The 284,644-nt window shown below is 49.5% G+C and overlaps 5 protein-coding genes, 1 long non-coding RNA gene and 2 other non-coding genes across 16 annotated transcripts; 5 read left to right on the forward strand and 3 right to left on the reverse strand.

The window, feature by feature from the left end:
* Nucleotides 1-32,804: 32,804 nt before the first annotated feature.
* LOC114233993 (small nucleolar RNA U109) lies at nucleotides 32,805-32,938 on the reverse strand. Its single transcript, XR_003620193.1, has one exon. It is a non-coding gene; the product is annotated as a small nucleolar RNA U109 (small nucleolar RNA).
* Nucleotides 32,939-43,871: 10,933 nt separating this feature from the next.
* LOC129150304 (uncharacterized) lies at nucleotides 43,872-45,127 on the reverse strand. Its single transcript, XR_008557056.1, has 3 exons — nucleotides 45,057-45,127; nucleotides 44,333-44,481; nucleotides 43,872-43,948 (listed from the first exon to the last, which is right to left on the reverse strand). It is a non-coding gene; the product is annotated as an uncharacterized LOC129150304 (long non-coding RNA).
* A 31,070-nt stretch (nucleotides 45,128-76,197) lies between these two features.
* On the forward strand, nucleotides 76,198-109,963 carry GRHL3 (grainyhead like transcription factor 3). Its single transcript, XM_008148082.3, has 16 exons — nucleotides 76,198-76,357; nucleotides 88,195-88,381; nucleotides 90,894-90,955; nucleotides 91,721-92,066; nucleotides 92,290-92,363; nucleotides 92,812-92,965; nucleotides 93,187-93,298; nucleotides 94,619-94,713; nucleotides 96,811-96,969; nucleotides 97,672-97,750; nucleotides 97,879-98,012; nucleotides 99,660-99,694; nucleotides 100,863-100,951; nucleotides 101,832-101,917; nucleotides 104,597-104,661; nucleotides 108,824-109,963. Exons 1-16 carry the CDS (start codon nucleotides 76,341-76,343, stop codon nucleotides 108,936-108,938), a joined length of 1,809 nt encoding a protein of 602 aa, XP_008146304.2. The 5' UTR covers nucleotides 76,198-76,340; the 3' UTR covers nucleotides 108,939-109,963.
* A 714-nt stretch (nucleotides 109,964-110,677) lies between these two features.
* STPG1 (sperm tail PG-rich repeat containing 1) lies at nucleotides 110,678-150,105 on the reverse strand. 3 transcript variants are annotated; one of them, XM_008148081.3, is made up of 9 exons: nucleotides 150,065-150,105; nucleotides 146,265-146,392; nucleotides 142,954-143,072; nucleotides 134,154-134,255; nucleotides 129,851-130,021; nucleotides 125,430-125,538; nucleotides 122,094-122,259; nucleotides 113,715-113,905; nucleotides 110,678-111,808 (listed from the first exon to the last, which is right to left on the reverse strand). In XM_008148081.3, exons 2-9 carry the CDS (start codon nucleotides 146,323-146,325, stop codon nucleotides 111,732-111,734), a joined length of 996 nt encoding a protein of 331 aa, XP_008146303.2. In that variant the 5' UTR covers nucleotides 146,326-146,392; nucleotides 150,065-150,105; the 3' UTR covers nucleotides 110,678-111,731. The 3 variants fall into 3 exon arrangements, with proteins under 3 accessions (XP_008146303.2, XP_028011150.2, XP_054576984.1); XM_028155349.2 differs by lacking the exon at nucleotides 150,065-150,105 and adding an exon at nucleotides 149,659-149,743; XM_054721009.1 differs by lacking the exons at nucleotides 129,851-130,021; nucleotides 150,065-150,105 and adding an exon at nucleotides 149,659-149,743.
* NIPAL3 (NIPA like domain containing 3) lies at nucleotides 149,817-189,552 on the forward strand. Of its 4 annotated transcripts, none has more exons than XM_054721005.1 (13): nucleotides 149,817-149,889; nucleotides 154,802-155,140; nucleotides 163,294-163,362; nucleotides 163,962-164,133; nucleotides 166,963-167,022; nucleotides 168,481-168,626; nucleotides 171,815-171,911; nucleotides 175,179-175,314; nucleotides 177,321-177,409; nucleotides 179,392-179,455; nucleotides 181,699-181,793; nucleotides 186,394-186,589; nucleotides 189,024-189,552. In XM_054721005.1, exons 2-13 carry the CDS (start codon nucleotides 155,048-155,050, stop codon nucleotides 189,094-189,096), a joined length of 1,290 nt encoding a protein of 429 aa, XP_054576980.1. In that variant the 5' UTR covers nucleotides 149,817-149,889; nucleotides 154,802-155,047; the 3' UTR covers nucleotides 189,097-189,552. The 4 variants fall into 4 exon arrangements, with proteins under 4 accessions (XP_054576980.1, XP_054576981.1, XP_054576979.1 ...); XM_054721006.1 differs by lacking the exon at nucleotides 149,817-149,889 and adding an exon at nucleotides 150,094-150,150; XM_054721004.1 differs by lacking the exon at nucleotides 149,817-149,889 and adding an exon at nucleotides 151,469-151,558.
* Nucleotides 189,553-196,033: 6,481 nt separating this feature from the next.
* On the forward strand, nucleotides 196,034-236,247 carry RCAN3 (RCAN family member 3). 4 transcript variants are annotated; one of them, XM_054721010.1, is made up of 7 exons: nucleotides 196,034-196,311; nucleotides 205,858-206,112; nucleotides 222,631-222,804; nucleotides 223,786-223,957; nucleotides 226,722-226,801; nucleotides 235,162-235,313; nucleotides 235,846-236,247. In XM_054721010.1, the coding sequence occupies exons 2-7, from the start codon at nucleotides 205,918-205,920 to the stop codon at nucleotides 235,916-235,918; spliced, it is 846 nt and encodes a 281-aa protein (XP_054576985.1). In that variant the 5' UTR covers nucleotides 196,034-196,311; nucleotides 205,858-205,917; the 3' UTR covers nucleotides 235,919-236,247. The 4 variants fall into 4 exon arrangements, with proteins under 4 accessions (XP_054576985.1, XP_054576986.1, XP_054576988.1 ...); XM_054721011.1 differs by lacking the exon at nucleotides 235,846-236,247 and having other exon boundaries at nucleotides 235,162-235,488; XM_054721013.1 differs by lacking the exons at nucleotides 226,722-226,801; nucleotides 235,846-236,247 and having other exon boundaries at nucleotides 235,162-235,295.
* Nucleotides 198,874-198,980, forward strand: LOC114233968 (U6 spliceosomal RNA). Its single transcript, XR_003620172.2, has one exon. It is a non-coding gene; the product is annotated as a U6 spliceosomal RNA (small nuclear RNA).
* Nucleotides 236,248-242,733: 6,486 nt separating the features above from the next.
* On the forward strand, nucleotides 242,734-277,289 carry NCMAP (non-compact myelin associated protein). The gene is made up of 4 exons (XM_008148078.3): nucleotides 242,734-242,756; nucleotides 273,530-273,618; nucleotides 275,020-275,104; nucleotides 277,148-277,289. Exons 2-4 carry the CDS (start codon nucleotides 273,537-273,539, stop codon nucleotides 277,287-277,289), a joined length of 309 nt encoding a protein of 102 aa, XP_008146300.1. The 5' UTR covers nucleotides 242,734-242,756; nucleotides 273,530-273,536.
* Nucleotides 277,290-284,644: the final 7,355 nt, after the last annotated feature.

Consider the following 284,644-nt stretch of genomic DNA (forward strand, 5'->3'; position numbering starts at 1 on the left):
CCCATTGAACAGATGAGGATGCACGGTCCCCCCATGTTTATGTTGAAATCCTCCCTCCCAAAGTGATGGTGAGAAGGCTAAAAGGCTAACTCCAATGTAACCCTAATATTTGGGGGTGGGGGGGATGGGGAGGAGGCCTAGCAATCTGATCTGTGCCAGCAATCTAAGGTACATTCTTGATAACCTATAATTAAGTCATTGTCCCTTTCCCCACAAACTGGTCTTGCAAGACCTGTTACCTAAAGGCTCACATTTGACAGAGGCCATAAACCATGACACAGCCCCCGGAGGGGGAGGGGGAAGGGGGTATCAGCGTTGGGGTCAGGCCAGGCCTTTAGGTATGGTCTCAAGACCCCCAACACGCCGAAACCGGTTTGGCTCAGTGGATAGAGCATCGGCCTGCGGACTGAAAGGTCCCAGGTTCGATTCCGGTCAAGGGCATGTACCTCGGTTGCGGGCACATCCCCAGTAGGGGGTGTGCAAGAGGCAGCTGATCGATGTTTCTCTCTCATCGATGTTTCTAACTCTCTATCCCTCTCTCTTCCTCTCTGTAAAAAATCAATAATAAAAAAAAAAAGACCCCAACACCTGGGGCTTTTTGCAAAGCCTCCGAAAGGTGTGGAAGTATAATCTACATTTGGGGGACAAAGACACCAAAAAGGGATAAAAGAGGGGCTTCCACCATATTGGTTTGCTCAGATTTTGGAGGTGACTCCTCTGAGAGCGCCGGCGTAATAAAGCTGTGTAACTCCATTTCTCTAAGCGTCGCTTGGGTCTCTTCGGTATTCTACAACAAAGGTCTTTTGAGGTGGGGCCTTTTGGGGGTAATAAGGTCATGAGGGTGGCACTCTCATGAATGGGATTAGTGCCCCTAAAAATGAGAGAGATCCTTTTTCTTCCGGGTCTATGGGGAAACAGGGAGAAGACGTCTGCAGTTTGCAAAGCAGGAAGAGGGCTTTCAGCAGGAACAGAATCAGCCGACACCTTCATCTTAGACTTCCCAACCTCCAGAACCGTAAGACATAAATGTTATGTGAGTCACCCAGTCCATGGTATTCCAGCCTGGACTAAGATAGATCCTGACGTCAAGGGACATGCCCAGGGTCACACAGTTGGGAATGGGAGAGCTGGAATTTGCAGTCAGGACCACAGAGTTACAGAGCTTTCATTCTTCGCCGCGCTATGGCCTTGAGCCAGCTGTAGCCTGCCTCCGGGCCTCAGTTTCCTCATCTGTCATCTGGGAACTTTAGTTTGCATCAGAGTCACCTGGGGGCGGGGTGGGGGGAGGCTCTAAAACACACACTGCTGGCTCTTATGATGGTTGTGATGATGGTTGCTGGGGCTCATCGCCAGAGTCCCTCCTTCCGTGTTTCTGGGGTGAGGTCTGAGGATTTACACTTTAACAAGTTCCCTCGTGCTGGCAGTCTGGTTTCCACACTTTGAGAACCACGCAGTAGTTGGTTGTAGCTCTAACATCATCTTTCCACGTGGCTTGGCCTCAGGCCTCTATGTGTGGGTCCCTGGCCAGTGTGGCTGTTGGTTGGAGTGTTGTCCCATACACCAAAAGCTGGTGGTTTGATTCCTGGTCAGGGTACATACCCAGGTTTTGTGTTTCATCCCCAGTGGGGGCGCGTGGGGGAGGCAACCAATCAATGTTTCTCTCTCTGTTTCTCTCTCTCTTTCCCTCCCTCCCTCTCTCTAAAATCAATTTTAAAAAAATTAAAAGATCTACATTCTAAAAAATAACAAATGGTGTGTGTGTGTGTGTGTGTGTGTGTGTGTGTAGTTTTGCTCCACAGTAAAGTTAATTCAAGGGAAATTCAAGATGCAGGGAAACAAGTGGGGATGATGAGGAGCAATAGATGTCCAGTCAGATTTGAAGGGAACCAAAGGAACAGGCTGAGTCTTAGTTTCCTAATGATAAACAACCCACTATCGAGCACCTACTGTGTGCTAACTGCGTTCACTATTTTATCTAATTGTTACAGCCATTCCATAAGGTAAGTATCAACACTAATGCTTTGCCCATGGGAAGAGAGGTTAAGAAATGGAGCTACGGTGGTGCAGCTGCTTTAGAAAACTGGCAGTTCCTAAAAATAATAATAATAATAATAAACATCAAGTTACCATATGACCCAGCAATTCCACTCCTAGGTATAAACCCAAGAGAACGGAAAACATGTCCACTCGAAAACTGTACCTGAATGTTCCTTGCAGCATTATTCATAACAGTTAAAGAGCGGAAGCAGCTCAATTTTCATCAGCTGTTGAACGGATAAACAAAACGTGGTACAGCCACAGAGTGGAATACTGTTCAGCAACAAAAGGAACGAAGTACCGCACATGCTGCAACATGGATGGACTCTGAAAACATCATGTCAAAGAAGCCAGTCACAGAAGACCACACATTGCGTTATTCCGTTTGTAGGAAACGTCCAGAATATGCGCATCCATAGACAGGAAGTGCGTGTGGTTGCGGGGGGCTGGGGGCAGGGAAGAGAACAGAGGCCTGCCCGCACCTGGGTAGGGGTTTCTTTGTCCAGGTGATGAAACGTCCTGGAACTGGAGAGTGATGATGGTTGCATGACTTTGTGACTATATTAGACATTGTTCACTTCCAAAGACCGCCTGTTACGGTAAGTAGTTATATCTCAAGGAAGGAGGTTGGGAGGAAATCCCTAAGGGCACAAAGGGAGAGGGCAGAGTGGAGCTGGGATGTGAACCCAGGGGCAGAGCATCCCGGAAAGAGTCCGCGGTGAGGACCTCCTTCCCTTCTGGCTTCAGCCTCGGGCCGCTCCTTGGGGCCCAGACAATGTGGGGAGGCTTCCAAGGGTGGCGCTGCCCTTAGGATAGGGGTCGGGGAGCGAGGGAGCTCAGAGAGTAGGAGGAGGGGCGGGGCCCGCTCGCCCTCCGGGTGAGAACAGCCAGGCTCTTCCCAAACCTGCCACGATCTGCTCTTCCCAGCCTGGGAAGGCCCCCAGGCACCTGACCGCGGCTCCCAGGTGTGCTGGCAGCAGGGACAGACGCCTCTGCCAAGTCCCAGAGCCTGGGCCCAGGGCCAGGAGGCCCGCCGGCTACTACTTCGGGGAAAGTGCGAACCTGAGACCTGAGCCTCTGTTTTCCATCTCAGTGGGGTCTCTGGGCCGGTCTGCCTGTCCTTGACCTTGTGGGCCTGTGTGCTACATCCTCCTGGGGGGTGCCTCCTTCCCTGCCTCCCGCCCACCCCTCTTTCCCTTTCTTTCTTTTTAAAAAAATGTTTTTATTGATTTCAGAGAGGAAGGGAGAGGGAGAGAGATAGAAACATCAATGATGAGAGAGAATCATTGATTGGCTGCCTCTTGCATGCCCCCCACTGGGGGATCGTGCCTGCAACCCAGGCTTGTGCCCTTGGCCGGATTCGAACCTGGGACCCTTCAGTCCGCAGGCCGACGCTCTATCCACTGAGCCAAGCCGGCTAGGGCCACCCACTCTTTCTTTTTATTCTTTTCCTTTGTAATAATTAGCACAGACTCACCTTCCCCCCATTCTTTCTCGGGCCCACCCCACTGGTAACTGTTATCTGTTTTGGGGTGCCCCCTGCCGGGACTCTGAAATGCCTGGCAGACTCCCCACTAGGATGCACACGGGTTCCCTCCAGTGGACAAATCTTGAACTCACATGTTCCTCACTGAACAGTGTTCCAAGGGGAGGCTCTGACAGCTCACAGCAGGTGGAGGGTAAGGCACCAGATGGAGGGGACTTTATTTCCTTTATGAATAAACCTGTAGAGAAGTAAAATGTGCTCAGTGTAGGAAGTGTAGAAAATTATAAAAAAATAAAAGTAAAACATAATTCTACTCCCCAAAGACTCGCTGCCATTTGTGTCTATGTTTGATAGAGGTGTACATAGACAGCATTTTTAAAATGGTATTTTATTGTTAATCTTCATCCAAGGACATTTTCCCATCGATTTTTAGAGAGAGTGGAAGGGCAGGGGAAAGACAGATAGAAACATCTATGTGAGAGAGACACATCAATTGCCTGCCTCCTGCACATGCCCGGACCCAGGGCTGGGGATCGAGCTGCAACTGAGGTACGTGCCCTTGATCAGAATCGAACCTGGGACCCTTCAGTCAGAGGGCTGACGCTCTATCCACTGAGCCAAACGGGCTAGGGCATAGAGAGTATTTTTATATGCATTTTTGTACTAAATTTTCACTTAGCATTATATCATGAACATGTCATTTAAAACCTTTTTTGAAATCTCTGTTTTTTAAAAAATAATTCTTTATTGTTGAAAGTATTATATATGTCCCCTTTTTTCTCCCATTGACCCCCTCCAGCCCGCCCCCGCCCCCTCGCCCCAGGCCCTCGCCTCCCTGTTGTCTGTCCATGGGCCATGCGTATGTGCATACAAAATCCTCGGTTGATTAACTCCCACCCACCCACCCTCCCCCGCGATTTTTTGAAGGGAGCAGCATGCCCTCACCCACCTGGACACACTCTGGGGTCTAAGGCCCGGCTGGGAGGGAGCTCCTCTGGGAGGGGGGTCAGGGTCCCCAGGCACCACCGTAAAGCCCACGCCCTCCCTCCCAAGTTCTTAGATCGTCGGCTGCATTTCATAAGAGTGAACACCAGAGGGCACCACACACCAAAGGAAAGTGACCATGACAGACCTAGCGTTGGAGGAAGACATTTCCGCGCCCCTCCCAGGCAGAGAGAAGAGCTCTTGCTTGGCTTCCTTCACGTCTTCCTTCCCTGACCTCCTGCAGCCTCTCGGCTCCTCCTCAGAGCAGGAAAGAGACGGAGGTGGGTTCAACTAACCCCGCTGTGCAGATGGAACACAAGGAAGGCACATGCCCAGGCTCTGGTCACCGGGACCCCGGTCTCCCCAGCCTCAGGCCAGGGTGAGTCACCGGCCCGCAGACCTCATTCACCGTCAGAATCGGGCATTGCATTTGGCATCTGCTGAGCACCTGTGAGTTCCCAGGCACCCTGCCCAGCGCTGGGCTGGAGGGAGACGGAGGAGGACCCCATACTGAGCTTCAAGCCCTCCCTCCCTCCCTCCCCCGGGGCGAGAGAGCACTCGCATGGGTGATGATGGTGCAGAGCTAATGTGGAAGGATGGGTAACCAGTGCTGGTCAGGAGGCTAATTTCTGGGTGCCTGTGCGAACCCTCGGAACCACCGCTTCACTGAGACCCTTGCCTTTACTAAAAGGTCCATCTGGGATCTATCTTCCCCCACAACCAATGTCCAACATGGGCGACTCCTCAGACTATCACCTCTTCCCTGCCTCCCCCAGGACCCCCCCCCCCCATACATATAAACACAGACACACACACAGTCACTGCTGCTCAGAATAGGGCGACCCCGTGGGAAGGCCCTGGGAGAGGGCCAAGCAGCAGGAAACACTTCCTTTCTTCCCCACCCCTCCTGGGCCGCTGCCCACCACCCCACCCACGGACCCCTCCCGTCATCCCCCTCTTGGCTTGGCGTCCAAGGCCTAGAGAATATCTGTCCCCAACCATGAGCACTCTCCCACTCTCCAGTGCAACCCCGGTTTTGTGCACAGGAGATGCCGGGACTTATTTCCTGACAAACTACAGTGTGCCTTTATCTTCCCCCCCCTCCCACCCCACCTCCCCACCCCCCCGCCCCGAACATGAAATCAGCGACCTTTGGCATGCATTTGTTACGCGGAATGCCACCAGGAGGACCTCAGCTGTCACCGTGAGCAAACAAGAGGAAGAAAACGAAAAGCAGGCTGCTCTCAGGGCCCCGGTGGCCCAAACCACAGGGACATCCCCGGCGGCATGGGGCCCGACCACGCTCTGGCTCAGGAATGTCACATGAGTCAGTCGAGGTGGGCAGTGGTTATCATTGAGGTTGATGAAAACAATCTCTTTTTTTCTTCACAGCAAGAGCAGTACACGTTAGCCGGAGAGAAACGAGGAGCTAGAACTTTTTTAACCAACAGCAAAGGTGTGCCTGCCACCCGACCCCCTGGAAATAGGGGGGGAGCCGTGGGAGGGTGCACAGGCCACGCACCTTTCTTTCTTCTTGTACAGAATGAGCTCGGGCTGTACATATGGCTCAGAACCTGCCTTATGTATTTATTTGTCTATTTATTTTTAATCCTCATCCAAGGATATGCCCCCACCCCCCAATTGATTCTAGAGACAGAGGAAGGAGAAGGAGAGAGAGAAACATGGATGTCAGAGAAAAGCATTAATTGGTTGCCTCGGGCATGTGCCCTGACCAGGAACCTAACCCACAACCCTTCAGTGCATGGGATGACGTTCTAACCACTGAACAGCCCTGGCCAGGGTGCCTTTTTTATTGGACAATATGTTGGGAGCAAAAGTATCTAATGCTTATGGAGACTTGCTCTGTGCCAGGCACTGTACTGAGCACTCTGCGTGCAGGAGCTCATGTAGTCAACCGCCTGAGGTTGGTCATTTACTGTCCCCATTTTACAGATGAGAAAACCAAAGGCCGAGGGCTCTCTTGATCCTCAGAGGCGGTGAGAGACAGGCAGCGCTCTGGCCCGGAATGCAGGAGGCTGGGCTCCAGCTCTTCTCCCCCATCCAGGGACTCAGTCTTCCCTGTCTGTGAAATGGGAGAGTGGGGGGCTGGGCCAGAAGGACCTTTTCCATAGAAGGGGCTGCAGACCCCTCCCCCCCCTCACAGAGGCTGCCTCCTCCGAGCCCTCACTTCACCCCCATTCTCAGGCTGTTATAACTAACGCTCACCCAGGCTGTTCTAAGCACTTCATTAAACCCTCCCCAAACCCTAACAAGGTGGGGTTATTTCTATCCCTCTTTACAAGTAAGGAAACTGAGGCACCGAGAGCTAAAGTAACCTACCCGATGTCACTTCAGCAGTAAGAGGCAGAGTCAAGATTCAAGCTCAGATCCATCCAGTCCCACGGCCTGGGCTATGACCAGCAGCTTTCCAATGCTCCCTACCCACAGCAAGAGATGCACCCCACACAGCAAGCACACGTCCTACATAATAAAACCCTAAAATGCAAATCAATACAACGGCGGAATGACTGGTCGCTATGGCACGCACTGACCACCAGGGGGCAGACGCTCAATGCAGGAGCTGCCCCCTGGTGGTCAGTGTGCTCCCACAGGGGCCTCACCTCTCAGCCAGAAGCCAGGCTCATGGCTGACGAGTGCAATGGTGGTGGCGGGAGCCTCTCCCGCCTCTGCTGCAGGAGGGCAGTAAGGAGCGAGGGGTCGAGGGGTCCTGGACTGCGAAAGGGCACAGGCCAGGCTGAGGAACGCCCCCTCCTCCCCCCCGCCCCCCAGTGCATGAAATTTCATGCACTGGGCCTCTAGTATATAAATAATTAACTGGAATAAAGACTGTCATGAGCTAAAAACATACCCACACTACCTGGGAAGCTCTGTAATATAGCTTCTTCTAGTCCATTTTGTAAAGATTCCTGCTTTCAAGCCTCTGACTGGATCGGGACCTGTAGTTGGAAAATCATTGCTCATGCTGTTCCCTCTCTGCCCCAGGGAAACCCTTCTAAATGGACTCAGAGTCTTTCTCGTTGGAGCTTAGGAAGTAGCCAGCACAGCCCTGTGACCCCCACTTCAGAGGGGAGGGAACTGAGGACCAGCGAGGGACAGGCCAGGTCCCACTGGGTCATCCAGAGGGCAAGGGGGTCAAGGTCTAGAGACAGGCTGAGGGCAGACCCTGCACGGCTGGCCTCCTGCGCGGAGGGGAGTCCAGGCTCCCAGCACCGCGATTGAGCACCTGCTCTTTGCAGGGTGTCTCGTACCTTACAGCACAAGGTTTAGGCCAGTTAATCTCCGCAGCAACCCAGGCAGTGGGGAGGGGGCGCCCCTTGTTACAGGGGAGGCAGCCAGACTCAGACCTGTGACTTGGCCAAGGCCACACGGCCTATAACACGCAGGTCTGGTTTGGGTCCCTGTTGTGTTCGCAGAACCAAGCTCGGGGCCTGAAACATAGCAGGTGCTCAGTAAACACGCTGTCCGGCTGACCCAAAGCCCCCACCTCGGCCCTGGCTCTGGGAGTCCTCACGAACCCCCTTGCAGGGAAGCACGTCTGGGCTGGGAGAGGCTCCAGGGCAGTTCCGGGCTTGCTGGGGTTGTGCCCCAGGCCAGGGTCCCTGGGGGGTGAGTACTCCCTGCTGAGTTTCGGTTCCAGGTCCCTGCACGCTCACGAGGCCCTGCCCTGTCAGCTGAGAGAGAGGGAGGGAGGGATCCAGACCGTTCCCCTGGGCTGGGTGGAGGAGCCTGGCCGGCGCCTGTGCTCAGCGGGCCTCTCCCACCCCTGCCGCTCCCCGCTCCCCGCTCCCCTCTCCCCTCTCTGGGTTCTGGGGCCTCCAGTGGGGCCAGAGAACTCAGGTCCTCCCTCCAGCCTGAATCCGGTTCCCACTCTTGGGTCTCCCTTCCTCAGCTCCGGGCACCTGATTCCCATACCTTTCCCCTGGGCAAGTGTTTGGGCTGAGAGGGCTGAGCCTCAGGTTTGACCCCAGCTGAGGTCATGCTTCCCCTGGTGGGGAGGAAAGAGAGCCTTGCAGGCCGTTTCTGTCAGGCTGTGCATAGTCGCTGCCCAGAGGAAAGGCCGAGGGGACCCTGCAGTCCTAAACTAGTGCCCCTTCCTTGAACAGAAAGGGATCCGGCACCCCCAGTAGGAAGAAAAGAGCTGACTCAGGAGATGGTTCTGGAACTGGGAGGGGAGGAGGGGAAGAAGGAGGATTGCAAGCCAGGGCAGAGAGCCAACAGCTGGCTTTGACAGGGTGATGCATGGCTTGGAAGGTGCCAAATGTTCCAGGGGTGTGGCATTTTCACCTCCACCCTCTTCCCTGCCCATCGGGGCCCCACCCCTCCTAAAGAGGTGGCTCCACACTCCCTTCCTCCAGGAAGCCTTCCGGGGTTGACCCACCCTCCACTGTCGGGCATCACTTTTCATTCTCTGTGAGCAAAGCAGGTGAGACGAAGACCAAGCCTGGTGCAAACTCAGTCGTGAGCGCACACATGAGAGAAATGAGCTTACACATCGCAAGAGGCTTGGCCCTCCTTCCAACCCATAGTGAAATGTTGGGTCCCCCTTGTCTGGCCCTCAGAACCAGATTTCAGGTGAAACACACACACACACACACACACACACACACACACACACACACACACACATTACTTGATCACCCAATCCTGTTTGGGGCCAGGAACAGTAGATGTTTTCAAAGTGAATTCTGAATGACGCCCATCAGCGTGCACCATGTGACTCTCCTACCAGATCAAGAGAGTCCTGTGGTCAAATAGATTTGGGGCCATGGGGTTTAGGAGTTAAACAATACTAATACAATTTCTGTATCGCAGGCCTTCTCAGATCCTTTACTAGTTAGTACACATTAGGAATCTCCAAGCATCTGCATTTTCCCAAATTTACGTGACCTCACAATTTTTTAATTTTTTATAGTGAAGCATCTCATGAACCTAACTTGTCACTGAGCACCTTTGGGCGATGCTGGGATGCAGAATATACTAGAAAAGGACAGGTCCATCCGAGCAATGACTTTCAACAACACAACATATGGGCAGGGGCTGCCTCTGAAGGAACAGTTCATTGCAGTGACTTAGACCAATACAACATGCGTTCAGCCAATCAGAATTTAACAATAGACGGTTCCTTCAGAGGCAGGGGCATGGATGGACAGGTGCTCGGCCAGTGAACACGGGGCAGCCCCGCTGTGCCACTGAGCTCCCTGGACAAGTCACTTTCCCGCTCTGGCCTCAGCGTTCCCACCTGTCAGATGAGGGAGCTGGAGGATGTGATTGTGGTGTGTGTGTGGGGGGTTCCCACAGCTTTCAGCCCCAGCCCCATTGTTTGGCTTTTCCCAATTCCTTCCCCTTAATCAAGCCCCTCAACCAATACCCTCTCTCTTAATCAGCCCAGTTCCTGCTCCCCTCCCTTCTCCACCAAGCCCCGCCCACTTCCCTTCTCCTGTGCAAATACTCCCTGAGCTGCAAGATCTGGTTTCTCCTCCATGAAGGCTAAAGCCCCTTTTGGCCTCACCAGCCCCTAGGTATCTCCCTCTCTCAGGTGGTCCCCACATGCACAGCCAGAGCCTCTGAGCTTCTCTCAGGTTTCTGGAAGGATAACAACAACTAATACTATACAGCCCTGTCCATGTGACAAGCATTGGGGTAAACATGTACGCATGTTAATTTATTTGATCCCCACAACAAGTCTGCTCTTTCCCCAACTAACAGATGGGGAAAGTGAGTCCAGAATGGCTAAGTAACCTGCCTACAGACACCCAGCCGGTATGTGTTGGAGCTGGGATTCGAACCCAGGCAGTGTGGCTGTAAGCTGTGCTGTCCGATAGGGTAGCCTCCAGCCACGTGTGCACTGGAAATAGGGTTTGTCTGAACCGACGTGTGCTGCGAGTATTTAATGCACACCAGCTTCTGAAGACTTGGAATGACAAAAAAAAAGAATGTAAAACATCACAATGCAAAATATTCTCTGCATTGTTCACATGGTGAAATGATATTTTAGATGTATTGAGTTAAATAAATAAAATATATTATTAAAGTTATTTCACGTTTTCCTTTTACTTGTTGATGTGGCTACTGCCTGAGTTGTGTATATGGCTTATATTATATTGTATTTCAATTGGACAATGCTGTTCCAAAACCTGTGCCCACACCACTGAGCGGCATGCCTTTTTTGGGTCAGGGAAGTGGTGAGGGTGGTGGGGTGACAAGAGTGGTGGTGATGATGATGATGATGGTGAAGGTGATGATGGTGGTGCTGCTGGTGGTGGTGGAAGTGGTGAAGACGGTGGTGATGGTGGTGATGGTGGTGGTGGAAGTGGTGAAGATGGTGGTGAGGGTGGTGGTGGAAGTGGTGAAGATGGTGGTGGTGGTGGTGATGCTGGTAGTGGTGAAGATGATGGTGATGGTGGTGGGTTGAGGGTGGTGGTGGATGTGGTGAAGATGGTGGTGATGGTGGTGGTGGAAGTGGTAAAGATGGTGTGAAATGGTAGTGCTGGTAGTGGTGAAGATGAAGTGATGGTGGTGGTATTGAGGGTGGTGGTGGAAGTGGTGAAGATGGTGTGAAGGTGGTGGTGGAAGTGGTAAAGATGGTGTGAAGGTGGTAGTGCTGGTAGTGGTGAAGATGATGGTGATGGTGGTGGTATTGAGGGTGGTGGTGGAAGTGGTGAAGATGGTGTTGAAGGTGGTAGTGCTGGTAGTGGTGAAGATGGTGGTGATGGTGGTGGTGTTGAGGGTGGTGGTGGAAGTGGTGAAGATGGTGTGAAGGTGGTGGTGGAAGTGGTGAAGATGGTGTGAAGGTGGTGGTGGAAGTGGTGAAGATGGTGGTGATGGTGGAAGTGGTGAAGACGGTGGTGAGGGTGGTAGTGCTGGTAGTGGTGAAGATGATGGTGATGGTGGTGGTATTGAGGGTGGTGGTGGTAGTGGTGAAGATGGTGGTGAGGGTGGTGGTGATGAGGGTGATGGTGGTGGTGATGAGGGTGATGGGATGGTGGTGGTGATATTGATGGCAGTGGGGGAGGTAATGACAGTGGGATGGTGGTGATAGTGGGATGGTGGTGATAGTGGGATGGTGATAGATAAAGTCTTATCATTTACAGCATCTAATATTTTAAAAGGAACATCTGTTTTTCTTAAAAAATACATATTCATTGTAAAATATTTAAGTAATACAGAGAAAGTGAAAACTCCCCCTTTATCCTTTTACTTCGGAGATTGCTACTAGTTTGATGATGTGCAGTCGCTCTCTGAATTGCAGCTCCCCCACCAACACTCCACACACCGCACTCTCCCGGGCTTCCCATCCTTCCTGTGCTGTCTGCAGGGAATCCCGCCTCCACTGTGTTTTCCTTCTGCTCCTGTTGCTGAGCCTCCACCCGGCCCCTATGGTTCTGAGCAAGAAGAGAGGCCCAGACAATAGCAGAGGTGGAAGGCCTGGCCGGTGAGGCCGCATTTTACGCCTGGGGGCAGGGTGCCCACAGCTTGCTCACGGAGACCCTGCAGAGCACAGCCATTTACCTGGCGAACAGGTGTGCATGAGCCCCGCGCGCCGGCCACTGCTCTCAGTGCTGAGGGCACAGCCGGGAACTCGGTCCTAGATCTCACGTGGCCGACATTCTACAGGGGAATGACAAGGAATCCACCCAATACGTTCAGAATATATGTTTGATAAAATAATTGTTTTAAAATAAAGGAAAAAAGGGGCAGGGATGGATTGAGCATGGTGGTCAGAGAGGGACTCTGAGGGGATGACACCTGAGCTGAGACATGGATGATAGGAGACAGGGAGCCTTGGGAAGTTTGGGGGCGAGCATCCCAGGGAGAGGAGATGTTGATGCAGAAGGCACAAGGCAGCAGGCCCCAGTGCCTGGCGCACAGGAGCAAGGGTGGCGGTGGAGGCTGATGGGGAAGGAGAGGTGGGCAGAGACCGGACCGGACCGGATCTTGAGGTCATGGTGAGAAGCGTGGCTCTTATTCCTAGCGTGATAGGAAGTCGGTGAGAAGCTCCGAGCAGGAGGCACACAATCTGATTTACATTCTTAAAATACCTCCCTGGCACCGTGTGCCGAAGCACCGTGGAAGGGCCAGGGCGGACAGAAGAGCAGGTTAGAAGTGACTGGGCACTGGGACCAGGCTGACGGGGGTGGCGAGAAGTGGTCAGATGTGGAATATACACACTGAGTGGCCAGATTATTATGACCACCTGACGTTTGTGGGCAAATTAGCCATACACTGCATCATATGGGATATGGAAGCCGAAGGCCTGTTCGAACACCTTTGCTGTCTGCAGTTTCCAAGATAAAACGTCACCAATTCGCACAGGAACACAAGGATTGGACAGTCGAGCATTGGAAAAGAGTCATGTGGTCCGATGAATCACGTTTCCAGTTGCATCATGCAGATGGCAGAGCGAGAATTTCCCGGAAGCAGCATGAAAGCATGTACCCCACATGCATGAGTACAAACCTTCAAGCTGGTGGGGGCAGTGTTATGGTTTGGGGCATGTTTTCCTGGAATGATTTGGGCCCTTTAATTCGTGTGGAACAACGTCTGAATAGCACAACATACCTAAGTATCGTTGCTGATCAAGTTCATCCTATCATGTTGATGGCGTATCCCAATGGAGATGGCTTCTTCCAACAAGACAATGTGCCATGCCACGGTGCTCGTATTGTGCAGGAGTGGGCTTCAAGAACATGAGGGAGACTTCACCTTGCTTAGGTGGCCCCCACCATCACCAGATCTCCATCCAATTGAGCATTTGTGGGACGAAGTTAAAAGAGCCATCAGGCAGCTGGTTCCACAACCATCCAATCTCACAGAACTGGACAGTGCTATTCATCAGGCATGGCGTCAGATTCCTCGCATCACCTTTCAACATCTTGTGGAGTCAATGCCAAGAAGAATCGCCGCAGTATTGAAGGCAAAAGGTGGCCCAACAAAGTACTGATGGGGTGGTCATAACAATCTGGCCACCCCATATATATGACTGATTTCAGAGAAGGAAGGAAAGGGAGAGAGAGATAGAAACATCAATGATGAAAGAGAATCATTGTTGATCAGTTGCCTCCTGAACACCCCCTACTAGGGGATTGAGCCTGCAACCTGGGCATGTGCCCTGACTGGGAATTGAGCCATAACCTCCTAGTTCATAGGTTGCGCTCAACCACTGAGCCACACCGGCCGAGCGGATGTGGGATCTATTTTGACAGTAGACCCACAGGTGCTGACGGATGGGAGGGGGGCCTGAGGGAAGAAGGGGAATCCAAGAGGATCCTGGGTTTTAGACCTGAGATCTTTCACTGGGCTGGGAGCTTGGGGAATAAGCAGGGAGAGGGGTGATGGTCAGAGTCTGATTTGGGGACATGTTAACCTTGAGATTTCACAAGACGTCCCGGTGGCCTGGTAGAGGGGTCAGGGGGCATGTGAATCCAGCCCGGGGCGGGGGACTGGGAGGCCCACCGTTGGAAATGGTCAGCACAGAAACGGGACTGGGAGGCCACCTGCCTCCCGACTCCCAGCTCAGTGCTCTCCCACCGCCCCGCTCTCTGCCCGGCTCTTTCTTGCTCCCTGAGCTCTCCGGCAGAGCCTTCCAGGGAAGGTGGGCCTCTGGGGGTGAGGCAGAGCCCTGCCCTCCGCTTTCCCCGCCTGCCCTGGCCCTCGTTCCCTTGGCAAACAGCCCCAGGCCTTCGAGGCTGCTGTGTTTCAGAAAAGCGTTCCAGTTTGGCAAAGCAAATACAGCCAAGCAGAAAGGCAACACCCGGCAAAACAGCACCAGGCCCCCCGAAGGAGACTCTGCTTGGTCTTTTCTTTCACTTTCTCCGCTGGCCTCCGGCCAAGAATGTGTCCAGTGTTTTCCCCTTGGTGCCTCCCCACCGCCCACCCCATCCCTGGTGTCTGGGATTCCCAGGGCGTTAATCTCCCACTGCAGGAGTGGGAAACCTCAGAAACGGCCTGGAGGCGCACAGCTGTCCCCAGCCCTCCTCTTCCCGCCCACAGAGCCCTGGGCTTCCAGGGTAACGGTGGGAAAGAGGGAGAGCTCCGGAGCAGCACTGCCTGCGCTGGCGTCCCAGGTTGGCAGCGGTGTGACCTTAGGCAGGCCACTTCCCTCTCTGTGCCTCAGTCTCCTAATCTGTAAAATGGGGGTGATAATACTACTCCCTGGCAGGTTTGTCATGAAGAGGGAGTTAATCTTACACGAAGCTTAGACTGGTGCCTGGTGAGTAGTAAGTGCTCCCTCCACAAGTGGTAGCAATTATTATGATTTCCCTGGGCTTGGTCAAGACAAAGAACACAGGTCCCAGAGGGGCGCTGCCTGAGCTCCGGTACCAGCCCCGAGACCTGCCACTTCACCCCTGGGGGCCTCGGCCTCTCGTCTACAGCAGAAGCCGCCTCCCAGGCTGTGGGGCTCGTGGGGGTGATGCAGGTGAAGCACCGACAGGCGCTGGCAGAGTCCCTCCTGAGTGCTGTATTGTTTTATTCCAGCAATTAGGAGGGATAATTAGTTATATGTACAGTAGCCCTCACTGAGCCTCCAGGAGGGGGTGGAGAGCAGGGGGCTCCTAACCCGGGTCTCTGAAGTGGGCGGCCTCTGACCTCCGCAGCCCAGGCGGAGAACCGCTCCCTGGCCCACTTCTCTGCCCAGATGCATCCTGATGAAGCCTGGAGTCCCACCATTATTGCTTCACTTCGTTGGCTAAACACTTGGCCATTGTTAAAACACAGATCGCCCAGGGAGAGTCACCAGCTCCGTCTGCTATCTGCATCCCGCAGTGTGAAGGCGTTTATCAGCTGTTTCCCCGAGAGGAATCCGGGGAGGAAAGCATGCTCTCCCATCACGCCCCTGCCTTGGGCTGGCCTGCCCCTCACCTGGCCCCGCAGGCAACATCCTCCCCGGCCTTTTCCCATTCCCCAGACCGAACTGGGACCGCCCATCCCAGCAGCCCTCACGCTGACGGAAGCCCCACCCGGCACGCAGGGGACTCAGTGCTCATCTGGCTGGTGCCTCTACCTGGTCACATTGCCCTCCTGGGTGGGGGGTGGGAGGGGGGTAGGTGGGGGGGGGAGCTCGCCTGACTCCCCACCGACAACATCCTCCCCCACCCCAGTTTCCCTTTATCCCACTTTATGTTCTTCACAGCCTTTATCACGATCAGAAACTATGCTCTGTATTTATTCACAATGCTGCCTATTAATAGTCTTCCCCGACCAGAATGGTTAGCTTCTTGGGAGAGGGACCGGCCCTGCCCTCAGCCCCTTCTCAGGGCCAAAGGCAGCAGGCGTCCCACAGATGCCGGGTGAGCACGTGAATCCGGCCGGAAAGTGTTGTCTGTCTTTAACATGCAGCGTGCCCTCACCCTTTCCCCAAACAGAAGCCATGTTCATGTCCTCTGAGCCTCCGAAGAGTCTGCGTCTCTTCCTTGGCCGAGTCACTTGGCCGGTGACTTCCTTCTTTAAGGACCATGGTCCATTTTCCAGGACCTGCTGTGAGCTCCTTGGGGTGGGGGTGGGGGGCAGGGACCAGGGCTCGCTGATTTCTGTATCCCCCCAGAGCAGGGTACAAAGGAGGTTCTGAAAAAACCCAGATGGGGACAGCGGGGAGGGGGCGGGGCTCGGGAGGGATCAGAAGGGCCCTGTGACTTACTGGTTGTCTCAGGGGCTGGGGGGACAAATTCATCTCCCTACGGCAGCAGGTTAGAGATGGCTGCCAATTCTTTGGCATTCCCCCCAAAGGGAGGCCAGGTCAGGTCCCCTGGCCTTGAACCCTGGTGGGCCTGTGACTGCTTTGACCGACAGAATAGAGAGGAAGCGATGCCCTTCCAGGTCCCAGCTCGGGCCTGGAGAGACGGCAGTTTGTACCCGTGGGCACGTTAATCCCCGAGCTGCGCGTGGACAGGTCTCACCACCTTGGCTGGTGACCCCACATGAGAGGCCCTAAGACCACGTGGAGAGGGAGAGCGGCCTGGCTGCGCCCGGCCTCACAGTAGCCCTCGCCGAGCCGCCAGGACTGCGGGGGAAGCTGATGGACCCTTCACACGAGCCCGGCTGCCGTGGGAATCAAGCCACCTCAGCAACGCCACACGGAGCCAGTGATTGCCTGCCGACCCCTGCCTGAATTCCTAACCCATGAGCCCATGAGATGGAATTAAATGCTTGTTGTAAACCACCAACTCTGTAATAGGTTAGGTTATTGGGACACATGTCAGTTCTACGTGTTGCAGGTGGCTGCCTAGGACTCGGCCTTGAGCAGGAGTCCAGGCTTGGAGTGGGAGGGTTCTGTGATCTGCTAGTGATGTCTGCCACGGGTACAGGAAGGAAGGCTGGCAGTTACCTGTGCTGTACATCTCATGTTCCTGGTGAATTATATGTTGAATACAGGAAGACTAGATTTCATTTAGTCCTTACAGGTAGGGGTTGTCATCCCCATTTCATAGATGAGAAGACTGAGGAACAGAGTTATATGTACAACTTGCCCACGGTCACTCAGCTAATAGGAGGCAGAGTAGGTTCTGGGGCTCCAAAGTGCACTTTTCCCCACTCACCCAGGCGAGAGCCCAGCCATTTCCCCAGAGGCAGATGCCTTCAGCACAGCCTCCAAAAGTGCCCTCCGTTCTGGCTGATGGGTCACCCCTCATCCTGCCTTCTGTTTGCCAGCCCTCGGTCCTCACAGCCAGGCCTGGCTTTCCTCCGGGGCTGGGGACAGCTGGCACCAGGCCAGCGTCACCAGGGCCCCGGCACCGCTGGGTTTCCCCTCCTGTCATGGGAGGCTGGCGCTTAGGTATCTCTCAAGGGTGGAACCACGAACCTTTGTCAAGAGCTTAGCGAAATTACCCTTTTCATGGCTCCCACAGGCAGGCGACTTCGAGCGCTCTGTGCAAGGTCCTGAGAGAGCAGCGGCACAGCTTTAAGGGAGTGGGAAGCCCTGGGTGGGGGGAGGGAGGAGCGGGGCAGGGAGGGGGTAGCAGGTGGAAGGGGGGCAGTTAGAACTCAGGCCCTGCTCCACCCCATCCTGGAGGTGTGATCTTGAACTGGTGACTTCTTCATTCTGACTCAGTGTTTTCACCTGTCAAGTAGGGATTATTAGACTTACCTTGCACAGTGATGTTGAAGTTAAAAGGATTGAATGTAACTGAATTTAGAACAATGCTTGGCACACATTGATGCTTATTAAATATTTCTTGATGAATGAATGAATGCATAGCTGGATAAAGACCTTACCATGTGAGGTGTGTACTCAGGTCTGGATCCCATGCTGGCTGGCTGGCTGGCTGTCTGTACCCACTGTGCCTGGCACAGAGCAGGCATCTAACACATATTTGACAAAATCATTCTTCTAAGTCCAACCTATGGAAGTCGTTTCCAGTGGCAATAAAAAATCACACGACACATTCCAGAGCAGACAGGGTTTATTCAGGTGATGACATGACCTGTGCTCCTCAGACCCCGTATCAGGCAGCCGCATCTGTGAACCAGGAAGTAAGTAGAAAAGACCTCTGAATACACGAAACCAGCGGAATAAAGGTCATGCACTGGTCCCTACGGCTTTTCTCCCAGGAGCACCCTCTGGCCCTCATTTTTAACCTGGTCACTCTTGGTTTGCAAACGAATCCAACAAGGAGTATCTGATGGGTTTGAAGCCCACCTCAGACGAGAAGCAGCGATCTGGGGGTGAAGAGGAAGGGGGGGCGCCAGGCTGTCTCCATCCCTGTTCTAGGATGGACTCCATCCCTGTCTTAGGGTCGGAGGGAGCTGTTCTCCCGGAAAAGGGGGGTCACCGGCCCGAGTTGCTTCCTAGGCAGGTCGGGGATCGGGAAGACAGGACTTCAGAAGGTAGGCCTCCCCCAGGCCACCGGGCCTCTGCCTCCCTCTGGGCCTCGCTCTCTGCGATCTGGACCTGGTGGGGCCTGGCGCTCTGGCTGGGGGGTTCTCTGGGGGGCGGAGAGGGGACTCTTGCACACGGAGTGGACAGAAGCTGGGCATTTGCTGAGGTTGCTGAACCCAAAGCTGGGGGAGGGGATGGCATGTGACACAGAGAGCTTAGCCGTGTGCCTTACTTCCCTCATACCCGCCCTGGCTTTAAAGCCTCTTGTTTAAAGGGTCTCAGCTGTGCTTGGCGAGGGAAGAAAAGAACTCCAAGGCCACGCTGGAAGCAGATCATCAGGGACTGTGCGTCCCCCCCCCAAGACAGCGGGGGTCAGCCAGAGGGTGACTGACAAAGGAAGGACGCTGAGCCGCTCTCTGGAGGCGGTGGGGTTGGGCCGGCGCGTTCCTTATAAACCACCGCCCTCCCTGAGGTTAGGAGCTGATTCACATCTCGAGTTGGGGGGATCTGGGGAGACTCTGAAGCCATTTCACCAGCATCCATTAGGATGGCTCCAGATGCCTGTCACAGCCCTGGGCGACCACGTTTAACAGCTCACTGGGTACGGTGAGCACAGACCCTGCCTCTTCAGGGCAGCTGCTCTTACCTAGTCAGGGGTTTTACTCCAAGCTATTGAATGAGAAAAGTGGAAACATTGGTAAGCATGAACCTTTTCTTGATGTGAATGAACTCACTCGATATATACAGGGTGTCCCAAAAAGCGTATACACGTTTGGAATAATTATTAATTCCAATGGGTTAAATCTGAAAAGAAAGAAACATCCATTGAGCTTTCAAAAACGTACATGTATACATTTTGGGGGGGACACCCTGTATGTGTTGGGCACACATGTGTGATCGTTGCAGTAACAGACACAGCAGTGACCAGAGCAGACAAACCCCTGCCCTCAGGCAGATGACACTCTGGTGAGAGAAACAGACAATAATGAGAAGAAAGTAAGACGGAGGACGTGCTCACAGTGGCAGTGTGAAGGGGGAACGTAAAGGGGACAAGAGTAACTACCATTCCTTTTTGATCTTGTGTGCAGTTTGCCTGTTAATACACTGAATAGATATTGCTTTCAGAACAAGTAAAAAAGCCAAATATATTTTTAGTTTTAAAAATGTATATTTTTACATCTGTAATACTGCCAACAATAATATATATATCATATTTTTTTTTGCTGAATTTTGCATTTTCCTCCTATATTTAAAGGCAATTCTTAAATACATCACAAAATCCCATTTGTATTTTGAAAGATTTTTTCATGTAAGTAAAAACCACCCAAAATCTTTTATGGAATGTAATAGGTAAAAGATAATTATATTACAAATACAAAGTAGAATCTACACTAATAAAAGAGAAAGATGCAAATTGACTGTACCTTTGCAACTCCCACCAGCCAATCAGGAGTGAGTATGCAAATTAACCCAACAAAGATGGCGGGTTAATTTGCATACATAGGAGCTGAGAGACCAGGGGCGGGGCGGGACGCTTGCACCACCCCAGCTGTTCCGGGCCTCTGGGCAGCATGAGAAGGCAGAAAAGCGGCTCTGGGTCAGAGCAAAAGCCGAAAGGTGGCTCCAGCCAGAGCAAATGCGGTGCCGGCAGCCAGGGGAAGGAAGGCCCATTCTTGCATGAATCTTTGTGCATCGGGCTTCTAGTTCATTTATAAAGTGGCATACCTGTTTTCCTGCAACATGATTCTTGAGGGTGTTCCCAGAGTGTAAGGGATGCTGAACAGGGTGCAGGGTGCTCGCGAGTAGCTAGGGACACTGCTTTGCATCCTGACTGCCAGCTACTGCCCATTCCCACTGTCACCACGAGCAGGTGTCTTCACTGGAGGCTGTTTTCTCATCTATAATTATGCCAATGTTAGTGCAGGAAACAGAAGCCAGTCAAGGTATTTAAACAGGAGGATTCAACACAGGGAACTAGGGGCTTATAGAGTCATTGGAAAGGCTGAGCGAGAAAGGTCTAGGAGGGGCTTCTGGGATGTGTCCAGAACTGACCCACCAGGGTCACTGTCAACCACAGGGTGGGAAGGCAGGTTTTGAAGCCATTGTAACTGCCTTGGGCACCTAAGGGGCCCTGGACTCTTCGGCAGAAAAACCTCCTATTTCCCCACACGTTGCTGGCCGGCAGAAGCAACTAAAAGGAGAGGACAGAGGCCTTGCCTCTCTGCCACCTACAAACATTCCAGGATTTAATTGGCAGACTCTAATTCATAGCTCGAACCCTATATGCAAGGCAGTCTGGGAAATGTAGTTTTAGCTTCCCAACCTTCTCACAAAAGGTGAGAGAGTCTGGGTCCTCTGAGAAGGAGATGCTAAGCAAGAGTTAAGCAGGCCAGGGGAATGCCTGAGTGAGAGAAAGTGGGTAGGGAGCCGGGTGAGGCTGGGAGAGCCGTCAGATTACAAAGCAAGTTGACTCCATGTGAAGGAGAGATGGAGAGAAGCCTGGACAGCACATCTAAGGAAGTTTCAGCAAGACCATCGGAGAATCCTGGACCCTAAACTGGCCAACAAAGGAGTCCAATGTCTTTCAGGAAGGAGTCTGCATTAGTATCCCTGTAACAGCTAGTCACGGATGGAGCCATCCATGGCGGGTGGATTGGATGGGGACGGGGACGGGGTGGGGGCAAAGGGGGGGGGGGGCTTTGGGCAATGATTCTCTGTAACAGGAAGCTTCCTGGCTTGTTCTCAGGCTGCCCTGGAGGGTGGGATGGGGGTTAAGCAGGTCAATCTACAGAGCCCACCCTGACAACAAGACCTGCTTCCTAGCGGGGTTGAGGATGAACTGAGAAAACACAAGCACTCAAAACAGTACCTGCCATGGAGTCGGCTCAGCAAATGCCAGGAGCAGTTGGGAGGCTGAAAACCTAGGAGGCCCTTCACGGCTCTCTCCACCTTCTGTGGGAGACCATGCTGAGCGTCCTGGAAACAAATAATTACAGGATGGTGCTGCCGGCATAGAGGGCGCTCACTGGCTGCGAGTCCCCATCCGTAGGGAGGCCAATCCCCATACAGATTCCAGGCCCCACCCTGGAAGTTCTGATTCAGTTGGTGGGAGGCGAGGCCTGGACAGACATAGATTTAACATGGGGTCTGGGACTCTGAGACCCAGCCAGGTCTGGGACCATCGCTGTAGCTATCAGAGGAAGGAATGCTGAGCTGGCTAGAGGATGGGGAAGGAAAAGCAGGAAGACTTTGAAAAAGACATAGTCTGAGAAGGGCCTTGAAGGATGAATAGGAGTTGAAAGTGAAGAAGCAGCGGACATTCCAAGTGGAGGGAACCGTGCCTGTGAAGATAGAGTGGCTTTCAGGAGCTCAGGGAAACCACAAGGATCTTGGTGTAGTGAGGGTCAAGCATTTTTCTTTCTTTAATTGAGCATTTATTGGTGGCCAAGCTTAGTGCTAAGGATTTAACATGCTTTATATCACCGAGACCTCACAACGGCCTTATGAGGTCTCTATTATTATCAAACCCATCCTGCAGATGAGGCAACTGAGGCTCAGAAAGGCGGAGTGACGTCCCCCAAGTCAAGCAACTATTTTAAGATGAAGTCAAGTTTGGAATCCATTGTGTCCCAAGCCCATGCGGCTGACTTTGCTGGGAGAAGAGGCTGAAGGAGCAGGTGGGGACCCGTTAGGGGCCTGTTAGGTGCCTGTAGAGAGTGGCATCTGGGAACACGGGCTTTGGTCGTGGGAAGGGGGTTCAAACCTGCCACGACTGGCTCTGTGGCTTTGGCTAGTTAACCTTTCTGTGCCTTGTTTTCTTCATTTGTAGAGTGAGATAATATGCCCACCTTAGGTAGGCCATGAGGTTAAATGAGTTATGATCTGTAAAGCACCTAGCACAGTGCCTGGCACATAGCAAACCCACCGTAATTAGAAACTATTACTATTCCTGCAAACGCGCGGGGGCTTCAACTTGTAGAGAACGGAGAAGCTAGAGAGTTTTAAGCGGGAAGATTGCACATACCTCACATTGGCCGGCCAACTCATCAGTCAACAGAGCCAAATACCAACAGTACAACGATTGAAATTTCTTTTGAGAGCCAAATTTTTTAAACTTAAACTATACAGGTAGGTACACTGTTATTAACTTAATTAGGTTACTCCTAAGCTGGCCTTTGCTAAAAACTCAAGGGGCCAAAGAGCCGCATGTGGCTCGAGAGCTGCAGTTTGCCGACCACGGCTCTAGGAGGTCGACTAGGGAGCAAAGCCCGAAGTTAAAGGAATGCCACTCAGACGGTGAGTTTTCAGGCACTGACCAGGGGTCCCGAAAGCTCCGGGACAGGCGTGAGTCACGGAGGCAGCTGGCCTTGTGGGTGTTCCGGAAGTCTCACCCTGTGATCAGTCACCCACTCCGGGTCATCAGAGAGTCACTTCAGTTACTTGGGAAAATCTTGGGAGGGGCTCTTCCTGGCCGAGCCGGAGGAGAAAGCCATCTATCTCCCCGTGCCCGCTGCTGTAATGCTGGGGCCCCAACTTTAGAAAGATTCAGTTCCCTAACTATGAGGACAAACACCAACATGGGACTTATTCCACGGGTGGTGGAATAACTGGGGATTCCTTCTCACCCTCTTGTATTTTTGCATATGTTCCACCCTGAGTATGTGCTGATTTCTGCTTTTTTGAAAAAGCAAAATAAATGATATTTAAAAGAAAAAAAAAAAAGGAACATCCATGATGAGAGAGAATCATTAATTGGCTACCTCCTGCACGCCCCCCACTGGGGATCAAGCCTGCAACCTGGGCATGTGCTCTTGACTGGAATCGAACCTGGGACCCTTTAGTCCACAGGCCAACGCTCTATCCACTGAGCCAAACCAGCGAGGGCCCACTCTTGAAAACTATTCAAGGGTTTGATGGGTTGTATCTATTGCTGATGTTCATTTCTGAAATTGAACCTGAGGAATGTCAGTAACCTACATCTATTCATCCATTCAAAGCAGTGCTTCTCAACGGGGGGCGATCTCGCATTCCAAGGGACGCTTGGCAGTGTCTGGGACATTTTTGTTGGGCATAACTGGGGCTTGGGAGGTGCTGCTGGCATCTGGTGGGCAGAGGCCAGCAATGCTGCCCACATCCTACACTGCCCAGGACAGCCCCCATGGCAGAGAATTACCTGGCCTGGAATGCCAAGCCTGCCAAGGTTGAGAAACCCTGATTTAAAGTAAGGATAATAAACTCATTACACGCTGACATAAAAAAAAAAATGTTTATAAAAAGTAGCAATATTTCCGAAATAAAAAAAACACACTGAGAAGAGCGGCATCATTTTCGATTTTTGCAGACTCTTCAATGTCTGGTTTCACGGGAGACAGCGAGAGCTTGCGTCCACCGCTTCATCGGTCTTGGCAGTATCATCCCGTGTCCTGTCGCTCCCGGATCACTCCAGAGAAAGAGGGTGGAAATGCCAATAGCATCTCCATACGACGATGAAGACAGTTTTGATCTTACGGAGCCCCTCCAGGGTTTCTGGGACCCCCAGGACTCATCGGCCACCTTTGGGGAACCGCTGCTGTAGGAAGACACTCCCAGACTATTTCTAGAAACAACCACTGTGTTTTGGGTGTGGACACACCTGGCCCCGCTGTCCCAGGGGGAGGGCCGCGTGGGAAGAAACTGGTGAAAAGCCCAGCGTGCGAGCAGGGTGCCCCGCAGCCCAGCCCCCTCCTCCTGCCGGCGGAGTGTCCGTCAGCTGCTAGACAATGGAGGTGATTTCTGATGACAGATCTCACGTTTCACCTGGAGTGAGAAAACAACAGGCCAGACGAGTGGGAATAAAAGGAAAGAGGAGAAGGGGGTGGGGGAGCTGCCCTGGCAGCTCCGGGAGGGGGAAGGGCGCTCTCCGCCGCCGTGGGGTCCCCGCAGGTGTGGGGGTGTGGAGGGCCCACGCCTGGCCTTGCCCATGGCCCTGCCCTGGGAGCAGCAGCCATCGGGAGGCCCGCCTGCCGCTGAGTCACCCACCTGAGTTTCACAGGAGGTGATAGGCTAATTTTTGGCAGGGAGAGAGGGAGCCCCAGCCTTGGAGGCCCCGGAGGGGTGAGCCAGGCGGGTGTCTCCCTTCTCTCAGAAGGAGCCGCGGGAATCCAGGTCAGGAAGCCTGCGCTCAGGAGGCCTGGCTCCCTCCGTCCCCCCTCTGGGCCGCACCCTTTCTGGTCCCCACGCCCCTGAGGGGGTGGAGGGTTCCAGCTGCCATGCTCCGGGGGCTGAGGAAACAGGAGCGCGGAGGGCATTTATGGAGCGCCTGCTGTGTGCAGCGGTGTGGCACTGAACCCTCCAGGCAGCCCGCACTGCGGGAATTGTTGTTATTCCCCCCTTTTATCCACGAGTCCAAGGCCTGAGGAGGAAATCACCTGTCCACAGTCTAAGCCTGGAGACTGGAGCTGGGACTGGATCTAGGTTTGTCTGGATCCGTGACCTCTCCCCTAAAAGTTGTGCTAAGAGTCAGGCATTTACCAACACAGCAGACTACAGAGGGGCCACTCTGAACCCTGTGCTAGATGCCCAAGATATAGGTGGATAAAACACGCTCCCTCCGCTTCTCCCAGCTCTGGGTCTACTTGGTGGTGAGGTGCGGTGGGTGGGGAGGTGGTGGTGGTGGGGAGTGTAGGGTTGAGCAAGCAAACAGGCAATGACAATCGATGGTGCCAGGTGCTGTGATGGGGTGATGGGGTGAGCAGGGTTTGGGAGAAGCCAGAGGAGTCCCCTGACTCAGAGTGGGGAGAAGGTAGGCAAGGAGGGCTTCCTGGAGGAGGTGATGCATAAGCCAGAGACACGTCAGGGTGCCCCAAGCAAGGAGGAGGTTGAGAGTCCCAGCTGGAGACATAGCAGCTCAGGGGGCACACTCAATGCCCTCCTCTCCCTTTGACTACTTCCAGCCCAGGAGGAGTTCCAGGATTTCTACTGAAAGGCCCATCCCCCATGTACTTTCTGTTTCTGGGGTGAGAATCAGGTAGGATGCCAGCTATATGGAAGCAGGGGCAGTGGTGGCAGAATGGGTCTCAGGGTGGCCTTCAGGCGCCAGTGGGCAGGAGGACGCGGCTTTTAGAAACAGATATTTGCACACTGAGCAGTCTTTTTATGCCAGGCGCTAACCCAGGCCCTGGACGTAAAGTATCTCATTGGAATTGTATGATCCTGTGAGATTCGGGATGCAACTGTTTCATGTGAGAAGCCTTTCGCTGAAGACCAGACATGATTCCGAGCTCATGTGGCACAAGGCCCAGCCTGACCAAGGGTTACGGTCGGTCGTGTGGCTGTGGCGTGAAGACGTCGCCATTCGCTTGCCCGGCCTGCGGGGAGGTATGTGGGTTTGATAAGTTTCTCACTTAGCGAGGGGAACGTATGCTCTGTCATGTTCTGTGTGACGTCTTATTAATATGTCTCTGTTACCACGTAGCCTCCTTCTTGGTGTCATCACTACCGTTTTGCAGATGAGGAAACTGAGGCTTGGCGAGGTGAAGGAAGCAGCCTGGGGCAAACAGTGGGTCTGGAACTGGAGCTCAGGCAGCCTGATGTCAGAGCCCACCCTTCCCTCTGCGCCCAGCTCCTCCTGGGGCGCCCCCTCCCTCCAGGCCGTCGGAGCCTAACTCTGGAATGGCTCTTTCACCCCTCCTCTCCCCAGGAGAGTGCAGCCACGGAGAGGAAGTGCAGTGTCCAGAGTGTGTGTTGAAGGTTTTCCCAAGTGACTCAGAGGCTGGGCCTCAAAAGAAAGTCAGCCCTAGCATGCCCGGGCAAGCCCCCCCATCTCGGTTCCCCCTGCCCCCCAAACCAGGCGATGAATATGGGGCCACTGGGGAGAGAGGGGCTGTGGGGTAGGGGTCAGTGGGGGGTAGAATAAAAAGATCTTAAAACTGATCAACAGCGGGGGAGTGATTTCTTAGTGCTTTACGATACTGTCTCTCTTTTCCAGAAGGAATAAAGACCATGTCGGAACTCCTGATAAACCCAAAGAAGAAAGTGTGCAACCCCACAACCCATCACTCCTGCATAAACGGCTCGCTTTTTGGGTGTGGTTCCTTCCGGTCTACTTATCTCTCTACACATTTACATTTATCATAATAAATGTTCTCCTAATAACATTTTATTATTGCCAAGCTAACACAGGCTCACCGGAGAGTAGAAATGAACAAAAGAGGAAAGGGAGAAATGGTCATCTCAGGCGATGTGACTGTGTAGGTTTTACGCATTTTTCTTGTGAATTGTGCCCTGGTGAAAGGTGCTCAGCGTTCCTATAGTCATCCGAGGAATGCCAATCAAACCTGCAAGCCGCCCCTCACACCTGTCAGGATGGCTGTTGTCAAGAAGACAGAAGAAAAAAGTTTTGGCAAGGATGTGATAGCCTTGGATACTACTGATGGGAATGTAAATTGGTATGGCCATGATGGAAAAAGTATGGGAATTCCTTTAAAAATTAAAAATAGATGCCCGGCTGGCGTGGCTCAGTGGTTGAGCATTGACCTATGAACCAGGAGGTCACGGTTGGATTCCAGGTCAGGGAACATGCCAGGGTTGCGGGCTCGATCCCCAGTGTGGGGCGTACAGCAGGCAGCCGATCAATGATTCTCTCTCATCATTGATGTTTCTATCTCTCTTTCCCTCTCCTTTCCTCTCTGAAATCAATAAAAATATTTAAAAAATTAAAAATAGAACCACCATATGATCCAGCAATCCCTCTTCTGGGTATCTTCCCACAAGAAATGACAGCAGTACCTTGAAGAGAAATCTGTATTCCCAAGTTCATTGCATCATTTCTCACAACAGCCACAATAGGGAAACAACTTAAGTATGGGTCAGCAGATAATGGACGGAGAAATTGTTCATATATATATATAATGGAATGACATATATAAATGGAATATTCATTCCATTATAAGTAATTTTTATATAATGGAATATTAATTAGCCTTAAAAAAGAAAAACATCCTGCCATTTATGACCATACGGATAAACCTGGAGGACATTATGCTAAGTGAAACAAGGCAGATACATAAAGAAAAATCCTGTATAACCTCACTTATATGTAAATCTAAAGGAGTCAAACTCATGGAAGCAGAGAGTAGAAAGGTGGCTTCCAGGGGCGGGGGATGGGGGAATGGGGAAAGGTGGGTCAAAGGCACAAAGCTGCAGCTAGGGAGGACGGTAAGGTCTGGAGACCCAGGGTGCAGCGCGGTGTCTATGGGTGACAGCACACTGCTGTGTCCTGGCCATTTGCTGAGGGAGATCTCAGGTGCTCTTGCCATACACACAAACATGGTAACTATGTGAGGAAACATATATATGTTAATTAGCTTGACTAGCAGTATTTCATTATGTATATTTAAAAAATCATGTTGTACACCTTAAATATACACAAGTCTTATTATTATTATTTTTTTTTTATAAAGACCTCCAAAAAGTCAGACCGAGTTTTAAATCTGGGCTCTGTAATTTACTAACTATAGGACTATGTCTGGATTCAGTTTCTTCCACCGTATATAATAATTATCAACCTGACAGGTACACAACACACTAGTTTCCAAATTGTTTGTTTGTTAATACTGGGGAAGTTGATCCACCCAAAAGGGAGACTCATTCCTAGGTCTTCTGACTCCAGATCCAACCCTTTTTCCTCTAAATAAATTACTCGATCTCTCCCTTTTTCAATCACCCCCTCCCCCCGATTCTCTCTCTCCCTCTCTCCCCGCCCCCCCTCTCTCTCTCTCTTTCTCTCTCTCTCTCTCTCTCTCTCTCTCTCTCACACACACACACACACACACATATTTTTTTTTTTTAATAAGCTAAATTGTAGTCCTGTAACTTTTTTTGTGTGCCTGATTTTGGACAAGGATTGAATGAAATGACTATATATTAACTGTAGTCCTCATTACAGTATGGCTCTGTCATTTGCTGCCTCTGTTATAGGTGTACTAGAGGCCCAGTGCATGATTGAATCATGCACGTGTAGGGTCCCCTACACGCTTTCGCTTTCGATCACGGGGGAGCTGGGTGCCTGTCCGCTGGTGCACCAGGCCTTTTGGAAGCCTCCGCCTTGGCGGAGGCTTCCGAAAGGCCTGGTGCCAGAGCAGACAGGCACCCAGCTCCCCCGCTTTTGATGGCCCGCGGTGGGATGTGAGCTTGCTGCCCCAGAGGCCCCTTCTGTGCCTCAGCACAGCCATGGTGCAGACGCTGAGCTCGAGCTGCCGCTGGCGACGCAAGCTCAGTGTCTCGCCGGCCCAATCGGCCACCCCGAGTCCCGCCCCCCCACCCCTCCTAGCCAATCGTGGGCATAGCGAAGGTACGGTCAATTTGCATATTTGTCTATTATTAGGTAGGATAATCCTGGAGGGCCAGGCTCTTCTCCATTCATCCTATTTACCACCCCAGCAGCACTGGCCACACACGGGTACACTGATGAGCACCAACCCCTGCCAGGCATTGTGCTGAAGCCTCCCCGGGCGTCACCTCTGCTCTCCTCGCAGAGATCCTGTGCGTGGGTCCCCTGAGCTCCATTTTGCAGATGCAGCGACTGAGACTCAGAAAGTTGAAACGATTCCATTAAAGTCACCCAAGGAGGAAGCAGCAGCACCAGGTTCTAACCCGGGTCTAACGAATTCTGGAGCTCACGTGGCGACCAGGGAGCTACGGGCCTCACCGAGAAGTTGCTCAGTAACCGTGACGGACGGGGGATGACTTGTGCAGTTGAGTCAGTGAGCAGCCAGTGTGGCGTGGGATTAGTCACCATGCTTCCTTAACCCCACTGGCGTCTGAATGGGGCCTTTTCCTCGTCAAACTCCTTCATGAGGGCTCTGGAGTCAGGTGCTTTCATGGGGCCAACCCGCCTCTGCTAGCCGGACATGGCCCCCTGAGGGGGCGGAGGGCACGGCACTGTGCTGAGCCCATAGTAGGCACCTTGTCTGCTGATCGGATGATGCCGAGAATCCACGGGGCCCAGCCCTCGTTGTGAAACCGCTCTCGGTTCCAGCAGGGAAAATTCCTTCCTGCCCACCTTGGGAGGGTCGGGCTGCCCCAGGGCCAAGCGCCTTCCTAGGGCTGAGGGGGTTATAGAGGCAGAGGCAGGCGTGGTGGGTGGTCATGGCATTTTCCAGTCCCTTCCCCTTCCTGGTCTTGTGACGGTCTCCATAGCCAGCCTCGCGATCATGCTCTGCGTTGGCGTTCACAACATGCTTTCACATACATGAGCCCATTCGCGAGCCTTTGCAGGTAGGCGTGGACGGGGGCAGCTTGGCCTGGGCACAGAAGCCAGGTTGTCAGGCCATCAGACGTGGCCCAGGTCCCGGCTCCACCACTTCCGAGTTTTATGACTTCGGGAAATGTCCTAAACCTCTCTGAACCTGGACTTCCTTTGTAAAGTGGGGATAAAAATAGTCCCTTCACCAGAGGCAGTGGTGGGAATTAGATGGTGTATGCCACAGTTGGAAGCACTAAAAAAAAAACTGAGTATTAAAAAATTAGGTATGGCCTCACATAATGATGACATAGTCTGCTGCCCATTGGACGTGTGACTTACCCAAGGTCACTCAGTTCTCCTGGCCCTGGTTCAGGGACGGTACTTGCAGGTGCTTATTATACAGTCCAGCCAACCTGACTGGGGTTGGAGAAGGGATCCGGGCTGTCCTCAGCCTCCCCGGGTTCTTCCGGTGCTTCCCAGGGATTGGAACGAGCACCCAGCTGGGGAGTAGGCCGGTGCTCGGAGCAGCATTGTGGGAGCAGGGTGGGATGGGAGGAATTGGCAGCCCCGGGGACCAGCCCTGCATCCTTCCGGCCCCCCGCCCACGGTCCCCTCCCTGCCAGTGTTCTGCCTGTTGCTGTAACTTTCCAGTCTCCCGGTGATTTCTCAAGATGAATGCACCACACCTCAAACTGTTTGCTTAAATGGTAGGATGCTCTTGGTCCATCCAATGACTGAATATTTATGACTCTACACGGCAGGCAGCCCTGTAATCAGGGCTGGAGGGTGGAGATGCCGGACGGAAAAAGGTCTGGGCCCGCAAGGAGCTTCTGATGTAGCAAGTGGGCCCAGGAGCAGCACGGGGTGGATGTATTTCTGTCCCCTCCCCCTACTGCACACGCACTGAGGCTCTTTTTAAATCTGTGTCAGTCCCCCCGTTTAGCTCTGCACGCAGTGGGTGGAGCTCGGCTTCTTTCAGTCCCCAAGGGCTGTCTGGCCGGGTGGGTTTAGAGAGAGCCAAGAGCAGACAGCTACTTAACATTCCCCGGAAGAGGCAGGAATGAATCACGGATTCTCGGGAAATGAGTGCCCAGTGGCCCTGTCTCTAATCAATACCCAGCAATAGCCTCTTTTTGTTGTTGTTAATCCTCACCCAAGGATATTTTTTCCATTGGTTTTCAGGGAGAGTGGAAGAGAGAGGGAAAGACAGAGAGAAACAGGAAAGTGAGAGAAACACATCGATGGGTTGCCTCCTGCATGAGCCCCAGCCAGGGCCCAGAGCTGGGGAGGAGCCTGCAACTGAGGTACATGCCTTTGATCGGAATCGAACCCGGGACCCTTTGGTCCACAGGCTGACGCGCTATCCACTGAGCCAAACCGGCTAGGGCAAGGGGAGGCTCTTGGAGAAGAGAACAGGGCAGCCTCCACACCCCTGGCTCTCAGGCCCTACCAGAGGCGCCTGCCGTCTGGGGGGCAAGACGTCCGGTAGGAGGTAGGATGCTCTGGCTCCTACTGACGTCTTTCCTTAAGCCCAGGCCTCCTTTGTCCCAGGCTACCAGCTCGATGGGATGTGACAAATTTGAGAAGGTGTTCATTTCCAGGCCTCTTGAGCCCACTTTTTTTTTTTTCTTTCCCCCTTAAAAAGAAAGCAAGTCTTATTTTTTATTATTCAAAAGGTAATATACACCTAAACAATTTGGGAAAGGGGAAATGTAGAAAGAATTTTTAAAACCGTGTTTAGACCTCCCACTCAAATTCAGCCACATATTTTGGCCTTACTTTACCTGAATCCTTTTTACAGCGTAGGCTAAACAATACTGTGACATTATGCCGAGGGAAATAAGCCAAGTACAAAATGACAGATATTGCATGATTCCACTCACACGAGGTATCTCAAGTAATCGAACTTGTGGAAACAGAAAGTAGACGGTGGCTGCCAGGGGCTGGCAGGAGGGAGAAATGGGGAGCTGTCCAGTGAGTTATAGAGTTTCAGTTGTGCAAGATGAAAAGGCTCCGGAGGCCTGGTGTACAGTAATGCTCACAGAGTTAACCATTCCGTACTGTGCCCTCAGCAGAGGGCACATCTATGTTATGTGTTTTTAGCCACAATAAAAAATAATTGTCTTTTTATAAGACTGCTCAACCATAAATGTAATTTTGTATACGGCCTATTCACTTAACAATGTAAAATATTAAAGTAAAGCCAAATTCTTTATTACTATTATTACTATTATTATTAATGTTTTGGGTTCACAGTGAGGAGTCAAGTCAAGAGAACCTGGCCCATTTGTCAATTTTCTCACCCAAGAACATACTTAGAGAGAGGAAAGGAGAGAGAGAGAGAGAGAGAGAGAGAGAGAGAGGAGAGACAAACCTCAGTCGGCTGCCTTCTGTCTGCTCCCTAACTTGGGATCAAACCCGAAACTCAGGCATGTGCCCTGATCGGGAATCGAACCGGCAACTTTTCAGTGCATGGGACGACGCTCAACCAACTGAGCCACTCTGGCCAGGCTACCATTATTTTTAAGGCTACATAATGTTTACTAGGTAGAGATACCATAAGTTACTTAACATTCCCCCTTTGCATGTTTAGGTTGTTACTTTATTGAATAAACAAAGATGCAGTTGAGCATCTTCTACATAAAAATTGTCTCTGTTGCGAGTCCCTGGGCTGACGAGAAGGCACGGGATCAAAGGATGAAAGCACAGCAAGGCTTTGGGTGTGCATTGCCAAGTGGTTTCCAAAGGGCTGCACCGATTTCCACGCCCACCAGCAATGAATGAGAGTGCCTGTTTCACCACGCCCTCGGCAGCCCTGGGTGTTGTCATTTTCTCAAATCTGGGCTGATTTGGTAGGCAAACATTTGCATCTTATTTTCATGTTTATTCATTGGATAACTAAGGAGAAAGAACATCTTTCCGTGTGTTGGTTCCTGTCTTCTAACCATTCCTTTCCTTCATCCCTTTTAGCTCTTAGAGTCTTTAGAGTTTTTCTTATGGAGTTGCACCAATCTCCCAGGACTGAGCTTTTTTTTTTTTGAATAGTTTTATTGATTTTTAGAGAGAGAGGAAGGGAGACATCGACGTGAGAGCGGGACATCGATCAGCTGCCTCCTGCACAGGATTAGAGCCTGCAACTCTGGTGGCCGGAGCTGGAATTGAACCAGCAACCCCCTGGTGCACGGGACCACGCCCAGGGCAGGACCGAGCTTTTTTTTTTTTTTTTTTTGCTTTGTTTTCTATGTAGGAGAAATATACTACTACTCAACCTCTACTGTAAGGTTGGCAGCCCTGAGAACTCCTTTCATGTAGCATGTTATGGCGGTATTCCTGCTCCCAAAGGAATGAGGAGCAGACATATTTCCACATGCAAAGGACCGAGCTTTTGATACATCATATAACTCCATTCCCCAGCCCTTTGCCACCTCGGAGTGGCCTCTCCCAATTGCACACTCTTCAAGGCCCAGTTAAGGCTCTACTCCCTCTCCATGGCGCACCCTGCTAGCCCTAGTCTCTTTTTCCCCTTCGTTCAGCACAGCCAGGCATCTCATAATCTGGTTATGTTTTCAGAATCATTTGGGTGGGTTTCTAATGTTTTGCTGTGCCTCCCCTCCCCAGGGAGCGTGGGTCTCCCCTGCACTAGTGCAATAATACTAGGCTCATTGAAATTGTGCAAAGAAACGCACAGTTGAATGGACTTGGCAGAGACCTGCCAGCTCTAGAACTCCCAGACTTCCTCTGGCCTCGCCTGTGCCACAGCAGGCCCAGCTTTCCTTCGAGACAGCATCGTGGTTTGGTGACGAGTGGGCTTGGGTTCAAATCCCAGCGCCTCCAACTGGCTTCACGTGACTAAATGACTTTCCCTTGCTGGGTCTCTGGTCTCCCAGCTGGCAAATGGGATGGTGGTTTTCACCTCCCTCGGGGGTATGAGGATTGAACGAGATCATTTGAAACAGGGGTTTTGAACACGACTTCGTACCAAACAAACACTTTTTAAGAAGAGCTGGTTATTATGTCTTTACCACAAATTCATGTCGCTTTCCTCACTCAGTACAGAGCCTTGTTTTGAGGTCTCCTCGTCTCCCAAGTCCATCATTCCAGCCTCTACTTCCCTCCTGGGCCCACAAGACCATCTTCCATCTCAAGGCCCTCGACGTAATCACACCCGCCAAGTCCTTTTTGCCAGGGAAGGTAACATCTTCACAAGTTCTGGACACTTTGGGGGCCATTGTCCAGCCCTTCATACCACGTATGCCTCCTGGATTTGGCGCCCCACACCCCTTTGCACTTGGCCATGTTTCATTCCTCCAGGAGGAGATTAGAAAGGAACATGAGTGGTTAGGGAGCGAGCCCTGGGGTAGGGGCCCTGATTCACCTGGGGACAGAGCCTCTTACACTTGCCCAAGGAAACCAAGGCTCAGGGAGGCTCAGTGCTTGCCCAAGATCACACAGCAAACACCAGACAGAGCCAGCGTTCGGGTCCTCCAGGGCTGCCTGACTCCAGAGCCCAGGCCCAACGTGGCCTCTGGTTTGAGGTTGCTCTCAGTTAACTTCAATTCCGTCCAACAAGCAAGCCTGGAGAGCTTGTCTTAGCAAGATGCCATGGTTTCCTGTAATTTTATGTAAAAGTGGCTATCCGACTTTCGGCAAGTCACTGGACTTTCCCAACCTTTGTTTCCTCGTGTGCGAAAGGAGGAGGGACCCACAGGAAACATGGAGGCGACGAGCAAGCTTTCGTAGAGGAGGAAACCCACGTGGCCAAGAAATGCCTGGGAAGATGCTTAACCTCGTTAACCATCAAGGAAATGAAATGTAAGCAATGAGCCCTCCTCAGCTCTCTGCCTCAGCAAGTAGAGCTCCGCCTTTGAGATGACGTGGGCTCTGGGCTGCCCTCTCCTGATGGACGTCTGTACCCTGAACCCGACGTGCGTCCCCAAACTCTGTTCTCAGAAAATCCCTGAGCGTCGATATTGCAAATTCATTTAAACCAATACCTTCGACGTGTATCGAGGGGGTAGAGGGATGAAGTGTTGATAAGGAAATGAAGCCATCCCTGGCTAATCCCCCCGCTGTCCACAGGAAACCTTGTTCTGAAGATAGGGACCCTGTCCCTAACAGAACGGCCTTCTTTACTTACCTGTTCACGCATTTGTCACTTACTCATTTACAATCTCTGAGGACAGGGACCTCCGTGGCCTTGTGTGCCATAGTCACTATATTGCCAGGTACCCAGTAGGTGGTCAAGAGATATTTGTCAAATTGAACGAATGCATTGCTTCACTCTGGGTTTGGTTTTCTTATGTGGAAAGTGATGGGCTAAACTTGGTGAAGGATTGAGTCACTCATTCACTCAAAAAAATGTTGATCACGCCCTTCTATGCCAGCCCCTTGCTAGATGCCAGGGGTATGGTACTGAACAAAGCAGATGACAGTCCCTGCCACCTGAAGCTTACCTTTAACTGTGGAGAGACAGTCACTAACGTTACACAATTAATTTTAAAGGTACAGCCTGGGAAAGTGCTCCAAAGGAAAAACACAGAGTTCTGTGGGGGCATTTACTAAGGGAGGCCTCTAAATTTAAAAAAAAAATCCAACCACCTTGTCAGAACTGTCCATCTCCAAATACACCTGTTTGCTTGATGGTCCCATGGCCTAGAGCTCTAGACCAGTTGAAGCAGCTCACATCCTGGGAGGTCAGTGGTCTCCTGGATGCCACCCACGCTCCCTTCCCCATGGGGCTGCACGCACCCCTCCAGCTCCACCACCGTAGGCCCAGACTCGCCCCCACTCAAATGCCTTCCACAGCTCACCACTTCTTCCAGGGCAGCATCCAAACTCCTTCCACCAGAAGGCCTTCCACGACCCGACCACAGCCCTTCTCGGCCCCACGCTGTGGCCCGGCGAGGCTAGGCTGGCCCGGTGTTGCACTCTGTACTGTGTGGCCTGCGCTAGACGCTGCTCCTCTCGTGGCCTCGGTTTTGTTACCTGTGAGATGATGGGTTTGGAGTAAAATAATCCTCACGTTTTAGAAATGGTGTGATTCTCAGATTGCTCTCCACACACACTGTTCTCTTTCCTACTTCATGCTTTCACCCAAGCTGCGCTCTCTGTCCGGGGAGTCCACGATGACCACCTGTAGTTCCCTTGTGATGACATTCCATTTGTATTTGCTTCCTTCAAGGTGGAGCTCAAATATCACTCTGTCCAAGAAAGCCGAAGAGATCCATTCTCTCTGTTTCCAGAATAATATGCTTGAACCTTTATAAGGGTACCGATTACCTTCTTTGATGGAAAGCTATAGAGAGACACTACAGCCTAGAGTTTGAGTGTGGGCTCCGAAGTAAAACAAACCAGGGCTCAAATCCCAGCTTTGCTGTAAAACCTTCTTCGCAAGTCACTTAACTCTCTGAGCCTCGGTTTTCTCCTCTGGGAAATGGGGATCATACACCTTCCCTCACCATGTTGTACAAACTAAATGTGAAAGTAAACAGAAAGCATTTCACAGTGTCTGCCAAACAGTAAGGGCTAAAGACATGTCCATCTCCACTGCTGAGCTCTAAGTCCCTTTAGGACGGGAACTAGATGTTATTCACCCCTGTACCCCCCTTCTCCCCCCCCACCCCCGCCAAGACTCAAAGTGGGAAAGGGAAATGAAATAACCAATGATTACACATCTACTATGTGCCAGCATCGTGCTATATACACACATTTCCTTTAATCCTCACAACGACTGGATAAAGGAGGCATTATAATTATCTCCATCTTACAGGTGAGGGAACCGAGGCTCAGAGGAGCGCAGGGACTTACCCAAGGCCATGAAGAGAACCAGTGGCAGAGTGGGGTCTGAGCCCAGGCTGTGTGCCTTTAAAGGCCAAACTGGTTCTGAGTAATCCGAGCAGAGTTGTTGGGCACAGCTTAGGAGCTCCCTGGAAGGCTCTCAAAGTGGGCGGCAGTTGTCAGTCTACTTCTGCGCCCTGGTTAGACGGTGAGATCTTTGAGAGCAGGGTCTGTGCCTTAATTCTCTTCCCACCTCTAATACTCCCAAGTGTCTCAGGTGTGCCTTGAATGAGCAGGTAGATGGATAGACGGATGAATAAATGGGTGAATGAATGGATGGATGGATGGATGGATGGACAGGCAGATGAACCAGAGTGGATGAATAGAAAAGTCCCCAGATGAAGTCCTTGCATGCCCACAATTCCTCTTTAATAGCTCTCCCTCCTCCCCTTCCCCATGGACAGCCTAGGACAGTGATGGCGAACCTCTGACACGCGTGTCAGTGCCATTTCTGATGACACGCGGCCGCTGAGGCGGCCGCATGCCGAGGATGAAACATTTATGTTATTTAAACTATAAATATCGCGAAATAATGTTTTTTCCTCAAAGGGACACACTACCCAAGTTATGCTCAGATTTTTGGCGAAGTTTGAAACACCAAGCTCAAAAGGTTGCCCATCACTGGCCTAGGACTAGGCTCGGAGCGGAATGGACTATGGGAGACAAGTGGGGAAGAAAACACACCCCGCGTGACCACCAAGCCTCCCCCGAAGTGTCATCGTGGTGGACGAACAGCGGCCAGATTCCAGCCACAACAGTCATGCCAGCCTCTTGGATGCCACCACCGTGGGGCCGATTTCCCGGGCACTCGTTAAGCATGGGGCCAGGGCCTGATTCACACGTGGGCTCTTTCCCTCCACCAGCACACACCGCCCCACCCCGATTCTTGACCACAAGGAGAGAGGCCACGGGTCGGATTTTGCCACCAGAACCACCAAACCCCCAGAGCGGGCGAGGTCCCGAGGCTGGCGTTGGCCCAGGAAGTGGGTCAAAAGCTACTGCCTCATTATTGAAATAGTAGCAAAGGCCTGAGATGCTTAATCACCAGGCCGAGCTGATAGCATCTCTGCCTCCCCAGATAGATAACCCGGGAGGAAGGGAGGGGACCGGGGCCATGTGACTGCCTCCAGCCCACACTCCCTGGGGAGGGATAAAGGACATGGTGCCCTCAAAGCGGTTGGCACAGGAGAGACGCAATCCTCCGTGTTATCAATTCTCACGGAAGGTATTAACTGCTACTGCGGGGGCCCTGCACTCTGGCTGCATCTAGAAAGGATCTGAAGCACGTGGTTTCAAACCTGAGTCCGTGTCACACCCCAGTGTGGTGAAAACAAAGATAAAAAAAGGGAAGACTGGGTTTGGTGCCAAGCAATCCATAAAGCAGAGTTCCAGGCAGCGATGAAAACCACGCGTGGCGCCGTATGTATCGCCAGTATTTTGACAGCGGCCCTTAGGCGTCAGGTGTGAAGTCGGGGGACCTGTGAGCCTTTGTGAGTCGCTTATACTCAGAGCCTCATTGTCCCGCTCTGTGAAGCAACTGTACAAAGTCCCACCGTGGACTTGTTGAGTGATGAGTATGTGCTGGTGTCCCCAGTCTGGGCACGGAATGAGACTCCCAGGAATAAAGACGCAAATACAAATTCCGGTGTTCCCAGCAAGCTCCTCCCGCAGCTCACACGCAGTCCACCACAGACCTGCTTCGGAGAGCTGTGCAGTTACCGTGTGCAAAGGGGCTCGGCCCAGTTCTTGGCATGAGTGAGTGCTCAGCCAACAACTGCTGCCGTTGCCACAGCCTCTGGGCTATCCTTGAACTCCTGATTCCTTACATCTGTTGCTTTACTTCAAAATGAAGTCTAAATCCATCCAGGGCTCGCCATGTCTGCTGCTCCAACTCCTGTGTGTACCACCTGGATTTCTGCAGTTGGTGTCTCGTCCCCACCAAGCAGCCACAGTGATCTTATTTTTCAAATGGCTAAATCAGCTCATGACACAACAAAACCCAGACCTTCCCCATGATTTGCAAGATCTGGCTCCTGCCTGTCTCTCCAGCTGTAGTTTGATCTCTCACTCAACTCCAGCCACACTCGCCTTACTGCTGCTCCTAAGACAGACCAAACTTGTTCTCACCGCAGGCCCTTTGCACTTGCTGTGTCCGCTGCCTGGATCCAGTCCAAGACTGACCTCAGCTCAAATGTCACCTCCTCAAAGAAGGCTTTTATGATCACCCCTTTCAAATGTTGCCCTCAACATAGTACATTTCTTTCTTTCTCTCTCTCTTTCTCTCTCTTCCTTCCTTCCTTCCTTCCTTCCTTCCTTCCTTCCTTCCTTCCTTCCTTCCTTCCTTCCTTCCTTCCTTCCTCTCTTCCTCTCTTTCTCTCTTTCTTCCTTCCTTTCAATCCTCACCAGAGGATATTTTTTCCATTGATTTTTAGAGAAAGTGGAAGAGAGAGGGAAAGTCAGAGAGAAATACCGATGTGAGAGAAACTCATCAATTGGTTGCCTCCTGCATGTGCCCTGACCAGGATCCGGGCCGGGGAGGATCCTGCAACTGAGGTACATGCCCTTGTTCAGCACCCAACCTAGGACCCTTTGGTCCACAGGCCAACGCTCTATCCACTGAGCAAACTGGCCAGGACAGTGCATTGCTTTCTTCACAACACCAACTGAAATGAACATCTTAATTTATTTTATTTTTAGTGGTTTATGGCCTGATAACTCCAGTGAGGGGGAGACCTTTTCTATTTTGTTCATTTCTATATTCTCAATGCCTAGAAACATTTATGGATATCATATTTTGCTGAATGAATGAAGTTATTAATACTATTGTTATTGTTAATGTCTACAGTAGAGTATATTTCTACAGAGCATGTCATTTGTTCTTCCATTTCTAAAATTTTGTTTCCAAAAACATAAACGCACGCGCGCGCGCGCGCACACACACACACACACACACACACACACACACACACACTACATACCCAAATGTACCAGGTATATATCAACGTCTACAAGGGGATACATCAACAAGTTGAATTCTTCATTTGTGGTCAAGATGCACTTATTTTAAATTCAGAAATAATGTATAAAACAATTTCTATTTTGAAAACAACCTTGTTATAAACCTGTTTTTAATCTTCACCTGAGGATACATTTGATTTTAGAGAGAGCATAAGACACACACACACACACACAGAGAGAGACAGAGAGAGAGAGAGAGAGAGAGAGAGAGAGAGAGAGAAACATCAATGGTTGCCTCCCATACACGCTCCCATATAGGATCGAACCTATAACCTAGGTATGTGTTCTGACTGTGAATCGAACCTGCAACCTTTTGATGTACAAGACAACACTCCAGCTGGCCAGGAAAAACCTTTTTCTTTAACAAAGAAAACAACACAAAGAGGAAAAGGCTTGTTATCCCTACAACCTGGGCTTAGGCCAATGCACATCACATCTCATTTCATTTCAAATCTATGACAACCAAGGGGGTGTTGAGCACCCCCAAGACAGCATGCGTGCTGGTCCCGCGAGACACATTCTCTCCTGACATTCTGCTCTGGGAGGGACGGAACCTGGGAACCTGGAGATAAGGCCATTGTGCAACTGGTGAGTGACATCCTCAGCGTTGCCAATGTCAGCGACGCATTCTTCAGTGGCTGTTTGTCACATCCACCCCGCATAAAAGCCGAGGGACAACCTCAAATCATAACCCAGCAAAGATATATTTGCATGTAGCAAAATTAAAGTCCCTTGGGTGTATTACCTAACTTACGGCACCTCAGGCACTCCGACAATGCTGACAGCGTGGCGGGCCGTGTTCACATACATGAACTGCTGTCACCCTCCTGGTTCCCGTGTGACATAGATACTGTTATACTGCTGCCATCACCCCATTTTACCGAAAAGTTCAGCAACGTACTTAAGTTTGTACAGATAGTAAATGGTAAACTTAAGGTCGTACAGCCGGTAAGTGGTAAGTTCAAGGTCGTACAGCCGGTAAGTGGTAAGCTCAAGGTCGTATGGCTGGTAAGTGGTAAGCTCAAGGTCGTACAGCCGGTAAGTGGTAAGCTCAAGGTCGTACAGCCGATAAGTGGTAGGATCAAGGTCGTACAGCCGGTAAGTGGTAAGTTCAAGGTCGTAAGCCGGTAAGTGGTAAGCTCAAGGTCGTATGGCTAGTAAGTGGTAAGCTGAAATTGGAACCAGGTGGGCTGGCTCTGGTGCCCTGTGCTCTTTACCCCTAAACAATACTGTCCCCAAAGAATTAAGGGCCTGTGGGGGCAGTTACACAACCTTTTTGACTCACCTGGTTTTTTCTCTTCCTGCCCGCTCAGCTCTTCTCCTGCTCGGCTGCTGTAATCAGTCCATCCAGGTGTAATCCATACGGTACTGCTCTTTACTTGAGCATGGCTGCAGGTGGCGGGTACAGTGGGGTGAATGATAGGAGTGTGGGTTTGGGGGACAGGCTGCCTCAGGCTTGAACCCCAGCTCTAGCACTTTCAGCTGTATAACAGGTTACTTAACTGCTCTGAGCCTCAGTTTCCCCATTTAGGAAATGGGAGAACTCTTACTGAAGATTAAATGAGATCATCACTGTCCCAATACTCGGCTCCATTGAGAAGGCACTTGATGAAAATTAGTTCTTCTCTGGAATCCAAGGCCAGCAGCCATTTACTCATTCATTCATTCATTCATTCATTCATTCATTCATTCTTTCGGCTTCCTCTGCTGTAAAATGGAAAACAATCATAATGCTTACTTCATAAGGTCGTTCTAGTGATTTGATACAATAATGTATACATGTACAATGCTTAGTATGGTATCTGGTACTTAATAAATGTTAGGTACTATTGTCATCTTTGTGGTGCTAGCATAACAAGGCAGGCAATAGCAGGGACTTTCCAGAGTCACTCCACCTGGATTCTGGGGCATGTTACTTCACCTCTCTGGGCTCAGTTTCTTCATCTGAGAAATGGGATAATAATAGCACCAAATGTAACAATGTGAGTAATGCTTTGACACATCGCCTTGCCATGAAGCCCTCGGCTACTGTACTCTCTAATGTGTGTTTACCGGGTGCCCACTTGGTCCTAAGCACCCGCCCTTCTGGGGCAAGAGTTGGGTTGATTCTCCATTGGAGGGTCCTTGGCTTGTAGACCATCTGGCCCATGGCGGCTACACACTTACAATAGAATGGCCGCTGCCCCCAGGAAGCCAGCGGGGCCCTGGCCGAGGGGGCGGGTGGAAGAGGAGCTGACTTGCCGCTCAGGAATGAGCACATCGCGGTGAGCCCGTGCTTGGCAGACGCCTTTGGAAAGCGGAGGCCCACCTTCAGGGCTGGGTCCTGGCCCGAGGCCCGGAGGAAGCCCTTGGTCTGGCCGGCGCCCTGGGCACACACTGGATTTGAGCCTGAACAGAGCTTCCTTTGTGTGGGGACGGTGGCAGGTAATGCTCCTGGGTGGCGAGTAACTCACCGAAGGGCAGTCATCGACGTTAATAACTGGAGGGCTGCTGGCTGAGCCGCGGGGCTGTCTCCGGGCGCAGGAACCACAGTGGTGGCTGGAGTGCTTGGGGAGGGGACAGAGGGCCCCGGGGAAGAGGGTAAAATAAAGGGCAGAGCCGAAACCGGTTTGGCTCAGTGGATAGAGCGTCGGTCTGCAGACTGAGAGGTCCCAGGTTTGGTTCCGGTCAAGGGCATGTGCCTTGGTTGCGGACACATCCCCGATGGGGGGCGTGCAGGAGGCAGCTGATCGATGTTTCTGTCTCATCGATGTTTCTGACTCTCTATCCCTCTCTCTTCCTCTCTGTAAAAAATCAATAAAATATGTTAAAAAATAATAAATAAAAAACAAAGGGCAGAGGAAGCAGGATAAACGGCGAGTTATTATCGTATGGTCATTGAAGCACGTTGGTAACACTGCACATCTTTTAAAAATCCATTTCATTAAATTATAAATGGAGTTAAAATTCTTATTTACCTTAATTAAATGTGATTGCTTTAATGTATTCAATTAAATTTATTGACTTAAATCGAATTTTAATTCAATTTCATTCTTAATAATTAAATTGAAAATGAAATAGAAATTTTTTATGTATACAGGGGTGGGCAAAAGTAGGCTCACAGTGATCAAGAAATTGGTGACAAATAAAGAACTGTGTGTCAGAGTGCCCTTGCGGCTAGCAAGTAGACTACAAGAATCCTATCCTATATAATAAAAGCCTACTGTGCAAATTGACCAAACGGCGGAACAACCAGTCAGCGGGGGGCAGGGCCGGAGAGCGGGCAGTGCCAGGCCAGCCAAGGCAGGTGCCAGAGGGCAGAGGGAGGGGACAGCAATTGGGTGGTGGCAGAGGGACAATTGTGGGGCAGGGTGATGGGGTATGGGGCTGGCCACTCGCCAGCCGGCGCCATCCCCTGATTGGCCCTCGGGTCACCTCCCTCAGAGGGAGGCCATACTGTGGCTAAACCAGTGGTCAGCAAACTGCGGCTCTCAAGCCACATGAGGCTCGCGAGCCACAGTTTGCCGCTCTGTTGACTAATGAGTTTGCCGACCACTGGGATAGGGACTTAATCACAAGGAACAACAGCCTGTAATTATTGGAATCGAGAGTCTAGGTCAGTGGTTGGCAAACTCATTAGTCAACAGAGCGGCAAACCGCGGCTTGCGAGCTGCATGTGGCTTGCGAGCTGCAGTTTGCTGACCACTAGGCTAAACCATCAGTCGGACATCCCCCGAGGGACTCCTGGTCTGCGAGAGGGTGTAGGCTGGGCTGAGGGACCCCCTCGCTCTGCCCCGAGTGCATGAATATTCGTGCACCGGGCCTCTAGTGTGTACATAAGAAGGCTGGCAATTTGAGCACTTACGAGATTGTACCTAAGTGCCCTGTGGCACTGTGACATTCTGGTGAGGTAATAAAGCTGTTCCATTGTAATAATCATAATCTGTATGTCTTTTTCCAAATGCACAACTGTAAACCTCCTTTTGCCCACCCCTGTACATAGAGAAAAGAGCAATAAACATTATAGAAAAGTGTACCAATCATGAATCTTTCCCAACTGGGCACTCCCATCAGCACTCAGGGGAAGGCGCAGAAACTTCCCGGTGATTCAGACCCCGACATGCCCCACATCCCGACCCCTATGCTGATGGCTAATCTCATCACTTGAGCGTGTCGCTTTTGTTCTTTAGCTACAAGAAATCACGCGCCAGGAGTTATTCTGACAGGCACAGTATCCTTTCATGCCACATTATGTTTGTGTCCAACAAGTGTGTTTTTCAACATTTATTTGAAAAATTTTCAATGTACAGGCAAGTTGAAAAAGTTTTGCTGTGTACTCCCACAAATCTACTACCTAGATTCCACCATGAATGCTTTATGGGACTTGTTTTTCTTTCATATAAAGCCATTTTTCCAGCCATTAATTTGTCTATTTTATTAGGTGTTTAAATTGTAGACATCGGTATACTTCCCCTAAATATTTCAGCGTGCTTGTCATTGAAGAGTTGAATATTTGTTCACAGTTTTCGTCCTCTTTTTAAAAACATGTCTTTATTGATTTCAGAGAGAGAGAAAGGGAGCGGGAGAGAGAAAGAGAGACATTGATGTGAGAGAGAAACATCAACCGGTTGCCTCCCCTACACGCCCGACTAGGGATCGAACCTGCAGCCTGGGCACGTGCCTTGACTGGGAATTGAACTGGCAGCCTTTCGGGGCACAGGACAACACGCATCCGACAGAGTCACACCGGCCAGGGCAATTGTCCTCCGGGTGTAAAACTGCTGTGATGGAAGGCACAAATCCGAAGTACACAGTTAAGTGTTGATGAGTAACCAAGGCCTATCAAAGGTGCAGAACTTTCCCGTCACCCCAGAAAGTTCCTTCATGCCCCTTGCAAGTCAATACTTGTGCTCACCTTTCCTCACTCTCTCACCTCACCCCCTGAGCAGCCACTGTTTCGATGTGTGTCTGTGATAGACAGCGTTCCCACTCTAGACGTTCGTAGCAGTGAGATCATCCAGCGTATACTCTTTTGTGTAAGTGATTTTCGGAACGTCTCCTGGGCCCTCCGCCACCTCAGCTCTGGAGAGAGAAAGGAGCGTGGATGAGAGCGCACTCCTGCGGCTTCACTCGCCCGAGTCCTTCGGACCAGACAGCCCTGCTGAGCCTCTCCCCAGAGGTCACCGCGCCACGGGAGAGGTAGACACGGACTCACCTGGACATGGATTCACTGGGTGAAAGGGGAATTGCCCCACTTGTCTATGCAGCTCATGCCTAGCTATCTGGTGCTCAGCCGGGTAGGGGTGTTTACCTGGGGACGGGTGAGTGCCTTGGCCTGGCTACCACTTGGAGGCCCCAATCAGAGTCCTCCTGCCCCTGTGGGGGAGCATGGAGAGTGCCATGTAGGGGTTCCTCAAAAAACATCACCTTCTCCGCCCAGGAGGTCAAGCTGTGGTTCACACTGGGACGGGGGGCAGCTTCCTGGGCTTTCCATAAACGTGGAGCCAGTCACAGTGAGCAGCCTCCCCTCACTCGGGCCTCCATCAGGAGGCCGCCGTCTGCCTGCTCCCCGGGCGCCCGAGCACATTGGTGTTTTCCTGACCTGCTCGAGCTCAGTTTCCAACAACAGGGAACATCCCCTGATTCACTGAACTCACATGGCAGGAGCCGCTGTTTTGGCTGGAGAGTCCGCGTTGCTGCTTCCTCCGGGGGGAGGGCCTTGGGTGGCTCGTTCACTCACAGACACATCTGGCTGCTCCGCGCTGTGATTCACTGCCGCCGAGGCGATCAGATGGGACGGCGTCCAGGGAGGAGCCGGGCCGGAGAGCAACGTGTGAGCCCCGGAATCACCTTCCCGGTAACCTCGGCAGCAGGAGCCTCCCGCTTCCCATTCGCACGCTCTCTCCTTCGTGACGGCTGTCCTCCCCGGAAACCTCATGAACCCTGGGGCACCTTGAACGTTTCCCAAAGGGGATGGGACTGGTCTTCTGGAGGGGAGGCGACTCAGGTGGAGCCCTCGGGAAAACCCCACGTGCTCAGGATGCAACGGTGGGACCCCCGGGCGTGTTACATAAGCCCCTCGAGCCTCACTTTCCTCGTCTGCAAAGTTCGGAGCTTCCTCTGGGGGTGCTGCGAGGCTCAGTGGGGTGGCATGGAGCATGGGGTTGCTGCCAGGCCTCATGGGGTTGCTGCCAGGCCTCTGCACATGCTGTGCCCGCCCCCCGAGACACGATTCTCCTCTCCCCACCACTGCCCAGCCCCTCCACTGGCTCAACACCAACAATCCTTCTGGCTGTCGCTTACACATTATTCATTCAGAGAACACTTCAGCCTACTTCAGGCGCCCAGTAAGGAGCACCCCAGTTCCTCATACTTTTCCGCCTCACACTCATCACAGCTGTGATTAAGCGGCTCTTTGTTGTCTAACCCCCGCCTCCTCAGCCCTAGGGGAGCTGAGCTGCGCAGAGGAGGGCCAGGCCCACGCCCAGCGCCCCCGTGCACTCTGACCCTTCGTTGGCACTCACGAAGCATCAGCGTCCCTCGCGGAACCATGGCCCGTGGATCTGAAACCTCCAACACCCACGGGCGGCCCTTAGACTTGGGATCTCGTGGGATAAAGTTTGGGCCACGGCCAGGGAGACTGTGGCTGAAGCCTCGGAGTTCAGGCTGGGGTGCTTTGTGGCTCGGGGCCCCAGGATGAGCTCCCTAGAACTTGGGGTTCAGTGGGTTCCCTGATTCTGTGGTCAGATTAGGGATGGGCAGGCCCAGACAGGCCACTGGGGCAGGCTAACCCTGAGCCTCACCCAGGCCGCCTTGTACCCAGCACGCACTCAAGCTGCTACATGCCCAGCGAAACCCGGGGGCAGCTTCCCCCCCTACAGTGGCACCCCGTCTCCATTTTGGGAGAAAGGGAAGCCCCGATGCAGAGTGTGGTCCCATCAGGCTCCTGCGCTGAAGGGAAAACACACAGACACACACGTTAATAAACACACATACAGCCTCTCACACACTCCTCTCCGAGACAAGTTCTAGGCACGGCCCAGTCAGCCCTCTGCTGTGGTTTCTCGGGGGCCCAAGCAGTCCTCGCTCTTGGCTGTGAGCTGAGGAGGGTGGGGTCCTGAAACCGTGACCCAGGGCCCCAGGGACCTGGTTGTCAGGGTGCCCGGGGAGCTCCTGGGAACGAGGACCATGCCAACAGCAGCCCATGTGGAGGAAGCTGCCTTTTATCAGACTTACCGTATTTTCCGGCGTATAAGACGACTGGGAGTATAAGATTTTCCTGGGTTAAAAAGTCATTTTATATGCCGGAAAATACGGTAATTTGTCCAGATTTATCCAGTAGTAAGTACAGAAGCTGGAATTTTAATCTACTGTATTTTCCAGCGTATAAGACAACTTTCTAACCCAGGAAAATCTTACATGCCCAGTCATCTTATACGCCAGAAAATATGGCTCTGTGCCGGGACATGGCATGAGCAGGCGGTCGGGGGCCCGCTCTGGTGCAGTGACGGCCGGGGAAGCCAGAAGATAAATGAGATGAAATAAGTAGCTCACCGAGCAGGGTAGATGGTGACAAGTGCCGTGGAGGGAAATAAACGGGAAGGCCACGTGGGGCTGGATTCCAAGCGGCGTATCAGGAGAAGCCTCCCTGCGGTGCCCCGCATTGTCCCATGCACCTGCCGGACAAGCTCCTGAAGTTATTACGAGGATCGTCCCATTTGATGGATGAGGGAGCTGAGGCTCACAGGAGAACAAATTTGCTCAAGGACTCTCGGCCTGTGAGGGCACAAGCGGGACCGGGACCCAGGCCTCCCTGATGCCAATGCACTAACCCGCCAGGCGATGCCGCCTCCTGGCACCTCGGCCCCGGCCTGCCGTGCCCCTGGGAGTGCAGGCCTGCAGAACCCGGAGCTGTGTTCAAAAATCCACCCGCCGGTGACCTGGAGCGGGCAGCTCCCCAGGGCCTGGCATTCCTGCCGGGCATGTGGCTCCACGTCAGACCTGTTTGGGCTGGACAGCCTGGCCCCTGCAAAAGCTCCTTTGTGCTTTCTCAAAGGGCCTCACGGAGGGTTCAACGCCCTCACATTAGCGCTAATTTCGGGCTGACTTTCCCATTCAGCCCAGGACAAAGCCAGGTGTTTGCACAAGGGCCTGAGGAATGGGACCACACGCGCTGCCAGGGAGCGAGGCTCCGTGCTCGGCCTGCCCTCCCAGGCACCTGTTCCTCTCACACGTAAGTGGAGCTCCTGGGAGGTTCCCCGTCCTGGCCCTCACTCCGCCCCACATCGGAACGAAGCTTCATCCCAGGCTCTCGGCGACGGCCCTTCCGGCCCTTCGGGAAGGAAGGAGCCTTGATACAGTTATGAAGTCCTGCTGAGTTGAGACATTAGGGACGAGGAGTGAACTGAGCTTCTCACACCAGACCTCTCCCGACACCAAGTAGAAGGCAGTGAACGTGTGAAGAGTAGATACACTATAGTGCTTGTCGCCAGCGCATGCTTAATAACAAGTGGAATCTCATGTTACTGATATTTTCAGTTTCACCGGGTGCATCTAAACTTCCTAAATGGCCCAAATTCATCTTTTTTTTTTCATTCTAACAAAACTATGAATAAATAGGCGGAGAGAATAATGGGAACGTAAAAGTTTAATTGTATTAACTTTTCAATTGTGGAACCTCTTACATAAAGCAGGAAGGCGTGACCAGAGTTAGTGCTCAACACGTCTTTGCGGAAGGAGACAGGAAAAGGGAGGAAGTGGATGCTGGACCAAGCGACCAAGTGAGCCAGCCCATGAATGGACCCCTCGTGGTCCCCGCCTCCGACCCCCGCTGGGAGGGGAGGGCTGAAACGAGTTGGCGGATGTATAACAGGCACTAGCATAACAAGCATTCTTGCTATGTGACCGGCTCTGTGATGTGCCTTGTGAGTGTGTTAACTAATTTAATCCTCACACCAATCCTAGGAGATGAGTACCACTGCCCCCACCTTACAGATGAGCAAACTGAGGCCCCGGAGAAGCAAAGGAACTTGTCCAAGGTCACCGGGTGCGTTAGCAGAGCAGCTGGACCCGAATCCACACAACCGGCTCCAGAAGCTGCCCTCCTTGCCACTCTGAGATGCTGTTCCTCTGGGCTATGACTCCTCTCGCCCCTCAGGGGCACTCCAGGAGGCGGGCACCCCACCGGGTGGTGGGAGTACGAGGGTGGGCTCATGCCTTTCAGAGGATTTTTTTGCCCAAATCCCTAGGCCCGGATGCCTTTGCTCGCCTCTTTCCCATTTCTCCTCAGTCTGTTCCCACAGAACTTTCCAGTCTTATCTCCTTCCACTGCCTTTTCTGCACCTACCGCTGCGCCCCAGCCCAGCCCCGTTGTTCCCTGTTTCCTGGCTACCCCCGTGCATTCCTCTAGGCCTTTGCCATGGCTGTTCCTTCCTTGGCCCAGAATGTGTTCTCCAACCCTGTCACCCTCCCCACACCTCCCCGTCAACCTTCGATGCCACCTTGCCCGTGAAGCCCTCCCTGGTTGTCCCTGTTAGAGCACGTCACACCTGGTCCGCCGTGGGCTTCAATAGCTGACTCTTGATTGCCCCTGACTCCGACCTCCTACCCCCACATCCCACCCCAAGGAATTCTCACTGAGCAGCAGCCAGGGCTACTTTGCCTCTTTGAGCTGCAGTTTCTCACTTTGTAAAAAGGGGGTAATAGTAGTTCTCACCTCATAGGCCTGAAAAAGTGAATGCACACAGTAACTTTTCCACCCCACAAGGCTGTTGGGAGGATTAAATCAGATCATAACTAAAATGTGCCCAGCCCAGAGCTTGGCATATGGTAAGAGTACAATTGACAGGAGCTGTTATTTAATACTAGAGGCCTGGTGCATGAAATTCATGCATGGGTAGAGTCCCTAGGCCTGGCCGGCCATCAGGGCAGATCAGGTTCCCCGCCTCCTCACCTCTTCCTTCCCTCACTCCCTCAGCGCCCCGCTGCTGCCCCTGGTTGCCCGCCATGTTCCGCACCACCCCCTGGTGGTCTGCACACGTCATAGCGAACAATCGAACTCCCAGTCTCACGATGGAACTCCTGAGGGGACACTTTGCATATTAGCCTTTTATTATACAGACTAGAGGCCTGGTGCACGAAATTTGTGCCCAGGGGGTAGTGTCCCTCAGCCCAGCCTGCATCCTCTCAAATCTGGGACCCCTTGAGGGATGTCCGACCGCCTGTTTAGGCCCAATCCCACCTGGTGGTCGGACATCCCTCTCACAATCCAGGACTGCTGGCTCCCAACTGCTCGCCTGCCTCTGCCTGATTGCCCCTAAGCGCTTCTGCCTGCCAGCCTGATCACCCCCTAACCACTCCCCTGCCAGCCTGATCAACACCTAACTGCTCCCCGGCCGGCCCGATTGCCCCTAACTGCCCTCCCGTGCCGGCCTGGTCACCCCTAACTGCCCTTCCCTGCAGGCCTGGTCGCCCCCAACTGCTTTCCTCTGCTGGCCTGGTCACCCCTAACTGCCCTCCACTGCTGGCCTGGTCACCCTTAACTTCCCTCCCCTGCAGGCCTGGTCCCCACCAACTGCCCTCCCCTGTAGGCCTGGGTCCCCCCCCCCCAACTGCCCTCCCTTGCTGGCCTGGCCCCCCCCCCAATTGCCCTCCTCTGCCAGCCTGGTCACCCCCAACAGCCCTCCCTTGCTGGTCTGGTCCCCCCAACTGCCCTCCCCTGTAGGCCTGGGTCCCCCCCTCCCAACTGCCCTCCCTTGCTGGCCTGGCCCCCCCACCCCCAACTGCCCTCCTCTGCCAGCCTGGTCACCCCCAACTGCCCACAACTGCCCTCCCCTGAAGGCCATCTTGTATCCACATGGGGGCAGCCATCTTTGACCACATGGGGGTGGCCATCTTGTGTCTTGGAATGATGGTCAATTTGCATATTACTCTTTTATTAGATAGGATGACTTAGTCCAAATTCAGCAGATTACACATGAGCTCTTGGAGAAAAACACACACAGAACAGAACCTGGGCAGAAACTGCAGGGCTTTCGATCTCACTCCGTAATCTCCTGTGAAAGGGGCAGCGGCGGTTCTCCATTTGGGTGGGTGCCCCACAGTGCGGTCCTGGGTGTGTCCTGTTGCCTGACTCAGAGAACAGTGCCTGCCCGCCTGCTCCCCACCCATCTCCTGTGCCACCCTGTGTCTGCCTGTCCATTCAACTATCAGCCCTGACCCTGGAGAACTGCGAAGATCCTATCACTGCCCCAGGGCCAGGGCTGGTGGGAGGGGCTATAATTGTGCGTTTCATCGAAATTGTGGATGTGAGGAGCACCGCTTTCTGGGGTTCCTCTCAAGGCTCTGCCTGGGCTCCCCTGCCCCTCCCGCCTGAGAGCCCCCAGAGGCTGGCACTCCCGGCCTAGGGACTGATGACTGACATGTGTGCTAAGCGCTTCATGTGAGGTATCTCATTGAATCCTCACAAGGGCTTTATTTTTCCCATTTTACAGATGAGGAAACTGAGACTCAGGGAGGCAAAGTGACTCACCCTAGAGTCAGTGACCCAGAAGGCTCCAAAGACTTTCTGGCTCCATAGCCCTGGATCTTCACCTCCATCCCAGTTTATATCCCAAATGATACCAAAATCTGATTGTGGTCATACAGTCAGGAACCGAGACTCTGGAACTCAACAGCCCCGGGTTTGAGTCCTGACTCTGATGCTGTGAGATCCTGGACAAGCACAGGCCCTCTCCAACCCTGGGTTTCCTCCCAGGTTCGCGGTGAAGACCAGGTGAGAAAATACATGTGTGTCCATATGTGCCTGGGGTGGAGGAGGGCTCAGTAAGGGCCAGGGGACCGTTGTTGCTATTGGTAGGCTTTAGTCCAGAAATCATGTCCCTGCAGACACGGTCATCAGGGCATTTAGGAAACCTCTTGGCATTGGACGTGCCACATGTGACATTTTCAACTTGGTCCAGATCCTGAGTCATGAACATGTGGACTGAGTCATGGGGTTTCCATGTTGCTCATATGAAGCCATCAAACTGTGGGATAGATAGTAAACAGCAGGCTCTCTCATGGGAAGCAAATGAAATGGATCCCCGGTTTGCTGTGTGAGTGGAATTCAGTCAATGAAGCTTTCTGTTCCCGAGTCTCAGTTGAAGGCGCTGATCTTTTGCCACAGTGTAGAGCCCGGAGCTCCGGAGGGAAAGCCCCGTCTTTGTTTCCCGCCTGTCCCATATTTCCTGTGATAAATGAGCGGGAGGGGACCATGTGCAATCGGGAGCGGGGAAAGCAGGGGGGTGTTATTTACTGATCTGGGAGCACCTCTCCAAGCACGAGTTCTAATCATCTAGGGTGACCCACTTTTCTCTGTGGCCCAGAGCAAGTATCACTCTGGTTTAGGGTGACTATGCCATGATCACCTCTCTCAAACTTACTCACCTGTCCCAGGGAGGCAGGAAGGAAGTGCCGTGCTTGGCATTGTGCAACCCCAAGGACCAGGCAGATTCCACGAACCCCAGAAAGGAACCTGGGCTCCGTCCGCCAGGCCCCACCCTCGACTATGCCAGGGCTTCGTGGGTAATTTATGAGCTTCTCCACTTTGCCTGTTATTATGCTCCCTCTCGTTAATGAGCATGCTTAGGAGATTCAGGATTTCCCTAATTAGCGTTTCCTTCTTCCTGAGCCTTCTGTCTTGGGATTTTTATAGGCCATTTACGGCCTTGCAAAGTTTGACGTTGTACCAGGCAACTTGGTTCCTTCCCTGGAAAGGACAAGGGGCGGGGGTGAAGGACAGAGATGCCCAGCTCATGCCAGTGGACAGAGAGGAGCCAACGCAGCTCAGAGCAAGGGAGGGAGGCTCTTTCTCACCAAGGGCCACGGGCCCCCCATTTCCTGGCCCCAGAGGCAAACACAACACCCATCACTATGATGGAATGAGGAGATTTTGAATACGCATTTCTTTGTCCGTGTGGAGGCCCAGATCCTGGTCTCCACACACAGCAGAGTCCAGCCTACCTGCTGGTTCAGGGGCAGGTCTGTGCTTCCCCTGAGGGCTCATCCTGCAGCCCCCAGCTGTTCGGCTGAGGTGGGCGGGGAGGGGCCAGAGGGGAGGGGGCACAGTCCTCGTCCACAAGAAAGCTCTCCTTTCATTCCGAGGTGTGGACACACCAGCACGCTTAATAAAACAGGTGGCAGGCAGGGCAGTGCGAAGTGCTGACTCAGCCAGGCCCCTTCCCTTTCATCTCGGGCCTTGACGGTTTAACTGCGGGCTTCGCAAGGAGAGATGGAGGAGTTTCTCTCCTTAATGAGCCACCCTGAGGTTGCTGTGCTTCATGGTGCTCCTCTCCCAGGAGGCGGGGGGACCATTTCTGGTTATATTAATAATTTACCTGGTGTGCTCAGAACTATTGATGTGGCCATTTCAAAAAACAACAAAGGAAAACCACTGAGACAGTTTTATTATTATTTTTAAAAGCAAGTCTAGAAAGCATAGTATCTTGTGTTCAATTCCATTTTTGTGGGGAAATCCATTTATGGACAGAAAAAAAATGGTTTGGAAGGTTTAACATATTAGCAATGAAGACTTATTGTGGTGATCACATCACAGGGCATTATAAACGTCGAATCACTATGTTGTACACCTGACACATATAATATTGTATGCCAACTCTACATCAATAAAACACATATGGAATTAGCATTGAACTGTGGAATAACGTAGTTTTAAAATTTGTGGTTATTTAGATGCCTTTGACAATTTTGAAAAACTTTCTCCAACAAATATACATTACATTTGAGACTTTAAAAGAAGTAAACCCATAAACCCTAGGATACTCCTGGTAAATCAAACCCAAGCTTAGCTTAAGCTGTCTCTTAGATTCAGGCCAAAACACAAAAAAAAATCTGTCTATTTTTGATCATTTATACCACCTTCCACAATTCAGGCCCACCTCCCCCGAAACCCCGGGAGCTGAAGCTGAAGAGAGCGATCGCCATCATTTGTGTTTGACTCTGCAGCACTTTTTTTTTTTTTTTTTTTGCGGTCCTGGCTTCCTCCCATGATGAGAGCTGTCGCAGAAGTAAGTACACAGGAGCAGGAGCGGCTGCCTCTCCACAGCCCTCAAATGTGTGGTTCCCCTATCCTTTGCTTTATCCTGAAAGGCGGGGGATTCGAATTGCTGTACAGTTCTCAGACGGGGTTGGATTTTAAAAATGTGCTGGTTGAACTTGAACTGAGGCGACCAGAACCTCGAGTGTGGAACCAGCCTTCTCTTTCTGGGGCTGAGTTCTCAGCAGGACCCGGGGACAAGCGAGGCCGGAGAGAATCTTCTGTTCCGAAATCTCTTCAGCTGCCTCCGAATGGCCTGACCCCTGAGTGGCCTGACCTGAAGTTAAAATGGGAAAGTCTTGGCGTAATCCCACTTAAAAATTGTGGGTTGCAGAGAGGAAGGGGGAAAGAGAGAGAGAAACATCAATGTTGAGAGAGAATCATTGATCAGCTGCCTCCTGCACGCCCCCTACCTGGAGATCAAGCCTGCATGAACCGGGAACCATGACCTCCTGGTTCATAGGTCAATGCTCAACCACTGAGCCACACCAGCAGGGCATCCCACTGTCGGAAGGAGAGGGGTTTATAAGATAGATCTAGAAGATCAGAAAGATGACAATGGGTCATTTAGGAGTAAAACAGTGTTTTGGGCTGATGAAACTTAAAAACTGGTTTTGAAAGCCCAGATGGTAGCTTCCCACGGGGTGGGGAAAAAGACCCCAGCTTCCCAGCAGGAGTCAGCTGACGGCTGGCCATTGCTCTCAGAAGTCTTGCGCAGCCTCGAGGAGGGCCGGCTGACTGGCCCAGTGCCGAATGCATCTTAGAAGCTGTAAAGGATGTGGACTCCGGAGCGGGGGGTCTGGGCTCACATCCCCGTGCTGCCAGCAAGAGCTGTGTGGCCTGGAGCAGAGAGACCGGAAGGCCCACCACAGAGGGCTGTCCAGGGGACTAAGTCAGAAAGCTCATGTGCAGTGCAGAGCAGGGGCCTGGGAAAAAGCTAAAGCATAGTGGGCAGCAGGAGCGGATCTGGGGAGTGACAGGCTATTCTGTACCTTGATTATGGTAGAGGACACACCACACCATGCATCTGTCAAAACCTACGGAACTATACTCCACAGAGAGAGACTGTACTTTATGTGAATTTTTGAAAATTACTTGTCAGTGCCTTCGGATTTTGACAATCTCTGGTTTTCCTCACCTATAGAGTTGCTGGGAAGGAATGACAAAATTGATATGATTTTGCATCGTGGTGGGAAGAAAAGGGGTGTGTATACTCTTGTAGCTTCCTTCATTCACCCCCGTGTCCTAGTCCCAATCTGCCTCCAGTCCTTCAGGATTTGCCCAGGGAGTGGCCAAGGATGGCCAGTCAGGACCTCGTTTGGTCGCCTGGAGCAGCGATACCTCGGAGCTGCACTGTCTGATACAGTAGCCACTGGTCACGGGTGCTCCTGAGATTTGAACTGGGGTTGGTGTGACTGAGAACTGAATTTTTTTAAAAATTATTTTAAATTTTATTGGGGTGACATTAGTCAACATGAACATATAGGTTACACATATGGATTACTAATTTGCAAAATCTGTATGTAGGACCATGTGCCCACGACCCAAAGTCAAATCTTCTCCTGTCGCCTCATATTAGGACCCCTTTCTTCCCCCACCTCCCCACCCCGGCAACCACCACACTGCTGTTTGTGTACATAGTTTCAGTTTTATATTCCACATGAGTTAAATCATATAGTTCTTAGCTTTCTCTGTTTGACTTATTTCACTTCGCATAATGTTGAGAACTGAATTTTAAGTTTTCTTAATCTTAGCTAATTCACATTTATTGTTTTAGTAGGAATACATTTTATTTTTAATATACTTTATCATTAATTTTTATTGATATAATTCATATAGCATTAAATTTACCATTTTAATGTATACAATTCGGTGGCTGTTAGTATATTCACAATGTTATGCAGCCATCGCCACTAATTCCAGAACATTACATCACTCCAAAAAGCAACCCCATACCTGTTAGCAGTCATTCCATATCCGCCACCCCACCCCCAGTCCCTGGCTACCATAACCTACTCTCTGTCTCTATGGATTTGCTTATTCTAGACATTTCCACATAAATGGATACATTCAATGTATGGTCGTGTTTTGGCTTCTTTCACTTGGCATGTTTTCAAGGTTTCCTACATGCTGTCCTTTATTTTTCTGCAGCTGGAGAATATTCCACTGCACGGATACACCACCTTCGGTTTAGCTATTCATCCGCTGATGGGCATTTGGGTTGTTTCCACTTTTTGGCTGCTAGCCCCTGAAAATGTAGCATCCAACTGAGATGTGTTGCAGGTGTAAAATACATACCAGATTTCAAAGACTTGTACAAAAAAAAAAAAATAGCTCATTAATAGTTTATATTGATTACATGTTGAAATAGCTTTTATAAATTGGGTTAAATAAATGATATTTTTAAAAAGGTTAGCGTTAAAGCAAGGCAAGGGGAGGGGAGCTGGGGGGAAGGGGAGGGGAAGGGGCCTCTCCTCCCAGGATCTCACCCTTCTGCTCGCCCCGCCCAGTGGGGACCTGAGGTGAGGAGCAGGGTCAGGTCCGGCCATGGGAGCGGCCACTTCTGGAGCCATCCTGCCTTGGCACCGAGGGAGCTGTGGAGAGGAGAGGTCCAGGCCCGAGTTGGTATAAGATATCCTCCTGGGAGGAGACTGGGGACTGGGATTATTGGACAAAAGGAGTAACTGGAGTGGCCAATGACAAAAATGGCTTCCCCGGGCGGCTGGCCTGTGCTGGGCCGCGGGTTGCTCAAGTCCCCGTGTGTTCCTGGGCTCCTGTCCCTGGCCCCGGAGCCAGGGCAGCGACCTGAGCGGCTTCCTTACCTCTGGGCACAGGCGGCTGCCGTAATAAATCCTCAATAAATGTCACAAGGGAGAGGAAGGCAGAACCCCAGGATTGTTAAAATACCTCTGGTGGGAACACTATAAAGCTCCCCTAATAAAAAGATGGGGACACCAAGCCCAAAAGGATGAAATGACGTGTCCTGAGCCACTGCCAAAATGGTGACTGCGCGAAACCCGAGCACAGGCAGATCTCCTGGCAGATAAGTGGCCCCAACCCAGGCTGATCTCAGAGCCTATCACTGGGCTGATTAATATGTGAACATCATCAGGGCAGTGCTTCTGGCAATGCCTCTGCCTTGCTCCGCGCTCGGCCTTGAATTTCACCCGGTACAAGTCTTCGTTGTGAGGTTTGCACTGAATGAGAATTGGCTGTCCGGGTACTTACTAGTAAAAGTCACTCTTGGCTTCTGAGACTCAGTTGGGATATTTCTTGAGTGTTTTCCGTGGGCAGAGCACGCACCAGGCATGGGAGCTACACAGACATGGAGGAACTGCATCCGTGTCCTGCCCTCTGGGAGGTCCCAGTTGAATCAGACAGACAGAAGAAATTCCCTTGCTCAAGAATAATTGCTTAAAGATGGACAAAGTGATAAGAGCCCGTGCTGGGGAGGCGCAGGGAAAGAGTCACTCTCCTCCCTCGCTGGTGGGAAAGGCACCCGGCAGAACCTTCTGGAGGGCAGTCTGGTAACAGGGATCAAGTCATAAAATTGCACATACCCTTAAAACCCTGCAATCTACCCCTTGAAACTGGCCCTAAGGAAATAATTACGGCTGGGCACAAAGATTCAGCGAGAGTTAGGTCCATGCAGCATTGCTTGTAATAATGAAACACGGGGGATACGCTGAATGCCCATCAACGGGGAACTGGTCACTGAGCCAGGTCACTATAGTGTATTTAATGCCGGAAAGAGACCACATTGTTGCCTGGTATTAGGGGAAAAGGCGGTTTACAAACAGTATCTATGGTGTGATGGCATTTTGGGGGGTAAGAATATATATTTGCTATAGAAAGAACTAACATTTGTTGAGTCACTTTTAGGCATTATTTCAACCCAACATCATAGGTGCTCTTTTTGTTTTCACTGTACAAGTGAGGAAATCAGGCTCCGAGCGTTTACGAGTCTGGCCCCATAGGTGTAGCTCGGACCAGAGTCCTGCTCGCAGAGCCTGTGCGTGTAATCCCACGGTGAGGGCCTTCCTCTAAGCCGGTGGTTCTCAACCTTCCTACTGCCGTGACCCTTTCATACAGCTCCTCATGTTGTGGTGACCCCCAACCATAAAACTATTTTCGTTGCTACTTCATAACTGTAATTTTGCTACTGTTATGAATCGTAATGTAAATATCTGTGTTTTCCGATGGTCTTAGGCGACCCTGCTAGTGGTTCCAGATATTTACATTACGATTCATCAACAGTAGCAAAATTACAGTTATGAAGTAGCAACGAAAATAGTTTTATGGTCGGGGGTCACCACAACATGAGGAGCTGTATGAAAGGGTCGCGGCATCAGGAAGGTGGAGAACCACTGCTCTAAGCAGAGAGGAATATAGGGAAGAACAACAGCGGTTCCCTTTGGGTGAAAAATAATCATCCGTATTGAATGTCTTCTTCCCTGTATTTTGTATTGTGTGTTTTTTCCTGTCAATGGGCATGGGTTGCTCCTGTACTAATAAGAAAAATCATTATTTTATTTCAAACAACACTTGCCTATTGAACTCTCCAACTTAAAAGAACAAAGCTTCACCTGTGGAGAGGGCTGTTCCCTGGCAAGCCCTCCACCTGACAGGCTGTTCCGGGCGGAGGGCAGGAAACGCTCAGGTCTGGGCTTCAGGACGACAATGGGGGCCTCATCCCAGCCAGCCCCTCAGGCAGAATCCCAAAGGGCCAGGTTCCGGCCAGCACGTTCCCATCTTCCCATCACCCCCTGAATTCCCAGGCCCCACTTCACCTGCAAATCAAAGGAGGCCACAGTGGCCCCATTCATCATGTTGTAAGGCTTCCAACCGCCTCATTTCAGAGTCAGTTAGACAAGGAGAACCCCCAAACAGGTGGCAAAGATTCTTTAAAGAGCAAGGAAAGATTCCCCCCTCCCCCCCATATCATCTAGGGATCCCCTAGAGCAGTGGTCACCAACCTTTCAGACCTCATGGACCACCAGTTGTCCACGGACCACCGGTAGGTGACTGCTGCCCTAGAGCAAGCATGTCAAACTCAAAGGCTAACACGAGCCAAATAAACAAGGTTTAAGTTATGTGGGCCGCAAAAAAACTAAAGCTTCAATTTTAATAGAAACGTAGGTTTATTTCGATAGAGACATACTGAACACAAAGGGCTGAAATCAATGAGTCATCGTTAATTAGTATTCGTGGTTGGCCGCCTGCGGCCCGTGGGCCGCAAGTTGGACATGCTTGCCCTAGAGTCACCGCCCACCAGGGAGTTAGCCAACTCCTCCTCTCACTCCCTGGGCTGACTGGGTGCTGGGATCAGTGTTCAAGATGAAATTATCTGTCACAACTGCTCTTGGAGGACTAGGTCTCGGGTTGCTACCCTCTGAGGAAAGGGAGGGGCTGGGAGCAGGCCAAAGAACTGCTGGGAGCGGGGAGGGGGAGAAGGAGGACGCTGGCAGGGAGCTGTAATCATAGTAAAAATAGTGAAGTAATAATAATAAACTCAACATTTACTGAGAACTACATGTGCTGCGAGGTTTACATGCGTGATCTCATAGAATCCTCCCTTAAAAAGCCACGAGGCAGGCACTGTTGTTACACCCATCTTGAAGGTGGGATAACCCAGGCTGGGTGATATTGAATAACTTGCCCAAGGTCATACCTGGCAGCTGGTACACAGCACAGTTAGGATTATAAACCCCGTCCTCCTCTTCCTGGAGCCGGGGAAGCCCTACCCAGCCTTCACTCTTCTCAGAGAACACACACACACACACACACACACACACACACACACACACACACACACAATTTTCGTTTCCAGGGGAACTGCTGTTTTTAAGCCTCTTGGCCAGAAAGGTCTCACATTGCTTCTGGATTTATGGGATGCCACTGTGGAGGCATCCAGTTTCTGACTCTGAAACCAGCAGTCCTGGGTTTGCATCCTATTTCCAGCACCACGTGTATCTGTGACTTGGGCCTCAGTATCCTCAAGGTAAAACGGAGATTGATAATAATACATATGTACACACGCGTACACAATCACACAGTGACCATAAAGTTTGGAAACAGAGACACTATTATTTTACCTGTATCATAATGTAATATAGCTAAACCATTCACATTTATTATGCATATTTGCCCATTTTCACACTTAATGGCTACTTTGTATTTATCTTATGGGGGATATATATATACATATATATATCCCAAGGGATATGTGTATCTACATTATAAAATTTTCAAAAGCCTCCTAACATTTAAATCAAAAAAGGAGGGGATAGTAGAGGAATATCATGTAAGGAAAAATATCCTGTAAGTAAATTACACCTGCGAGGGGATCCCAAGGCAGGTGCTGGGCATGGAGGCCACGGGGGCATAGGCTACTAAGGAGACAAAACTGAACCTCACATCACCCTGCTTGGCCCCGGAGGATGGCTGGTTAGCCAGAGACGGGTAAGATTCCTCAAGGAAGGAACAACCTAAGACAGGCACAGTTGCAGAGGGGCCATCAGGAGAGAATTTGGGGATCAACAGAGGTGGGACACAGACCCTCACCCCCCCCCCCCCCAACATTGCAGGGACCTGAATCCTAGCCCCTTCTGAGGGAGGTCTCCTGCCCCCATGGCTGCTTCGTGCTTCCCATGCCCAGCTCAGATCAGGACCCAGGTGACCGACAGAGACTGGGCCGACAGCAGCTGCCCTCTCACTCCAACAAGAATTATTTGAGTTGTCTTGTACCCATGGTGTGGGGAAGTGGGGTTACGATATCTAAATCCAGCCTACCACCAGGAATGCTCAGGACCTACTCAAGAAGGCAAATAATCCCTTCCACCAATATTTACAGGGTAAAATAAGATTGTTGTTAGAGTAATAAATTTGACAGTAAAATAGTAGTCAAGTTTTCAGGCAAATTTAAATTGGCTAGTTGAAACAAGCGAATATTCTAGAAAAATTAATTGTACTGGACAAAAAGGTGTTCCTAAAGTGTTAACTAAAATTTTTATTGGTACTTCATCTCATGATAAAATTGTGCACCATGTAATGAACCTAAAATAGTAATATTATAGTGCAAAAAATTAAAATTTAAAAGCCATCAAGACTACATTATAAAATTTTCAAAAGCCTCCTAACATTTAAATCAAAAAAGGAGGGGATAGTAGAGGAATATCATGTAAGGAAAAATATCCTGTAAGTAAATTACATCTAGAAAATTAATACTTTAGAAAATTAATTGTAAGGCTAAAAGCAAGACACCCATGAAAAACACACAAGGTGACAAAACAAGCCAGAGGAAAATCATTTGGGCAAAAAATGAAAAAGGATCCCCAGTCAAATTTATAGAAAATATTCCTTTATTAACTTTTGATCGAGAATATGTTTGTATATTTTCAGAAAACAACTCCAAGACCATGTGGATTCCAGCAACAGAGAGGAATCGACAGGACTACTCCAGCCATGAAGACAGAAGAGAAGCAGTCCAGAGACGGAAGATGCTGATGTGGCCTTCCCATACTAGCAGTTAGCAGCTGTGCATCACTGCAGGTTGTCCAGGACCAAACCAGACAGAGTCGGACCTGCATTACCACCATTTGTCGACCATCCAGAACTGAAATGTCAGTGCTGACATGTACACATAAGGAACTGTTGGACATTGAAATTGGGTCTAAAAAGAACTGTTGGCCCAGAAAGAAACTCACTACAGACCGATTCATTTGCCTGTCACCATAACCATTATTGCTTGTCTCATTTTCGGTTCTTATAAGTGTATTTCTAATAGCACATGATCTCACTCATCTAGGGGAAATAATGAACAACATAGACTGATAAATAAGAACAGACCCAGAAACAGGACTGTGCCTCAGGGGGAGGGTAGGGAAGGGTGGGGGTAAAGGGGAGAGATCAACCAAAGGACTTGTGTGCAAGCATATGAGCCTAATCAGCGGTTAAGGACAACTGGGGGGTGGGGTCTTGTGTGGGGTGGGGTGTGGGATGGGAATGGGGGAATGAGGACAAATATGTGATACCTTAATCAATAAAGAAATTTTTAAAAAAGAGAAAAAAAGAAAAAATAATAATAATCTGGCCACTCAGTGTATATCCTATAAAATAAAAGGCTAATATGCAAATTGTCCCTTGACCAGGAGTTCGCCCAACAGGCAGGCCAGCCAACCGCCCATGTCCCCTCCCCCTGGCCAGGCTGGCGGACCCCACCCATGCACGAATTCATGCACCGGGCCTCTAATATATATGTACATATATACATATATAAATATATAAATATATGTATGTGTGTGTGTGTGTGTGTGTATATATGTGTGTGTATATATGTATGTATGTGTATATATGTATGTGTGTGTGTGTATGTATATATATACACATATACACACACACACACACACACACACACACACACACTGAGTGGCCAGATTATTATGCGTTCAGAGATCATATAATCTGGCCACTCAGTGTATGTGTGTATATACATATCTATATATGTACAGGGTATCCCCAAAATGTACAGGGTGTCCCAAAAATGTATACACACTTGGAATAACTATTAATTCCAATGGCTTAAATCTGAAAAGAAAAACGTATCAATTGAGCTATCAGCTGTTAAAGTGTGTATATATTTTGGGGACACCAGTATTTATCTGTATTTATAAACACATGCATTTATGTAATTAAATATTTGTGTAAGGAACTTAGCATACAGCCTGCCACACCATGGGTACTTAATACATGATAGCTGCTGTTCTTCATTTTTATGAATCTGGCCGCACTCAGTCTTACCTTTGTTACATGCTTGCTATGTGAGGGCTGGAGGGGCGGCTCGCGTGGGGTGGGGGAGAGATGGATGTGGACATGACTGATTCTCACAGAAGGCGCCTTGGTGAGTGGTGTGCTGCCAGTGCAGACAGAGTGCTTCCAAGAGGAACGGACACAGGAGTGACTTCTTGCCAGGGAGATCTAAGTGGTAAGATTTTTACTTTTAGATTCAATTTACAATACAGAGAAATGCACAGGTCTTAAATGTACAATTCAATTAATTTTTTAAAAATAAATCCTAATTTGAGGATATGTTTATTAATTTTAGAGAGGGGGGGAAGGGAGAGAAAGAGAAAGAGAGAGAGAAACATCGCTCGGTTGCCTCTCAGAGGCGCCCGGACCAGGGATCGAACCTGTAACCCAGGTATGTGCCCTGACAGGGAATGGAACCTGCAAACTTTTTGGTGTACAGGACGACACTCCAACCAACTGAGCCACTTGGCCAGGACCCATTCAATGAATTTTGACAAATGTATGCCCGCGTAACCACCACTGGAATCAAGATAAAGAGTGATTCCCCCCAAAGCCCCTTTGTGCATCTTCCAGTCAATGCCTCCTCCCCAAAGGCAACCACAGCTCTGATTGTTTTTTCTGTAATAGATTAGTTTTGCCTGTTCTTCACCCTCACAATGTCTTTTTTGTGTCTGACTTCTTTCATTTAACATGGGTGGTAGATTCTGAGCTGAGACTCAAAGCATTGCTAGGAATGAATAAATAACAGTCGGGATAGGAGAGGGGCATGAGGTCAAGAGAATCGCTGGAGCAAAGGCAGAACGGGAGAAAGACAAACATCAAGTGCATTTGGGGATGGGGAGTGTGACTACAATAGGGGTGCCCAACAGGGAACAGTGAGAAAGAAGGATGGAAAGGCAGACTGGAGTTTTGTTTTGCAAGGTTCTAAATGCCAGGTCAAGGCGTGTGAATGCTATCCAGAAGGCAGTGGGCAGCCACCTAGGATTCCTGAGCAGAAGAGTAGCTGATGAACTCTGGGTGTGCAGAAGATATATCTGTGCCTCCACAGCAGGTGGCATGAAATGGAAGAGTCTGGAGGTCAGGGGACCAGCTGATCATTCATTCAGTCAGTCAGTCAGTCTCCCAACGTGTTTTTTTAAATAACTTTTTTTTTTTTAATCCTCACCTGAGGATATTTCCATTGATTTTTAGAGAGAGTGGAAGGGAGAGGAAGAGAGAAATACTGATGTGAGAGAGACATCGATTGGTTGTCTCCTGCATGCCCCTGACCAGGGTGGGGAGCCTGCAACCGAGGTACCTGCCCCTGATCTGGGAATCAAACCCAGGACCCTTCAATCCATAGGCCGATGCTCTATCCACTGAGCCAAACCAGCTAGGGCTCCCAACTTTTTGACCAAATAGTCTGTTCATTCATTTATTCATTCACCCAAAAAGTATTTCCCTCATACTGGATTTCAATTTCTACTCCCCCTTCCCAAATTCTGGAAAACCCTTGATCTTTTCTAATAGCACCCTCATTAAATCTTGTTAAAATCATTACCCCCATTGAGTATGTCTTACTTGAAGACCCTACTGAGCAGACTTCACCTTAGCTTATTCGTATGTGAGATTAGCCCAGAGAAACAGGAAGGGTTTAAATCAATGAAGGTCAACTCCATACTCTAGAAGAGGGCTGGGGCCAGCATTTCCCTAAGCGTGTTCCATAGTGGATCACTGGCTCTATGGGTTGCTGTAGTATTGGTGAGGATGTGGGAGATGATTTCATGGTCATCTCAGTTTGGAAAATTCTGTGTTAAAAACACAAACAAAACAGGTTTCCTGACTGCAGGATTTTCCATAGACTTGACTTGATGGCTTTGCATTGTTAACTTCTAAGAAGAGGGCCTCGTATGAAGCTTTCCCCAAATGTTTTGATCCCAGAACTTTTTCCACCGGGAACATTCTTGGGCATTCTTGTGTCACCCAGAATGCATTTGTGGGATTCCCTGAGGCTTGGAAGTGGTTTGGATCCAGGAAAATTATGGAGCAAACTGCCCAGGAAGGCTGAACCAGAGCAAGGAGAGCATGAAGCTGTGAAGGAGGAGTTACTTCCTCAGGAAGAAACAGGGAAAGGAGGGAAGGAAATGGGCTTCAGTTGAGCCTAGCAGTTGCAAGAAAGTAGGAAGAGGAAAGAAATTCCAAGCTAAGAATGGAACTGGCTCAGGGATGGACTGGGACCTGGAAAGGATATCCATATTGCAGAATTCCTACAGAAACTATCTTCCACACTGGCTGCATCTAGACCCTGCAATTGCTGGACGGAAGGAAAAGGAGGGAAAAGTTCATGGTTACTGACCATTGGACATGCAGTGATTGCGAATCGGGGTCCCGCACCACAATCCTACCCCTAAGCTGGCCTCTTTCCTACAGACAGAGGCATGAAGACCACTGAGCTCTGCCCTTCATGTGGCTCAGACAAGTCACCTGCCCTCACTGTGCTTCAGTTCCCCAGACGTCAAAGAGCTGGAGGATGATCAGTTGGGGCTTCCAGAAAGCAGAGGCTGAGCTTTCATGAAAGGTGGGCAGATCTGTGTCTCTTTGCAGTCTGGGCAGAGCTTCACCAACAAGGCTTCAGTCAAGTCTGTACATGAAGCCCTGGCTGGTTGTGCTCAGTGGTTAGAGTGCTGGCCTGTGTACCGAAGGTCACGGGTTCAGTTCCTGGTCAAGGCCATGTACCTGGGTTGTGGGTTCCATCCCTGGTCCCAGTCGGGGCACATGTGAGGGGGTGGGGGAGGGTAGGGGGCAGCCAGTTGATGTGTCTCTCTCACATCCATGTTTCTCTTTCTCTCTTCCCCCCTCCCTTCCACTCTCTCTAAAAATCAATGGAAAAATATCCTCAGTGAGGATTAACAACAACAATGAAAGTTTATACATGAAGTCACGACTGCAGTGATGTTCCGGAATAAAATGGGCTCTAGGTTCAAATCCTACCACTTACTTTGAACAAATCACTTTAATTCTCTAGGCCTCAGTTTCCCACCTAAAAAAAATGAAAATCATATTTTTCCCCCATGGTGAAACCAATACTTTTTAAAAATAATAAGTTAATGGGTATAAACTATTTGGCATAGTTTGGACACTAAGGGCTTCATAAAAGATACCCGTGTTTATTGGTTACCACCAATAAATTCCTCCAAAGACCACTATCTCTGTAAAGGGAAATGTGTTACATTAAAATGGTTAAGTGGTGTTTTATTGTAGGGGGTAAAAACTGGTAAAACTAGTTGAAACCAATTCTTTATTTTCTCTAAGTTCCACCTATATTATCCCCCTCTGAGTTCAAAGTGGGACTCTGCCCAAACGGAGACTCTTACGGGGAAGGGTTCCTTTTCTTAGGGCTACGGGACACCTCCTCCATTCCCAGCATTGGCGTCCTGCTGGGGGTTACTCAGACTGTGTGGTGGGCGGTGAAAGGGGTGGTCAGAGGTCACTAGATTAAAAAAAGAAGAAAATGTTCTATTTACCTGGTGGGCCTGTTTACAACAGATCAGAACATCCTCAGGCTCCAGAAGAAACATCCCTCCAGTGCCATAAACTAATCCATTCTGGTGAAGTGAAAGGTGACGCTTGCCCAAGGCACCGCAGGGTGGTTTGGGATTGGCCGGTTCATGGTTCATTGTGATGCGGGCTTGCTTTCCAGCCTCACGCCTTCCCTGAGGCCTCATTGTGGCTCCAGAAAGCCTCTCGGGGTCTTGCAAACAGTTTGTGAGGTTGGGAAGGGTCTGCCTAGAAGCCCCAGGATGGTGCCCTCGAGGCCCTGGGATTTGTGAAACATGATCTTGGCAGACAAAGGCATCCAGTACTAATTCTTCTTTCCTTCTGTTTTATTTCCTTCAAAGTCATAGATCTTAGACAGCTGGAAAGAACCTGAGTAACCTTCAAACCCAAACCTTTCATTTCACAGAAGAAACACTAGCTCAGAGAAGGGAGTTAACCTGCGTAAGGTCAACATAGCCAATGAGCTGCAGAGCTGAAACAAACCCTGATCTCTTGACTCTGGGTCCAGTGCCCTCTCTCCCATTGCATCACAATAGTACTGATTACAGCTATGTCCCAGGCACTGTATCAAGTGCTTCACCTGCATTACATCCTCACAGCCTAGGAAGGAAATACTATTATCCCCATTTTACAGATGGGGAAACAGACTCGGAGAAACAAATGATCAAGTTCAGGGTCTCAGCAAACAAGCTGAGCCAGGTGTCAAACCTAGGTCTGTCTAGAAACCTGAGCTTGTAACACTGAACTTCTATGGCACATTGAGCCTTTTAAGTTGAGGGCCTTAACTTTCAACACCCCCAGATCACCTCAGAGGCTTTAAGGAGCCCCCAGGGACTGGAGAGTGTGAGTGAAACAAAAGGCTCCCAGACTTGTCCCGACCAGATGGGGCTGGGGCTGGGTTGTCACTCAGTCCAGGGGCAGCCAAATGAAATACTGTGACCCACTATCAGGTCATCAGTCAATTCAGAGGCCTCTAGTCGTCTTTGAAATATGGCCAAACGGCCAAAGCCACCTGCTAGAGAGCCAAGTCCCTGTCAGCTGCCTATCAAGACTCTTACGTTCTTGGAGGTTTCCTCTAGGCCCTTCCATGGGTAATACTAGGGTGTCTGCATGTGACCTCAATATGCAGGAGGATGCCAATGACTGAGCTTATTGTGAAAGGGGAGAGGGTTGAGGCTCACGGAAGCATCTCTTTAGGGAGAGTTGTGGAGGCATGACTCAGACTTCGAAGGAGCCTGGGCAGAGAGGAACACTCATGTTCACCACCCCTCTGAAGCCGAGGAACCTGGTGACTAACCTCCATCCCCAGGCACACCTGCTCTGGGCTGAGTGCCCTGGGTAGCACAGGAAGAGACAGGAACTCACTGTTTCACTGGAGAGGCAAGGCATGCCCATCCCTGATGATAACAACAATAGCTGACATTATCTGGACTTCCAGAGCAAGAGAAGTGTTAAATGCTCTGCGTGTGTTACCTCATTTAATCTTTGCAAAAACCCTGCAAGGTAGGAGTTATGCCTCCTTTAAAGATGAATAAACTGAGGTTCAAAGAGATCAAAAGACTTGTCCAAGGTCATACAAGTAGTAAATGGTAGAGCCAAGATTTGAACTCAAGTAGTTGGGTCCAGAATCCAAACTCTCAACTACAAGTGTGTGTGTGTGTGTGTGTGTGTGTGTGTGTGTGTGTGTGTGTTAGGGCAGGTGCTCTGCAGTACAAATTCCTGCATCACCTGGAAGGTGAGACTGGGAAACTCTCATGGAGTCCTCCAACACGAGAATCTGTGAAATTTGATAATGAAACGAATTTTGCAGAAATCCAGTTGTAGCTAGAGGAGGAAAGGTTTTCTAGAATAGAGGGGTTAAGGTTCCCACCAGGCTTCCTGTGGGAAGAAACATACCTTACTCACTTCTCTGCGCAGCCTGTGCTAGAGATGCTTGACCAGAGCAGGTCCTGTTTACTGAACAGCTGCTTGCTGAGGAAGCAGAAGTGATGGTTCTGGGCAAATCCCAGCTTGATCTGATCAAGTTCTCGAAGTCTAGCCTCTCTAAGTCTCGATTTCCACATCAGTAAAATAGAGGTGGTGACTGTATCTAAATCCTTGGGTAATTTTAAGGATTGAGGGAAACAGGGTAGGTCAAGTGCTTGGCACAGAGTCTGGTACACAGTTAAATGCTCAAAAAATGAGAGCTACCATTATAATTTTTAATGATTAAACAAATCTATATTTGTTGAATGAATAAGTGAGTAATGCATACATATAGATAGCTGGGTCTTGAGGTGGAGGAAATCCCAGAGCAACTGGAGAATGGAACATGGGGGTGATACAACCAGATAAATGAACCCCATTCGGAAGGGAAAGCTGGCCACGGCATAGAGCACAGTCTGAAAGGGTGAGCAGGTGCAAGGAAGGGGGGGGGCGGGCGGGGATTGGTGGGGACTTTTGAGTGGCTGCCTTCTTGAGGGGACAGCCAAAGGGGCCTCATCTTGGCTCTTCCAGGCCAGTTTCTAAGTCCCTCCCCTTCTGCTCAACAACCTGCCCCCAAACTTACGGCCTTAAAAATCTTTCTGGCAGGCCAGCCTCGGATTTAGAGAAACCCTCACCTGAATGTCCAAGGTCCAAGGTTGAGCACTTAACCTCTTCACAGGGCCTCTGCCTTCCTAAGAAGGTGTGGGGCCCAGAGGCCCTAGCAAATCTCTCCCTCTCCTCCCACCTCCAGTGGGATCTAAACAAACACCAGGGGCAACCTTTGAGGGAATAGGAAGGGGCTTATGGGTTAATTGTGCCTACTTGAACCTCTCTGAGCCCGGGAGCAGACCCTGCCCAGTCCTGCCCTACCCACTCCACCCTACCCCACCTCACTCTAACCAAGAAGGCAGCTCGGACCCCAGATACTCACTACCTCCTTCTGTTCAGTGCTGGGCCTGGGACCCCAGGACCCTCTCTGTCCAAGCCAGGCATCGGGCATTTTCCCTCTATAGTTCCTCAAGGAAACCCTCATTCGAACCCTCCAAGTCCCCAGTTTGACCCCTAGAGATTGATGGAAGAGGGGAGAAATACATTTTTAGTGTTGTTTGCCATTGTGGTGGTGGGGATAAGCAGGTTTTTCTCAGCGAAGTCCTCTTATATTTGGAAGTGGGCAGTATCTTGTCTACTGGCCCTTTTAAGATGCAGAGTGGTGATGACCTGCGACAGTGGGTGAGCTGCTAGGGTCCCAGGCCAGGTCCCTGGAAGAGTGGGCCTGTGGGGCTGAGCCAGCTGGATTCTGTTCTTTCCAGGGAGCCCCCAATTTTTATGATATTTGGTATGTATTTTCCCTGTACCTTCCCTAGCCACATAAATGGGTTTTAAAAATAAGAATGGACCAATTTACTAAAGGTAAGTGAAATACTTAAAGGGCCCTAGCTGGTTTGACTCCGTGGATAGAGTGTTGACCCTATTCAGGCTGAAGGGTCCTGGGTTCAATTCCGGTCAAGGGCTCAAACCTCGGTTGCAGGCTTGAATGGGGCGCATGCAGGAGGCAACCAATCAATGTATCCCTCTTACATTGATGTCTCTCTCTCTCTCTGTGTGTCTTTCCCTTCAATGGAAAAATATCCTCGGGTGAGACCCAACTCAGAAACTTCCTGGAAATAAACTTGGGTCCATTGATTCATTTCTGGATCTCACCTTTTTCATTTGTGAAATAAGGATAATAGTACTTCCCTACAGGGTCGTTTTGAAGATTGAATGAAATTAAACACTGAGCCCAGTGCCTCACACATAGTAAGGACTCATAAGTGCTACCAAGTGTGCTGTAAGCTCAGGAAGTAACTTCCATGGTGCTAAGGGGCCTTCTGTAGCATCCTTTTACACTGTGGCCCAGTATGCAACTATACTCAGGCTTCCTAACTTATCTCACTGAGCCTCTGCTGAAGGGCATTTATACTAATTCTAATTTTTCAGGATTATAAACAGTGCTCTGATGCATATCCTTGCAGATAACTCTTTGCACACAGAGATTATTTGCTTAGACTGAATTCCTGTGAATGAAATTGCTAGACCAAAGGATGATCTAAGCTCTGGCTGGTTTGGCTCAGTGGATAGAGCATTGGCCTGCGGACTGAAGGGTCCCAGGTTCAATTCCCATCAAGGGCACATACCTGAGTTGCGGGCTCAACCCCCCGTGGGGGGGCGGGCAGGAGGCAGCCAATTGATGATTCTCTCTCATTATTGATGTTTCTAACTCTTTCTCCCTCTCTGAAATCAATAAAAATATACATTTTTTAAAAAGTTGAGCTAAAATCTGAGGCCAAAGTTTGGACTGATTCACACTCACTCCAGCAAGGAGAGAGGTTTCCCCTCACCTGTGCCAGAACTGGCGTGTAGCATTTTCTTTCATCCTTATCATCTTCTTTTTTAAAAAGCTGCTTGTTTGTTTCCAGGTTATTGGGAGACTCTTTTTTTTAATTTTTATTGATTTTTTACAGAGAGGAAGAGAGAGGAATAGAGAGTTAGAAACATCGATGAGAGAGAAACATCAATCAGCCGCCTCTTGCACACCCCCCACTGGGGATGTGCCCACAACCAAGGTACATGCCCCTGACCGGAATCGAACCTGAGACCCTTGAGTCCGCAGGCTGACGCTCTATCCACTGAGCCAAACCGGCCCTGGCTGGGAGACTCTTTTTTTTTTTTTTTTTAAAGGGAGCTTTTAGGACAACTTTAAACCCCATAACAATTCCTCATGTCCAAAGAACCTCTGGAAGGAATGTAGGTGATGCTATTGGCAGAACTGTGATAAAAATCTACAATACAGAACGTAAAAGGGCCTAGAGGCTGCCCACTCCTTGTCCTGACCCTCCACAAGCACAACTTCCAGGTCCTTCCAGGCCTTCCAGTAGGGCCATATTCTCTATGTAGGGTGTGTGGCCTCTCCCTCCACTTAAGTCCAGAGACAGAGTAGAGAGTACGATGAAATATTGACAGAGCTTTAGGTGTGCACCCAGCATAGTACTGCTGGGACCCATTAGGGTCTATAATGATATCTAGGGTGATGCTTTATCCAAAATCTGAGGTCCCGGTCCAAACTCCTTTGCTTAAGTAGGGTGCTTTCTCTAAACCTGCTTATCTGTCAAATGGGGCCAATAATACCTGCTCCCGCCCGTGCTTTATCAGAGGAGATAAAGCATCGGAAAATACTTTGTAAACTGAAAAGAGCTTTGCACATGGAAGGGGCTGTGTTTTAGGGGAGAGCCAGTGCGGAGTGCTGGGTATTGAGGCTGGAAACAGGATGGCTGAGGACCCTAGGCGAGGCGCTCACCTATAACACCAGCTATGTTTTATTGTGTTCCGACTACTTGCCATTGGCTTTCCATTGAGATCTTATTTAATTTAGTCCTCAGGCCAACCCACTGAGGGATGATGGGAAGCCTACTGAAACTTACAGAACTGTGCCACTGGGCCAAATGTATATACTAATTAGAGGGAGAGTAGGAATTCAAACTACTAGTAGGAGGTCTTCTCTGGGGGGTGGGGTTAGAACAGCTGATTTGCCTAGAATGTCAATTATCTTGTGTAAATTATATGCATTCCTCCATTTTTCATTTATTCAACATATGCTTATTGAGCATTTATTACATTGAGACCTGGGACAAGTGCCACGTGAAATTTATTTTTCCTTGTGTAGTGTCTGCAGTCCAGAGCTTACAAATCCTTCCTACCTTATAAAACCTATCAACAACCTATCTACTTTTCTTCTTTCCGTTCTTCCTTCTCTCTTTCTTCCTACCCACCCATCCATCCTAGGCTTTGTTCCAAAAAGGAATTCAGGAGACTTAAAGGACTATTGTCATGGCTTTGTAGTAAGGCATACCTCGGTTTGATTCTATCTCTGTCACTAAGTACATAGCCAAGTGACCAGTTACCTCATCTCTCTGAGTCTGTTTCTCTCCTATAAAATGAAGATAATGACAACTTCTTCATAAGATGCAAGAGAATTCCATGATCTATACATAAAGCCCCTATAACTGTGCCTACCACATACTAAGGACATTATGTTATCTCCTTTAATCCTCATAACAATCATTTCATAAAGGAGGATCTCAGGTGCCAAGGAAGTGAAGTTGCTTATCCACGGTCTTAGACAGTCAACTCCAGAGTTTACACCCTTTAGTAACTTGGCCAATACTCCAGGAGTCAAGTCTGTCTCCTGGGTGGATAATGTGACCCTATATTTTACAGGGAGGAATGAGATGAAGTATCTGAAGCAAGTATCACAGAGTAAGTGCTCAATAAATGGTAATTTTAATTAAGTCAAGATCAGATCTGATTTCTGAACTCACTGCTTAAAGCCTGCAGGGTGGGCGGCCTCCATTCTCCATTTATGTGCTTCATGAGAAGCTCTGAGCCAGGTTTCTGAATTTTTATTATCTTATCTGCACTTTTGTTCCAGGAAAAATAGGGACACAATGACCATTTAGTCAATGAAAATTTATTTTGGTTTAATGACATTTAAACTGGGGTTTTGTATAGAATTTCTAATGATAAAAGCAATGCAAGATTAATGTAGACAACTTGGTCGGGGAGAGGGATAGGAAAACATTTACATTCTATTACTTTGGTGCCCACAGAGAAGCACCATTGACATTTGGGCATTTGTCCTTTTATTTATTTATTTTATTATTTTTATTTATTTTTTAAATATGTTTTTATTGGTTTCAGAGAAAGGAAGGGAGAGGGAGAGAGGGAGGAAGGGGGAGAGAGAAAGAGAGAGAGAGAGAGAGAGAGAGAGAAAGAGAAATATCAATGATGAGAGCAAATCATTGATTGGCTGCCTCCTGCATGTCAACCCAGTCATGTGCCCTGACCGGGATCGAACTGTGACCTCCTGGTTCATAGGTCAATGCTCAACCACTGAGCCATGCCAGCCGGGCCATTTCTCCTTTTAATCATTTCATATAGGTGAATGGCTTTTCATCACATCTTAGATAACTATAAAGTCTTAAAGTGTTAGAAAAGGAAGGGCTGTTAGCACGGCCATCACATCCAATAATGCAAGTCCCGTCTTATAAATGGCCTGTGACTGTGTGGTGCACAACCTTCACAGATTGTAAACTCTTAACACTTACCTTAGTGGTCCTAACCTTTACTCCTCCCAATATGGCCGGAGGATCACACGCTTTTCAAACAGTGGCGCATGGGCAGTCATAGTCCTGGAACGGACAGGGAGGGATGATGGGCTGTGCCATCCTTTAGGGGAACAGATCAGAAAGTCTGGAGGAAGAACGTTTCTTTTCCAGAAGTAATCTAGAAAAGAAAACCTAGGTGATTTAATATGCACTCTGCCCTTATGGCAAATCACTAATCTTGTCTTATGTAATATAGACAGGGAAACTGAGGCTCAGAGAGAAGAGATTTACCCAGTCACACAGCTAGTAAGGGGCCAGTCAGGCGGAACTTGACCGCAAGACAATCCCTAACATAGTCGTAAAGAATGGAGGCAGAAAGATGTGGGTTCAAGTCTCAACTCCTTCACTTGTTAGTTTTTTACTTTTAACAAATCACTTAATCCCTCCAAGTACCCGTTTCTTCATCCGTAAAAGAGGTAACAGTTTCCTTATTAGGTTTAAATGAGAATTAAATGAAAAGAAAAAACTTTCCTAAAAATTATTAAGTGCTTTGTGTCAGGTACTGCACAATGCAACTCATATACATTATCTCATTTAACCTCCACAATAATCCTATGAGGGGGATACTATTTTTATACCCATTTTTACAGGTGAGAAAACTGAGGCTCAAAAAGATGTATCTGCCTAGTATCACACAGCAGTTGAGCTGGGATTTAAACCCAGGTCTGTCAGTTTTGGAGCAATACAATCAGATAACATGGTAACTTTTCAGCACAGTGCTTATAACATGCAAACACAAAACAACGAGAGCCATCACTATTTACTGTTATTATTGTGAATATAATTATTATGTCACATGCGATTGGCTCTGTTTTCAATTTCTTTAGCCAAGAATCCAAGAACTGGGCCAATCCAAGAAGGAGAAGAGATGCTAACCCAGCCCAGCCCTATCCCAGACCACTAATCCCTCCGTCCTGTCCAGGACGCTTTCTGGAGCATTCCCATATGTGGAGACACAGAAACCCTCTGCTCCATGATTTGGGCCTCTGCTGATCTCTGCAGATGGGGGCAGGCGATTAAAGAGGCGAGATCCAGAGGTAGAGGGAGAGGACCCATTTTAAAAAGCCCAGCGAGCACAGACACGCCACCTGAATCCCAGTCTCCACCTGAGCCCAGCCAGTATGAGTCACCCCCAGAGCCCTTTACCTGTGAATTGCAACACGCTGACAGAAACTCCACAGCCTTCCAGGTGGGCAGACAGGTAAACAGACAAGGGTGCCATCCTTTGAGCTGCAGTGAGCTCTGCAGTTACGGTTAGCACCAAAGGGCCCTCCTACCACCAATCACCTCTATGAAGCAGTTGGGCACCCAGGCTCTGCTCTCGGATCACATCCCAACTCTAGCTCTACCATCTCCAGGCTCATCTCGAGTATCTTATTTAATCACTTAGGACTTCATTTTCCTCATTTCTAAAACAAGGATAATAAAAGTGCCTATCTCAAAGGGTTGTTGTAAGGATTAAATGAGACATCAGATGGTATATTGAGCACCTACTGTATACCAGACAGTGTAGTAGGCACTGGAGATTCAACCGTGAACAAAACAGACAAGGTCCTTGCTCTTATGGAGTGCACATTCCAGACGAGAAAATAGACAATCAACACTTAGAAAACTATCAAAAAGTCCTGCGGGCTTTGCAGAGAACCAAAATAAAGTGAAGAGATATGGTGACTAAATGTCTACGTTAATCAGGGTGGGTGGAGAGGCCTGCTCTGAGGAGGTGGCTTTATTAGCAATTATAATTACTATTTACTATATTTGTCAGTTCCCTGAAGGCTGCCCCCAACACAGCCTCCAGTGAGGAACCCACCTCTGACAGTTTTCAAACCTAGGACCCCCTCTCCAGAGGCCTGACCCCACCCCAAGAGGGCTCCTTTGGATTCTGACTTTACCCTGAACACCTCCATCAAATTGGCAGGAGTAACTGAAACCTCGCCTTTCCCCGAGAGAAAGGAGTGGGCCAAGGTAAAGCTCTCAGGAAGGCAAAGCAAAGAAATAATTTGCCAAAAGAGAAGCGCGCGGGGGGGGCGGGGGGGGGGGGGGGGCGGGGGGGGCGGCGGGAGGGAGACAGAAGGAGAGAAAAGGGGAAAAAAAGATGCCAAGATCTTTGGCTTAAATTTAATTTCAAATTAATCCTGGTGTAAGCTCTGAAAAAAGCTCTAGCATTCTCCTGTTTGTGTTTGTGGATCTTCTGGGTTTACCAACCTTGTTCTTTACAGAGACAGCTCACGGTGATTATTCCACAGTTACTTAGTCTAACAGGAGTCCGATTTCTCCTGTTTCCAATGCGGAATGCAGCACTTATTAGAATTTGTGAAATGACCAGCTTGCTAAGGCTTTGGAGGTGGCTGACTTCAACTTTTCCATCCCTTCTGTGCTGGCCAAAGGTATGTGGTTTGCTTACATCTCATTCAGATCTGTATCACAGCAAATAAAAGGTTGCCACCCACCCTACTCCCCCACCCCATGCCACCCACACATATACACACCCCAGATTGTAAACTCCAGGGCACTCATCCTGTCTTCTTAGCCTATGTCTCCCCAGACCCAGAGTAGGGCATGGTACACAACAGGTACTCAATGAATGTCTGTTAAATTGAGGCCGCTGGGTGAAGCTCAAAGGGACAGCCAGACTTGGAGTAAGGTGCCTGGTTCAGATCTGGGTTCTGACAACTCACTAGCCCGTGTCCTTGGGCAAGTCACTTCACCTCTCTGGCCTCCATTTCCTCACTTATAAAGGTGACAATAATCTGGGGGGGGGGGGGGGGGATTTACACAGAGACCCACCAGGTAGAAGATCTCTCTCTTTTGAGAATTCCCCAGTGGTTGTGAAGTATGACGCTGGGGAGAGAAGGGGGCAAAAGAATTTGGGGGAGATGTTCCTGGGTATCTAGAATACAAAACTAGAAACAGGAACTGAAATTTCCTTCAGCCAAGTATCTGTTTGTCACCGTACTTTTCCTCTATCTTCTTTCCAACATTTTTCCCCTCCCTCTCTCCTCCCTCATCTCCACTCCCCACCCCCTCACCAAGGAAGGAATTGGCCAGCTCCACCCAGCCGGCCCCCATGGCTCCGCCCCCAACTCGGCAGGCCAAGAGTTAACAGCTGCACCTGTTGAGGTATACCTGCTGTCGCCCGGCACCTGTGCCTGTAGCCAATCAGCACCAGCGCTGCCAGGAACCTACCTGTCAGCAAAATCCCGACACTCCAACCTCAACATAAATCAAACACTTCCCTGGACAGGGAATGTCTGTGTCAGGCAAGAAATAGAGTCAAGAGCAGTCAGCGGAGTCTCGGGTGCCGGTGCCTGTCGTTGGAGCCTGGGAGCAGGAAGATGTCGAATGAACTTGAGTGAGTAAACATCGGTGGATGCCTGGCGCTCTCTGAGCGTGGAGGCTGGATGGGATTTCCAGAAGGGGAAAGAGCAGGGAGGCCGCCGGCGCCAGGACTCACAGAGCAATTTGTAAGGGTAAATGAATGGGCTGAGGATCTCACTTTGGCGTGTAGAGGCAAGCACCGTCTCGAGTGAGAGCTGAGTGTTTCCCTGGGAAAATAGTTTTGTGTTGTTGTGTGTGTGTTTTTTTTCCTCTTTCTCTCTCTGCTGAGCAGTTTCGAACCAGGTAGGGAAACACAGGACTGAAACTGACGGCTTTGAGCACCACTTTCTGATACTCTGAAGGGGCCCTGGAAATCAGAGATAGCCCCAATTCCTCGGCTTTCTATCTTCTTGCCAAAAGAAACTTCTCTGAGGAGGTTCTAAGAGCTGTCTTAGGCAGAGAGCTGGATTTCTCCAAAGGGACTTGTTTGTTGGGTTGGAACAGTCTCAAGTGGGAAGGTTACAGTGTGATGATTCAACATACCCACTCTGTAGTCTGCTTGACCTATGTTCAAATCCAGGGTCTGCTCCTCATGGGCTGTGTGGTCTTGGATAAGTCATTTAACTTACCTGAGCTTCATTTTCCTCATCTGAAAAAAATGGGTACAATAATGCTTTGTTGGGTTCTTAAGAGAGTTAAGTGTGCTAGAGGCCGTAAAATGCTTAGCACAGAGCCAAGGTCTGAAGATGCATTCGATAAAATGTGGTCGATTTTATTCCGAGGCAGTTCTAAGGCTGAGGTAGCTGCGATGTGGTTTTCAGTGAGGTCATCTCTATTAACTGGCAGGATTCTGGTGCCTTCCTGCCCACATCTGGGATTTAGAATCCCCACTGGCTGATGCTGACCGTCACCTGGACCCCCTGCTTGGTGTCTGGACCTCAGAGAAGGTGGGGTGAGGCTGGGATTCTGGGCTGCTTTTTAGCTTGGCTTAAGGGAGCTTTCAGAAGCCAGGCTTCTAAAACACACCTCTTCCTGCCACCCTCAGAGGTGAGTGGGCAGAGACAAGGTTTGAACAATCTTTTTTCTCACTACTCCTCAATAGATTGTTTTTAAAACGTGAAGACCTGAGGGCAGAGCAGTTGGTGGGTCCTGACTGTAGAGTGTTCTGTGATACCAGCTAGCTCTTAGGTTAGCCAACTACGTTCATACTACAATCACTTGGCATCAGATTTCTCTTGAATGAATTCCCTGGAGTTGACAATGTGTTGACAACTGGAATTAGAGCAGGGGCACTGGAACCAATATCTGGGTTCAAGTCCCAGCTCTGCCACTACTTAGCTGTGTGACTTGGGGCAAGTCACTTCTCACTCTCAGTTCTCTCACCTGTCAATTTTGGCCGTGTGGTAACCACCTCAGGGAATTGTTGGGAGAATCCAACAACTTTTAAAAAGTGATCAGTTTAAAACCTGGTAAAGAGCAAGCTAATAATACCCTTGGTACCTCATATACAAATACCCTATCAACGAACATTCCTGAACCTCTTGCTTCCTATTTTTCCACACTTCGAAAAAAAAAAATTGTGATGTGTCTCTAGTGCACTTAGATCCGGGGCTTAAAACTGCAGAGGTGCCTTCCTGCCCACATCTGGGATTTCGATTCTGCAGACAGAATCTATTCACTGATGCTCCTTAGGGGGTAAGTGTCCTGAAGCTGGGTTGCTCCAACAGAAAGGTTTCCTGTTTTTCTCCTCCTTAATGGTTTGAGTTTGAAGTCAGATCCGCTGACAGTTGAGGCTTCTCCTCTTGGGGTGGGGTGAGGGGACCTGTGCCTGCAGAGTAATTGCAGACCGACTCTGAAGCCACCATTTAAGATTACAATGACAGAGCCTCAGTGCCTGGGGGCTCAGCTGCCCTTACGGTGTGTGTGTGTGGGGTGAGGGGGGGGGGGAGGGAGGGTTCAGGGCATCAAGTGCTTGGTTTGCAGGTTTTGAGTGGCCGCTGCTGGTGCTGATTTGGCCACATTCTTGCTGCCTCTTTCCCCTAAAAAGTGAAAGACTGGTCCTGGAGTCCATCCTGAGCCCCGATAGAAAGCAGGATTTGCATATGACTCTAAATTCTGTCACTTACCAACTGCAGGATCCTGGTGAATTTCTTTTTCCTACTGACCCTCAGTTTCCACCTCGGTCCAGTACCTGGCAGGGGGACAATGGGCTCCGTGCGTGGGCCACTCCGTCCAGAGTAGGAGCGCCATAAACGCGAGCCTGATTACTAGGCCTCTGGTGGAAGGCCCACTGCCAAGGCCGGGTCTTGAGGAGCATGGAGGCCAGGGCGGTGCAGTGAGAACTCAGCTGCAGGCAGCTGGCGGGTGGAGCGCAGGGGACTTTCATGTGGCCGGGCCCAGCCCCAGCCTCCAGCCCTCCGCCAGCGCAACCACTGCCTCCAGCCCGTGGCCTTTGGCAGCCCGTGGCCCTTGGCAGCCCGGGGGCTAGAGCGGGTCGCAAGGGATCTTGGGGCGGCGGGAGCACCGGAAGTCGCTGCCTGAAGTCTTCCCCTTGCAGCGGGCGCCTGCGCACTGGCCGCCGTCGGGGCTACCCGAGGGCTACGGACCTGGCAGCCATAGCCTGGGCCTTCGCCAGGGTGCCGTGGGGCCCTCCCGGATCCTTGGAGTTCTGTGTGTCGTGGTGCCGAGGGCATACTGTGTGCCAGGCACACTTGTGCTGTTTCGTCTTGCCCCTCGAGGAAATGAGAGTTCTGAGAGGAAGTGATGAGCACGTAGTAGGTCCATCGAATGGAGAGGGAGGTGAGCGAGGCCCACCCGAATTCCCCTCTCTACCCCCTCGCCGGGTCCACAGCCCGGGCCCCCGCCGGCCGCGACTGGAATCTTCTCCTTCCCCAAAGCCTTGGAGAGCCGCGACCCGGGGTGGGGAGGGGACCGGAGCCTCCCCGCCAGCGGCCGCGGGCCTCCTCGGCGAGACTCCATCTGATTTCCAGGAGCACCGTCTCCAGACTGCCTGGGGCGCTGAAAGAGTTAACCAGGAACGCCTCCCCGCTGTGGTTTTGTGGTCGAAACCATGATTGCCAGGAGCAAATTTTTGTCGTGCACAAGGTGTGTTATTAAAAGTCGGAGTTACGCTGGTGGTGAATGAAAAGTTAAAAGCCCTCATTAAGCCCGGGCTGTAAAACAGGCGGACCGGGCGGAGGGGCTGAGACAACCCTAACGGCGCTGGCGACCCCGGGCACGGGGCGCGGGGCACACGCCGGAGGCTTCTGCTGCTCCCGGTGAGGGGCCCCGTGGGGAGCCTGGAGCCAAAAGGGTCTCCGGGAGCCACACGGAGGAAAAGGAGGGGGAGGAAGGGCCGCAGGGCTGAAGCACAATTAGCATAGTCGGAGCTCTGCCTTGGTGAAAACAAAAATAACAGTCATGCATTTATTGAGCGTGGAATCCACCGCAGACATTGTCCAGGGCTTGATAAATACATCCTTTCCTTTAACTCCCCCAATAATCCAATGAGGGGAGGGGAGTATAAGTGCACTTTTGCAAAGAAGGGGGTTTAGGCTTGCCTCAGGCTAGCCCAGGATTTCACGGAACCGCTGGGATCTTAATCCAGGGGCCGTAAGGATGCTGCACACCAGTATGCCACCCTGCTTGTAACAGATGAATTGAAAAAAAGGAGCTGTGCCACACTGTTAACAGTGATTATCTCCGAGTGGAGGAATACAGGTGAATTCTCGTATCTACTTCCAACTCTTTTTATACATTGTGTTTTACAAACCTATGTTACTTTTGAAATGGGAAGGGGGAGGAGAGGAATTAATTTTTAAAAGAGAAAATTATTGGTTTACCTAAAAACAGTATTCTTAAAGTGTCGTTCCTGGACCATGATCATCATCATCATCATCATCATCATCGTCATCATCATTCCCTGGGAACTTGTTAGAAATGCAAATTATCAGCCCCACCCTAGACCAACTGAATCAGAACTTGGGGGGGGGGGGGGGGAGCCAGGGGGGTAGGACTCAGCAATGTGTGTTTTAACAGGCCCTCCAGGTGATTCTGATGCATGTTCAAGTTTAAGAACCATTGCCCTAGAAGACCTGGCAGAGAATTGGGAGGCAGGATATTCCCAGATCCACCGCTGACCTGCAGTGTAGTCGCTGAGTCAGTAGGCTGAGAACTTGGCTAGTGTTTGAGCCCAGCTCTGCCACTTATAGACTGGGTGACATTTGGATGAGCGCCTTAACCTCTAGAAGTGTCAGTTTCTGCATTTATAAAATGACAGTAATAACACCCACCTCCCAAGGGCATGCATGAGAATGAAAGGCACAGGGCCTGACCCTATTAAATAACTTTGTTCCTTTCCCTCCCCCTCTCTTCCCTCTCCTTTCTGGAATTCAGCTTTCTGATTTGTAAAATGGAACAAATAATCTTGGCTGGCTGCCTCCCTCTCTCTATTCCTTTTGCCTCCTAAAAGGGTCAGAGCAAATGATCTAGTGAAGGTTCTGAAGGAAAATTATCTCACCAATATTTGGTGTCTTTTCACTGGGCCTTGCTAGGAGGTCAGCAAGAACTGGGAACTATTGAGGGCAGAGACTGTGGTATTTACCTTTGTGTCCCAGTACCCAGCACAGGGCCTGTTACAGTGAATGTTTGTGGGATGAATCCGTGAGTGAATGAATGAAAAGATGTGGCACCCTGGGTTTAGAGGTAGATTTCAACTTCTTTCACAACTTTATTGAACAGTAGCAAAAAAAAAAAAAAAAAAAAAAGGAAAATTAGACAGGAAACCAAGAGGAGAATAGAGCACAAAAGAAAAATTCCCACAGAAAGAAGAAATTTTCAAAGGGAAAGTGAGTTTCTGGTATAATTAGAAAATGGCATATAATTAATCTACGTGCAGCTGAAAGCGTTGGCTGGAGCCTGACTGCCCTCAACTTGCCCACCTTGATCCAGACGATGAAGCTGGCAGTGTTTGTCCCTCTTATCAGGGAATCTCCAAGCATCAGGTCTTCTTCTACCACCAGGAAGAGATGATCCCATTCATAAGTGGGAGAAAGCGAGGCTGTGGGTTGCCATGCAATATGCTGGGGGCTACCCCACCAAGTATTAGTAACAATAATAATAGTTCACATTACTGTGTGCTGGCACTATGCTGATTACTTTACCTGCATTATCTCATTGCATTTTCCAACAGTGACACCTCACAGAGTTGTTGTCAAGATTAAATAAAACAATGACTAGAAATTGTTGTGTCAGCACCTGGCCCTTGGTAAGCCCTCAGTGAACAGTAGCTATCGTAATAATTCTATGAGTTTAGTACTCTCATCTCCCCCCATTTTACAGGTTCAAAAAAACCCCAAGGCACAGAGAGGTCAAGTTGCACAAAGTCACACAGCTAGTCAGTAGCAGAGCTGGAACCCAGGACTGTGTAGCTCTGGGGCCCACCCCATAACATGAACTGATACTATCTCATTGAAACTAGAATCACTGAAGAGCCATGCCTATACTCTGCCATTTCCTCATTGAAGCCCCCACGTGAGCCCCCAGCATGTGACAAGGCACATTTCACAACCTGTGCATCCAGAAACCAGATGGGCCGCCGGCAAGCATGAGAACCCTGGAGCACTGCTGTCATGCCCAGGGAACACCTTGCATGGGGTTGACTGAAAAATGATTCCTCTGTGAGCAGTTGTGCCAGGGCCTCCCTGTGGGTAATTAGTGAGTGTGATTGATCACCGCTGATGAGACTGGGTGGCTCACAACAAGGTTTGGCAACTCATTGTGTGTATCTGGGTGTCAACACCCAGCTCAGGTGGCCCATGGAACTCTTCCTCCTCAGGTTGGAGGGCGGTGGGGTCCAACTTGCTGGATTTGTCCTGTGCCAGGACCTCCTTGGGTGGGGCTTGAGGCCACCCCCTTGGTAATGAGTTTTCTTCCCCCTTCTGAAAAATTGAGTAAGAGTCCTTATTTTTCCCTCTCTGAATCACTGAGATGCCTTTGAGATAGGGCAGTGACTGAGCTAAGTCCTGGATGGGAAGCTAGGAGACTGGAGTCCCAGTCCTGTTATATCCTCAGGCAAGTCACACCTTCTCTCTGGAATGAGATTTCTAAGGTCTCTTTGCACCTTAAATTGCTAGGATTCTAACAAAGGGGAAAACAGCCAAAAGGCTTCAGCTAGTGGCTGAGATACACTCACTTAGCCGAACTGGGCGTTTTGAGTGGCTCAGCCAGAAAGCAGTGGGAATTTAGAATCCAAAGGGACTTGTTGGGATGAAGCCCCACGTTACCACCGGAGGCTCCCTCTGGTTCCTAGAATGATGCATTTTGGAGTTGGAGGCTCGAATCTGACTGGGCCTGGCATAGCCACTACCTCACCCCACCCATGCTGTGGGTCCAGAGTGAACTTCTGGGGAGAGGTCCCATCCACATCAGGGCCCCTGCTTGTGCAGTTTGCACAGTCTCACAAGCAAGGGCTAGGAGGCCTCGGGAAGTGAGGCCTATCAGGGATATATGCCCAAGCTCCATGCTCTTGATTTTGTATCCAACCCTCTCTCAGAAGAGAAGCCAGACCAGGGACACTCTGAGGAAACAGTCTTGATGCTGGAAGCCAGAGACTTCTGCTCTATGCTTGATGCCATGAGATACCAGCTGGTGGCCTTAGACAAGCCTCTGTGTGGCTCAGTTTTTCCTGCTATCAAGTGGGCATCGTCATACCTTCCCTCCTTATCTTATAGGGGTGTTGCAGGATCAGAGGTGATGACAAATGTATGAGAAACATGTTGAAAAATATAACACACTATGCAAATGTGAGGCATTATCAAATCTCAGACTTGAGTTTCCTCCTCCGTGGGCAGGCCTTCCTTGAAACAAGGAAACATATGCAAAGGACCTGGCTCACACTTGACACATAATAGGGGAAGAAGCTCTGGGAGCTGTCCCAGGCTTATGCCTTTGATCTTGCCTTTCCTCTCCTCTGGGAGGTCTAAAGTCCTCCCCAATCACCTCCATGCTCACTCTTCCCCTCTAGCCTTTTTCTCAACCAACATCCAGTCACTCCCCAGAGTTCAAGGAGTCAGACCTGCCCCTGCTTCTTTTCCTTCATCGCTTTCTTCACCTATCTGATTTTAGCTGTTTGTTTTTGTGGTCATGTCTGTCTTGCTGCCACTAAAATGCAACCTCTTCAAAAGCAGGGATGACCTTATTGTCTTGCTTAGGGCAAGACCTGGAACATAGTAGTAACTTGATGAATTTTTGTTAAAGTGAGGGATGGATGGTTAGATAAATAGATGCCTCCCAGAATTTTGTATTTCCCCCCTCTCTTTACATCCCTTCTTGGAAACTAGTGGTTTGATGGAAAGGTGTCTAGTGTTGAGTCAGTTCCCAGGCCAGATCTCAGGAGGCTTGGCTTTGTAACTCATTGGCCAGTCCCCTGGAACAGGTCACCTGTTGTCTATATTTCCTGGTCTGTAAAATAGAGATAATAACACATCCTGCATGTTGAGAGGCTCCACGAGATAATGAATGTGAAAGTCAAGGCAAGGGGTTATTACATGTCTCTCTTGTTTTTCACACAGAGCCTGGTTCACAGGAGGCTTGAGGAAGATGTTAATTTAAGAACCTCAGGCGGAGTCTCCCCTTTACTCTCATTTGGGGGTTCTGAAATGATGATGGTCATGATGATGATGGTGGTGACATAGCTATTATTTACTGAGCGATTATTCTCTGGCAGGCTCTAGGCTAAGCACATTTCTTATGTTAATGCATTTAATTCTCCTAACAACCCATGAGATTAGCCCCACTCTAAAGTAGCCAGCCCTGGTGACTCCATCACTGACTGTGTTCTAATTTTCTTCACAGCACTTATCACTGGCTAAAATTAACTTATTTACCTACTTGTTATGGACTGTCTCCCCAATTAGACTGTCAGTTTCGTGGGAGCAGAGCCTTATCTGTCTTGTTCTTGGCTGATTCCCAGTGTCTAGAAGAGTCCCTGACTGGCACACAGAAGGCATTCAATAGACCCATTCAACAGATGGGTCTGTCAGGCTATGGCTCTAGTGTCACTTTCTTCCATGGTGCTACGGGTTCTTTTGTGCTGTGCGCTGGCGGAGATCCGATCTCAAGAAGGTTGCCCAGAGCCAAGTCCTCTCCCTATCCCCTCCACCCCACCTCCAGTTTACCTTCTGATAGTTGAGGAGTTCTGCCTTGGACAGGGACACCAACAGAGAGTTTGGGGAGGCTCTGAGGAAGGTGACCACATAGGATGAGAGTCACCTGGTTTCCCCTCTTTGTTCTGGCTTTGTCACCCATGAGTAGGGCTCATTCCTTCTTGGAACCCTTTTCATGGCTCTTACCCATGGGGCCCTCAACCCTTAATTCCATCCTTCAAGAGAATAGGATATTGGATTTCAGGATTTGGCACATAAGTAATGTTAACCTTATCCATAGCCAGAACTTTCTAGAAGCCAGTGATTAGTCTTGGAACGTAAAGTTGATTGGTAGCATGAGCAGGCATTGGGACCCGGACACTACAGCTCCTGGCTCCTGGCCAGAAACTCTTCCAGTCACCTCACTTTCTCACTTAGTCCCTCCAGCTTTCTATGGGTGGGAAATCCCTTTTTGTCTTGCAGTAGAGCATTGTTTCGGTATATTCCAGAGGAGGGGAATTTCCACGATGGGAAAGGCATCTAGAAAGGAGACTAGTTTGGGATTAAGAGCTGCATCTTGAAGTCCAACAGATTCAGGTTCAAGTTAGCTTCCACCACGTACTAGCTGAGTGACCTTAAGCAGGTAATATCACCTGTTTGGGTCTCTATTTCCCAAATAGCTATCTCTCAGGACTATTGTGCAGAGTAGAAGAGATGCACAGAAAAACAGTTGGCACACTGTCTGTGTATGGTAAATGCTTAAGGCAGGGCAGCTGCTGTGTATCAAGGAATCTACTGGGTGGATTGATGACCCTTGTAGGCTAGAAAATCCTCCCAGGTGACCGACAAACATTGTCTGTTCTTTTGTTTCTGATGTGACTTCTAAATTTTAATTTTTAAATAGGATAAGATAACTGATAGCTCGTCAAAGCTATCAGATCATTCCACTAGAGTCAACAAATTGGGGCTCTAGGCCCAGCTCTGCCACTGACTTACAGAGTGGCCAAGTCTTGTACCTCTTTGCAGCACCTTGATGTCTGCCTCCAAGCTGAGCCCAGAGCACGATAATGGCTCAAATGTATTAAGCACTTGTTAAGTGTCAGAAAAAGTTCTGAGCATTTTTCACATGGCAATGCACTCAATCCTCATAATTCTACATAGTAGGTGCTTTTATTAGACTCATATTACACACAAGGAACAACACTGGGGGTCCCAATTGACCAAGAGGGTGGGCTCTATAAGGCCTTTCCCCGTTTCTCCCATGGCCCTTTGATTTGGGAGTTCCCTTTAGCCTGGGGCTGGGAGAGGAGGTGGCAGCCATCCTGGGCTTGCTCTATAAGTTCCTCTAACCCCAGGCTTAGGAGGCAGCTAGGAGGGGCCTCTTCTCAACTCCCCCTCTTGAGGCCCTTGATTTATAGCAGCAGAAACTCGGGGTGTGCCTCCCTCTCCGCACCCCTGGAGCAGGAAGGTTTCTGTCATTTCTCTTTTTTGTGTGACAGCTCCCTCTCCCTCCCTGCCTCTCAAAGCCCGAGGCCCCACACCCTGGGGCCCAGTGGGATAGGAGACACTGTGCCCTGGATGAAACCTGTGAGAGAGCTGCTGCCCACGGCCTGCCTGGGTGTGGCCTGACTGCTGCTCCCACTCTGTGTCTAAGAATGTAGGCCTGGGCTGCAGGGCAGCAGGAAGCCACTTCCTGTGACAGGATTTGCCCACCTACCCTCCACCACAGCGCCTGAAATTCCACCACTAAAGTGGTTTCCTGATGTGGTAAGATTGCCCTCTTGCATTACGGTAAAGTAGTGTGGCTTAGTGGACAGTGTGTGGCTTTGGTACTAGACAAGCCTAGGATTAAATCCAGGTCGTGTCATGGACTAGCAGAGTGATCTTGGGCATTTCCTTATCCTTTCCAAGTCTCTGGTTTCTTCATCTATAAAATGAAGCAAATGGTCCTTACCTTGTAGTGTTCTTGTAAGGAACAGCGTTAATGAGTGGAGAGCGTTCATTTATATTCAGTAAATAGCGGCTGATATTGTCCCCATGAGTGAGTCTATCAGGCTCACCCAGATAGGGGGGCACTGGGGACTACTTCATCTCTGGGGCTGGCTGTCCCCATCTTCCTGGCCTGGCTGTCCCCATCTTCCCGCCACTGTCCTGTACATACTCTTCACTCTAAAACAAACACAAAGAGAACTTGCCCACCTCTATGCCTTTGCTCACAAATAAGAGCATGTTCCATATCAGTGATTCTCAAAGTATGGCTCCCAGACTACCAGCATCAGCTTTCAGGGACTTTTTAGAAAAGCAAATTCTCAGCCACCCCAGACCTACTGAATCAGAAACTCTTGTGTGGGACCCAGAAATCTGTGGGTGGTTTTTTTGTTGTTAATCTTCACCCAAGGATATTTTTCCATTGACTGTTTTTTTAGAGGGAGTGGAAGGGATGGGGAGATACAGAGAGAAACACTGATGAGAGACACATTGATTGGTTGCCTCCCGCACATGCCTTGACCAGGGCCAGGGATCGAGCCTGCAACTGAGGTACGTGTATGTGCCCTTGACTGGAATTGAACCTGAGACCCTTCTGCTGACCTATCCACTGAGCCAAACCAGCTAGGGTGTAGAAATCTGTGTTTTAACAAGACTTCTAGGTCATTATGATGCAGCTAAAGTTCAAGACCACTATTCTGTATTACAGCGGCATCCTGCTCAAGCTGACTCCCCTCTGGGCCAGGAGCTTGGGGAACTCCCTTAACTTCTCTGAGCTTCCGTTTCCTCACCTATAAAATAAGAATCATCATAGTACCTGCTTTACAGGGTTGTTGTGGGAACTAAATGAGAGGATCCATGGAAAGTGTTTAGCTCAGTGCCTAAAACATGGCCAATGCTCAGAAAAGGTTACGTATTATTTTTATCATCATCATTATTCTGTCTATCCCTATGTCCCTCCCCCTATATTTCTGAGTGATATAATCCCCAGTGCTGGGTGTCCCAACTAAAATGTCTGCCTGCTTTAAAGAGCCTTTTCTGATCTCTTTCCTTCCAGCCCATGTGACTTTTGACTCTTGGGCCACATTCCTTGAATTTGTCCAAGTTCTTAGCACAGTGCCCAGGCTCTGCTTGCCTTGGTGTGCCAAGCAGTGTTCCACTCCAGTTCCTGGCACCTGAGCATCTGCTTGGACAATCTACAATACATGTTGGTCTGAAATGCCATTTCCCAAGACCAGACTCCTCCTATGGGCCTCCTCGCTCTGATTCTCTCTCTCTCTCTCTCTCCATGATGAGGAATGATCTTCTGCCTTCTGTACCTATGGTTTTGAAGAGAATTTCTTTAGAAGAACTCATGCTGAGTTATCTGGAAATGTTATTCTTTGCAGCTTGACATTGTTAGTTCCCATCTTTGTTACACTGATTCTCCTTGAATAAATATCTACTATGGAAGCATTTATTGAATCCTCTCTGAAGGTTTACAAGTTGGAGTTATGGTCTTCATGTTATAGATGAGGGAACTGAGGCCCCAGGTCTACAGCTTCTGCATGGAAACAGTTGGTATTGACCCTACGCATCTAGCTCTAGAGTTCATTCTTCTGCCGCCAAACTGCCTAAGGTGGTAGAAAAAGGAGTTTCACATTTTCAAGGCTGATTACTGTTCTTTGAATGCCTGAGGCTGACCCTTCGTGGACCATCTTCTGGGACAGCCTTCATTTGACCTTCCTGACTTGCCTTCCAGTTTCAGGTCTGTGCGGCTGCTAAAGAACGACCCAGTCAACTTCCAGAAGTTCCCCTACACTAATGAAGACGAGGCTTGGAAGACCTACCTGGAAAACCCCTTGACAGCCGCCACAAAGGCCATGATGAGAGTCAATGGGGATGATGACAGCGTTGCAGCCCTGAGCTTCCTCTATGATTACTACATGGTATGTTAGCCACCTGGGCATGCCTTGCTCTGACTGAATGTGCAGCTCCACTCTCAGGCCTCATGGCTCAACAGCCTATAACCACTCGCAGCCCGTCACCATGTTCTTTCTCACCTGTCAGCCTTTGTACATGCTATTCCCTCTTTCTGGCACCCTCCCCTTCCCCCTGGCTAAACCCTCCTCTCTGCTTTGGGTCTCAGCTTCAATGTCTCCTCATTTATACATTGAAATGGGAGGAGTCTTTCTTGGGTCTCCCATTCTGAGCCTTCCTCTGGGCGCCTTTAGCAACTACTGTCATCATCCTTGACTCTGGCTTTAGAAACTTGCAATTTGTGCATTTATTTCTTCCTCTCCCCCATAAGACTGAGCTCTTGGAGGTCAGGAACTATGTTGTGATCATTACTGAATCCCCAGTGCTCCATACTGCCTGCCACACAGTATTCAATACAGATTGATTGAATGGTTCAAGGCCTCAGCCATACTCCATCACAGCAACACCCCCCAACCTGCCTCTTCTTTCTGCCCCTGTCCCTTAGGTCATCCTAGTTGCCCTGTTAGTCTCACCTGCCTGTTTGAACCCCACCACCTAGAACATGCCTTGTGCTCTTGAACCCATTCTCTTGTTTCAGGGCCCTTCCCCAGACCCACCTTCTCTTGGAGGCCATCCTGCTGTATCACCTCCCTCTCTCCTGTCTTACTGTCCTTCATACCCCTGCCATTGTGTGCATTGTAATGCCTTCTGACAGACTGTCTTTTCTTATTCTCTAACAGTTTCCAGGGCCTTGGCCTGGACTCTGGGAAACTGTCAGTTACTGAGAACAGGAATTAGGCCCTCCCAATTCTGATAAGTGGATTCGAACCAGTTAGCCATCACAAATATATAAAACATATGACATCACCCCCACCCCCAGTCCACCGCCTGTTCCAGACATTGCTGGAGGATTACAGTCTGCATTCTCACTGAGGGTACTTGAGGACACAGAATCTTTTTAAAACTCAGGCAGCCCCTACACAGTTGTCTGAATTGTCACATGACATCGAACTTTCTGGCTATTCCTGGGCTGGGCGATTGCTCTATGAGACTTGCCCAAATTTGAGGATGGGAAGCACAAAAAGCTAAGTGTTGAGATAACTGGCTCTGAATTAGAAGACTTAAAGCCATCTTATAAATAAGTCCTCAAAGTCACTGGCCCAAGCAGTATTTTATCTACCCTGCCACAAGAAGGAAGGCCAATTGTAAAGATGGATGTCAAGGGGAGAAATGGCCCCAGATATGAGAGGCTCCAAATGATCTCTCTGGCTTTGGTTCTCCACTCGGAGGGGAGTGGTTACCCTACCTTACCTTCTCCCCAGCAGACCAATAGCATCCTGACAGCATTTAGCCCAGGCTGAAGGAAAAGAAATTTGAATTGGCTGCCTCAGTTTGGGGACGTGGTAGGAGCCAAAATTCTAGGTCTGGGTTTAACCACCAGCCTGGTATTTACAGCTTAAGGTTAAACCATAAAATAAAATCCAGCCCCACCTCCCCTGGTTAATAGGCCACTCCCAGGGCCAGAATGGTGGGGACAGGCTCTGAAGGGACACGTGGAGTGGTATATTGAAATAAGAGTGTCCTGTGAGACATTACCTTCCCCCATCCCAGAGCACGCTGGATTCGGAGCAGCCCTGTGGATAGTCTAATAGTGTGGGAAGAGCACCAAGTTGGGAATTTGAGATCTAATTCTGCCACAAACTGACAACGTGGCTTTGAGCCATGTGGTCCACTTACCGTTTCTTACTGGTTGCCAGGCACTGTGCCAGGTGCCTTCCCTCATACTCTCCATGGGGTGTGATTAAGAGTCCAGGTGTCAGAGTAACTAGACTGGGATGGAGACCTGGCTGCTTTATTAGCCTTAGGGAGAAGTGACCTGGATGCTCTAAGATACAACGATATTATAATTATAATCGTGAAAGGTAACATTTATGTAGTACTCTCCATGTGCGAGGTGCTGTTCTAAGCACTCACATCAATCTCTGAGGTTGGTATTACTGTTATTATCCCTGTTTTTCAAAGGACAGTGAGTTACAGAGAGGTTAAGGGACTTTCCCAAGGTCATACAGCCAGTATGTGGCAGATCTAGGAATCGAACCCAAGAAATCTGGATTTGGAGTCCATGTAGGTGATATCATTCCCCATTTGACATATGAAGAAACTGAGTCGCAGAAAGGTGCCATCATTTATCCAAAGCACAAAGCGCTTTAAAGTGGTAAAACTAGGACTTAAGCCAAGCCTACCTGACTCCAACATTCCGAGATTTCTAATTGCTAATCTTGGGGTATTTCTCCCACTCTCTAACTTGGGCTCAGACTAAACGATGGTTAGAGCTCCTGCCAACTCAGAGCCCTGGCAGTGTTCTCCCCGTGACCAAGGCTGCTCCCCTGCCTGGCCAAGTGCGCAGGAGCGGGTTGAGGCTCCTAACAGCTGGATCTTACCCAGGATCCAGGCATAAATCCTTCCTTCCTCTCCTCTCAGGGTCCAAAGGAAAAGCGGATACTGTCCTCCACCACCGGGGGCCGGAACGACCAAGGAAAGAGGTGAGCTCACCCACACCACCACCGCTGCCTCTCCACCCTTCCCACCTCCATCTCTGGCGCTGGAAGCACCCTGCACGCCTCTCTCCAGGTTTTCTTTCCTGCCAGCATACAGGTCCTCTGCTGGGAAACTTGGGTTCTTCTCTGTCTTCTAGAAAATCCAAGCTGCTGAGGCGCCGGTGGCTGGCACAGGGTCCCTCCCCTGCTAGGAACAGTGGGTTTTGGTGCATGGGACTTTTCTCAAAATGAACTTTAAAACATGTTGTTAGCTTTTCTGATTATAAAAGTAATACCTACTTGCTGTAAAAGATTTAACTTCTATAGAAATGTAAAAAGTACAAAGTAAAAGATTCCTGTAGTCCCGCTCCTCTGCCTCCCTTAAAGTTTGTGGTCTATCCTTCCAGACCTTTTTCTCAACATCAATGAACTGCACTCATAGATGCTCACTCCCGCACACACCCGTGGGAGGACAGGAGCAGTTGTTTTAACGTGGGGGCATTTAACTCTGGCTAAGAAATAAATGAACGCTCAGCTTTTAAGTTACCAAATACTGTAATGGATAAAGCAGCCCTGAGCCTGCACTTGGTCCCAGTGTTGAGCCCCTCCTCCCTGCTCCTCAGTGACACACTGGCCTACTCCATGTCTTGTTTCATGCGAGGGCCTAAACATTAAGTGGATTAAAGAAGGTCAGTGTGCTGTGTGAGGCTCACTCTCCAATCCCACGCCTCAGAGAGAAGAGGCACACTCAGCCCTCCTCTCTCTCCCCAGGTACTACCATGGCATGGACTATGAGATGGACCTCACCCCCCTTGAAAGTCCCACGCACCTCATGAAGTTCCTGACAGAGAACGTGTCTGGAACCCCAGAGTACCCAGATGTGCTCAAGAAGAATAACCTGATGAGCTTGGAGGTGGCCATGCCCTCCCCGGGCAAGGCAGCTGCCCTCCCCGCCGGCCCCAGCAAGCTGGAAGCTGGTTCTGTGGACAGCTACCTGCTGCCCACCAGTGACGTGTATGATAATGGCTCCCTCAACTCCTTGTTTGACAGCATCCATGGGGTGCCACCCACACAGCGCTGGCAGCCAGACAGTACCTTCAAGGATGACCCGCAGGAGGTGAGGGCCCATCCCCGTACCCCTCACAGTCTCTCCGGAAATATGCATGCAGGTGCAGAAGGAGAGAACACAGTGAGGAGGTTAGAGCTCTAGACACGGGTTTGCCGTGACCTGTTGTCCAGGCTGTGCCCTGCACACCTGCACAGCTACATGCAGCAGCCTAGGCTGAGGCCCAGCAGCCCAAACCTACTAATTTATTCCCTTTCATTGTGTTCCTCTGCAGTCGCTGCTCTTCCCAGATATCCTGAAAACGTCCCCGGAACCTCCGTGTCCAGAGGACTACCCTAGCCCCAAGAGGTAATTCAGTCCCTGTGAGCCCTTGGTCACCTGCTCAGTGGGCAGGGCGCTGCAGACAGAGCCTCACACTGCCCTGTGAGCGGAGAATGAAAATGACATTCAAATGAAAGAAAAGACATAAAGAGAATGATTTCTGCATCCCTTTCCCGGGCTCAGGTCTCAGCGCCCTGTCAGAAAACCAGGGCTCTGCTGCTCCTCGTGTCCCCTGTGGCTTTGTCACTCCTCAGAGGTCTCCCTGGTTTCCACTATTTATTATTCAGCAGGGCTGGGGCTCAACAAAGCCATTACATAGGATTCCAAAAATTGAGGAGACTGAGACCCAGGGAAGTAGAGTGATTCACCAAGGTCATGCAGCAAGTCTGCAGCAAAGCTCAGGCTTCTCCCACTGCCCTCGGGAGTACTTCTGCCTGGGAGCCCAGTCTCACTGTCGTCTCCCTCCTCCTCACAGTGACTTTGAGTACACCCTGGGCTCCCCCAAAGCCATCCACATCAAGTCAGGCGAGTCGCCCATGGCCTACCTCAACAAGGGCCAGTTCTACCCCATCACCCTGCGGACCCCCGCGGGCGGCAAAGGCCTTGCCTTGTCCTCCAACAAAGTCAAGGTGCGTTGGCCCTGAAGCAGCGTGGGAAGGGGTGGGATGGTCGGGTCAGCCCTGCCTGCCAGGGGCCCAGGGGAAGGGTGCTGCTGGGTAACTGCCCATTGCCATGGAGTGGGGGAAACGAAGGCCAAAGGTCAGGGCCACTGGAGCCAGGCTCAGGGAACAGACCCACACGGCGGGGGCCTTTCCCACGGCTGGGATCACAGTGACCACTGTGCTTGCAGAGTGTGGTGATGGTTGTCTTTGACAACGAGAAGGTCCCGGTAGAGCAGCTGCGGTTCTGGAAGCACTGGCATTCCCGGCAACCCACAGCCAAGCAGCGGGTCATCGACGTGGGTGAGCGCCGTCCCAAGCCCCTCCCAGTCTGTCTCTTACTCTCTCACACACACATACACACACCTATCAGGCCTTTCTTGCTGTGTCCCTTTTCCCCAGTCCCCTCTGACCTCTGAAGGACTTAGTTGCAACCCCAGCTGCCTGCCTGCCCCCACCCCCCCTCCCAAGTAAAAATCTGTGGCGTTTGCAGGGATTTGCATCTGTTGTCTGGAAGCAGTGGCCTCTTTTCTGTGTTGCTTTGGGATAAACAGGGCCTTGGGGATTCCAGCTGTGCCAGATAAATGGGCCCCTGGGATGCGGGCGGCTTGTCTCCATCAGGGCCTTAGAGGACTGAGATAACAGTGTCGGCTGCTGGTGATTTGGAAGCTCCAGGCCCAGCTGGCCAGTTGTGCTTTGGGAGCTGGGATGCAGGCTTTGCCAGAAGGTAGGGGGCAGGAGGCAGGCCCTGTGTCCGGGCCACCTTGTCCCTGTCCCAGGCCCCAAGATGGTGGGAGACACAGGCCATGCTCGGGTCTCCAGGTTCTGGCTCCATCACTCTCTTCCTGGTGTGTGGCCTGTGTTACGTCTCCTTCCGGGCTTCATTTCTTCAACTGTCAGATGGAACAAGGCTGGCTGCCCTGCCGGCCCACGGTGCTGTTTCTGCCTGGAACACGCATGCTGGGGAACATGAGACAACAGGGACGGTTCCGTGACTTCCTGAGAGCCTGGAGAGCAGAGTGGTTGGGAGCCGGGGTTCAGGAGCCAGACAAAGCTGAGCTCTGCTCCTTGCTCTGCCTTTTATTACTGTGTGACCCTGGGCAAGTGACTAAACTTCTCTGAGCTTCATTTTCCTCATGTGAAAGCTGAATATTCATAGTTTGTGAGGATTAACTAAGGCCTTGCCATATTGTACGTGTTCCTAAATGATGCTACCATTTGTTCACTATTAGTTCAATAGTTCAGTATTAGTAGTACTGGTACCACTGCTATTACTACCACTATTACTACTACTATTGTTACTGCTTTATCTGAGAGAGCTCCTGAATCATAATCTCAAAGGAAGTATAATCTTTACCCCAAAACAACGAAGGCCTTGGCCTCGTTGGCAAAGTTAGGGATTCCCTCCAGGGTTTGGGCAAATCTGCTACCCAGGCTGGACCTCAGTTTCCCCATCTGTAACCCAAGGCACAATTACCAGTTTCCTCTCTGCACTGAAACATGGTTCTTGGGGGAGAGGATGCGAGTTCTTGCCAAGAATGGGGCCCAGCTCCTCAATGCCTCCTTCCCACGGTGTCCCCAAACCCCTTCCCTCCTGACTCTTCTGGTTCCCTGTGGTTTCAGCTGACTGCAAAGAGAACTTCAACACCGTGCAGCACATTGAGGAGGTGGCCTACAATGCACTGTCCTTCGTGTGGAATGTCAACGAGGAGGCCAAGGTCAGTGCTGGGGCATGGCCAGGTCAGGGCCGGGCCGCCCCAAGTCCCCATTCTGGGGACAGGGCTTGCCTGCACCTAGGACTGTGGCAGCTGCTCCTATGAGGGCATCAGTAGAGGAGGCAGGGTAGAGAGCGGTGGAGAAGCACAGCTCTGAAGCCAGAAAGGCTGGGCCTGCATCCCAGCCCTGTGAGCTTAGGCCAGTGTTGTAGCTTTAAAATTGAGATGTAATCGTAGCATCAACCGTTCGGCTGACGTGAGGATCACGTGAGATAAGTAAAAGGTAGAGCACAGCCTGGCACATAAGTGGTGGCTGTTGTTATTAATCCAGTCCACCCATTTACCAGATAGGAAAGCTGAGCCTTGTGCAAGGTCACAAGCTGCTGCTACGCCAGGTTTCCTGACTGGCAGGCCAGTGTAGTGCTGCAGGAGAAATGCTCTGGAGTCCGGTGGATGAGGGCTGAAATCCCAGGTGCCTCCTTTCTTGAGCCATAGGAAGGAAACAGTAATCTGCCTCTGGGGCTGTGGCGAAGATTCCACCAGATCATGCATGTCTGAGACGGGCACAGTGCCAAACCCACCAGGGAGGCCTGAGAAATGGAGCCTCTGGTGATTTTTTTTGTACCAGCAATTAAGCTACTTAATGCTCAAGGCCAGCCTTGAGTGCTGCTGGGCCCCTGTGTCTTGGTTTTGTGTTGGGAGAGCTGGCATGGTGGAAAGGCCACCAGTCTGAGAGCCAGGGGCTGGGTGACCTTGCCTCTGTCCCTTCCCCTCCCTGGCCCAGGCTCAGCCCGCAAGAGCAGGGCTGGGTTCGGTTCATGGCAAGGACATTTCTGGCCTTGGCCAGGCTGGGAGCTAATCCCTGTCTCCCCGCCTGTCCAGGGGGGCCTGAGAAAATGGAGTGAGGGGCTCTGAAAACACAAAGGGAGGCCCAAAGGCAGGGATTATTATTATTCAAACAGGTGCCAGGGGCAGGAGGGGGAGTGGGGCCTCCAGTGCAGAGAGGTGGGGACAGAGTTTCGTGGGAAGGGAGAGGTGGGTTTCGGTTGGGATTTTCTCACAGCTTCTTAAGCCCCCAGGCGTGGGTCTTTCTCAGGTGTGAGCTGGGTGGGGGCTACATTAGGGCTGAGCTGGCTGAGGGGGAGGTATGTCTGGCATGTGCCCAGGGCCCCCCGCGGCCTGGGAAGGAAGGGGGTCTGCTCAGGCACTACCCCCACCCCTGCTGTTCAGGTCAGGGTCATTTCCAAGGGAGTGGGGTCTGGTCCTGGCACCCCATGGAAGAGTGAGCTTGCCAGGGACTGCCCTGCTGAGACTGCCCCAGGCCACCCTCAGTCGGGCCTAGGCTTTGGGTGAGACTCCAGCTGACCCACTAACAACAGCTACACATTTCCGGCAGCCACTGCATGCCAGTGCCACTAGTGACCCACAGCCCAGCAGCTGAGGAAAGAGCTCCATGTGGTTAAAGCACTGTCCACAGGGTAGTGAGTGGCAGAGCCCAGCTTCCCACCCCAGATGTGGGTGGCCCCATGTCCAGGCTCATTCCACTCTGCCACCCTGCCTGACTCCCTGCTCAGAGCCTCCATTTCCTCAGCTGTGAATGGGGGTGACTGGTCTGGTGTTGGCTGGAACTGGTGTTTGGGGTGCAGAGGGGCAGTGTCTCACTCTCTGTGGCCCAGGCCCAGTAGGACGGTGGTCTTCTGAAGCTGGGGGCCTGGGGGTGGGAATTTGGCCCTTCTCCACCTCCTCGCTCCGAGTTGTAGAAAAATGAGGCTCTTGATTTTAAGCCCCTAAGGGACCATTAATCTCCCTCTCAGGGCCTTGATCCTTTGGGCTGCCGTGTCAGTCTAGTGCATTGTCCACTAGTAAAGACTTGGACTCAAACCCCGGCTCCCCCTCACCCTCCCTGTGTCACTCTGGGACGGTTGTCCCACTCTCTGAGCATCAGCTTCCCTTTTTGTAAAAGAAAGGTGGTATTTGCTTCCAGAGCGTGTGAAATCAGGGCTCAGCAGGCACGCAGTGGGCTCAATAAAGGGGATTGGTGGGACAGCAGAGCTGGGGACCTGGGCAGGCTGTGTAGTCAGCTCCCCCGTCTGTCCCCAGGTGTTCATCGGTGTCAACTGCCTCAGCACAGACTTCTCGTCGCAGAAGGGGGTAAAGGGTGTCCCCCTGAACCTGCAGATTGACACCTATGACTGTAGCTCCGCCACTGAGCGCCTGGTGCACCGCGCTGTCTGCCAGATCAAGATCTTCTGTGACAAGGTGACAAGAGCGGACAGACGCTCTGCTGGGCCCAGGGAGGGAGGAGGGCAGCCCCTCTCTGCATCCTTACCAGCCACTCTGGGCGTGTCTGTCTCTCTCTGCACTTGCTCTCTGAATTTCTCTCTGTGTCTCTGTGCTTGTCAATGTCTGTCCTGGCCTCTCTATGTATATCTTCCCCTGTCTCTGCATTCCTATCTCATCTATCTTATTTTATTTATTATTTTTATTGACATCAGAGAGGAAGGGAGAGGGAGAGAGAGAGATAGAAACATCAATGATGAGAGAGAATCACTGATCGGCTGCCTCCTACACACCCCACACTGGGGATGGAGCCTGCAATCCGGGCCTGTGCCCTGACTGGGAATTGAACGGTGACCTCCTGGTTCATAGGTTGACGCTCAACCACTGAGCCTTGCCTGCCAGGCCCTATCTCATCTCTTTCGGAAGATGTCTTTCCAGAGCTCTAGAAATGTCTCTCTTTTTCACATTTCTCTTCTCATATCTCTCTCTCTCTCTCTCTCTCTCTCTCTCTCTCTCTCTCTCTCATCCCCCGGCCCCCTCCCTCCCTCTCTCTGTACTTTCCTACTTCCTGGTCTCACACTGGGAAGCAAGCAGGATCAGAAGGCTGGCCATATTCAAGATGCAAAGCAGCCAGCCTCTCCCAAGACACTTAATGACTCCCTTTCCATTTCCCCCTCACAGGGAGCCGAGAGGAAGATGCGGGATGATGAGCGGAAGCAGTTCCGGAGGAAAGTCAAGTGCCCCGACTCCAGCAACAATGGTCAGTGGAGATGAGTCAGGGACCGGACTGGGTTGGATTGGGGTGAAGGGGTCAAGGAGACTAGAGGGCAGAGGTTGGGGGCATGGATGGAGGGACCTCAGGTCACCATGCCTCCCTTTTCCCACCAGGCATCAAGGGCTGTCTGCTGTCCGGCTTCAGGGGCAATGAGACCACCTACCTGCGGCCCGAGGCTGACCTGGAAACCCCACCAGTGCTGTTCATTCCCAACGTGCACTTCTCTGGCCTGCAGCGTCCTGGAGGGGTGAGGGCCTTGGGCTGAGAGAGGGTCTTAGCTCCTTAGCACAGACCAATGGAGAGCAACCTGCCACTCAGCCAATCCAGGTCCATTTAGATGTTTATGTGTCCTAATATTTTTTACATCAAAATGAAAGTACCTTCATTGAATCCCAGGAAATTTTTAAAAATGTGTATATACGATCACATCACTTCAGTGACCTTTTCTACTCCAGAGAAGAATGTTAATGAGGAAATGGACTTTATAGCCATCAGAGTGTTTATGCTTGGAGCACACACAGAGGAGGTTTCTAATATCTGAGCCCCAGACCTAATGGTAGCCTCCTCAAAGTTAGTGGGTATACTCATCTCAGAGACGCTGTGAGCACACGCTGTGAGCACACGCTGTGAGCACAGGCTGCGAGCAGGCTCAGTGCTTCCCCCGTCACCTCCCCTGACCCCCACTGCATCCCTGTGAAGTGGATTATACCATTCTCCCCTGATTTGTGGGGTGGAAACTGAGGCCCAGAGTCCTCCCAGAATTACACAGGAGTGGCCGAGCCCGAGCCAGGCAGCCTGCCTTCAGAAACGGTGCCCTGGTCCACTGGCTTCACCACCTCTCAAGGCAGAGGCAGTCACGTAGCACCTTGGGTGTGCCAGGCGTGCTGGGCCCAGCCCTTGGCCGCACTGTCTCGTTTCCCCCTCAGCCGTCCTTTGAGGCAGAGACTGGTTATCCCCATTTCCAGACAAGGTCCACAACAAGTCAGCAGCGAGTCAAGTTCCCACAGCCTGTCGGCTAGTTAAACACTTGGACAGTTTCCTTCCTTTGAGGTCATAGCTCCCCACTGCTGAGGTGGGAATGTGTGCAGAAACAGCCTTTGGTGTACAGATAGATTATGGAGCTGGAACAGCAGCCAGTCCTGGCCGTCCTTGGCACTCATTTAAATCCTTTTCTATGTCCACCGTCTTCCCTTCGCTGCCCCAGAATCGGAGCTGTGGCCTCCAGCACAGGCGGCTGCACGAACTCACTCTTTTCCCCAACCAGAGGCCAAGTGGGAAGATGACTGACCACTGGCGATTAAGGCCCCTGTGGCCAGGTTACAGCTAATCTGTGGGGAAAGACAGAGGGACCAGTCTTTGCACAGGTAGCCTGAGACGGGGCACCCAGGAAGCAGAAAGAGTGGAGAACTGGAGTCCGGAGTCCGAATCCGGACTGCCTCCTGCTGGGTGTTACCCCAGGGCTCCCTGCCCTCTCTGGGCCACACTGTTTCCTCCTGGGACTGGTGATGACTGCACCAGGCAGCAGTGCCAGGCCCACAGGAGGGGCAAAGGGCGTGCTCTCTCCTCCCGCCTCTGCCTCAGCTCCCACACTAGTCACCTGCTGCAGGACAGTCTGGGCGTGCTGGGCTCAGGTGGGACTCCCTGATCCTGCCAACACTCTCCAGCACCTCCTGTGTCAGAGTCCCTGACTCATCCACGTGGGTGAGATGCTTCCTCTCAATTCCAGATCTCAGCTCACGAAAGGGCTGTGATCTGAACAGAATGGGCTGGAGAGGCGCCGAGACTGCATCTCCTTCTCCCCCAGCCAAAGGCTGTCCCCCAGAAAGCCTGCAGCAGCTGGGGGCTCCGCTCAGCGTTTGCATGTGATGGAAAATGTCTTTTCTCTCTATTGCAGGCAGTGCCCTCGGCAGGACAGGGCGGCTCCAACAGGTACGGAGACCAGCAGCCCAGGGCCTCACCGCCCTACCTGTCCCCCCTTCACTGCTCTCCCTGCCCCCACCTGCCTCCCAAGCTGAGGGCTGGGCCCAGAGGAAGCAGCCACGGGACTCTGCCCCAACCTCCAAGCTCCTAGACTCATGCTCCTTTCTCGCTGAAACTGCCTGGGTTTTTATGGGTTCGTTTTATGTGAAAAGCTGGCGAATCTCTGGCGAGACAGCTGCTTGTAAAAAGGGAAAGAAAAAGCCTCAGAGATGGGGCTCAGATTTGGAGGGTGAGGAGGGGAAGCTGTGGTGGAGGACTTAGGGGCTCAGAGCCCTCCTCCCCTTGGCCCTTCAGTCCAGGAAGGGCCTCCACCCTCTGTCTGTCAGCCACAGTCCCTTCACTCCGCTCAGCCTCAGCCTGGAAATCTGTCAGATGAGAAACTGACCTCCGGGGGCGAGGCTGCTGGGAGAGGGCCGAGTGTAAATGAATCTTTGTGAATGGGAAGCACTTCACAAGATCATTTGTCGATATCAGTCTTCCCTATAAACAAGAGGTATTTTCAGAAGGTGCTTAGACACCAAATTATGTCACTTATCCCCTCACAACAGCCCCAGTGAGGCAGGCAAGCAGGGGTTATCGCTCTACTTATCAAGGAGGAAACCGAGGCTCAGAGAAGTGAAGTGACTTGCCTAAGGTCACAGAGCTGTTAAGTAGCAGAGGCAGGCTGGAGCCTTAGTCTTACTCCAGATCCCACAACCCTTCCTCCTCCCGTGGACTCACATCCATCCAACCTGATCTTTCAAAAAATAATGTTGGTAATAAAACAACAGTCCATGTTTATTGAGGCCCCGCTGGGGGTCACACACGGTGACAGCAGTGTGCGTCATCTCCTCCAGCCTCACGACCTTATGGAATAGTGCTAGTTTCCTGTCACCCCATTTCACAGATGGGAGCCCTGGGAGGCTGACTCACCCCGAGTCACCCAGCTAGTGAGCAGCAGGGCTGGGATTTGAACCCAGGCAGTCCAGCTCCAGAACATGCGACCCTAACCACTGCTCCCCTGCTTTGCCTGCCTTCCTGGGGTCTCCTTCACCTCTGAGGCCCTGCAGGATCAGCGGGGTCCTTTGGCCTCGGGTCCTCCTGGGTTCCTGATGAGCCCCCTCTGCCGCCCCCACAGGCTGCCTCTGAAGCGTGCCTGCTTGCCCTTTGCTGAGGAGCTGGAGCCTCTGCCCTCCAAACAGGCCAAGGAAGACGACCTGCAGAGAGGTAGCCTCACTCCCGCCCCTTTGCTGTTTGAGCCCCCCTCACCCAGCTCCCCGTGAGGCCTCCCCCAAAGCCTCAATCCCTGATCCTGGCCCAGGCAGCCCGGACAGCACCCACCCCCGCAGAGAGGGTGCGAGGGGCTGCTCCACGCTTCAGAGCTGGGGTTGGGCCAAGGCTTGGGGGTGGGGGAGGGGCAAGGGGCACCCAAGGTGCTTAGAGAGACAGTCATGGAGCTGGAGGGCTCCCCCCGCCTCTGGCCGTGTTGTCCATGGGTGGCCTGGGGCGCTGGTCAAGGTGACAGGCTGGTTATGTTGGGCAAATCCCCCTCACTTTAGGGGAGGTGGGAGCAGGGTGGTTCCTGTAGCTGGCGTTCTGGCTTGGACACTCTGAGTCGGTGACTTCCTGGGAGAGAAGGACAGGCCTGAACCTCTGGGGGCTGTAACTGACCAGCAGGAAGACACCAGCCAGCAGCCGAGAGCCAAAGCTTCCCCAACCTTGACTTGGGCCTTGCCCTGCACTGGGTGTTTCCAAGAATTATTAATCCCCACGGCAGCTCTGTGAGATAGGGCTGGTTCCACCCATTTCCATTTGGATAAAATGAGACTCAGTAATGTTAAAATAACCTCCAGGCCACAGCGCTGGCAGGTGGGAGAGCGGGGATTCACACCCGCCAAGATCAGCAGGGTCTGAGCAAGTGCCTGGGACCCGCAGAGCCCGGGGGGTTCCCAGCTAGGTACAGAGACCCTCAGCAAGGGGTGTCTTTTTCTGCCAAAATCAATCTTACGTTGAGAAAGTGATATTTTTTAAGATTCCCCCACCCGCTAAGTATCCCCGGCTCATTTATCCTCCTCGCAGCACTAAAAGCCACCCCTTTGCTTCTCAGTTCTGCTGTACGTGCGGCGGGAGACTGAGGAGGTGTTTGACGCCCTCATGTTGAAGACCCCGGACCTGAAGGGGCTGAGGAATGCGGTAAGAGGCCTGTGGACCCCGCCTGCCTGGCCAGACCCCCTCTCGTGCTCCTGTGCCCACAGGTCTTCCCTCTGACCACAGTCTGACGGCCCAAGGCGGCTCTGGGAAGGAGTGCACTGGGGCCTTGGTGCTGTGGTGGCCCACCTGTCCCACCCACTTGGGAGGGCCGGCTGTGTGTGGGGGGGGGGGGGGGGGGGAGGGGAGATTTAAGCCTCTGTGATGTTATCTTGCAGCCAGAACCCTGGCTCCACCCTGGGAGTCGCACACACCATAAATCCTCCTTAATCTGATGGCTGCTGTTTGACAAGCCAGAGCTTTTTGTTGGCTTTGCAAACTTGTTTCTATTTTAATGGGAATGAAACCCCAAAAGGCCAGACCCCAGAGACACTTTTTTCCTTCCCAGGGGGCCTCATTCCTGTAGCTTGTGGTTGGCTGAGAGGGTTGGGGGGAGGATGGAGTGCTGGCCAGGGAAGCTGAAGGTGTGTCTGGGCAAGACCTTCCCCTACCACCACCCCCGAACCACCAGAGAGCAGGTGAAATAGCCCGAACAAAACCCACAGCAGCTTTGTGGCTCAGCTCACAACTGCGCAAGCCGCCTCACCAGGGCCAGCTATGCTTAAAGGTCGGCCCACTCAGAAAAGCCACGTGGTTCCAAGATCTTGGGCTGTGGAGAGAAAAAGAAATTAAATCATAACATTGTCCACCTTTTGAAGACCCACTATGTGCCAGGCATACTGCATTTGCCAGCTCACCATATTCTTTTAACAACCCTCAAAAGTGGGTACTATTATTATCGCCTCATTCCCCGTGAGGAAACAGCCTCCCAGAAGGAGGTCAGATAACTTGCCAAAGTTACTCGCAGTGGGATTCAAAGTTACAGAGCTGGGCTTCGCCCAAGCTCTCCTGTTCTCCTCACATATCATCAACCCTCCTTGGCACCCGCCCCAAGAAGTTGGCCTCCCAAAAGGCCAGTAAATGTCATTTGAATGTAGACTCAATCTTTGGGTTGGATAGAACCTTAAAGGGTCAGCTCCCCATCTAGTGCTTGAGCCCCCCCCCCCCCCCCCCCCCCCAGTAATTGCCAAGTGGGTGCCCAGTCTTGACTGGTATACTTAAGGGATGGAGAGCTTATTGCCTATGGAGCAGCCTATGTCGTCTTTGTACAACTTACGGGTAGAAAATTCCTAAGTTCTAGCTTGCATTGACTTGAGGCACTGCGGTAGCTTCCAGTCACACCGCCATTAAGATAAATAGTCTAGGAATTTTTCTGGCCTGGAGGGATCCCTGTCACAGCAGAGAATAACGGAGAGCCGAACCTGATCCTCATCCTAAAAGGCCCAGTGAGGACAGCCTCCACCGGAAGCCCTTGGCCTGAGGTTCCCTGCGCTCCAAGGCCGTCAGTAACACTAACCTCCAACACTGACTGAGCCTCACCAGGGCCCTTTACAGCATCGTCTCAATTCATGTGCAGAACAACCCTGCTGTGTACTCCCATTATCACACCCATTTTACAAACAGGGAAACTGGGGCTCAGCAAAGTAAGAGTTCTGTAACTCCGGGTGGTGGAGCTGGGACCGTTGTGTCTGCCCGTGGAGACGGGAGCTCTGGGAGAAATGGCTGAATGCTGTGTGAGGCAGACACGTGCTCACCAGCCGCTGAGCTGCAGTCTCCTCATCCGTAGAACAAGCTCCAGTGCTCTGGGGTGTGATGGGGAGGAAACCTGGGTTCGAGGCTAGGCCTTGGGCGCAGGTCTTGCCTTCTTCCAGCTCAGCATCCACACCCATCAAATGGGATTAGTAATTCCTGCTCGAAGGGGGAGATGTCTGGGTTACCCCCCCACACACACACACACACACACACACACACACACACACAATAGGGTAAGAGCATCCCTGTTGCTCCACTTCTAAAATAATAGCAGTGACCAGTTACTGAGTATTGGCCATTTATCTGGTACATACCAGGAACTGTCCTGTGTGTTTTACGTGGGCCAGTTCATTTAATTCTTCCAGCTGTCTTACGAGCTGGGCTCTGTAATGAGTAGTTTGCACACTGGTGGAGGGGAGCCCTCAGCACTGGGACGATCCGTATTGGGACGTCGGCAGGGGTTGAGGGAAGCGGTGATGCCCTTTGGGATATTTTGCAGCCACTAACCATGCTGTTTGTCAGGAGTTTGTGATGATGTGGGAAGGCTTATACTATACAAGGATAAGTAAAACTACCTATGTGGAATATAAAAATATCTATCTACATGGCCTGATGGGAAGGAATATACCCAGACGTTAATGGTGTTTATCTCTGGGAAACAGGATTATGGGTGATTGTAATGTCCTTCTTTGTATCTTTCCACAATCTGGATATATATTGCTTTTTAAAAAATTCTCACCTAAGGATGTGTGTGTTGTTGTTTTTATTGATTGATTTGAGAGAGAGAGAAACATCAATCAGTTGCCTGCTGCTTGTGCCGCAGCCAGGGATCAACCCAGGCATGTGCCCTGACTGGGACTTGAATCCTCAACCTTTCAGTGTATGGGACTGAGCCGCAACCAACTGAGCCACACCAGCCAGGGCTGGACGTATAACACTTTTATAACTAGGAAATTGAAAGTCATGATATAAAAGAATGGGATACATCCACTCTGGGCAGCAGACAATGAATCCCCTACTGTTCTCTTCCAGATCTCTGAGAAGTATGGGCTTCCTGAAGAGAACATTTGCAAAGTCTACAAGAAATGCAAGCGGGGGTAAGTGCCCAGGCCAGCTCTCCCTCCCCGTCTCCACACTGCCCCTTTCCTTCTAAAATGTTGACTCATGGAGCTCTCAGCAGGTCCACTCTGACCAGCATGGGCCTGCTACTCCGTGCTGAGTGGTGTTTGTACGTGGCTTTGTGGAGAGGACTAGGGGATGTGGGCTTGGGTAGAGAGCCCCCAGTCAGGCCAAGGCCACCCGCAGAGACCAGAGGGTGAGGGTTATTGGGAAGGACAGGAGTGGGAGATTGTGGGAAGTGCAGGGCCACGTGTCAGAAAACTCAAGTTCAAGTCCCAAGACCTCTGGATAACCAAGTCACTTGATTGCAGTGATGATAATAGTGACTGCCATTCACTACTTTGTGTCAGAGAGTGTGCTAAGCCTATCTCATTTCCCCTCACAGTCACTCTGTGAGGTAGATGCCATTACTCACACTTCACAGGTAGGGAAACTGAGGCTCAGAAGTAATCAGCGTGTTCAGGAGCAGCAGAGTAAAGTCTCAGAGGCAGAAGGGCCTGCAGCAGTGCTACCTGCTGAGGCAGTGCCCAGAGGGAGTGGCTGGCCATGCGTCAGGAAAGGGAACTGTGATTGGGTGTGGTTTGAGGGAGCCCCACCAGGGATGCTCCTCAGGCCTCCTCCACCTTCAGGTCTGCAGGAGGCATCGGGGAGTACAGTTTTACCCTCCAGGGGTCAGGCAGTGCCTGTCACCTCCCCTGGGCTCCTGGGATTCATGCTAGGGACTACAGCTCCCTTTGTTCTCTTCCCGGGAGATCCTTGGTATGGGATCCACGTGGTCACTGCCCTCCCAGGCTTCAGTCCCCTGGTCAGAGTCCGTGAGCTGGGGCTGCAGCCTTTGTTAACTGGGTCACTTCACCAGCCCAGCCGAGCCCCCTACCCCCGGCAGTGAAAATCGCCATTGCCGTTCCCTGCCCAGAGGACCCAGGACCAGGGCTCTGGGAAACCCTCCCTGCCCCACTGCCCACACCTCCGACCAGATCCTCCCGCCCCGCGCAGTCTAACTCCAGCCTCCCGTCCTGGCCGCCCTGGAGGTGTGCAGGCATTGACTCCTGTACAGTCTGTGGCCTGTCCTTTTCAGAAAGCTGCCAAGTGAGGCAGGTTTTGGGCTCAGGCTGAGGCCCCATCCAGTCAGGCCCAGGGTGGCCTCCTTCCTCGCAGGCCCAGCCCTGCCTCCCCTCCCTCCTCGGTTTCCACCCGGCTTCCCATGGAAGGGCGGGGTGGGGAAGGTGTGCGGCTCGGCGGCCCCTGGGAAAGGATCCGTTTGGTTTTGGTTGTATGAGTGTCTAGGGTTTTTTTTCTTTCAAGTTTCGGTTTCAAATTGGGGCTCACAGCAGAGGGCAGGCTCTGCTTTGCCCGGACAAGCCCAGCCCCACTTCCCCTTTCCGTGCCAGTGCCCACACCCCCTGCTGCAGCCCCACCTGCGGCCAGCCTCCCTACCGACCCCACCAGAGCTGGGCTGAGCGGCTGGGAGTGCCCTTGTGTGTGATTTGGGGTGTGGGGTTGCCCCAACCCCTAGCCCCACTGGCTGAGTTGCCAGTCTTTCCCTCAAGCCCAGCCAGCTAGTTAAGCCATAATTGTAACGACTTCCATTTGTGGCGCACGTTGCACACGCCAGGTGCTGGGCTAGATCACTCCGAGGGATCCTCTCATTGGCCCTTTGAGTTTGGGTGATCATCTCTATTTCCACAGAGGAGGAGCCTGAGGCTCTGAGTAGTCCCAGGATCACAGAGTCAGTAAATGGCAGAAGGAAGCCTGGCCTGTCTAAAGGCTGTGCATACACCCCCTACTTGATCTTGCCTCCTGCTTTTTCCTCTAACCGCTAAGCAATGAGCAAATACAGGCTGTGGCCAGGCCAGCCCCACAGCCCAGGGCATCACTCAGCACCTTTCAGAGGCACCCCACTCCCATACACACCCCCAACCATGGAAACCTCAGGTCCAGGATTGCCTCTGATGCCCAATGAGAAGAGCCCCAAAAAAGCCTCTTGGGAGAGGCCAGGCTCGTTCGTCACCTCCCGAAGAGTCGGACGCTTCTCGTCTGAGGAGCAGGAAATTCTAATCAGTGGCCTAGTTTATTTTCACAGAACCCTCCCGAACGTCCTCTGGACAAAGGTAGATGCAATCAGCTTTACAAGCACCACCGAGTGCTTGAAAGACGAATACATTGTTGTTGCTGGCAGCTGGCCAGGGGGTTCATGCGAACCAGGACAGAAGACAGCTAGAACTAGCAAGTGACACGAGGCCCAGCTCTGGGACACGTTCCTGACACCCCTGCTTCTAGGGCCCAGGGGTCATTGACCTCTGAGGGGAAGGGTCCCTGGACCTGTCTGGGCTCCCTCGTGCACAGGTGTGCGCCTGGGCCCCTGGGAGGCCCTGCCTGGGCGCGGGAGGGAGGCATCTTCAGTGTGTGCACGTAGGCACTCAGTGCCTGGCACCCAGACACACCCTGTAAATGCCACTGTATGACACAAACAAAGCCTGACAGAGGGCCACCCCTCTGCCCTACCTCCCCCTCCTCCCCGCTGCCCCCAAAGACCCCTCTGTAAAGTGAGGGAACTACCAGCTGACGTGAGGAAGCCGGAGCCTGTAATCAGACACTGGCAGGCAGCACCCGGCCCCAGCCGGAGCCCAGACCGCCTTCCGAAAGCAGAGCTGCTTGATGTTGCTGCAGAGATGGCAGTCGGCTTCCGCTCACCGCTGTCTCCATTGTCCCTCCGCCCTGGGGAGTGGGGACAAGGCAACCACCTCCCCTGGGGTCCTCAGGAAAGCAGGCAGCTGCCTGCCAGGAGCGTGGTCTGGGATTCTCACCACACCCTCCTGCCCCTCCTAAAGTCATCTTGCCCTCATCTGAACTCTCCCCAGTCCTGAATTTTGCCTGCCTTATACTTATATATGCCACTTTCTAATTTGTATTTATGGGGTGGGGGGTGATGTGTTGTTTTTTTTTTCTAAAAAAAAACCCAAAAAGATGCAGCCCTACCTGGTTTGGCTCAATGGATAGAGCGTCGGCCTGCGGACTGAAGGGTCCCAGGTTCAATTCCGATCAAGGGCACATGTCTGGGTTGCGGGCTCGATCCCCAGTAAGGGGCGTGCAGGAGGCAGCCAATCAATGATTCTCTCTGATCATTGATGTTTCTATCTGTCTCTCCCTCTCCCTTCCTCTCTAAAATCAATAAAATATATATATTTTTAAAAAGATGTAGTGAAGAGAGACAAAAGTCTGGATTCAAGTCCCAGCTGGGCAATCTATTGCCTGTGCGGCCTGAGGCAAATGACTTTACTCCTCTGAGCCTCAGTTTCCCCATCATGAGCTAGAGTAATAGGGTTACAGGGCGTTGTTCTCCGGGGCCATGCTAGATCCTAAACTCCTGGAGGACAGGCTCTAGGGTCTCTATGTGACCCTTGTTTTTGTTTGGAGCAAGGCCCTGCATGTGGAAAGGCCTCAGCAAATGACGGTGGGATGGACTGGTTGGGTCACCTCTTCCTGGGTCCTTCCCCAGGGAAGCAGCTCCTAGCGGGTGCCCTTTGGCATATGCTCTGGCTTTGACCCCTGCAGAGGCCCCGCCACGGAGGCGTTCTCCCCCTCAGGTTGGCCCAGGTCCTTGCCTAAAGCCTGTGGGGATAGAGAAGGCCAAGCGCCTCAAGTCTATTGTGCATCCCTGAGATGTCAGCTTCCTGGGGACGGGCCTTAGACTGGGGCTCAGGCAGGCACATCTGAGTGGCACGTCGCTGTCTCCACACTGTCCACCCACCACGCCTCCTGCACTTGAACTCACACTGTCTGAGTCCTCAGTCCGGCTGGTGACTAAGGAGCACTGAGTCTTCCCCAAATCTACCTTTAGTTGCTCAAAAGTGCCCACACTCATGTGTATTGAGAGAGGCACCCTGGCACAGTCGAGGGCATGGTGACTGGCAGGCCTGGTTTGAGTTGTGGCTCGGCCACTTGGGCATTGTGCCCTCCCCTGAAAGTGGGACGGGGAACAGCCACCTTGCAGGTTGTTATGAGGGTCAGAGAGAAAGTGTGAGACGCTTGAAATTGTGGGGATCCCCGATATGTAGTAACCATCACTGTCATCCTTGTCACCAGAGGCCTTGAAAGCAAGGGGCCTCCCACAGTCTAGCCACATCTCTTCTCTTCCAGAATCTTGGTCAACATGGACAACAACATCATTCAGCATTACAGCAACCATGTCGCCTTCCTGCTGGACATGGGGGAGCTTGATGGCAAGATTCAGATCACCCTTAAGGAGCTGTGAGGACCCGGGGGTGAGCTCCAGGCCAGGAGCCAGCTGCCAGTGGCCCCATGCCGCACACAACCTCTCCTCATGCCTCAGTGCCGTTACTTGAACACCTTCCCAGAAGGAAGAGGCCCGAGCCACCGACGTCAGGGCCAGGAAGGGACCTGGGAGGTGTCCTGACCCGAGCCCCCACTCATGCTTGAATCTACTCTGAGCGCTGCCAGTGCCTGCTCAGCCAGACAGTGCCGTCTTGGTTAACGCCCGGCAGACTGGTTCTCCTCCGCAGCTGCTGCCTATCCCGGTGCTGGAGGCGGGCCTCGCTCCCAAAGCCGACCTGACCACTGTCCGCTCCCATTCTTGGTCGTTCCATCGACTTCAGACCAAGGATCTCTCACCCTTGGGTCAGTTAACTCGAACACTCTTGATTTTCAGTGCAAATGACTTTTAAAAGACACCGTGGTGGACGCACCCTCTTTCTCATGGACTTCCTCCGGGCCCGATGTAAATAATAGAGCTGATCGGCCACAACCAAGTGGCTGCTCCATAAATGACCGACCGCCCTGCTCACTGTTGTACACATTTCTCACTCACAGTTTTCATTTATGTTATAAATATATAAGTATATATTGTATATATATGCAACATTTTATATTTTCACGGATACATTTTTATCATTTCAAAAAATGTGTATTTCACATTTCTTGGACTATTTTTTTAGCTGTTATTCAATTATGCATTTTGTATACTCATATAGTATTTAGTAATAAAATTCTGCCTATGTATTACTTCAAATGCCACACTTGTTCCTTTTGTGAAAGTCTGCCAGGAGGAGAGGGTGAGAGTAGACACAGCCTGGCTGCTCCTGTCCTGGGGGCGTTTGCCCCAACTTGAAGGGCAGTGCTGAGCTGGGCACTAGTACAGCAGGCGTCCCACCTGGAGGCGTCCTGCCCAGCTCTCTGCCTGCGTGGTCCCACAGCTGAATGTTATGACCTGGGGAGCACTGACTGGACATGTAGAAGTCCTGGAAGGGTCAGGATGACCTTGCCGAGGACCTCGTAGCTGGGGTCAGCGGGCAGAGCCCAAGGCTAGGAGTTCTCGTGCCAACTCTGCCCTGCGCTCTTGGCTAAGTCATTTTCCCTGGAGCCTGCTCCTACCAGCCCAATGGCCGGCTAAGATCCCCCAGGTCAGAGGGGCCCAAGAACCAAGGCCTTGGGGTCTGGCCTCATTGTTAAGAGTCTGGGGTGAAAGAAAAGTACAGCTCTAAGCATCACTTTAAAAGCGTCTTCCAGAATGTCTAGCTCCCAAGGGACAACCAATGGTTTGCTGAAGAGTTTCCTTTGGCCTGAACAAAAAACTCTACATTGAAACACGGTTGCAAACATCTCAAATCAAGACACTGCACATTTTAAGTATTTCCCAGATTCTGTTGAGAGACCTGCAGATCTGGCAACAGCTTGCTGGACCCGAGTTGGATGCCCCTTTAGGTAGGCAGCAGCCTCTGCTCCCAGACCCCTGACCCCACCCCGGCATCACCTGTTTTGCTCCATGCATTGCCCACCCAGCCCTGGAAGTGCTTGATCGCGAGCCTGCAAATTCTGATCCAACTCTTCAAGGAGAAGGGCCTGCGAGGATGGGAGCACCAGGCTGCCTTAGACCCAGACCCCGCTGCTCCCGCACCGAGCTCCCGCCACCTCCAACGTATCCCAAAGCAATGGGCGCTTGCGGGAATCAGAGGTCACATAGAGGCCAGCTTTGGTGAGATGCAAGATTTCAATTTAATTGGATGTTATTCCATCCTTCCAACCCCTCCCTCAGTGGAGAGCCCATCAGCAGCCAGTTTTGACATGGAGGCCCAGGATGTAGCATTTCCAGAGCAAAGTCAAAGGAGGGCGCGAAAGGGAAGTGAGAGCCTTGTCCTCGCTGTGGGGAGGGCAGGCTGTCTGAGAGAGTTCCACTCACGAAACTGAAAGAGAATGCCAATATTTGGGGAAGGAGGCGTGTGTGGCTACTTCTACCTTCTCCTGGTTCTTTGGGAATCTTCTCCTCTTGCCGAGGGGAAATGACAGGCCAGAAAAGATGCATTAAGTGTCCAACTTGAGCAGGGGGTTGGGGAGCCCAGCCCAGGAAGGGGAAAGGCCGGGTGAGAGTGAGAACCTGCAGGCTCAGGGTGTTGCGTGGCTCCCGTGCCCCCCAGAACCCGTTTCCAGGCTCTGGCTCCAGCAGGGCCCCGCCCACATGTGCTGTTGAACACGGAGCCAGTGAAGCACGCAGCAGCCTCTCCTGGGGGTGGGTGCTGAGCACGGTGACCAGGTGACTGGCTGCCACGCTCTTCCTGAAGGTGAGATCCAAGGGCTTGGGGGGGGCAAGGAGCCCAGGCAACCCCTGCGTGTCTGTCACAAGCGCCTCTGAGCCTTCCAGCTCTGGGAACACCAGGAGGGTCTGGAAGCCGAGGCCAGAAGGCTGTGCTGTCCCCGCTGCAGATGCACGTGGGCCCCAGAGCCCTGGTCAGCACCAGGCTGCTAGGCAGGGCAGCTGCCCTCCTCTACCTTCTCCCTGGAGCCCGAGCGTCAGGAGCCCCTTGCGTCTGAGGGCAGGTGCAGACAGCAGCCTGGCCAGGTGCCTGGCCAAGGAACCGGGGAGGCTCTGTCCTCTCCTCTTCTTCTCAGGAAGCCACGGGGTCAGAGGGCTGGGAGGCCCAATCTCCAGGAGGCAGCTCGAGACCAGGACAAAGGCCGCCACCACGGAGCCAGGTGGCGGAGCTGCCCCACGTGGGGCCGCTGGTGGCCGGGCTTTCCCGTGCCTGTGCGGTCGCTACAACACCGGGATCCACCTGTTGCCCTCGTTGTAGAGAAAGGACTGCTTCCCAGGGAGCTCCGGCTTGTAGGTGGCTGTGAGGAGAGAGGGGCAGCGTGAAGGCGGAGGAGGCCAGGTGCAGGAGTCTCTTTCGTTCTATGTCAGGTAGGACTCGAACTCTGGTTCCCCACCTTCTTTAGCCCCTTTTCACTTCGTGGACAAAGCAAAACTTACTGTCTTTCTATGAAATTTGGGGGGGAAAAGACTGAGTAAAGCGATCCTCTTAAAGAAGCAAGGTGTCAGCTTGGTGGGGTTTTGTTTTGATTGATTTCAGAAATTTCCAGAAAAGCGAAAGCCATGACCCTGCAGGTTCTTCAGGAAACCAGCAGCCGGAACCACAGGGGCTTGGGAACAAGCCCGGGGGACGGGAAACTCACACGGACACTGATCGGGTTAACGAGGGGCCGTGGGTGACCTCTGTTGGTTGCCTGGGAAGCTGCTGAGGGGGGCACATGGCAGTCCAGGCACATCTGCACCCCTGGGGCCAAGCAGGCAGATGTTTGCATGTGCTCATGCCCAGGAGGTACTGTCCGACCCGTGTGCCAGGTGTCTCGCACCATGCACAGCGCAGAGAAGACACGGACACAAAGCTCTTAGGGGTCTGGGCCCAACAGGGTCAGACAAGGGTCTCCCCGGGCCCCCGGGCCTCCTGAGACCGCCCAGCGGAGCTCGGCACTTACAGAAGCATCAGCACAACCAAAATGACCTCTGCCTGGACTGACCAGACGACCTGAAGGTCAGACCGCTGCCGTCTTGTTGGCTTGATTCCGTCTCCAAGGCCAAGGCTATGCGAATGCCTTTCTCCCTGTCCTGTCTGCCTCCCATTCTACTCACCTGTGAGTTTGGAGGGGGAAGGTGTCTCCCCACCAGACTATTTGCCTCCTCCCCAGGGTGGGAGCAGCATCCATGCTCCTTGAAAGACTGAATTTAACAGGCCTGGCAGCCGCCTCAGCTCCGCCTTCCTTCGCCCACCCCACCTGCACACCAGCACACCTGTCCGTGCACACCTGTCCGTGCACACCTGTCCGTGCCAAAGGCCTGTCAAGTCAGGGGGAGGTGAATAGCTAAGGGGCTCTATGAACAGCTTCAAATAGATGCCTCGTGCGATTAACTCCCAGGTAGGTACCCGAGGTCATGGGGTATCACCGATTAAGCTCACCTGTGAAGGGAATGAAACTAGATAGCTTAGCCCCGTGGTCGGCAAACTGGCTCGCGAGCCACATGCGGCTCTTTGGCCCCTTGAGTGTGGCTCTTCCACAAAATACCACGGCCTGGGCGAGTCTATTTTGAAGAAGTGGCGTTAGAAGAAGTTTAAGTTTAAAAAATTTGGCTCTCAAAAGAAATTTCAGTCGTTGTCCTGTTGATATTTGGCTCTGTTGACTAATGAGTTTGCCGACCACTGGCTTAGCCTTAACAGAGCTGCCCAGTGCACAGTCCCCGGTTCGTGCCTGACAAACCAGGCAGCGGGGACGCACCTGCGCTCCGGCTGCCCCTCACTCCCGAGGCCTCGGACACCCTGCTCTCCCGGCTCCCCGTCCATGAAGTGACTCCGCCAAGCGAGGCCAGTGATTAAGACATTCGTGAGAACATGAACTTGTTGACCACCTGACCAAAGCTATGGCCCCTCAGCCCAGAAGAGAATGTCTGCAGACAGAGTCCCAGACCCCTGGAGCCTGTCTCTGAGCCTCTCGGTGGTCATGGTCCGTGGTTATGAATCCCTGGCCTGGATCATCTCTGAGAGCCCTTTCACTTTAAAACACAAAACAAAAACAAAAAAAAACTTTCATACTCAGAAAGTGTAAGCTGAAAAGTCTTCTAAATCCACTCTAACCCCTATAACCTGTTTGGCAAACAACCTACAAATCAGTGGCATTTGATGGCCCAGGAATGACAGACAATTCCGGATTTGGTTTTTACAGTCATTTCAAACAGTCCTCTGACCTGGGCCAGGCAGGCCTGGTTGAGTCGGCGCCGCTGTCCACCGCTTGGTGTTGGACACGAACGATGCACTGGAGATTAAATACTTGGGCGGCCCCGCGTAGTCCACAATCTCGTACTGCCCAGGGCCTGGGAGAGACGGCTTCAGGGGCAGAGACAGAGGCTGGGTGGAGAAGTTCAGGATGGAGTGTTTCCTTCCGAAAAGACAAAATGGGAAGATGTCACTAGCGCAGTCTATTGGGGAAATGGTAGTTTTTAGACATAGCCAAGACCTGCCCAGCACCAAGCCGTCTGCAGGTGGACTGGGCATGGCGCCGGGAGACCTATTTCTTCTTGTGGATCCACTGCTGTGAGCTGGGGGCCCGGGGCCTCAGTTTCCTCATCTGCACGGTGGCGATCATAATAGTACCCACAGTGCAGGCCTGTCGTCAGGGCTCAGTGAGACGGTACAGGAAACACAGACACAGCCCAGCACCACGGGAGAGCTCCGTACACACTGTTGTAATGATGTTACTGAGCTGATCAGGAATGGCAGACAGCATTGATCTCATCGTCAACCCTGCTCGATTGGCAATGCCTGGCTGGAGCTCAGTGAAAAGAACAGAGGCTTCTCATTGGCTCTGTGAAGAGCATTGTGATCTACTTGTGATGTCTGCCATGGCCAGGGAAGGAAAACAGGCATCCTGGGTTCCAGGGCTTTGCTATCCCAAGACTAGTAGATCTCTAGAGACTATTTCAGTGTTGTCTCCCCAGAGCCCTACCACATAGCTTCCTGTCGAGGCAGGACATGGGAGTAGAAAAATGCTGGCTTGGGAATTAAGGGACCCCTGCATAGCACACCCCTTCCATTGCCATGGTCTGTTTTCAGGTCTGTCTCCCCCTCCTTCCGAGAGGGGAGCCTTCCATCTTTCATGCCTGGTGTTGAGAGAATGAATGAAAGAGAAGTGGGACCTGTACTTAGGCCCTAGCTCTGACACGAATTCACTCTGTGCCTCAGTCTCCCCATCTGTAAAACGAGGGGGGTGGGATATGATGACCTCTGAGGTCCCTTCCAGCTGTGACATTCCATCAACCCTTGATTCAAAGAGGGTCCGCTGGGCTGCCCAGGGAATTCTGGGATTGCTATGGGAATCACACTCCTCTCCTCTCCCAGCCATTCAATAGAAGGGCTGCCTGCTCCCGCCTCACACCAGAGTCTTCTCCCCAGGTCTCTCACCGACAGGGAAGAGGAGTTCTCAGAGCACTGAACAGCCACAGGGACTCACCCCAGCTTGAAGCCAGCCCAGCGGAACAGAGGAGGGAACTGGGATCCTGGCCACGGAGGCTGCCGCCCTGTGGCCAGCATCTTCTGGATGGAACAGAGGCGTTCTTAAACTCAGAGCGCAGGTGGGGACCTAGAGCGTCTTAGCCAACTTCCTTATTTTGCTAAAGAAATCGGTGCCCAGAGAAAACTAATCCCCCAGAGTGCAAAGCACATCAGGGATAATGCGGGCCCAGGACCCAAGTCTCCGGTGCCTAATAATCGGGGGAAGGCATCGGGGAATTTTTGAGTCTGAGAGTCACACAGACCTCAGTCTGAATTCCAGTCGTGCCACTCCCTGGCAGCGAGACTCAGACAAGTCCCCTAGCCTATCCACCTGTGGCAAGGTGCAACAGCACCCCACTCTTTCTACCGGACTTGATGAGTGGAGAAAGGCATGTAAGGCACCTAACGTAGTGCCAGCACACAGTAAGTGCTCAATAAAACTAGTCATTGCTATTGTGATTCCTCCAGCACTCTGCCCAGCTGCTTGGTCTCAGAGGAGCAGCCGAGCCTCCGGAAAGGGAGCCCTCCCTCACAGAGTCACCCAGAGGGTGGACACTCCCACTGCCTGGAGAGGGGAGCGGTCGTTAAAAGCCACAGCAAATCTTCCTGAGGCTCCAACAGCTGGCTTTGATGCTTATGTTTAGAACAAAGGTGCCATAGGAAAAGGGGGGGAAACATTGCCTCCTTTTCCCCCTCCAGCTGGCATGGGAGAACTGGTTATAGTGTGTGATCAGCCAACTCTCCCCTTATAAACAGAAGCTGGCTGCTCCTTGTTCTGGCTTGGGTCACCTCTTCAAAGAACTCCCAGAAACTAGATGAGTGTGTGATTGACATAGCTGAGAAACAGGCTTGATTCCTGGACATTAGGTCTGAAATGAGCCAACCGCTGCATGAGGTCACCCCATTGTCTGAGTCTCCCCCAAGCCCGATTCTTTGAGACACCGTGAGGTGCCTACTTTCCCAACCAGGGACACCTGCAGGAGGCTGAGCAGGCAGGGGCAGGGTCTGGTCAGCATTCTTGGTGAAAATGGTCAGAAAAAAAAAGAAAAAGAAAAAGAAGAAAATGGGTCAGAGAGGTCCCTTGCCCTCCACGCCACCAGCATGCCCAGGAGTGGCTCGGCCCTGCCAACTCAGCTCTGGGTCTGCAGAGAGTGTCGGCCGTGTGTGCGGCTCTGGGCAGGCATCCTGGGGCGTCCAGGCTCCTCTGTGCTAAGACGCAGGCCCTGCACGCCCCTGAGAGCTTGGCAGTCCACTGCAGTGGCAGTCACGCTGGTGGCAGCTGAAGGCAGGCCCGCTTTGCACTCAGGCGCCCCCAGTCACTAGCTGTGTGTCCTTAAGGTCTCTGCCTCCCAGGCCTGTTCCTGCTTCTGTAAAAGGAAGGGTGATAATACCGCCACCCAGGTTGTTATGAAAACTAGCTAGTGCTTTACTCACATTTTTTTTTAAATATTAAATATTAAACTAGAGATAAAAACTACATTGAGAGTGCAGAGAGAGAGATAGATAACGATGATAGATACATGGATAGATAGATAGATAGATAGATAGATAGATAGATAGATAGATAGATAGATAGATAGATAGATGAGAGAAAGAGAGAGAGATAAAGATAAATGATAGATAGATAGATAGATAGATAGATAGATAGATAGATAGAGAGAGAAAGAGAGAGAGATAGATAGATGATAGATAGATAGATAGACGGACAGACAGAAATCTACCCTCGAAGGGCCAGCATTTGCCCTGAAAGGTGGGCAGGAATTCTCCAGGTAGGAAAGGTGGGCAAGGGCAAGGGGGCATTTCCAGCAGCGAAACAGCAGGGGCAAAGACTGCAGCCCCTCGTGACAGGAACTGGGGCGCAAGGAGACCAAGGGTGAGCCACCTTGCCTGCCTTCCTACCTCAATCCGCCTGTGGTTTCTGGGTTTCTGGTTGTTTCTGACCACCCGCCCTCCCAGACCCCGATGAGACGCTAAAGGAAAAGCTTCCATGCGTGGCTCAGCGCAGCCCAACCTCCTGTGCCCTCTGCCCCCGTGATGCCTTCTGGAAACACCCAACACCAGTGTTCAGCTACTCTGTGCTTTGCCCCTGCTGTTCCTTCAGCCTTTCCCTGCAAACTCTGATTCTGCCTTCACTTCTCTCCTCCTGCGGGGGAATTCGCAGGCCACAGCCTCTCTCCTCCCCACCGCCCCCCCCCCCCCTCGGGGAGCCTGGGTTCGCACCCTGCTCCAGCACCTTGGTGAGTCTGCACTTGGCCTGTTAAGTCTACGTACAGTGCTGACCTGTAGGAGAGCTGGAAGCATGGCCCCAGATATTATCAGTGTAGCCGGCCCCTCCACACATTCTAGCCATTCTTTTCTCTGCACAGATCTCGCTGTTTCTATGCCCCTCGCTTGACTAGCTCTTAAGGGAGAGGGTTGTGTCTGACTCATCTTCGAGGCCCTGTCCCTATTTCTGGGATATTTGCTGAACAGCAGAGAAAAGCAGAGGGGTTGGAGCGAGTGGGGGAGCCCAGACATCTGGACCCCCCCTCCTCCCCGCCCCCAGACAGATTTATCATCGGCCAGGGCTGCCCCCCCCCACCCCCCCCACCCCACCCCACCACCACACCACCACCGTGTGGCGGCGGGGCTGGGCCCATGGCAAAGGTCAGGCTGGATCAAACCCGGGCAGCCCTCAGAGCTTTGTGACGGGCTTTTATGAGCCTCATGGCTCAGTTATAAAAGCCACCCTGGTCCTGCCCCGTGGAAAGAAAACATCTATCAAAGCTCTGAGTTGGCCACAGCTGGATTAAGTGTGTTTGCAGCTTCCAACGTGAGCTGTTTGCAAATCGCTGAGAATAATGAATGTGTCAGAGGGCTCAGCAGGTCACTGGGGGCGGCATGGAGACCCCGGGGACACGCCCAGCACAGACTCTGCCTCGGGGGTTCCCAGGGTCTGGAGGGATAAAGGGGCCATTTTTCTCCTCATTACAGGGCAGCCATGCCCCTGGGCTGGAATGCAGTATCTGTTTGGCAGGTAGCAGGTGACAGATTACAGCGTTGGGGAAGAAGCGCCCCATATCTAATTGAAAACCCCAGGGGAACTTTAGGTGGGTCCCTCCTAATCACCCACATTGAAGGGGGGCCAAGGGCTTGATTCTCCGGGCCCAGCTGTGACAGTGGCTTAGGGCTCCCAGAAGGAGACCCAGGGTTAGAAAGATGTCAGAGGGAGTTTCACCTCCTGGAAGGCTGAGCTGGGAGAAACGGTTTCTCTCCAAAAGCCCGACCCACCCTGACCCAGTGAGTCATCACCGTGACCAACGCTTGGCAGGCCCTTCGCTCTGCAGCCCCCTGGGAGCTGGTGAGGCCTCTGAGCTGCTGAGTCAGCAAAGTGGCCCGAGCAGGGGCCCCCTGTCGCCTGTTCTTCAACAAGGAACCCAGAACTGGCCACAAACAACCCGCCAGCCCTCACACGGCATCCGCCCTACAGGGGCCACTCAAGACACGGAGTCCAGCCCAGCCGGTGTGGCTCAGTGGTTGAGTGGCGGCCTATGAACCAGGAGGTCACAGTTCGATTCCCGGTCAGGGCACATGCCAGGGTTTCTGACTGGATCCCCAGTGTGGGGTGAGCTGGAGGCAGCTGATCAATGATTCTCTCTCCTCATTGATGTTCCTATCTCTCTCCCTCTCCCTTCCTCTCTGAAATCAATAAAACTATATTAAATTTTTAAAAAGTAATGCCAGTTGAGTGTAGAGGATCCTCTTCAACATGTATGCAAGCTTACGGTGCGCCGAACCTGGTGAGCTCTGTGGGTTAGCTTACGTTATTCTTGCCAGCACCTTACAAGCGTTTGTTCTAATTCACAGAGGATGGATTTGGATTTCCCGGGAGTTCAGTGACCCCTCCTTCCAGGTTCTCGGGCCGGTGAGTGAGGAAGGCAGGAGTTTGGGGGTGACGGCCAGCCTGTGCGTATCCCTCTCTGCCACAGTCTCCCAGGAGACGCGACAGGCTCAGCCCCTGCGGCTCTGAGCTCCTGTCACATCGCCACCCTCTCACCACTCTGGGTGCCACTCCTGCTGGTCGGTAACATCCCCCCGGTTCCCCCCACACCCTGAAAAGAGCAGAACCTACATATCATTTTGCAAGTTGGACCCTCTCCCAAACGGGGAGCCAAGCCCTTCCAACCCAAGACACACGGTCACACGTGTGTTCCGTGCACGTGACAGAAAACTGCACAGACCTCAGGGGCCTGAGTCTGGAAAACACGGGTGCCCAGGCACTCCTGTCCCTCTTCCCTCTGGGACACAGGGGAGCCTGTATCTTTCTTCATCTTACATCATTCCTTCATCATTAACATAAGTGGATGGATCTGTTTTTACAATAACCAAAGCACGCTTCAGTTTTATCATCTCGTCTTTTAAGTGAAATCACAGATTTCTCAGCTCCATCCTTTCCACGTCAATTACAAATCTGTCTGTCGGACCTCCTTTGTGGGTCCCGGCTGGCCCCGTGTTTGCTGCCCGCTCTGTGCTCTCCTGGGCTCACGGAGCGTCAGGAATGAAAGACCTCCCCTCTTTTCACACAGAGAGAAACGCAGGCCAGAGAGGTGCTGAGAGCAGCCCCGACCCCAGAGCCAGTGAACACACATGTCCTGCCACAGAGGCTGGGCCGCCATCTACTCGCCCAGGTAAGCCTGAATTTAAGAGACACTGGGCTTAATAGGTGCCTTTGTGCAGGCCTTCTCAGAGCCTTTAATAAGCCCACACTCCCTGCGATGCTCCCGGGGCAGAGGGTTTATAAGTCGTGTTTCCGAGGCTTATTAACCACGGATCCATTATTCACAAAGCATCTCGGAGAGCCAGTGCGCCCCAGACACCGCCAGACACGCCAGCACCAGTGCACTGCCCCGCTGGAGAGACGGGCTGTGTGTGGCCACCGACCGGCATTCTGCCGCCTGCGCCCCTGCCTGGCCCGGCGTTGCTCCCGGTGAGCCTGGCTGGGGGGTATGGTGTTCTGTTCACCGGAGCAGCTCCACAGCCTCCAGCAAGGCCCAGAAGCCTCCAGGGCCTGTGGACTGGCAGATGCAAAGGCCATTTAATGAGATTATTTCAAACTGCTCATCTCGATTTAAGCCCAGCCAAGTGACACTTCTCTGGGGAAAGCGGTTAAACATGGAGCATTCTCCACACTCCTTTCCCCATTTCCTGACGAAGCTTCCAGATACGGGCTGGGGGACTGAGCGGCCATGCCAAACACCAGCTGCTCGTATATCCTAATACTAGAGGCCTGGTGCACGACATTCATGCACTGGGGCGGGAGTGCCTCAGCCCAGCCTATGCCCTCTCGCAGTCCGGGACCCCCGAGGGGTCCTTAGTGCTGCTGCAGAGTCTGGAGAGGCTCCCGCCACCACCACTGCGCTCACCAGCCGTGAGCCCAGCTTGTGGCTGAGCGGTGCTCCCCCTGTGGGAGCGCACTGACCACCAGGGGGCAGCTCCTGCATTAAGCGTCTGCCCCCTGGTGGCTGGTGCACGTCATAGCGACCGGTCATTCCGCCGTTCGGTCGATTTGCATATTAGGGTTTTATTATATAGGATGCCTGTAGGGTACAGGGTAATCGCAGCTATGATAGTAATAGCTGTTTTCAAGCACTTTCTCATCTAATCCTGACAGAACCCCTAAAAGATAAGGTTCTTATTTCCGCCTAACAACGTGGAAACTGCTCAGAGAGAAGTGTCTGCAGGGGACCGAGTCAGGACTCAGACTCAGGTCTAACTGCACAGCCGTCCTCTTCTCCACTCTATTCGCTGCCAGAGTAGCGGGGAGGTGGTGTGCGTGGTGCCTAAGCCAACCTGAGGCAGGAAGTCCCTGATGTTTGGAGAGAGCCTGGTCCTGAGCCCGGGAGCCTGTGAAGGGTCAAGCTGCAGAACCAGGGACCAGAGGGCTCCCCCCGAGATCCGAGTCCCCAGGGACCAGAGGGCAGACGCAGCTTGTCCTGCGGGCTCCCCCCGAGGTCCGAGTCCCTTCTCTGGATCCTACGCTGCACTCGTCAGGTTCATGTCGTGCTGGGCTCCCCAGCTCCCCTCTCTCCTTGCCCTGAACCATGCCCATCGTTGTCAGCCTCCCTGGGGTGCCCAGACTTCTGACCTGCTGTGGCTACGAGCCCAGTCGCCTGTTCAGAGGTGCCCAGGTCCTATACGCTCGGTCCCAGCCCCTGGTCAGCCCTCCCGGCAGCCAATCCTGCCTGGAGAAGACTCTGCAGGGGTGCGGTCTTAGATGGCACTGACCTTAACTCAGTTAGTTTTACAAGTTCTAGAACCAATTGAAAGGTCATAAGCCCTCGGAGTCTTTTAGTCTCTTCGGTGAATGTAACACCAAGTACCTGTCTTTATTTTTTAAATTTGTGTTAATAGTAAGTCACCGTTTGCATCTGCCATCCATATGCCAAATCTATATTTCTAAATCAGCAAACAACACTGTGAGGCATGAATTACCCCCACTTTACAGATGAGGGCATGGGGGCTCAGAGGGGAGGGTGCAGTGCCCAAGGTCACCGAGCAGGAAAGCAGAGCTGAAGTTTCAGTCCAGCAGGTCCGACCAACTCCAGGGTCCGGGCTGCTCACCGATCAGCACAAAACTATGCGAGCTCCACTGCTTCGCATGCCTGCCACCCCGCCCCCCGCCCCCCGGTGGAGGTTTATGTTGTGAAATAGGACAGTCAGCCCGGGAGAACATGGCATCGTGGGGAATATGGAAAGAGCCAGACAGTTCGGGCCTGATTCCCAGCGGCACCTCGTTAGCCTGTGGACTTAGGCAAATCTCTCAGTCTCCCTGAAGCCCAGCTCCCTCCTCCAGGAAGAGTAATTCTTACAGCAGGATTGTTATGATACTTGGGCATGATGTTAAGTTCCTGGTACCGAGTAGTTGCTCAATACGTATTATGTACGCAACACACTTACTGAGCACCTACTATGAATCAGCAAGGACAGCGACCTGGCACAGCGTCTGACAAGCAGTGGCACCCCTCCCTTTCCCGCCCATGTTGGGGTCCTTCCCAGAACCGCCTTTCAAAAGAAAGGCCGGGATCAGCAGGACTCACGGGATAAAGGCCTTTTTCGGAATTGTGATGTGATCGTGTGGGTTGTAATAACCGGGTCCCGGGACGGTTGATGTCAGTTTTAATCCACGGTCAGTTTTTGATTTAAAACAGGACACTAATGTCGTTGGCGACTGCTTCACAAGGGATTCGTTGATATCGTAATGCCCTAAACAGAAAGAAATTTTTAAACAGAATAAGAAACACTTCTCAAATAAATAAAGAGCCATACCTCCCGCCTAAGAACACATTAATGACTGTAAGGCGATATCACTCTGAGACGGTCCAATGCCAGGGCTGCCTGAAGGGGCTGAAAACAATCCTCACCTTTTAGCGAACACGGGCCACATGCATCACATACTTAGCCCATGTAATCCTCCCGCAGCCCAGCAGTGTGGGTACTATCCCCTCCTTGCTAAACACGAAGAATCTGAGGCTCAGAGATATTAAACCATTTGCCCGAAGACATCCATCTAACCAGGGACTAAGCCCAGCTGCTCCCTCCTCGATAAAGAAAGAAGGAGAATTCTTCCAACGATGGAGTGGTTGTAGTAGTGGAATAACATATTACGTTCCTGGCACAGAGTAGTTGTTTTGTAACTACTTTGCAATTAACAAATACTTACTGAACACCTACTATGTGGGCCCAGGCCACCGGTCTCCAAAGCCCCTGCTTCCCCACCATGCCCGATCTCAAGAAACGGTGACAGAACAAAGTCAATGTGACTGTGCACAAAGCTGCCAGGAAGAGCAGGATGCTCCGAGCTGGGGGAGGAGGGAGCAGTCTCGCCCCTAGCTTGTGGGTGCCCTGCCAGTGGGTGCAGGCGTTGGGAGTACGAGCAGCAGCACTAGGCAAAAGCGTTGAGGACGTGTGCACACCCAGGCTCCCCAACACTCCGAAATTAAGAAAATGATTCAACAGATGGAAAAGCCCTGAGCATATGATGTACATCACAGCAGTCACCGCAGTGAAGACCATGGGGCCACCTGGCCGTGTTTCCGAAAATAAAGGTGAGTGAATAAGCGAGGCCAAGCCTGGAAGTCTATGCCCTGTGATGGCATCCAGGTACAAATGGATAAGTCTGAATACAAATGGGCGGCACCCCAGGCAAAGGGGGTAATTATATGAGGGGTGGCATTCTGGGTGGGAAAAATAGTCCAAATTTCCTAAACATTGTAAAGTTGGCTTTGTTTCAAGAAAATGTACTTTTCTCTTGCAAAAAGTACTGAAAACAACATTATTACTTGATTAGCAAGGTTTTCCTTAAAGGTCGTGCCTGGTGCCGGCCAGGGCAAGGTGCCTCGTGACCCCTGTGCTGAAGGGCAATTCGATCACAAGTGGCGAAAACCTTAACTGTTTACATGCCTCTGGCTTAGCGATTCCACTTTCAGCAGTTTACATGAGGGAACAATCTTGATTGCACACAAGTTGGGAACTACAAGGGTGCTCGCGGCCACGGTGTTTACATTAGTGATCAGCTCAAAACCGCCTCCATTTCCAGTGAGAGAGCATCTGTCCCTTCACGCATGGTACCACCACACGGTGGCCTACTCTACATCTGCTTAAAAATGAGGCTCTGGGAAGATTTTTAATAACTTGAAGAGAGTTCCCAGCATAGGGTTAAATTTTTCTTTAAAGGCAAACGCCCAGCTAGCAGCCTGTGTAATATTGGTCTATATCTCTCATTGTCTTTCTGTTTCCTTCTCTCTCTCATTTACTGCTACCGGAAAGGGTTAAAGCGATGCTTGGTGATAAAATGCTGAGAAGCAGAAGTAAGGAGAAAGGCACGCATGTTCCCGTGGCCCCGAGAGCCCCGTTAGCACTGGTTCCCCGGGCGCGGCTGGGCTCTGCTGCCCGAGGCGGGGCTCCCTGGCAGATCCGATTCTGTGACCCACGTTTGCAAGCGACACTTTAACACAGGCCTTTCCCCGCGCTCAAAAAGACAAGAAAAAATAGAGGTGGACGTGAGTGATGTGGCTGGTACATCTAAACTGGAGGAAATCCAACCAGCAAACAGGTCCAGGTGAGCATTTGCCTGGTGTTGACGGAAGGGCACGAAGAGCAGCAGATCCAATCACCGCTCCACATCTGGTGTTCTCCCAGAGGGGGAAGTGAAACCATGGTGTTACTTCCGAGAGGTGAGAGGTCAAAGCAGAGGTCCCAGGCCCCTGGCAAGTGGAGGGGGGAGGTGTCTGAGGCACCAGGCAGGCATCAAACCCAAGAGGCCTGGGTTAAAATCCAATGGGACCCTGGGCTAGTCACCTGCTTTCTAAGTATCATTTCCAACTGTAAAAAGGGTGAAATAATAATATTAGCTCACACTGCTTTGTGGAAAGCCTGGGGCACACAGTAGGAGTTTAACCGACACCGGTGCCCCCTCCCCCATCCTGTTCTCGGTGATAAGACCTTCCTCGGGGAGTGGCACATGCTGGCTGCAGGGGTGCCCGCATCCCGGGGCCCACTGGCGGGGCCTCTGGCCAAACCCCGGGATGCCGGCTTTGTTCTCTGTACAAACAAACAAGGTGGGGCTTTGCCCTCGGATGATGCAAGGCCGGGGAGCTTTAGCCCGGGCTTAGCCTCCTAATTAGGGCTGATTTTGTTATTCAGCTTCAAACTAATCTCAACTTTAATCTGCATTTGCTGAAATCTGACAGTGCACTGCAATTTTGTCCACACCCCCTCCAGCAGGCGGGATCGCCAGGCAAACCCTGCTCCTCCTCTGGGCGGGGCCGCGGCTCCCTGGGGGTCTTCAGATCCCGCGGGGAAGGTCTGATAGAGGGAGAGCTCCCTGCCAACGGTTCAGGCGGGGAGGAGGTGGGGGAGGGGCTCGGGCACAGAGCGTCCAGCCCAGCGGGGAGAACACTCGCAGGCCAGCCCTGTGTGCTCCTGAATCCTGGCGAGTTCAGAAGTCACAATGAATGACAGGCAACAGTCTCCTCATCAGACACTCCTGTGACACTGGGCAAGTCACTCCCACTCTGAGCCTCCTGTGAGGACAGATGTGTGAGGGCTGCAAGGCAATCCACTCTGGGTACTGTGTGCCCCAGCGGCCTGTGGGGGGTGCCTGGGGGTGGGGATGAACACACTTGGGAGGTGAGAAGCCACTTCCCCACCAGCAAGGCTGCTTTGGGGGCATTTCCAGAACCAGCCATTCTTCCCCGAAAGGAGGACAGCCCCTCTCTTCCTCACGCTTCTCCCCTTTGTTCAACGCCTGCCTCCACCCCTCACTTCCCCAAAGCCTAACTCCTTCCAGAGACGGCTGGTGGAGGCCTGGGTGCCCTCAGATCCGATCTGGACACGACCCCTTCGGTCAAGGCCAGTGCAAGGCGGCTGCCTACCTGGTGCCGGTCCTTTTCCAGGGATGGTGAACACTCCTCTCTCGGTTTTGGACAGAAACTCGGCTCGGGCACAGACGTTGTTTCTCTGCTTGCAGTAAGAGACGGAGGCCTGGGGAGAGAAACAGCGCGCTGTGCCCAGTGCCTGCCTTCTCTCTGTCTTTGTCATTGTGCCTGGACGAGGGTCACACTCTCCTCCTCAGAAAATGAATGATGTGAGTGGAAAAGGTCACACGGAGAGTGCCTTCACCATCACCCAGCTGAACTGGCTATGAGCTCGGGGTCACCAGCAAGTGTCTGCACAGGGCAGGTGATCCCGCATAGGACAGGTGATCACACATGACAGGTGATCCCACACAGGGCAGGTGATCCCACACAGAACAGGTGATCCCACATAGGACAGGTGATCCCACACAGGGCAGGTGATCCTGCACAGGGCAGGTGATCTGTACATGTGCTTTAATTTCTCTGAACTTGAGTTTTCTCATCTGCAAGACGGCTCCGATAACCCCTGCTCTACCTGACCCAGTGTTGTTGAGGTGGGGCTGGGGGGCAGGAGGCCAATGGAAATCATCTATAGCAAAGTGTTTTTTAAAAACCATGTAACTCTACACATGCAAATTATTTCCATTCTTTTTCCGGTGTTTTTATTCTTTTCAGAACACTCAGTCCTACACATCCCCACCTGATTCCTTACTGCGCAGTCCCGCTGTGAACGCAGGGTTTGGGGCATGCTAGGAGATCGGGTACTTTAAGATTATAATCAGGTGTGAAAGCACTCTCTTGCCTTGATTTTTCTGGACTGACCAGAAGTTAAGAATTTTGGTTGACCCACACAATACACATTGGAGAGTGTCCAGTGTGTTTGGAACGTCAGAGAGAAGGAAACAGAGCCCTGAGATCACGCTTATGCTACACGTGCATCACACATACTTTAAATGCCAATGTGCGGTCCGGCTCCTGTATTCACTCGATAAAAGATGCCATAAAAACTGTACGTGCGAAGGCTGGGAATATTTACCGAATGACTGAAAATATTTGCTGGGGCCAGGATGGTTTGATTTTCTGTGATACTCCTTTGTCCGAGAAATGTTTCTCAAGAAATGCAGATGGCATTTTGATTTTGTGTTGACAAAGGCGGAGGAATTTAGCTTTTCCCAGGGTCCTCATGGCTAGACTGCCTGCCGAGACGGCAAACAGAAAGATCAGATGGAGCAGGCTAATTACTGGGCCCAGGGCGAGGAGCCAGGCTGCCGGAGAGGAAGTAATAACCCGGAATCGAGGGAAAGGATTCGAATGGAGGAGCGGGGACCGTGGTGAGCAAAGGCGAAGAAAGGCCTGGGCAGACCTCAGCGCGAAGTGTGGCTAACAGGATTATCGCATTCTGCTCCTCGCCAGTTGACTCAGCCATTGTTCTCCGGGTCTGGAAAAAGCCACCTGCAGACAAAACACTACCGCAGCTCCATTCCTCGCCCAGACAGAAAGGCAACTGAAAAGAGGGCATTTCTGTGCCCGCTGAATGTGTGCCCCTGGAAGATTTCACTGTTACACTAGGAAAATAGCAGCTTCACGGGCGGGTCAAAGAGAATGGAGCTGATTTATCGTATGGCATGGGGGGGGGGGAGCGGGGGAGACGCGGAATCCAATATGTAGTTAAGTAGAAAATGCACATGTACTGTGCACAGCGTAATCCTAACACTGGAGGGAGGGGCTCCGGGAGGAAGAGAACAGGAAAGAAACCGCAGCTGGTTTTTGCCGGTGGTTTGCTTTGGGCAGCCGCATTTTCAGGGACTTCCACTGTCTAGCTCCTGGGTTGGTATAATGCCTTATGTATCCACATTCGCTGCCTCGTTTGCTTCTTTCCCTAGGGCAAGTGTAATTAATTCCATTTTACAACTGAGGCTCAAGAGGTTGTGTGTCTCCCCCAAAGACGGGGCTACCCATCCCTACGGACTGTGGCGTCCTCGGGCCAGGGGCTGTGCTAAACGCTCAGCATAGATTACCTCATTTAATATTTGCATTAACACTATGAACTAGGTTAGATGTGTATCCCCATTTTACAGATGAATAAACTGCGTCCTGGAAGGTGAAGGTACAAGGCCCCATAGAACTTGACCAAAGCCACACGATTAGAAAGTGGCAGAGTCAAGATTTGAACTTGACTCCATTTCTTAACCATGAATTCTGCCTCAGTGACTGTGAAGTGGTCAGAATTGGCAGAGCACTACTCTTAAAAAAACCAAAACACCATTTTCTGATATGGAAAGATAGAAGTGTATTTTCCCTATAAAACCTAAAAATTAAATTAGTAGTATCTGCAGATAAAATGGCAAATAATATACACTGAGGGGCCAGATTATTATGAACTCTGAACACATAATAATCTGGCCACTCAGTGTATATCCTATATAATAAAAGGCTAATAGGCAAATTGTCTCCTCAACCAGGTGTTCGACCAGCAGGCAGGCCGGCCAACTGCCCATGTCCCCTCTCCTTGGCCAGGATGGCCGGACCCCACCCATGCACCAGCATATATATATGTATATGTATATATATATATATATATATCTACCTAATAAAATAGTAATATGCAAATTGACCGCACCTTTGCTATGCCAAGCCACGCCCACCAGCCAACGCCACGCCCACCAGCCAATCAGGACGAGTATGCAAATTACCCAACAAAGATGGCGGTTAATTTGCATACGCTGAGGGAGGGAGGAGTGAAGACTGAAGACAGTTTAGAAGGAAGAGGGAGGAAAAGCAGAAAGCAAGGTGGCTGCCAGAGGGAAAGCCCCGGTGGGGTGGAGCGGGGCGGGGCAGAGCGGGGTGGGCGGCAGCAGCGTGCGGGTGCAGGCATGGTGGCCGCAATGGCGGCGGCAGCGGCCGCTTGCAGGATTCTTCCTGCAAATGGGCTACTGGTATATATATATATATATATATATATATATATATATATATATATATATATACTAGAGGCCTGGTGCACGAAAATTCGTGCACTCAGGGGGGTCCCTCAGCCCAGCCTGTGCCCTCTCACAGTCTGGGACCCCTTAGGGGGGTGTCCACCTGTCAAGGAGGCAGGAGAGGCTCCCGCCACCGCCGCTGCACTCGCAGCTGTCAGCCTGGCTTGTAGCTGAGCGGAGCTCCCCCTGTAGGAGCGCACTGACCACCAGGGGGCAGCTCCTGCATTGACTGTCTGCCCCCTGGTGGTCAGTGCATGTTATAGCAACCAATCATTCCCAGTTGTTCCGCCATTAGGGTCAATTTGCATATTACTCTTTTATGAGTATATATACTGGTGCACGAAATTCGTGCACGGGGGGGGGTGGGGCATGTCCCTCAGCCCAGCCTACACCCTCTCCAATCTGGGATCCCTTGAGGGATGTCCAACTGCCCATTTAAACAGGCAGTCAGACATCCCTCTCACAATCCAGGACTGCTGGCTCCCAACTGCTCTCCTGCCTGCCTTCCTGATTGCCCCTAACTGCTTTTGCCTGCCAGCCTGATCACCCCCTAACCACTCCTCTACCAAACTGATTGATGCCTAACTGCTCCCCTGCCAGCCTGATTGCCCCTAACTGCCCTCCCCTGCAGGCCTGGTCACCCCTAATTGCCCTCCCCTGAAGGCCTGGTTACCCCTAATTGCCCTCCCCTACAGGCCTGGTCCCCCCAACTGCCCTCTCCTGCAGGCCTGGTCCCCCCCACCTCAACTGCTCTCCCCTGCAGGCCTGGGTCCCCCCTAACTGCCCTTCCCTACAGGCTTGATCGCCCCCAACTTCCCTCCCTTGCAGGCCTGGTCCCTCTCAACTGCCCTCCCCTGCTGGCCTAATCGCCCACAACTGCCCTCCCTTGCAGGCCTGGTCCCTCCCAACTGCCCTCCCCTGCTGGCCATCTTGTGGCAGCCATCTTGTGTCCACATGGGGACAGCCATCTTTGACCACATGGGGGCAGCCATCTTGTGTGTTGGAGTGATGGTCAATTTGCATATTACTCTTTTATGAGATAGGATACACACACACACACACGCACACACACACACACACACACACACTGAGTGGCCAGATTATTATGCGTTCAGAGATCATAATAATCTGGCTACTCAGTGTATACTCATTGTTAGAGATGAGAACACTGTCCCGGAAAGCTTACATGATAGGAGTGGCTACAGTTAAGCATTTTCCAGGGCGATGGTCTTCCCACTGCTCACGCTGGTCTCTGTGTAGCCCCCATTTTCCTCTGTTTTCTGCAAATTCCTTGTAAGAGTCTTGCACAGCCTCATGTACCCAATGGGTACCCAACAAATGCTAACTGGCTTACCAACTGCATTAAAGTATTATTTCCCAAAGTGCCCCCTTCCTTCCTTTTATTTTAGTAAGCTATTCACTCAGTATATATTTAGTGACCACGTGCAGTGTTCTTACATTGTAATGGTTTGGTGCAGGAGTTTCAAATCTGAGGCCTTTTCCAAAGCTTGGCATCTGGAACATGCTGGAACAGGTATTACTGAAGTCTTTCTTCGAAACAAAACATGACGGCAGAGTGTACGCATTTGCTGCGGGATATTTAGAAACGATGGGGCCCATTCGGTCACGCTGTGAGGAGAAAGCCAAAGGAATCAGCATGGTCACATAATCTGTGGCTCCACAGGACGATGTCAGAGAGATGGCGCCCCACAGTGGGTCTAAAAGCATCTTATAAAAGGTGACGCTCTGGCAGGTAACAATAATAAACTGACCTTGGGCTTTGAGGATTCGCTCTTTGAAAACACAAGTTCCGACCTGTTTTCACTTCTGTAAACTCAAATTACTCATTTGAGGTTTGGGACTTAGCATAAATAATTTTGCCATAAATGCATTTTCACCCAATCCTGTTTCAAGCCACTTGACTCACCATCAGCTGTTGGGTTATTTATATGATGGAAGCTTTAGGCTTTTTCCCTCCAACCCAGGCTTTCTTTCTACTTACACGTCTTATTTCTAAGGTTAAGTAATCTGAATTGCCTAAATAACAAGTTTGCTTCTAATGTCTTCTACATACAAGGCTCCATAGAGCTTGCTGTCCACCCACACCTCCTACCCCCCACTCATTACTGATTTCATAAAACCCTACAATATTTTTGTGTTTCAACAGAACCAATTCTGCTTCTTTCAGGAAGCCATGATAAACTATTTTTAGTGTGTTGTGTTTTTTTTTAAAAAAGAAAACAAACAGAATCACTGTTTGCCAAATGAAAAGGGTCAAAAGCCACAGAAACTAAGTGATAACATCGCTTTACCCTAGGAGAGTATGGCAAGTATTGGACTCTGATAAAACCAAATATTTCTCAGTGTTTTGTAGTTAAACGCTTGGGAACATTGCCCTAGTTTTCCTTAGCTTGATAGGGATCAATAACTACACAGAAGGTGGGGGAAGTGGTGGGACGGCATCAGGGCCTCCCCCATCTCCTCAGTCTACGCTGGGTGGCAATGGCTCTCAACATCTGGCTTATAGGCCACCGTGGTACGTGGTGGATGTGCCACCAGGAGCAGAGTCTCAGCTGTTCAGAGTCTAAGCCGGGTCTGAGCCCCACCTCTGCCTTCTCCATTTTGTGCTCACTTTGCCTTTGCATTTGGGGCAATGGTTAACCGAGCATGTTTCATGGGTTTTTGCATTTAATCCTCACGGCAACCCTGGGTAGTGGATACTGTGATTATCCTCACCTTACACATGAGGACACTGAACTTCCTCAGCTAGCCAAGTGGGGGAACCAACATTCGCACCCAGGCTGGGTGCCTCCACTACATGATAGAGACCGGACACCCCGTTCTGAAGAGGAGCGGGTCCAGAGGAGGAACAGCAGTAACAAGAGGAGCAGCTGACGAGTGACTGTGGGAGGTTTTAGTTCAAGAAGGATCACGACCCTCTATCTCCTCTGCCCAATGGTTTGGCACTCCTTTGCTCTTTCTTTTTAACTTCCACGGAAGAAGGGTGGTGAGGTCAAGCCATTCGAGTCACCTGACCGAGTGGGCAAGCATGTTTTCCTGAAGCCATTTCCCAATGTGTGTTCCTTGGCATACCAGTTCTCTAAGATAAGGCTGTGCTGGTGGTGACAGCAGCTGGGAGAGAGCCTCAGAGTCAAATACATTTGAGAAGTCTCAGACCATGTCCCCATTTTGAAGCGTCATAATACACTTCGGCAGAGTAAATGCTCTGAGACTGTCTACAATAAAGAAACCTGTCCAGACTTTCTTAAATTTACTGGATCATAGAACCTTTTTTGGCCTAGAAAGCCTATTCACATACATTTTGGGGGAAACTGTGCTAAAAGTTTCCAATTTGAGGCAATGTTTCATAATAGAAGCATCATAATAGGCTTTATCTCAGAGGATAGCCGAAGTAACACTGACTCACCCAGCCTCCCTACCCCTTGGCCTCCTTTTAATTGCCAGGCCCGTGGTCTCCAATCTGGCCACACGCTGGCATTTACGAACCTCTCTCCAGCACACACTAACTTTTCCCGAACCACTGCTGACACGGTACGAATGTAGAAAGGCCATCAACGTCTCCTCCCACCTGCCTCATCTGCTGTGAATAATTCTGGAACAAAGACTTGGAAGGCTCTAATGAAGCTCTTATATAATTTGGACTTAGAGAGATGACAGGTCCTCTCAAAAGGTTGGGTGTAGCTGTGCCAATAGTCATCAGGAAGTTTCTCAAACGTGTAGACCCACAGAGCTTTTTGGCCAGCCTCACCCACAGCCACCTCCTCCTGGGCACACCAGGAAGGCCCAGTTTTCTCTGAAGAGGGCCACCTTTAACTCCCTCGGCACCTTCAGTCCAGAAATGGAGGGGGTGCTAACGGTGGAAGTTGAGGTGAAGGGATAGAATTCGCATCCAGTTCCGAAAGAAACCAAGGAAGGTGTGGGGAATTTCCTGACACATCTCTATCAACCACTGAAAGCCCCATGCCCAAGGACATAGGAATTAACTGTTTATAAACATAAATATAAATCCTCACATCCATCAAGGAGGGGAGAGGAAGCCTGAACAACATTGTCTGCCTTGCTTTGGGTTTGGCCTGAATTTTTTAAAAGATTTGAGAGGCCTGCCGCGCTTCCGTAATCCTCAGATCTTCGCTTGGGCCTCTTCTCCACCAGACAGCGCAGCCTCGTCCTCGGGGAAGTTACTGCACGTAGAGCCTCGCACGAAATCCATCAATCGATCGATCGATCATGTGGCCTACTCTGATTCAGCCCCTTCCTTCTGTGGCACCGAGTAAGAATGGGCAGTGCCACGATCTGACAAAGAAGTCCGCCGAGAGAAAACCTAGGTGTTGCAGGAAGTCTTGTGTGTGTGTGACTCAGGTGGTAACAATCATAACATTTCACATGTTTATTGTGCTCTGCAGTTTCAAAGGGGTTCTCGCTGGTTGCCACGTCCATGTGCCCAGCGCCTCGGGGAGTCTCCGCTTCATGAGGCAGCTGGCGCACAGGAGGGTGACGTGCTTGAGGTCACATCGGGAGCCCACAGCTGAGTCAGGATTAGGTTTTAAGTCTCGCTGCCTGTGCCAGGGCATTGTGAGGCAGGGCGCTTCTTCTGCCGATTGCTTTTGAGTCTCTTTGACTCGCAGGGCTTGGGGCGGAAAGCAAGGCAGAGGCGTGGCTGTTCCGTGAACTCACTGGAGGCATGGGCCACCTCCCCTCTTTGCTGACGGGCAGAGAGCTCCGCAGCCGGGTCGCTCCTTGAGGATTCAGCTCTGCCAAACTTGAATTCCAATAAGCGGCCTTATTCAGGTTGTCTTAAATGGTCTCTTTGTGTGATTCTTTTTAAAATCAGTTCCAATGTCAGGCATCATAATACATTTTTGCAAAGGATTATTATAACTTTTAAAGGGACAGATGGCATAAGGGTTTTGTTAATACCAGAGTTTGGGTTTGCTCTCTTTTTTACTTTCTTACCTCAGCCTTACCCTAGCTTGGCCCTTTGCCCTTGCTACATCTATTTTTTTCTTGCCGATTTATAAATATTCAAATAAAAATTATCTTCACCCAAGCCTGGTCAGGGATATTTGCACTTCATATACAGGGTGTCCCAAAAATATATACACACTTTGAATAATTATTAATTCCAATGGGTTAAATCTGAAAAGAAAGAAACATCCATTGAGCTATCCAAAAAAAATGTCTGGGTATACATTTTGGGAGACACCCTATATATTTGACTGTCAGAGCCCTCCATAAAGATCAAGAGCCACATCTTACAAAGAAGAGAAAGAGGGAGGGGAGGAAGGTTGCTAAATTCCAGGCCCACTGCCTGCTCTCACTTTGGCCCCATCAGCTTTCTCAATAATGTCAATAACTCAATCAGACTACGCAGTGTGAAACAGCGTATTAGGGCGAGATGTCGAATAATTTTTTCCTGGTGTGCCTAAAAATCTCAGGAAGACATTTGCTTAGCCTACTCCATGATGACAAAATTGGTCTTGGGTGATGAGGCTCTGAATATTATTCCTCTGGCTTCTCTCTCCATTCTGGAAATGTGTAGCGATGGGGGGGGGGGGGGGGGGTGGAGTTTAAAGACACAGACTCCAATTTACCTGCATGAACTTGGAGGAGGCAGTTACTCTCCTAATTAGAACCACGGGCCTTTGGAGAGAAGGGACCAGATGTCCAATACATGATTATGCAACGAGTGAAGGAAATGATGGATCAGTTGGGGCTCACACCCAGGAGAAGGGGCTCTTACCCTCGAGGGAAACGCACACGTCCCTCTCGTGGACAGCGAGGCGCTGTTGAACACTGGAGATTGGTGAGTGATGTTGTAGGAGCCAGGACCCGGGATATTGTCCTGAAAGGGAAGAGCATGTGGCGTCACCGGGACAGATTCCGTTCCACTGGGCTTTTCCACGGGCTTCACACCCATTAACTCTAAGCCTCGCCGTGATCCGCCGGGACAGGCCCCACCGCCACTTCACGGATGACAGCCCGGCTGCGCCATCTCCTAACCTGCCCGGTCACCATCTCAGTTACCAAGTGCCAGCCCAGGCCTGGGACCCCCAAAGCCCTTGCTCTTCCTACTAACTCTTGCGGAAGAACGCTGCTGTTTTCCACACCATTAGAGAAATGGGCATACAATGGGATAGTAAGTGTGGCTGATGTGGAAACCGGTGTCCATGAGTTGGGTAAGCCAAGCCCACGGGGAGGGAAGGGTGACCGATTGCATGTTAACCACACCCCACCTGACTCAGCTTCCTCCTCAGCCTTTCAGAAGAGAAATCAGGGAGTGTCTCTGTTTATAAAGCAAAATGAAACAAAAACAACCTTCCTCCCAAACGAGACCGCTTCTACCTCTCAGGTGCATGGGGCTCAGGTGCTAAATGCTGCAGGTGTGTTAGAGAGGAGTGAGCACGAGTTTGACTTCTGAGTTTCTTTCTGCTGGAGCTGCTCACTGGACTTTCTTCTCACCTGCCATGCTGGTTACCAGGGGAAGTACATGTTGACAGAAGCTGGCCAAGCATGTAGCATGAGATGATAAGGATACCTTACTGGATGCCTGCTCGGTGCCAGGGGCTTTTCAAAGCCTGTTCCTTTAATCCCCCAGCACGGGAGGGGGTCCTGCCCCTGTTTAAGGGATGGAGACACTGAGGCAGGGGGAGATTACTTTGCCCGAGGTCCCACCGCTGTGAGTGGCAGTACCCGAATTTGGGGCTAAGCACGCGGTGCACACCAGTCCTTGGCAATGGGGTATTATCAGGTCCCTTTTAAGGAAAGTGAGGCCCAGAGACAGTGAGCCCACAGCTACTCAATGATGGCTCCAGAGCGGGCTCTCTCCAGCCTCTGCCCCAGGCTCATCTGTCTCCACCATCCCTACTACCTTCCTTGCGGGAGAAAGAGAGCTGGCGGTATCATCGGGGCCTTGAAGGACTTTCCACTCGGGCCGGAGCAGTGTGTGATTATGGTTTAATGTAAAGGCTGGGTCTCCATTGCTATTAACAGGTTCTTCTGTGCCGGATTTCAAATGCGGTGGCTCCTTTGAGCCTTGCAGGTGGGGGCGGGGAGGCTGGCCATGCAGGTGCATGAGCACCAGGCCAAGGTCAGGAGAACCCTGGCGTGTGGGCGCAGATTCGAGGGGCTGCAGGGAAACAAGGAAGAGCTTTTTCTTCCTGTTAATCCCACCCAAGGAAATTTTTTCCATTGATTTTTTTTCTTTTTTTTTTTAAGAGAGTGGAAGTGGGAGAGAGAGAGAGAGAGAGAGAGAGAAACATTGATTGGTTGCCTCCCACAAGTGCCCCGATTGGGGCTGGGGATCAAGCCTGCAACTGAAGTACGTGCCCTTAACCAGGAATCAAATCTGCTATCCTTTGGGGTGCAGCCCGAGGCGCTAACCACTGAGAACACCGCCAGGGCGGAAGAGCTTTTTCTAGGGGCTGCGCACAGGCCAGCATTGATTTATTGAGCGGTCACTATGTGCCGGCCACTGTTCTGAGTTTTTCACATGCACTAACTCATTTACTCCCCATTTGGAAGATGAGAAGACAGGGCCAAGGTCACAGAGCCAGGAACTGTCGGAGCCAGAATTGGAACCCCAGAGTCTACTTTTCACCACTAAGTGTGTAGGATAAAAAAATAATAATGATGATGCCACTGCATTATGAATCAGGAATTCTTGTTCCCAGTGCTCCTGCTAGGAGCCAGCCACCTCAGTTTCCTCATTTGGAAATCAGAGATGTTGGACTAAATGTCTTCCAGCGCCTTTTGGCTTTCCAAGCCCCTAAGCCGAGGGAAAGCTGAAGCAGGAAATGTGCCCGTGACTCTTCTAGGTTTAAGAGTGAACAGTGAAGACACACGCTTCTACGTCCCAGTCTACTGCCACGCTCTCCACACGGCCACCAGCTCACAAGCATTTCCTGGGCACCTGTATGCGTCTGAGGAGCTGGGGCTGCCAGAGGAAACACCAGACCTACAAGGCTGCCAGTTAAATCTGAAAGTCAGGTACACAGCAAAAGCTATTTTAGTAGAAGTAGGTCCCATGCCCTATTTGAGACATACTTACATTAAAATAGTTGTTATTTATTTGAAATTCTAAGTAAACTAGGAATTTTATACTTTGATTTGCTAGATCTGGCAACCCTCCTGGACCTTAATCATGTTTGGATCCAGGTCAGTTGGAACAGGAGTGTCCCCTTTAGCCTGGAGGGGAACGTGTAGACTGTTGGCTCTCACTCAGTGTCCAAGAGGAGCCCTCCAGGCGGCGGTATGCTGGGAGAGCGACTGTTAACAATTCAGAAATGGGAGTATTTACACCACAGGAAGTGGCAAGTGCTACCCATCAGAGCTTTTCTAGGTGGAGGGGAGAGCGGGTTTGCCAGCACCCCACTTGCTGCCTTCATGTGACGCCCATGGAGCTCCTGGAAGGGAAAAGCCCAGCTGCAGAGAATTCGAACCTTCTCCTGCAGCTGCTGGAGGCGGTGGGCGGCTCGCTGGGAGGGCAACAGAAATCCAGACCTTTCACCCCTGGGATGACAGCTCGTGTGACTAACGTCGCGTGACTTTGATGAGTTGAGGCCTCTCAGAGCACAGCACAGAGAACAAGAATTCAACTTGCCACTGGTGTGAACTTAGCCACCCCCGAGTTTCTTGGCCAGGATTACCCCAGAGGAGAAAACCAAAAAAGCAAACAAAACAAGGATGGGTGTGGGGAGCGAGCAGGGAGGACGCTTCCTCTGAGCAATGCGGACGGCCTGCCGAGTGTCCTGCGGGAAGCGCAGTGCCAGGTGCTGTTCCTGTTGTCTCCGGTGCCGGCCTCCCGGTGTGACAATCAGTGAGCCAACACGTGTGGAGAGGGGACAGCAGTGCCGGCCTGCGCAGCCATTGTCATCATCCTCACTGCCCTCTGCACTGCGCATGGCAGGGTCAAGGAGCAGGCCCTTCCCTTGGGGTTGCAGACCTGCAGAGTGGGACTGAGCAAGGGGTGACAGGCTGATGTGTCCCCCACCCCCACCGCACACACATCGGGGCGACATCTGGTCGAGATGCACTTCGAGAGCGAGCTCATTGGAAGGATTAACGTCCCAAATGCGCAGCCTCTGCATGTGCCAAGGGCGGGACACAGACCCACATTCACTTGACCTTCGGTCGGGTTTAGAGAGGGGGGAGGAGGCGGGGAAGAGAGGGGGCAGGCATTACCTCCTCACCCCAGAGGTCCCCCGAGGTTATGGGAGGCTTAACGTCCCACAGCCCGGAGCCAGTGGCACCTGCACACAGCCTGGATTTGCTAGTCCCGGTTTCACAGATCCTGTCCAGTTAATAATTTTAGGTTTGTCAAGTCAATGTTTGCCAAACCGTTTCCCGGCTTGGAAAGTGTGGTCTGTGGGATCACTGGCCAAAGGCCACACGGAGCTGCCTTTGACTCTCTAAGGTGCTCCCCCTTGCTTTGGTCGATTCTGGGGCGGCTGGCTGCTGTCTCGGAGGACACACGATGAATGAAAACCAGGAGTTTGCCAATGGCGAGCGGCATACAGCAGGAGGAGGGCATGCCCGGGGCAGAAACAGCCCTGTCCTGTGGCTAATCCATTGGCAAAGCCACACGAGAATTTGGGCTCCTGAGAGAACCATTTCCTTCCACAAAAGCCTCTAGTCTGAGGGTCTCGGACAACATGTCCATCCACTGAACCCTTCTGGTTCAAAGTGTCTACGACTGAGATTTGCCCCTTATAAGATGCCTTCCTCCTTCCTGCTTCCTCCCCTCCCCTGTCCCACCCTCTCCCCGACCCCGTACACTTACACGGGGCATCAAAGTTTCCGCACCTCCGATCACAGGAGGAAAGGAGGAGCACTAGCGCCCTTCAAACCAGAAAATGCCACTTTTCGCTCAGATGGGGGAGGACACCCGGAATGAAATGTCCCTGGGAGCCTGGGGGAGCACCCAGGAAAACCAGGGCGAGCTCTCTTACGGAGAGTGTGTCTTGTCACCAGGTGAAGGGCAGGTGTGTGGGGCGGGGGGATGGGGCAGGTGGGACGCTGGTCACCTGTGATGAAAACAGGGACCAGGTCTCTGCCCATCGCTGGCCTGGCTACGCTGGAAACACAGTCAGACAAGAGAAGTGGAAGCACGTTTTCATGGTCTCTGTGAAGTCAGGCGTCTCTGAGAATGCCACGCTCCTTCATGTCCTTAAACCTGGCATCAGCCCGTGAGCAGTCCCTTGAAACCCCGAGTGGAACGTGGGCAAAAAGTCAATTCCACAAACACACACTGAAACCTCCCGGGGCCCGGGCCCGGGCTAAGGGGCGAGGTTACCGGCACAGCCAGCCAGCAGCTCACAGGCCCGGGGGCGGGAGGCAGGAGACCCAGCGAAGCACCGCGCGTGGATGGGCTGTGTGCCTGGACTCAGTGGGAAATGCAGGCGCACGAATGGGGGTCATTCATTCAACCCCCTTTCGAGGGCTTCGGGTCCGGGATGGACGGCGATGGCTGCCACCCCAGGAGTTGCCAGGCAGGTGGGGAGAAGAGGTGCACATCCATCACCGCCAGGCCCAGGAGGCGGCCAGGGGCATACGACTGGCTCTGGGAGCTCAGAGGAGGGTGTGCTTGCTTGCGCCCGGGGGAGAGGCTGGGATACGGTGTCTGGGAACCAGGAGCTGCTGTCTGGGTTCGTCCTCGCTCGGCCTGACCCTGGCTGCACAAGTTACTTAACCCTCTTTGTGTCTCGGGGTCATTACCTGAAAAGTGGGAATAATGATGGGACTTAGCTCCCAGGCTATTGTGGGGATTACGTGGATTAATGAATGCAAGGTCTTCGGGGGCGCCTGGCACCCTGTCAGTGCCATCTCCAGGCCTGGGTCCTGCAGACCCGCAGGGAGGGGCGCTGGTGACTGATGCAGAGAAGTCCGGCTTCCAGAGCAGGGGGGTCGGGCAGAGGGTTCAAACATGCAGCTGACTGCACCCTTAGGGGCAATTATGCCCTTGAACGTGGGGGTCTATGCACACTGAGCTTCTTTTCATGGAAGCATCCCTGCGTGGAAAAGACCCCTGGCCCAGTGCCTTCTCAGGTTAATAAGTGAAGAGCGCCAACTTCGCCACAAATTAAACACTGGCCGGCTTACCCCTGAGAGGGCAGGTTTGCTGTCAGGCCATGTCTGAAGGTACATTGTGTTGTTAAATTGTGCCCATCCGGAGCCTGTGGTGCCTGCATCCTGCCACTCTTCATTTACTTGTGCCTGGAGGGATCGATCAGGTTAAAACCATAGAGCAGCCCTGGCCGGTTTGGCTCAGTGGATAGAGCGTCGGCCTGCGGACTCAAGGGTCCCGGGTTCGATTCCTGTCAAGGGCATGTACCTGGGTTGCTGGCACATCCCCAGTGGGGAGTGTGCAGGAGGCAGCTGATCGATGTTTCTCTCTCATTGATGTTTCTAACTCTCTATCCCTCTCCCTTCCTCTCTGTAAAAAAATCAATAATATATATATATATTTTTAAAAAACAAATAAAACCCATAGAGCAGTGATCCCTGGAAAGGCCCACCTATGGTAACATCCTTGTTTTGAAGATGAGGAAACGAAGATGCAGAGACGGTGAGTGAGTGTCTAGTGCTACCCAGCCTGGCAAACAGTAACCACAGTCCAGGGTGAAACGGGACAGACAGAGGAGGTGGGGGAGAAAGTGCCCATCGGGCCCCGGGGCTATGCCCGGCCCCAGACCAGGCTCGCCTCGCATGTACGAGCGTCCCAGCACCTCTGTAAACAGCTGTACAGCGTTCAGGGAAGCAGGCCTCGTTCCGAGCAGCAGACTGCCGGTCCAGGACCGAGCTCTGGGAAGGGATCCTGGCACCCGGCAGTCAGCTTCTTTCGGGGGAACGGGAGCCGGGCAACGCGGCCTTGGCGTTTCCGACAAAGTGAGACGATAAGGTGCGCGCACGTTTCAAAGGGCACCGCGTGAGATGTGCTAAGTGGGTCACAGAATTCATTTGAGGCCACAACCAAGTTATGAGATCAGGCACAGGGCGTGTGCGAGGAATGTTTGAAGAAGGGCGGTGAGACACTGGGGTTTTAAAATCTGGTTTTAATTCGTATTGCCTCACTAAATTATTGGGTGATGCTACATGAGATCCTTAACTTCTCAATGCCCACTTCCCTCAGGACAAATGAGAACAATGAGCACGGAATCAGACTTCTATTTCTGTTTTTAGAGCTTGAAGAACCTAATACAATTATGTAATCCAAAATTTATGTTTCAGATGAAAAAAACTGAAGCCCAGAAAAGTCAAGGAACTCAAGGCACACAGCTAGTAACAGAGCAGAACTTGGGGGACCTGACTGATGGATTCCTTGCGCTTTCCACAAAGGTCCCTACTCATTTTCCAAACGCTTTCAAATATTAGGTGAAAGTTTTCACGTTGTCTAACCAATGCGACCACAGAGTCAAATTTCTGAGCAATTTCTCTATCTGACGCTGCCTATAGCTCTGGCTGCATCTTGGTTCCTTTGGCAGAGAATTTTCTGAGAGCCGACAGTAATTTAAGATCCTGGCTGTAAGCGCCAGCCCGCTCCATTTCTGTATTGGCGTCATCAGCACTAGGTCACGGAGAACGGAGCCTTGCACACATTACTTGGCATCTTCCCCATGGCCGGAGCTTGGTCCGTTTTGCTAAGCCCTTTCAGAAACATGCGCTCTGACTTTCAGAGATCAAATGGATGGCTTTGCAGGCCACAGAGGGAGGCGTGGTGCGGTGTGTGGAAAGAGCGTGAGGCTTTGGAGTGAGCTAGACCTGGGCTTGAGGTCTAATTCTTTCCACATTGATTCAGCAAATATTTACGCAGGGCCTCTGTGTGCCAAACCCTGCGCGCTGTGACCCTGGGAGGGTCATTTAACGTCCCTAAGCCTCGGTTTCCTCTTCGGTTAAAATAATAAACCCTTCCCTTTAGCATTGTTCTGAGGATTAGAGATGTGTTCTAAAAATGATTTCACCCGTAGTAGAGATCAGTGAATGGTGGCTGCTATTATTTTTACTGGAGGCTGGACTGCAAATGTCTTACTAATATATTCTTGCTAAACTGACAAATGGAAAACCAGACAAAAAAAGAGAGAGATGGACAGCTAAAACATAGACAGGGCAATGAAAGAGAAGAGAGAAAACTTCCAAGCAAATACCTTATTTATCATCTTTGGGGAAACACTGCAAGTAATTAAAAATGTGTGTGTGTGTGTGTGTGTGTGTGTGTGTGTATACTATATTCTTTATTATTTGCTTTCTTAGAATCCTAAAATGCCAGAAGTGAAAGGAACTTAAATGTTCTCTAGTTGGGCATTCTTGTTTACAAAGAAGGAACAGGCAAGGGCCACAGGGCCTTGCCAAGCCCCTCAACTCCTTCCTGACTCACCTGCATTCATTCAGAAGCTAGATCTCATTCCCTCCCCACCATCCTGGCAAGGTGGTAAGATGAGAAACATTTTTAGAATGCAGCAAAGGGTAACTGAGATGATGATTACTCCCCAAGAATGTTATTCTAAAAGTCTTGGTTAAACGAATGCAGGGATGAAGGTTTTAAAGAAAACTGAAAACGTCTGCGAGTTGTCTGAGCCCCCTGCTGGTGAGAGAGGAGCCGGTCAGATCCCTGGGCCTTTAGCAGGTGAAATCGCTGGTTAGGTGCCAAGCAGAACTTCCCAGATCAAAGAGGAAAAGAGACACAGATATTTGGGGGAGAGAGTGAGAATGGGGGAAATACAGGAGCAGCAGTAACACGTTGTCAAAAGAAGTATTAAAAATGAGGGGGCCCTCATCACAAAGGTCACTTTAAATTTATTAGACTCATTTTTCCTTTTTGTTATTCAAAGAAAGTCTTGTTATTCCCTTCCATGTTTTAAGGAGTGAGGCTGGGGAAGAAAGAGGAAAAGATTTTTACCTGTTACTTATATCCCTGGGATTTTTAATGTTCTATTTATATAATAATTTTTGAAATGCATTTCTTATTAAAATTTTTGGGTTCAGTGTAGCACCATCTGGACATGTTGTTTTTCCCTGGATTTAATATCTTTCCAGCTCATTCTTTTTTTTCTTTCTTTAAGGTCTTAAAGTTTTTTACTTACAGTATTATTTTGTATTGGTTTCAGGTGTACAGCATAGTGATTAGACAGTCATATGATTTACAAAGTGCCCTCTGCCCCGATATTTCCAGCGCTCACCTGTCACCACACACAGTTATCGCAATGTTATTGACTATATTCCCTATGCTGAACTTTACATCCTGGGGACTATGGATGTAAAACTGCCAATTTGTACTTCTTAATCCCTTCATCACCTCTTTCACTCACCCAGCCCCCCAACTCCCCCTGCCCTCTGGCGACCACCAACCCGTAGGCTCCCCATGTCCCGGAGCCTGTTTCAGCTGATTTTTACCATCAAGAGCACAGCTGGAGAGGCTGCTGTGGCTCCTTGGATAGCACCGCCCTCTACTGGTCACAGGGAGAGACGCACCAGCCAGACTCGCCTGCCTGTCCCTTGAGGCTAAAATCCAGACTAAAAGTAAAGGATATCTAAGACAATGCCATTACCTTTTTATGATCAAATCTCTTGGATTGACTATTAAATCCTTTCTTTTCTGATTCTGAAATATTCTCAGACTGAGATTTGTAAGGAATGGAGGATTGTGTTGGATATGCAGCGGTAAAACCTAAACAACAAAAATAAAAATTAACACAGGGCAAAGAATTGGCAAATGCAGAAAACACAGAGCTGTATGTTTTATCTGAAATGGAATTGAAGAGAAACTTGCCTTTGGACAAGAGATAAACATGAAGCTGGATTTTTTAAAAAGTATTCCTTACTTGCCCGGCCAGAGTGGTTCAGTCATTGAGCGTTGACCTATGAACCAGAGGTCACAGTTCGATTCCGGGTCAGGACACATGCCCTGGTTTCGGGCTCGATCCCCAGTAGGGGATGTGCAGGAGGCAGCTGATTAATGATTCTCTCTCATCATTGATGTTTCTCTCTCTCTCCCTCATCCTTCCCTTCTGAAATCAATAAAAAAATTTTTTTTAAAGTATTCCCCACTTTGCTTTCTTTCCCTCTTGGTAACTTATTGGGACTTCCCCTCCAGCTCTTAAACTAGAGAGACTTGGTGACATGGTGGAAATGAATTGTCCCAGGGAAGAGGGGAGATCTGGCAGGGAAGGAGGACACGAAACCATCACGCGTGCCCAGCCCAGTCACACATCAGCAAAGCGCCACGAAGATCCAGAGAGGCAGGGAGGTCCCAGAGCCGGGCTCTCTCGCTTCCCAGGGCACAGAGCAAAACAGTGTGAACTTAGCTCTCGGCGTTGAGCAGACATGGGTTAGAAAGTGGAAGGGCATCACTTAAAGGAAATCAAGTTAAAATTTTATACATCTGAGTCATGATGTATAAATGATATATGAAATCCCACTTCTCCCTTCTCCCACACCCCACCCGTGGGAGAATGGCCACAATATTGATCCCACGGGCAGCATCTGTCTGCACACCCACTGATTACAAACTCTGTTCAGTGAGTAGAATAGAAATGGACTTTAGTGTTTGACTGCTGACAGCTTTTAGGCCTCACCCCTCCATCCCTCCATCCCTCCCTCCCTCCCTCTTCCTTTTCGGCCCCTGGTCCCAGAAGGCCAGGTGCTCCCTCCATGGTGCCGGCTAGAATGCAGCCAGGCAAACCCCTGCCCTCACTCCAGCCCCACCTCTTCCCCACAATAAAACCCAGGTCAGTCTGCTTTCCCTGCTCTCTCCAGCCACTGTGGGGCCAGATTAGGAAACCTGCCCTGCTCTCCCCCGAGAGAGCCTCCTCATGTGAGTATTAAACCTTTCCACAGCCCCTTGATGTGTGTGTGGCATCATCGGTCTTGACATCCAAGCCGAATTAGGGGGGCAGGAGGAGTGTCCACCCTGACTGCTACATGTCCACAACAGTGAGCCCAATTATCTCAGCATCAGAGCCCTCACCCTCCGAGGGAAACGGAAAGAGGAGCGCCAAGAGAAAGAAAGAAGGGTGGGTAGGGGCGAGATTGCCTGAAAACTGTCTTGAAGGCCCATTTCTTAGCCTCCAACCTTTTGAAAAAACAAAACTATTTTTCAGAGAGGAAAGCCCAGTGCCAACAGGCCCTCCCCCCCCCAGGAAGTACTATTACTAACAAGCTTTACACATGAGGAAACTGAGGCTCAGGGAGGCCACGTTACTCATGCAAAGCACAGCAACACTTAGTGCAACCCCTGAGGTTCCAGCAGTTTGTCTGATGAGCTCAGGCTCTTCGACTCTACGCTGTGCTCCCTCTGCCGGGCCTGGCTCATAGTTAAGACTCAGTAACAGTGAATGAAATGATGAGGAGGGGGCAATCCTGCCTAATTTGGCTGGGTTGAGGATGAAGCAAGTAAAAGAAGCAGAATGCTGCATATGTTCGGCTAGAAAACATCTGGCAACACCCACCTATGGTAGATTTAGTCTTTTCCTCCCATCTCCTTCCCTCCCCCATTCAAGTAGGTAGATGGTTATGTATTTTTTCTTTAAGGGAGCTAGAGAGCAAATCAGAAAGCAGCAGACCCAAGGCTTCCTAGCTTTGGTTTCTAAAAGCCTAAGTCATTAGAATTACTGCAGAGGAGGCAGTAAAGGAAGGGGGGAAGGAGGGGCGGCATTAAAAAAAAAAAAAAAAAAAAAAAGCAAAAGGGAGGACATTCCCCTGGAGGAAAGAAAGGTTTCTCCTTGACTAAAAAGGAGATCAAACACTTTTGCTTCTGGCTGTGGTAGAATGGTGTGTATCAAAGCAACCCTTTATGACAGGCGTCCTCAAACTACGGCCCGTGGGCCACATGCGGGTGTTTTTGCCGTTCTGTTTTTTTACTTCAAAATAAGATATGTGCAGTGTGCATAGGAATTTGTTCATAGTTTTTTTTATAACTATAGTCCGGCCCTCCAACGGTCTGAGGGACAGTGAACTGGCCCCCTGTTTAAAAAGTTTGAGGACCCCTGCTTTATGAGAACACACACACACACACACACACACACACACACACACACACACACATGATGAGATTAACATTAATCTAGGCACTGTGGGACGCGGGGGGTGGGGAGGAAGACTAGGAAACTTGAAGACATAGAAATAGAAACTATCCAAAATAAAACACAAAGAGAAAAAGGATTAAAAATACAGAGTATCAGTGAGGTATGTGTTAATTTCCAGGAAGTTCACATAAATGTAATTGGACTCTCCAAAGAAGAGATGTGAGGAGAGAGAAAAAAGACAATTATTTAAAGAAAAAGATGAAAAATTTCCATATCAGATAAAAACTACAGTCCCCCAGATCCAAGAAAATAAAAACCTCAGCACATGAAACATGAATAAAATCACACCATGGCACATAAAATAATCACATTGCTTTAACAAAGTGATAAAGAGAACATTTTAAAATCAGGCAGAGGGAGAAAAAGGCGTTACATACAAAGAGAACAAGTAGAGACAGCAGACCACTGTTAGAAACAAAACCTTTAAGGAAAAGAAGGAAAAGAAAACTGTCACCCTAAAATCCTGCACCCAGAAAAAGACCTTTCAAAAACAAAAGCAAAATAAAGACTTAAATAGATACAAAAACGGAAAGTTCATCAGCAGCAAACTGGAATAATAAGAAATGTTAAAGGAAGTCCTACAGGCAGAAGAGAAATGCTACCAGCTGGAAATCTGTATCTACACAGAGGAAGGAAGAGCTCTGGAAATAGTACACATGCAGGTAGATATACAATACAGAATTATGAGTACACATGGGTACATTTAGACATAAATAAGTAAAATGTAACGCCCCTCCCCCCGCCCCCAAAGACATCTATGATGAAGTTCGCCAGACCTCTCTGTACTTTCATGTATCTTCTGGCAGGCTGTAGGTCTCTTTGTGCCAAGGTGGCCATCTTAGCACCGTTCTGTGATGTGTTTCATTTGTTTGATGAAAAACTCTACTACGGTTCTTCCAAGCACCTGAAACAGCAAAATACAGCATTTGTAGGGATCATTCCACATTTTTGTTAATCATGTGGATTGAGTTCTGTTCTCGGGGCAGGGCAGACTAAGAAACGTGTAGAGGATGAGGTTTACCAGCATCTATGACCTCAAGTGGCAAGCACACTGCACTCATGGCCTGTAGCAGGAACCCTGTAAGTATTCACAGTTGATGTTGCTTCCAGAACTAACGAAGGCTTGAATTTTATAAGTTTATCATGAGATCATTTACATACACTATAATTTAGGAGTTACTACATTGTCACTATGTATACAATTCTAAATTTTGACACGTTTACAATTGTGTGAACTACCACTGCAATCCTAATATATAAAAACCCTGGGTCCATCACATCCACAACCACCGGAGGCTCAACCAACCGGAAGTCAGTACTGACAACTATGGCTGCAGGCACAGTGACCCAGCACTGACTGCTGAGGGGTCTGTGAATCAGGCCCAGAGAGAGGCCTGAAGAGAGAAGCAGGGTCTGATCCGTAGCCTCTGTAGCAGCTGTTTATCAGCACTTGCCTCTCTCTTTCTCTCCGGGCCTGACCAGCAGCTGGACCTCCATTTCTCTCCAGGCTTCCACCCAGGCTGCTGATCAGCCCTGCCTTTCCGATCAGGCCTCCTTAATAGGCCCAGAGACGCTGACTGGCATAGAAACCAACCAATCAGAACCAAATCTGGGTCATCTGTGAGGAGCCAATGGCTGCCTAGGAGGCAGAGCTTTTGACGCTGACTGGCATAGAAACTGACCAATCAGAACCAAATTGGCCAGCAGGGGAGGGCAGTTGGGGGCAAGATCAGGCTGGCAGGGGAGTGCAGTTAGGGGTGATCAGGCAAGCAGAGGCAGTTAGGGGCAATTAGGCCAGCAGAGAAGGGCAGTTGGGGGTGAGATCAGGCCTGCAGGGGAGGGCAGGTGGGGGCAATCAGGCCAGCAGAGAAGGGCAGTTGGGGGCGAGATCAGGCCTGCAGGGGAGGGCAGTTGGGGGCAACTAGGCCTGCAGGGGAGGGCAGTTGGGAGCAAGATCAGGCCAGCAGGGGCGGGCAGTTGGGAGTGACTAGGCTGGCAGGGGAGGGCAGTTGGGGGTGATTGAGCCAGCAGGGGAGCAGTTAGGTGTTAATCAGGCCGGCAGGGGAGTGGCTAGGGGGTGATCAGGCTGGCAGGCAGAAGCAGTTAGGGGCAATCAGACAGGCAGGCAGGTGAGCGGTTAGGAGCCAGCAGTCCAGGATTGTGAGAGGGATGTCTGACTGCCGGTTTAGGCCCAATCCCACAGTCAGACATCCCCCAAGGGGTCCCAGATTGGAGAGGGTGCAGGCTGGGCTGAGGGACGAATTTTGTGCACTGGGCCTCTAGTTAAGATATAAATATATCCATGAGCCCAAAAAGTTTTCTGTGTTTCTTTGCAGTCAATACCCTCCCAATCCTGGTATCTGGCAGCCACTGCTCTGCTTTCTGTCACAATGGTTGCCTTTTCTAGAACGCCATATATATGTTATCATGCAGTCTGTACTGTTTGATATATGTACTGTATGATAAAAGACCTGTCTTTTTTCACTTACCACAATGCTTTTGAGATTCTCTGATGGTGTTGCATGTATCAGTAGTTTGTTCCAGTTGTTACACATCCTCACCAACACCTGTCTGGTAAATCTTATTAATTTTAGTCACTCTAGTGGCTCTACAGTAGTATCTCATTGTCACTTTAATTTGTATATTTTCATGTGCTTATTTGTCATTTCTTTACCTTCTTTGGTAAAGTGCCTGTTCACATCTTCTGCCCTTTTTAAACAAACTTGGTTATCTTGTTATTGAGTTGTAAATGTTCTTAATATATTTTGGATACAAGCCCCTTATCATATATAAGTTTTGGAACTATTTGCTCTCAGTCTGAGGTTGACCTTTTCATTTTCTTAATATTTGAGGCTGCCTCTCAAGTTTTCACGGAATACTGGGGTTCCCTAGAGGTCAGTCTGAAAATTCTTGAGGCAGTTCACTGTTGGGTAGTTCTACCTGCAAGAAAGTCCCCATCTGTATCAAGCTGACCTCTCTCTCTCTCTCTTTCTCTCTCCAGTCATCCTAATTCCAGCCCTCCAAATTGACTCAGAATAAGTCTCATATCTCTTCCACATTGGTGATAGTGATTTTCAAAACGCAGGCCATAGCCTGTAGTCTTTTGTTAAGTTTGCTATGTTCCTGTGTGTGCTGCATGTCTGACCATGGGTCACAGTCAAAAAGTTTGAAAGCCACTGTTCTATATGACTGTTCTTCAAGTGACTGCAGATGGCCACCTGGGCACAAAACGACCTACAGCCTGCCAAAAAAATATTTGAAACTACAGGAAGGTCTAGTGAACTTAATAGATGTCTTTGGGGGTGGGGAGTTACATTTTACATTTACGTCTGAAGGTACTCATTTGTCATTACCCCACTACCCAGAAACTAACCCTCTTCTCCACAAGGGACCTCCTCAGCTCCTGCAACACCTCCTTGTCGCCTGGGATTGCTCCCCTCGCTACAGTGGGCGTCATCTTCTGGTCCTGTCACCAGGTTCATCTGGGTCTCTGCTCAACCCTTAGGGGTGACTTCCTGGACCACTCTCAAGAACCACCCCCCCCCCCTTCGAAGAGCCCAGGAACCCGCCTTATTTTTCTCATAGCATTTTTCTCTACCCGGCATCATATTTTATGTGTATTTCTTTATGATCTTCCCCAATAGAATATTCATCATGGAATCCCCACTCTGTTTCCTGGCACATAGTAGTTACTCAATAAATATTTATGGAATGAATGAGTGAACGTGTTTACTAGGGGTAAACACATTTTAGCAATAATGTGTGCAGATGTACTCATAATACAACTCTTTCCTTCAAGAGCTGCATTCTATGAAGATTTACCTCACATGATTACAACGATAGGCATGTTTTCATTGTACCATCTCTATGTTTAAAAAAAACTTTATCATTTGTTATAGTATTATCACATATCTTATTATGATATACATGTATTTATACGTGTATGTTACTTTATAGGGTATATCAATATATGCTAAACCATGTATACTGCTTACGGGATTTGCATGAATAGTTTCGACTGTATGAGATTTTATCCATTCAGTTACAATGCTATGGTGGGTCTTATTTTTTACATTTTTCAAAGCACTCTCAGGTAAATAACCCACTTGACATTTTTCATCAGCTGAGAAAACGTCACAGCCGGCTATGACCACTGGATGCCAATCTCACCCTTTCTTTTTACCGGTGGCCGCCTGAGGCTCGGAGCAGGAGAGATGTAGGCAGAGGAACACCCAAGGGGCGGGGGTTAGAATTCCGCTCTCGGTCGCCCACCAGCGGCCAGGCACCGCAGCCTCCAAACGTCTGCACACTCGCGGGGCTGAGGCGGGGAGCCAGCCGCCCAGGCCCCGCCCGGGAGCTCCGTGAGGAAGGCATCCCCTGGTTAGAATCACCATTTTCCAGGTGGGGACTCTGCGGCACAATCCAGGGAGGGGTACCTCCAACGGTGGCTTCTTCCCGCCCTCCGGGCATCACCTAGTTACCCAGCAGGGCGGGGTCCCGGTGGGTGTCCCATGGGTGCGCCAGGTCCACCTCCCAGGACCCTGGGACCAGTGCCCCGACGGGAACTGCCTCCTACCTCATCGGTTCCCCCTGGGCTGAGTCTGGCCTTGCCCAACCTCCTCCGTCTCTATGGCAACCACAGCCTCACAGTCTGGAGACCACGTGAGTCACTCTAGCCAATGGCGTCCTCTGTTTCGTTAGAGTGATAAGTTGTTAGCCAATCATTAGAGACGCTTTAAAAACCGGCAGGGAAGCTGCCAGAATTTTGGGCTTCAGCCTAACTACCTCAGAACCCGCGGGGAAGCTTCATAGAGGCGACCCCTCAAAGCTAGGCGACCCCTCAAAACTCTTGTGATAGAACAAAAGTCTCACAACGTTGCCCACCCAGAAGTCCCACTTCAAGGAATAAACCCAAGAGGACGAACACTCACCCAAGCCCTGTTTACAGTAACAAAAGGGACTGATGTGGGCAAGGGTACGAGGTCCACCGCCTCGTGTTCCCCGAGCCCCTCTCTCCAGGCTTCGGAGCAGTGACAGTCATCTGGTCAGCCCCCCGCTTAGGGCCCGCCCCAGGCTTCCCTGTAAACTTCCGATGAAATCCAAACATCCAAACCTAAGTTGTCCCTGGCCCTGCCCTCCGAAGGCAGCTCCTACCGCCCCCGCTCTGGGAAGTCCCCGCACCCGCCACGCTGCCCTCGGGCAGTTCCTACATTGTAAGGCCATTTCCGGGGTGCTCTCAGGGGTTCCCTCTGAGCGATCCCCGCCGTAGCTGGCCCTTTGGTCATCACTGAGGTCTCTGCCCAGATGTCATTTCTGCATCGGTAAAATGGGATGAGCTCAATGTCTCCCTCAGAGGGCTGTCGTGAGGATCTGAAATGAAATGCGTGTGAGTGAAAAGGTGTGAGTTCCATGCTCGTGTTAATTAGCACAGTTGTGCATTCGGGAAACTTCAGTGCTAGGCTGCGGACGTGCTGGGAGGGTTGATATATATATATATATATATATATATATATATATATATATATATATATACATATAACTTTGGGGGGAACCGGGTCTTAAAGGATGTGCAGGATTTGGATCGCGGTGAGAGCGTGGGGTTTGGGGGAATGGCAGGAGCAAAGTCCGGGAGCGGCCACCTGTCCCGCAGGTGGAGGTGAGTGGTCACCTGAGCTCGCCAAGACAGCGGGAGAGGGGGAACCGGGTGTGTTCCAAGGTCCTTCCTGTGGCCGCTAGAGGGACCGGCTCAAGGTGAGAGCGCCGCTCCAGCAGGCTGTTCCTCCCTAAGGCTCTCCCCCTACGCTTCAACCAAGCCTTGCAGCGCAGCCAACTCCACAAAGTCCCGCCCACCCTCCCTCACAGCCACTCGTCTGAGCCAAGTGCCCTCCAGCTTCTGACTGGCAGGCAGCCGAGCAAATCAAATTGCGGCCTTTGAAAGCAAAACACCGCAGGACCCAGGCAGCGCCGAGTTGGGGAAGGAATTAAGGAGGCTGCGCCTCCGGGTTGCGCGAAGCGTCTAAGTCATTTCTCAGAAACCTCTGATAGGTGGGCCTGAGAGGAAGCGCCGCCGGTGAGTAGTGACTAAGGCTGAGGGAGTGGGGGCTTGAATGCACCTGTCGTTTCTGGAAACGCGAATGCATTTGTAATCATCTGAGGTCCCCTAGTGTAAATACCCTTCCTTCTTGCTGTCACCAGCCTTGTCAGTGTCTCAGAGTGTTTTTTTCCATTTTTGCATCGAAGGTGAGAGGACAGGGGCACGGGTATGCCTTAATAAGGGTGACGGCAGGCTTTACCAAATCAGGAAGTGAAATGGACTAACTGCCAACATTATTCCTCGGGCTCCCTGGCAATAGCAGGTGGAGTTAGCAGGTGGAATAGGGGGAAGCATTCTTGATCCATGCTGCCTGCTGGAAGTTGTAGTTCCCAGCTCAATGGGAGGGGACTGGGGGAGTGTAACCCTTGAGTGAGCCAAAGCCCAGGAAGGGAAAAGGGCTTGGTATCTAACTGGCGCTCATCAGCAAGAAGCTGAATGGTCAGGTGGGAAAGGCGTGTTTTATCTTTTTTTTTTTTTTTTCCAGACAGAGCCAAATTATAATACAGGCCCTCCTCTTAGCAGCTATGAGCTCTAGTTCTCTTATCTATAAAGCCTGTTCTGTGGGTTGGTGAAATAATTAATTGAGATAAGGCAGATGGGGGTGGAGCGGAAGCAAGCATCTAGTGAATTATCTTTCCTTTCGTGAGCCGGAGCCCTGTGCTCACCAGTGACTGTGTGAGGGCCTCAAAATTAGGAGATGGCGGGCCACACAGAATTGGTCACTTGCCTCTTGGGCGTACGTTAGTCCTGGGAAAGTGCTCTGAAGTCAGGAGAAGAGAGTCATTAGGCAAATGATGTATGTCTCAGAAGGAAGGACAACTGGCAAAGTGTTCTTCCAGGGCCTTTAGTCCAAACTCCTACCAGCTGAGAGAGAGCCTGTTTTGGCAGACAGTGCCTCTGAGGCCTTGGGGTTCCTGGAGCAGAGAGGGAAGCTGCTTTTTGGAAGCAAATGAAATGACAGCAAACAAGAGCAGAATCAAACCCACCTGGGCAAACCAGCTGGTCTAGAGGAGGTTAACAGGCCTGGATTCCCATCACCCCGCTGGCATGTCCCCAAGGCCCGTTTGCTTTCTCGGATATCCTGTGGGTGGGGCCGGGTGTGTCTGTTGGATCTCTGGAGTGGCGGTTGAGTACCACCCTTGAAGGGGAAGCAGGTGCTTCACAGGCCTGGCTCTTGAGCCAGTCAGTAGGTCTGTCTGGAGGTCACTGTGCCAGGTTCTGGATTACAGCTGGGAAGGGAGCAACTGAAAGGGGATTCAGCAAACATCTTCCCCGAGCGTGAGCTCCAGGGCCCCTTCAGCTCCAGGGTGAAGGCCTCGAAGGGTCTTGCAGAGGTCGAGAGAGCCCTGGGCCAGTCTTTCCTCCTAAGGCTGTTGTGCTAAAAATTAAAGCAGGGATACATCAATGTAATGCAATAATGCTTTTCACACACACACACACACACACACACACACACACACATTAAAGCCAAGTGTTGAATAATTCTGAATTCACAAGGTTACAGACACTCATAGGGCTTTACAGTCTGGGAGGTCTGGTTTTGGAACGTCAGTTATAAAGTTGTCTGATGAGTGTAATATATGGATACAGAAGTATAACCCCATCTGAAGGCCATTTGATAAAGTGACACGCGGGCCAAATGGTCTTCAAGGCTGCCCCTGTGGTAAGTCCTGCATCTGGTGTCTCCTTGATGCTGGACACCGCGTTAGCCCTATGACATGTGACTGTGCTATCCACACCAGGAACCAGCATCCCTGGGTCTAGGGCTAGATAACAGAGGAAAGTGGGAGCTACAGGAAAGACAAGAGGCAGCCTTCTGAAGCCTGGAGTCTTGGCAGAGACTGAGTCTGTTTGGCACATAGTAGGCCCTCAATAACTACCTGCTGCATGAATGCATGGAATGAAGAAAGGACTATTCATGGGTAAATTAAACAATTAATATGAATAAAATGAAGGGGGGTGGGAGTGGCCAGGGAGAGGTCAATGGGGGGAAAAAGGAGACATATGTAATGCTTCAAACAATAAAGAATTTCAATTAAAAAATATATGTAACATAATTTAATCATTTCCATTAACGATTTTTTCATGCCAATCCTGTTGATTTCCCCCCTTTAAAAAAATCACTATTTTCTGACTAAATTATACTTTGAAATAATTAAAAGAAAATTTTAAAGTTAAAACAAAAAAGAATAAAATGAATACTAATAACAGCTGACATTCATTGACCATTCACTCTGCATCCATATTACATGCATGATTTCAGCAAATTCTAACCACAACCCTGTGGTAAGGATGTTATTATCCATATTTTACAGCAGAGGAAACTGGCTGAAAAGTTAAACTACTTGCCCAAGGTAAAACCAGTAGCACATGGCAGATCAAAAGCAATTTAAAATATTTGTATATTAAAATAAACATAGACTTTACAGTAGAATCCAAATCTGTATTATTATTTTTTTAAATATAAGAGAATCTCAAAGAAACCCTTAACATTTGGGGGGGGGGGGGGGGGGCGGTGTCAGGCCATGACTCCTGCAACACGAGGGCATACTTTTTCTTTTCTATTTGGTAGAAAAGTTCAAGACCCACTGGAAATATCAGTCCAGTGATGTTAACAGGAATTACCATCATTGATGGTTTTACTTGAAGTCACATTATTACCCCCACTTTACAGATGAGACAACTGAGTCTCCCAGAGGTAAAGTGATCTGGTTGCACAGACCTTCCACCTCCAGTCCTGTGTTACCTCTCTGACCCTAGGTAGCAGCCCAGTTCTTCCCTTTTCCATGGAGATAACTTTTCTCATTCTTTCTCTCCTAAGTCAGAACCCTGATGGTTCCTTTTGTGACAGTGGGATTTTCTTTTTGATATATATATATATATGTATTTATTTTTTTTTTTTTGAGGCCTGGAGAAGTAGACGCAGGCAATATTCTACTAGAGGATTCTATGGAAAAAGTAGGACTTAAATTAGGATGGGAGGAAGGAAGCAGAGTGGGAGAGGAAAAGGGAGTGTTAAGGGCCAAGGAAAATGATTTTGAGATAGATGAGCCATATCTTTATTAAGGGGACCAAAGGCATGATATAATTTTTTTAATGACCTCACTTCTCATGGCAGTTTGTTCTTTATCCTAGTGGTATTCTCAGGTAACAAAGCTGGGCTCAATGTCTCATTGTACATGCATTTTTAACGTTCCTCCCCCGATTCCCAACCCCCAGAGCACCGCCGGAATCAGGAAACGCATCCCTGGTTGTCCGCTTGCAGGAATTTGCACTTCTCTGAGTGAAGATGAGGAAGAGGCTATGAATCAGCCAAAAGGGCCTTGGAGTACGGCTTTGGCGTGAGACAGAGATGGCTGGTGGAAGGGGGTGAACACCACCAGGGAAGATGGCTCACCGCTTCGGTCCGGCTTAGTGCAGCCCCAGCTTCTGAGCCAGGCCCGCGGGGATGTGCGCTTAGACACCATGGACCGAGCCCACAGCGCAGCCCTGCAGCTGCAGCAGCTCCCGCCCACGAGCAGCGCCGACCCCGGGAGCCAGGGCTCCTTCTCCTACAAGGCAAGAGCTTTTGTTTTTCTGTTTTGGAGTTGTGTGTTTCTCTAACAAAGTAACACGGCACAGCATCCATTGGCTAGCGGAGATGTCTAGGCTCTGCATGCCTATCGCTGGCAGATACAGGCAGGCCCTCCGCACACGTGGAAGCATGTATAATCAACAGAAAAGAAGTGCTCATTCAAATACAAAACAATACGGAGGTAAAGAAATATTTTTAAAGGGATGCAGTCACACTTAGAATATTTACTTCTTTAAAGTAATCATCTATCCCATTACTCATAGACAACCTTGGTTCATACATCAGCATTACTTGCTTCCTGTCTTTTTTCCGAATTACAAACCTGGGATCCGATTGTGCAGGAAGTTGTGTATCTTGGTTGTTTCCGTTAACCTTGTTTGTGGAGTGTTTCCCCCATGCCACTGATTGGTGATGGAAAGCATGCTGTTGGAACGATTGCCCCATAATCTGTTGAGCTTCTATATCAAAACTCGCTGGACAGCCCAGCCAGCGTGGCTCAGTGGTTGAGCATCGACCTATAAACCAGGAGGTCACAATTCGATTTCCTGGTCAGGGCACACGCCTGGGTTGTGGGCTCGATCCCCAGTATGGGGCATGCAGGAGGCAGCCGATCAATGGTTCTCTCTTATTGATGTTTCTTTTTTTATATTTCTTTATTGATTTCAGAGAGGAAGGGAGAGGGAGAGAGAGATAGAAACATCAATGATGAGAGAGAATCATTGATTGGCTGCCTCCTGCACACACCCCCACTGGGGGTCGAGCCCGCAACCCTGGCATATGCCCTTGGCCGGAATTGAACCTGGGACCCTTCAGTCCACAGGCCAACGCTCTATCCACTGAGCCAAACGGGTTAGGGCTCTCTTATTGATGTTTCTATCTCTCTCTCCCTCTCCCTTTCTCTCTGAAATCAAGTTAAGAACAAGCAGTTTGCCTTGAGTTGCAGCCCTGCCCTCTGCCCTGCCCAACAGGGAATGGATTCTGGTTGTTGGTGGACCAACAGGCTGAGCTACCCAGGAGGCAGCATGGCAGTCAGTCCTTGACATTGGAGGCTGTGCCTCAGCCCAGAAGAGTTGGGCCTCAGTTTCTTCCATTTAGCAAATAGGAGTTTCCACTGAGCATATATAGGGCGTCCCCCAAAAAATGTATACACACTTTGTCTGTAGATTCTGTTACATTTTGAGAATAAAATGTATTTTAATAAACACTGCCTTTATAATTATTCAAAGTGTGTATACAGTTATGGGACACCCTGTATATCCAGGCCTGCACTGGGCGGGGTGGGAGCTGTGTGCATTATTGAGCTATCGCTTCCCTGTAGGAGCTTACCATCTACCAGGGAGGTAGAGGAAGCTGTTTCCATGGGTACCTACCCTTCAGGACAGAATTTTGTGCAAAAATGGAGATATAACAGGGTGTTTTGAGCGTGGTCTTTAGAATCAGAGATACCGGGCTTCAAATCTCAGCTCTGTCACTTCCTAGCATTGTAACTCGGGGAAAGCCAGGTAACTCCGCTGCAGGCCAGTCTTAGATCTGTCCTATAGGGCGGGTACGAGGATGACCTGACCTTGCAGAGGAAATGGAATCTACCTGCACCATCCCATTTCTGATCTGTTGAGTATTTACTATATGACAGGGATTGTGCTAATCTTCACAAAACCCCCATCAGGAAAAAAGGGGACATATGTAATACTTTCAACAATAAAGGATTATTTTTTTTTTAAAGAAAGAGAAATATCCTTGGGTGAGGATTTTAAAAACAAACAAATGCATAAGGTGGCTACTACTATAATCCCATTTTACATCTGAGGAAACTGGTACAGAGAGGTTCATTAACTTGCCCAAGGCCACACAGTCAGTAGGTGTAGTAACGCTGGGGTTCGAATGGAGTCTGCGCACGGCCAAGGCCCTTGGCTCTATGCACCACTCCCTGCTGCCTGCAGTGTGCCAGCACTCTGGGAAGCGCCTTCTGTCCCTGGCACTGGTTATTGTCAAAAATGGCAATGCCTCACCTGCTGGAGAAGGTAAGCGACAGGAGTTGGCCTGAAACCAGGTTACACATGTAGCAGAGCCTGGTTAGCCAGACTGCTGCCATATCTCTTGTATTTGACTGTGAGTAACCCGCAGAGCAAGCCAGAATGCTTCTACTTCACTGTTAGCAGTTTAAGCCCAAGGGATTGTGGGAATTGAGATTAAACCAGTGATGAGTGGTCTTGTCACCGCGGGGTCTATATAAAGGCTGTTGTCGGCAGATGTAAAACAGTCCCTGGAGCAGGAGATTGGAACTGAGGTTTCTCCTGGATACCAATAGCCAAGCACAGTTTCCTGCCTCGGTGACCTCTGGCTGCTTTTCCCGGAACAGCTTGTTTCCTTTCAGAGTTGTAGCTGGTAAAAGGTCAATTCTTGGATCAGAGAATATCAGAGCCAGAAGGATCCTTACTGTTGCTAATCCTATCTAATAAAAGGGTAATATGCAAATTAATCATCACTCCATCACAAAGATGGCGGCGCCTGGTCCTCTCAGCCCCCCGGAGTCCCCCAGTCCTGGGGCGGGGGCGGCCTCTGAGAGTGGGCAGCGTGAGCGGCCTGGCAGAATGCTTGCTTCGTCGCCATGGTGACAAGGCAAGCATTCTGTGCCCAACAGTGGATGGGCCTCTGGCCAGGCCGGGGCACGGATGGGCCTCTGGGCCACGGAGAGCCTTTGGGCAGTGGGCACGGAGCGGCCAGGCCCCACAGAGAGCTACTGGTGCACGGATTCGTGCACAGGGCTACTAGTAGTAATGATAATAATGAAAATGAAAATTGTAAAGTTAATAGTAACACCTAGAATTGTTTTCGTATTTATTACGTGTCGTGTAATGTTTCAGCACGTGCCTTATCCTTTATAATAAAAGGGTAATATGCAAATCAACCGAATGGCAGAACGACCGGTCGCTATGGCACGCACTGACCACCAGGGGGAAGACTCTCAACACAGGAGCTGCCCCCTGGTGGTCAGTGCACTCCCACAGAGGGAGCGACGCTCAGCCACAAGCCCGGCTGACAGCAGGCCAGCACAGCGGAGGCGGCGGGAGCCTCTCCTGCCTCCTTGACAGCCCTAAGGATGTCCAACTGCAGCTTAGGCCCACTTGGCCTAAGCCATCACTCAGACATCCCCCAAGGGCTCCCAGACTGCTAAAGGGCACAGGCCAGGTTATGCACAAATGTTGTGCACCGGGCCTCTAGTTTCATATAACATGACAACCCTATGGAGTGCTATGCTCAGCTCCATTTTTCAGAGGGGAAGCCGAGGCACCGAGAGTTCAGGTAACTCCCCTGAAGTCACACAGCGTCAGTGGCAGAGGCAGGACCCCAGCCCAGGTTGGTAGTATTCCAAGTTCAAAGTCCACACAAGGAAGCGGAAGCAAAGGGAGAAGTGGCTTTTGGTTTGCTGCCCTCCCCACCCCCTTGATATTTGGGTCTGTTGAAGCCATGGCTCGAAGCAGCCGTGTCTGAAACCCAGCTGCCTGCCCGTAGTTTTGCCCTCACCCCACTTCTCTCGCCAATAACATGCCCCATTCAGAGGCTGCACATTGAATACCGTGACCGAAAGTCTTGGTTTGTGCCTCGTGTCCGTGTGGATTAATAAAGGCCCCTGTCGTTCTCAAAGTATCCCGGTTTGGACCAGCTATGTCCTAAATAGGAGGTTCCTGATAGTTGGGAGGCCTCACTCCTTCCTCACCTGTAATCCATTGGGGACCAAAGTGTTAGGAGACCTGTGTTCAGGCTGGTCCTGCCACTTGCTCACTCTGTGACTTTGGCTGAGTCTTGGGCCTTCTTAGGTAACTGAGATTTCCCCCCACCCACCCAGGTATTTGCCTTTAAAATGAGGGCGGCCCTCCTCCCCTCCACCCCTCCCTTCCACTTCAGTTGAGAGCCAACTAGGCGTTGCCTCAGAAGAATCCTCTCCATCAGGTATTGTGGCTGAAGGACTCCAGAGGTCACAGGTGAAGGCGGTGACCTGAGGCTGCCACCAGACCTGCCTGGCAGCGGGAACGCATCTTAAGTGACAGAGCCACTGAGTCCAGGGTCAGATCCCTGTGTCCACTTATGAGCACGTTTTTGTTGTTGTTAATCCTCACCCGAGGATATTTTTCCCTTGATTTTCAGAGAGAGTGGGAGAAACACATCCATTTGTTGCCTCCTACATGCACCCCGACCAGGGCCAGGGATCGAGCCTGCAACCTAGGGACCTGCCTTTGACCGGAATCGAACCCGGGACCGCTCTATCCACTGAGGCAAACCAGTGAGGGCTACTTAGGAACGCTTTAAAGGACTTCCATGGCCACACCTGGAGTGTCCCTCAGCAAAGAGAGGAGCAGTGTGGATTGGGAACGTTCCCACTGGTGCCCAGGCGTGGGGCTGCCGAGGAAGGCACCGCCTCCAGCCAGCAGACCTGGGCACCCCCACTTCACCGTTTTTCAAGCTCTGAGACTCGGAGGAGGAGCTTAATGTCAGGAGTCCTGCTGGTTGTTGCCTCCCCTCTGAATTGCCCTTGGCCAGACACTGGAGGGCGGCTAATGGGTGTGCGTTCAAACTGTTAACCCCTGGGCCCAAGGCCACCTCTTTGCGTGACTTTAAATTCTCATAAAATTGCACCAGTCACCACTTCACAAGGGTTTGGGGCATAATTAGTGTGGATGAAGCCCTTTGAACCGCTTGGATGACAGGGCATTTAGGTACGTTGCGCTGTTACTAACATGCCTGCAACCGGTTATTATTCGTGGAGATTAATATGCTTACAGACACGGCTTTTTAAAGAAACCTCAGCTGCCGTGTCATTAGCGGGAAGGTGGCACTTACAAGGCGGGGTTATTTTCTTCCTAATTTATTTTGAAGCCTCGGTCTGGAGGGGTCATTATCCCCAGGAAACCGGAAGTCAGATCTTCCGCTACAAACCCTCCGTCCTCACCTTGAGCACGTTAGTTTACGTCCCTGAGCCTTCCTGTGCTCATCGGTAAACTCCTTTCCACTTACTGTGCTGAACACAGGACTCCTGTAGAACCCACGTCAGAGGGCTGTTTGTGGCCCAGAGGAGGGGGTGCCTAGACAGGCCTAGCGCCATGCCCAGATGTGTAAATGCTCCATAGACCTCCGCCTTTATGATCATAGTCACCCTTTAGCCATGTTTTTGCCGCTTCGATTGGTTTACCCTCGGGAGGTTCACAGTTTGCATTTCTAGGTTTCGCCCCCTCCCCGCTCCCTGCAATCGTTTTGGCTTGTCTGTGTGGCCAGGCAGCAGCCCCCCTCGTCTCTTCCCTTCCACTCGGCGAGTTGTCAACACCACGTGCTCAGGCTGCCTGGCGCTCCGAGGCATCAGCGCGGACAGCGTGGTCTCTCTGGGTAGAGTGATAGAGCAGCTACCGGTTACAGGGTGAATGAACCAGATGAAACTGCCGCTTTGGCAGGTCAAAGGCAGTTGAATATTGGCAGTTTCATATGGTTCACCCTAATGCTAAGGGCTTTCTTCAGTTTATCTGAGGAAGTTCATGCACCAACCCCGCGGGGCACCGTTATTCCCCAGGGAGAAGGGCACCCAGGCTGAAGCAAGCCAGTCTCACCTGGCCACCTGACCCCGGCAGCGTCCTCTGAACAGCCCTCGCTCGGGTCTCTGGTTTTTGCCCAAGTCCCGGAGGCTGTGTCCAGCTCTCCTTCGTCCCCCATAAAGGTGACCAAGCAGCTCCGAGGTGCTGGAGCTGGAACCAGAGTCCTTTCGTCTCCTCTCTGACCAAGGCAGTTCCTGTAGAATCTGCTAGTTAGCCCTTTTTAACAATTCCTCCTCCTCATTAGCACCGGTAAGCCAAATTACTGGGCGGATCACATGCTTGGCCACCAGGTGTTTATTTGACCCCCAGGAGGTTGAGGTCTTTGCTTTGTATCTTTAAGAGCCACACTTAACGAAGGGCTTCCTTTGAGGTCCTCAAACTGGACCTTCCAAAGAAGCACTGTGTTATTTCCTCAGAGAGGAAGGGAGAGGGAGAGAGAGAGAGAGAAACATCAGTGATGAGAGGATCATTGATTGGCTGCCTCCTGCACGCCCCCTACTGGGGATCAAGCCCGCAACCCAGGCATGTGCCCTTGGCCAGAATTGAACCTGGGACCCTTCAGTCCACAGGCCGACGCTCTATCCACTGAGCCAAACCGGCTAGGGCTCCTCACACATTCTTTTAGTTGGTTACTGGCATCGGGGTTCTTGGATTCCTCAAGATGGAAATAGAGAGGAGACTCCAGAGAAATTTCCAGACAGATTTTATTAAGCATTTTCCTGAGCACAAGGCAGGCAGCACAGAGGAAAGGCAGGCCCTCTGAGCTGGCTCGGGGCTGGCTCTGCTTGGCTTTTTAAAAGCTGGGGACAAAGCAGGCTTGCACGAAGACATGGGCTTTTAGAAAAGGGGGGCTTGTGGATTTTCCACGGCAGGATAGGAGAAGCAAGCGGTCAGAAGGGAGATAAAATTTTGCATGTTTTAAAAGCAGGGAGTGGAGAGTGGTGACATTCTCGTGATCATCATATGTTCCTTCTGGCCACCTGGCCTTAACTTGGCTTTCTGGCCACCAGGTACATTTTTCACTGCTGAGCGCAAGTCCCTATACTGTCTCAAGTTGGCATCTAAAACTTAAAACTTTCACCCTGGCTGGCTTGGCTCAGTGGATAGAGCGTCAAGCCTGCAGACTGAAGAGTCCCAGGTTCGATTCTGGTCAAGGGCTCAATCCCCAGTAGGGGGCATGCAGGAGGCAGCCAATCAATGATTTCTCTCTCATCATTGATGTTTCTATCTCTCTTCCTCTCCCTTCCTTTCTGAAATCAATAAAAATATATTTAAAATAAATCTATTATAATAATAAAAGCGTATTATGCTAATTAGACCAGACAGCTGAACGACCTTCTGGACATCCTTCCGGACGAAGCCGGGCCTGCGAGAGCCAAGCCCCTGGCACGAATTTTGTGCATTGGGCCTCTAGTAAATAAATAAAACTTAAAACTTTCCATTAGAAACTTAAATATTTGCGAAGGGTGTCATTCCTGGCACATCTATATACTGATTTAAAAAACAGCCTTAGCTGATTTGGCTCAGTGGATAGAGCATTGGCCTGTGGACTGAAGGGTCCCAGGTTCTATTCCAGTCAAGGGCACATGCCCGGGGTGTAGGCTCGATCCCCAGTAGGGAGCATGCAGGAGGCAATTGATCAGTGATTCTCTCTCATCATTGATGTCTCTCTCTCTCTCTCTCTCTCCTTTCCTCTCTAAAATCAATAAAAAATATATTTAAAAAATAAAATAAAAAACAAGCCTGGCTGGTGTGGCTCAGTGGTTGAGCATCGACCCATGCATGAACTGGGAAGTTATGGTTCACTTTCTGGTCAGGACACTTGCCTGGGTTGCAGGCTCGATCCCCAGTAGGGGGCGTGCAGGAGGTGGCCGATGGATGATTCTCATCATTGATGTGTCTATCTCTCTCTTCTTCTCCCTTCCTCTCTCTGAAATCGATAAAAACATATTTTTTAGAAAAACCAAAAAATACCTCTTGTGCACTTAACTGAAGCCTAGGGAATACAAAGACCACTTTACACTGACTGTCGGCCTTCTGAAGGCTCCTCTTTAACAGCTGGAAATTTTATAACATTCCTTTTTCTCCTTGAACGTGTATTTTTCTTCTGTTTTCCCCACAGAATTTTGTCACAAATTTGTGTCTATCTTTTAACACTTAAACGTTTTACGAACACCTATCATACTTCTATACAAGAAAGAATGTAGAGTGTGTAATCAAATTTCATTTTTGAAAAGTCCCTTTGGTATAAAAATCTGGAAGTTTTTTTTAATGGACACAATTGATTAATGCAACATAATGTTTTATAGCAACTATTAAGTAAAAAATAACATCGCTCTAGGAATGAATATTTGAGTGAGAAGAATGGGACTGTTCTTTCAATAATCAAGACAAATATTACTGATTGCTAGAATGGGCGTTTACTCTCAGTTCTGCTCCAAGTTTTGGGTTTTATCTAGAAGTGTTGAGAACCTGTTCAAACAGTTGGGAAATGGGTCCCGGGGCTCCTTAGCTTCGCCCCAACTTATGCCTGTTTCTGTGAACTTCCCTTGCAGGAAAACTTGATCGGCGCCCTTTTGGCAATTTTCGGGCACCTTGTGGTCAGCATTGCACTTAACCTCCAGGTAAGTTTTAGTCACCAGCACTGGCTGGGGCAGAGATACAGCCGATAAGCCAGGGTGTCTGGTGCAGGCCCAGCTGCCTCCACTCTGTGGGACGTTGCCCACTCCGTCCCTAGGATGGACCTGGGACGATACCCTGTGGGTCTTTCCAGAATCTCTTTCCCGAGTTTCTGCCTCAGTTTCTGCGCCCCAAGTTCACATTTCCAGAACAAAGGATACTGGCCTTCCGTGGCCCAAGTACCCGCCCGAGGGAAGGCAGGGTCCGCTGCTACCCACAGGGCTGCCCAGCAGAGCTGCCCACCCTCCTTCAGAAGAGAGTGCAGCTCTCACTCTCTCATCCATCCAGCTGCCTGGACATGGGGACCCTCGGGCATTGCCTCCAGAGGGAAAAGGTCAGCCTGAGGCCAGGCTAAACCGTGGCTCCTGCCCCAGACTGGACGCGCTGTGATGTGTTAGAAACACACTCCCAGGCTTCACCCACTCCTCCTCTGAGGATGAGGCTCGTGCATTGAATTGTTCAGGCTCCCCAGGCAGTTTGGAAACTACTGTCTTTGAATAACAATTTAGCACTTAGATCGCTACTGCTGTACTTACTGTTCTAGAAGTACTGCCACATCCGGCTGGCAGGCACCAAGGACCCCCGGGCCTATTTCAAGACCAAGACATGGTGGCTGGGCCTGTTCCTGATGCTGCTGGGCGAGCTGGGCGTGTTTGCCTCCTACGCCTTCGCTCCTCTCTCCCTGATCGTGCCCCTCAGCGCAGTCTCCGTGATAGGTAAGACCAGCCTCCCCCATCCCTCCCTGGGACTCAATTGCTTGTGTGACCACCAGGATCAATGATACCCGTTAAGCATACCAGCTTTTACTTGGATAAAAACAGCCAGCACTTACAAAGGGCTTCATACACACCGAGCCCTGCCCTCCTTTATGGATATTAATTCTTCTAACCCTCTTGGCAGCCTTTGGAGGGAGATACTGTTATTATCCCCATTTTACAGATGAGGAAACCGAAGCACAGAATGGTGAGGTTACTTCCCCCAAATCATACAGTTCGTGAGGAACAGGGCTGGTATATGCACTAGACTGTCTGGCTCCAGAATCTGTTAAGATTTAGTGCCGGGGTTCTTGTCCCAGCATTAACAAGGGGTGCTGCAATCTGGAGAAAGGAGCTGATGCGTAGATTCAATAAGGAGTCCAAGGATGAAAGATAATTTTGAAAGGCATTGGGGGTCAGAGGAGCTTCCAGCTAAAGGAGCTAAAAGACTACCCCTTGACTCAGGATCCCGTGCTATTTATTAACACAATTTGTCCTAAGGCAAGGTGGAGATAATACACTTCAAAGGGTAGGGGTCAGTTTGGGGAATAGCCTACAGCTGTTCAGGTGTTTGGCCAACAGGAGGCAATAATATGCAGATTTAAGATGCCCTGAGCTGTCTGGCAGCAAACAATAATCCTACTCAGGTTTGGGGGAGATGCTTTTTAGCCTTCCCAGATGATTCAGCCCTGCTGACATGCTGGAATTGGCTTCCGGCAATTTAGAAAGTTTATCAGAATTGCTTTTTTTTTTTAAGTTGTTGACAGTATTATAGATGTCCCCCTAGAACTGCTTTTTATTTCCACTACAGAAGGAAGATACACCTTAACCTATTCATCCTAACACCGTCAAGATAATCTAAGCCCTTATAGAGTACAGACATCATGCATCAATCATGGCATTCCTTCCTGGTGAGCCTCGAGGGGTCCTCAGAATTCTCAGATTCAGGCAGCCACTGCCAATTAGCAGGAGCTGGCAAAGGAGTGGAAACCTGTTTGCTTTCACTGATCCTATAAGACCCTCATTTTCTTGACCAGGGTTGGTACACTGGCCACCCAACACATAGTATCTTTTAAAAATAGAGTTTGAATGCCTTTAGTTGAGACAGGTCGTGGGCCATAGTCCGAAACTTCTCCTATTGTCTTGCGGCTAACCCACTTCCTACATCTGTGTGGCTGCCCAGCCCCTGCCGTTATTTAGATTTGTCCTCTGCCCATGGCTGATCTTGCCAAAGGGCTTTCAGAACTTCATTCACAGTGAGGAGTGTGTGGCTGAGGGATCAGATGCATTAGATATTAGTCTTTGAATTTTAATAAAGATGAGATAATCAAATTCTTCAAAACAAGGGGCTGAATTATAATGATGGGCCTTCAGGTATCAGCCACTGGAAATGAAGAGGTTCTTACAGCTTCTCAAGCCACCCAGTGAGAAATGATTTTAAAAATAACAATAACCACCATTTACAGATACTCAGTACTTATGAGTCACTGTTCCAAGTACTTTAATGATAATTATAGTCCAGTTTTTGAGCATTTGCCATGTGACAGATGATTTACACATATTATCTCATTGATTTGCCCCCAGTACTAGGAGAAGGGGGTATTTTCAGTGGTGTGCTGATAAACCAGCTGAGAGGGAGAGTGAACGAAGAGGAGGAAGAGGTAGGAGGAAGGAGGGAAGGATGGAAGGGACAGAACAGTGGGAGGGAGCCAAGGAAGACCTATGCGTCGTGTTTCTGATTTACACGGTGTAAGCATGCCCACTGCGGCTGTTTTCAAGCTACCCGTGGTTTCCTGAATATTTAGCGACCGCAGCTGGTGCAAGCCGGATCCAGCACCCTCTTTCCTTCACTGCGTTCTAAAACAGTGGGAAATAAACACAGAAGTCAGAAACGGATCAGAAGTTATGCTTTAGTACGAATAAAAGCTCAATTAGAGCATGCAGCTTAGGTGTACAGCCAAACGAACTTACTTCTCATCTCCCAACTAGACTTTGGGCCAGTCTCCCAGAAAACATTTGGGTTTACAGAGCAGAACACTTCTCCAGAATTACAGCCTCACATGGTCTGGGACAGAAAAGGAAGGAAAAGAACAAAACCTCAGTGTATAAATTCTTTTGATATTTGGCCCCACTCAGTTGAGAAATGCAGGCAATGGGGCAAGAGACAGAAGGGCCTGTCTATGGGACTCCCCACCCCCCACATGTGGAAAAACGGCATAGACTAGGGACCTGAGACCCACCCTTTAGGGCAGTCACAGAAGTTGGGGTGCATCTGCAGTGCGGCAGGTCAGGGAGAAACAAGATCCAGGTGGAAACGTCAGGATAGACACTGCAGTACGAGGAGCTGGAGCCCTGGCCTTCCGTGGTCCTGGGTTCGAGGCCAGCCTGCGCCTACCAGCTGCGTGATCTTGAGTGGGTCTTCACCTCTCTTAGCCTCAGTGTCCTCGATTTTCAAATGGGAATAACAGCAGCACCCACCTCACAGGGTGGACATACCAGAAATAACTTCAGTCCGTTGCCTGTCGCCCAGCAAGTACTCAACCCACAGTGCTCCTGGGCGTGTAGGAAATCCTCAGGAAGGCCCCGAGAGGAGCCTCCCTTCCCGAGAGGGGATAACAGGGAAACCAGAAGGGGCTGAGCTCTTGGGAGCATGAGTGGGAGGACAGGAAGTACCGGGCTCCAACGCAGATGAGCCAACCCCAAGGGCATGGGCGAAGGGACTCCTTGAGACTGACTGATGGCACCTCAATTCTCTTTTCCCTGTGCTTCCTGTGTGTTTGTTTGTCCTAGCGAGCGCCATCATAGGAATCATATTCATCAAAGAAAAGTGGAAACCTAAAGACTTCCTGAGTAAGTGCGCTGGTTTGAGCCCCTGTTCTTCATTTTGTGTTTGTGCCTTTCCTCATGATAAAGCCAGCTCTCAGTTTTATAGGCCGTTTGTTCCTGCTCCCCGGTGTGGGTCTATATTCCACTCTCCAGTGGAGGTCTGTCCAGTGGAGGTCTCCAGTGTTCCCCTAAGATACCTACTAAGTGCCACACTCTGTTGCAGGGGCCAGGGATACAGCAGTAGGACAGACAGGGTTCCTGTGGTAATGGAGATTACAGTCGTGTGTGTGTGTGTGTGTGTGTGTGTGTGTGTGTGTGTGTGTGTGTGTGTGTTGGTGGGAGGGCATACAATATACAAGTGAACAACTAAATAAACAAAATAATTCTAAATCTCAGTGAGTGCTTCAGAGAAAATAGAATGCTTCTCGGTAGGCCCTGGGAACATGGGAATACGTTACCTACACTGGTCAGGGTTAGATTCTCTGAAGAGGAGAATTTTCAGCCCAAACCTAAGTGATACTAAGGAGACTACTATGCCAAGTTTGTGAGCAGAGTGTTCCGTGTAGAGGGAACAGCAGGTGCAAAGGCCCTGAGGTAGGAGAAAGCTTGGTGTGTCCAGTATCGCTGAGGCCAGTGATGGAGAGTGATGAGTAAAGTGGGAAGGAGGACATGAGAGCAGGAGACGTGGAGGACTGGATGATGTCCGGCCTTATAAGCTGTGCTAAGGGGTTCAGGAGTGACATGATGGTGGCACCTTAAATGCCCATCACCAGTAGAATGGACACACTGTGTCCTGTTCACACAGTGGGCCGGAGATCGAAGGAAGGACCGCTACACATACAATACAGATGAAGCTCACAGGCACCATCTTGTGTGAGCACAGACACCAGAGAATACACCGTATGAACCCATTTATGTAGAGAACAAACCAGGCACTCTCCGTGCTGGTAGAAGTCAAAGTGTTACCCTGGGGGTGGGGTCCAGTGATTGGGAGGGGGCACAAGTGAGGATGTGAATGTTCCCTTTTGGATCTGGGTGCTGGTTATATGGGTGTGCTCACGTTGTAAGAATTCATTGAGCATTTTTGGGGGTTCATCCTCACAGAGAATGTTTTTTCCATTGACAGAGTGGAAGGAAGTGAGGGGCGAGGGAGAGAGAGAGAGAGAGAAACATCAATGCGGGAGAGATACATCGATTGGTTGCCTCCTGCACGAGCCCTGACCTGGGGCCAGGGATCAAACCTGCGATCCTTCGGTACACAGGTCGATGCTCTGTCCACTGAGCCACACCAGCCAGCCCCATCAAGCACTTTTTTGTACGCATGCTACACCTCATTAAAAAAATAACATAAGATAATCTGTTTTTTAAATGAAGAAAACCCAACAATATGAACTGTACCAGGTCAGCCGTGCTGCCGCAGAGGCACACCCTGGCCGGGGCCTGTGCTGCTGTGAGCCCTTGACAGCCTCCCCTTCCCCGCAGGGCGCTACGTCCTGTCCTTTGTCGGCTGCGGCTTGGCCATTGTGGGCACCTACCTGCTGGTGACATTCGCACCCAACAGCCACGAGAAGATGACGGGCGAGAACATCACCAGGCACCTCGTGAGCTGGCCTTTCCTCTTGTACATGGTAAGAGAAGCCTGGTCCTTCCACCTGAAACATTGGGAGGGGGGGTCGCGCCTTAGAAACCAGAAGCCTGAGTACCCAGCAACAGGGCGTTCGTGTGAATCGTGACGTATTTCACAGCACTGAAGAGGGAACACAGTTCACGGGGAGATGCTTTCTTCACTGAGGTCCTGGGGAATGTCTAAAACTGCGTATGGCGTGTGGTGACTTTATTTTTCAGAGGTATTTGTGGGTATGCACACCTTATAATCTATATATATATAAAAGCCTACGTGACTGCCCTATCGTTCAACCTTCTGACCGTAGCTATGACATGCACTGACCACCAAGGGGGCAGACGCTCAATGCAGGAGCTGCCAAGCTGCGGTGACTTGGCAGCTGTGTTTCTCGGGGGACACACCTGGAACCAGAGAGGAGGGAGCCTGATTCTGGGGTGCGTCACCCGAGAACCACCCTCTTGCAATCTGGGACCCCTTGGGGGATATTGGAGAGCCGGTTTCAGCCCAATCCCTGCAGGCCAGGCTGAGGGACCCCACCGGTGCATGAATCCGTGCACTGGGCCTCTAGTGTATCTATAAAAGACTAGATGCAAAAACAAGTTCCATCAGTAGTTGTCTTGAGGATATAGAACTATGACTGAGTTTCATTTTGTCTTCATCTTTATGTATCACCCAAAATTTCTACAGGGAGCATTTCACACTTTTATGGTAAGAAGAAAAGTTAAAATTTTAACAATTATAACATGTATGTACCTATTTTTGCCCAGTATCACGCAGCTGGTAGAAGCTGATAGAAACACGGTAGACACTGGAAACTTTGTCCCCTGAACGCCCAGCCAGAGCTCAGTCCTCTCTCGGCCCAGTTACGTCCCAAATAAACTAATCAAGGAAGGCATTCAAGGTGTCTGCCAAAGCTGCTGGTGTGTTCCTGCCCCAGGCCTGGCACCGGGTATCATCTCAGGTTCTCTCCACAGCCCTGTAAAGTACGCGTTTTCCTCTCCATTTTCTGGGTGAGAAAACCGGAGCTCAGGGAGGGTAGCTGACTTGCTGAGTCCCATGAGAGCAGAGCTGGACTCAAAGCCAGGCCCGCCTGGCCTCAGGTGCCACCGTCCTTCACTGTGGCTGCCAACGCCAGTGTTGACTGTGCCCCCCTGACGTGGGCAGCCTGGGACCGCTCCGGAGGCCTCAGTATCCCTTTTCCTCAGCTTTCCCACAGGACAGAAGAAAGATTTCCCCAAGATGGGGGCTGTGTCCTCTCCCTGCAGGCCAGCCCCAGCAGTCACCTGCAGGACAGAGCCAAAGACCCACCTGTTGAGGAAAAGGTTTACCCTCAGCACAGGCTCGAATCCATTATGCGCTGTGTGACCTTGGCCAAGTCCCTTAACCGGAAGCCCTGTCTCCTTCTCTGAGCTGGCGGAGTCACTGGCCCTGGGCTGGCTGTTGGGAGAGGCACACGAGGAAACCGCCCAGCCCGTGGCCGATGCTCAGGGACGGCTCAGCTGGTCTTCTTTCCTTGTGACCGAGACAGCGCTGCCAGCTAGGGAGACGCGGCCAAATCAGATCAATCAATATTTCTGAGTCTGTTAGGTGCCAGACACTGTGGATTAAAAAGCAGTAAGTGAGACACGCCCACAGAGCTCCTGGTCTATGCAGAGGCACCCACTCATGCACAGCCATCTCACGAGGGAACGCCACGTGCCGTTCCAGCTTGCATTTAGGCTTCGGGAAGAATGGCCGAAACACTGGCCCCCCTGCAGGCACGCACAATGGCTGGGAATGCTAACTCGCTCTCCATCTGCTGGATGGGCTGTTCTGCAGCCATTATAGCTAATTATGACAACTTCATGAAACATGGGAATTGTTGATGGTAACCAAAAGCAGCCCCATACAAAATGGTGCGTTGACTGTGATGACAAGTAGGTAAAATATGTATTCACTGTGGCAAAAACAGGAAGAAACAGGAAAATGAAAACAGCTGTGTTTTGCGGCCTCTCATTATGAGGAATTTTCTAAAATTTTCTCTTCAGAATGCCCATTAATGTTTCTGCATCGGCTTTTATAATAAATAAACTCCGATAGGAGGTTGGGGTAGGCAAATGGAGCCGAGCCGTTGTCGGATTTTTCCGCTTTCGTTTGGCTGGGTGCCGGGCTGGCTTTGCTTCTTGGGGAAGTATTGCCCAATGTCTGAGCCTTTGAGGAGCAGAAAGGACAAGTTGTTGATCCAAGATGGGGGGACTTGTCAAGCTTTAGATTTGCCTTTGTCTAGTAGTAAGAGTCTACTAAATGCCAGACATTGTGGCCTCCTGGCCTCAGGCAGTGTAGCCTAGCGGTATATAGCACATGGGCCCTGGAGCCAGACTGTGAGCTAGACTGTCCAGGTTCAAATCCTGGCTCTGCCATTTACAAGCTTGGGGTTGGGACCGTACCATAATTCTACTTCATAGTCAATTTAATTACTTGAGTATAAATAAAATGGTTAGAATGGTATCTGGCTTACTGATGTGTTCATTAAGTAGACTCTTACTATTAGACAAAGGCAAATCTAAAGCTTGACAAGTCCCCCCATCTTGGATCAACAACTTGTCCTTTCTGCTCCTCAAAGGCTCAGACATTGGGCAATACTTCCCCAAGAAGCAAAGCCAGCCCGGCACCCAGCCAAACGAAAGCGGAAAAATCCGACAATGGCTCGGCTCCATTTGCCTACCCCAACCTCCTATCAGAGTTTATTTACTATAAAATGACTGGCATTTAATAGACCTTTACTATTAGACAAAGGCAAATCTACACCTGAGAGCTCTTCTCTGTGAGCAAGCATCTCCCGCTTTGACCCGACCCCCAGTTTAGTGGGGTTACCCATGTAGCAGCAAAGTGGGCAGAGACCACCTTAGCCTAATGACTCTTGCCCATCCAAGACAGGGAGGCTGTGGGGCCAGCCCCTCCCCCTCCAAGCTCAGCCATGAAGCAAACTCCTCAGTATTGTCCAGGGATTCGAGAGATCCACTCAGCGTTCCCGCCTTCCCCGCAGGATCCTGTCAGCAGTTCGGGGGATGCTGGGTGTTCCAATGCCCTTTCGACTCTGAGGGTCTGTGACTCCTGAAGTCAGCAGCATAACCCCCAGCCCAGCCCACCAGGGCCTCCTGGCCTTGCCTGTCCCCGCGGCCCCCGCTGACCCCCTCTTGCTGCTTCCCGTAGCTGGTGGAGATCATTCTGTTCTGCTTGCTGCTGTACTTCTACAAGGAGAAGAATGTCACCAACATCGTCGTGATTCTTCTCTTGGTGGCATTGCTCGGTAAGTGGGGGTCCGGGCAGAGTTTTGCCATCCCCGAGGAGCACCAGGAGGTCCCTGCTGGCTGGAGGCAGTTCCCGTGTGTGGTTCCGTCACATTGCTGGCTGCGTTCCGCGTTCTTGTTCAGATGCGGGGGCTCCTAAGTGCCGGGATGGTGCTGGGAACTGGCTACAGTGCCGCACAGGACAGACCAACCCTGGGTGCCTCCATCCTGAGGAGGAAATGGCAGTCAACAAGGGGACAAATCATTTGGGGGTGACAGCTGCATGTTATAGGAGAAATGTGTGGATGGTCTTTCTCTGTTGCCAGTGGGAGTGGGGTTCTGGGGGTACCGCTGGAATGAGCATTTCTGGAGTCCCCCCCCCCCCCCCCCCCCCCCGGGAGGATGAGATGTGGCAGAGAGCTTTGTCTGCGTGGAATTGCATCCCTCGGTTTCTAAAGCCCCACTTCCCTTCATCCGGTCCTGGACGCTGTGCAGCTGGGGTTCAGCTGAGCTGGACGCAGAGCCAGAGTCCAGAGCTTCCCTTCGGAGCTGGGTCCAGTTCAGCATCAGGCTGGTTGCCGTCCATCAGTCCCGTTGTGTGGGCTCCACGTGGCTGTGACCTTGTGGGCGAATGCAGGAGCGGGAGACCCCCGCAGCCCGGGAGTCAAGTGCACAAGAGTGCAAACTCCTTTGTTTAGGAGCTTAAGTATCTCAGATCTTCCCACACTTGTGGCCACGCCTCCTCTGGCCAGTGACCTGTTCCCGGGTGTGACTGACAGACCAGCCCCTTCCCTATCTCACCCAGACTTTCCTGGGCACGCGTCCGTTCTCGCCCTGTCCAGGCCCTTCTCCCCGTGGTCTGCGGGGAATGGGCCTGGGGAGTGTTCACCTGCAGCTTCTGGCGACGCTGCACAAGTGAGGGCCTACAGTGTTTGGCCTCCCTTTGCCCCTTTCCTGTTAATTAAGAACGGGGTTCATTACAACCGTGTCAGAAGAAACGCGTTGGGAGGTTACTGCAGAGAGGTCAGAGGTGGGGCAGGTTTCAGCCATTGAGTCCTGAAGGGTCCGCGTGCAACCACTCAGAGCTTAGGAAGTACTTCTGGGTTCAAAGGCAAGACCTGATGTTGCTCTTTTTTCCCTTTCCTTTAGAGCCGTGGTCGGCAAACCGCGGCTCGCGAGCCACATGCGGCTCTTTGGCCCCTTGAGTGTGGCTCTTCCACAAAACACCACGGCCTGGGGGAGTCTATTTTGAAAAAGTGGCATTAGAAGAAGTTCAAGTTTAAAAAACTTGGCTCTCAAAAGAAATGTCAGTCGTTGTACTGTTGATGTTTGGCTCTGTTGACTGATGAGTTTGCTGACCGCTGCTTCAGAGGGCCGGGTGCCATGGGGGAAGCGGTTCCTACGTCAGCTTGGGGCAAGGCGCTAACCCGCATAGTGTTTGGCTACTAACCGGAGCTTTGATAAATGCCTGTGCTTCCTGGGGAAGGAGGAGGGGGTGGGGAAACCCTGCTGCTCCTCCCCGTCACTCTCCCTGTGGAAGCCGCACTGTCCTCTGACCATGGGCACAGAGAACACCCAGATCTGGGGAGGGGGAGGGGTGCGACTCAGTGAGACAAGCGCAAGTGCCCGTACGCGTTGTTTCGCTTCTGCCTTTCCCGTGGCGGCCCCCGCTCCAGGGACACACACAGAGGTGCCTCCGCAAGACAGGGTTGGCTGATTCGATTTTCTGAAAACAGTTTTATTGAGACATTCACATACCGTAAAGTTCCCCTGTTTAAAGCACACGATTCAGTGGCTTTTCGAGTATTCACGGAGTGATGCACCTGTTGTAACCACATTTCAAGCCTTCTTCAGACCTTTCCAAAGGAAGCCCTGAGCCATTAGCGTCACTCCCATTCCCTCCTCCTCCCGGCCCCGGCTGACCTCTGACCTGCCTTCTGTCTATGGACTTGGCCTTCTGGGTGCACCACATACATGACATCGTACACTGTGCAGCTTTTTGTGACTGGCTTCTTGCACCGAGCGTGATGTCATAGGGGTCCATCCGTGTTGTAATGTGTGTCGGTGGTCCAGCCCTTGAGGACTTTGTTTTGAACGTGGATCGGAAGGTCGTGGCCCCAAGACGCTTTCTCCTGCTGAGTGGGAAGGCCAGAAGGTCCTGAGGCACGTCGGCCCCTCCCCTCTGTCCCCGTCTCCCTAACCAGGGCAGCCTGGTGAAAGCTCGGATGTTTGAAAACCAGTCTGTGGAGCCGAGGGGCCCTGAAGCCACGTGTGCGATGGGCAGGAGAAGGCAGAATGAGCAGAAGCTGAGGAAGCTAGGAAACCAGAGCATTTCGGCCAGAATAAGGGGCTCCATTTGTACCCTAGCTGGGGGAGGTTTCTTTTACCTCCTGCTTTCGCCGGGGGCGCTGACAGGTTCAGCTTAGGAGTCATTTCTGCACCAGCAATGGGCTCCGTGATGAGGTGAGCAAGAGGGTCCCCCAGGGCTGGGAGAAGAACATGTTAGAATTTATCTTTATCTCCACCTTTTAAATGGTATTTCCTGCACATGTTTCATAATGTACACACGTATAAGCGTTTCATAATACACATACATATATGCACGCACAGGGTTGCATGACTGTCACTGTAGAATACATAAACACATGTATATTGGAAAAGCATGTGCATACCCATTGGGGGTAGGGTTCTGAAACATTGGGGGACCTCTGTCCAAAGACTTGTTTTTAAAAAGAACTCTTTACACCTTACATGTTTCTCTTGTGGTTGCCATGAGGATGATACTCAACAGGAGTTCATTTAGTCCGGCCGGCGTGGTTCAGTGGTTGAGCATCGACCTATGAACCCAGAGGTCACGGTTCGATTCCTGGTCAGGGCACATGCCCGGGTTGTGGGCTCGATCCCCAGGAGGGGGCATCCAGGAGGCAGCCAATCAATGATTCTCTATATTGAAAAAAAAGAAGTTCACTTATCCATTCAAAGATGGTTCCAGACACAGAGACCTGAACTCACTGCGTTTAGGGGTGTGGAAGCGACGCCTGGAAATACCTGTCAGGCCTTTACTCTCCTCGCGTCTTTGATGTAGCAGCACAGACAGCAGGCAGCTCCTGGGAGAAGTCCCAGCGCTCCGGGACAAACAGCGTCTTCCCACCACGTGAATCCCTGGGTTGGCCGTGCCCGGGTTCCCTCCATCCTTTGCCCAAGCCCTTCGGGGTTACACACTGACTGTCAGGGTCTGACCCCCTCCATGTTCCTGAGGCCCCAACATGCCTGTGCACCCCCCGCAGGCTCCATGACGGTGGTGACGGTGAAGGCCGTGGCCGGGATGCTGGTCTTGTCCATCCAGGGGAACCTGCAGCTCGACTACCCCATCTTCTACGTGATGCTCGTGTGCATGGTGGCCACTGCCATCTATCAAGCCGCGTGAGTTGCAAGTTCTTTTCCTCTGGGCCTCGACACGCGGCTCTCCCGTGTTCTGGGGCCTCATTACCTTGTTTTTGAAGCCGCAGGGAAGGCAGGGCATTCGGATGCAGCCTCCGCCAGGGCTTGGCACCCGCTGTGAGGAGAGCCGGGGTGGGGGGGGGCTGCTAATTTGCTGAGCTGCCCTGCGGATGGGGCTCTGTTGCTTAAAAGACAAAGCCTGGAGTGGACGTGCTTGACCCTCTGCCTCACAATGTGGGAATGCGTGATCAGAGGCAGCCTCACTTGCCGTCTGCTCCCAGGCAGGTGTCCGCGTCAGGGACTCGAGCTGCCGTGCCCATTGGTCCGCTAGGTGAACAACACGAGGTTGTCATTTCCTGTCCTCAAGAAATCGCCCCCAAATCTTCCCAAGTGGAAGAGCGAGGGGGTCGCTCCTCTCTCTAAGCACAAGAATTAAGTCCAAAGCATCCGGGCTGAGGCCAGCCTGGGCCTTGTTCACATCTGAGCCTGGGGCCCAGCAGTGGGCCTGGAAGGAAGCTGACCATGCCGCGTGGGCAGGGGGGTGAGCTGCGCGGGTTTCCGTGTGACGCGTGAGGCTGCCTCACCCTGGCAGGCCAGGCCCCGGACTCCAGCGGCCTGGCACCCTGTCCACTGGCATGGCCTTGAGGGATTGTGGGAGTGACTAATGTCCAGGGTAAGCGGGCTGTACTCTCACTGATTCCACACGAATTCATTTCACCCCACAACACCCCATTCCAGCAGGTGATACCATCAAGGCCGAGGTTAAAAGGCCAGGAAGGGGTGGAGCTGAGGTTTGAACCCAAGCACCCTGCTCCCAGCCCACAGCCCTTACCCCTCTGCTCTACCGCCTCCCCTCAGCTTCTCTAAGATGCAGATTCTTTGTCTGCAAATGAGAGTAACAGTCCCTCCCTGAGAGAATCACATGAAGCTCTCACCACCGCCCCCAGGATAACGGCCCTTGAATGTCAGCTTGTATGGTCAGTGTTCCTATTACTGTGTCCGTTGTTTCTGTTCGCGGTCTGACTGCAGCGAGTCTAGTCATCACCGCTAAGGCCCTGCCAAGTGCCAGGCTCTGTGCCCAGCACTCCAGGGGTCACAAGGACGGATCGGATGCCCCGCCCACCTCTGGGGAGCTTCTCGCTCACCCAGTCAGCCACATGCACTAAGGGCCTACTGTGTGCGAGGCCTGTGCAGGGCCTTCCACACACACAGACAAGGAGCAACAGCCACTGTCCTCAGATTCACTGGGGGGCAGCCCGGCAAACATGATGACTGTCGAGTGGGAAGTATGTTATGGCGTAAGCAGATACAATAACTAAAATAGTCCATGGAGAAAGGACAAAGAATATATCCTAACACAATGGCAGTTTTATCCTAGATAGAGAAATAAGGAATAATTCCAATATTCCCTCTTTTTTCTATAAATAGTGATTAGCAAACGTAGGTTTACAGTTGTTTGTACGGAGAAAAGACATGTAGGTCATGATTATAATATAAGAATAAACTGTCCCATACTCACAACGATAAACCTACTTTTGCCCACCCCTGTATATTACAGTGATCACATTATTTTTTAATTAAGAAGAAAATTTGTTTTAAAAAAAATAGTTAACAAGACAGAATGTCAGGAGTGCATAAGAGTTTCTTGGAGTGTTAAAGCAACCGGAAATGGTTCTATTTAGTGGGATGGGACTCGGGGGACCCAGAAGTGAGGGGAAGGGCATTTCCAGAAACAAAAACCACGTGGTCAAAGGTGTGAGCCAGGGAAGGCATGGCCCTCTTGGGGAACGGGGATGGGCCTCAGGTTATGAATCTGGGGAAGAATAGGAGCAAAGCAGGGGCTCAGACCTAGAGACACACAGATGGCTTCTTTATGAACCCAAGGACGCTTCATCTTCGTATTTCAAGCCACGGCTGCTGCCACCAGCTTTCACCTCGCCTTTCCGACACGCCCACAGCCCACTGACCAGAGTGCTCTTGCACTGCAGGTTTTTAAGTCAAGCCTCCCAGATGTACGACTCCTCTTTGATTGCTAGCGTGGGCTACATTCTGTCCACAACCATCGCCATCACAGCAGGTGAGTGTTACCGGTTGCTAGGTTTCTGTCTCCTACCTTAGCAGCAGGGATAGTACCCCAGTGTGGAGGGCGGGGGCGCCACCTTGGTCCGAAGGCCAATTCCATTGACTCATTCTGCCCGTGGAAGAAGTGTAGGATTTAGCCCTGGCTGGGTGGCTCAGTTGGTTGGAGCATTATCCCACACACAAAAGGTTGCAGGTTCAATTCCTGATCAGGGCACATACCTGGATTGTGGGTTCAATCCCCCATCAGATTGAGTAGGGGAGGCAACCGATTCATGTTTCTCTATCTCCTCTCTCTCTCTCTCTCTCTCTCTCTCTCTCTCTCTTTCTCTCTTTCCCTCTTCTCTCTAAAATCAATAAAAGCATATCCTCTGGTGAGGTTTAAGAAGAAGAAGAAGAAAATACAGGATTTAGAGCCGGAAAGACCTGGGTTTGCATCCCAGCATAGACACAGGACTGTGTGGCTCTGAGAAAAATCACTTAATCTCTCTGTGCCTAAGTTCTACATTCATAAAATACAAGTACTAACACTTACCCCCTGAACTTGAAATATGTGCAATCCACACGGCCCCTACTTTGTAGAGTTTACACAAGGCTTCTTTAACAGTTTTTGCCATCATCTGCTAGCGCCACAGCCTCCATTGGACAAGAAACCACAAATTTCTTCTATATAAATTTTGGAGATTATGAGTATATGGAGCATCTGCAACATAATAGGAACTCAATCAGTGATGATGTTGAGATGATGATGATTATATACTTCTTTTTTTCTACTCTACCCCTAATTTTTTTCTTTGTTTTCTTTCTGAGGTGGCTTTACAGGCTGCAAGAATGTTAGAGTTTTGTTTTTTTGTTGTTGTCATTTTTTTAATCCTTACCCAAGGAAATGTTTTTATTAATTTTAGAGAGAGAGGATGGGGGAGAGAGAGAAGCATCGATCGGTTGCCTCCTGTACGCACCCCAACCAGGATCTAACCTGCAACCTACGCATATGCCCTGACCAGGAGTTGAACCTGCAGTCTTTGGGTATATGAGACAGTGCTCCATCCAACTGTGTCACACTGGCCAGGGCAGAGTTTGTTTGTTTTTAAGTGGCAATAGCAACTAAAATCGTCAGAGTTAAAAAAGGCCAGTAAGAACCAATGTGGCCGAAACCGGTTTGGCTCAGTGGATAGAGCGTCGGCCTGTGGACTGAAAGGTCCCAGGTTCGATTCCGGTCAAGGGCATGTACCTTGGTTGCGGGCACATCCCCAGTAGGGGGTGTGCAAGAGGCAGCTGATCGATGTTTCTCTATCATCGATGTTTCTAACTCTCTATCCCTCTCTCTTCCTCTCTGTAATAAAATCAATAAAAAAAAAAAAGAACCAATGTGGCCCAGCTGGTGTGGCCCAGTGATTGAGCACTAACCCGTGAACCAAGAGTTCATTGGTTTGATTTCCGGTCAGGGCACATGTCCAGGTTGTGGGCTTGATCCCCAGTAGGGGGCATGCAGGAGGCGGCTGATCAATGATCCTCTCTCATCATTGATGTTTCTATCTCTCCTTCTCCCTTCCTGTCTGAAATCAATAACAAAAATATTTTAAACATATGTTTAAGACAAAAAAAGAAAGGTGGGGAAGAGGAGCATGTGAAAACTGGTAAATACGGTCTGTAGCTTAGTTCCTGGTATTGTTTCGTTGGGGGGACCTGAGGGGAGGGTACATGGAAACCTTGTACTATTTTTGTGGGTCTAGTATTGTCTCAAAATAAAAAGTTAAAAAATGATGGCGATAAGAGGGGCATAGAAAGGGGGAAAAGAGGACAATCTGTTCCCTGAAGTGGCTTTACTTCGGTTCTCCTAATACCTTACTGGGCTCAGTCATAGTCTTTTTTGATCGTTTGGGTTTCCTACAAGGGGAGAGAGCTTAGCCACATCCCAGACAGACTGGCAAGTAGGTGATCTGAAAACAGCTCACCCGCATTTTGCGTTATTTGCTGCAGGCGCAGTGTTTTACCTGGACTTCATCGGGGAGGACGCGCTGCACATCTGCATGTTTGCACTGGGGTGAGTGCCATCCTCCTCTCTGGCCCCAGGGCCTTGCGGGTACAACTGCAGGCAGGGTGCCTCCCTCGCGTTATTGTTCAGCCTCTCAGGCAGCCACTGAGGGCCGGGGAGCGGCTGGGACTGGAGCTTCCTCCCCAGAGGGGAGCACTTTCCTCCCCGAGGGCTTCATTTCCTTCCCCTTCCTTCTCTGTTGGGCTTTCATCTCCCTGTCATTTCTAAAAATCACATTTTAACACATGAAAGGCCTGGCAACCTGACCTCAGATTAAAGAGGTACATATTGAAGCTACATGAGATGCCATCATTTTGCAAAAACTAATAGGATTGATAATATTTCACGTTGGCAAGAGGATGAGGAGACCATGAGAAGCTCTTTAATGTGGGAAAGGACAATTTGGCCATATCAATAAAAATTTTAAGTGAGCACATTTTTGGTGTAGCATTTCATTTCTAATTTATTTGGGGGAAATCATTGAAATGGGACACAAAAACACATTAATTTTAAAATCAATGATCTAAGCAAATAATCGGAAGCAACGTAAATGCCCAGCAGTGGGAACAGATTAAATTATAATATATTCATGTAATAAATTACCTTGGTGCCATTTTGAAAAATTGAGGCCAGTCGATAGGTACTGACATAGAACTATGTCTAGGATACATTAGATGGAAAAAGTTACTTTTTTTAAAAAAATGTATAGTCTGGTCTAAGATCCCACAGTTCCATCTCTAGATATATTTCCCCACAGAAATTAGTACATGTATCGACAAAAAATGACGTATACATGAATATTTACAGAAGCTTTATTCATAATATGCTCAAATCGGATGTAATCCAAATGTCTGTCAATAGGAGAGTGGAAAACAAATTGTAGTATATTCAGATAATGGGTTCAACACAACAGTTAAAAATAATGAACTAGCCGAAACCGGTTTGGCTCAGTGGCTAGAGCGTCGGCCTGCGGACTCAAGGGTCCCGGGTTCGATTCCGGTCAAGGGCATGTACCTTGGTTGCGGGCACATCCCCAGTAGGGGGTGTGCAAGAGGCAGCTGATCAATGTTTCTCTCTCATTGATGTTTCTAACTCTCTATCCCTCTCTCTTCCTCTCTGTAAAAAATCAATAAAATATATAGAAAAAAAAAAAAGAAAAAAAAATAATGAACTAAGACACAATAAAGTGGGTGAATCTTCAGGACATTTATTGGCTGAAAGAAGCTAGCCGTGAAAAGAGTCATGCACGCTCTGAGGTAGCTTCCCAGAACTTCATAAACAGGCAGATCGAGTTGTGGTGAGAGAAGTCACAATGGTGGTTTCCTCCGGGAGGGTCGCATGACTTGGGAAGAGGCTCAGGGACACTTTCTGGAGGGGGGTGGGGGGTGGAAATGCCTTCTCTGCTGACCTGGTGGTGATCACACGTGTGTGTACACAGATTAAATGATGGACCTCTAAACTTAGGGTTTGTGCGCTTTACTGCATGAAAACCATACCTCCGTTTTTATTTTATATTTTTTTTAGTAAATACGTTTTTATTGACTTCAGAGAGAGGAAGGGAGAAGGAGAGAGGGAGAGAAATATCAGTGATGAGAAAGAATCATTGATCAGTTGCCTCCTGCATGCCCCTACTGAGGATCGAGCCCACAGCCCAGGCCTGTGCCTTGACTGGGATCGAACCATGACCTCCTGGTTCATGGGCCGATGCTCAGCCACTGAATCACACCAGCCAGGTCATACCTCTGTTTTTAGAAAGTGTGCTTGTTTATCCAGGCTCCAGGGAAAAGGAAAAAAACAAAACAAAAAATTACTCTGGAAGAATATACACCTGCCTGAGGGAGTGGGACTGGGAGAGTACACGGACTTTCCAATTTTTACTTTCTCTTACTCCTGTATTGATTACATTTAGGCTTTAGAGAACATTTTAAATTAAAACAGATATGTTTAAAGGCAAGGTTCTGAGATCCAGGCTAAGTGGAAGTCAAGGACCGTGAGAGTTTTGCCTGGGCGAGTCCAATTTATCCTGATTAAGGCTTGTGCAGGGCGTAGGGCGCGTGGGGCTATTATTCATCGCACGTCTGCTCCCCGCCGACCTCAGGCCCAGCAGCCTCTCAGGGCGGCTCTGCATGAACACCCGCCTCCGCAGCTGCAGCCTTCTTTCTACCCACGCCCCACTGCCTGGCTTCCAAAGGAGCCCCCCCAGCCTCACGCTGGCCTTATTTCTCTTCCTCCCTTATCGCTCTGTCCCTCAGGTGCCTCATCGCATTCTTGGGCGTCTTCTTAATCACACGGAACAGGAAGAAGGCCATTCCATTTGAGCCCTATATTTCCATGGATGCCATGCCAGGTAACGTTAAAATCCCGTGTCTCCAGCTGGCCTGCTCATCCATATAGAACGACTGCTACTTCCTGTTTAAAAAGAGACAACCTGCGGCTGGGTTTGGTACAGGGGTCGTGTGCTGTGCCGTTATGCTGTGATTGTCGTTCTTTCTTTTCTTTTTTCTTTCTTTTCTTTTTTTTTCTAGTCTCAGTGTGCAAAAGAGGAGGCCATGGCTGAGGAGCCTCAGTTGGTTTTGAGCACATCTTGCCAGTTCCCCTGTCTATTTTGGGATCCTTTAAAGACAATCCTGATTCATGCTGGATATAATTAATTATGATCTGCAGCACCAGGCTTCACGCCTGCAAAAGGAAAAACCCATGTATCTAGTTGGAATGGAGTGATCAGAGAGGGGAAGGAAAGTAGAATGAATGAAAAAAATAAAGAAAAGAAAAAGAAAAAAATAAAGAAAGTAGAGTGAATGAAATTCAAATACTAAAACCTCACTCCTTGGACCACAACGGAGTGGATTGCTCTGGAAAACCTAATTTCCCAGGGAGCTAAGGGTTCACGCAGAGAAGCACAAGCTCGAATGTCCTTGAGGCCTAACAGTAACACGAATGTGGGAATCAGCAAAGTACTGCACAAAAGGGAGCGGTGTGGCCTGTGGAAGGGGAGAGTCTCTGTCCTGCCTACGGGGACCTCGGTTAGAAAAGTTAGGACATTGGGCCAGCCCCGTCCACATTTGCTGACCTAAATTCTATGAGTTGCCAGTGACCACTAGTTTTCACTCTTTAACTCACAATTTTTATCTTCAATCGATTAGATAGAACTCTCCCCCACACTTCATTAAGACAGTCTAATGAACAAAATGTAGTCACATGGATGGCATGGCGTGCTGCTTAGTGTAGAACTCTGTGAGGTAGGTGTGTTCTCAGGGCTGACTGAGGTGCCCCTCCTTCAGTGACCCCAGGGTGTATGTGTCTCCTTGTTTCATTATTTCCCCATCTCTTGCCATGAAGCCGTGGTCTGTCATTCTTGCCAGTACCAGCCCGCAATGCCTGCTGATACCGGCCTAGCAACTCCGTGTCGGTCTTCTCATTTGACCCAACGTGTTTGAATTGTGTGTAAGATTAAAATAAGTAAGCTCTGAGTTGGGGCCTTCAGGCTTCTCCGAGGTGTGAAGTGCATGAGCTTTAGTGCATGGACTTTTTAAACCTCTAACCTGGCTGCTCAGATGCCTTTTTTGCTTACTTCCTTGTTCTCGGCTGTGTTCCGGATAGATGAGGGCGCTGGATAGCTGAATTCCAGATAGGTGAGGTGTCACACCCTGTGTGTGTGCAAGTGTGTGTCCGTACCTGTGTGTTGGTGTGTTGACAAACTGTGTATGTGTATATACCTGTATGCGTATTCGTATATGCTCATATACGGATGTGTTTTCGGGTAGAGCATACTAGTAGAAGGTGACGGAAGGCAATCCTAAAGATCAGCGTTCCGTGTGGCCTGTCTGTGGGTGTGGCTCTTGCTTCCTCGTTGCACCCTGTGACCAGTGGGAAGTAGGTGTTGAGGGAAGGAGTCCCCGCCCTATTGCTGCGGCATGTCACACACTTCTGAGTAGACATGTGTTCTGCACTGTGAAGAGCTTGGGCTCAGAGTTCAGATGATCTGGATTCAAATCCCAGCTCTACCCCTTCCCCGCTCTGCGACCTTGGCCTCTGACCCTCACCTGTACATTGGGACTCCTTTCAGGGTGGCGGGATAACATGTTAAAGGCCCCCTTGCACAGCGTCTGGGACATGGTAGATGCCTGGTTCCATTTGGTTCCGCTTCCCTTTTGCTTTGAAAAAAAAAACCTTTGAAAATTTTGAGCACGTGTTTGACCTGAATCCAGGTGGAACTTGAAGAGTAAAACTGCTTACCCAGAGTGGCTTTTCAGGCCATTTGGTTTCCCTGGTCAGCATTTGGACCTTGCTTCCGGTCTGCCTAGCCTGGTGTCTGCACGACAGACTAGCTACTGTTGAGGAGGCATTAAAATCCCAAAGGATCACTACATGCCACCACTGGGAGAAGCTTTAGGAAGTTCTAGCTCCAGAAAGGCATGTAGAGAGGGAGAGAGGGAGAAGCAGCCCCTGCTAGGTGGGAGCTGGGCCTCGGGGTTCTCAGCTGAACGCAAAGGGCTTCACAGAACACCCCCATCAGACAGGCCACCTGTGACCCTGATGGGTCAGGGCACAAACAGGGCCACCCCAGAATCATGCCCGAACACGGACGACACGGGGACATTGTCCAAACCACAAAAAGGAGCAACCACCCCCCACATGAGTGACTGCTGCTCTTTACCAATCACAGCGTTAGCCTCAGTCCGGTCTTCCCTCCTTCTGGATAGGAATTATTCAGATCCTCAATTATAGAATTACTAGAGGCCCGGTGCACAAGATTCGTGCATGGGGGGGAGGGTGTCCCTCATCCCAGCCTGCACCGTCTCCAATCTGGCACCCCTGGTGGGATTGGGCCTAAACGGGCAGTCGGACATCCCTCTCACAATCCAGGACTGCTGGCTCCCAACTGCTCACCTGCCTGCCTGCCTGATTGCCCCTAACTGCTCTGACTGCCAGCCTGATCACCCCCTAATCTCTCCCCTGCCAGCCTGATTGATGCCTAACTGCTCCCCTACCAGTCCGATTGCCCTTAACTGCCCTCCCCTGCAGGCCTGGTTTCCCCTAACTGCTCTCTCCTGCTGGCCCAGTCACCCCTAACTTCTCTCCCTTGCTGGCCTGGTTACCCTCAACTGCACTCCCCTGCAAGTTTGGCTCCCCCCACTGCCCTCCCCTGAAGGCCTGGTCACCCCCAACTGCCCTCGCCTGCTAGCCTGGTTGCCCACAACTGCCCTCCCCTGCCGGCCATCTGTGTCCACATGGGGGCAGCCATCTTATGTGTTGAAGTGATGGTCAATTTGCATATTACCCTTTTATTAGATAGGATCCCCACTTCCTGACAGCATCTAATCCAAAGCAAAGTCCTGCTTCCTTAAACCCTCCCCCCAATCACCTAACACACACCCAAATAATGAGTTCTTTCTGATGTAATACCTTCTTACTTAAACACCCCCAGTTCCCCATGGTGTCCACCTCCCTCGTTGCAATGGGCCAGTAAAGCCAGATTTGTTAGACTCCAGGTGAGCACTGACAGAATCCAAAAGCTAAACCATGCCTGGTGAGGCAGCTCTCTTCCCCGAGGACTAGGCATCCCTTCACCTTCCCCCACCCCCCAAATTCAGACCACAGACCCTTCAACTGTATCCTTCAAATGACCGTCAGCTGAGGCTCGTGCAATGTGGGAACAAGGGTCCTTCCACAAACTGGGTCTTCCCAGCCCCTCGGTAGAGTGAGTAAGAGCACGGGCTTTGGTGTCAGATCCCAGCTCTGTCTCTTACTCGCTGTGTGACCTGGAGCAAGTTACTTCACCTCTCTGAATCTGTCTTGTCCTGAAAACGAGGAGAGTAGCCTCTCTTTGTCTTGGGATTTTTGGAGATTACGTGCAGGTAATCTATAGGGCGGCCCACACAGCATTCCACTTAAAGAGTATGGGCTTCGGAGTCTAAACCACCTGAGTGTGAACCCTGGTGGCACTGCCACTTAATAGCTCTGTGGTCTCCAACTGCCTCATTTTCCTTATTGGTAGTTGTGAGGACCAAATGAGATAAAACTTTATAACCGTTTGAAAACAGTGTCTGCCCCCAGTTAAACATTCAGTACATGGAGCTGTTACCATTATTGCTGTTGTTACTGTTACTATTTAAAGCGCTTAGCCCCGTGCGAGGCTGGAGACCTCTTAATAGTCTAAGGCCTATTAAGCAGTCCGGTGTCAGCTGTTATCATCATTGCGCTTTTATAGAAATCACTTTGCGTTCAGTGTCTCATGACTCAGTGTGGGAGCGAGAGAATTGGAAGGGTCTTAACTCCCTACAAGGTGAGAGTTGGCTTCAGAAAGGACCAGATCCCACCTGACTAGCGGCGGGCGGGGGCGGGGGCGGGGAGGGGGGAGCGGTTGTAGAATGAGGGTAAAGGAATTCATGACTCAAGTCTTTGCCCTCAGATGCGAGTAGAAATCCAACATCAGTGTGCCCAGAAGTAATAAGATAGATCACACCTTCCCCTCTATGTGGATCTGGGATGTTAATGTTCAGGTCAGAACTCTCCCTCTGAGCATCATGATGCATCTGTCACTTGCCCTCTTCTGTCAACAGTGTAATGAGGTTTCCTGGGTCCTAGTTTCATCCAGCAGAAAAGTGGTGGCATCTACCATGTCCAGAGCACAGCTGTGGTGCCACGCCCCTCGCGGCCCAGACAGATGGTCCCCCCTCCTTCTAGGCCAGCCGAGGGTTTCTCTTGACAGTGGCTGGTCTGTGTGCATAGCTCCCGACGATGAACCCCTTCTTGCTTCGCAACCGTAACATTTCTAGTATAGATTTATGGGTGTCCTTTTTTCAATCCAAAGCATTCGGGAAATTGACCGTGTACACGATTAGCTCTCGAGCGCTCTAGTGAGCCTGTGGTGGGACAGCGGGAGGTACAGCCTCCGTCGGCCCCCTCACCGCATAATGATTGGGGGGACATGGGTTTCATTTCAGGGATGCAGAACATGCATGACCAGGGGATGGTCGTCCAGCCCGACCTCAAAGCTTCCTTCTCCTACGGGGCCCTGGAAAACAATGACAACATTTCTGAGATCTATGCTCCGGCCACACTGCCCGTCATGCAAGAGGAGCACAGCTCCAGGGCCGCCCCCGGCGTTCCCTACCGAGTCCTGGAACACACCAAGAAGGAGTGAGGCCACCCCGAAGGAGACCCCCCTCCCCTCCACTTGCAGCTGCGCAAGCCGTGCCCACCGTGGTTCGACCCTTCGTTCTCAAACTCGCCTTTCAAGTTGTGCTTTTTTAAAAGCCGGGAACTGTAGGGAGGGGGCTCTTGAAAAGGCTTTGTCTCTGGCAGAGGTTATGTGTATCCTGGTCTTGGGCATCTCCGACGTCAGGGGTGAGGGGAGGGGACGAGAGCCGTGTTCCCGCTGGGCGGTCGGGAAGCAGCCTCTGCCCGGGGAGTCGGGCGGGTTTAGAAAGCCTCACCCTCCTTGACGCGGTCACTGGGCTTCCTCAGTCAGTGACCAGAGCTTGCCAGAGCTCAAGCCAGCCCGAGATCCTGCGCGTCCTCCCCGAACCCCGTGCAGGCTGGAGACCGCTCAGTCTCGCCTTCCCCCACCTCACGTGCGGGCCCGCTGGCTACCCTCTCGTGCGTGATTCCATATTTCGGTAACGTTTGTGTCGACGTCACGTGGCCAGTGGGTCAGCCTGTTGTCGCCTGTAGGACATGCACTCTGCCCTCCCTTGTCTGTGCCCTCCCAGGGAAATGTGCTTGGTTGGTTTAGAGTGGATCGACTCGGAAAACTAATCTGGTTTTGGTTCTGTGAACTACTTGATTGCTCACCCCCCCCTCCCGCCCCCCACTGCCCTGCCAAGGGAACTGGGAAGTTAAGAGAAAACGGGGGAGAATAAGGACAGGGCCAGAGTGATGGCACAGCAGCCCCTAACGGAGGAAGAATCCCTGTCCATCTTACAAAAGGCGATTGCCTCACTTATAAAAGGATAGACAGGAAACGGGCCGTTTTACGCGTATTCTCCTGCACACCAACGCCCTCTGGTAAGATTGGGGGCGGGGGTGCTCATTTCAGAGACAGCATCGCTCCCCGCCCCTCCATTCTCATTAGACATCGACACCCCAAGCCTGAGTTACTGGTTCCTTTTCCTGGCGTCAGTAGAGACTGCGTGGGTCCTCATCCCCGGGCACACGTCTGGAGGCACACACATCCTCAGAGATGGAGCCGCAGCCCCTCTTTTTGGCTGCGTCCGTCCGTACCTTCTTCCTCTAGACTGTGTATTTTCGAGAATGGCAGGAAAAGGTTTGCAAATCTTAAGGACCGCCCCCACTAGGGAGTTTATTGAAAATGCAAATTCCTACACCCCCACCCACAGGTACTCTGACGAAGTGGGGCTGGGGTAGGGCCCAAGCGTCTGCATTCTTAACTCCCAGCCCAGGAGGTTCTGATGCAGGTAACCCAAGGATCGCACCCCTTGAAAGCCTGGTCACTGAGAGAGACGGTCCAGGGGCAGACACACTCCCGCCGGGAAGCTGGCATTGCCAGTCCTTGTCTCCTCCCTGCGGTTCACGGGGCAGGTTCAGAACCCCCACTGCTTAGACTACACTTCCTGCTTCCCTCGGCTGCCGTTAACTCCCAGGCAAGATACCAGTGTTAACAGACCAGTGTTGGTAGATCATTAACCTTTATGGATTGTGCTTAATACTGATTTAGTTCCTTGACTTCAAAAAAACCTGCCTCTGTTGCCTGTGGTAACCGTTTCTGTATTGTATCTTAACCACGTCTGTATTGTGTCTTACATGCCTAAGAGGGCAGCGGACAGTGAATGCCCCTTTCCCCTTTAGGGTAGGTATCAACTCAGTGCAACGATATTGACGAGGCACTTACTATTTTTTAAGCATTTGGATGGTGAGGGCAGAAAGAGTACAGAGTGGTTCCTGCCCTCCCGGCGGCAGCGGGAGACACAGACACCCAGACACGGCAGGGAAACTGGCAGGGCAGGCCAGGTGCCACAGGGGATCACAGAAAATGTCAGTTTGGGGGGTCCTGCTACAGGTCAGGTCCTGAGCCTAGAGTGAGGTATTCAAAATGGAGGTGATGTGGGCCCCACTCACTGATGACTGGCAAATCGAGCTGAGTTTTGGACAAAGCATGGGAAGTCCGATGATCATCCCCACCCCCACCTCCCAGGCAGAGGAGCCAGTGTTTGCAGAGGCACAGAAATAGGGAGGGAGGGGTCACAGGGGGAGCGGGGGGGGGGGGGGCGAGATGAGCCTGGAACAAAAAGCCGTGATAGCCAATCACAGAGGGCCTTGGAGGAGGTTAAAGTTATCATAGAAGGCCTGGGAGTCCTCATGGCTCATGAGGAAGAGAATGGTGGGATTGGCACTGATTGGAAAGGAGGCCTTAGGCAGTATGGAGAAGCTGCAGTCCTACAAGAACAGACACAAAAGGGGGATGAAAATCCAGTCTCGCTGCTATTCGGGGGAGGGCGACATCACCTTTCCACTCGCATCCCTGAATCCTCATTTGTTCTCATGGCTCTGTGATCCCCAAGCCCTGCCGAATGCTCCTAGCACCTTCAATATCACGCCTCTCTCTCCTTGCTAGCAGCCACGAAGTCGTTCTGTGGTCTTCCTCTCCGTCTAGAGGCTGGGATTCTGGTCTCCCTGATCGGCTTTGACAAAAGTTCAGCGCCCCCTTCCCGTGACCCATCCCATGAAGCTGCAGGTCTGACGATACCATCCCATGAAGCTTGAGGTCCGTGGGGGGTTTGCAGCATGGAACTGGACGCTGGGTAGGGAAGGGAGGACTGACGTCTCCGTTACGTTTCCGGTGGAAACCAGCCAGCTTGATGGTGCTGTGTGGATACAAGTCATCCGTCGGGGTGGCTGTGTGGAATCCCCCCCCCCGCCCCCCCGCGGCCTTGTGAATGCTAAACCTGGTCCAACACTGGCTGATGAGCAAAAGGAACTGTGTTTCTCTGCGACGCTATGTAAATGAAGTCACCTTAGAATATATTCTATGTGGATGCTTATATTTTGTTAACTTCTTGACTAATATGGCATGTCTTATTTTTAAAAAAATGTGTGTGCTAGGTGCAAAGAGAAGTATAAAGTGGTATTTAATTTTAAAACAACCCATGTGGTATCTGTTCAGTTTGCGTCTTATATTTGGCTAATTTTTTCTAGAGCAGTTGAACTTTTATGTATATTTTACCACATCTTTTTTTAAAAAGAAACCCAGGACCCTTTAGCTGTCCTTCCCTAGACCCCCCTCCCACCCTCCCAGCCTCTGGGAACCACTAATCTACTTCCGTCTCTCTAGATCTCCCTACTCTGGAGTTTCATGTGAATGGAATCTGACGTGTGGACTTGTGTGCCCGGCTTCTTTCCCCTCACATGTGTTCACAGTTCATCCGAGCTGTAGCATGTATCCATACTTTGTTCGTGTTTATGGCTGAATATCCTCTTATCTTTTAAATGTTAATAATGGCAACTTCTTTCCTTGGTTCCTTTCCTTCTGGGAATGGTAGCTGCTTTCTGCAATTGTTACTCCATAATCCCCCAGAGTTCTTTTTGCCTATTCAGTTACTAGTATCTAGGTAACAATCCTTTATATTAAATTCGTTTTAAAAAATATTTTTATTGATTTCAGAGAGGAAGGGAGAGGGAGAGAGTTAAAAACATCGATGAGAATCATTGATCAGCTGCCTCCTGCACGCCCCATACTAGGGATCGAGCCTACCACCTGGGCATGTGCCCTGACAGGGAACTGAACCATAACCTCCTGGCTCATAGGTCCATGCTCAACCACTTAGCCATGCCAGTTGGGCTTAAATTCTTTTTTTTTTTTTTAATGTTTTTTATTTCAGAGAGGGAGAGGGAGAGAGAGATAGAAACATCAATGATGAAAATCACTGATCGGCTGCCTCTTGCACACCCCCTACTGGGGATCGAGCCTGCAACCCAGGCATGTGCCCTGAATGGGTTGAACTGGGACCTCCTGGTTCATGGGTCAGTGCTCAATCACTGAGCCACACCAGCTGGGCTTAAAGTCTTCCTGTTCAAGTCACCAGTCTCCAAAAGGCTGTCAGTTTGACTCTTGTCTCCTGACTGATAGTCAAGAAAAATCAAAATAATTTTAGTCCCTGGGCTATTCATGCAGCTGCCCATTTTTAATGTTCCATTTTCTCCTAGGCTCTCTCTGCACCCCTTCCTTTCTGATTGGTCATGTGGATCTTATTCTCAATCCATCTGCCACTCAAAGTAATCAGGATCTCCTAACAAATTCAAGGATTGCATTGTTTAAAGAACAGCTCCTTCCAGGCTGGGTAGCATTCCATTGCTTGAATATACCATAGTTTGTTTATCCGTTCTTCTTCTCTTTCAATAGTTTATTGATTTTTAGAGGGGAGTAAGGCAGAGGGAGAAAGAGAAACATCAATGTGAGAGTGTAACATCAATCAGTTGCCTCCTGCACGCCCCCTACTCAGGGATCTAGCCTGAAACCCGGGCATGTGCCCTGACCAGGAGTCAAACTGGCAGCCTCTCAGTGCACAGGACGATGCCCAACCAACTGAGCCACACTGGCCAGGGCTATCCATTCTTCTTTTGATGGACACTTGGGATAGTTCCAGTTTGGGGATAGTATGAATAAAAAGCATTCTTTTTGGGGGGGAGGGGTAGACATTTGCTTAAATTTCCCTTGGGTCTATATCTAGGAGTAGAATTTCTGGGTCATAGGGTAAGTGTACATTTAGCTTGATACCCGGGCAAACAGTTTCCAAAAACAGTCATCTCCACTTACATTCCACCAGCAATGCATGAATGTGAGATGGAGATCTTTCATCACTTCTCTTACTTCCCTAGCACAAATCTAATTTAGAGATTTTCAAGTATTGACTTTTAAATCTACTCAAGAGTGACAAAATCTGAAATGAAATCTCCTATCTGGAAAGTCTCCTGAAAGGCACGAGATGAGTCCCTGAAGATCTGCAGCGGCATCTGACAAGCTCCATTGGGTTTCCCAGGACAGCAAACACTTGTCAACCTCGGCACAGCTTTCAAGTGGATCCAGCCACAAGGGGTCAATTTCTCTCTCTTTTTTCTCTCTCTCTGCCTGAAACTCAAAACTCACAATGATGGGAAGGAGGGCTAGAAATGTGAAACTGTGTAAAGTTCATTCGGAACAAGCATTTATTACACATTGTGTGCCCAGCACCTTGCTGGACACAATGGTAAGAGGAAAGATGTGGAAGATTCCGTTCTCATTCTCGAGTTCCTCATAACCTAGTTGATAAGATACAAAATGGAAACTCTTCCTCTGCCCACCACGTAAAGGTTGGTGCTGTTTTGGATTCTGCCCTTTGCCCTTTTGTGTTCTGTTCCACATGCTCATCCTGGGTCATCTCATCTGAGCCCATGATTTCAACCACCCACCACCCTCCCTCCAAAATTACCACGCCTGGCCTGAGTTCATCCTAGGCTCCAGACCTATGTTTTCCAACTACTTCCTCAACTCTTCCCTAATGCTCACCACTTACATGTAACTCGCCAGTACATTTTGTTACCTTTGCCCTTATAATACAGCCAGAATCATACTCTTTTTCACCACTTCCTCCCCTATTACTGTTGGCCAGGCCACTATCATCTCTGGTCTGCATTATTGCAGTAGCGCTACTGTAGTAATGGATGGCTATCTTATTGCGATTGCCTGCTCTTTATCCTTTCCCTTCCTTTTGGTAATAGAAATTTGAATTACATTTTTAAAAATATATTTTTATTGATTTCAAAGAGGAAGGGAGAGGGAGAGAGAGGTAGAAACATCCATGATGAGAGAGAATCGTCGATCAGCTGCCTCTTGCACGCCCCCCGCCAGCGATTGAGCCTGCATGTGCCCTGACCGGGAATTAAACCGTGACCTCCTGGTCCATGGATTGATGCTCAACCACTGAGCCACACCGGCTGGGCAGAAACTTGAATTGCTTTGGATGAATGTAACCATCAGGGTTCCAGCAGGAGGTGAATTTGAGGGGAGATTGGTAAAGGTTACTTATAAATGTGTGGGCAAGGTTGAGGGAAACGAGAAGTAATGATGGTATGATACCCTGAGCTTCCAACAGAGAAGAGCCATTACCACCTCGAGGCCAAGAGAAGGGAGACTCTATCACAGTGGTTCTCAACCTTCCTGATGCCGCGACCCTTTCATACAGCTCCTCATGTTGTGGTGACCCCCAACCATAAAACTATTTTCGTTGCTACTTCATAACTGTAATTTTGCTACTGTTGATGAATCGTAATGTAAATATCTATATTTTCCGATGGTCTTAGGCGACCCAGCTAGAGGTTCTCAACCTGTGGGTCGCGACCCAGCTATAGAGCCTAATACCATCGGAAAACACAGATATTTACATTACGATTCATTAACAGTAGCAAAATTACAGTTATAAAGTAGCAACGAAAATAATTTTATGGTTGGGGGTCACCACAACATGAGGAGCTGTATTAAAGGGTCGTGGCATCAGAAAGGTTGAGAACCACTGCTCTATCAGAACTAGGAGAGAGACCTGTATGGAAAGAATCACTTGACAGAAGCCTCAGTAGATGTACGTAGCCTACCTGCAGTGACCTAGAAGGGAAGGGGCCTATGAAATAATACCCTACTTCATCCTCCTCCAACCCTCTGCTCTCCTCCCAACATCTACTGGATAAATCTGACTGTAAGCCAGAGGCACCCATTCAAGCCAGCCATGCGGATCGGCTTCCTGAGGCACAAATCAGAAAAGAAAATGGTAGAAGGTAGGTCTGAGGGGAAGAAAATACCTCGCACAGGAAGCCACTTCTCCCCAGTGCTCAGTCCATGAGATTTAAGAGCTGCTGATCTCAGCCCCAGAGGTAAGTACATGAGCCAGGCCTGAGTTGTGAGAATATCCCATATCCCTTCTCAAGAGAGTGGTTTAGCGATGTAAAGTAACCAAGTTAGACCAACAAGAGTAGTCCTGGGACTTGTGTTGACAGCATGGAGGAAAAGAAACTCTTTCTGCTGGTAGGGATGTGATTGGAAGTTGTAAGCAGCTATTCTGCCAACTCATTGGGAAAGGCAGCTTGAGAATGAAAAGTCAACAAGAAGAAAACAGTCAGGAAATGGAGAACAAAGACTACATCCTGATGTCACAGTTTAAGCACCTGGATCCAGCCATGCCTGAAGTCCATGACTTTTCTGTTATATGAGTCAATGAATCCCATCATTGCTTAACCCAGTTTGAGTGGTATATTGCATGCAAAAATAAATAAATAAATAACCAATAAAACAAAAACAAAAACTTGAACAATATTTAATACCAAAAACCAACACAAAGGTTTACTTATATGTCCAAATAAGCTGTTATTTCTATGCCTTTTCCATATACTCTACCTAGAAAACTCCTACTCAAATAGCCTCTTTTTTTGGTTGGTTGGTTTTTTTGTTAATCCTCACCCGAGGATATTTTTCCATTGATTTATTTTTATTTTTTTAGGGAGAGTGGAAAAGAGAGGGAAAGACAGAGAAACAGCGATGTGATAGAAACACATCGATTGGTGGCCTCCTGCACGAGCCCGGACCAGAGCCCAGGCTGGCAACCAAGGTACATGCCCTTGACCGGAATTGAACCCGGGACCCTTCAGTCCGCAGGCCGACGCTTTATCCACTGAGCCAAATCAGGTTGGGCTCAAATAGCCTCTTAACTGCAGAACCTTCCCTTAATTTTCTAGGTAGAATTGCTCACTTCTTCCTCTGCTTTGTTAGCACTTTACAAATGCCTTCGTGAGTGCATGTATACACTGTTTCACAGTTATCTATTTCTTTACCCCTCTCCCCTAGCTGTGAGCCCCTGAAGGGGCAGATCTGTGTGGGCTTCACCGTTGGAAGCCCAGTGCCCAGCACAGGGCCTAATACCTCAGGGAAGCTCCGAGTTAAGGCTAAACCGGTCTTTATATTGTGGGATTTCTCAGAGCCATTTCTCTGTTAATGTGCATTATGGATCCTCAGTCAGGGATACAGAATGCTGCAGTTTCCAAACTCATTTGACCGAAAAACTCAGTTTTCGCTGAAGTTGCTGTGTTAGAGGAATTTAGAGAAGAAAAATTACTGCGGTTCTTAGGGTGACCTTAATGAAAGAAGTGACTTTCAATAAATATTTGTTAAGTAAATGAAAGAGAAGAACTTGGTTAGGTCAAGGTGGGGAACAGCAGAAACAACAGAAGGAATGAGCAGGGTGGGGGGGACTTGGAGGGCAATCCTTGGACATAAGTCTCTGATGGTGCAGGATCATGACCCAGGTGCTGAGTGCCTGACAACACTGCCTGCTGGATGTTGACCTTCAATTTGCTTCACTTTGACTCTGAGGGGGTTGGCGGGGGGAGGGGGGGGGCGGCAGTGTTCAAACTGATTTCCCTCCAACTGCACATCCTTAAGACAAATTCCTGTCCTGTTCTGTGCCTCTCTGTTTCCCTCTGTGGTCTAAGGGAAGAAACACAGACTCTCTCCCAAACTTGGTCCAGATGTCTCATAAACAAACAAACAATAAAATCAACACACAAGCCCAGCTGGTGTGACTCAGTGGTTGAGCCTCGACCTATGAAACAGGACAGCAATGGTTCAGAGCACATGCCTGGGTTGCAGGCTCAACTCCCAGTGGGGGCATGCAGGAGGCAGCCAATCAATGACTCTCTCTCATCATTGATGTTTCTATCTCTCTCTCCCTCTCCCTTCCTCTCTGAAGTCAATAAAAACATGTTAAAAAATAAGACAATAATAATGACATCTATCAAAGGAAGCCCCAGTCCTACCACTCTGTAACTTTGGACCACTCATTGAACAGCTAAGGCGCTTGCTCCATGTGTAAAAGAAGCGTAATTATGCTCCACTGTCTCCCAGGGCTTCTGGGAGAATCAAGCACGACTCTGCATGGAAAGTGTTCTGTAAAGAAGCGGGGGACAAAGATCTAAAAATCTAAGCGTTATTAATATTGTTCACAGGGTGCAGAGGGGAGCGGTGGAGGGGCAGGAGGGGGCGGCAGTACCCCACGTGGTTAAGAGCCGGGGATTAGCGGTTGCACACCCAAGTGCTACCTATAGCTCAGCTACCTCCTGGCAGCCTCTCTCGCCAGGCAATTAAGCACAGGGGAGCCCTCCGCATCTATAAAACGAGGAGAATGCACGGTTCGCTGCTTACCGTGAGGTTAACCGAGGTAAAGCGCTTTGCAAAGCAGGCGGCGCACGGTACCCAGTAATGGGCCCTCAGTAAATGCTCCTAATATTCCCTCTGTTCTCGTGACCGGCATGTGTGCTAAGCAGGAGGAGGAGATCAACGACTTCTGGCCTCGGTGGGAGGTCGCCCCGGGTCCTGGGGTCCTGGGTCCCTCGCGCCCCCCGCCCCAGCGTGACAGCCCGAACCCCCACGACCGACCGCCCGGAACCAGAAAACCGGCGGCGCCGGCCCGGTGCGCGCGCGCCCAGACCCCGCCCCGCCCCACGGCCGCGCGCCAGGGCGGGGCCGCTTCCTGCCCGCGCCCGGGCCCCGCGCACCCTCGGGCCGCCGACCTCGGGCGCCTGCGCCGGGCGGCTCCGCCGGGGGAGGGGGCGGGCACGGCGGGGCGGGGCGGGAGCGCGCGGGGCTGGGCGCGCGCGACGCCAGCAGCTCGGCTGGGCCTTCACGACGCCGGTCCCCCGGCCGAGGCGGTCTCTCCCGCCGGCGACGAGGGTGTGGCGGCCAGACTGCCCGCAGCGACTCTGCCTCGTCCACCGCCCGGTGCGTCTCGCCGGGTCCGGCTCCTGCTGGCGTCCGGCTCCCACGCAGCCCCGCCCGGCCTCCCCCGGCTGCCCGCCTGCCTGCAGCGGAGCTGCCGAGGGCGCAGGTGAGTCCCCCGGGCAGGGTGTGGCGGGCCCCACGCGTCTCCGACAGGTATTCAGCCCGCACCGGGTCGGGTGTGGAGCTCGGGGTGCGGCCAAGTTAGACCAAAACAGCAACAGAAATGGTGAAAGAGAACGGATGGTGCGCAAATGCCCGGGAGGGGTGGGCGCTCTGGTGCCCCAGACCCGAGAGATCCAGCGGCGTCCTCGCCCCTCTCGTGCCCAGCGTCTCCCCCGGCGGCTCCGGGGTGGTGTCTTGGGAAACAGAACTAAGGAAATGGTCCTCTCCTCTCCACCCACAGTGCTCTCCCCGACGACTGTGTGACTTTTGGAAAGCTGACAGGCCCAGCCTGCTCCTGAAGGCAGGGAAGGTGCTGTCGGTGAAACCGAGGGGCCAGAAGGTGGACCCCCTGTTTCTCTCTCGCTCCTCCTCCCCCGCGATGCACTACTTGTTCCCTAACTTCTTGAAACTTGTCTGTCGGCTTCCATCTGCTGCCTGGACCGACCGAGCAGCGGTGCTCTGTTTTCAGGTTGCTTCTTTCCGGCTTCCGTGCAAAACCTGATCCTCCCCTTCAGGGATCGGGAGCCTGTGCAGGGAGCTGTTCAGATCCTTGTTTCAGATGCAGGCCAGGGTGACGGTGATGTTGCAGTGTGGTCCTCAAAGCCAGAACTACTCGCTCCCCCTCACAGAAAAATCACCTGTCCTGGTCACACTACATCCATTCTCACTTTCCCCAGAAATCTGCATTTGGTAAGAGAAGCCACTGACATATCTGTAGCTGTGATTATATATGATTTTTGATGATATCACGTGAAGGTTATTTCATTAGCTCTGGTTCTGTGTATTAAATTATAAAGACACAATATTGAGACTGAGGATAAAGATGTTGGTGCATCATGCCAATCTGTCCCTTTTGGTGGGGATTTTATCATGGGGAGCAGGAAGACAATGAAAGGCCTGAAAACTAATAGTCCTCCCCGCGCCCCCCCCCCCTTTTTTTTTTTTTTACATTTTACTGGGTTGGCAAACCTTTTCTGTCTTAGCTTGGGGAGAGATTTCAGTACTTTTAGTGAAAACAAGAGTTTTCCCACTATCTCTAATAATAAAAGGGTAATATGCTAATTAGACTGGACATCATTCCAGACGTCCTTCCTGACAAAGCCAGGGCCAGAGGGAAGCCAGCCCAGGTCCAAGGTGCCTGCCAGCGGCCGGAGCAGGGAAGCCTGGGTCCCGGGTGCCAGAGGGAAGCTGGTGCCGGCAGCTGGGGGAAGGAAAGCCTACCCTTGCATGAATTTTCGTGCAATGGGCCTCTAGTTGAATGATAATATTTGTAAAGCTTTTAGACTTGTGGGTGTTAAGGGTTACAAATGAGAACAAATTTTGCACGGTGCTGGAGGATTTTTTGGTTGAAAGACTTAAGCCAAACATCATGAAAAATAGTATGATTTGGAAGTCCATTAAGCCTGTGAAATAATGGAAGCTCTAAAGTTCAATATCACTTATTATTTAACCCCCCCCCCCCAAAAAAAAAACACACAGAAATTGAAGGTCAGATAATGGATCTCCATTTTTCTCTTAGAATGTAGAAGTTATAGTGAGGGAAAATGAATTATATATACAGCAGAACAAATAGTATGTCTTTTATATCTCTACTTCAATTATTCTTTAAAATCTATTACTTCCATATGTTCTGACAGTTGATTTGTGTTGTTTCTGTTTTCTCTCTCAAACTAACAAATACTATTCCTCATGAGGCACTGAATCTCAATGATTATAATAGGACCAATTCTACATTATCTATGAAAAGAGGGCATAGGTTATTGAAATGTACAAAATACAAAAAATTGACTTTTCACCTATTTTACTCTACAGTTGCACCAATTTTCTTTTCACCACAGCTATAAAAATGTAGTAAAATTCTACCAATAGCCCTAGCTGGTTTGGCTCAGTGGTTAGAGCATTGGCCTGTGGACTGAAGGGTCCCAATTTTGATTCCGGTCAAGGGCACATACCCAGGTGGCTGGCTCGATCCCCAGTAGGGGGCGTACAGGAGGCAGCCAATCAATGATTCTCATCATTGATGTTCCTATCCCTCTCCCTCTCTCTGAAATCAATAAAAATATGTTAAAAAATAAAAAAAATAAAAATGAATTTAAAAAAATAAAATCCTTCCTGTAAATGATGAATGAGAACAGAACAGAAAATACAGGCTTGTATGATAGCCATTCAGAACCCCCACATTGGCAGTCCTGAAGGCATTTCTTTAAAGGAAATTTAGTCTAAATTTATATTTCAGGCATTTTAAAAAGGAATTTAGTAGTTCAACAGCCCCTGTGAATCTTTTCCTTATGCTATAGGTGAGAGGACAAACAGCAAAAAGCCCAGTGACTTTTCCAAAGGTGCCTTAGCAGGGCACTGGAGAGCTGGAGATGGAGTACTCGCTCGCTTCCAGAGTGGGTCAGTAGCACTCTGAACACGTCAGAAAGAGTCCGTGCACCTCGCCCGACTGAAGTAGTTTCATGTTCACTTCGTTGAGAAGCGTATTCTTTTTTCAAAAGGAAATTTGGTGCTCGCTTCGGCAGCACATATCCTAAAACTGGAACGATACAGAGAGGATTAGCATGGCCCCTGTGCAAAGATGACACACAAATTCGTGACACGTTCCATGTTTTTTTAAAAAAGGAAATGTGTTTTTTAATCCTGGAGGAGGAGGAATTTATCTTTTCTGGTCAGAACTTAAAATGCAAAGCCAAATCCATGTGCTTGACATTTTGCCTTGATGGATTACTTTTGTCACAAGGCCTGTTGCAGCGGAGCAGATGGTCATGCTACTTGGAGTTTTCCACTCATTTGATGTTCCCATGAAGGAACAGTTTGCCGGAAGCCAGCCTCAGCTGCAGTGGCACCGGAGATGGTGCTGCACTGTGCTTGCAGAAGCTCCTCCCCTCCTGTTGAGCCAGGCAGCAGTCTCCTGGGTTAGTAAACGGAGGGACAGCTGAGTCTTGTCAGAGTTGGTGTTGGGGCAGAGTTAGCAACAACTCCAGTAATAACAGCATAGAACCGGTATCCTTTTGTAATTTTTTTTTCTTTGCCTTAATAAAACCAAGCTACTTTCAAAGTACCAGCTGAGTTACCTTATAAAATGATTTTTTTTCCATGTGTGCTAGGATTGTCAGGTCTCTTGGCTGGCTTTGATCATATCTCTTTCTATTACAATCTAACAGCCCGGCCAGGGTGGCTCAGTGGTTGAGCATTGACCCCTGAACCAGGAGGTCGCTGTTTGATTCACGGTCAAGCACATGCCCAGGTTACAGGCTCAATCCCCGGTAAGGGATGTATGGGAGGCAGCCAATTGATGTTTCTCATCCATGTTTCTGTTTCTCTATCCCTCTCTCTAAAATAAATAAAAACTTATTTTAAAAATAAATAAATGAAATCTAACTGCATTTATAATGTCAGAAATTATGAAATGGTTGACAATGTTGACTTAAGCTATAGCTAAGAAAATCCCATGGCTTGCCTTGAGCAAGGGAGCCATCATCTGACTGGTAATGTCTCTAATACTGTATGTACTGAATTACAACATGAGATTTTGGGAGGCCTTTTTCAGCCAATTCTCTGATTTTAAATCTTTAAACGTTTTCATACTGGAGCCATATTACTACTGCCAGTGGTTGCTCCAGAACTGGTTTTATTGATAGGTGTGTGCTTGAACAGTTTTCTTAAAATTATACAAAGTGTTAGTTTTACTTTTGTAGCTTGGAATTAGATCATTTGGGTATGTATTTTTCTCATTTTATTCTTTTAATATCAAGTACCCCTGTGGTCCTTTGGGGTCCTTTCCACCCAACAATGCATTGACATAGATTGTGCCTATATAAAAGTCATTATTTAGCATTAACTATATATGCAAAGCATTATTCTGAGCATTTAGCATATATTCTTTCATTTAAGTCTTTTAATAGCCAAGGACTATTATTATTCCCACTAGCGGCCTGGTGCATGAAATTCGTGCATGGGGGGGGGTTTGTCCCTCAGCCCAGCCTGCACCCTCTCCAATCTGGGACCCCTTGAGGGATGTCCGACTGCCCATTTAGGCCCGATCCCCACTGGGTTAGTAAACTGAGGGACAGCTGAGTCTTGTCATAGTTGGCGTTGGGGCAGAGTTAGCCCCAGCGCCACTGGGATCGGGCCTAAACGGGCAGTTGGACATCCCTCTCACAATCCAGGACTGCTGGCTCCCAACTGCCCTCCCCTGCAGGCCTGGTCCCCCCCAACTGCCCTTCCCTGCTGGCCTGGTCCCCCCCAACTGCCCTCCCCTGCAGGCCTGGGTCCCCTCCAACTGTCCTCCCCTGCAGGCCATCTTGTGGTGGCCATCTTGTGTCCACATGAGGGCAGCCATCTTTGACCATATGGGGGTGGCCATTTTGTGTCTTGGTGTGACAGTCAATTTGCATATTACTCTTTTATTAGATAGGACTAGAGGCCCGTTGCACAAAATTCGTGCACTAGTAGGGTCCCTAGCGGCTTCTGGCTGCCAGCCGGGTACTCCCTCCCTTCCCCAGCTGGCCCCGCCCCCTGGTCGAACTCCCAGACGAACTCCTGGTCGAGGGGACAATTTGCATACTACACTTTTATCATATAGGATAGGATTTTATAGTCAAGGAAACCAAAAGGGAAGCAAAGCAAACATAGGGGAGCCAGAGTTTAAATCTAGAAAAGTCTGACTGTGGAGCCTGATACTAGTCTGATGGGATAGACTTAAAGACTGTTCAAACTTGTTTATAGCCACTGTCATATTTCATCAGTCCATCCTTTTAAACTGTATCAAATATGCAGTAATGTGTAAGTGAAGAAAATATGACAAGACTATAAAGATTATTGAGCTATCTCGGAACAAAAGTCAAATAATTTAACAATCTAAAAATATTGAAGAGAAAATAGCTGTAAAGGACATTGGGATAACTGAGAAGATTTGAATATAGACTCTGATTTAGATCATAGTATTATATCAATGTTAAGTTTCCTAGTTTTGACCATTGTAGTGTGGGTTAAGTTAGAAAATTATATTCTTACACATTGAAGTAATGGGGAGTAAGGGGGGGGCACACATCTTACTCAATGATTCAGGGGGAAGTATATATATAAAGATAGAGACTGATTTTTAAAATAGGCAGAAATATAAGTAATGGTAACTCTGGGTAAAGAGCATACAGGAATTCCTTGTACTATTATTTTTTTTAAATATATTTTTATTGATTTCAGAGAGGAAGGGAGCGAGAGATGAAAACATCCATGATGAGAGAGAATCATTGATTGGTTGCCTGTTGCACACCACACACTGGGGATCGAGCCCACAACCTGAGCATGTGCCCTAGACGGGAATCAAACCCGGGACCCTTCAGTCTGCAGGCTGACACTCTATCCACTGAGCCAAACCTGCTAGGGCCCTTGTACTATTCCTAAAACTTTTCTGTTTGAAATTATAGTCCCTCCAAAAAAGTTACCCAAAAACACAGGTAGAAAACAGGAAATGAAGGTGTAACATTCTAAGAAAAATTTTTTTAATCAGGTGAAGCATTGTTTCCTGTGCTCTGATTTTTTTTTTTTTAAGGGGTTAGAGGAAGGACTTTGAAACAAACAAAAAATCTTATCAGAAATAACTTGACTTTCTCAGATTTCAAAATCTAGCCATTCAGAGCTCCCCAACTCTCCAACCTCTAAAAAAAAAATGGGCACAGTATTTTTCTCACCTCTTTTTAATACGTTGGAGGTAGGGGGAGATTCAAAACATTAGTGCCTCTAAGAACTAAGATACAAAGACGGTCTACCTTTACCGATACTGAAAGTTGAATTGGGTTGGTTGTATCATCTCCCTGCGTAAACACCTTCAGTGGCATGCTGATACTGACGGGGTCTTAACGTCAAAACTCTCTAGCCTTGTTTTCACGGGTTCCTGGCTCCTACCTACCTTTCTCACTTTGTCTCCTGCCATCTCCACCAAGCAGGTACACTCTGGCCACACAAGATGACTTGATGTCTGCGCACACTGACCTTTGTTTGCCCTTGAACGGCTTTGCGTGGAAGGCACTCCGATTCTTTCCCTGCTGAAATGGTGTTCATCCTTTCAGTCTCACCATAACCTCCTATGGGAAGCTGTCTCTGATCTCACGCAGAATTATGTTTTCCTTTGTCTGTGCTGCCCTGTCTGTGGTGTAAACACAGTGCTGTCTGCTTTCATTCAGCAATCCTTATTCAGCATCTATGGAAGCTGGACGCTGTGCCAGGGACTGGACTCAAAGGCAGTCATGGTCTGGTAGCTAGGGGTGAGTTGTAAACAAATAGTCAGAAGATAAGTACATAACAGAAAAATAAACCAAGTGCTATGAGAGCCAGGAACTCCGCCTGACAACGTAGTCTTGAAGAAAAGATTACAATGAAAAACCACCATTAGATACCATTTCCCCCTCATCAGGTTCCTTTCCAGATTGGAGATTTCCAGCACAGTAATCTAATTAAATGAATACATTTAAAACAATTGTAGTACCTGTAGGCTACCCAAGTAGAATTATTCAATAGAAAGCTAAAAATAGAAGTCTCTAGAACTCAGGGGAGGGAGGTTGAGTCTGGATGTGTAAATCACACAGAGCGGGGTGCTGAGGCAGGCAACACCTCGGGGCAGATCACAGTCTCGTGGGGTCGTGTACTTTTTCCAAACTCCCCATCCCTTTCATTGCCCAAGATTCTGCCCTTGCTTCCCCCTCAACTTTGGTGACACCCTTCCTGGCTTAAGAATGAAACAAAAGAGGCAAGAAACAAAGTTGAGAAGCTCTGGTGGTGAGGTGGTGAAACGCTTGGGTATGGCTCAGACAACGCTGGTGGAGGAAGAAAAGGAGGAGGATGGGAGGAAACCTCAGAGAGCGAAGTTGTAAAGGGTGAGTGGAGGAAGGAGCCAGTGATCAAGGCAGCTGGGAGGAAGGAGAGGCAGGAAGGACGGGGACCCAGAGGGCAGGGCCCAGGGAGGTGTCAGAGTGCCTGGGTGGGCGGCAGGGTCTCATGCTGCAGAGGTGGGCTGAGGCCTGAAGTTAGGTTCCAACCCCGAGGAAACCATTGCTGTCCACGTGGGGGCGGTTTCAGCCGAAAGGTCTGACAGAAATCCAGCCACACTGAAGTCAGGAGGGGCTGGAGTTGAGGAAGTGAACGCAGCAAAGACTTCCTCTTTCCAGGAAGTTGTTAGGAAATCAGAAGGAAAGACTGAGGTAACTGACGGACGGGAAGATAAACTCTGAAAGGGTTTTCTTTAATGCAGGTTGGGTGGGGACGGGAATCTTGAACAGGTGTATTTGCTGAGGAAAAGGGACAGATGGAGAAAGAGAAATCGAAAGTATGGGAACCAGTTAACCCTTTGCACTCGCTTGCTTTTTTCTCGATTCCTTTATTCTACTCGGGATTTAATTTTTTAAATACCCCAGATTTTACAAAGTGCGGCAGTAGAATAAAAAACTGGAGTTTCTTTTCATACAAACTTATTTATTTGGATTTTTTTATATTTCAAATTATTGATACACTCAAAGAGTATAAAAAGAGCTGCTACCGATGCTAACCGTGTCGAGTCACACTTGACATCCGAGTGCAAAAGGTTAAAGGAACACGATCCTTCAGGAGTGGTCCGTGTTGTTGAGAAGACATTCTTGCTTTGCGAGAGCCCCTTGAGGATAGGAACCAGGTCTATTTACCTACCGTCCCTAGTAATCCCTGCACACAGTAGACATTCAGAAAATGTTTATTCAAGAGAGTAAAGATTTTACTTTTAAAAATTAGTTTTTTCTGATTGATGTTGTAGAATAACAACAAAACCACTGTTTTAATCCTATAACTAGAGGCCCGGTGCATGCAATTCATGAACGGGGCGGGGGGGGGGGGGTTGTCCCCTCAGCCCAGCCTGCACCCTCTCCAATCCAGGACCCCTCAGGGGATGTCCGACTACCGGTTTAAGCTGAGGATCGGGCCTAAACCGGCAGTCAGACATCCCTCTCACAATCCAGGACTGCTGGCTCCTAACTGCTCACCTGCCTGCTTGCCTGGTCACCCCCAACTGCCCCCCCCCGCCGACCTGGTCGCCCCTTATTGCCCCCCCCCATTGTCCTGGTCGCCCCCAACTGCCCCCTCTGCTGACCTGGTTGCCCCTAACTGCCCCCCCGCCAGCCTGATCGCCCCTTACTGCCCCCCCTGCCGACCTGGTCGCCCCTTATTGCCCCCCCCCCCCGTCGTCCTGGTCGCCCCCAACTGGCCCTCTGCTGGCCTGGTTGCCCCTAACTGCCCCCCCCCCCCGCCAGCCTGATCGCCCCTTACTGCCCCCCCTGCCAACCTGGTCGCCCCCAACTGCCCTCCCCTGCCAGCCTGGTTGCCCCTAACAGCCTCCCCCCCACTGCCCTGGTCTCCCCTTACTGCCCCCCCTGCTGGCCTGGTCGCCCCCAACTGCCCCTCTTGCCAGCCTGGGTGCCCCCAACTGCCCCCCCTGCCAGCCTTGTCGCCCCACGCAGCCTGTGTTTGGTCGTCTGTCAGTTGTTTTGGTCATGACGGCCCCTGGCTCTTTATATATTAGGATTAACATCCTGTAGTGTGCTCTATATAAGCCATATATTTGCGGCCTTATGTTCTTTGAAATAAGAAGAAAAATAAATTGAGTATTATTGAGGTAGTAGTAATCATGATCACTTAACTCTCCTGTGCTTGATATTTCTTGAATTCTGTTTCAGCATCTTCAGATGTGTTGTGGTTAAGGCACTCTGCTTGGTGGGTGTGGGGTGCAGTTCACTGGAGCAGAGGGACATGCACATAAACAGGACAGGCTCTCTTCCACTGTTCAGCAAAGGGACTCGGTGAGCTCCATGCTTTGGGTTTAAAATTCTTGATTTTTTAAATGTTCAGAAAAGGACATCGTTTTGATTGTTGTCTATGACAGATGTTACCTACTGTGAATATTTCTAATATTAACAAGGACTGACTTTGTATAGAACTTGCAGTTCTGTGACTTGATTCTTTGAGAGTATATCCAAAAACACCAAATTGGTTAACAGAGGTAACATCAGCTCCTCGCTGACCACATTTCAGGCTGCAGATGGTGAGTGAATCAGTGTGGGTTTTATTCTGCTGTGCAGTTTCCATGTTGTAGACCTAAAACCCACAACAAATATGTGAAGGCAGTTCTGGTTCACATTTTCCTTCCTGCGGCTTGCAAACTAGCATACATATTGATGTTATCTCATTTTCTGTTATCTTTTTCCCCCCTCGATTTCACTAGAAAACTTTTTGCCGTTTTTTCTTTTTGGTATTATATCATTGCCAGTGAACTATATTACACAAAATATGCTAAGCAAATCAAGTTCGTGTCTATAGAATTCATTTGTGAAGACTGTAATGAGCTGATTTAAATGCTGATTTATCTTTAGTGAATAAAATTGTTTCCCTGGATGAATTGCTGTCTTGAGGATTGATTGGAACATTGTTTGCTCAAAATCTTACCTCTGTTGTTTTCTTTTTCTGACAGTAGATGCCTGGTAGACATCTTAGAACTTTAACAACAGAGAAGACCTGCTTTTAGGGGAAAATGCTGAGGGACACTATGAAATCTTGGAATGATAGCCAGTCAGGTCTCTGTAGCAGTGACCAGGAGGAGGAAGAAGAGATGGTTTTTGGTGAAAATGAAGATGACTTGGAAGAGATGATGGACCTAAGTGATCTGCCCACCTCTCTCTTCGCCTGCAGTGTCCATGAAGCAGTGTTTGAGGTGCAAGAGCAGAAGGTAGGCACGCGTCCTGCCTTTCCCTGCACTGGCAGTGTGGTGAATGTATGTGGGTTGGTGGGAACAGAGCAGATGGCTGCCCGTTTGCAGAGTCTGTGATTGGTCCATGACACGTACGGAAAAGATGCATCAACCTTTACCCATTTGCAGCAGCATTTTTATAGTATTTTTTTTCTTTTTCTTTTCATTTTATTTATAGTAATTTTATAAGTGTCAGACTGCAACAGAGGGGAAATATTTTCTTCCCTACAAATATTTTGGGAACCACTGGTTTATAGTGAATCAGGTCTTATTAAGTGCATTTATTCATTCATTCACTCACTTTTGGAGCCTGTAGTTAAGAAAAAGCTACTGATTTTTAGTGTGGCTTCCTGTTAATTGGGAGTAAATTCACAAAAGTCCTTTTCTGGTGCTAATTGAATAATTAGGACTACTTGTGATTTCATTGTAATAGAATTGTTAATACTTCTTGTTTTACTTTCTACAGTTTGACTTGGGCAAAATGGTAATTTTTTAAAGGTTGCTCTCCTTTAGTTCATTTATTATTTACTTGGAAAGAGAGAGGTTTTGTGTGTTTATTTTTTCTGTCATGACCTCACAGAAGCCTATAGGTCTTAGTCCTGCCAAAGGAAAATATTTCTCCCATTGCTACAAAATTTGCCTGTTTTGAGACTCACTCTCACAGTGCTATCAGCAGACCTCTCAGTTTTGTCTGTGACTCAAAGTATTTTCCTCCCAGTGACTTCCTTGGAGCAGAACTCCATGTAGTTTGGCTCGGTACATACTGAGTGCCTCCCCTGGGTATAGCACCGTGCCAGTCGCTTCAGGGCACAGAGCAGGAGCTTAAACCGCTTCTGCCTGAGACAGTTTACAGTCCTGCAGTGGAGAGAAGTCGTTTGATGTAAGATGGAATACCAGTGCCTTTAGAGACACTTGAAAGTACCTTGGTGAGAGGATTACAACCAGTTGGAATAAAAGTTCTTCTGGGGAGAATACGTTGGGGTAGAGCTGTGAGAGTTGGGTAGGAAGTTAGTGAGGAAAGGAAAAGGAATTCTGACCAGAGGGACGAAAATGAGCCAAAGAGCTGATTCACGAAGAGTGTGGACCAACCACTTCAGCGAGTAGTAAGCAGTTCCGTGTGGCTAGTGCATAGGTGAGATGTAGCCAAAGGCAAGAGAAGTCTGGCCAGGGCTCTGGCTGGGTAGCTCAGTTGGTTAGAGCATTGTCCCGATACGCCAAGGTTGCAGGTTTGATCCATGTTCAGAGCGCATACAAGAATCAACCAATGAATGCATAAATAAGTGGAACAACAAATACAACTCTTCTCTCTCTCTAAAATTAATCAATAAAAATTTTTAAAAAGAAATTATTTATTTATTTTAAATATATAGTTTATTGATTTCGGAGAGGAAGAGAGAAGGGAGAGAGAGAGAAACATCAGTGATGAGAGATAATCATTGATCGGCTACCTCCTGCACACCTCATTTTGGGGATTGAGCCCACATGTGCCCTGACGGGGAAGCGAACCATGACCTCGTGGTTCATGGGTTGATGCTCAACCATTGAGCCACACTGGCCAGGTGAAAATTTATTTTCTTTAAAAAAAAGATAAATCGGGCAGGAAAGTGAGTATGGGGCATCCTGCAAAGCTCAGGAGCTGGCCCTTCTGTGGTAAAGAACCTTCTGAGCAAAGGAGTGATGATCAGAGTTACACTTTAGGAAGATCCCCTGGCAGCCTGTGCGGCAGAGTGGAGGAAGGAGAGCCTGCAGCGGGGAGCCGGGGAGCAGAGAGGATGCTGGAGCAGTAAACCTGCCTGGAGATGCTCAAGACCCAAAAGTGGAACAAGGGAGCGGAATACAGCCACCAATTTTTTACCTTTTGGGTTTGTTTTCATTTACAAATGCTCTTTTCTTTGCCATATTCAGTCATAATATAGACATTTAGAAATAATCTGATCCTAATTTTCTCATACTTCCTAAGAGCTCTAAATTTTTATATAATTACATTAACCTTATTTATTTGTTGTGAGAAGCACATATGCTACTAGTTTATCTTAAAAATATATTCATCTGGAGCACTTTAGATTTTGCTACTTGGGCAATTTTGAATTTGGGGTCAAATAAACTCTTTGTAAATATATATATATATATTCATTCATTCATAAGAATTCATTCCAGAAACTTTATGATATTATCAGTTCCAATTTTTTTTTAACTGTAGTCTATAAAATTTTTTAACTTGCCAAAGCAGTGAATTCTTACTGGTTTTTCATTAAAAAAAAAACAAAAAACTATACAGGGGTGGGCAAAAATAGGTTTACAATTATAATACAAATAAATAATACAATAATTAATAAATAATAACACAAGAATAAACTCTTGTGTTTTGTGTACTCAAAACTATAAACCTATTTTGCCCTTCTCTGTATCTAACCTAAATGTTTATTGGAAATCGTATCAGCAGAAATTCTAATAGCAGTTCAGTGGATTTCTGGTAATATACACTTCTTAGTCATAGTAAATCCTATATAATCATATATAATAAAAGCCTAATATGCTAAGTGTCTGGTTGTCCGGTCAGCCATTCAATCCAAGTATAATATGCTAATGATATGCTAAGGCCACTCAACCGCTCGCTATGATGTGCACTGACCACCAGGGGGCAGACAGTCGACCGGTCGCTATGACATGCACTGACCACCAGGGATAGATGTTCCAACCAGTAGGTTAGCTTGCTGCTGGGGTCCAGCCAATCGGGACTGAGTGAGACGGGCCAGACATGCCCTGGAGCCCTACCACGGTCCCTCCCTGGCTGGCCAACCTCCCGCGACCCTCCCTGGCCCCGATTGTACACCAGTGGGGTCCCTCAGCCTGGCCTGTGCCCTCTCGCAGTCCGGGACCCCTCGGGGGTCCTTAGCACTGCCACTGCACTCACCAGCCATGAGCCCGGCTTCTGGCTGAGTGATGCTCTCCCTGTGGGAGCTCACTGACCACCAAGGGGCAGCTCCTGCATTGAGTGTTTGCCTCCTGGTGGTCAGTGCGTGTCATAGCAACTGGTCGTTCTGCTGTTCGGTCGATTTGCATATTGGCCTTTTATTATATAGGACTAGAGGCCCGGTGCATGAAACTCGTGCACGGGGGTCCCTCAGCCCAGCCTGCACCCTCTACAATCCAGGAGCTCTCAGGGGATGTCCTACTGATGGCTTAGGCCCACTCCCCGTGGTTCTCTACTCTCTGTGGGCCTGGAGGTTTCGCTGCAGCCATGGAGATGAAGCCCCCATGCCCTGCTCTCCACTCTCTGCCTGCCTCCGCCATGCGCCATGCAAAGGAAGCCCCAATGCCCTGCAGTGTGCTCTGTCTGCCAGGCCTGGGGGCTTTGAGGACATGGACACACTAAGGAAGCCCCCATGCCCTGCTGTCCTGGCTCTGTCTGTGGGGCCTGGGGCTTCCCCGCTGCCGTGCTAAGGAAGCCTCCATGCCCTGCTGTCCGGGCTCTGTTTGCTGGGCCTGGGGCTTCCCCGCTGCCACAGAAGCCTCCAAGCCCTGCTGTCCGGGCTCTGTTTGCAGGGCCTGGGGCTTCCCCGCTGCCACAGAAACCTCCATGCCCTGCTGTCCGGGCTCTGTTTGCTGGGCTTGGGGTTTCCCCGCTGCCACAGAAGCCTCCGTGCCCTGCTGTCCGGGCTCTGTTTGCAGGGCCTGGGGCTTCCCTGCTGCCGCGCTAAGGAAGCCTCCGTGCCCTGCTGTCCGGGCTCTGACTGCCGTGTCTGGGGGCGGATCAAAAACCCCTCCGGAGGCCGATCCAGCCTCGCTGCTTCTGCGGACAGGCCGGACACTCCAGCAGTGGAGCTGAGGGGACTGGGCGCCGCCATCTTGTGGCTATGGGGGCCGCCATTTTGTCACGGAGGGACAGTTAATTTGCATATTACTCTATTATTAGATAGGATATGTATCTCCTGTCACTCACTTACTTTTATTTTATTTTTAACATTTCAAGAAAGACAATCTTAAATATAATGTTACATGCAATACACCCCTTAATATCTCAAGAAAACCAATTTTAAATGTTACATGCAATAAACATTAATATTTCAAGAAAAAAAGGATTTTAAGTATAATAATACTAGAGGCCCGATGCACGGAATTCATGCAAGAGTAGGCCTTTGCAGCCCTGGTGGCTGCCTCGGCCCGTGCAGCCGCGGCATCATCCAGACGGTCATTCCGCTGTTCGGCCGTTCGGTCGATTTGCATATTAAGCTTTTATTATTATAGATTACCAGAACTGTAATAACATAGTATATAACAAAAGTTGTAGGAAATATTAAAAATCTGCAAATAACAGGATTACTTCTATTATATTCTAAAATATTTTTCCCCTCTGGCTATATTTCTGAGTTGTTTTCTCATGATGATGGTTGGGGTGTATGTACAATATAAATCTTTCTATCAAGCATTTGGTTCTTCACCTTCCATTTAAAGGAGAGTGTTATTTAAGAAAAATAAATGGTCTTTGGAAGTTAACTGAATACACTGATTCTCTGGTTTTTAGACTAAATCAATTGTGTGTTTTCTGACACAACCTTCAATCCAGAAGAAGTAAATCCTTCTTTGAGAAAGTTATGTGTTTTAAATTTGGGAATTGAAAAAGGGATTTAGAGGAAGAATGTTTCTGTTTAGTGAACTGTATTTTTAATAGTGCCTCGAGTGTAATAAGATTTCAGTAAATACTTGTTTAATTGTATTTGTAGTGCTATTCTGGCTATAAATAAATGGAAAACCATACTATGTCCATGAGCTGGAAGATTTAATATTGTTCAGCTATCAGTACCACCAAAAGCAATCTACAAATTCAATGCAATTCTTAACAAAATTCCAATGACATTTCTTACAGAAATAGAATAACTCACCCTAAAATTCATATGGAATCTCAAGAGACCCCAACTTGCCAAAACAATCTAGAAAAAGAACAAAGTTGAAGGACTCACACGTCCTGATTTCAGAACTTAGTGCAAAGCTACAGAGGTCAAAACAGGATGGTACTTATATGTCAATTATATCTTAACAAAAAATAAAAAATAAGCCAATGTGGCGTTAATACAGACACATTGCCCTGGACTGCATGGCTCAGTGGTTAGAGCATTGGCCTGCCCACCAAAGGGTTTTGGGTTACATTCTGGTCAAGGGCACATCCCTGGGTTGCAGGTTCGATCCCTGGCCCTGGTCAGGGTGCATGTAGGAGGCAACCAATCATATCGATGTTTCTCTCTCTCTCCCTCTCCCCTTTTTTCTCTCTGAAAATCAATGGAAAAAATATTCTCGGGTGAGGATAAAAAAAGAAAAAAAGACAGATAAATTGACGAATAGAATAGACTAGAAGAGTCCCAATAAATGAACCCTTGCCTTATATGGACAAATGCTTTTTAATGATATTGCCAAGACCATTCAATAGGAAAAGAGCAATCTTTTCAACAAGTGGTGCTGGGAAAACTAGATATCTACATGCAAGAATAAAGTTGGACCCTTACCTTGTACTATATACAAAAATTAATTCAAAACGGATCAAAGACCTAAATGTAAGAGGTAAAATTCTTAGAAGAAGCATAGGGGAAGAGCTTATTGACATTGAATTTGGCATAATTTCTTGGATATGACACCAAAAGCTCAGGCAACAATAGAAAAAATAAATAGGACTCCATCACAATAAAAAATGTGTGCATCATCATCTGTAATACTTTCAACAATAAGGATAAATTTTTTAAAAATGTGTGCATCACACCTGGCTGGTGTGGCTCAGGGGTTGAGTGTCGACCCATGAACCAAGAGGTCACTGGTTTGATTCCCAGTCAGGGCACATGCCCAGGTGTCAGGCTCAGACCCCACTGGGATGCATGTAGGAGTCAGCTGGCTGATGATGTTTTTCTCTAATCAATGTTTCTATCTATCCCTCTCCCTCTCTAAAAATCCTACCTAATAATAGAGTAATATGCAAATTGACCGTACCTTTGCTACACCCACAAGCCACGCCCACCAGGAAACCGTTGCAGGGACGTTGGGGTGTGGCGGAGGCTTTCCCGGCCTTGGGCACCAGCGGGGAGCCTGCACGGATCGCAGGCAACGACCAGGGGGTCGGCTCCTACGATCCGTAGCAGGGACGCTGGGTGCGGCCGAGCCCAAGGCCGGGAAAGCCTCGGGCGGAGGCTTTCCCGGCCTTGGGCACCAGCGGGGAGCCTGCACAGATCGCAGGCAACGACCAGGGGGTCGGCTCCTAAGATCTGTAGCAGGGAGGCTGGGGTGCAGCAGAGCCAAGGCCGCCGCCCAGGGCCAAGCCCCGACCCTGAAAGAAGGCAGAAGGCGGTGGCCACAGCCAAGGCCTGGGTCCCCGGTGCCGGCAGAAAACTGGTGCAGGCAACCAGGTGAATGAAGGTCTATTGCACGAATCTTCGTGCAAACGGGCTGCTAGTCCTATATAATAAAACCCTAATATGCAAATCGACTGAATAGTGGAACCACCAGTTGCTATGACATTCACTGACCACCAGGGGGCAGATGCTCAAGGCAGGAGCTGCCCCCTGGTGGTCAGTGCGCTCCCACAGGGGAGTGCCATTCAGCCAGAAGCCAGGCTCACGGCTGGCGAGCACAGCAGTGGTGGCAGGAGCCTCTCCCGCCTCCGAGACAGTGCTTAGGACCTCTCGGGGTCCCAGACTGCGAAAGGGTGCAGTCTGGGCTGAGGGACACCCCCCTCCCCGAGTGCATGAATTTTCGTGCACCAGTCCTCTAGTATAAAAATAAAAATGTGTGCATCAGAGGTGACTATTAACAGAGTGAAAAGGCAACCTACAAAATGAGAGAAAATACTTTAAAATCATATGTCTGATAAGGGATTAATATCCAGAGTATATGAAAGAGCTCCTAAAACTCAACAACAACAAAAATAACCCAACTGAATAATGGGCAAAGGACTTAAATAGACATTTCTCCAAAGAAGATACATAAGTCACCAATAAGTACATGAAAATATGTTCAACATCACTAATAATTAGGGAAATACAAGTCAGAATCACAATGAGATACCACTTCACACCCATTAGGATGGCTATGATAAAAACAGAAAAGTGTTGACAAGGATGTGGAGAAATTGGAACCCTTGTGCATTGCTGGTGGGAATGTAAAATGGTGCAGCTGCTGTGGAGAACAGTGTGGCAGTTTCTTAAAAAATGTAAGCATCACCCTGGCTGGTTGGCTCAGTTGGTTAAGCATCGTCCTGTGCTCCAAAAGGTTGCTGGTTCAATTCCCAGTCAGGGCACATACCCAGATTGGGGGGTTGATCCCCGGCCAGGTTGAGTACAAGAGGCAACCAATCGATGATTCTCTCATTGATGTTTCTCTCTTTCTCTTCCTCTCTCTCCCTTCCTCCCTAAAAATCAATAAAAACATGTTTAAAATATTTTTTAAAAAGAATTTAAGCAAAGAACTACCGTATGATCTAGCATGTGGACACCCTCCTTACCCCGCCTGTACCCCAGGCCAGATGACCCCTTCCTTACCCAGCATGGGCTGCTCCGGGCCACTGCAACTCTCCACTTCCCATCAGCATGGACACACCTCCCTTACTTGGCCTCACCCACCAGTAAAGGCTTGGGGACTGAATGTTCAGGAAGAGGAATTATGCCTTATTCTTCTTAAAAGAACAAATAGTATATTTAGCCCTAACTGGTTTGGCTCAGTGGATAGAGTGTCATCCCGCGAACTGAAGGGTCCCGGGTTCAGTTCCAGTCATGGACACACACCTCAGTTACACACTCGATCCAGGCCCTGGTCAGGGCGTGTGCAGGAGACAACCAATCGATGGGTCTCTCTCACATTGATGTTTCTCTGTCTCCCCATTCCTTCCACTCCTCTAAAAGTCAATGGAAAAATATACTCGGGTGAGGGTTAACCAAAAACATAAAAGCACACAAGAATTTAAAAATAATAATAATAATACATTTAAGTTCCTTTCTAAGGTTGTTTCTGGCATTCACTCAAATCTACATGTCTTTGAAAAGGTGGGTCCCTAACTTAAAAAATCACCTTCATCCTCTAATGTTCATGAAGGAACCACTGCCAGAAAGAAGACAAACTTCTACCCTGGAATGCATCACACAATCCGCATTTGTTTCTCGGCACCTGGGATAGTGCCGGACCTGCATGAATGAGTGAATGGATGAACAGTGAGAAAGAATCCAACAAGACAGATCTGCATGGAGACTAAAGAAATGGAATCTTCAGGTTACTGCCAATCACTGAGCACATGGGCAAGACCAAGAAGCAAACATGTTTTGATCTTTGTGCATACCTGACCTCAGTGGAGAATTCTGTCTTGCTGCTCCACATTTTCCTGTGCGCTTTAATTAAAAACTTCCTATCAGCCATTTCCATTTGCCTTAGGTGGCTTATCATTCTCCTTTGCCAGCTTGGCACCATGAATGCATGAAGAGCAAAGCATTTTCAATGCCCTCATCAAACAGTTGATTTTATTTTTTTTTAAAATATATTTTTATTTCAGAGAGGAAGGGAGAGGGAGAGAGAGATAGGAATATCAATGATGAGAGAGTCATTGATTGGCTGCTTCTTGCACACCCCACACTGGGGATCGAGCCCACAACCCGGGCATGAGCCCTGACTGGGAATCAAACCGTGACCTCCTGGTTCATAGGGTGATGCTCAACCAGCAAACAGTTGATTTTAATAAATAGCAAACAAGCCCTGGCCGGTGTGGCTCAGTTGGTTGAGTTGTTTCATGCACCAAAAGGTCACTGGTTCAATTCCTGGTCAGGGTACACGTTTCAAATTTAATCCCTAGTCGGGGTGCATATGGGAGGCAACCAACTGATGTTTCTCACATAGTTGTTCCTCTCCCTCTCCTTTCTCTCTCTCTAAAATAAATTTAAAAATTAAAAAGTAATAATACTAAATAGCAAACAAAAAAAGCAAAATTAATAAGTTTAAAAGCCACTGAAGTGAAAACTATATTCTTTCAATGTGTAGAATTTGAATATAACTACTACCAAAAAATCCCTGCTATCTTCTCCCTCAATTCAAGTCCCAAGTTCATAGAGAGTGTCACAGTGTCATAACAGAGAAGCTTTCAAGGGCCAGGGTTCATAGGTCAAATTCTGGAGTCCTGAGAAGATAGACCCTGATCTCATTAATCTGGGGTGCACAGTATCACCCACTGGGTGCGAGTCTCCTGGGAGGGCACGTCTCCCACCTGACTGCTCCAGCAGTGGGATGCCTCCGAATTACTAACGGACGACCAGGAAGGGCAGATTCTAACTTTCTGCGGCAGCCCCCATAGTACCTGCTGTCTAGTTCATGTGGCGTCATCCCTGTGCGCCCACCTCCTGCCTGGGAGGCCACGCCATGCAGAAGAGCGCCTATTTTTGTTACCACAAATAGCAAGTGGACGATTGCCGCAGCTCTACCCTATATCTGTTCATAATAGTATTAGCACTCCCAGCTTACTGTTCTAAGAGCTTTAAGTATTCACTCTTTCTGTCCTCGACAGTAACCCAATGAACTGGGTACTTTTACTACCCGCATCAGCAGGTCAAGAAACTGTAGGTACAGCTTGCCCAAGGTCACGCTGCTATATAATAGAGCCAGGAGTCAGACTCACACAGCCTAGCTCCAGAGTTCTGTGACTTGAGAAAGTAAGTGGCTGGTAGAAGCCATAAGACCTTCCTGAAGTTACCTGTCCAGGTTGTGGTTTGCTCCTGAGGTCTTTCCTTGGTGGTTTCAGAACAAAGACGTGAACATTCTGTTACTGGATGCAGAAAGGAGTGTTTTGTCCATGCTAATGGCCAAAGAGCAGAGAGCTTCCCGTTCTCGAGAACGGGTGGTGTCCTCTCACATCCTCTCTCAGGTGTGGAGGAGGGTTTAGCATGTTCCTCAGTGTGAGTGCTCTGTCCCCAGCGTCACGGGAAGGACCACCACATTGGCCACATTGTCTGGGCCATGGAGCATCTACCAGCTGGCACGCACCATCCTGAGGCTGAACGTGAAGTTCAAGATTAGGAAAGAGGGACTTCCCTAATCTTTCCTACTCATGGACAAGGAGAACAAGAAGGAGAAAGTGAAGATTCAGGTAGTCATCCTGGAGAGGGGACACCTAGACCTCTGGGCAGCCGGCATGGATAGATGGTACTGACTTTGACAATGGAAATCTGAGTGCTGGGAACTGAAACTGTTTCCTTTTCCTGTACATGGTTTTCAGAGGAAGAAACCACATGTGTGTTTTTTCTCACCTTAGATCAAACCTGTATGTTTGAGCCCTAGCCAGTTTGGTTCAGTGGATAGTGTCGGCCTGTGGACTCAAGAGCCCCAAGTTCGATTCTGGTCAAGGTTGCAGGCTCAATCCCCAGTAGGGTGCGTGCAGGAGGCAGCCAATCCATGATTCTTTCTCATCATTGATGTTTCTATCTCTCTCTCCCTGTCCCTTTCTCTTTGAAACCAATAAAAATATATATGTTTTTAAAAACCTGTATGTTTGAGTCCAAGTGCCTGGATGAGTTTGCACGCCTGTGTTTGGTGGGCCATCTTGAGTCTGGATGAGGGAATTTTGTCCACCTGGAATCTGACTGCCTCTTCGAGATGCCCACCAACCAGCTCAGCGAGAGGGCACCTTGAGCAAGAGGCACAATTCTCTTGTTTGCTCTCTCCCCAGTTCTGTTCCACCTGCACTTTCCTCCAGGGGCTTTGTCATCTATCTTCTCTGCTCTTTTCAGTAAACAACCAAAACCTTTAAGCTAAAAGGGAGCGGGGGGCGGGGGGGAGCCTTGCTTCTGGTGGGGGACTGTCTCGATCTGGCATCTCATTAGTCCTCACGGTCATGGTTGGAAGATTGTGCTCTCCCAGTGATAGCCCCAGAATACCGAATGGCCGGTGTTCTTGCTGACCCGTGGGCTGCAGGTGGGCTGCAGGGCTTGAGTGTCATTGACTGAGGGCAGTTCCTTTGTATCAGAGAGGGAGGGAGGGGGAGAGACCGAGACGGGGACAGAGAGACTGGCTCTGTAGGGACTCTGCTGGTAGACACGCTGTCTGCTGCCTGATCAGCTGTTAATGTAATCTGGTGGTAGCTGCGGTTGCAGAGCTCATTCCCCTCCTTAAGTGGCAGGCTGGGCTGGTGAGGTGTTTTGAGGCTGGCAGTTGGCCACCAAACTGCTTGAAAATGACTTCTGCATTGTGCACACATCTGCTCTGCCAGCAGTCAGAGGGGAAAGGGGAGACGTTTTTGTAACCAGAATTACTACTAGCAATTGTTATCCTATAGCAGTTACTACTAGCAGTGTGTTTGTCCTAACTGAAGATGGACAACAGTAGCTGATCAAAGCCACCTTCCCGTGCTCCCAGCCGGATCCGTGGTTGCCACGTGTGGGGCTCTGGGCTCCCTCCACAGGCTGCACAGCAGTGCTGAGGCCCGGCTGCTCCCTCTGTCTTTGCAGCCAGGGTGGCCACCTCACCCCATACCTTCTCTTGTTTTCCCTTATACTTTTTTAAAAAGTAATTTGGCAAAACTCACTTACAATGAGATGTACGCATCTTAAGTATGCAATTTGGTGCCTTTTGACAGTATCTGCTCATGTAACCAATACTTCAATTAGGAATATTTTCATCCCCACCCTCATACTAATCTGTAGTTTGTTCCTGTCAAAAATGATTTATCGCCCTGACTGGTTTGGCTCAGTGGATAGAGCGTTGGCCTGCGGACTGAAGGGTCCCAGGTTCGATTCCAGTCAAGGGCATGTACCTTGGTTGCGGGCACATCCCCAGTAGAGGTTGTGCAGGGGGCAGCTGTTTCTCTCTCATCGATGTTTCTCACTCTCTATCCCTCTCCCTTCCTCTCTGTAAAAAATCAATAAAATATATTTTAAAAAATGATTTATCATTGGTTTGACCACCTGCTTGTAGATGGTATAGGGAATATTTCAGGTCTGGGTGCGGAGGGGATGATAGTCCTTTAAGAATTTATGTTCCAATAAGGCAGAGTATCTATCTATATATATAAAAGGCTAAGTGACTGACCGTCTGTCCAACCAACCGGCCAGTACATGTGATGCGCACTAGCAATCTAAAAATAAACATTGACTTGCACATGCGATACATGTAAAGCTCTCGCTGGCACCAATCACATGCATGTATTTCGATCTGTCATTGTCGATAGTGAATTTTGTTGTTTTTGTTGACATTCTGAAGCTGAAAGAAGCCAGTGTCGTCAACAGAGTGTATCTGAAGACCAGCTGCTATGCGATCAGCCATAGTACAAATGAGTTTAAAGTACTGTAGTGTTTGGGGATGTTTCAGACAGTTGTCTCTTAAAACAAATATGAGATCAGAGGATTCTGCTTATAGTGAATGGCTAGTAAAACTTGGAGAAGGCAAATTTGATAGTAGTTTCCATTTAGGAATGGATATTATTGAAATCCCCTGTGAGATGATTTGTAACGGTCTATTATTGAAGCTACCTTTGGATATAGTATATCTATAGATAATATTAAAAATATGTCTAAATGTGTGATTCTTTGTCCAAAAAATGAGCACGTTCATAAATTAAATGAAGAAATTTTGGATATACTCGATGGAGATTTTCACACTTATTTGAGTGATGATTCCATCGATTCAACAGATGATGCCGAAAAGGAAAATTTTCCCATCGAATTTCTTAATAGTATTACTTCTTCGGGAATGCCATGTCATAAATTAAAATTGAAAGTAGGTGCAATCATCATGCTACTAAGAAATCTTAATAGTAAATGGGGTCTTTGTAAGGGTACTAGGTTTATTATCAAAAGTTTGTGCATAATAATCGAAGCTGAAATATTAACAGGTTCTGTGAAAGGAGAGGTTGTTCTGATTCTAAGAATTTATTGTCCCTGTCTGACACTGGCCTCCCATTTAAATTAATTTGAAGACAGTTTCCTGCGATGCCAGCATTTGCGATGACTATTAATAAATCACAAGGACAAACTCTAGACAGAGTAGGAAGATTCCTACCTGAACTCGTTTTCAGACATAGTCGGTTATATGTTGCTTTCTCTCGAGTTCGAAGAGCGTGTGACATTAAAGTTAAAGTTGTAAATACTTCATCACAAGGGAAATAAGTCAAGCACTCTCAAAGGGTTTTTACTCTTAATGTGGTACACAGGGAGATATTAGAATAAATTTATCAATCATTGTTTTTATCAATGTTTTTATATCATGTTTTTGTTGTTTTTATATCATCTTTGTTGTTATATAATCTTTGTTGTTATATCTTGTTTATTAATCAATTTATATATTTTCATATACATTTTACTAATTTTCTTTCATCTCTGACACTTCTATTATAGAGAAAGGGTGAATAGTGATATTAAAATATTCCTTCTAAGTAATTTCCTTTTAATGTGCACGAATCCGTGCACCAGGCCACTAGTATACTTATAAACATGGTAACTATTAAAACAGAAAAAAATCAGCATGTGCCAGGGGGTAGGGAAGGCTGGGAGAAGGTCAATGGGGAAAAAAAGGAGATATGTGTACTACTATTTGTAATACTTTAAACAATAAAATAAAATTTAAAAAAAAACAAAAAATCAATATTGAATAGGCAGTATTTTATTATTTTTAATTCTTTTTTTCCAATTTTTATTTACATTTTATTTTATTTTATTGTTTAAATTATTACAAATAGTAGTACACATGTCTCCTTTTCATTTTTATGCTTCTTTATGGTGTTGAAGGCAATATAAATGCTATAGGCCAAAGGTTATGGAAGGATTTGAAATTTGTGTGTGCTCTGCTCCCCTCTAGCACTTCTGGGCTTCGTTCTAGAACTTTTACAAGTGCCCAGATGATCAAAGTCACGTTTTGTAATTCATGCCTATAAGTATGTGCTTTTTTCTGGCCAGGAAATCTGTCCCTTTGGCTGTTTAGTCAGCAGTGATGCTAGGAGGACCGGCAGCCTCTGGGTGCTGGAGAGACGGAATTTTCTCTCAGATCCACAGAGAGACAGAGGGTGTGAAAAACCTCTTGCCTGAGGATGCCAGAGGTCATTTCACTGCTACACGGCTTCTTCTCCACAATGAAATTGTGCCTCTTAACGCGCAGGAGTCGGTGGGGGCCCCAGGCTTTTTTAGTCCAAGGCAAAGAAGTACAGCAAAATTGTTTCCATAATTTGTTCCTCAGTGAAATTATTAAACCTCTCCTTCTCTGCCTTGAGGTGGGGAACAGAGAGGAGTTCCAGAAAGGTCCCTCAGCTGCCATCCTCGTCCATTACTCCTTGTAGCCGACCGTCCTGTAAGCCTTTTCCACTCTTCTCCTTCCACGAGTTCAATGAGCCTCTTGCCCAGCTACAGGGTGCTCTTCTTGAACCCCCAAGAAAGTTGTGGGTTACATGTTGTCCTTGCATATTTTAGGTGCAAGTTATTTGTAGTCATTTTTACTGCTGATTTATTATACAGGTGACGTCCGCCGATGGAGGCTAGCAGCTTCTGGTCTATATTTTGCGGAAAACTTATTTTATGTAACAGGAAAAGCCTCAGAGGTTGGTTTTTAGGCTGAATTATACTGAGTGACCCCTGAGAAAGCAGAGTGGCCAGTGGTTTAGATTTTATGGGATGTCCATTATCTTATCAGAAGTACATGTGCAACCATCACCCTTTTCCAGGGCAGTATTAATTTTTCATCATTAGAGAATTCAGAAACTTATAAATGTGAATTATTTATTTCTAAAATAATTCTGGGGAGAAAGCTCATTGGTTTCTGAACTGAATTATGCTTGTCCCGACTTCTTTGTCACAGCAGTCTTCCGCCCATGTCTATGGGTTATGTCCTCTTCTGTGCCTCCGCCAGGCGGTCAGGGACAGCTTAGGAAGGGCAGAGCTGCCAGCTACGGGCTCCTATCTTTTTCCTCAAATAGTTTTGCCTTCACATTAATTTTTCGTGTTTTATGCAGCACCTCACACTAGAAGTCACACATTTTCATAAACCATATTTATGCTATACCAAGGGAAACATGGATGTGAAGGAGGGGGAAAGAACTAAGAAAACTTAAAAAGCTTCATTTTTAAATAAATCTTAGTCAGTTCACGGGTATTGGAATTTAGAAGAGAGAGATCCATATAACCCATTGCTGTCATCTGCTTCTTACATTCAGTCACAGTGTATTTCTGGAATGGTAAAAAAAAAAAAAAAAATTTGTTTTGAAAGGAAAAGGGAAGAAGCATATGATTACCAAGTAGCTGTTGAGTTTGCAAGAGAGCTTGTATTATTGTTTCTATGAAAAATTCATTGCTGTGGGGAATTAGGACTAATTACAGGGTCCTTTTACCCTGGGAAAGGAAGATTGTGTTATGTGCAGAATTACAAAATACTAATCTTTCATAAACCATGCTCCATTAATTCTTCCTTAGTTTCCGCTTTCATTGTGTTCCGTGATCGTGTTTCTTAACTGGCTCATGTGAGAATTTTAATATTTACTTAGTATTCAAAATATGTTGAAAGTAAGCATCTACCAAGCATCTATCAAGAATTAAATGGGCTTTCACAAAATCTCAATTATAATTTTTTTAAAAAGTGATAAAGCCAGCCATCTTTGAAATAGATACAGAGGAAACTAAGAAAAGTGCCTGGAAGTATTACTAATTATTAGTTTTTAATATATTTGCATGTTTAAGAACTGGCATGCTATTTTTAAGTTCTTACTATCTCTATAATGTTATTTATTTGTCCACATTTCGTTAATATGTAGAAATAGTATAGAAAATAAGAATAGGATTGATTGGTACAGCTCCCCTCCCCTTGTAATACATTGGGAATCCAGCCTTAGCACAAGGTCTGTCTGCAGTTGGTTGCCTAATTCCAACAGCATTAGACAAATCATGGTATGGCTTCATAGTGGAATACCATATAGCAGGGAAAAAGGATGACTTACAGTTACACACAACAACAAGGAAGAACTTAGAAACAAACTGTAAAGAAAAACAAGCTATTGAAGAATACATACAACATTACCATATCTCAGGCATACAAATAAATGTAAAACCATAAATTAAAGCAAGGAAGCGATGAGCACAAAACTCCAAAAATGGGTACTTGGAAGGAGGAAAGGAACAAGATGGGGGAAGAAACAGCGGGCACACTGGGGACTTGAAGGCAGGAGGCACGTGCTTGTTCTGAACTTAGACATGCTTGTCATTTTTTTATTCCTTACATGTATTTTATAATGCTTTACATTTATTTTATCATTTGAATCTTCTATACAATATGTAATAAAGTTAATTACTTTTCAAATAAGTGCAATTGCAGAATCTAGCATATGAATAACAGGCTACCTGTTCTTGTATACCTGCAAGAAAAGGATACTTTCCTGAGAGGGGAGGAGGCAAATTATAATGAGTTCCATCCCATTGCTTATGTTTAAGGACTTAAATTTTCTTTTGTTAAAGGGTTTTCTTTTTCCTTTTTCCTTCCATTCTCTCTGCCCTGCTGCTCCTCGATCTGTAGGAGAGGTTTGAAGCGCTTTTCACCATCTATGATGAGCAGGTGACGTTTCAGTTGTTTAAAAGCTTCCGAAGAGTCAGAATAAATTTCAGCAAGCCTGAAGCAGCAGCCAGAGCGCGGATAGAACTCCACGAATCAGACTTCAACGGGAAGAAGCTGAAGCTGTATTTTGCACAGGTACTTCACAGAGCCTCAGACACTGCTCTCGACACCTGTTCTTCTCCATCCAGAAATATTAGCAGTTTTCCACTTCCCATATTCCATCAGAGGTCTTGGAAATGAACAGTCCCAGTCAGCAAATAATGTCAAAATATCATCTCCTTTATTATACAGATGCATAAATTTATGTATTCAGCGTATTTACCCTCCTAACTTTGTTTTGCTTAGATTAGCAGTTATAAAGGAATTCATTGTAAGCTTTTCTCAATGGGCGTTTCATGAGGGAAATGTGAGAAAATATCTGAAATCATTTCTGGGTTCTGTAATTTCTATGAGATACCCCATTGAAAATGGCTGCTGGCCTACGGGATGACCAGGGAGGTGCTGTAGCTGTACCACAGGCTGTCTTAGACTGTGAAATGGCAGAGCATCTTGGAGGTTACCGAGAATGGGCTATCCTCATTCTGTTTACTGATGTGACTCTGAGGAACCAATGTCTTCTTAGAAGAATTGGTGAAATGAAGGCTGATGTACTATGTGCACTGTTTTATTTTCAACAAAGTATTTTTTTTCTTGGTCTTAGCTTTCAAATTTAAAAAAAAAAAAAAAAGAGAGAGGTTTGTTATCTCACACTCCAAATGCAATTCTAAATGAAAGCTGCCTGGACATTTCTTGGTGGAGCTGATTGAGATGGAGACAAATAACCTAATCTCTTCCAAAATTGGAATTTAGTGCTTACTACCGTTCATTATTCGTTCATCTATCCACCAATTTATTTTTTATTCAACTGTTAATTTATTGAGCACCTGATTGATGTAGGCTCTGTTCTGTGCACCGAGTCTTCAGTGGTGAACCAGACAGACCAAGACCCAGTCACTGGGAGATGCAGACTGTCAAAGGGGAATTTTTCACTTTCTCCAAAGAGATGTAGTAATTAATATAAAGATGAAAATGAAAAAATAGGCCAGTCCCAGACGTGGAGTATCTTCTTCCCTGCAGGTTCAGGTGGCCCGTGAAACACGAGACAAGTCGTATCTACAGCCGCCCCAGCCGGTCAAGCAGTTCCTCATCTCCCCTCCCGCGTCTCCTCCGGTGGGGTGGAAGCAGGGGGACGACGCAATGCCGCTTTTAAATTACGATTTACTCTGCGCTGTTTCCAAACTGGGACCAGGTAACAAACATCCATCTTTCCTGTTTTTTTTTCCAAAGGCACTTGTACTAAAGACCATATTCAGTAATTTGCATTCTAGCCAACTATTGGCAACCTGATCAGAGGGAAGGATAAAGTCACACAAGCCCGGCTTCACTAGCATTTGCTAACTTTGTGATCTTGAGCAATTTGCTGAGCCTCCCATCTCCTCAGCCTCTGTTTTTCTCATCTATAAAATAGGGACCATAACCGCTCCCTTTCAGGGTGGTTATAGGGCTAAATGATATATGCATGGTACTCAATAAATCTAACTGCGATTTTTACTGCTACAAATTCTACTGGTACCTCACGGGCAGTTAGTGAATATCAGTTGCTCTCTCCCCAGCTCCGTCAGAGTATCAGGCAGACAGCTTCTCCATTGACTAGTATTTGAAGGAATTAATGGCGATACTATATCATCCCTTCCAAATTCTTCTTCTTATTTATTTTCCTTTCTTCTTTTCCTTCTCTTTTCTTTTTTTTCCCCATCCCTTTAAAATAATATAAGAAATCAACCGAAACCAGTTTGGCTCAGTGGATAGAGCGTCGGCCTGCGGACTCAAGGGTCCCAGGTTCGATTCCGGGCAAGGGCATGTACCTTGGTTGTAGGCACATCCCTAGTAGGTGGTGTGCAAGAGGCAGCTGATCAATGTTTCTCTCTCATCGATGTTTCTAACTCTATCCCTCTCTCTTCCTCTCTGTAAAAAAATCAATAAAATATATTTAAAAAAATAAAAATAAAATAATATAAGAAATCAATGCCATCCTAGCTGGTTTGGCTTAGTGGGTAGAGCGTTGGCCTACGGACTGAAGGGTCCCAGGTTCGATTCTGGTCAGGGGCACATACCTGGGTTATGGGCTTGATCCCCAGTGGGGGGCATGCAGGAGGCAGCCAGTCAATGATTCTCTCTCATTATTGATGTTTCTATCTCTCTCCCTCTCCCTTCCTCTCTCAAATCAATAAAAAAAATTTTTTTAAAAGAAAAAGAAAGGGGGGTGGGATGGAAATGGGGGGACGAGGACAAATATGTGATACCTTAATCAATAAAGAAATTAAAAATAAATAAATAAATAAATAAATAAAAAAAAAAAGAAAAAGAAAAAGAAATCAATGCCATTCATTGCTGGTTCAGACTAGATGTCCGCCTAAGACAATGTTATGTCTGTCGTAGGGGATACAAGGGTCATTTTGAGGGGAAATGGCTTTGTTTTGTTTTAGACATTAGAGCCGGATCATGTCTGAGGTCCTATAATAAAGAGATTGCCCATTCTGGCCGGAACATTACAAATGTCTCCCAAGGGAAAACCGAAACCATTCTGAAGTTGAGATTCACTTGTTCTGTTCATAGAATAGTAATTAGCATTTTAACTCCCAGACCTCAGCGTTCCTTACTCACTTCTTTCTTCTTTTTTTTTTAAATCCTCATCCGAGGATATTTTTCCATTGATTTTTAGAGAGAGTTGTGGGAGAGGGAAAGACAGAGAGAAATATTAATGTGAGAGAAACACATCAATTGGTTGCCTCCTGCACGAGCCCTGACCATGGCCCAGGCCAGGGAGGAGCCTGCAACCAAAGTATGTGCCCTTAAACGGAATTGAACCTGGGACCCTTCAGTCCACAGGCTGTCACTCTATCCACTGAGCAAAACTGGCTAAGGCTTTTTTTTTTTTTTTAAGTTTTTTTAAATTGATTTTTAGAGAGAGTGGTAGGGAGAGGGATAGAGAAAGAGAAAAACATTGATGTTAGAGCAAAACATTGATCAGCTGCCTCCTGCATGCCCCTTACCAAGAACTGAGCCTGAGAACCAGGCATGTGCCCTGACCAGGAATTGAACAGGCAACCTTTCAGTGCACAAGGCAACGCCCACCCAACTGAGCCACGCTGGCTGGGGCGTTGAAACAGCAAAACTTCATAAGAACCTTAAAGTAACAAAGCTCTAATGCCTAAACAAGATAAAGTACTCTGACATAGGATTTATTTTTTTAATACATTTTTTATTAATTTCAGAGAGGAAGGGATGGGGGAGAAAGAAATAGAAACATCCTATCTAATAAAGAGGGGATATGCAATTGACCCTGACACCATCGCAAAGATGGGGCGCCCACAGCCAAGAAGGAGGGCATATGCTAATTGACTGTCACGCCCTCAAAGATGGCGGTGCCCACAGCCACAGGATGGCAGCGCCTAATCCCCTCAGCCTGGCTGGGGCGGCACGCGAGCCCGGCTGCTCCACGTGCCTGCCCCCACAGTCCCCCAGTGCCCTCATCCCCCCAGCCGCCCAGGGCAGGCCCGAGGCTCAGGTAACCAGAGCCGGCTGAGGCTTGCACTACCAGCAGTGGCAGCAACAGAGGTGTGATGGGGCATCGCCTTCCCCTGATCTCCGGGTCGCCTCCCACCCCTGAGGGCTCCCAGACTGTGAGAGGGGGCTGGCCGAGCTGAGGGACACCCCCCTCCAGTGCATGAATTTTCATGCACCAGGCCTCTAGTCAGTGATAAGAGAGAATCATTGATTGGCTGCCTCCTGCACACCCCACACTGGGGATCGAGCCCGCAACCTGGGCATGTGCCCTGACTGGTAATTGAACCATGACCTCCTGGTTCATATGTCGATGCTCAACCACTGAGCCATGGTGACTGGGCTGACATAGGATTTAGAGATTTAAAAACCAATAATCAATTAAAATGTGAGTAGAACAAGAAGTTTCAAGAGACAAAGCCCTTCTTTTTTGTTGTTTACCTTCACAGGAGAGAAATACGAACTTCACGCAGGAACTGAGTCCACACCCAGCGTGGTGGTTCACGTCTGTGAAAGTGAAACGGAAGAGGTAGAGGAAACAAAAAACCCCAAACAGAAAATTACCCAGACCAGGCGCCCTGAACCTCCAGCCACAGCACTGAGCGAGCCCCAGACCTTCGACTGTGCCCCGTGAGGCCTGATTGTGGCACGAGGCAGCTGCCATCGTGGGTGCTGGTCGTGGAAACGGTGCCCCCTGCTGGGGCACTGCTGCTCGTGGTGTAGGTGAGGTGAGCAGGGCATGAGACGCAGTGTGTTCACCAAGCCTGCGCCGTGGACATGGCAGTCTAGAGTAGAGGCTGATACTCTGAGAAGCGCTGTAAGGATTAGCCCCCAACATGCAGCATCTCTTGACCACTTTGAACAGTAGCAAATTAGGAACACGGCTCCCTCCAGGAATGTTCCTTTCCCTGATTCTGTGTAGCATGGAGTACCCCAAAACTAAAGCTATAGCCACCGAGTGCAGTCCCATTTTTATGAATTTAAAAGTAGTCTTACAGTTTTAATAATCTAGTGTGGGTATTTTTGTACTGGTATAACAGCTTCTAACTAAATCTCTTGATCAAAGCTTAATTACTATTCAGTATACCTGAAATTTTTTGCACGTAAAGAAACCTGAAGTATAGAATAATTCGTAGAAAATCATTTTTCTCTAGTATTTTGTTTTCTTTAACTTTGGGGAAGAAATGCCAAATTCACTTTGACTATCAGAATCGAATGGCACAAATCCATGTGCATACTGTTCTCTGACTTGGAAAGCGATGCACACACAACTGTCCTCGTGTGTGGTCCCTCCCAGAGAAAGAGCTGCTGCTTTGGATGGGGGCGTCACCGGGGAGCTTGCCTGGTTATGACTCAGGTGGCTGCTGCAGTCTGCCGCTTGTGACCGTGTTCTAGCCTGTAGCATCCCAAACTGCTCCCAGCCACCTGCTAAGCTTTCCTGTGCTATACATATTTGTGTGTCACTCGTAGACTTTAAATTAGAAAAGGAAATGGTAAGATTCTATCTAATAAAAGAGTAATATGCAAATTGACCGTACCTCGGCTATACCCGTAAGCCACGCCCACCAGCCAATCAGGAGTGAGTATGCAAATTAATCCAACCAAGATGGCTGCGACCACAGAGCGAACAGGAGGCTTGGGTTTCCCTGGCAATGGAGGAAGCCAAGCTTCCTGCACACACTGGCCAGCCCAGGCCTCCGCTCAAGGCTACAAAGTTTCAATTATAAAGATAAATAAACCCCAGATACCAGGGCCTCCGCTTGGGTCGCCAGGGGGCGTGGCCGGCCTGCAAACCACCACAGGCCCCTCGCCCAGGCCTCCCCATGCCCCAAGGGAACCCCCATCCTGATCCAGAACACCCTTCAGAGCAAACCAGCTAGCCCCCAACCATGCAGCAGGTCTCTATCCTATCTAATAAGAGAGTAATATGCAAATTGACTGTCACTCCAACACACAAGATGACTGCCCCCATGTGGTCAAAGATGGCTTCCCCCATGTGGACACAAGATGGCCAGCAGGGGAGGTCAGTTGGGAGGGATCAGGCCAGCAGGGGAGGGCAGTTGTGGGGGATCAGGCCAGCAGGGGAGGGCAGTTGGGAGGGACCAGGCCTTCAAGGGAGGGCAGTTGGGGGCGATGAAGCCTGCAGGGGAGGGCAGTTAGGGGTGACCAGGCTGGCAGAGGAGGGAAGTTGGGGGCGACTGGGCCTGCAGGGAAGGGCAGTTGGGGAGGACCCAGGCCTGCAGGGGAAAGCAGTTGGGGGGACCAGGCCTGCAGGGGAGGGCAGTTAGGGGTGACCAGGCCTGCAGGGGAGGGCAGTTAGGGGCAAACAGGCTGGCAGAGGAGCAATTAGGCATCAATCAGGCTGGCAGGGGAGTGGTTAGGGGGTGATCAGGCTGGCAGGCACAAGTGGTTAGGAGCAATCAGGAAGGGAGGCAGGCAAGCAGTTGGGAGCCAGCAGTCCTGGATTGTGAGAGGGATGTCCGGGCCTAAACGGGCTGTTGGACATCCCTCGAGGGGTCCCAGATTGGAGAGGGTGCAGGCTGGGCTGAGGGACACCCCCCCCCCATGCACGAATTTCATGCACTGGGCCTCTAGTTTTCTTATAAACCATTTTAAAAGTGTCCATTTAACCATTTTTCATCTTGAAAGAAAAGTCACCCTTATTCCTTTTCCATGAATTAGGGAAAGATGGGGAGATCATTTTGGTAGTCAGACTTTCTCCTTTGGTGAGATTTTTTTTTACAGTAGGCATTTTTCCCTAAAATAGAATTGTTTCTCACTTACGTTTCAGAGTGAATAGTTGAACCTCCTAAAGTAGAAGCAAGAATCTTTTTAATTTTGAAGGTCTTTCAGACTTTCAAGTCCTTTTTATAGAAAAGTCTCATAACAAAATGTTTTGCTCTGCTGATTCTCTGCTCACACAGCTGTTTTATTTATATGGCAAATGTCTGGAGTGCCTGGTCTGTATGTAAAGGGGGTTGCACATCTGAGTTTGGACTAATACAATGTGGCTACCACTATAAAAGAGAGAAAATGCAGGCCATGATATCTGTAAAATTTTGGTAACATGTTTTTGTGGTTTAGATGTTCTTATTGTAGACTTTATTTCTGAGGACTTAAACTATATTGCAAAAAAAGTTTTGTATGTTTTCCTTGCCCTGAAATACTCTGAGGTGATAAACTCTTCTATTTGTATGTATCTACCACTGCTAAGCCTCAGTGTAAATTCAGTTCAGATTTTTTGTGATTCCATAAGTAATTTATTAAATTCAGATCACCATTTGGCAGTCCATCATTGCAACATGGACCCTGCAAGCCAAGAAATGTATGCATTTTCAACAGTTGGGGATTTTTAAATTTCCTTTTAGTTATATTTATTCACTGTAATTTTCTAAGTGACCAAAATCCATGTTTTATTATTTTGCTTGGTTCTCATTCTCTATCTTCCAGTTAAGAAAGAGTATTGTGTCCTTAACATAGAGAACTGTTTACAAAGTCAAGCAGTGTTGCCCTGGCCAGTGTTGCTCAGTGGTTAGATTATCAGTCTGTGCACCGTAGTGTCTAGAGTTTGATTCCCAGTCAAGGGTGCGTACCTGCATTGCAGGTTCGATCTCCAGCCCAGTCAGGGCAGGTGCAGGAGGCAACCAATCGATATGTTTCTCTCACATCAATGTTTCTCTTTCTCTCTCTCCCTCTCTCTCCCCCTCTCTTCCTTCCATTCTCTCTAAAAATCAGTGGAAAAAAATATCGAAGCAGTGTTAGCCTGGCCAGATAGCTCAGTTGGTTAGAGCATCACCCCAGTATGCCAAGGTTGTAAGTTCAATCCCTGGTCAGGGCACACACAAGAATTAGCCAATGAATGCATACATAAGTGGAACAACAAATCAAAAGTCAAGTAGTGCAAATTACCCCAAATTTTTGTTCTCCATTCTTTCTTTCTTTCTTTGAGAGAGAGCATTAAATAAATTGAAGAAAATCTTAAACTAAAATTAAATATACATATATAATTATTTAATACTAGAGGCCCGTTGCAGAAGATTCCTGCAAGAATAGGCCTTCCTGCAGCCAGAGCGAAGCAGAGAAGGGAGCAAAGCCTGCCTCGGCTTCGCTCCTGTCTTTGCTGCCTCGCTCCCTCCTGTCTCCACTGCCTCACTCCCTTCTCCCCTGCTTCACTCCCTTTTGCGGCACTTGCTTTGCTCCCTTCTGCAGCACTTGGCTTCCTTCTATGCTGTCTTCAATCTTTGCTCCGTGCCTGTGTATGCAAATTAACCGTCATCTTTGTTGGGTTAATTTGCATACTCACTCCTGATTGGCTGGTGGGCGTAGCAGAGAGACAGTCAATTTGCATGTTTCTCTTTTATTAGTGTAGATATATTTAACTTTTCTGAATGGGGAAATTAATATTTTCATTCTTTCTAATATAGTATTTCCATAAGATGAACTCTAAAAGAAAAACTAGTAAATGCTCATTAACTTTTTAACATGATGAAATCAACCAGGATCTCCATGGAAAAAAATAGCCAAGGTGTTCTGGTCTCCATTCTTTTGACTATTTTATGTCCAGTTCATGTAACCATTTTGCAAGCAATGAGTCTCTGTATCTTTTTTTTTTTTTTTTAGTTCCTTTAAATAAGTTTATCTGCATCTTTTCTTCTTTGAAATTGAGTTATTTAGATTTAACTATGATAGTATAATAGCCATGTTTTCTTCAGAAGTCATAACCTCTTCTTGGGAGTCCATCATTTAGATAATGTGAGGTAAGAACATGAGGCTTTCGTCAGGAAAAAGCATGCATGAGGGGTAAGAAGCTCGTAACTGTAGGACAGCCAATAGGGCCTGTGGACCATTGGCTCTTAGTTCCAGGTCCTCTCAGCATACCCACCTGATGAAATCGGAAATAAACCTTTTAAAGAGCATACGAGTTGCCCAGCTGGCGTGGCTCAGTGTTTGAGCACCAACCTATGAACTAGGAGGTCATGGTTGATTACCGGTCAGGCATGTGCCCAGGTTGTGGGCTCAATCCCCAGTAGGGGGCATGCAGGAGGCAGCCAATCAATGTTTCACTATCATCGATGTTTGTCTTCTCTCCCATTTCCTTCCTCTCTCTCTAAAAAATCAATAAAAACTTATTTTTTAAAACATAAAAATAAAGTAACATCTCTAATTAAAAAAGAGAATGGAGATCGGGGGCCCCCGTAGGGCTGTTTGAGGATCAAATCAGATAACTGCTAGTGAGTTGCACACGTAAGAATGTCTGGTACGTACCAGAAACAGCCTATGAGCACTGAACGCATTAGATAAAATTTTCAAATGTCAAACGGAAGGATTTAGGTGGAACGGTTGGCATGAGAAGGCCCTGCCCCAGCATGGTTGGGCCTGTGGCATGACATAGGCTCATTCACGTGTCTCAGTCCTTTGTAGCCTCTCCCTCCTCCCGCACACCAGCCAGCCTTCTCTTTGGCGTGTGTCTTGCCTTTATCTTCCATAAGTCTTGTGACTGGAAAATTCCAGCTGAAGGTCATTGAGCCAGTGACTGTTCACCTGGTGTGGTGATTACGGGGAACCAAAGGGAGGAGGGTCAGGATGTACAGACCAACACTGGACAGTTGTGTGAGGAACCAGCGACCACTAAACACACGGTGCACAGACTCATCCATCGTTCCCAGGGCTGGGCTGGAAGTCCGTCCTTGAGCATCCACAGAGACCAGCATTTCTTGGAGGGAGTGTATGTTGTACGGGTGAAGATTCTCACCAGCACTTCAGAGTTCTCTTACGCTACTTTTATTATGTTACTTAAATGTAGCTTAAAATTAGGCAGAAATACCTTGTGCTGATAACTCTTACAACTACAAAAACAAAACATCCACAAATTAAGCATAAAGTACACAACACTAACATTCAAAATGAAATGTATTGGTATAATATCTGGCTGAAACCAAATTGCAGTTTGCCTTATGAATAGAGGAGTGACTGCCCTGAGTAGCCACTTTCCGTGTCTGTTGGGTCTGGATTATAATTATCACTGAGAAATGTAGGTAGGTACATTCTAGTGGTTAAGAATGTGGGCTCAGAAGTCAGACTGCCTGAGTCTTCCTTAACCAGCTTTTTGACCTTGGAAAAGTTACTCAATCTAAGTCCTCATCTGTACAATGGCGATAAGAATGTTTTCAAAGGAATGCTGGGAAGATTAAATGAGTTAGGACAGTGCTTAAAGCATTGCCTGACGCGCACAGTGATAGCTGGTGGTAATGTCATTTCCTGCTGAGAACCAATGACGTCCGTTCTCCTTGTCTCTGTAAACTGCTGCGAGGGGCTGGTTAGTGACATTTGTCAGATGTCATCATGAGGCCTTCCCGTGGGGGAAATCATTCTTAGCTTATGCAGCCCACTTCAGTGCATTTATCAGTGGCCCTTGACTGCCGTGCACCACCAATAGGAAAGGCCCCGTGTTCAGAAACCACTTGGCAGGGGTTCTTCATTAGGTGGCCACCCAGATCCTCCCGGCCATGCTTTTTTCTTGTTTCACACATACACACACAGGTACGTGTGCATATCATTCAAGCAATTTCAGATTGTTTCCTAAGTGCAAGCACAAAGTTTCAAACTTTTTCATAGACACGGACAACAGTGTGGGGATGAGGTGGAGAGGGGAGTGGGGGAGAGTATAGGGGAGATACATGGTGATGGAAGGAGACTGACTTGGGGTGCTGAATGATGTGCGGTGGAATTGTGCACCTGAAACCTGTATGATTTTGTTAATCAGTATCACCCCGATAAATTCAATTTAAAAAGAGCTTTTACATAAGAAACAGATTTTTTCCCCAGAACCACTGCCCAGAGTCAGACAGAAAGACTATAGCAGTTTCACTATTTCATTTCTATTTTCTTCAAAACTTTTCAGTTTCCTTTCTTTTGCCTTGCCTTCAAAATCTCATCGCTAGCACTTTTTCCAGTTGATGTACCTGTCTCTCTTATTCTCATTGGGTCCCGAAGACCAGAATTGGTTCTGGTGAAGCTCCGTGAACTTGATTTCACCTTGACCTTGGTTCTGCTTTTATGGAAGCTCTAATTTATTGCACAAGCTTCTTGCTTTTTAGTGGCATTTCTTTTTGCATTAAGTCGCTCACTTTTTCTAATATCCAATCTACTGTGTCATTAAAATCTTGGTTATAGATTAGAATTCATTTATTTATTTTTTAAACAAATCTTTATTGTTCAGATTATTACAGGTGTTCCTCTTTTTTTTTCCCCCCATAGCTCCCCTCCACCTGATTCCCCACCCCACCCCATGCCCTTACCCCCCGCCACTGTCCTCATCCATAGGTGTAAGACTTTTGTCCAATCTCTTCCCACACCCCTCAGACCCCCTTCCCCCTGAGAATTGTCAGTCCACTCCCTTTCTATGTCCCTGATTCCATTATATTCACCAGTCCATTCTGTTCTTCAGACTTTTTATTCACTTGATTTTTAGATTCACTTGTTGGTAGGTATGTATTTGATGTCTTTTTGTTGTTCATAATTTTTATCTTTACCTTTTTCTTCTTCTTCCTCTTCTTAAAGAATACCCTTCAGCATTTCATATAATCCTGGTTTGGTGGTGATGAACTCCTTTAGCTTTTTCTTGTCTGTGAAGCTCTTTATCTGACCTTCAATTCTGAATGATAGCTTTGCTGGGTAGAGTAATCTTGGTTGTAGGTTCTTGCTATTCATCACTTTGAATATTTCTTGCCTAGAATTCATTTATAACTGAGAACTATTGATAATGCTAGTATTTCCATAATTCTCCTTTTCTTACATTTTTATATTTGTGTACATGGAGGCTAAGCAGTATTATCAGTGATAATAAAACAGCTATAATAACAGCTATATAACTTTGTCATATAAAGTAAAAAGATGTGGTCCAGCTGGCTTGGCTCAGTAGTTGAGCATCTACCTATGAACCAGGTGGTCATGGTTCGATTCCCGGTCAGGGCATGTGCCAGGGTTGCAGGCTCTATCCCCAGTGTGGGCGTGTGGGAGGCAGCCCATCGATGATTCTCTCTCTTCATTGATGTTTATCCTTCTCTCTCTCTCTCTCTCTCTCTCTCTCTCTCTCTCTCTCTCTCTCTCTCTCTCCCTCTCTCCCTCCCCCTTCCTCTGAAATCGATAAAAATATTTTTTTAAAAAAAGGTAAAAATATTTGATTTCTCAGAATCTCAATCACAGAGCTGAAGGTGACCTTGGGAATCATAGTCCAGTCCTCATGGCGCACAGATTAGAAAACAGGTGATGTGACTTGTTTGGAAACCCACAGAAAGGCAGCTCAGGGACTAGAGTTGGCATTCCCAACTCCCAGGCCCGTGTTCTTTCTACTTTTTCTTTCATTAGCCCCTTAAAGAAACTCGGAGGCAGTGAATCCATGTCATACAAAAAAAGGGGGGGGGAGGGGCATTTCCCTCTAATGGGATACAGTGAATAAGGCAATGAAAAATCATAGGTAATGAAGTCAGTAACTTATTAATTGTAATTAATAAACTGGATGTTCCATATTTTGTTTTTGCTGTTATTGTACCACTAGTATTGGAATGTACTTTTTAATAGTGTGACCTTGGTGGCCAGCAATTGCATTGACTTGTATGTGGGCTTTCCCAGATTTTGGTAGTGATACGATTAAAATGTGGTCACACTTGAGATGTGCCTCCAGTGAAGCCGAATGAGATCAGCGTGATTAGGAATGAGTCTGCGGTGGATGGACACTCTGGGTGCTGGTAAGACGGAGCCCTGTGAAAGACTGACAACTGACTGCGCTCCATACTTTATATAGACGTTTACGGACCAAGGCTTTACTTTTAAAGGGGGAACCAAGCATAATGAAGCCATGGAAAATGTATGAAGTTCTTTGTGTGTCAGGTTCACCGTCTGCCGGACATGATCTTTTTCTCCAGAGCTGTGTACTGCGTAGCTGTCACAGGTGAACTTGGTCAGTCCTCCCTTCCCACTCCTGGCTCCTTTTCACACAGCTGCATTGGCATCTTCCTGTACGAAAGGAAACATTACCTGTAGTAAGTTTGCCCGTATCTATGTATATAAAAGGCTAATATGAAAGCGTCCCTCAGCAGTTCGACCCAGAGAACAGGAGTTCAATCACTCGCTATGCCGTGCGCTGACCGCCAGGTGGCGGCACGGAACATGGTGGGTGACCATCCTCGGTGGGGTGCTGAGGGAGTGAGGGAAGGAGGAGGCGGGGAGGTGGGGAGGCTGGGGGGATAGGCAGGGCGGGGACCGTGGGTGGCAAGGGATGTAGAAGGCGGGGAGGCAGGGAAACTGATAGGCCCTGATCGCGGGCCAGGCCTGGGGACCCTAGTAAAGAAATAAAAGACTTGGGGAAATAGTTGCCTCCTAGCTGGGGAGCTGAGTCCATGTGGTAGAAACTCACTGTTAGAAAGTTAAGTAGGTTTAAAGAATAAGACGTATGAACCTGTCCCACAGTTTGATACATGCTCAGTTGTTTTCTGAACTCCCCTTGGAGTGTGGGTCAGCCTGATCATCTCCAACTGCCTTTGTTTTCTCTAACCATGAATCGGGAAATGTTAGTAATGTGAAGAGTGTTGTTATTATTACCAAATATACAAGCAACAAAACAACCGAAAATTGCAACAACTGCTAGTTTCACTGACAGAAAAGATGATAAAAACGGTCATGTTCAAAATAGAAGTTTCCCGGCAAGATTAAGAAGAATCATCTTGGGTTGAGTCAAAGCATCTCTGCGCATTTAAACCAGGTCTATTGGCCCGACTGACGTGGCTCAGTGGCTGGGCGTCCCTATGAACCAGGAGGTCACAGTTCGATTCCTGGTCGGGGCATATTCCCAGGTTGTGGGCTCGATCCCCATTGGGGGACTTGCAGGAGACAGCCAATCGATGATTCTCTCTCACTGATGTTTCTATCTCTCTCTCCCTCTCCCTTCCTCTCTGAAATCAATAAAAATATATTTTGAAAAAATTAAGCAGGGTCTAGTGTAAACATACATTTCCCTTTGAAACAAAATCCCGCCCTGTAAACACACAGCTTTGACCGAATGTTCATTCTTGTCATACGGCAGGTTTCTGTCATTGCAGATGATGTGTGTTTTTCGGTATTGTTTTCTGTGTAGTCCCAATCTTCCTAACTCAAACTGGGCCCGGAGGAGAGATCAAGGTGGCTAACCCTGTTACTGTGCCATACATTCTTCCCGCGGCTCCTCAGCCCGAAGCGGGTTCCCTGGGAGTGGGGTTTACATTCCTGCGGTATTGTGCAAATCCTCCGAGTTAAAGAAAAGCTCCTCCGTCGTTCTGTCGTGATGGAACCCGGGAGCTGAACTTACCATTTCGTCTGAACGTGTTTGTGATCTTGTGTTCTATTTTTGGGCACGTTACCTTGCTGGTACTATAAACTCTAGTAAATATTCATTGAACTTCAAAAAACTGGTCAGTCATTTACACACAAGTGCTCCATATTTTTGTGCGCTTGAAGTGGCCAGTTGAAGTGGTCCATTGTTTGTGGTAGTTCGTGTCTTGTCAGCTTGGGCTGTCCTGTACTTTGAGGACATTTAAACATTCCTTGTCCTGTCAAGGTGACAAAAGCAGACTGTAATTGTTCTGAAGTCTATGATTAATCGTAACAAGTTTTGTTTTTAAAGCTAATAAAAATAAAGTTAGTGGTTGTTTTTTAAATCAAGCCGTCGAATTGAGTTCTTTGTGTGTAGAATTATTCATCAGTATCACTTATATTTAGGTAATAACACAAAAAAGACAGAAAGCGAAGTTACGTTTGTTGAACCAGATTCCAGTTGAACTTGAATGCTGTGTCCCGAGGTTAAAGGTGTTGACTCACTGCCAGCCCTGGAAGTAACCACCGTGGTTCGTTCTTCACCAGGAAAAGTTTTTAACCCTGGTCTGCTCCTCGGTTAAAAGTAATTTATTCCTATTAAAGGCTTATCTCCTGTCTGGGTTAAAAGAAAAAAATCTCCAAGTCAAAATATTGAAGCTAGAAATGACTACCATCGAGGTTACCTAGTGCACTGGGGTTTTTGCACCTGTTTTTAAGCCATCCTGTGAAACCTTACAGATAAGCCCAATGTGAAACTGATTGCAAGACAAAAGGGGGGTTTGGGGGGTAAACAGCTCCTTTTGAAAGGGTGCGGGGAGTGGGGACTGAGATCCAACCCCTGTGAGATCTCAGCAGAACAGTTCAAATCACTCCCCGTCTCCAAACCCCCACTCACACCTTCACAAGTAAGTGGCTCGAGAGGCATGGGCACATTCACATACATATCTGGATGGTAGCCCACCACCACCCCGCCCCCCCATTCCCAGATTAGAATCTAGAGCTTCCAGGCTACTGGGGCTGTGCTCACCTGCTCCACTTTATTTTTGTTATGCATATGGCCTTAGAATAAGATTTCACCTAAGCTAAGGATTTCTTGGCTAAAACAGCAAATTGGGAAACCACGGCAAGTATCCTAAAGATAAAGCAATTTTTTAAATGCAGAATAGAAAATATAAGAATAAAGGTTTAAGTAATTTGCTGCCTAAAAAAAAAAACTGACTTAAAAGTTAAACTCAGCAATGTATGTATCAGAGATTCTGTTATCACCAAGAAACAAGTTAAAATATGGCTCTAACCTAGAAGGAGGAGAAGTTTAAATTCTGCAGCCCATAGGAAAGAGCTCAAATCTTGCCAGACTTCCCCCCTGGTCTTCGGAGGCACAGGAGGGGTGACTATAAGTCATGTGTAGGTTAGGTGTTCAGAGCGTCACAAAGGATGTTATTTGGGAAAAGTTTGTGGTCCAAGATGTTTGGAAAAATTAAACTGTTTCTACATTGCAGTGCTTAGAAGGGGACCAGAGTTTTTGGGGGTATAGTGATTTTTAAAGTGGTATTTAAGAAAAGACTCAGAAAAGCCCCGGCCGGGTAGCTCAGTTGCTTAGAGCATTGTCCCAATATGCTAAGGTTGCTGGTTTAATCCCTGGTCAGGGCACATACAAGAATCAACCAATGAATGCATAAAATAAGTGGAACAATAGATCAATGTCTCTCTCTCTCTCTCCTCTCTCTCTCTCTCTTCCTCTCTCTCTCTCTCTCTCTCTCTCTCTCTCTCTCTCTCTCTCTCTCTCTCTCTCTCTCTCTCTCTCTCTCTCTTCCTGTCTTCCCCCTCCCACCCCCCGACTCTAAAATCAGTCAGTATTTCTTTTTAAGTGACATAAAAATGAGGAAGTTGTCAGGTAATTACCTGGACTGGCTGTTAAGAGGGAAGTTACTATGTCAACCAGACTTCCCAGGGAGATGGAAGAGGCCTCAGAGACCAAACAGTCCAACCTGCCACTTTTCAGATGAGAAAGCAGAGGCCCGGGGAGATGAATGGCTTTCTGTGGTTACACACACCTGGCTCAGCCTCCTGCTCTCTGCTTCCTGAATCTCCATCGGGCAGATGTGCCTGGAGGCAAAATGGGAATTAACTCCAAAGCAGGACCATGGCCCGCGGAAGGGGTGCTGCCTCCTCTGGATCTCGTCTCTGGGTGCCATGTGCTTATCTGGGGAACAGCCACGGGAAAAGTCACACTGTGTGCTGTAGATATTTAAGACCTCTGACTTCTTTCGGCCTTTGCTCTTCTCTCCACCCCCTTGGCTGAGAGGCAAGGAATTTATTTCAAAATCAGTTGGCCTAGATATGTTTATTTCCTCTTTTTTTTTGGGGGGGGGGGGCGCTATATTAATCAATGTGGACTTGGATTTCTCTGGATTCATGAGTCTCTCTGCCTCATCTCCTTCCTGAAATTGCATTCTAGTCCTACATGACATTTGTCTGGTTTCCCCAGCAACCACCTCAAAAGCCATCAACAGCAGATTAAGGTTTGGAGGGGAGAAGTGAGAGACTGCACAGTCCTGGCCAGGAGACAAAAACCCAGGTGCTCAGAGGCTGGTCTGCAGCAGCATCCTCTGCTCACAGGAAAGAGAAACACCCTCTGTATTTTCTGTGTGGAAAAAGCTGCGTCTGTGTTTCTGTGATTTTTAAATCTCCCAGCATCTAAGACTCCATATGGTATATGTGAAACAGGCATGGTTTGTTGGGCAATTTCATAAGCAATTTTCATTGCTTCGTGAAACTGTTTTATATAAACATTATCATCTTTACAAAAAAAGAACATGGAAAACCACTACACTTTATGTATATTGCACCAAATTCCCTTCAAATCTTAAATACATTTTATGTAGTTGTCAGAGTCTGCACATGCCATTTCCACGTTCTGTTTATACACCCCTATTTACACACCCCTATTTATAACCGTGTGGAAAAGCACGCTCTTGTGTCTTCTCTACTCACAATACCCTGCTTTACTTCTGACACTCTGGTCACCAAATGTGAGGGGAGGGGGAGAACTCCAGTGTAACTCAGTTCTAACACCACCTGGAGATGGTGTCTGAGCCCACAGGTTAAGGGCTTAGTCCCACAAGACTGACCCCCGCCCTAACCGGTTTGGCTCAGTGGATAGAGCGTCGGCCTGCGAACTCAAGGGTCCCAGGTTCAATTCCAGTCAAGGGCATGTACCTTGGTTTCGGGCACATCCCCAGTAGGGAGTGTGCAGGAGGCAGCTGATCTATGTTTCTCTCTCATTGATGTTTCTGGGTCCAAGTTGTTACCTGTGGTTCTGATGACCCGGGATAAGTCCGAGGTTCCCATGACCCTCTCCTTGGTTTGATTAAGTTAGTAGAGTAGCTGACAGAACTCAGGAGAACTGTTTACTTACTAGGTTGCCAGTTTAGCCCTGGCCGGTGTGGCTCAGTCGATTAGGCATCATCCCATGCGGGTTCGATTCCTGGAAGGGGCACATGCCAGGGTTGCAAGCTCAATCCCTCTCGCTTCCTCTCTCTCTCTCTCTCAAAATCAATTAAAAAAAATCTTTAAAAAATAGCTTGCCAGTTTATTACAAAGGATATTAAAAGATACAAATAAACAGTCAGATAAAAAGATGCATTGCGGGGCGGGGGGTGGGGTGGGGGGTGGGTCCTGAGCACAGACGCTTCTGTCCCTGTGAAGGGGGTGTGCCACCCTCCTGTCATGCGGCCGTATTCTTAGTCACCACGCGGGGAGCTCTCCACACCCTGTCCTTTTCAGTTTTATGGACGGCGTTATGTAGGTATGATCAGTCACATCATCGGCCATTCTCGACTGAGTCAGCCTCCAGCTCCTCTCCGTTCCGCGGATGAGGTATGGGGGGCACTGCAAGTTCCAGCCTCCCAATCGCTTCCCCGGTTCTGGCAACCAGCTTCCATCCAGACCTCACCTCCTGAATACAAACGGGGCTGCGAGGGGGTTGCTGTGAATAACAGAAGACATCCACTTCCCCTGTATCCCCGGGACGCCCCTTCAGGGACTGAGGGTGCCTGGCCTGCAGTGAGCACTCGGGAGGACTTGAAGAATAAACAGATGAAGGTTAGCTTGAGCCTTTTTATGCTTCTGCTTCACTGGGCTTGGCTCGGGGATCTGACCCTCGTCCGCTCTTTACGGAGGAGGTTGGTAAGAGAGCTTCCTTCCCCCCCTCTCCCGGCAGGTGTGTGCACACCTATTCTGACATGGCACCTTTGGCGTGGTTGGCTGGGGTGAAGGGAGAAAGCAGAAGGTGTAGAGCAGCCATGGGTGACAGGGCTGAAGAAACCAAACCCTGCACAGGGGACCTTGCCCCGAGATGCCGAGGTCCTTCTGTGTCAGGGTGTCCTCCTCCCCAGCCCCTACCACTTGGCATAATAATTCGATGGATCCAGCATTTTGCAAGCATTATCATGTAGTGAACCCCTTTCACGACCCGCGTGGTTCAGGGTTCAGGTTCAGGGCTCGGGCTCTGGAGGAGGCCGCACACAAGTGAAAGAGACTAGAAAATATTAATTTGGAAATATTGAGGGCCAGGTGGGAGCCCAACTCCAGGGGCAGGACTCCACCCCGCTCTGGCCTTGCTATCCCTTTTATTAAGACTGTGGGATACACCCATAGCCTTTAGGCAGGCAATTCCAATAACAGCCAATCAGCAAGAATTTACATAAAACTAGAAGGTGAAAGTTGCTTTAGCTACCTTTGTCTCAACTGAACAGTGGGTGGTTGGCTCTGACCTTTCAGAGCTTCAAGGTTGACCAGCCTTCCGGGTTCCTTGTCCACATCTCTCTGCTAGTGAGGACAATGGGCGGCTTCCAACATTATCACACTTTTAAAACCCTCACCACAACTACACTGAGGTAAGTATGTTGCTTTCATTCAACGGAAACAAACTCAGTCTCAGAGGTTCAAGAAACTGCTCGGTAAGCCATAGAGTCAGGCTTGGAGCCTGAGACCACCTGAGTGCCAAGCCCTTGACCCCTTGCACAGTCCAGCAAGAGTTCGGGAGGCGGGAGATGGCTTCACGTGGCCCCGTAGGTCTCAGATCCCTGGGCCAGAGCGCTCTCCCTGGCTCTCCTCTTCCTCCGGGCACCCGCGCTGCGGACAGGTCTGCCTCTCCTGCAGAGGCGGGGAAGCTCTGTGAAGCCGAGGAGCCACCTCCCGTCTCTGCTGAGAGAAATCATAGAATCGTGCTTCCTCAGCCAGCCCTGTTCATAACGATCCCTCGGAGGTCCCTGTGGAAGACAGTGGCCTCTCAGTTCCCCGCCGGCTGCAGAGGAAGTGACCAGGGCGCTGACTGCGTCGCACAGGCACCGGAGCCAGCAACAGGCCCATCACCGCACACTTTCTGGAAATGAGCTGAAAACAGAGTGAGGAAACCTGGCTGGACTCCTGGTTCTGACACTCACCTGCTGCGTGACTTCGGACAACTCGCCTCTGCTTTGAGCCTCAGTTTCCCTGTTTGTGAAAGGAAAGGGATTGGGATTCTCCTCTCTCCACTGTCTTCCCTCTTTCTGTCAATATTGATTGAAGGCCTTATTGGGGGGGCGGGGGGATGTCCATCAGAGATCCTTGATCCTATAGGGCAGTTTTTGACACTTGCCAGCTGTCCAACCTCCTGGTGTAACATTGTGATTGTCTACACCCAACACGCCCCCAAACCTTTCAATCAGATCAGCACGATCCCACTGTAAAGACACCTGTATACCCGCTCCCCCCAATCCCCGCCCCGCCCGGGAGCTCACATCCGCCTGGCGTGTCTGTAAGGCCCCTTCCTCCCCCTTTGCCCCCGGAGTAGTCTGACTTGGAGGACGTGGTCTGGTGGCCTCGGCGCCTGGCGGTGTCACACCCGGAATCCCCCAAAGGACCCGGGCCCGGGAGAGGCACGGAGACACCACGGGGGGGCGCTGCCACTCCAGTGCCCCGAGCCTAGCGCCCCCGAGGCGGCCCCCGAGGCCCGGGCGCCCGGATCACCTGCGCGGGGCGGGGCCGGGCGGGCCGGGGGCGGGGTCCCCAGGCGGGTAGAGCCCGGGAGGCGCCGCTGGCGCCGGCGGGAGGCTGAGCGGGCGGCGGGCCGGCTCCTGGGACTCGCCGAGCAGGTAAGAGGCTCCGGGCGCCGGGCCCCGGCGCAGCGGCTCGCTGTCCACCTGCCCGCCGCGCTTGGAGAGGGAGAGCCGGGGTGGGGGCATGAGCGCCCCTAGGGTCCCCCGCTCCTTCGCTGGAGGACGCGCCTGGGGTCCGCGGGTGGTGGGAGGGAGGCTGACCATCTCCAGTTTGGCGATGGGGATGGGGATGGCGATGGGGATGGCGATGGCGATGGGGATGGCGATGGGGATGGGGATGGCGATGGCGATGGCGATGGGGATGGGGATGAGGCGAGCGTCAAAGCGCCCGGAGCGCGGGAGTCTCCGCCCAGCGCGGAGAACCGCCGGGAGAACCAGCCTGCGTTCGGGCTGATGTTCCGGACTTCCAGACCGCAGTTCGTTTCCCCGTCCCCCCTCCCCCGCCCCGCCCCGGAGGAAAGGGGTGCTGAGCGGCCTGCCGGGACGTAGACGGGGTTTTGAACCGCTCAGGACCCGTGTTTGTCTCCAAACGGGCGTCTCGCTGGGTGGTCTCGGGCAGAGGCCCCACCCGGAGGAGACTGGGATTCAATGAGAGGAACACCCACGGGGCAGGGTGGGGGCAGCTCCGAGCGGCCAGTTCGGTAGACACGTTGGGAGCCGCTGGGAGGCGGGGTCCCGTTCTGTGGCCTGGGCCCCGGTGCGAGGAGGAGGTGGGTGTGTGGAACACAAGGCTGGTTTAAAGGGCCCACGGAAGCCCTCCAGGCGTGGGATCCCCCCTGGGCCACTGACCCGCGGGGTCTAACTGGGTCTTGGGCAGGACCTTTCATTTCTTTATAGTTCCGTTTGATGAGCTCCTTGAATGAAGCCATTTCTCCGCTTAAATCAGACAATCCACACCAAGTGCTTAGGACAGGGTGGCCATGGAGTAGGCAGGCACTCCATCCATGTAAACTCCAGTTTCCGCTGGACCAGAGCTCCTTGGGGCAGGGGCCAATGTCTACTTGGGTCACCATGATAGGGCGCCCGGCTGATGGAAGGTCTCACTACACACTTGTTGAGTGAATGAGTGATGGGTGAGTGTGCAGGCTCGGATTCTAACGGATGGGAATGGATATAGAAGACAGCGTCCCGGCGGACGGGCTGGTGTGAACGTGAGCCCACAGATTCAGGGCACCCCTGTGGGGGAGGAACTGTCCTCTCCCTCAGGGTTCTTCCGGCTGCTCTGATAATCAAATAGACGTGAGACAGATTAGCAAGAGAAAATTACCATATGGAATACATACATGTACACGAGAGAGTCAGAGACGAGACATGCACAAACGGTTCAGAGGCCGAAAGAGAAAGAGAATAAGCTAGGGGTGAGGTAAGACGCCTTGAGGGCATCACAGAGTCATTGCAGGATAAGAAGTGCGTCGGTCCTGCCCTATAGAAGGTCAAAAGGTTATCGCTGATAATCTCTTATTCTGGGCAAGGCTCCTAATTCTTCCAGGTAGTTGGGGTGGGGGCAGACGTTTCTCTGGAGCCCACAGCTAAAGTTCCCTTCAGCTCAAAGCAATCTGCATACCACAGAGGCGCAATCCCTAGCTGCCCCTCCATGGGGTGGAGAGGGCTGAAAGGATAGCCAGCCAGAGCTCAGAGGTAGGGAGAGCACACGGAACCCTGGAATCCTGAACCCCACCCAGCAGCCACACGAGAGTAGAGGAAGGAGCTGGAACCATAGGTAGATCAGGTACCTTTCTTATGTCCTCTAAGAGACCTCCCCAAGGTTACAGGGGTAAGGAGAGGGGGAGGGGCACCAAGAGACAGCAAAGGACCAGGGGTACCCGATGAAGCCGGAAGAAGGAAAGAGGGTCCCAGGACTCCTTAATGGGAGTGGGGCATTCTTCACCTTGACCCTGCTGGTCTCCAGGCTGGCTGGCAGTGAGGTAGCTGAAGGGGGCAGTGTGGTGCCAAGCGAGCCCGCTGGCTGGCACACAGTGAGCTGGGCTAGAGGGACCAGCTGGTGCGGGGATCTGCTGTAGGGTTTCCTATGAGTGGCCCTGGGAGAGTTCCCGCACACCATCACACCACCATGGGCCGGGGCCATTCCTGCCTCAGGCGGAGGGAGCTGTGTCCTTGAGGTGGAGCCTCTCCAAGCAGAGTTAGGGCCTTTAGCTCTTCTGACTCCTGGCAGGCAGCCTGTGGGGTTTTCATCTCCCTGGGGGGAGAAGCAAAGGGCTGGGGTGGAGGTGAGAGCTTTGGGGAACATCTCAACGGGTGACAGGAGGCACGGTACCCTTCAAAAGAGCCAGGTGTGGAGGTTCTGCTTGTAACACTGTGCAGAATTGCTTATAATTTGCTCTTGACACATCAGTCCCTGAGACCCCGGGGGGAAGCAGTGTCCACGCTGACCCATCCCATTGCTCCTGGGGCACAGGGTCACAGAGTGTTAGAGCTACAGAGACCCTTCCTGGGAGTGGAGGGCACTCTCCATTTAAAGGGGGTCCAAGAGCATTCTCCTCATTATTTTGTTTGTTTGTTTTTGTTTTCTTACATCTTACACTTTTTCTTTAAGAGAGAGAAAAGCATCGATTTGTTGTTCCACTTATTAATGCATTCATTGGTTGCTCCTTGTATGTGCCCTGACCTGGGATCGAACCCACAACCTTGGCGTATCGGAATGATGCTCTAACCAACTGAGCTACCTGGCCAGAGCTCTCCTGGACAATTTTCAAGCCCCATGAATGCTGCTCCTATCGGTTTCCCTGTCTCCATACATCTGCCTGCTGATGCCCATGGCATCCTGGCCTCTGGCATTCCACCCTTTGCTTTGGGGGCTGGCAGGATGGATCCCTCTTTGTTTTTTCCCCCATTGAAGTCCTTATCAGACATATAGATCCTACCTAGGTAGGCAGGAGGAGGAAGGAAGAGAGGAAGGGGTCTGAGCAAAGGCAAGAGTTGGCCAGTCACCCCAGTGGTTGAGCATCAACCTATGAACCAGGAGGTCACAGGTTCGATTCCTGGTCAGGGCACATGGTTGAGGGCTCGATCCCCTGTGTGGGGCATGCAGGAGGCAGCCGATCAATGATTCTCTCTCATCATTAATGCTTCTATCTCTTTCCCCCTCTCCCTTCCCTCTCTGAAATCAATAAAAATATATTTAAAAGGAAGAAAGAAGGAAAGAGCTGGCCAGTCAGTCTCTGAGGACTCATGAGCCTGGCCGTGAGGAGGTAAAGCTGGGGGGTGGGGCCAGCGTGTGGCTGTGGAGCTGGAACCTCTCCTGGTGTTTGAATCTCCTGGGGGCGGTGGCTGCAGTTTGGCCTCAGGAAGAGGGTGTGGCCACCTCTAAGACAGAGGCCCGTTCTTCAGCCCGCTTCTAGTCCTGCTCTGAGGGGCCTCCTGCCCGGTGCGACTCTCCTGAGCTGTTGGGGCCCTCGATGGGGCTGTAGGACCCTATGATGCCTGCTCGGGGCCCCAAGGGGTAGAGGGTGGTGGCAGAAGCCCTTCTCATGGATTGGTGCAGACCCTGGAGGGTCAGCAGGCCTTGCCCCAGGCAGCCTTGGGCAGAGGTGCCAGCAGTGAGGATGGGCAAAGAGCAGGGGCTTAAGGCCTCTGCTTTGGAGCTGAGGGAGCTTGTTCAAGCCACACCACCTCTCTGAGCTTCCGTTTCCCAATTAGCGAGGATACTACCCACAGCGATCACTTCGTAAATATTGGTTTCCCTTCTCCTTTAGAGAAACTTGTGTCTTGGGACCTGTTGAGCCAACTTTTAGGACCAACAGCCTCAGGATTTTTAAATCCCTCCACAATTCACTCATCATTCGCTCATTCATTCACTCATCCCACGTCTTCAGGGCTGACACCTGCCTCGCGGTCTGTGCTGGGAATTCACGGACAGCTCTTTTTGCCGCCGTCTGGCTTCTTGCAGTGCCCTGTCCCCCCTCCCCGCACCCCCAGCACAGTACGGCCTTGCTTTGAAACTTCCATCCATTCCTCCACCTGCGGTTATCCCTTTAATCATTTGTGCAATAAAAATCAGTTCTGTAACTCATTCCCCCACCGCTCTGCCCTCTTCCGGGTCTCCTGAGGTCTTAGCCTGCAGGTCACAGAGGGAAATGAGTGGTTAACTCCTGTTTGCTGAGAGCTTGCTGGTGCCCACACAGTGCTGAATGCTGCGCATGCCGCAGTCCCTTCAACACCCACAGCATCCAGGAGGTCACGAGTATTATCCCCTCGCCCAGAGGCATGAGCCACCTGCTGGTTGTCGGGAAGCGAACCGGGGATGCATTCTGACTTCCCGGGGCCCTCGGGATTTTGCCTTCATAGGCCCCTTCCTCCTTAGAAAGATTTACAATTATATTGGCTGCAATGGTCTATGAAAACATTGTCTTCAACCTAAAAGCTCCCTTTTCCTTCGGATTTTGAAAGAAATGAGAACATTTTTGTGAGCCCTGGGCACGCTGCCTCCTGTGCCCAGTGGGGACGTGGGGCCTGGAGCTAAGGAGAAATGGCTGGGATTCCAGCCCACGCCTACCGCTGGGGAAGTTCTGACCTCCTCACTGCACTGCCCTTTGCAATTGGAAAAAAAAAAAAAAAGGACAAGCAAAGAACTGGGGGAAAGGGACCGGTGGTATTAATAGTTCTCTCAGGAAAGTGGAACTTGATTTGTTTGTCTTCTGTGTCTCCCCACCCCCTTCACTCCAGCCACAGACCTTAAGGGTAACAGGCAGGTCCCAAGGACAAAAGGGATTCATTTATTTTGTTTAAAAGCAACTCGCAGGCCCCGGCTGGTGTCGCTCAGTTGGCTGAGCTGTCCCGTGTACCAGGAGGTCACCGGTTCAATTCCCACAGCAGGCTCGATCCCCAGTGGGAGGCATGCAGGAGGCAGCTGATCAATGATGTTTCTCTCTCATCCATGTTTCTCCCCCTCCCTACCTCTCTCTTGCTAGAATCAATAAAAAAAACATATTTTAAAAAATAAAATAAATAAAAGCAGTTCCCGGTTTCTGCCTAATCTCCAGTAAACAATATCGTTGGTAATAATAATAATAAATATTTTTGAGAGCTCCCGGGGCGTTATGCGAGTCACGTGGCCTGCATTGTCCCCTGAAAGCCTCAGTAACCCTATGGATAGATATACTATGATTGTCCCCATTTTGCAGATGATGAAACTGAGGCTTAGGAAGACTAAGTGAGTTGGACGAGCGACAGTGCCAGGACTGGGACCTGAGTCTGTTAGTTTGTTGTTAGAGCATAGCCTGCAGGAGGGCCAGGATTGTTTCCCGCGGTCTCCCCATCACCCAGCACGGCACCTCGGGACTGCAAGCTCTCAGTGTGGAACGAATGCATATGTGACTGAGCCCCGAGTCGGAACCGGTCCTGTTCTTTAGGGAAGCTTCCCTGGTTCAGGTGCTGCCCCTGCAGTGCAGGAGCGGGCAGCCACGGCCCAGGGGCTGCCCTGATGAAGTGAGGAATTGATCCAGAGACAAAGGCTCAGGCATTCCCTCTTCCATCGAGGTCCCCACCCCCACCCCAGCCTGTGGAATCTCACTAAGGAATCTACCTCCTGCCGAGGCTGCTTCTCCCTGCGAGCTCAAAGGTGCCGCCTGACGTCATTCAGGCAGAGCGCCAGCCAGAGGTGGCCAAGGTGTCTGCAGCTCTCCGGCCTGGGGCTCATCTTTTTCCTCTCCTGTGCCTTTGGCCCTTCCCCAGGGCACGTCGCCACAGAAAGATGGGACACCCGAGGGAACTTGAACTCACCCACCAAAATAATTAGAGATAGTACAACTACTATAAAAGAAAGGCAATAAATCAAGCTCCCTATGCCATGTGACACAGAATTATGAGACCAGATGGACCAAGATTGTAAAGCAAAGCATGATAATTATAAGGAGGTAAGAGAAGAAATGTATAAAATAATGCAAAAAAAACAGAAGTCATAGGAGAAATGGACATAAACATAAAATTTCCCTCCCAAAAAAAGGCATTGCCCTGGCTGGGTGGCTCAGTTGGTTGGAGCATTATCCTGTACACCAGACGGTTGCTGGTTCAATTCCCGGTCAGGGCACATACCTAAGTTTCAGGTTTTATTCTCTGTCAGGACGAGTAGGAGAGACAGCAGATCGATGCTTTGCTGTCTCTCTCTCTCTCCCCTTCCTCTCTAAAAAAAATCAATGAAAAACCACACATATCCTCAGGTGAGGATTTTTTAAAAAGCTAGAAAACCAAGCATTATTTTCAAAACTAGCAAGTAAAGGAAATGAATCAAGTATTTAAAAAAACAACAACAACAAAAAATGCACACCAAAAGAAGTCATAGGAGAGAACCAAGTGCAGACATTAGCTGTGAAAAACATAATATTTAAGATCAGAGACAATAGATGGCATAAATATCAGGATGAATACGGGTGAAGAATTACCTAGTACAGAGGCAGATCAGCTTGGACACTCCCACAGGAAACAGGAAAAGACAAAAAGATAACAAATAAATGAGCAAAGCCAAGAGATATGGAGAGTATACGTAGGTGTCCCAAAAGGAAAAATAAAAAGGGAGAAGAGGAAATAATTGAAGAAATAATGGAGACTTAATGTTCCAGAATGAAAGAAAAATGAATGCACTCAGATTGAAAGGACTCGTGGTGTAGCCAATACTAGAAATAAGGAAAAACCCACACACAGTTATTGGGTGAAATTGAGCATAGGAAAGGCAAAGAGGGAGAGAGCAGAGCGCAATGGCATCCCTTACAAAGGAATGAGCGTCAAACTGACTTGTCAATAATGACACTTGGCGAAGGAAGGTCAAAAAGTAGTGTATTAAGACTTGAAAGAAAAGGACCCTTTCAATCCAGAACTTTAAAGCCAGCCAAATTGTCATTCGAACATGAGGTCGTAATAAAAATATTCTTAGTCAAATAAAGCTGCAGAAGGTGGAATACAAAGACCCACATTGAGTCCTAGCCAGTTTGGCTCAGTGGATAAAGCGTCAGCCTGCGGACCAAAGGGTCCCAGGTTCGATTCCGGTCAAGGGCACCTACCTCGGTTTCAGGCTCCTCCCCGGCTTGGGCCCTGGTCGGGCCAAATGTGGGAGGCAACCAATTGATGTGTTTCTCTTACATTGATGTTTCTCTCGGTCTTTCCCTCTCCCACACTCTCTAAAAATCAATGGAAAAAATATCCTCGGGTGAGTATTTAAAAAAAACAAAAACAAAGACCCACATTGAAAATACTCGTGGGGGAAATAAATAATGAAAGGAACAAATCCAGGAGGTCCTGCAAGTTGGAGTGTTTAAATCAGGGGTCAGTGCAAGAAACAGAAGCAGAACTTGGCATTTTAGGTTGGAAAGGATTTTATGTACCGAATTCTTTAGAAATATTGGAAAGGCACTAGCTGGTTTGGCTGAGTGGTTAAGAGTGTCAGCCTGTGGACTGAAGGGTCCCGGGTTCAATTCCGGTCAAGGGCACAGGCCCGGGTTGTGGGCTCAATCCCCAGTGGAGGGTGTGCAGGAGGCAGTCAATCGGTAATTCTTTCTCATCACTGGTGTTTCTATCTCTCCCTCTTCCTTCCTCTGAGATCAATAAAAAAAAAATTAAAATAAATAAATAAAAACTAAAAATAAAATAATGGAAAGGCTAGAGAATCCCAAACACTGCAGAACTGGCCAGCTTGGGCACCTCTGGTGCCTGCCAGAATCTGGAAAGTGGCAGAATCACAAGGCTGCAGAGCTGCTGAATTTAAGGACACAATCTTGGCCTTGTGATCCACGGATCCGGAGGCTGATATGCTGTAACTGCCCAGATCCTGGAACTCAGTCTGGCTACCAGTGTCGTGGCAACACTTGCAACAAAGAGAGGACCAGTTGGGGGATGAGAAGAGACAACCCAAAGAACATATATACTTACTAGAGGCCTGGTGCATGAAATTCATGTATGGGGGGGATGGTATGTGTCCCTCAGCCCAGCCTGCACCCTCTTCAATCTGGGACTGCTGGCTCCCAACTGCTCGCCTGCCTGCCTGATTGCCCCTAACTGCTTCTGCCTGCCAGCCTGATCACCCCCTAACCACTCCCCTGCCGGCCCAATTGCCCCTAACTGCCTTCCCCTGCTGGCCCAGTCACCCTTAACTCCCCTCCCCTGCCAGCCTGGTCCCCCCCAACTGTCCTCCCCTGCAGGCCTGGTCGCCCCCAACTGCCCTCCCTTGCAGGCCTGTTCCCTCCCAACTACCCTCCCCTGCTGGCCATCTTGTGACCACATGAGGGCAGCCATCTTGTGTGTTGGAGTGATGGCCAATTTGCATATTACTCTTTTATTAGATAGGACTAGAGGCCCAGTGCAGATGCCAGCTTGCAGGGGCGGGAGGGGGATGTGGCTGCAGGCAGTTGGCTGGCCAGCACCGCTCCCTGGTCAAACTCCCAGTTGAGGGGACAATTTGTATATTAGGCTTTTATTATATAAGATATGCATAGCAGTGAAGACCTGGGGGCGGGGGGGGGGGGGGTGGAGGGTGAGTAGGGCTGGGAAAAGGGAGGTATAGGGGGAAATAGGAGATACCTGTAATACTATCAATAAACAATATATTTTTAAAAGAAGCAAATAAAAATAAAGAGAGGGCCAGCCTCAGGCTCTGACACTTTGGGAGATAACATTGTCTACTAAAATTAAGGACATTGAGCTCTGCCATCCAATTTATTTTGTTACCTTCTATTGAAGGCAAGTAACATTGGCTTTCCATTTTCAGAAGTGAGAGAAAATTTCCATTTAGCATAAACTTTATAAATGTTTTAAAGGAAAAGTAGTCTAGAGATCTCAATACTAAGCCATTAAGATTGGTGCAAACAAGTATTAAAAGTGATCAGAAGGGCCTGGCCGGCATGGCTCAGTGGTTGAGTATCAACCTATGAACCAGGAGGTCACATTTCCATTTCCAGTCAGGCCATATGCCCAGGTTGCAGGCTTAATCCCTAGAATGGGGCATGGCATGCAGGAGACAGCCAACCAGTGATTCTCATCATTAATGTTTCTATCTCTCTCTCCCTCTCCCTTCCTCTCTGAAATCAATTAAAAAAAAAAAGTGATCAGAGGTGGAAGAGGTGACCTGGGAGGAGGAGACAGTTGGATCTCACCGTAGAGGAAGGTTTGATGGTGTAGAGTTGGGAAGAGAGCACTGGACTGAAGGCCAGTGTGCTGACGATCTGCTGCTGTGTGACCAACCGCTCCAAAACTTAGTGGCTTAAAACAAGTTTGTTCTTGTTTTCTCTCGTGGGTTGACTGGGCTCAGCTGGGAGGTTCTCACGTGGTCTCTCATGTGGTTTCAGTTGGCTGTGCAGTGCAGTCACCTGAAGGCTCTCACGTGGCTGGCCGCCGTCGCTGGCTGTTGGTCAGGAGCATGGCTGGGACCTCTCCACGGCCTTGGGCGTCTGGCCGCATAGCAGCTGGGCTCTGAGAGCGAGGTTCCAGGAGCAAGGATTCTGCAAGGCGGAAGCTGCCACTCTAGGGCTGTACCCATGTCACTTCCAGTGTGACTGCCGCTCACTTCCGTAGTCTAGCGGTACTGAGCAGTCATCCGACCTAGATTCCGGGGATTGGAGAAAATAGACTCTGCATCTTGATGGGGGCGAGGGGGCAATGGCCAGGTCACACTGCAGAGCAGCGTGTGGAGTAGGAGATACTGTGCGGCCAGCTTTCCAATGCTGGGAAGCACGGGTGAGTTTCAGAGACAAGGAATCGCTCATTCTGCCTAGAGCAGTGATGGGCAACCTTTTGAGCTTGGTGTGTCAAACTTCGCCAAAAAACTGAGCATAACTCGGGTAGTGTGTCCCTTTGAGGAAAAAACATTATTTCGCGATATTTATAGTTTAAATAACATAAATGTTTCATCCTCGGCATGCGGCCACCTCAGCGGCCGCGTGTCATCAGAAATGGCTACGTGTGTCAGTGCTGACACACGTGTCATAGGTTCGCCATCACTGGCCTAGAGTCAGGGAGAAAAGGCGACAGGTGTTGGTGGATGAGACCGAGAAGTCCATGGAAGACCTTGGTTGTCAACGCAAAGAATCAGGGCTTTATTCTGTAGCCAGTCAGAAGCGACTGATGGAATCAGAGTGACGGAGGACACTGTGCTGTCATTCTAATTCCTTTTCCAACAAGTGGGTCCCCGAGGAAGAAGGCTGGCGGCTTCTGTTCCTTCACAGAAGCATATTCCAGCCCCAGGATGGAGTAAAAAATACACCACCCAGTCCGCTACGCATGTGCTAATTGTACGTGGGGTGATGGCCAGCCCAGGCACTGGAGAGGTAAGTCTATGGTTCATAAGCTGCTGGACTACTCTGGAAATTCCAGTATTTCTACATTCACTCCATAGTTCCCAGATCCCTCGGATTCCTCATGAGCCAAAAATCCTTTGCTAGGACTGCTATCCTGGTTATTGACTGAAAAGTCATGGCCCAAGTCCAAGCAACCTGAGAGCCCAAGGGAGGGTGTGACTTGCCCCAGGGGGTTGCACGGAAGTGAGTGAGGGACTCTGTCGGCCATCACCAGAGCTCGGGGATCCAGCGCCCAGAAAGTTAAGTGTGTGTTCAAAGCCAGCCCATCCATGGGCATTCCCTTCAGCACATTCCTTCCATACAGTGTGCATGCACGCGTGCATTTATTCATTCAAGTGCCTTCTGAGGGGCAGACCCCATGCTGAATGTGCCAATGTGGCCGTGACTAAGGCAGCTTTGCCCCCTCCCCTCCCCAGAGAGTCCCTGGAATAGAAGACAGACGTGTCTTCTAATGAGAACACGCGATGAGGACTGGAACGAGGGGCCTGTGAGATGCTGTGGAGCGTCTCGGAGCACACGGACCGACTGGAGGTGGTAGGGAGGCTTTGGGCAGGTCCTGGAGGAGAAGGAAACCAGCTTGCTCAGTGCTCACTGTGCCGGGGGTCTGGCGTGCGTTGCTGAGTGACTTCTGCACGCCAACCCTTACGTGTGCCTGCTCTGTACGGGGAGGCTAAGTCCTTGGTGTTTATTAACACTTATTATCTCATTCGATTGTGCAACAAGGAACAAGGCAGGCATCACCAAGCCCAGTGTCCAGATGAGGAAATGGGCGCAGAGGGGTTGAGTCACGAGCCCCAGGTGACTTCACTGAGCCTGAACTCAAGCCCACGTGTCACTCTGAAACCCATGTCTTTGTTTCCCCTGTCACCACCAGTGCACGGGGCAGGGAGGACACTTGGGGAGAGGGGACACTGCCCGAGGGAGCTCAGTAGTTCCAAGGGGGGTGCCAACCTGGGAGGGGGGAGAGGCGTGAAGGGCCCCGAATGCCAGGCCAAGGTGGGGAGCGGACTTCATTCTCTCCTCCAAGAGGACTGACCAAGGTTCCCACGACTCCCAGCCCACACCGGCATCTCTCCCCCCAGGTCACTCTGCCATGAAAGCTTGTCACCTGATGTCCCTCGAGGCAGGTCTGGGCCTGGAACGCGGGTCTCCTTCCTGACTTCCAGCCAGCGCTCACGCCTCACCCAGCCTCCTCCTGGCCGCGGTCTCCCTCCCAGGCTGCGGTGTTTGCTCAGAACCTGGGCAGAGCGCACAGAAATAGTTATGTCACTGCCAACCCTGCCTCTGGAGGCCCCCAGGGGTTACCTCACAGAGAAGTTCAGTTATATAACCCCGAGTTGACACAGCGGGAGGGAGAAGGAAATAGATTACAATTATTCTCTTTTCTCAGTCGTGAACACATCTTTGAAACTGCATAGCTTGACATTTTCCTCTTCTTTTTCCTCCCTCGTCTGTTGAGCTTGGGTCTCCAGGAATGTTGGTGGCTCTACATCAATCACTGATTTTAGCCTTAATTCTGGTGAGACTGGAGGTGGGGGAGGGGAGAGAAAGGAAACGTGTTAAAGGGCTGCCAGGGGCTTTATACTCATTATCTCCTCTTACCTCAGCAGCAAGCCAGTGAGGAGGTCATTCTCTTTTTTGCCTCCATCTTACAGACAAGGAGTGGGGGCACAGAGAGGTTAAGTAGCTTTCCAAGGGGCACCCAGCAGAGCCAGGTCAGTCTGGCTCTGACACTCTGGAGTTTTTCAAACATCAACTACGGAATTCCTAACAAGAGAGCCAGGCATGCTAGCGTCTCCCTATGGAGGAAGTTCCCAATTAGTCCCAATACATCCCTCACATTACTCTCCATTCTGACCTTCCCCGTCCCATCCCCTCACCAAATTTTATACTTCCCTTCCTGACTGTGCTCACCCCCACCTCCTGTCCCCCCTCTTCACTCCCGCAGGTTCTCCCAGCTAGAATGTTGCTCCTCCCTTCTTCACTTGACAAAATCCCAGTAAAATAATAATAAAAACGCTCATTCACTGAGCACCTGTGAAGTGGAGAGGTTAAAAGCATGAACTCGAGTGTTCTGCCTGGGTTCCACCCAGTTCTACCCCTTTTGCTGGCTGTGTGATCTCAGGCAAGTTACTTAACCTCTCTGGACCTCAGTGGATTTTTTTGCCTGTAAGATAGAGATAGTAATACTCTCCTCATAGGGTTGTCATGGGGTAAAATGTTATAAAAAATGAAGTAAAAACAATACAAATAAAAACTTCTTTGTAGAGTCTTCAGACATGTGCTTGGCACATCGTGCTTTTTAAATGTCTATTCTTATTGCCACGCCTTCAAAATGTGGAGCAGACACTAAGTCAGATTCCCTGAGTTCACAAGCCACCTCAGTTGGTGACCTTAGACAAGTTACTAAACCTCTCTGGGCCTCCGTTTCCTCACATGAGTATTTTCAACTGTAGTGTGCGTTTCACTTAGGGTCGATGAGACAATAAACATAAAGTACTTAGTAGAGGGCTTGGTACGGAGAACCAAGTAAATATGACCTATTAATATATTACTGGGATTCAGACCCAGGTTACCCTGACCCCACAGCCCTCCTCCCTCCTCAGCACTTCTCCCTCTCTGAGCTCCATGGCATTTGTCACATCTTCATCACTGTGGTGGGAAGGCATGAGCCAGGTGATCTGCGCTCAATGCTTGGTCCATGCTGCAGTTCAGTCAGCAAGCATTGAACACCCACTGCTTATGCACTTAGCCAGTCATTTATTTCACTCAGCGACTATGTGTTCATACTTACAATGTGCCAGGCAGTGTTCCAGGCTCTGGAGATCCAAAAGGTGAATAAAAATCGACACAGCCCCTTCACTCATAGAGCTCAGAGTCTGGTGGGGGACACAGCCGTTCATCAAATAGAGGATGCTAAGTAAACTAGTGGTGAGAGAGGGGCATGGTGCTGTCGGAGTGCACAGCATAGACATCGTAAGTAACACTTGGGTTCAAACATCATGTGTCAGTAGGTGAGGCAAGTGCTTGGCACATGCAAAGGCCCTGTGGCAGGGAAAGGAGGGACTGACAGGGATGAGACTGGAGGGGTCTGCAGGATCTAAAACCTGGGGGGACTTTTGTATCATCATAAGTTCTCGTGTGAGGTAGACTTGGGTCCCCCCTAAATTTTTTTTTTTAATTTATTGATTTGAGAGAGAGGGAACATTGATTTGTTGTTCCACTTATTTATGCATTCATTGGTTGCTTCTTGTATGTGTTCTGACTGGGGGTCAAACCCACAACCGTGGCAGATTGGGACGATGCCGTCTAACCAACTGGCCAGGTTCCCTCCTCCAAATCTTTTCATTTATTTTAAAATCAAGGGGAACAACTTTTAGGGTGGGAGAAAAATATTTCAACTTCTTCTCACATCAGAAGAAATACAATGTTTAGAGGCCATGAACATTTATTACGGTGGGAGGGACCCACAAAAGTCATGAGGTGGCCCTGACCGAGTCAAACCTATTATTAAGCAGATACCTTCTATCCGGTCTCATCTGATCCTTACACTCCTAATCTCGCCTGAGGCTATTTTTCCATTGATTTTTTAGGGAGAGTGGAAGAGAGAGAGAAAGACAGAGAGAAACATCGATTGGTTGCCTCCTGCAGGAGCCCCGACCAGGGCCCAGGCCGGGGAGGAGCCTGCAACCAAGGTATGTGCCCTTGACGGGAATCGAACCTGGAAACCTCTGGTCCGCAGGCCGACGCTCTATCCACTGAGCCAAACCGGCTAGAGCTAATCCTTACACTCTTATTTAGCGGCACACATACCTCAGGTGAGGAAAATGAGGCTCGTGGAGGGTAAATGAGTTACCCACCACAGTGAGTTTAGAGGTAAATAGGTGTGGGATTTGAACCCAGGTTCATCTACCTCCAAACCCTTTCTCCACGGCATCACTGTAAGTTCATCATTTTACTTTAGTCCTCACAGCATAAGGGTGGGACAGTCAGTCCCAACTTAAAACTGAGGCCTGGAGGAGAGAAGGAAGTGCCTAGCTCACAGCCCTTGGCTAATCAACGAGGGAGTCGGGCACTAGACCCTTCCTCCTGCCCCTGGTCTGCCCCACTGCTGCCCCTCCCCCCACTGTCTCTACCCTCCACCCTCACTGTGGCCAGCCTCACCGTCCCCCCTGCCCCCTTCTGTCCAGGTTCCCAGCCCATCGAGGGGCTGCTGAGGTCTGTGCAGCACCCACAGCCCCCGTCACAGCAAAGCGGGTGCTGGTACTGCGCCTGGCGGGAGGGAGAAGAAAGAGGCAGCGGGCCAGCGGAGAGCGGAGGTTTACATGAGACCTTGGGTCCCCCAGACAAATGCCCTCTGTAGCTCCAGGCCTGTTGTGACTGGCCACGGGCCAGCTCTCACCACGGAGGCTGGAACTGCTGGGCCCGTTTCCCCACCTCCGTCCTCTCGGCAGCCCAGCGCTTGCCAGGCCGAGCCTGGGCAGGAAAGGGGAAGGGTGTTTCTTCTGGAATGGAGGGTGTGGGAGGCAGGGAGGGTGAGGGGCCACGTCCTGAACCAAACTGGGAGGCTGGGAGTCGCACGGTGGAAGGAGCCTGAGGAGGAGGTCCCGGGGCCCCAGCTGCGCATTTTGCAGGAGAGCACACTGAAGTCCAGACAGAAGAAGTGGCTTGCCCACGGCCACACAGCGAGTAAGCAGCACAGGTAAGACTCGAACCCAGGACTCCTAACTTCCAGCCCAGGTGCTTGCCCCGTACATCAGGCCTCTCTCTTGGGGTTTTGGTGGTGACCCTGTCAAATAGGTAAGGAGATGAGCTTCATAGACCAGGACGTTGAGAGGCAAAGAGAGGATGTCACGGGTTACAGAGTCGTAGGTTTCTTGGAATTTCATATTCAAGTTCAGGTACTCCAGCGTTCACATCTTTCACTCATTAATTGCAAACACGTTGAGGTTAGCCACGCCCCTGGAAAACGTGGACAGAGAGGCAGAGAATCCAAAGTGAGACCCCTGAAACATCGGCATCGGGGACCAAGTCTGATGATTGGAGTTCGTAGGAGGACATTGGCCTTGATTCTTAAAAAGAATAATAAGGATCTCCCCAAGGGCAGTGGGGGTCAGGGCACCTGTTCCAAGGCGAGCGTTGGTACTCATTTATGTGGTTTTCTTCCCCCCCCCCCCACCCCCGCACTCCCACCCCAGCTTTTCCCCAGGGGTTTGCAGTTGGCTTGTCCATGGTGTACAGAACTCAATTACATCTACGTGTTCTTGCCTTAATAGGTGGTAATGAGACGGAACTTAGAAGTAGCTACGTCTGTTCTTTTTAGGAATTTCCTGCAGTTACAATCCCCTCAGATTGAAAGCACCCACAGCTAAGGTGGATAACGCAGGCCAGGTGGGGCCTCACTCACCAGCCGGGGTTCCTCAGGTTTGGTTTAGATCTTACTATGGTGACTGCTCTTGTCTTAAACGAATCAGAGGAGTTCTCCAAAACCCACCAAGTGAGCTCGCTCTCTCTGTGTGCCCCTGGGGGGCCTTGCTGGCCCTCAGTTTCCCCAATTGTAAGGAGAGGGCATTGGGCTTAGTAGTTCTCAAACAGGGTCCCACAGAATCCTGTGGTCACAGGGAGGTGCCTCCGAGGGCCATCGCAGAGGGTGTGGGGAGTGGGGAGAGATGGTGTGTGGGGAGGGGGGAAGCTAGGTTCCTTCAGTCTTTTGGAAGAGCTTAGTTTTCTACCATAAATTCATCCCCAAACCCTCCAACAGAAAAGTAGATCTCCTTTCAGTCTGAAAATCTCCCGGTTTCATTTTTTTTCGTGGCTGGTGAATCCCCTGCACCGCCCTCCTCCCCCGCCGTGGGATTGGTCACCCCCAGGTTGCTGCAGAGTGGTGGCCCTGCGCACCCCCTAGTCCCCGATCCCGTGCGCTGCGCCCCTTGGCTTACTCTTCCCCGTTAGTGGGGCCTGTCCTCTGGGAGCTTCCTGGGCAAAGGTGCATGGGGCGCAGTGGATTTTTTAAAAGCCTTGCATGCCCCAAAATATCGTTCGTGTGCCCTTTCGTTAAGTATTTAGCTTGGCTTGCTCTCCGCGTCTCGGCTGGAAATTATGTTCCCTCGGCCTTTTGGAGGGTTGTCTTAGAGCTTCTGGTGCTGCTGCTGTCAAACCCAGTGCCATTCTGGTTTTGTCCGATTGTTGGTCCTTTGTATTTGACCTGAAGAAGAAAACTGCCCTCGCCAAGGAGCTCATTTGGTTAGAGCATCATCCTGATACCCCAAGGGTACCCCAAGGTTGTGGGTTTGATCCCCAGTCGGGGCACATACAAGAAGCAACCAACGAATACATAAATAAATGGAACAACAAATCAATGTTTCTCTCTCAAATCAACTTTTAAAAAGAGTTTGTTTGTTTTTTTAAATCTATGGACATATGTGGAGTATTCTTTTTATGCCCTGTGCTCTAAAAGGTCATGATGATGAGCCCTATTGTGGGTCTTTTTCATTCATTATTCTGGGGACTCAGAGGGTCCTCTCATTCTGAAAATTCGTATCCTTCACTTCTGGGAAATGTTGAGGTATTAGTTTTTATTTGATAATTTCCTCCCCTCAATTTTCTCTGCTTAATCACTTCTGGAATTCTTATTAGGTTGTTGGACCTCCTGGAGTTATCTGTTTTGTTCCACTTTATGAGACATTTTGTCAATCTTCCAAGCCTTTTTTTAAATTTTTATTTCTTTTGTCAATTTTTAACTTCTTAGCACCCTTTCTTTTTTAAAAAAAAAATTTTTTTATTGACTTCAGAGAGGAAGGGAGAGGGAGAGAGAGATAGAAACATCAACGATGCCGAAACCGGTTTGGCTCAGTGGATGGAGCGTCGGCCTGCGGACTCAAGGGTCCCGGGTTCGATTCTGGTCAAGGGCATGTGCCTTGGTTGCCGCCACATCCCCAGTGGGGGGTGTGCAGGAGGCAGCTGGTCGATGTTTCTCTCTCATCGATGTTTCTAGCTCTCTATCCCTCTCTCTTCCTCTCTGTGAAAAATCAATAAAATATATTTTTTTAAAAAAAAGAAAAATCAACGATGAGAAAGAATCATTGATCCGCTGCCTCCTGCACGCCCCCTACTGGGGATCGAGCCTTGCAACCCAGGATGCTCTACCCACTGAGCCAAGCCAGCTAGGGCGACACTGAGCTTTTAATTTTATTTAATTTTAATTAATTTCCATTTAAATGTAAATGGCCACACGTGGCTGTCATCTGGGGCTGTGCAGGTCTACCTCCTGATTCACTCTGCCGAGGGTGAACTTACCGCTTTCCTCGGGGCAGAGGAAGCCGATGCCAGGGGGACCCAAGGAGGAGGGAATGGAGCTGAGCTGCCAATTCCTCTTTTCAGCCCCACGTGGGAGCCTGGCCTTTGGTGGCATCTGCTGCCACCCATTCCTGAGTCTCCCTTCAGCGACATCAGCTTTTATGGGTTTCCTGTCAGCCGGTTTGGGCTCTGCCTTTTCCACTCAGCCATCAGCTCTTCCTGCTTTCAAACCTGGACTGGCCTCTCTCCCATGGTTGTCATCTCCTTCCCCTGGGCCTGTGGATCTACATGTCTTGATTGCTTTACTGTCATTTGGGAGGCATCTCAGGAGGAAGCAGAGATGAATGCTTGTGTTCCATCGGCTATGTTTAACCAGAAAAACATAATTTTTAAAAGAAAAATATAGATCCTAAGCATAATTTCTCCCAGAATGAGGCAAAACCGAATTTATCCTTTTTACCTCTGTTTTCGTATGGGTCAGGAGAGTCACCCCTAAGTCACTGCGGAGCCCAGGACTGCTGGCCGGCTGGGGCGGGACGGGCTGGCTAACCCAGGCAGTGTGGCGTCTCATTTCTGTAAAGGGATGGACCAGTGGGCTCCTGGAGGGGCCCTGCAGCTGAAGGGCATCCTTGCACACCAGAATGGGACAGGGAGTGGATTTACAAGACTAAAGACTTTCTAAGCCCTCTGTCTTCCGGACGAAACCGGGTCCAATTACTCAGTAGTTGCTAGGCAAAAGACAACTCAAAAGAAGATTTTATGAGAAGGAACGGACATGGTTGAGAGCTGTCAGGCAAGGACACCCGTGGGGGCGGGGGGTGGAGAAAGGTCACTTCCCAAAGCAGCTGCCCCAGCCAAGGATCGGATTCGTCTTCATTCAGGGAAATCATGCTTAAGCAGCAAGTGAGCTTCATCGTCGCATGGCCAGGTGGGGGCATTACTGCACATGCGCCTTTAGACAACATGCCAATACCTATGCCACAAGTGAAAAAATGGTGGGAAATCTCCACCCGTGGGAGGAACGGGAGGAGATTTTAGTATTATAAGGAGGATATAATGAGACGAGTTCTTGAAGCGGGCGGTATAGTCCTCCAGGCCGCTTCTCCCAGCCCCGGGTGATTTGAGCCAGATCCTTCCCCAGGTCCCGCAAAGCATCTTGGGCTTATCCCTGAAAAAAACAGTTCTGGTACTTGTCAATGTCAGGGATGGCATAGATATGGGGAAAAGTTTAACTAATTAAGTCTCAGCCCTTCTGCTAAACTCTTAGCAAATTTCAGGGTATGGTTACACAAGCCTTCTAGTATCCAGGGTGATTTAAGTGGGTTAACAGGTTATTACTTCTTTTTTTTTTTTAATATCTTTTTCTTGATTTCAGAGAGGAAGGGAGAAAGAGATAGAAACATCAATGATGAGAGAGAATCATTGATCGGCTGCCTCTTGCATGCCTCACACTGAGGATCGAGCTAGCAATCGGGGCATGTGCCCTGACCATGGAATCATGACCTCCTGGTTCATAGGTCGACGTTCAACCACTGAGCCATGCCTGCCAGGCTACAGGTTATTAATTCTAAATAAAGGTTAGTGTATGCTAGGCTACCTGCAAGGCTGTATATCTATATTTTAAGTTAGGTTACATTGGCAGAGAGAAGATGTAGAAAGAAAAAATTGAGAATGGTTACAAGTTAACTGGGCAAATGAACCCCACAGATGGGACAGGATCCTGGGTGGTGAGGGCTGGGGTGGGGTGGTCCTTCAGGACAGGATGAACTACAGATGTATTTGAAGTTAGGGTGGAGGTAGGTGCTGAGACTTGCCTGGAGAGAAGGAATCAGGCCTGCCCAGTGGACTCCTGAGCCCACTCCCCACAACCCTGCACTGGTCCATTGTCTTCGGGACCCTTTCTCTGCTCCCGTCAATGGACTTCTCACGTACTCCCTCCTGATGTGTGCTAGTGCCTACCACTCCTGTCTGATCCCCTCAGTGCCCTGCACAGCTCCTGGCCTATGCGGATTGTCTGCTCAGGCAGGGCATGGGAGGCAAGAGTAGATAAGAGTACAAAGCCTGGGGTAAGACAGATAAGAGTCTAAAGCCTACATATATACACCCCTCCCCCCCCCAAGGTTATCCACATCCTAATCCCCAAACCTGTGACTGTGTTACCTTACAGGACAAAAGGGACTTTGTAGATGAGAATAAGGACCTAGAGGTGAGGGGATTATCCTGAATTACCTGGGTGAGGCCAATGTAATCACAAGGGTCCTTACACGAGGGAGGCAGGAGAGCGAGAGAGGGGAGGAGAGAGATGGAAGCAGAGGTCAGAGGAAGAGAGAGAGGAAGATGCCTCACTGTTACCTTGAAGATGTAGGTGGAGGAGGGGCCTTGGGCCAAGGAGTCAGATGGCCTGCAGAAGCCGGACGAGACAAGGCAACAGATTCTCCCCCAGAGCCTCCAAAAGGAATACAGCCCGGCCAACTCCTCGCTTTAGCCCGTGACACTGATTTTAGGCTGCTGACCTCTAGAACGACGAGAAAATTCATTTGTGTTGTTTTCAGTCACTAAGTGTGTGATTAGTTACAACAGCCAAGGAAACGAATGCTTCCTACCTGTGCTCTCCCGTTAGCGCCGGAACGTCGGGTGCGTTACCTAACCTCGCTGAGCCTCAGGTCCTCCATCTGGGAAACAGATAATATATGTGAGAAAATATATACTGCAAGTGTCCCACGTCCCGAATGGTTCAGGGTTCAGGTTCGGGCTCTGGAGGAGGCCGCGTGCTAATGAAAGAGACAAGACAAGAAATAATGATTTGGAAATTGGCGCCCAGGCTGAAGCCCAAGGAAGGACTCCGCTTTGCTCTGGCCTTGCCATCCTTTTATTCAGTTTGGGACACACCCATAGCCCTTAGGCAGGCAGTTCCAGTAACAGGCAGACTATCCTATCAGTAAGGATCTACAGGACTATCTGGTAGGGAAGTTGCTTCAGCTCCATTGTCTCCACTAAACAGTGGGTGCATAGCTCTGACCTTTGCCAGAGCCTCAAGGTTGACCAGCCTTCCGGACTCCTTGTCCACCGCTTTCTGCTAGGGAAGGCCATGGGCAGCTTCCAACAATATACGAAGTACTTGGCATGGCAACCAGTGCATAGCCAGCACCTGATAAATGGCGGCTGTGTTTGTGGTTGTCGTCATCATTGTTATTACCGGTTGTCTATCCACGGATGGATATTCCCCTTCCTGTCGGGACTTTCTCAGGTGGAAAGGGTAGGGCACTGTCAAGAGACAGGTGTGTTGTTCTGCTCCAGTTCTCCACCAGAGGCCATGTGCCTCCCAGACTGAGAAACATCTGGAGACATTTTAGCCACAACGAGGGGTGCTGCTGGCATCTAGTGGCTGGAGGCCAGGGATGCTGTAAACATCCTGCCGTGCACAGGTCAGGCCCTGAAGTGGAGAATTATCTGGCCCCGTGGCCACAGTGTGGGGTGTGAGGAGCTCTGCCATCTCAGGGCGCTGACCCTGCAGTGCCCCAGGACAATGGCTTACCTCCCGGGAGGCTGGGCAGCCACGGACAGTTTGGAGGTAGAAGATGTGAGTTTGAGTCTCGGCTCCTCCACTCACTTACTATAAGCCTTGGAGCAAGTCACTCAACCTCTCTGAGCCTCCGTTGACGTGATTACATGATAAACATGCGGAGCCTAGTGCCTAGCACTGTGTTCGCGTCTCCTTAAATGTTGGCTCCCTCCCCTTCCTGGCTAGAATGTCAAGGTGGAATTCTTTTCTTCTGACGTATTCACTTAAGGGCATACATTCGTTAACCTTGGGCCTTTTTTTTCTCCTTGGGGACAGTGGGACACCTGGAGATGTATGCGGGAGGTGTAGTTTGAGGAGCCTTGGGAGCCGGGCCCTTGGCTTGTGCCCAAAGACTGAGGGCCAGATGGAAGCCACGGGTCACATTCCAGCTCTTGGTCAGACTCAACCACAACGCCCACAGGTCTCATCCTCCCACTGACTCCTGGCACTGTTTGTGCCACCCTTTTGGCACCAGGCAAAAATCGGCCCCGTGACCACTGTCATCTGGGATTTCTACTTATAAATCTTAGCATGTGGAACTTAGATTCGAGCGTCTTGGGTGGGGGGCTCCTTGAGGCAGCTTTCTTTACAATGTGGGCCACGAAAATCAGAAACAGAGAATGTTCAAGGCAGGATTTGACAGAGTAGGTAAATAAGACTTCATAGAAGTGGTGGGCCTAGAACCCAGATCTGCAAGCCACTGCTTTTTCCATAGGACTGCAATATGATATTGATCAGACATCGCTGAGATCAAGGCTGGGCTAGAATGAGGGAGATGATTCCCAATAATTATTGATTGAAAGAGAGATTCTTTTTTTTTTAAATATATTTTATTGATTTTTTTACAGAGAGGAAGGGAGAGGGATAGAGAGCTAGAAACATCGATGAGAGAGAGACATCGACCAGCTGCCTCCTGCACACCCCCTACCAGGGATGTGCCCGCAACCAAGGTACATGCCCTTGACCGGAATCGAACCTGGGACCTTTCAGTCCGCAGACCGATGCTCTATCTATTGAGCCAAACCGGTTTCGGCTGAAAGAGAGATTCTTAAAGGAAACAATTCCACTTCTTATGCTCACTGTCTAAGCTCTAGGAACGTGATCCCCACAGCCCTTCTTTGCATCCTCTCTGTGCTATGTACGTGGTAGGCGCTGGTTGAATGAATGACAGGGCAAATGGACAGAAGAACAGGTGGAAGGCAAATTGTGTGCAGTGGATGGGTAGGTGGGTGGGTACGTGAGTGGATGGGTGGATAACTGAAGCCAGAAATGTGCTTCCTGATTTCTGAAAACCAACCACAAGGAACAAGTATTTTGTTTGTAATTGTGGATGGCCCCAAGTTCAAGGGAACATTAAGCTAAGTTGGATCCCATCTTTGGGAGCTGTGATACACAAGGGGACAGAGCCACGCACAGGCAGGCAGATGGAGCGGGAGAGATGATGGGGAACCCAACAGGAATGGAGAGTGTAGGAGGTGGCTCTTTAGGGTTCAGGCAGAACTGGGTTACTATGTGCCCAACAGAGTGTTTGGAGGTTCATCCCATAAGGACCGCTGCTGCCACTTCCAACCCCTGTGTGGAGTTCTCCTCAGTTTGGTCCAGTCTCAGATGCCTTCCAGGAAGCATTCCTGCCTTCCAGCGTGAATTGCATGTGCTGACTTCCCTCTCCTAACACCCCCGAGTCAGTATCTACAAAGACAAATGAAAATACTGGTTCTTAAGTGAAGCTATGAATAGCTGTTGCATACAATAGAACTATAGATTGGAAAGGTTCTTAGAGATCATCTTCAAATGGGACCATTTTACAGATGGGAAAACTAAGGTCCAGAGAGAGGAGAGCTTTCCAAAGTCACATGCAAAACGAGTGGGAAAGGCAACCCTGTTCTCCTGATTCTCACCCCAAGAATCTGTTACTTGTTCTTCCTTGGCCCACCCAGCTGCCCCCATGCTCTACCAGTTGCGTTAGGACTTTTGCCTTCCTGGGGGAGGTGTCATTATTTCCTCTATCTCTGCCCTCAGTGGAGATGGAGGAGAAAATTGGAACCCTCGGGCAGTTCTGGGGAATCCCTCCTCAGGACATCATACTTCATGGAGCTGGAGTTTCTTTCCTGATGGCCCAAATCAACAAAGTCAAGGTTAACAGGAATCAATGCAAAGTCCTGCACTTAAGTTCAAAAAGACATTTGCACAAGAGCATAATGGAGACCTAGTTATTGGACAGAAGCTCATCTTAATATCGTTACCATTAATAATGCAACTGCTATTGCCTCTTATTTCCACAGCACTTTGCAGTTTAGAAAGCCCTTTTACTCACCAATCTTCGGCTCTGATTGACCATAAACAAGTATAAGAAGAAGTCTGAAGAGTTTTAGGGGTGCATCAACAGGGTGTGTGTGAGCAGTACTGTGGCCCCTGTAAAGCTAATGAGCTATTTGTTTGCATTAATCCAGTGTAACACCAATAGGTTTTGTGCACAGCCACTGTTCTAAATATGTTACATGACTTATGTCATTTAATTCTCACAACAACCCTCTGGAGTTTATAAACTGCTGTTTTACAGATCAGAAAACCCAAGAGGTGAAGACAGTTGACCAAGGTCACATAGAATTCTGATAAGAATCAAGAAAAATGTCATTCCGGACATTTAGGACCCCTCTGGAGTCATGTGTTCAGTTTGTGGTACTGAATTTAAGGGAGACATTGACACAGAAAAGTGAGGAACCCCAAAGTTTACTTAAAGGATCTGGGACTATTTATCCCTGAGAAGCAATGAATCAGAGAACATACAATTGCTGTTTTCCAGGGCAGGAAACTCCTTTACTTAGAAACAGGTTGAGGTCACAGGACACTTACCAGTCCTTTGTAGGTTAAGTACAAAGGGGCATAGTCTTAACAACTGCTATTGCCACCTATCGGTGGGAGGTAAAATTGAAGTGTTGATATCAGCTACCTTAACTGCTCCATCCAATGGAAGATTGAATTTAACCTTTCATGCATGGAAGTGTGTGTGTGTGTGTTTTTAATCCTCACCTGAGGATATTTTTTCCCCATTGATTTTTAGCGCGAGTGGAAGGGAGGGGGAGAGACAGAGAGAGAGTAACATCAATGTGAGAGAGACACATCAATTGGTTGCCTCCCGCACATACCCTGACTAGGGATGGAGCCTGCAACCGAGGAATACGGTACAAGCCCTTAACGGAATCAAACCTGCAACCCTGAATTCACCCAGCTTCATGTTCTAGGGCCGACATGAAGACCTAACCACTAAGCCAAACAGGCTAGGGCCACAGAAGTGCTTTTAAGCTGACAGTTGTCACGTGTAAGAGGTAGTGTAATGCCCAGTGTTCAGAATCCCCAAAAACCCCCCAGGAAGGAGCCAAGACCCGCTGTAACTGCAAGAGAACCTTTATTCGTGCTAGCACGAGCTCTCATCTCCAGCGCTCACCGGGGAAAAAGAGACCCTCTCTCGCCAGAACAAAGACTTTAAAGGGGGTCTCAAGCAGTGGGCAGGGAGAGTGTTTATGACCCCCATGATTGGTCAGGGGTAGGGTGAGGGGTCCAGTTACACAAAGACTTTAAAGGGGGTCTCAAGTAGTGGGCAGGGAGAGTGTTTATGACCCCCATGATTGGTCAGGGGTAGGGTGAGGGGTCTAGTTACACAGGGGCACACTGGGCAGCTTGCCTAAAGTGGACTGAGTCTATCTCTCTACATTCCTATTGGCAGGTACATGCAACTGTTACATTCTTGCAGTCTACAGGGAGGGGCAGCACGGTAATTTGGCTCTATCAGTAGCAGATTACCTTTGTGGGCGGAGAATTAGGACCAATGGGTGAAAATCACAAGAAGAGAAATTTTGGTTCCAACATGAAGATTAATTTTCTGATAATTAAAACTTCCCAGCAGCTCCAAGGGCTGCTTGGGATCAGTGGGGGTTTTGTCTGTGGAAAAGACCAAGCCATGCTGAACCTCCCATCTCTCAGGTGATTGGGGAAATCAATCGCAATGTTTTGGTGGGTCAAGGTCATTCATGGGTTATTTACTCTGAGTTACAGTTGGCCTTTTGAGCAGGGGTCACCTAGGATTGGTGCTGTCTTTGTTTTCTTATCCAACAGGGAACTTTTAGGCCAGGCCAGGAGGAAGGAGGGCGCCACTGCGGCAGAGCAGTAGGGGAGATATTTTGGACAGGCGGGCCTGGCAACATTTATCTTCCAGATTTGGCTCTGACACTTGACCAAGGAATAGGGGGGAGTGGCTCAGGAGTAAATGGTCATGACCCTCTATCACTTCCCAAACTGACCTCCCACAAGGCCATTTGTAAACAACCCTTGTTGATTTTGTGAGTGTAATTAAGGCTCTGCGGAGTGTTGCGCGGGGCCTGCAGGGACCAGTAAGGTAGGACCAGTCAGGGTCAGGGGCCTGGGGCAAGGGCTCTGCCTCTCTCTGCTGCGCCCCCTGCCTGCCTGTGTAGGTTTTCCGTAGGAGCCTGATGTTGATTTGAACTCTGGATGCTGGGCCATTTGTATTTTGTGGATTCACTGGGAGGATTCACTGGGGGAAGGGGTTATGGAATCCGACAGACACAGCTTGAATGCTAGCACAGCTACTACAATATTAGCTTGTATTGAGTTTTTATTGATTTCACTCTGCTCTGAGCCTCAGTTTTCTCATCTGACTGCACCTTCCTTGCCAGATAGGTATGAGGATTCAGTAAGACCTTCCACACAAAACACTGAATGCAGTGCCTCGCACATAGTTGTATTATTATTATTATTATTATTATTATTATTATTATTACTAGAGGCCCGATACACGAAATTCGTGAAAGAGGCTCAGCCCTGGCTTCGTCTGGAAGGTTGTCCGGAAGGTCGTTTGGCTGTCCGGTCTAATTAGCACATTATGCTTTTATTATAATAGATTATTATTACTATTATTATTATTAAATTAACCTCAGTCAGTGAAAACCAGCATCACCCTTCCCCCCCACCCCCCCCAACCCCCACCGTACACTCCTATACGCCCCCTTTTCTATAGCCATAGACCCTGGTCATGTCCATATTTGATACTGAAATCCCCCTACTGGACCTCACTTGGTTAACAAGACTGGCTGGGGCTCCACACATGAAAACACCCACAACCTTGGCCATCACTGCTCCACCACCCTCCCCCCGCCTTCTCTGAGGTGGCAGGAACAGAGCTGTAATTGAGAGCCCTGGGCCCGAGATGAGGCAGGAGACGCTCTGAGATTGCTCACTGCTCTCTCCGGAAGAAGAGGAGCCGGGCCGCCGAGAACGAGCTGCACCTGGAGCTGGGGCGGCTGCCCAGGAGGTCCTGGTGCATTAGAGGCTGCATTACTGGTCAGTGTGTGTGTGTGTCTGTGTGTGTGTGTCTGTGTGTGTGTGTCTGTGTGTCTGTGTGTGTGTGTGCATTCGCGCATGTTTCTGTGGCGGCTTGTCCTGGACCTGTGGGTCCCGCGGCAGGGTGGTGCAGTGGGAAGGGTACAGGCTGTGAAGCGGCAGGGCCAGCATCCAGGCTGTGTGAGCATGGACAGTTAGCTTTATCCCCAGGTCCTGGGGGCCTCACCTGAAACAAGGGGAGAGGAAACCCTGTTTTACATAAGTTAACAAGTTAAACCAAAGCATGGATTTCTAAAAACACCTGCCACCAGGTTTTGCCATGTGGCAGGCCCTCGGGTGGTGGCTTCTGTCATTTTTGTGCTTGCTGGTTTAACGGCGGACGTGTGCATGGGCAGGATTTAGCGTATCCAGTGATTATTCCGCGTCTCCCTCACTAAGTGACTCTTGATCAGCGGCCACCTACATGCCTCTCTTTTCTGTTTTTAAAAGGAATTTTGAGAAAGCATTACTGGTGGATCTTCTCAGCTCGATATTGGTGGGGATAGAAGCAGAGGGTATATAGACAGATGCATATTAAAACTATGTGCTGGGATGGAGAACAGTGTGGGGGGCAGGGCAGGTATCTCTCCTTAGGAATAGAGGGCAGGGTTCTGGGGTGAGGGGGAGACTTTCATGCCATGTTCTCATATTGGTCCAGACTTATTTTTATAGAAAGAAGGTTTTGTTGTTGTTTTGAGCTCCAGATCCACCTGCCTGTAATTTAGTTCAGCAAATATTTCCTAATATCCACTAGAACTCGAAAAAGCACTTTTCATACTTAACCTCTACCCCTCAGCTCCCTTGGGAAAACCTACCTCATTTTACAGATGAGCAAACCAAGCTGGGAGAAGGTCAATTACGCCCCCAAGTACTTCCACTGGCAAAGGTGAGCGGATCCAGACACGTTATCTGGGGCAGGCAGAAGGTGTGAGAAAGAACCGGAAACAGGCTCTACTCTCAGTGAACCTGGGGGCTGAACTGCCAGCCACAGCAAGTGAGACGCACGCTGTGGTGTGTTCGTCTCTGAGTGCTGCTGAGGGAGGGCGAGGACAGGACGGCTAATCCGTCTGGGAGGGCTCTTCCTGGGGTGGCCGGGCTGAGTCTTGAAGGATGTGATCCTTTTGGATTGGGAGCCGGCAGTGGAGCATGGCCGACCTGGGCCTGTTTAGGGCGATTAGGATACAGGAAGTCCAGCGGGAAGAAACGCTGGCCAAGGTGGGGAGGTCAGGAGGCAGAGCCACAAGGGGACTCCTCGCGGGGCGTCTTGAGGATCTGGTCTTTAGGAGGAGGCGCAGACAAGAGCCGGGAGGCTTTAGGCAGAGACCTAGAGGAGAGCTGAGAAAGTGAAGGCAGAGTCCGTCCGATGGATCCACAGGGCCTGGCCACAGAGGGTCCTTCTGAGGCGGGAGCCCCAGCCTGGGTGCGGATGACCTGACCCCAGTGGAGGAGTGTTTCCTTCAGGAGTTGGGAGGGTCTGGCAGAGAAGCAGCCCAGAGGTGGGGGCTCTCGGGAGACGCCCCCGGTGGGGGCCTGGGGAGGGCAAAGCCCAGGGCAGCCAGCCCAGAGACAGCAAAGACCAGGAATGACGGGGGACGATGGAGAGGTCCATTGTCACAGCTTTTGGCAGAGGTTGGGGTGAGGAGCTGAAAGCTTGAAGACAGAGGGTGAAAACGGCCCATGAAGGGCTTTTGCTGCCAGATTTACAAGTGTGGGCACTGGGAGATGATTGTTTTTTGAGCCCAAGAATGCCGTGGTCACACCGACAGTCTTTCTCTACTAAAATGTGAGCTTCTCCGCACCCCCCCCCCCCAATAAAATAAAATAAAATAAAATAAAATAAAATAAAATAAAATAAAATAAAATAGAATGTGAGCTCTGGAGGCAGGAGTTTGTCTTTTATTTCTTAACGTATTCCCAGCTCCTAGCACAGGGTCAATCACTTCATATTGAATCACACAGGTGCTCAATTCATATTGGTTTACTAAATATGTTGACTCACAATATATACAAGGGTTATGGATCTATACTCTGTTTATGGGTATATACTATGTTTATGGATATATACATATGTAGTAAACATTTTTTAAACTTTGATGAAAAGAATATACACTATTAGCCAAGGTAGGGGGGGAAGGATTGAGATAGAATAGAAAAGGGATTTCAACTGAGTCTATTGGTTTTTTTTTAAATAAATAACAGAAGAAAATATGATTGTAAACATTTGTTCAATCCAAGCTGATTTCAGAGAGGAAGGGGCAGGGAGAGAGATAGAAACATCAATGATGAGAGAGAATCATTGATCAGCTGCCTCCTGCATTCCCCCTACTGGGGATCAAGCCTACAACCCAGGCATGTGCTCTTGACCAGAATTGAACCTGGGACCCTTCAGTCCACAGGCCCACGCTCTATCCACTGAGCCAAACCAGCCAGGGCTTTATTATTCTTAAATGTTTTCTTATTGATTTTTTTAGGGAAAGAGGTAGCAAGAGGGAGAGAGAAACATCTATCTGCTGCCTCCCGCATGCCCCCTACTGGGGCTGGAGCCCGCACCATGCAATCTGGGCATGTGCCCTGACCGTATTTGAACCAGCAACCTCTTGGTACAAGGAATGACACTCAACCAACTGAGCCACATCGGCCAGGGCAGAAGTATTTTTTAATTATAAAGAATAATATAGCCCTAGCCGGTTTGGCTCAGTGGATAGAGTGTCAGCCTGCAAACTGAAAGGTCCCCCCGTTCGATTCTGGTCAAGGGCACATGCCCGGGTTGCGGATTCGATCCCCAGTGGGGAGGCTTGCAGGAGGCAGCCGATCAATGATTCTCTCTCATCTTGGATGTTTCTATCTCTCTCTCCTTCTTCCTTCCTCTCTGAAATCAATAAAAATGTATTTTAAAAAATAATAATAATATATACCCTGGCCAGTGTGGTTCAGTTGGTTGAGCGTCGACCTCTGAACCAGGAGGTCACAGTTCGATTCCCGGTCCAGGCTCCACATCTTCCTAGCTGTGTGACTTTGGTTCAGTCACTCGACTCAGCCTGTTTGCTCAGCTGCAGAATGAGAGGATTAAATGAGCTTATGTAGTACGTGAAGGCACCTGGGACCGAGCCTGGTGCATGATAAGTAAATGCTCAACATGCATTAACTCTCTTCCCATGGAGGGCTCTGTGCAACCTGACCTTTGTTCTCCTTCCTCTCACCTACAAGCCTATTTGAATTGATCTCCTCCCGTGGCTTATGTCACTGACTACTTCATAATCATAGTTAATTTTTTCCCCATTGCCTCCTCAGATTATAAAACATTTAAAAGCAGGAATATCATTCCAGACACTGTTGCAGGTGGTGAAAAGCCCACTAGTGTGGGAGGCAGATGTCCTGGGTTAACTTCTGCTGGGTAAACTTGGGGCTCCATGTAGTTGGGGTGGGGGGGGGGGGGCTTCAGTTTCATCAGTTAAATGGCAATAATAATAATGGCCTCCCTCACACAGTTTCCTGAAGAGCAATTCAGACATTCTGTATGAACCTGGTCGGGAGGAGTTTAATAAATGTTGTTGAATGGATTTAAACTGCTTTGAAAAATGAAGTTCTTTACAAATATCAGACATTATTTTTAATTCCCTAAAGTATACACTGAGTGGCCAGATTATTATGATCTCTGAACTCATAATCTGGCCAGTGTATTTGTATCTCCAGTGGGTACCAAAAGTATTCTAGACTTTTGCTGGAGATCAACCACCTATTTGCCCTGAGCTTTCTATCAGCTAGTGCAGTGGTCGGCAAACTGCAGCTCGCGAGCCACATGCGGCTCTTTGGCCCCTTGAGTGTGGCTCTTCCACAAATTACCACGTGCGGGCACACACGTACAGTGCGATTGAAACTTCGTGGCCCCATGCGCAGAAGTCGGTTTTCGGCTCTCAAAAAATTTCAGTCGTTGTACTGTTGATATTTGGCTCTGTTGACTAATGAGTTTGCTGACCACTGAGCTCGTGCAAAGGGGAAAACTGAGCAGGTGCACGATTTATAGTATCTTTGATATCAAATAAATGAGGTACTCAAGAGAAGTACACTGAATGGCCAGGTTATTATGCATTCAGAGATCATCATAATCTGGCCACTCAGCGTATAGTAAAGGGCTTGTATTGACCTGCTGAAGGCTTGAATATTCTCCAATCATCCAGATAAAGACCAAAGGAAGCATCACACCGGGGTTATAAAGTTTACTCTGATGTGAAACAAAATTTCATCTTCATTCTCACCAGGATCAAGATGACCACAGCCACCCCTTTGGGCGGTACCACCTTCTTCTCATTGAACGTGACCACCAGAGAAGATGACTTTCTGTACAAGAGTAAGACCAACGTGGCGTGGCAGCTGGGGAGGGATGGCGGGGCAAGTGTCAAGGTCAGCTCCTGGGCTAGAGGTCAAGAGCGTGGGCTCTGGAGACAGACTGCCTGGGTCTCGGTCTCAGTTCTACTGCGTGCCAACTAGGTGACCTGGAGCATGTGACTTCACTGCTCTGTGCCTGTTTCTTCATCTATTAATGGGATATTAATGAAGTTACCACATAAGGCAGGTGAGGGTTAAGAGAGATAATCCATGTCAAGAGCTTAGAGCAGCTAGATGTGTGCTAAGTACCTAATGGGTAGTATTATTACTACTATTATTCTCATTAGGGAGTTTTGGTGTCTAGAGAGCCATGGGAATTTGAATTTTTTGTCAGATGTCCTTATATGGGTCGCCTTAAAGTGTAGCTACTTCTATACTAATTTTGCGAGGCAAGCACATCCCGTCAGTTCACAAAGGAGGACGTGAATGTAGGTGGGAGGAGTTAGCCCAGGTGAGACATCTGCAGGAACAAGGGGTCCCCAGGAGGAAACATTAGAGGGCCACTCTTCAGAACACCAGTTGATTGTATTGGGGGAAGGCTGGGTCCGTTTCAGTCATTCCAGTTGACTTGGTATACACTTCTGCAAATGAAGCAGGCCTCCTGGCACATGGCGTGTCCCCAGTAATGAACAGGTCCAGGCTCTGGTGCTGGCAGGGCGCTGGGTTAAGGTGAATGTGTATATATGTGCAGAAAATCAGTGATTCTTGGGGCAATGAGGTTTTTATTCCCTCTCTTTCTTTTTTGGTTTGTAATTTCAAAATTTTCTACAAAAATTACATATTACTTTCATATTATCAAAAAGAGGGAAGGGCCCTGGCCGGTGTGGCTTGGTGGTTAGAGTGTCAGCCCATGCACCGATGGGTCGCGGGGTCGATTCCTGGTCAAGGGCACGTAACTGGGTTGCAGGTTCAATCCTCGGCCCTATTTGGGGCACGTGCAGGAGGCAACCAATCTCTCTCTCTTTTTCCCCCCTCCCTCCTTCCCTTTCACTCTCTCTAAAAATCAATGGAAAAAATATCCTCCGGTGAAGAATAGTTTTAAAAAAAGAAAAAAGAGGGAAGGGTATTTTGCTTGCCTGTTTCACAAAAGAGGTTTGAAGCCGTGTAACGCCGGACTTGACCCAAGGCAGGATTTTGGCAGGCGATGTGCTGAGGACAGAGCTCCCCAGCCCCGTTGTGAGTAGGGGTGCACTGCTGCTCAGATGTGACTCTGTCCCGGGGTCAGCAGTGAGGTGCAGCATTCTCTTGTCTTCCCCTTGGCCCAGGGGCGATGTCAGGTGCCACAGTAGGAGCCCCCTCCCAGTCTCTGAATGCTCCTCCGCATCAGTTCCCACATTTGTCATCTCTCCTCTCCTCCTTGTAGGTTCTGGAGCCATCGTTGCTGCCATTGTGGTGGTGGTCATCATCATCTTCACCGTGGTTCTGATCTTGCTGAAGGTGTACAACAGGTATGGGTCCCTTCAGTGGCGCCAGAATGAATGGGAGCTAACACGTGTGGCTGCCCGTCACGTACCCAGCAGCATCCTTGAGTCCATCCTCATCCTCTAGCCCTTTGTGGGCCCTTTTTTGATATCTGCTCTCCTATAGAAACTTCAGAGTGACCAAATATTTTTGTACTTGGAGATATATTTTTAAAATACAACAGTGATCATGACCATGACATAGGCCTTGAGCACGGTGGCAAACACCTGTACATATATACAGGCAATAGAAGGATGTTTCAATCCTCTTCTCTTAGGTAGTCCTCTGCTGGGTGAACCACATGAATATTTGGGGTGACAAATACATGTACACATGACTCCACTTTCTGGGACCAAATAAGATAAAATAAAATAATAGAACTTGATTGCATGAAGAATAAAATTTGTGTTAATCACCTCTAATCACAACTTTGCTAGAAGGTCATTCTTTTCAAGGAAGAAATCAATTGTCAAAGTTTAAAAAACGGTATGTACAGTATGATAAGACACCTGGATTACACACATTCAAGGAGGGCTCAAATAAGACACTATAAGGTGTTAACAAGCAGGGGCTGTAGTTAGTTGGTTGCTAGTTAGTTGGTTGTTGGTTTTTGTAGGGGAAGGGTCCATGCATCCTTATTCTTGAGGAGTAGTAAACATGCATTGCTTTCATCATAAAATTAATATTATTTATATCGGTAGGTGACATATATTCATCGCTTACTACATGCCACGCGTGGTCCTAAGCTTCTTACATGTCTTAAGTCATTTAATACTTCACAACAACCCCACGAGGTGGGTACTACTGTTATCCCCAAATTTTTAGACATGAAAACACAGGCACAGGAAGATTAAGTAACATGCCCAAGGTCACGCAACCCTAATTGCCAGAGTTGGGACTCAGCCCAGTCCATTTTGTTTCAAAGAAAACACTACACCACTACAAGTAATAATAATGATAATATGTAATAAGTTATTTTTAAAAACCTTTGGGGTGTTACAATTTGAGTTTGTCCCAAACCAGGAAGTGGCATCAAACCCCCGTGTCTACCCTTCATTTCTCTCTGTCGTTGATGGGACTTTAAGCCCCTTTTCTAGCGGGTAAGGTGGATGAAGACTCCACTCACCCCTGTGTACAATGATGTTTGGTCTGTCAAAACCAGGCAAGCCATTTAACCTCTCAGTGCCGATTTTATCATCTTTCAAATGGAAGGGTCTCCAAGTGTGATAATTATGTTGTGGTTACTTTTATGTTGGAGAATGCCCTTGTTCTTAGTACTACCGAGGGATAAAGTGGCATGGTGTCTGCAACTAACTCACAAATGGCTCGTGATTTTAAGAAATCACACACAATTCTGTGTGTATATATGTATGTGTGTATGTAAGTGGGGTGGGGGGGGATAGAGAGAGAGAGAGAGAGAAAACAAATTAGGCAAATTGTTAACAGCCAGTGCACTGTTTGGTGAAGGGTATTCGAATATTAATTGTACTATTTGTGCAACTTTTCTGAGGATTTGCAATTTTTAAAAAAGAATTATAACAGGTCAACAAGATGAAATACATAGACATTAGAATGAATGATTGTTGTTAATTATTGAATTTTATGGCATATGAAATGAAAGACAGGATATGCATTTTAAGTTTATTCTCTTCTCAGTTATGTTCAAAGTTACTAAATATTTCTAGCAATAAAATTAGCAAGCACAACGAGGCTGCAAAATTTAACTCATGCTACCAAAAATGGAACATCTTTGTCTTGTCTTTCATACAGCCACCTATCTGACAGTTGACTCATTCATTAATAAGAAAAAATTAAATAAAATGTCTAATTTAGATTAAACAAAAAATCAAAGGGTCAGACTAGCTAATGTCTAAGGTCCCGTCCAGCTGTGAAATTCAATGGTTGGCAATTAAGCAACATAATTTAATGATCATCTACATTAATCTCTTCGCCAGAGCCATAGTCACAGCACCCACTCCCTGGGGCACAGGAGGGGAGAGACTCAACCGAGTGTGCGTATCTCATTGCAGGAAAATGAGGGCAAGGCGGGAGCTGGAGCCCAAGGGCCCCAAGCCAGTCTCCCCTTATGCCCAAGGCCCAAACAGCAGCAGCAGCCAACACCCTGCAAGTGTGACCTTCAGCCCTCCTGACGTCCACGTGGAGACTCGGTGACCCCCACCCTGGTGCTATCTCAGCCACTGTCTGAAGAGCCTTCTCCAGTCAAGACCAACAAGCGCGTTTCTCCTTTGGCAGCTTCAATATGAGTTCCTTCCAGTCACATCAACAGGGGCATCTCATCCAATCCCTGAAGCTTCAGGCAACGCCCAACCCCATTCTGCCCTGCCCTCCCCACCCCCACTGTGTCCGTATCTCTGCTGCCACCTTACCAAAAAGCTGTGGAATACCCTTTTGTCATCTGAGGAGGTAGAGCTATGAAGGGAATCCAATGATGTGGGTTTGGCTCTCTCCCCTCAAAAATGATAGCTAGACAGACAGACAGACAGCCCAGGAGTTTTCTGGTCAGGGGTCAGGTATCAGGGGTCAGGGCATGCTCCCGAGAGTGTCACAACTGAGTCATGTCAGAGTAAGGGCCATATCCACAGCTTTGCAGAGCGAATTATTCAATCCCATAATCAGGGGAACTAACTGGACTAACTAACCAGAAAACCAGCTCATTAATTTGTAACTTATTCCAGTACTAGATGACCGCTAACTAGCTCAGGACGATTGATTGGTCAGCACACCTTTCCCTCTTCAAGAAAGATTGAGGAGAACACGGAAATCTTCTCCGAAGGGTTCTAATCATTAGTAAGAGTCAGATTGGAAGGCATAGGGTGACCTTGAGGATTAATGGCCTCTAGGACACTACCGATTGCTGCTGTGTCCATGGGCCTGGAACAGCCTGGTGGCTGCTCAGAGCCCCTCCTTCCGCTCTCGGCGGATTAACCCTGGCTCAGTCTCATTTCTTGGCTCCCCTCGATTTGCATTCTGAGCAATCCTGGCTCTCGGGTTAACACGTCCACTCGAGAACCAGTGTTTGGACAGATTAGATTACAGCTCTATTTATGTTACCTGTGCCCTTCCTGGTCACCTTGCAGAATTCTATTCAGGACACAAAGTACCTCGTTCACAACTTATTTCTCTGTAGAGAGCTGGCCTCTTTGACTTCTTATCCTGGACTACAATCTGCTGAGAGGGCAAAGCATTTTGGAGTTAAGAAGTCCCTGCCTTCCGAGCCCTACTTCCTGGTTGTGTGGCCTTGGGAAAGTGACTTGACCTCTCCTTATCTGGTTTCTTGACCTTGAACTGAGAATGATAACATCTGCCTCACAGGGTTACAATAACAAGTCATGGCCTCAGTAAAGCAGCTCTGATAGTGCCTGGCACCAGCAAATGCTTAATGAATGGGAGCCGGCACTGCTGTTATGATATTTCTTCAATTGCAAAGCATTTTTTTTACATTTTAATGATTGTGAACTCAGCATGTGTCTTAAAATTGATGGGTCCCTTCAGGTAGTTGTTCTGTCTCTCTCTCAGCTGTTTTTAAAATCAATTGTGCATCTTAGAATGGAAGGCATCTTGAAAACAAGGTAATCAATCCTTACTCTGTTACAGAAAGTGACACACTCTGACATTTAACTTCAATTCTAGGAATCTCTCCCTCATGGGATTAGACTCCCTTTTGAGGAGAAATTGAGGATCGGGGAGGTAAGAGGACTGACACCTGGGTCACACTGCTCATGCCATTCCCACCATAAAAATGCTCACTTCAGTGTGTCTGAAGAAATACTGGCAAATTCTCCCTCCCCAGACACCTTTTATTGTACTGTGGTTAAATATCCACCACGTACCAGGCACGTTGCAAGGTGCTTTCATATGAGTTATCTTATAGGATTTATTTTTCCCAATAACCTCGGGCGTATTCTTTTTCCATTCGCAGATGAGAATCTCAAACTCAAAGAGAAAAAGTACTTGTCCAAAGTCACACAGCTAGTAAGTCGCAAAGACTCAAACCCAGGTCTCTTTGACTCCAAAGTCCATCTTTTTGTTGTATCTCACTCTTCACCATCCTGGCTCAAAGAACATGGATTCCTTTGTGGACTGAACAAGGGCACAGACTTGTCCATGAGTCCGAGTGGAGGTCAGGGGTCTGGCTTCCAAACCCAAAAGCCGGGGCAAAGCCAGTTGGTAACTCCTTTGAGCTTCCCTGATTGTAGCGAGAGGAGCCCTTTCTAAACCCACCAGAGCTCTAAAGATTCCTGCTTCATCCCCTCTCCCCTCCTCCTCCCCCCACTTAGGCCCAGGGAGCAAGGTGTGGAACCAGGGCAAAGCCATTTCTTTAAGGACTCAAGCTCCAAATAGATATGTTACCTAAATGTATTCTGCTTTAAAAACTTTTTTTTTTTTTTTTTTTTTTTAATGTTCCAGCTCTAAAACCAGACTCTTGCGCCCATAGTAGCCTGGTCCTGGGATTACTCGAGGAGTTATCTTCTAGTATGTGTTTCTTTTGTTAAATGAAAGCTTGGAAATGGAGGAAAGAAGAGAAGTAGAGAAGTGGGGGGGAGGAAATAAAAGGGTTTGAGTGTTTTGTTTTAACTGATAAAAGTCCTGTAAGGGCTCCTGTGTGCAAGTTGAGGTGCTACTAAACACACGAAGTCACAGTCCCTGCTCTCAAGGAGCCTCGGCGGTCTCCTGTGGCAGGGACCTTGCAGTATATTTGTGCATTTTGTTTCTGACAGGTGCCTTTCCTAACTGAGCAGATCCTGCCTTAGTTGGCCACTGAATCAATAAACGATATTAAATGCTTAAAGGACAATGTCTAAAAATAAAATAAATAAAATTTAAATCAAATGTTTGTTGAGTTGATTTCAATTAATTGTAGAGCTGGCAAAGAGCTTTTCTAAAAACTTCCTTTTCCTGACAATGTAAATAGGGTCCTGAGGGGAAGCCCGAGCCTCTTCAAACACCCCGTCCTCGCTGTGAAAGAAGGATGGCCAAGGTGGGTCGCCATCAGCAGACTGTTCTGGGAGTTTGGGAACATGTTAACTTGATTAAATGTTACAAAAGCAATACCATTTGAAGGCCTGCTGTTAACCACCAGAGGTGCCGAGATGCCAAAGTTTGGGGATCCAGGGAAGTATAAGAGACATTAGAATGGAGCCAAAATAACCAATAAGGATGTTTATCATTAACTCAGTGCCTACACTGTGCCAGGCATATGTGTAAATTCAGTCTTAGTTAATAGTGCTAAATTGAATTGAATTTTCTTGGTATCCTTATCAAATAAGTCCTTGTATAAATATAAGGACTTATTTCTGGACTCTGAATTCTATTTCATTAATCTATATTTCTGTTCTTTTGCTAATACCACACTGTCTTGATATGTAGTATGTTTTGAAATCTGGAAACATGAGTCCTCCAACTTTATTCAGTCCTCCATGTTTTTTATTTTTATTTTGCAAAATATTTTAGCTATTCTGGGTCCCTTACATCTCCACACGAATTTTAGAATTAGCTTGTCAATTTTCACCAAAAAAAAAGGAGCTGAGATTTTGATAGGGATTGCATCGAACCTGTAGATCATTTTGGGAGTATTGCCATCATAATAGTATTAAGTCTCCTGATCCACAAACACATTCTTCTTTAATTTTTTCAATGAAATTTTATAATTTTCATTGTACAAGTCCTGCATTTTTTTTGTTAAATTTATTCCTAATATTTTATTCATTTTGAAACTATTAGAAATATAATTGTTTTTTAATTTCTTTTTTAAGTTGTTCATTGCTAGTGATTTTTGTGGTGGTTTTACTTTTTTGTTTTATTTTTTTTTTTCTATTCATTTCTTGTTAGTGATTTTTACATATTGATTTTGCAACCTACAACTTTGCTGGATTGTTTATTAGCTCTAAGTGTTTTTTTCTGAAAAGTCTTTTTTATTTTATCCATTGACTTTAGAGCGAGAGCGAAGCATCAATCTGTTGCTCCACCGATTCATGCATTCATTGGTTGCTTCTTGCATGCCATCTTACCTAATAATAGACAAACATGTAAATTGACCATACCTCCGCTATGCCCACAGCCAATCAGAGTGAGTATGCAAATTAGAAGGCCAAAGATGGCGGCCACCCAGCTGCTCCAGGCGTGGAGTGGCCAGGCGGGGCAGGATGCCTGCTATGAGAGGGAGGGCGGGGGGGGGGGGGGGGGGCGCAAAGGGATCTACAGGAGCAGAGTGCTGCAGTGAAGACGAAGACCGCAGACTCTGGCCGGAGTCTGCAGCAAAGCAGCGAAGAAGAGAAGACGAACCTGCCGGAGTCTGCAGCGAAGACGAAGATGGCAGACTCAGGCCGGAGCGAAGGCCTGGGTCTGGGGTGCTGGAAGCCAAGGGAAGGAAGGCCTATTGCACGAATCTCTTCGTGCAACAGGCCTCTAGTCTATAAATAGAGATCATTTTAGTTTTTCCTTTAAATTTGCCTAATGACTCTGGCTAGAACTTCCAGTACTATTTTGAATAGAAGTGGTAGGAACAGACATCGTTGTCTTCTTCCTGATCTCACAGAATTTGTCGTATAGCAGGAAAGAGAAACTATTAAACAACCATTATTTTTGAAATAGGAAAATCATGCAATAGAAGGGTATCATGTAAGCCTCTTGCTGGGGCACCAAGCGTAGCCCAGATGGTGGGTAGGAAAGAAGGCCCCCAAAAGAAATAACATCTAAACTAAGAGTGATAAAAACTGAGTAGAAGTGATTCAGGGACGAGTGGGAGCAGAGGAAGAGGTAAAGAAGAGAGCCTGCTGGAGAGAGATTCAGTGCAGCAGATGTCCCAGGGAGCAGTGGGAGATGGGGTGGGAAGAGAAAAGAAGCTCCACTATGAAGGATCTTCAATGCTTGGCTATTTTATTTTTTATTTTTATTTAATATATATTTTTATTGATGTCAGAGAGGAAGGGAGAGGAGAGATAGAAACATCAATAGTGAGAGAGAATCACTGATCAGTTGCCTTTTGCATGCCCCACACTGGGGATCAAGCCCGCACCCCGGACGTGTGCCCTGACTGGGAACCAAACCCTGACCTTCTGGTTCATAGGTCAGCACTCAACTACTGAGCCACACTGGCCGGCCGGCCGGGCTGCTTGGCTATTTTAAAGGCAACAGGAAGCCATTGAAGGTACTTGAGCATTGAAACAACAAGATGAAACCTGTGCTTTAAGGAGAGCTATCCTGCTACAACGTGCAGCATGGATTGGTGTGGGCGAGACTGGGGCCTAGGAGAACAATTTGGAGTCTATTGCAAGAGGGAACAGGCGCATCTGTGTATCTGTTAGTTTTAAAATGCCTTTTCTAAATAACCCTCTAGTTGTCAAGTTTTGTTCTTTTCCCTTTTAAAGCAGCTATTTGTGGGTGTGCAGTAACCCAACAAAAATGTCTCCAGGAATCGTCTCGGGCCCACTGGCTGGGGCCACACAGCAGGGTCATTGTCTCAGCTCTGTAGCCCTTTGTCCCAGGACACCCATGCCCTGCACAGAAACTTTCCTGGCAAAGAAGCAGACGGCTGTGGTTCAGCAGATACTACTGTCCCAGACTCTGACTGTCTGCCCACATTTCGGAGAAGCAGGTAGTAAACAGACTGACCTTCAAGTCTCTAGTGACTTGAAACCCTCTGTCCAATGGCAGCCAGGTACTAGCAGAGAGGGTACCTTCCCGGCTCACACTCAACCTCTTGAATAAATTGTACGTGGGCTCCCTGGTGCTCTTAAAGAATGCGGCAATGCCTTCGTTGATCTCAGAGAAACATAACAACCAACTTATTCATCATTTCCAGCTTTCCAGTTCTTGCCTTGGGAGGCACTCGGGAGTGAAAGAGAGAAAAGACACTAAGGTATGAGTATCCACAACCTTGAATGGAAGAACCTGTGAACGGGGCAGTTTGCTCTGCATAACAAGGCACGGAAGGGGAGAAGAGGGTGTTGGGTGTCGCCCCCAGCAGTTCTCCCTCTCTTCCATTCATGGCACACTTCATCTTTGACCCTATGGACCCCTTCTTGCTTAATGGTTTTTTCCACTTCACCCTGGATTCCCCACTCCTAATTTTCTTCTCCACTAGAGACACTCCATTTTAATTTTTGTAATTTGTCTCATATTAAAAGCAAACAAACAAACAAACAAAATCTTTTATTGACCACACAGCCCCCTTCAGGCACTGCCTACCTCTCTGCTTTTCTTCACAGTACAATTCTTTACAAGTGCTGTCTGGAAGGCTTGGGAACAATGTGGGTGGAGACAGAATGGAATGTGGGAAGGGCTCATAGAAATGGATGGAGGGCACAAGAAGAATAAAACACAACATTCTTCAGAGGAAGAGAACAGGATCCAGTTTGTATGACATATCATATACAATATTCAAGGTATAATAGAATTATTAGACCTCAACAAAACAAGAAACTGTGACCTGTAATGAAGAGAAAGATTAGTCAATAGAAAGAGACCTGCAAATGACCCAAACATTGGGATTAGCAAAGAATTTAAAAAGATAACATTGATAAATATGTTAAAGACCTACATTATGATCTACAGGAGAAGATGTACATAATGGCTGAAGACACAGAAAATTTTAGGAGCCCTGGCTGGGTAGAGCATCATCCTAATATGCCAAGGTTTTGGGTTTGATACCTGGTCAGTGCACATACAAGAATCAACAACTGAGTACATAAATAAGTGGAACAACAAATTTATGTTTCTCTCTCTCCTCCCTCCTTTCCTCTCTCTCTAAAATCAATTTTAAAAAATCACCCCAGCCCTAGCCACTTTGGTTCAGTGAATAGAACATCGGCCTGCGGACTGAAGGGTCCTGGGTTCTATTCCAGTCAAAGGCACGTGCCCAGGTTGAGGGCTCGATCCCCAGTAGGGGGTGTACAGGAGGAAGCTGATCAATGATTCTCTCTCATCATTGATGTTTCCATCTTTCTTTTTCTCTCCCTTCCTCTCTGAAATCAATAAAAAAATATGTATATTTTTAAATCATCCCAGAGATATCTTTAAAAGAGAAAGAAAGAAAGAAGCCCTGGCCTGTATAGTTCAGTTGGTTGGGCATCATCCCATGCACCAAGGGGGTGCTGGTTGATTCCTGGTAGGGTACATGACCGGGTTGCAGGCATGAGGGCAAGGCCCCCATTCTATTTATTATATATATATATATTTTATATTATAAAATATATATTTTATTTATTTATTTTATTTTTTATTGGTTTCAGAGAGGAAGGGAGAGGGAGAGAAACATCAATGATGAGAGAGAATCATTGATCAACTGCCTCCTGCATGCCCCCCACTGGAGATCGAGCCCGCAACCCAGGCACGTGCCCTTGACTGGAATCGAACCCAAGACCCTTCAGTCCTCAGGTCGACGCTCTATCAACTGAGCCAAACCAGATAGGGCAAGGCCCCCATTCTTAACTCCAAGATTTGAGAGGGGTCTCTGATGGCTCGGCTTGGCAGTCAACTCAGAAGAGGAAGCAGGGTGGCGGGGGGTG

This window comes from Eptesicus fuscus, chromosome 9 (assembly GCF_027574615.1).
Source record: "Eptesicus fuscus isolate TK198812 chromosome 9, DD_ASM_mEF_20220401, whole genome shotgun sequence".
Lineage (NCBI taxonomy): Eukaryota > Metazoa > Chordata > Mammalia > Chiroptera > Vespertilionidae > Eptesicus > Eptesicus fuscus.

Excerpts from the sequence above, each read along its gene's own strand:
- GRHL3 (XM_008148082.3), top strand. Across the intron at positions 92,364-92,811 it reads GACTACCCTAGCCCCAAGAG|TGACTTTGAGTACACCCTGG; the intron begins GTAATTCAGTCC and ends TCCTCCTCACAG. Across the intron at positions 96,970-97,671 it reads TCAAGATCTTCTGTGACAAG|GGAGCCGAGAGGAAGATGCG; the intron begins GTGACAAGAGCG and ends TCCCCCTCACAG.
- STPG1 (XM_008148081.3), bottom strand. The coding sequence starts at position 146,325 with ATGGCCACCTTGGCACAAAGAGACCTACAGCCTGCCAGAAGATACATG. Across the intron at positions 143,073-146,264 it reads ATACATGAAAGTACAGAGAG|GTTTTACCGCTGCATATCCA; the intron begins GTCTGGCGAACT and ends TTTGTTGTTTAG. Across the intron at positions 122,260-125,429 it reads TGGAAAAGGACCGGCACCAG|GGCATTACGATATCAACGAA; the intron begins GTAGGCAGCCGC and ends CTTTCTGTTTAG.
- NIPAL3 (XM_054721005.1), top strand. The coding sequence starts at position 155,048 with ATGGACCGAGCCCACAGCGCAGCCCTGCAGCTGCAGCAGCTCCCGCCC. Across the intron at positions 155,141-163,293 it reads AGGGCTCCTTCTCCTACAAG|GAAAACTTGATCGGCGCCCT; the intron begins GCAAGAGCTTTT and ends CTTCCCTTGCAG. Across the intron at positions 175,315-177,320 it reads ACTGCCATCTATCAAGCCGC|GTTTTTAAGTCAAGCCTCCC; the intron begins GTGAGTTGCAAG and ends CTTGCACTGCAG.
- RCAN3 (XM_054721010.1), top strand. The coding sequence starts at position 205,918 with ATGCTGAGGGACACTATGAAATCTTGGAATGATAGCCAGTCAGGTCTC. Across the intron at positions 206,113-222,630 it reads TTGAGGTGCAAGAGCAGAAG|GAGAGGTTTGAAGCGCTTTT; the intron begins GTAGGCACGCGT and ends CTCGATCTGTAG. Across the intron at positions 235,314-235,845 it reads GAAAGGAAACATTACCTGTA|TAATGTGAAGAGTGTTGTTA; the intron begins GTAAGTTTGCCC and ends GGGAAATGTTAG.
- NCMAP (XM_008148078.3), top strand. The coding sequence starts at position 273,537 with ATGACCACAGCCACCCCTTTGGGCGGTACCACCTTCTTCTCATTGAAC. Across the intron at positions 273,619-275,019 it reads AGATGACTTTCTGTACAAGA|GTTCTGGAGCCATCGTTGCT; the intron begins GTAAGACCAACG and ends TCCTCCTTGTAG. Across the intron at positions 275,105-277,147 it reads TTGCTGAAGGTGTACAACAG|GAAAATGAGGGCAAGGCGGG; the intron begins GTATGGGTCCCT and ends ATCTCATTGCAG.